Below are 236135 nucleotides of genomic sequence, written 5' to 3'. Positions count from 1 at the left end.
GTCCTGACCCGGTCCTGGCCCCATCCCCGGTCCTGACCCCATCCCAATTCCTGTCCCGGTCCTGACCCGGTCCTGGCCCCATCCCAATTCCGGTCCCGGTCCTGACCCGGTCCTGACCCCATCCCAATTCCTGCCCCGGACCCGGTCCCGGTCCTGGTCCTGACCCGGTCCTGGCCCCATCCCCGGTCCTGACCCCATCCCAATTCCTGTCCCGGTCCCGGTCCCGGTCCTGGCCCCATCCCAATTCCTGTCCCGGACCCGGTCCCGGTCCTGACCCGGTCCTGGTCCCATCCCAATTCCTGACCCGATCCCGGTCCTGTCCCCATCCCAATTCCTGGCCCCATCCTCATTCCTGTCCCGGTCCCGGTCCTGGCCCCATCCCGGTCCTGTCCCGGTCCCAGTCCCGGTCCTGTCCCCATCCTCATTCCTGTCCCGGTCCCGGTCCTGGCCCCATCCTCGTTCCTGTGCCTGATCCCCGTCCCTGCCCCTGTTCTTGTGTCTGTCCTAATCCCGATCCCGGAGCTTGTTCCTGTCCCGATCCCTGTCCCCATCCCTGTATCTGTCCCTGTCCCCATCACCTGTCACAATCCCGGGTCCCCATCCCTGTCCCGGTCCCCATTCCTGTCCCTCTCTGTTCCCATCCCTGTCTGTCCCAGTCCCTGTCCCAGTCCCTGTCTGTCCCCATCCCTGCCCCTGTCCCTGTCCCTGTTCCCTCCCTGTCCCTCTGTCCCTGTCCCGGTCCCTCCGTGGTGGCTGCTCGCTCTCCTGCTGGAAAATCGATTTTAGTGATGCTCCCGCTTCACTGAAATGAGGGAAACCCAGGAGGTGCCCACTTGGTTTATCAGGATTTCATGCAAAAACCACCTGTAACTGCAAAAAAAAAACCACCCTGAGCTCCCCTTCACGCTTTGATTTCTTTCTTTTGAATACCTTCAGCGAGAAAATCGGGCTTTGACTCGCAGGTGACCGCCCGCCCTAAGGGAGGGGCAGAGCAGAGCTCGGGTTTGCTCCGGGATGTGAACCAGAGCTGGCTCCCAGGAGCCAGCCAGGAATAATTAACAATTCTCCCAGATAACGAGCAGGGTTTGGGAGCGGGGTCCTGCCTTATCACGGGAGCTTCAAAGCACAAAAGCACCAACTGCGCTTTCATCGCATCCTCGGGGGTCTTCCTGTGGAGTTGTCACCTCCTGTTGTCACCTGTCTCTTGTCGCCTGCTGTGTCACACGGGCCCCCTTTGTCACGCCAGGGGTCCGTGCCAATCCGCAGCCTCGGGCAGAGGGGGATCAGGAGCACGACAAACCCACACGGGTGAAGAGAAAAGTTGAGCCTGAGGACTAATTAACATGAGAAGAGAGAGAATCGATTAACGGGTGGAAGGCAGAGCATTAATTAATAAAGAATCCGGTGACTTGTAGCCAAGGAACTGCGAATTCTTTCTTTGCTTAAAACACCTCGCAGCGTGGAGGTTTGAAACTCCTCGGGCTCGATTTGTGGGAAAACTTCTGCAGGAAAACCCGTGCGGAATAAACTCCTTCCTAAACGGGTCGCCGTGTTTAGAAAGTCCCCAGGGTGTCCCCAGTGCGGTCCCCACCCCGGACCGGTCACTTCACCATTTATTTCCCACAACTACCCCGCTGATGGATGGCTCAATCCTCAATTCCGGGCTCGGGATTAGCCGCAAAGTCACGTCCTGCCCTAAATCCTGGCTGCCAACTTGCACTTAACGTTTCCAACACGAGCTGAGATACCATCTCGGGAAGCTCCTGCAGACCTGGCAGGACCAGCCCTCCCTCCCTCCCTCCCGGCAGATGTTGCTCCGAGCCCTCCCCTGCCTTTCCCACCAGGAATAAACACCATTTTCTCTAAAATCCCCTCTGGCTGTGCACACGAACAAGCGCACGACCTGCAAAATTGGCCTGTCACGCTAAAAGCACATCAATCACCGAGATTTTCCGGGGAGATACTGATTGTCCACATTGTTTTCGCTCGAGGAGCGAGACAATGATAAATAATTGGTGCGGTTGTCCTGGATTTCATCCCGAAGGTGGTGATATCAACCATCTCCAGCCCCAGCTGCCACTCTGCCTCTGCTCCAGCGCTGCAAGATGAAGTGCCTGAGATGGAGCTCGATAAATCCTCCCCTTCTGGATCTCCTGAGATGGGATCTCCACTCCTGCTCCCTGGGAAGGAATGCAGATGGCCAGGGAGGCAAGGGGAGGGGGCTGCAGCTTCCTCCCCTAAAAACCTCCCTTCATTTTCATTGTTTCCCCGTGCAGCTTTATCAGATCGAATTCCAGCGTGAACCTGGAGCCCGCTTCCTGAAATCCCCACGTTTTTATCCGGGTTTGCAGCACAAACTTCTCTAACTTGGGGCTGCTGGAACATCCCGGGCACTCAGAGCCCCGGGTTTTGAGGTGGCTCTGGGGGCTGCTGCCCCTGCAGGTCCGGGTGAGGGCAGAGAGAGGCTCGGGGGGTGCCAGGTTTCCTGCTGGCCCCGGGGAATTGTGCCGTTCCTTGGGCAGGGCCATGAGCTCGCGCCCCGAGGGTCATTTCTGCCTCACCTCGGGCACATCTGGGACAAAATCCAGCTTCCTTCCATCTCTGAGCCCATCTCACCTGAACTGCCCCTTCTCACCTGAATTGCCCCATCACCCCAGAACTGCCCCCTCTCCCCTGAACTGCCCCATCCCACCTGAACTGCCCCATCTCACCTGAACTGAGCTGCCCCATCTTACCTGAACTGCCCCATCTCACCTGAGCTGCCCCATCCCACCTGAACTGCCCCATCCCACCTGAACTGCCCCATCCCACCTGAACTGCCCCCTCTCCCCTGAACTGCCCCATCCCCCCAGAACTGCCCCCTCTCCCCAGAAATCCTCCCCGGGGATCCCCCGGGGCGGCGGCTCCGGCTCCTTCCAGCCGTGTTTGGGAGGAGATTTTGGTAACCGAGATTTTGGTAACCGAGACTCCGGGGCAAACAAAGAACCCCCGGGGCCGGGGCTGCTGTGGCCACAGCTGCCAGAAATCCTCCTCCCCGAGCAACCTGCGGCAGGTGCGCTGCAGGGAGGAGCCGCTCCTCGCTTTTCTCGCTGGGTTTTATCCTCCACAACCCCCTGCAGACAAAATCCAGCTCCTTCCAGGCTCTCCCTCGGAGCTTTCCCAGGAAGGTGTGAGGCTGAGGGGCTCACACAGCACCAGGGCAGCGCTGAGGTTGTGCTGTGATCCTCAAATGAGCTGGCGGTTCTTGGTTGTTTTTTTTTTTTTTTTGCCTGCAGACACAAAGATTTTGATCTTTCACACTTCCTACTTAATGTTCCTGTTGACATTCCCATTATCCTCGGAGAAGAATATCCTCAGAGTCCCCAGTTATCTTGAACCGGGCTCCCAAACCGTGCTTGGAGTAGGAAAACATTCTCTTGTTTCACTTGGAACTGGTGAAAATTTCTTTAATTTGAGATGTCCGTGTTTCCAGAGGGCAAATAAAAGCACCTGAACCACTCTCCCCTCCAAGAGCCCAGCAAATCCACTCCCCCAGAAGGTTGGCTCGGCTCCCTGCACCAATATTCCCTTGTCACCCTTCCAGCTCCGCTCCTTTACCGTTCTCTGTAAATTCTAAAATTACAGAAAGCCAAGCAAACAGCGACTGCTGGGAGAAATTAATTCCCATTTCCACACCTCGGATCTTTTTGCTGCTCGGAGAGGTTTTGGCAGCCACGCCGAGGGTTCCGTTCCCGGTCCCTTTTCCCAGAATCGGGGCTTGGCTTTGTTCCACACGGGATGCAGGAGCATTCCTGGGATGCAGGGATCATTCCTGGGATGCAGGGAACATTCCCAAAGGGATGCAAAGATCATTTTCGGAATGCAGGGAGCATTCCTCGGATGCAGGGAGCATTCCCAAGATGCAGGGAATATTCCTGGGATGCAGGGATTGCTCCCGGGATGTAGGGATCATTCCTGGGATGCAGGGAGCATTCCTGGGATGCGGGGAACATTCCCAAAGGGATGCAAGGATCATTTCCAGAAGGCAGAGATCATTCCCAGGGTGCAGGGATCATTCCCAGGATGCAGGGAATATTCCCAGGCTGCAGGGAGCATTCCTGAGATGCAGAGATAATTCCTGGCATGCAGGGAGCATTCCCAAAGGGATGCAAGGATCATTCCTGGGATGCAGGGAGCATTTCCAGGGATCATTCCCGGGATGCAGGGGAGCATTCCTGGAAGGCAGGGAGTGTTCCCAGGATGCAGAGATCATTCCCAGGGTGCAGGGAGCACTCCCAGGATGCAGGGAACACTCTCTGGATGAAGAGATCATTCCTGGGATGCAGGGATAATTTCCAGGGATGCTGAGGCGATGTGGGGAGCTGGGAAAGCAGCGGCCACTCGGTGCCTTCCCAAAGGCAGAGAATTCCACGTGGGAATTGCCAGAGACTCGGTGAGGAGGTACCTGACACTCCAGGGAGAGAAGGAGCCACAGGAAGGGTGGAAAGAAACCATTTCCAAGGGATGGAGGGACAGCACACAGGGAATGGCTTCCCACCGCCCCAGGGCAGGGATGGGTGGGATTTTGGGAAGGAATTCCTCCCTGGGAGGGGCTGGGATGGAATTCCCAGAGCAGCTGTGGCTGCCCCTGGATCCCTGGCAGTGCCCAAAGCCGGGCTGGAGCAGCCTGGGGCAGTTTAAGGTGTCCCTGCCGTGGCAGGATGATCTTTAAGGTCCCTTCCATCCCAAACCATTCCAGGCTCCTGGGAGCCAGCTCTGGTTCACATCCCGGAGCAAACCCGAGCTCTGCTCTGCCCCTCCCTTAGGGCGGGCGGTCACCTGCGAGTCAAAGCCCGATTTTCTCGCTGAAGGTATTAAAAAGAAAGAAATCAAAGCGTGAAGGGGAGCTCAGGGTGGTTTTTTTTGCAGTTACAGGTGGTTTTTGCATGAAATCCTGATAAACCAAGTGGGCACCTCCTGGGTTTCCCTCATTGCAGTGAAGCGGGAGCATCACTAAAGTCGATTTTCCAGCAGGAGACCGAGCAGCCACCACGGAATTCCTGCTTTTGTGGCTCCTGGGAGCTGCTCCCCTTGCCCAGGGACATCTCCCCCTGCCCCAGGCTGCTCCAAGCCCCCTCCAACCTTTGGGCACTTCCAGGGATGCAGCAGCCACAGCTGCTCTGGGAATTCCATTCCAGGGCCTCCTCACCCTCCCAGAGGAAGATTTCTTCCCAAAATCCCGTCTGAATCCCCTGCCAGGGTCCCTCTGCCCCCCTGGGAGCTGCAGCACTCAGGGCTGACACACGGAGGGCACCTCTGCCCTCCCAGGGGTTAATCCTGCCCCTTTTCCATGGGGAAAACTGGAAAACATGGGATTTTCTCCCCGAGAAACACCGGGCCCAGGGGTTGTGGCAGCCTCCCCTCACGTGCAAACCCCAAATCCTGCAAAAAGGAGCAGCCCAGGCACGTTACCTGCACCCCGGGGCAGCCTTGTCCCTTGCAAAGCTGGGTGAAATTGCTGTGAAATGCAGCTGGAAAGCAGCTCCTGGAGGCGCTGAATGCCAGCATTGATCCTGCCAGAGACTCACTCTGCATCCTCGGGAGGATCAAACACGACCCCAGGCCACAGCAGAGAGGGGGGAAAAAAGAAATTGCATTTTGAGCTAAATAATTGCCAGCTCTGTGGGCAGGCCCAGATTAGCAGCCTGGTTGCAAACATCACTTAACCACATGGAAAAGAACTTTTAGTGCAGTTTGCAAAGCGCTGGGACCCAGATGATCCAAAAAAAAAAGATTAAATCTATTAAAGGATCCTTTCTGCTTTAGGTGCTCCTGATGTGGTGCAAGCCCAGTGACTTCAAAGGCCTCGCTCCAGCTGGGCTGAGGGGCAGCCAGCAGCAGGCTGGGCTGGTGGCCTGCACAAACAACCCCCCAGAAAAAAAAAAAAAAAAAAAAAAAAGGAGATTTTCATTTCTTAAGAAGCCATATAAACCAGTTCGAGCTAATTACAGGGGCCTGGGTGTGAAAGAGCAACTGCAAAGCCTCAGGGACCCGGCCAAGCAGCTTTGATTTCTCTCTCTTGTAAAACCTCCTGAAAACTTTTGCCCCAGCAGCTTTTCTGCTTTCAGAGGATGCCAGAGTGGTGTGGGTTGGATAAAGATCATCTGGGGGGGCACCTTCCACTACCCCAGGTTGCTCCAACCCCCTCCAACCTGGCCTCGGACACTCCAGAGGTGGGAACTGTCACCCTCCTCTTCCTCCTCACCCTTTTCCTGAAGCTCTGAGGCTGATTTCGGGTGGCACAGCTCAACCAGCAGCTGTTTCCCTGCAGAAAAGCCCATTTTGTGTCCATTTCCTGGCATCCTCGCTGTTGGAGCAGTCAGAAACGTACCTGCCCCACAAATAAAAGCTGGAACTTCTCCCTGGAGCCGAGTTATCAAAGAGAGGAGTGCCAAAAAAGAAGAAGTGCCTGTTCCTGGAGCTCAGCGAGGAGCTGGGGGAGCGAGAAACAAAAGTTCTGCAGGCCGTGGGATGCTGCTGTGCCCACTCACCATTGCCATGCAGAGCTGTCTCTGCACAGAACACCTCGGGGGGAGATGGCTGGGGATATTTCTGTGCTCCCAGGTGGAGTCCAGGAGAGCTGAGCCCTCCTTGGAAGGCCAGAGCAGGCAGCTCTGCTCCCTCCCTCTCCTGACGTGCCAACACCCCCAGCCTGTGAATTTCTCCAGCCACATCCACTTTTCCTGCTCCTTCAGCCACGAGTGATGAAATCCCATTCATTTGTGCGAGCAACTGGAAGATTTATTGTAAATAAAGTTCTGCACATTACACAACTGGCTAAAAATCATAATTAGAGCTGCACTGGGGAACATGTTTTATTTATCCTGACAGTAGTCTGGCTCCAATAATCCTGCCGTGATAAATGTCCCGAAAGTTTGTGGAGTTTCAGCAGCTCCAGCCCTTATCACAGCCCTGGAAGTGGGAATTTCTGCCTGGGTTTGATGTGGCTCCCACAGCAGCACTCCAAACCAGCACCAGGCTAACTGGGAGCTGCTGGGAGTGGCTTGGTTCTGTCTGAATCAAAGACACTGACATTTTTCCACTGCTGCTAAAGATCTTCCAGGGCTGCAGGCACGTCTGTGTGAATTATCCGGGTTCTGGGCTAGGGGGAAGTGACAGTGGGATTGGGAGCAGGCAGACCCTCTGGAAAAGGGTCAGTGACACCATTAATGGGATGCAGACATTCCCAATCTCTCGCTGCTCTCCACCCTGCCAAGACTCCCAGGGCTGCCTTTATGGTTTTAAGCACAATTTCAGGCCCATAAAACATCAGAGGAGACAGGAATTATTATCCCAGGCCTGACAGGAGCCTCTGGAGGGACACAGGGGCTCTGTGCTAACGATGCTCCGGCTTCTCCCGCTCCCCATCTGCTCAGGGGCATTTCCAAATTTACCCAATTCACCCCCAGGGTTTTTATGGCTGCTCCGAGACCCACAAAGGACTCTGAGGGCAACCAAACATTTATCTGGCTTGGCTCATTCCTCAGGAAAAGAGGAGCCCAATCCACCTCCTTTCCATGTGGGGCATCCTGGGAAACGTTTCCACACAATCCCATCCGTATTTATGGGGAAACCCTCCTGAAAACATCAATTATTGAACGCACCAAAAGCACCAAACCCATTTCTTGTCAGAATATCAGAGAGGCTGTGCCCAGCCCAGAGCCACAACTCCATCCCCTGCGCAAGGGGTCAAGCAAAATTTATGATCCAAAATATTTATGGTCCACAAATATTTGAGTCTCTGCTAAATTTAGAGCGGCCAGAAGACTTCCAGCTCTTTTGATGTGAAATAATTATTTACATTGCTATAAAAAGAACATTCCAGCAACAAAGAGCTGCAGTGCTCTGATCCAGAGACCTCCAGATTCTTTCCCAGCTCCTGCTCCTCAGTGGCAGGGAATAGGAATGGCAATCCCAGGTTAGTTTTGCTTCGTGGCAGGCAATTGATTAATAAATAGAATTCCAGAAGGGTTTTGTGCATCCTCCTGTCTGCAAAACAACGCTTCCAACAGGAATGAACGCTGGATCACATTTATTTTTGCAAGGTTGTCCTTAAAAGTGAGACCAAACAGGCTTTTCCTTGCTTTCCAAGGATTTTCCTCTTTCCCCCCAATACACACACACCTACCTGAGAAGGCTGAAGGGAAAAAATAAAAAATAAAGTTTGGTTTCCTCAGGAGGAGATTCCAGGGATGGGCTCCACGTGGATCTCGGGGCGTGTGTGGGATGGGAACCACGGCTGCACAGCCAGAAAAACTCAGGGATGAGAGAGCACCCAAACCATCCACTGCTGCCCCAGGAATCGGGGAAAGTGCAAATAAAACAGGGAAGAATGTTCAAGTGCTGTAGAATCGTGGAATTCCAGAGAGGTTTGGGTTGGGAGGGACTTTAAATCCCAGCCAGTGCCACCCCTGCCATGGGGACACTTCCCATGCCCCAGGCTGCTCCAGGGCACTGCCAGGGATCCAGGGGCAGCCACAGCTGCTCTGAGCACCTGTGCCAGGGCCTGCCCACCCTCCCAGGGAAGGATTTATCCCAAATTCCCCACCTAAAGCCCCTCTCTGTCACTCTGGATGAAGGAACGACACCCTCGGAGGGGGACTGAGCAGATCCCGCACACAGGAAAGGGAGAACAGCTCAGCTGGTTACCAACCTGAGAAATACCATTTTTATGCACATGTGGAACCATTCAACAAGGAAAATCCATTCTTTTGGAACTGTGGAGCTTGAACTGAGCTCCAGCTCATCCTCTCAGCATCTCCTGTCTCTGCCAAGCCCGTCCCGGGCGTTTCTGGCGGCCAGGCCAGGCCAAAGGAACAGAGAAAAGGAGTCAGTGAAGTGCCTGAGAGCCCTCCAACTGCAGCATTCCATAGAGCAACACGTCCTTTTCATCGATTTCTTACTGGCAAACCAGCAAATGGGGAGGAACAGAGGGAATTCTGCATGGCTTTTATCTGAAATTCAGAATGCGAGCACCCTGCATCCTTACCTGGAGGTGCTCTGATCCCACGGATTCCAGAAAAATCTCTGAGGTGTGGAGCTCGTGCTGTACACAGACCTCTCAAGGATTCATCAGCACACCAGACACTAAGAGTTGTCACTAAAGGTTGCAGCCCAGGATTTATTTCAGAGCAGAATGCAACAGCTTCTCTACAAAAGGAGACCGTGTGCATCCAAATCAAGCTGACACAGATACAAAACAAAGCCCTTGGAAACAGAATTCCTGATAGAAGCAGAGATTCTTGCAATTCATTCATCAAATTAAATAAGGAAAATGGCTTGGAGGAGAGGAGAGTTCAGGAAGTGTTCTGTGCAGTGAAGATTTTACAAAAACGACAGAGCCATCTTAAACCAGCCTCTTAATTTAAAATACCACCACAACAACAAAACCACGTTCCACTGGGACTCCCATCATTTTGGGATGCCAAGCAGCTCATTCACGTGGCAGGGAAGAAAACCTTCCAGCTGCTGAAGGAGTAGCACCCACCTCCTTTACTGGAGGAAGAGTTGGGATGAAGTTGTTGGGAAAGGTGAAAATCCTGACCCAGAATCTGCAGGAGCTCTTGGCTTCACTGATGGGCGACTGCAGAGCTCTTATTGCCAGGGCAGCCAAACTTTTGGCACTTCTAAACCCAAATAATCATGCCTGTTTATACATAATCAAGCTTTCACCGTGGCTTTAGTGCTGCAAACTCTGCACGCCCCAATTAAGGGAGAATTTCTGCACTAGAGGAGCTGGAGGGGGCGAGGAATTGCAGCGTGATCCAAGCAGTGAAGACCAGAGGTGTGCAGGGATAAATATTCCCTTTTTCAGGAAGGGGTAAAAAAGGAAAAGTCACCTTTGAAAAACAGGGATCTGCTTTCCCAATCCAAGCACCTGAGCTCTTGTAGCTCCCACTGTCCTTTTATTGCTTCTGGAGGTCAGTGTGATACACAAGTTTTTGTGGTTTTTTTTTTGTTTGTTTGTTTGTTGTTTGCTAAAAAACCAACAAAGCGACGCACGATGATTTTTATTTTTGGAGCTATCGATAAAAAAACACCTCACCTGATCTCTTGGAAACAAGACCCCAGTGCTGAGTGACTCCTGAGCTGCCAATGTTTGCAGTGCGTGGCGCCGTTAAAAATACGAAAAGTTGGCAAAATGCACCCCCCACCAAAAAAAAAAAAAAAAAAAAGAGAGAGACGGAGAGGAGAGAAAAGCTTTTCCCAGCTGTAACATCTGTTCAGTCTGCCTGGCTGACAAGTGCTGCTGATGGAACTGGCTTGCCAGCACTCCCCAGCAGGAGGAGGAACTTTCTGGAGCTGTTTTGTCCTTCCCTCTCCCACAGCCCCAGAGCCCCCCAGAGTCACCTCTGGCTCGTCACCTGCGGGAGGATGACGGGGGCACAGGCAATGCCAGCAAAAGACTCTGGGAAGTGCAAGTCCCTCTCCCACTCGTCCGTCTCCGTGTTGTAGACCTGCACGATGCTGGTCACGTTGTTCAGGTGCCAGTTGTAGCCCCCCACGATGTAAATCTTTTTTTCCAGGAGGCAGCAGCCGGCCTCCGACTGCCCCGCGCGCATCGGGCTCACCGTGGTCCACTGGTCCGTCTCGGGGACGTAATATTCCACGGCCAGGACATCAAAACACCGATCCACGTGGTCCATGCGGCCTCCCAGGGCGTAAATCCTGCTGTTGGCACTGACCATGGCGTGCAGCACCCTGGGCTCGTTCATGGGCGTCTTAAACTCCCACTGATCGGCGGCGGGGTCGTAACAGTGCAGCGCCTTCTTGTCCTCCACGGAGATCCCGTAGCCCCCCGAGATGTACAGCTTGTCCCCCGCCGTGGCGCCGGCGTGGCCCCACGTCCTGCGCTTCAGGGAGCACACGTAGGTCCACTCGTTGTCCTTGGGGCAGTACTTCTCCACCGAGGCCAGGCTGCCCGAGCGGTTGCGGCCGCCCGTGGCGTAAACCATCCCGCGCAGGACGTTGAGCTGGAACTGGATCCTGCTCTCCTGCATGGCCTGGATGCGCAGCCACTGGTTGAGGTGGGGGTCGTAGCGGTAGGAGACGTCCACGGCGCCCTCCCCGCTGCGGTACTGCAGCTGCTGCCCTCCCACCAGGTAGACGAAGTTGTCCAGCACGGCCACGCAGGAGTGGCTGCTGCCCACCTCCATCTCGGTCAGCTCGCGGAACTGGCGGCCGCCGGCGTCGGGCAGGCAGAAGACCTTGGAGCTGACGGTGCGGTCGTTGTCGGTGTAGGGGGTGCCGCCGAAGGTGACGAGGGACAGCGCGTCCGAGCGGATGGCCGTGCGCGGGGACTGCATCTCGTGCTGCCGGAAGGGCAGGATCTGGTAGTTGAAGGCCTCCAGCAGGTACTGGCGGCACAGCACGTCCTCCACCATGATGTCCAGGGTCTGCACGCTGTCCACCAGCTCCGAGGACTTCATCAGCGGGAAGCGGATGTGGCACAGCACCTGGCTGGCGCTGGCGCGGCGCGCGGGGTCGAACTGCAGCCAGCGCACGGCGGCGCGGAACAGCTCGATCTCGCTGCAGCTCTTGAGCTTGTTGCTCTGCAGGAAGAACACCAGGCGCTCCAGGGGCAGGTGGAGGAAATCCTCCTCCTCGGAGATCTGCAGGAAGTGCCTGAAGGTGAAGGCGTCCACGGATTCCTTGAGGGAGGCGAGGCTGAAGGTGGTGGCCATCTGGCCGATGTTGAGGCACGTCTCCACGCTCATGGCGGACTTGAGGAACTCCTCGCACAGCTCCACCACAGGCACCATCTGCAGGAAGACGGCGGCTCCCAGCACGTCCTGGATGCAGTCGAGGTCCAGAGTGACCTCGGCGCTGTAGGCGAAGTCGATGATGTGCTTCAGGCCCTTGGCAGACACGCCTTTGAGCTCGATCACGTCCTGGCTGGCTTCTCTCATCCCACCCGTGAACATCGCCCTGCAGGTCAGAAACACAAACAAAAAAATCCCCCCCTTGTTTAAGCAAAAGATGCAGCACCTCGGAACTGGATTTTATTTAACACTCTGATTCTCTTAGGGCGGGGAAGGGGGGAATAAATCAAGTCTAAATCTCTACGAGCCGGGAGAAATGAGAGTGTGCAATGGCTTACATAAGGCTTGCATAAACAGTGCACTGAGGAGGAATATTCAGCAACTGGAGAAGCTTTTCAATCCCACTGGCAGCAGGAGTAAGAGCAGACCACGGGAGCAAGCTCCAGGAAGAGGCAGAGCTGCCAGAGTGAACAATTCTGGACACCAACGGATCCGTGATGTCCAACAAAAAAGGATCCCACGGGATCTGCACCAGCAGAGGTTGGCAGCTGTACCCTGAAGGGTTTCAGGCTTAGGTTGAGGATTTGGGAGCACAAGGAGGGAACACACCTGTGGTGGGAGGCCAGTGATTCCTGGCAGCGAGGCCCTTAGGCCCTGTTATCCTGTTACCTCGCAGGGAACTACGAAATGGCTCAAAAACTGCAGGTGCAACACATCTCACAAACAGCTTTGGTCTTCCAGCAGAACCTCCCCTCCAAGGCTCCTTCCCAAGGCCTGAAAAAATGGGAGCCGCAGCCCCTGCAGCAGGGGGCTGACAGGCAATTAAACAAAAATGGGGGGGAAAAGGCTCAGTTACAGCACAGCTGCGAGCACATCACTCGCCCAGGCCACGCCGAGCTTAGGCCCTGGATCACCTCCTTGGGAGGCTCCTAAATTCCACAGGAAGCGCATTCCACGCCGAGGGCTGGGAGGCCGCAGCTCCCAGCGCCGGGGGCGGGATGGGGACGGGGCTGCACTTGTGGGGTTTGGTCCCTTTTGGGCCCTTTGGGCCATTTACAGCCCGTTCCAGAGGGTTTTGTTGCCCAGGGGGTGAAGGTTTGCACCCCGTGGTGCTCAAGGAGCAGTGGCAGAGCAGCTGTGGGTCAGGCAAAGTCAGAGCAGGTGACATGGAGTGACACGGGGTGACGTGGAGTGTCACCACTCCCTGCCACTGCACACACGTCCCAGCCACCCATGAAATGTCACACAAAAGGTCTTAAAACTGCACTTTTCGGGCTGGTTTTTTTTCCACCTGCTCTTTTCCATGGGAAAGGTAAATCCGTGGTGTCACCAGAGCTGCCTGCGCCGGCTCCAAGGTACGAGTCAGCCCCCAAAAATGCTGACCAGACCCTGCATCCACACAGGAATAAAGGAATATCTTGGGAACACTGTCAAAAAACATGAGTTCCAAGTTTCCTGTCCAAACCAGGCTAGAAAACCTGCTGCCGTCCAGCATAGACCCAAGAAATCCTAAATGACCTAAATTAGGAAATATCTGCACGTGAGATCAGCCTGCTGTAACCCAGTGACCAGGAACGCTGCTCCCAATTCTTTGTCTGTGCAGCAGATGAGAGCATTCTGCAGAAATCCCAGCATATCCCATGTCCCAGCCCTGATCCCTCGCCCCAGAGGACACCCAGCCACGTGTGTGCTCCTGCACCAGCTGAGCAGGGAGAGGAAAGCCTTTATTGTTGCCATGCTGAAGACAAATCATCAACTAGAATGCAATCTCCTTCAAAAGTGTTATGGTTCTAAAATGCTGATTATATAAATGCCTCAATTTCACTCTTTTCCCTCCCCCTTCCCGCAATAAAAAAAAAAAAAAACAAAAACCACAGAGTGTTTTCAAAAACTGGATTATTCTGCCATTGTTCATGAGGACAACCTTCTCAAGCACCACTGAAGTTCTAAGGAGGAACCTGCTCAGATAGGTGAAAGCACCCTGGCAGTGGCCCTGCAACCCAGCAGGGAGAATAAAACAGTGCCATTAGCATTTTGGGGGAGAGCAGCTCCAGGATTAATTGTGTGCCCGCTCAGTTTGGAGTCCCCATCCCTGGAGGTGTCCAAGGAATTCCTGGACACGGCACTCAGCGCTCTGGGCTGGTTGAGCTTGATGACCGTGGAGATCTTTTCCAACCCGAACCACAATTCTGTGATTCTGTGACAGAGGCAAGATGAAAACACCTCTTTTCACTCAGGACTGAATTCCCTGCCCTGCAGTTGTCTCCCTTTGCATTCATTTGGCTGCAGGAACTCCTCGCAGCGCTTCGGTTTTCAGCCCACACCAGCTGGGACAACTCTCCCAGACCTTCTGGGACCACGTGAGGACCTTGTTGCTCTCAGCCCAGGGGCAGGGAGCCCTACAGACAGAGCAGTGGTGGTTCAAGAGAACAGCAGGATGAGATGCCTCATTTTGGAGCCCTCACTGCCACTTCCAAATCAGCTCAAGTGGCTCCAACAGCAAAAGCAGCACCAACACCTGCCCAGGTGGGGTCAAAACCTGAGCTTGGGCTCCTGCCTTGGCCCAGCAGCTGTAGCTGAACAAACCTGAGTGCAGAGGGACTGATCCTGAACCTCTACCTGCCTGCAGGACATCTGTGGAGCAAACCAAACCTCCAAAGGCTTCTGTGGGGTGGGACTTTTGGGGAGGTTGGGGTGGGGGAGGATGGGGAGACAGCAAACCCACGAGAAAGGTGAAAGTGCCTGCTTCCCTATGGGATTCTCACCTGAAATAGTCACTGCAGGCAGCCAAGACAACTTTATGAACCTGAAACACTTCATTATTTATAGTGAGGATGACATCAAGCAGCTGAGCCTGGGCTCGGAGCGAGGCCAGTCCCTGCAGCAGCGTGGTGCTGTGGCCAGGAGCAGAGAACGTGCATTTCAGGGTGCTGTTCTTGTCAGCCATGCTAAAAACAGAACAAGAGAGACAGGCTGGTTTGAAACGAACACAGAATGTCAGATACCCACCCAGCGAGATGGGGACACACGGGAACTGGCACCAGTTGGAAGGCAAATTCCCACCTCAGCAGCCACCCGGAGAACATCAGCACCTCGAGCTCCCTTCTCCACAAAACACTTCTGTGCTGCCCAGACATCCTCTGGCACTGGTGACACATGGGGCTCCAGACACCACCCAAACATCTCCTGGGGCCACAGCCTCCAAGGAATGTTGGTGTCTCCACGCTGAGCTGCCCCAGAGTCCACCCTGACCTCGACTTCAACCACAACACCAAGTCACAGTTGCTGCTTCTCCTCACCACCTTCCCTGCCTGCAGCTGCTGGATTCCCTGCTCCGGCCAAGGACAGCCCTGCCAGCCCCATTTGATCCTTCCCTTCTGCCTGACCCCCAGGAGAGAAGCAAAAAGCAAAATATTGCACGGCACTGGCTGCCCTGAATAACGTCAGCTGTTTGAGCTGCACTGTCAACAGTCCCCTCCCAGCGTAAACATTTCCTTGCTTTTCCCAGTGCCTCTCGCACGTGTTCCCCAGCAGCATCCCGGGATCTGCCTGCCCTCAGATGCACTTGTCAGTGGGAGCAGCAGGAGCCCTGCTCCAGGGGAAGAAAGAGGCTCTGGGATGCTCTGCAAAGAACTCCAGAACCGACTGCAAGATTCCCTGAGCCCGCTCGTGGGAAATCCCAAATCCATTTGCAAATTTAATCCAGCTCTGACCGACTACTTCGGGATCAAGATCCTGCGTGCTCCTGGGGAGAAAACAGGGATCAATATTCTGGATGGGGCTGATGTTTCCAGGAGCATCCTGCTGCTTGGAGTCTGCGTTTTTGAGGAATGTTTTATGGAAACGTGACCTCAAAAAAATCCCAAGGAGATTATCCCCAGTCTGGGAAGGTGCGTGAGCTGCTCCCAAATCCACAGTGGGAGAGTGCACTTAGGACTGCACTTAGAGGGAATTATCATCACTATTATTATTATTATTTAGGTGGAATAAAGCAACGGAGCCAAAAAGGAGGAGGCTGGGTTGAGTAATCCCAGGGTTTGCTCCAACCCTCCTCCCTAAGAACTCCCTGGAACAACAACAGCCACACACAATGGACCAAACGAGCCGGCGAGGTCAGGGAAGAGTCAGGGAGATGGGATAACAAAAAAAGGGGATGTAAACAATCCTCAAACAATGAGGGACAAGGGACAGAGCTCGCTCCTATCGGGTTGCAATTTCCTGCAAGCTTTAGGGAGAGGGAGCAAGGGGAAATCTGGGATGTCCATCAGAGCACTGGGAGGGCGGCTCTGGAGCTCGCTGGGATGCACAAAGCAAACCTTGGCAGGCTGGTTCAAGCTCCTCAGCCTTGGGAATGCGCCTCAAAATCCATGGGAGCTCCTACTGGGGTGGCTGGCGGTGCTCAGCTGGGGTTGGGTGGTCTGAAATCCCCACCCTAAAATCAAAGCAACTCTAAAGAGCCCCGGAGCAGAGCGTGGAGTATTCCTCGCTGGAATAAAGAGGATTAGCAAAAAGGCAGCTGCTGACAGGACCTTTATCCACACTCTGCAAGCCAAGAAATGTCTGTCCACTCTGGCTCTTCCTGAGGAAAAAGAGGGAAGAGATTGGAGGGATTCTCAGCACGTCAAACCCCTTTCCCTCTCCTCCCTGGAACTTGGATTTGCTGGGGGAGGAAGGAGGAAAGGTCCAGCAGCAGCACGAAGTGATGCTCCCTCAGGACACAGCATCAGCCACCCAGCAAAGCCACAGCTCCAGGCTGGACAGGTAAAATCCACGGGGACAGATCCAGCAGGAGCCCAAATTCCCGAGTTTGTTGTGACTTCATCACTCTCGATCTCCTCCAGGAGTCTCCTCGTGGGAACTTTCCTCAGTGGTTTTTATTTGGTACTGATTTCAAACATTCCTCTTCCCAGCCTTGGGTTCATCCCTATGGGGATGCTGTCCCTGCATCCACAGGCAGCACAGGTTCAAACAACGAGTGTCACCTGCACAAATATTCCTTTTTTTTTTTTTCCTTTTCCTCAATTCACTTTTACAGGATTAGCTCAGGGCGGGTTGGCCCACCTGTGTGGAATAAAGGTGTTTGGATGTGGGATTCATTTCAACAGGTAATGGAACAGCTACTCCAGGAAAAAACTCTGTGTTCTGGTTCCTTTGTCTATTTACAGGGATAGAATAAAAGGATCCAGTGATTACACAATACCCTGAAGGTGGAAAAAAAAAAAGTAAAACAAAAGAAAAGCATCGCTAATGTCCAGCAGAAAAAAAAAAAAAACCGAAAGGATTTTAAGGAGAAAAAAAACAGCTGGAAACAAAACAAAATCCACACAAAGCATGAGAAATCAAGTAAAGGATTTATGGAAAACAAAGTGGGAGGAGGAGAGGTGAGAGAACAGCACCAAGCAGTGTTTGCTCTGCGGGGAGAAAAAAGGGATTTGTGATAAGAGCAGGCTTGGCTGGACACGGGAGCATGCCTGAATCCACGGCCTTGGCTCCCACTCCAGCACTGGGAATGAAGGAAGAAGAGGAGCAGCAGTTGGATGCCAGAGAGTGAAAAATAAATATATAAAACCCAGGAGCACAAAAGGAAGCCTTGAACATGTGAGCGCGCCTTTGTGAGGCTGTCGCTATCTCATCCCAGATCTCCAAATGCCGTGTACTTGTTGCTTAACAATTTGTTACAGCAGGAACAGCCTGGAAGACAAAACTTGGGAAGAGTTTTTTGTCTCCTCCTCGCAGCTCAGAACGTGCCCCGGGAGATAAAAGCCTTTCAGCACAACAGGGAGAAAGTGTTTATTCCGCTGCTTCCCTTTCCTTGCGAGGCAGGGCTGGAGAGCTTCTGGAATTTTCCTCGGGATGCTCATCTTTGTCCTGAAGAAGCTGGAGTTTCACGGGGGTTTCTGTGGTCAGAGAGTCCTTCAACAGCTCAGCCTGGAGCAGGGTCAGGCGTGGGGGCTGAATTTCTCCGCTGGGAAAAGGCAGGACACAAAAATCACGCCCCCAGCAACTTCCCACGGTGAGGATGCCACCAGCAGGGCCTCTCACGTGGCTCTACTGGCACAAAGGTGGCTTTGCCAGAGCAGGATTCCCACTTTCCATATGGAAACAGCTGTGAAAGGGATCTTTATGTCCGTGGCACGCACGGCGGGGGCAGCTGGAATCCGACAGCCACGCTGAGCCAGGAGGGCGATGCCTTTTGGGCAGCAGCCTCAGAGGCTCTGGTGACATCCCTGGTACCCCAGATCCAGCCAGGGAACAAGTAATGGGATTGAGGATTTGTCTCCAGCCGCTGCTCTGAAGCCAGATTGCTTTCAATCCTCTGCGGTCACCGCGGGATAGAGCTCAGCGTGGGGGAAACCAGCCCCAAGCTGAAGCCTGGAGCTCGGGGAGGGCGTGGAGGTGTCCCAGCGAGGGTTAAGGGAGTGGTTCCAGGCAGGGAAGGAGAACAGGGCCAGAAATCCTCCTGCTGCTGCACCCAGAGAGGAGCCCTCACCCCGAGCTCACCGAGCTCGGGCTCTGCTCACACACTTCCCAGCAAGGAACGCTCGGGTTTTGACCAAAACCAGATGCAGAGAGGAGGCACCTGGACACCCCAGAGGCCTCTGAAGCTGAGATGTTGAGGGCCACACTTCAAGAATCAGCTCAGGCACAAAGAACATCCCGAGAACAAGCGGCCCCTGGCGCTGCCTCCTCCGTTCCCCGCGGCGTCACGTGGAATCCAAGATGCGTTTCGAGCTAATGAATCATTTTTTACCAAATCTGTACTGATGATTAAAAACATCAAAGCTGGAATTAAAGGCTTACCAAGCATGAGTTCATATTTCAGCATGTTTGCAACCACTGCACAAGTACAAGTGGAGAGAATTAGAGCAGGACAGATTGTAACATTTTAGTGATTGAATTAAGGGAGAAAAATCTTTGGCTGCGCCACTGCCTGTCGCGTTCCTCTTCTTTTACACCATGGAAGGAGGGGCAGCTTGGTGCTCTCCACCCCAGCTCAGCATCCCCACATTTTCCCACTTTTTGGGCAGGTGGTGCTGGGTAATTTTTCATCCAGGAGAAACTCGAGGGGGTTTGGCAGGATTCCTGAGCAGGGCAAACTTCCAACAGCCAAACTCTTCCATAAACGCCAGCTCCAGAGGTGGGACCCGGCAGGGAACGGCTGGGGGACAGGAGGGGAAGGAGGAAAAGCAGCAGAATGTGTGGAAAAGCACCAGGTATGGAGTGGCACAGCTTTTGCAAGGCTAAACAAAAAGGGTTGGGATTGCAAAATAGCCAGCGAGGCACCTGCAAGGGATTTTTTGTGGTGAGAGAAGCAGAACTCCCATAAAGCTGGAGAGTAACTTTATTTAGAACATAAGGTATGAATATTAAGGACCTTCTTTAGGAACCTTTGACAGGCAGCATTATAGATATTTTAATAATGCAAATCATTTAATGCCTTTAGTTTCATGCCTAAGTAAAAAAACACATTTAGATTCTGAGTTTTAAACTACAATTAAGACACTTAAAATCAAAACAAAAGTCAAACTCCCTCAGATAAGTCACTGGTAGCCATGGTGACTGTAATATTTCAGATCCTGAGGCTTTCTATCACATGCCCAAACGATGAAAATGAGTTTTCAGCACTTCACACTCACAAATGCTACGTTAGGGCAGAAAGGCTGAGCCCTTCCCTGAGGATTTGCTGCTTCCCAGACTCTCATTTGGGATTTTGGGATGACGTTCCCGTGGCCTTTGCATCCCTCTGAGAAGACACAGCAAGGAGTTTCCTTGGAAGTTTGGGGGCAAGGAAGATGAGGCACAGAGGCACAAAAATACCTGCCCTGTTAACCTACTTCTGTTCCCAGCAGCATTTACAGCGTTTCCTGGCCAAATCAGAAAACCACAATAAGCACTTAATGATCAGCAACTAATTAAATATTAACACTCTGAATGAAGGGGATGTTTTCCAGCGAAACATAATCATCCTCCAGAAAGATACGGGTGCAAAAAAAAAAAAAAGCATTTAATCGATTTCTTTGCTCCCTTTCCCAACTCCTTCCCTTAATTTCTCCCATTTCCCTCCTCTGCCTCCACTCATTTTCCACTCCTGACACCATCTCTTTCATCAAAGCAATAAATAAAAGGAGAGAGCCTGAGACTAATGTCGCTGTTTAAAAGTGACTGGCAATTTGCAGGGCTCAAATAAAGAGATTATAAATGGGGATGAGTTTCAGGAGGAGTGATACTTCGTGTGAAAATAATGGACCTCTGGAAAATGCCTCAAGTGCAACAGGAAAGTTTGAAAAGTCTCCAGCCTCAAAATTTAAGGGAATTTATTGTTTGGCGAAGGGAGAGCAGAGAAACATTCACTATTTAAGAAAGAAAAAGGACAAAGCCCAGCAAACAAAGCTTTTTTTTAGTTCTGTTTCAGGGCCCCAAAGGCTGGTCCCTCTTCCAGCAGCCGGACTGGTCAGCACTGGCATGGGACTGGGCACTGCTCTGCTCCCACACTGACCACTGCCGGCCAACCCAGGCCTGATTCAGCCCTGCAGCTTGGTGAAAACAGCAATTAAAGCTGCATTTTACAGAAGCCAGGAGGCACCTGGTTCATTTTCCAGTGCTTTCCATCCCAGGTCCTGCTGATCCCCTGATTTCCTTATCTGCATCCCATTTCCCCCAGGCTGGAACCAAGGACACCCTGGAGCCCAAAGGTAGAGCAGCAAGAAGCTTTTCAATTTATTTAGTTGTTAAATATTATTTTTTTATGTCCTTAGAAGTCTCAGACATTTCCAAAATCTCTGTTTTTCTTTTCTTCTGAGCCGGGCTCACTAGGGGCCCAGCAGACACACACGAATTTATTCTGCTCCCAGGCATCAATCAGGAGGTTGTTTGCAAGCCAAAAGAGGTGGGATCTTGGTTTCTGCACTAATAAAACTGTGGATGGCTGTCAAAAAGCTGGCTGGCCTGGTAAAACAGAGCAGCAAAAAAAGTGGAGGGTGAAAGATGTGAACACGTTCGACTCTGCCACCGCCCGGGGTTTCAACGTGAGGCTCTGGGCAGGACATGCTGTACCCAGGAGAAATTGTGGGGGGGAAGAAAAACAGCAACAAAAAAAACCCAGAATCAGATTTTTTTAAATGTTTCTGTCACAGAGCCAGAGGCATCTTTGTGCTGGTGCAGTGGGAAAAGCAGTTTGGTGCTGGTGCTTCAGCAGCCAGAAGGACCAGTGGACTCTCAGGGGAGAGGTCCATGAGCCCAGGTTTGGACACCAGGGCTTGGAGGGGCAAAAATGTCACAGCGAGATCAATGACAAGGATTTTCCATTTCTTTTTTTTTCATATTTAAAGCTGCCACAGAGGGTTTTGTCCTCTACTGGGCTTTTCCTCAGTCCTGCCCAAAGCTGGGCCCAGCAGGGAGGTGACAGCTGGAGAGGTGACACTCACCACCACCCTGTCACCACCTCGACCTGCTCTTGTCACAACAACTGAAAATGGGAAGATGCTCCCCCAACCCCACAAACTCGATGGTGATTATTTTTTGTCAGCCCCAAACCTAATCCCTCTGAGCCAGGAGCAAACAGAGCAAACACAAAAATCACTCGGAGCACATCCAGGACTGTGGCAGGCACAGGCAGTGTGACAGCAGTGACAGAGCCAGGCACACAGGGACCCTCAGAGCGTAAAATAAAATAGAATAAAATAGAATAAAATAGAATAGAATAAAATAGAATAGAATAGAATAGAATAGAATAGAATAGAATAGAATAAAATAAAATAAAATAAAATAAAAAAAAATTAAATTAAAATAAAATAAAATAAAATAAAATAAAATAAAATAAAATAAAATAAAATAAAATAAAATAAAATATAAAATCAAATCAAATCAAATCAAATAAAATCCATGGACACCCCCAGTTCAGGCTCTTTACACTCAATACTCCCTGACAGCTCTGCTTTAAACACTGCACGTTTCCCCAGCTTAGGGTCAAACTCTACAAAACTACAGCGGTGCCACGTCCAAAATAACCCAAAACTCCGAGCTGTGCCCTGCTGATGGAACAGCCCGAGGGAGCAGCGGGTGCTCCTGAGCCTCTCCCAGCAGTGCAAAGGCCGGGAGGCACCTAGTGGTGTCGGGAAGCACAGCAGAGCCACCAAGGCCACCCCAAAAGTGTCACCTGGGCCACACACGGGCACTGCTGGACACTTCCCTCCTGCCCCGAGCCTGCTCCAGTGCCACCCTGTCACCCCCGGGAGGCGAGCAGAGCTGATCCACGGCATGATGTCCACCCAAAAACCTGCCAGGACCTGCCCGGGCTCTGCACAGGTCAGCGACCTCTGGGTCACCTTCCCCGTGGGGACAGCCCGTGCCAGCTCTGCCAGCAGCTCTGGCAGGGTCCCCACTGCAAGGAGATCACTCCCCACTTCGTCCCACACCACCAGCCCACTCCACACCTGGGGAGAAGTCAGGGAAACTTCCAGCTTTTCTGGAGGTCCCGGGAGCAGCGCTTGTGCCAGGCCGTTTGTGCAGCAGGATTGCACAGCCTGGGCAGTGTGGCAATAGAACAACAGGAGCAGGTACGTGCAGAGCAGGTGCTCCTCTCCCCTCCCTGCACCTCCACCCTGCAGATTAGAGCCTGGCAGCAGCCAGGGAGCTCAGGCAAAACCAGCACAAAGTGATGGAACAGCAGAGAGCAGCAGCAGACGCCCCATTCCTTCCGTGGAAATGAAGGAATTGGTGTTTTCCAGCACTCAGCATCAAATTCCAGCTCAAATCTGCTTGCAGCCCATTCCTCTCCTCACCTGGACCCTCTGCACTCAGGTTTGTCCCCATCACAGCATTGTTTTCTCTCCCAGCTCCGTGGGCAGCTCTGTCTTGCACAGGCTTTGTGCCACCCTGCCCTGAACAGAGCCACCCAAGGCCACCAGAACAGCTTTTCTTAAAGATCCCAAATTTCTGTGCAACGCCAGCATTCCTTAATAAATGAGAAAGTGGGAGAGACACCTGAACCACCGTCCTGCTGGGCAAGGCTCCTCCTCACAAAGCCACACAACACTCAGAAGAAGGACAGGAACCTCTAAAGCATCCCCCAGGTTTACTTTTGGTCTAAATAAAACCCCCAGCTCAGGACTCTCCCAACACTGCAAGAGCAGGCAGCAGTTATTTTTACAGTGATTCAGTTTGAGCATAAACATTTACACCATGTCTACCAGATCTAAGAACTAAATCTGTCTGAAACTTGCCATGTGGCAGAGGATAGATCATAGAAACCCCACAAAAACTCCACTTCAGCTCCAAAAGGGAAAAAAATACCAAGCCTGATTGAAGGGTGAAGCTGTAGATGACAGGAACACCAAAGCAAGCCCTTATCTTCCCCAATTTGTGGTTTTACTCCATCCCCCTGGACATTTCTCTCCTTCCCACCACCTTCTCAGAAGGAATAAAGTTTGGAAAGCTCAGGTCAGCACTCCCTTGATGGGAACCCAGACATTTGTGACAAGACCTTGCCTGTTCATCCTGATTTTCCCAGCAAACACTCCGGTGTGTCCTTCAAGGGATTATTCCCAATTAACTCCTCAGCAGCTTGTCTGGACACCTCAATTAATTCCCATGGAAAGGCCTGCAAAGGGACATTCTCTCCAGCATCTGGGATGATGTTTTTCCCAGATTTTTGTGACCCTGCTTTGCTTTTTTTTTTTTGAGTCCACCTCACCAACGCTGCAGCAACGATGGCTCAAGCACAGAAGCTTCTCATGCTGAGGGTCCCGAGTGGTTCCACATTTCCTCTCTCTGATCCCAAAGCACATCCCCAGTGCTGCAGAGTGAATTCTGCAGCCTGAAACTCTCCCTGTACATGATAAAGAGGGCTGGGAGTAAAATATGAAACCCATTTGTAAGTCATGAAATTCTACCCAAGGAGGAAAAGAGAAAAAAAAAAAAAAAAAACAAAAAAAAAAAACAAAAAAAAAAAAAAAAACAAAAAAAAAAAAAAAAAAACAAAACCCCAAACCCCAAGTTTATTTCAAAATAGAAGATTGGGGCCTTTTGCTTTTCTATGCCCAGAAGTGGCTTTATCTTGTGCCATCAGCGAGTCCTTTTGTCCCCAGGGTCTTGCACAGCCTGTTCTGTGTTGAATGAAGGAGCAGGATCCCAGCAGAGAAGTGAATTTTCCTGCTCAGGGGCAGCCACGCAGCTCCCGGGCAAGAGGTAGCAATTCCAAAGATGGAAATTCTGCCCGTGGTGTTGGAGCTGCAGTGCACCATCCAAATGGCATGTGTGAAACAGCCCCGGAGCCTCTGTCCTCCTGCCTCAGAGAGCAAGTAAGAAGTGCAAAAAAGTCACAAGTAGAAGCACCTAACAAGGAATCACTGCCGACAGGGAATGCCCTTGGAATCCTCCTCACGCTCCACAGCACATCCAAGGTCCTCCATCAGGTTTCTCCTCGTACTGCCCAATAAATCCACCTTCAAACAAGTAAAAAAAAACCTTTAAACTGCCCACCAACAAGGAGCAGGATCCAAACTTGAACGGGCTTTGCTTTACAATTAACAAAGAAAATAAACATGATAGGGAACATGACGGAGCTGCAGCTCGGGGGAATAAAACTGCTGCAGCTCCAGCCTGGGTGATTTATCACAGCCCTGAAACAAATGACTTCCATTTCTCACTGCTGCACACCCAGGGAACTCCCAAGTGCCAGGGGAGAAGTGCTACCAACACCTGGAGTGAGAAGTGCTGGAATTCCTGTCTGAGAAAGGAAAAGGAGGCGCAGAGGGATAAAATGAGATGCTGCAGGTGACACAGCATGGAGTTTCACAGAGCACAGATGGTTATTAGGGGGGAAAAATAGAATATATCTATAGGTGAGGATTCAGAGAGGCTTCTCCAGACTGAGCAATGCCTGGGAGAGCTTCCCCTCCACGGCTGACACACACGGGGGGTTATTTCAGGAGGCAGCGCCGAGCAAAGCTGAGGATAAAGGATGAAGTGAAGTGACAGCCAGACAGCACCAGCAGAACATCCCCGAGACAGACACCACAGCTCCCCGAGCACCATCCCACACCAGCCCGGGGTGCTGGGACAGGGACACCCTGGGAACAGAAACTCCTCCGTGAGCAGGTACCACCTGCAACACCCAGAGCATCACCTGACAGGTACCACATAACCCTGACAGGTACCACACACCCAAAGAGGAACCACACACCCTGACAGGTACCACATAACTCAACAGGTACCACACACCCTGACAGGTACCACATAACCCTGACAGGTACCACACACCCAAACAGGAACCACACACCCAAAGAGGAACCACACACCTGACAGGTACCACACAGCCTGAGAGGTACCACACACCCTGACAGGTACCACACACCCTGACAGGTACCACATAACACTGACAGGTACCACACACCCAAAGAGGAACCACACACCCTGATAGGTACCACACACCCTGACAGGTACCACATAACCCTGACAGGTACCACACACCCAAACAGGTACCACACACCCTGACAGGAACCACACACCCTGACAGGTACTACACACCCTGACAGGTACCACACACCCTAACAGGAACCACATAACCCAACAGGTACCACACACCCCTGACAGGTACCACACACCCAAACAGGAACCACATAACCCAACAGGTACCACACACCCCGACAGGTAGCACGTCACCCCAACAGGTACCACCTGCCCTGTGCTGCCTTCAAAGCCTGAGTGACCCTCCAAAATCAGGGACTGGGGGTCTGCAGGCACAGCAGAGGGGACGGGGGGCAGCAGAATGGGCCTGAACCACCAAAAATTGGGTGTGTCTGGAACTGCTGCACCTGGTGCCTCTAGAAATCCACAGAGCTGGTGGCTCCACAGAGCTGACCCAGGGTGGGACTCACTGGGGGGTTTCACTGGGTGGGATTCACTGTAGGATTCACTGCAGGATTCACTGTAGGATTTACTGTAGGATTCACTGTAGGATTTATTGTAGGATTCACTGTAGGATTCACTGTGTGGATTCACTGTAGGATTTACTGTAGGATTCACTGCAGGATTCACTGTAGGATTTACTGTAGGATTCACTGTAGGATTCACTGCAGGATTCACTGTAGGATTCACTGCAGGATTCACTGCAGGATTCACTGTAGGATTCACGCTATTTTCTGCTTCAGAGCCTCCCCCAGACCTCACACACCCCACGAGCAACAGCGTCGCTGCTCATCACGACCGTTCCGTCCCACGGGCCCCGCTCAGGACAATCCCCGGCCCCGAGGACACCGGGCACCGGGCACCAAGCATCGAACACGGAGCACCGAGCACAGAGCACTGAGCACCGAACACCGAGCACGGGCAGCGCGCACCGGGCACCGGGCACCGAGCACCGGGCACCGAACACCGGGCACCGAGCACCGAGCACCGGGCACCGAGCACCGAACACCGGGCACCGAGCACCGGGCACCGAACACCGGGCACCGGGCACCGAGCACCGGGCACCGAGCACGGGCAGCGAGCACCGGGCACCGAACACCGGGCACCGGGCACCGGGCACCGAACACCGGGCACCGAACACCGGGCACCGGGCACCGGGCACCGAACACCGAGCACCGAACACCGAGCACCGGGCACCGGGCACCGAACACCGGGCACCGGGCCGTGCTGCCGCCCCGCAGCGCCCCCGGGCAGCGGCTCTGTGTGCGGCCAGGCCGGCTCTCCGTGAGCCCGGGCCCGGGGGAAGGCGCGGAGCCCCGCGGGCCGATGGGGCCCGGCCCCGCTGCCCGGCCTAGGCCGCGCCGGCCCCGCTCACCTGCTCGGCCGCTCCGCGCCGAACTCGGCCCCGCCGGACTCCGCCATCGCCCAGCGCCGCCGCCGCCGCCGCCGCCGGTGCCGCGGGGGAGGCGGCGGGGCCGCCGCGTTAAAGGCGCAGCAGCGGCGGGGACCGGGAGCCGCGGGCTCCGCTCCGAGCCCGCCGGGCCTGGCGCCGCCCCGCCGCCACCGCCGTGTCACCGCCCCGCGGGAGAGCGGGGCTGGCACCTCTCCGCGGGGCTGGGGCGGCTGTCACCTCCCCACAGGGCTGGGGGATTAGGGGATGTCACCCCCCAGAGGATTGGGAGCTGTCACCTCCCCACAGGGCTGGGGGATCTGGGGCTGTCACCTCCCCACAGGGCTGAGGGATTAGGGGATGTCACCCCCCAGAGGATTGGGAGCTGTCACCTCCCCACAGGGCTGGGGGACCTGGGGCTGTCACCTCCCCACAGGGCTGGGGGACCTGGGGCTGTCACCTCCCCACGGGGCTGTGGGATTAGGGGGTGTCACTTCCCTTCAGGGCTGAGAGATCTGGGGCTGTCACCTCCCCACAGGGCTGGGGGACCTGGGGCTGTCACCTCCCCACAGGACCGGGGGCTGTCACCTCCCCACAGTGTTGGGGGATTAGGGGGTGTCACCCCCCGCAGGACTGGGAGCTGTCACCTTCCCATGGGGCTGTGGGATTAGGGGGTGTCACCTCCCTTCAAGGCTGAGGGATTAGGTGCTGTCACCCCCCAGAGGATCGGGAGCTGTCACCTCCCCACGGGGCTGAGGGATTAGGGGGTGTCACCTCCCCACAGGGCTGGGGGACTGGGGGCTGTCACCTCCCATGGCCGAAGGCATCGGGGGTCTGTCACCCCCCAGACTGCGGGGACCAGGACTCTGTCACCCCCCGGACTGAGGACTTGGAGGGTCTGCCACTGCCTCCCGGCTGAGAGGACCTGGGGGTCTGTCCCCAGGCATGTCCCAGGAGATGTCACCGCCCTGTAGCTGCGGGGGTCGCAGGGCTCTGTCACCACCCCACAGGCCACCAGTCCCTTCCCTCCGAGCGCTATCCAGCTGATGTCCTTTGCTGCAGCCTGCCCTGGAAATCCCAACACTTCCCTCGGGATTCCACCTGCGGATCACTCGGTGTCACCTGCGGATCACCCAGGGTCACCTCCGGATCACTCAGGGTCACCTGCAGATCACTCAGGGTCACCTGCAGATCACCCAGGGTCACCTCCGGATCACTCAGGGTCACCTGCAGATCACTCAGGGTCACCTGCAGATCACTCAGTGTCACCTCCGGATCACTCAGGGTCACCTGCAGATCACTCAGGGTCACCTCCAGATCACTCAGTGTCACCTCCAGATCACTCAGTGTCACCTGCAGATCACTCAGGGTCACCTCTGGATCACTCAGTGTCACCTGCAGATCACTCAGGGTCACCTCCGGATCACTCAGTGTCACCTCCAGATCACTCAGGGTCACCTCTGGATCACTCAGTGTCACCTGCAGATCACTCAGGGTCACCTCCAGATCACTCAGGGTCACCTCCGGATCACTCAGGGTCATGTCCGGATCACTCAGTGTCACCTGCAGATCACTCAGGGTCACCTCTGGATCACTCCGTGTCACCTGCGGGGCCCATCACATGTGCAGCCAGCCAGGACTGCGGGGACAGCCCTGGTGGGGACAAAGCCTCCTGCCAGGCCACCTGGGCCCTTCTGGAGCAGGATTTTTCGGCCAAAAGCCGCACGTGCAAGAGCAGCAGTACCCTCCAGAGGGTGCAGTCCTGTCGCCGGAGCTCCCTGCGCCTCCCGGTGCCAAAACCGCCTCCGTCCCCACACATGGTCGGCATCAGAGCCCTCCCAGCTCTCCCCGAAGCCACCGAGGCCACGCGGGGTCCGTGTAATTCCTAAAGCCGGCTCGCATCTGCTCGAGGGGGCATTCCAGTCATCAGCGGGAATCAGGAAATTATTCATAGCGCTGGCCCTGCCAACGGCCGGGGGTAGATTTCTTTGATTTCCCATGCTCGGTGTCCACATCTGTAGAAGGGAAAGGGGGGAATTCGTACATGAGAATAAACGCGCTTGGAAAGCCGTGAAAACTCCCTTTCAAGTCAGCCTGATGAAAACTTCATGTTCTGGAGCCCTTTGCTTCAAGGAGAGCAATCTGTTTCGAAGAGGAAAAGCTGTGTATTTTTCTTATTTAAACCTCCTAAATCTGCTGGAGCATTAAAAATATTTGGCATTTCCACAGCACATTTCATTCCCAGCTCCAAATGCGTTTTACAGACATTCATTAATTAAGCCTCGCAAAACCTTGGGGAGAAAGGGAAGCAGTGCTTATTAATTTGCTATTTGTGTTGCTGCAGCACACGGAGACCCCGGCCAGGACCTCGGGGCCTTGTTATTTTAGACACGACCTGCACAGAGGAGGAGATGTCAGCACGGGAAGAGGCCAGGGATGGACCCTCCTGGTGTTCCGTTCTGGAATTTGGAGCTGCAGGAGCTCCCAGCCAGCTCTCCCCCCCTCTCCAGGGGTGCTCTTTTCGTTGTTCTGGTGTTTGGGGGGGGGGCCTCCTGCCCCTCCTTCCCGACACCTCGCAGTTGTCCCGCTTCCAGCTCGGCTTCATTTGACACCTTCCCCTTTCCCTGGGGGACACTTTATGGAATCTCGGAGTTATTTCGGTTGGAAAAGGCTTCCGAGACCACCGAGTCCAAGCTGTGCCTGATCCCCACCTTGTCCCCAGCCCAGAGCTCTGAGTGCCACATCCACGAGTTCCTGGGACACCTCCAGGGATGGGCACTCCAATCCTCCCTGGGCAGCCCCTTCCAGAGCCTGACCATGAGGAAATTTTCCCAATGCCCAGCCTGAGGCCGTGCCCTCCGGTCCTGTTGTCCCCTGGGAGCTGAGCCTGACCCCCCCAAGCTGTCCCCTCCTGTCAGGAGCTGTGCAGAGCCCAAAGGTCCCCCCTGAGCCTCCTTTTCTCCTTCTGAGCCCCCTCAGCCGCCCCTCACCCGATCAGCACGCCCTGATCTGTGAAAGACTTCAAACAAACGCTTCCCCTCTGTTATTTTTAGGTCCACCCTGATATTTTTAGGTCTGCCCTGATATTTGAAGTGCAGCTATTTCTGTCCCGAGAGGGCTGTGCCCTCTCCACCCCAGGTGGGGCAGCGATGGCAGCTGTGAGCGTTGCACCTCTGCTTCCCCTGCAGGAAAAGCGGGGCCGGGCTGGATGCTGTAAATGCCTTTCACGTGTTCCCCAGATCCCAGTTAAATTGAACCCCAGAAGGTCTCTCAAAGCAGGAAAAATGCATTTATAAGACCCTGGAAGGAAGATGTATTCCATAACGACTCTGGTGACCAGGCGTGCTGACTTGTGTCATGTGGAGAAGGAACCAAGGGGGGTATTTCTTGTTATTTCATATTGCTGATGGGATTTTACCTCTGGCAGCAAATCCAGGAACTTTTTAGTTACCATTATTGTTTGATTTTATGGGCCATTTGATATTTATTTTTATTTCTCTTCATTATTTGTTGAGTGCACTTAGCCCCCTTCCCCGAGCAGCCTGCCTTATATCTAAGGTGAATTTTATGACCAGTGTTAGCACAGCAATCTGAGCAACTCACACAACTGTAATATATTTATCCCGTGCACTCAGAACATCCAGGCAGGCCTGGAATTCCTACTGTGGAGAGCAGAGGTCTGCCTGGAAAATCCCAACTCCAACTGGACTGGATTTATATAAAAAAAAGGAATAAACTCCAAACTATTTACATTCTTCTTCTTTCTGATCATAGATTTCAATCTATGACTATTTGTGTCATATTTTCACCTTTTTTTTTGGTTTGTTTTTCCCCTTTGCAAAACATGAGGTCTCTCCATGTACCTTTTGCTGCAAGCCAAGCTCTTGTGTATCCCACGGCTCCCACAGCTGGACTTTAAAATCCACAGCCAGCACTGGGAGAGTAATGACAAAATCATGAGCTGGCAGTGCTGCCTTTCCCTCAGACCTCCTCATTTCATCCTGCTCAGGAGCAGGAATTCCTCAGGAGCAGCTCCCAGCACCAGCATCCAGAGGTTTTATTTTTTCCAATTTTTGTTAGATTTTTCCCAGCACAGGTTTGGGGTTTTTTTCTGGTTTTTTTGTTTGTTTGTTTGTTTGTTTTTGTTTTTGTTTTGTTTTGGTGGGGTTTTTTTGTTTGGTTGGTTTTTTGTTTGTTTTTTGTTTGTTTGTTTGTTTTGGGGGGGGTTTGTTTGTTTTTTGGGTTTGGTTTTGGTTTTTTTGGTTTCTTTTTTTTTTTCCCCAATTCTTGTTACCTTTTTGGCTGCTTTATTTTCCCCTGTTGAGGAGGAGGATGCAATGACCTCCCTCGCTCTTCCTTGGTGATATCCCAGCCCTGTCTCCTGCCTGCCCTGAGGGTGGGGTGGGGTTTCTCAGTGCCTGGTTTTATTCCCTCTGGATTTCTGCTCCACTGCTCCCTGCTAATCCCTGGGTAATCCCGACCACAGCCTGAGCCTGGGGAAGGTCGGCAGCACAGGCTGGGGTTTGTCTGCTGTGCCAGGAGGATGGAACAACCTTTCTCCCTCCCTTTTATCCTGCTCCTTTGGGCTGGTGGAGGTGGATCATCCCCTCCTTCCCCCTGCAGCTCCACCACTGCCAGGTCCCATGGCACAGAGAGAATTCCATGGTGGAGAGCGGCCACCAAGCCCAGGGATGTGGGACCCTCAGGGATGTTGGACCCTCAGGGATGTGAGACCCCCAGGGATGTGGGACCCCCAGGGATGTGGGACCCTCAGGGATGTGAGACCCTCAAGGATGTGGGACGCTAAGGAATGTGGGACCTCCAGGGATGTGGGACCCTCAGGAATGTGGGACCTCCAGGGATGTGGGACCCTCAGGAATGTGAGACCCCCAGGGATGTGAGACCTCCAGGGATGTGGGACCCTCAGGGATGTGAGACCCCCAGAGATCTGGGACCCCCAGGGATGTGGGACCCTCAAGGATGTGGGACCCCCAGGGATGTGGGACCCCCATGGATGTGGGACCCCCAGGGATGTGGGACTCTCAGGGATGTTGGACCCTCAGGGATGTGGGACCCCCAGGGATGTGGGACTCCCAGAGATGTGGGATACCTGAGTCCCTCGGGATGAGCTCTGTAGGTTCCCACCATCCTGGGGTGCAGCCAAGCCCCGCCGTTCCCAAATTCCCCAATCTCAGAGATGATCCAACACAACCAGCTCAGCTCTGGCACAAAACACGGGGACAGCAGCATCCCTTCCGTGCCAGGACGGAGCCAGCCTGGTTCTCTGGCTGGATTCCCACCCCAGGCAGTGTCCCCCACCCTGTGGAGCAGCAGTGCAGCGTTACCCGGCAGGGATGGAACACGGAGTGTGGGAATGCTGCCCTGTGCCGGTGAGCGAGCGGGACACGGAGCATGGAGCCACGTGGGGTCTGCCCTGCGGGAAGGATCAACACCTTCTGGCAGGAATCTTGGGCTCCTTCCACTCCCACGTGGAGAGCTGACCCCCTCAGGAGCTGGCTCCCGCCCAGCTGGCGGCGTTGGCCATTCCCAGCCCCGTTTGGCACCGCGGCGAGGCCGCGATCCCGCAGGTCCCCTCCGTGCCCAACACGTGTCATCCCCCCGAAACCAGGGCTGGCTCCAGAGGGGAGCAGGTGCTGCAGCACCACCCCAGCCCATTGGGGAGCCCCGTTCCCATCCACCCAGTCAAACCCCAGCTTCCCCGACCAGCTTGGCTGCGCTCCTCACCTGGCAGGAGAACACACGAATGAACGGGGAAGCGAAGCCCCTCGCGGCCCGGCCAGCGGGGCCGGCGTTCCAAGAAGTAATGAAGGCCAGGGAATGGAAAATGCCTGTCACTGGCTGTGCTCCGAGGGTGCTCCACTTCCCCACGGCAGCGCCAGGGCCCAGCAGCTGCGCCAGGCCCGGCCAGCGGCACCGCGCTCAACTCTGACATTTGAAGACGGAGGAATAATTTGGCTTCATTATCCCCCCCGCCCCCCGAGGGGTCCCTCGAGCCGGGCTGGAATGTGCGTGGTAGGGACAGAACCAATCCCATTAGCACGAGGAGATTGTTTTTCCTTTGGTTTTGTTGTTGTTGAATCACCCGTGGCTCCGGCTCGGTGGGGTAGGTCATAGGAAGGAGGACGGGGAGAGGAAACCCATGGATGTGTTTTCCCATCCCTGGCATGGTGCTGCCCTGCCCAGTTCCAGCAGCTCCATGGGGTTTCCATCTTTGAAGGCCTGGTGGGCTTTGTGGTGGCTCCAGGCACGATTCAAAGGAGAATTTGTAAGGGAAAGGGCTCAGCTCAACATGCGGGCTCAGGAAGGTGCTTTGAGCCCTTGCCCAGCTCCCCATCTCACCTCCTCATTCTCGCTCCATCCCTGGATGGGGATTTATCTCCATTGGGGTTAAAAGCGAATTTACAGCTCTGAGTGTTGGTCAGGAATTCGGGATCGCAGCTTTGTGCTGACAGGAGCTGGGCCAGGAGCAGGGAGAGGCAGCTGGAGCTGCTGGAAAATATCCTTTCCCACGTCAGAGAGGAGCCCAGGCTCTGCTTCCACCACCTCCAGGAGCCCTGCAGCTCCAAACCTGCTGTTTCACCCAGGCTGGGGACTCTCATGGAAGAATGGGAATCATCACCTCCTTCCTCCTACAAGACAGGAATAAGAAACCTCCCCCGACCTCTTGGTGTCCTGCAGAATCTCCCTGGGATGAGAGTGGGATCATTGGTCCCAAATTACCAAAAGGGGGATTGGCACATGAACTTCTCCTCCCTGCTGACCCAGTCCTGGGATTTCTGCCCTCTGAGGCATCCCAAGGACCCCAGTGCTCTCCCCGAGCAGAGACATCCTGGAGGAACAGGCCCAGGGCCCCAGGACAAGGAGCTCCTGAGGGGAACGGGGTGAGAAACAGGGACAAAGGCACGCTTGGGAGCAGATGGGAAAGGAGGGGAGGGAAATCCGTGCCTGGCCCAGCTCCTCCAGGCATTGTGTGAGCCTGGTGGAGCCAGGCCAGCTCCCAGCAGCTGAGATTTTCTGGAGGGGACAACAGCAGCTCAATGCAGCCACCAAGAGCAGCCAGGGGGGCTGTTGACCCTGATTACAGCTGCTGAGACCCCCACAACCCTCAGCACCCACTGCTGGCACGGAGACCGAGCCACGGCCAAGGGGGGAGATGCCAAAGGGGTCTGTGGTGGAAATGTAGGGGGAAACTTGCTGGATTTTCTCTACTTTTTGAGGGCACTTCTTGCCGCAGACGCATCTGGGATTAGTTGTGGGGCTGTGGCTGGACGTGTGGACACGCGGAGGTGAGTGTGGACACGAGGGTGTGAGCGTGGGCATGTGGACATAAAGGTGAGTGTGGACACAAGGACATCGGGATGGGCATGAGGATGGGAGGATGGACACGAGGACACAAGAATGGACATGAGGATGGACACGAGGACACGGTGATGGACACATGGATGTGAATGTGGGCACACAAATGCTTGCCCCAAGGACGTGACCCACTGTGAGCTCAGGGTGCCCCCATGCCCTCACCACCACCATGGGCTGGAGGGTGATTCCACCACAGCCTGGCTTGCCCATGGCCGATGGGGCCTCACACCACGAATTTCCCTTCCCCTGTGAAAAAATAAACGAGGGAGCGAGAAGGAAAAGGCGTCGGGTGGAAAAGCCCCCGGCTGCCTGCTGGGGGGAGTGGAACCAGCGAATTTCATGCATCTCCTTCTTGTTAGAGTGGGGTCCCTCCTCACCTGCTCCTGGGCACAGTTTCCTGCACCCCGAGCCAGCAGGGAGGAATCTGACTCCAGTTTAAAGATGAGGAGCTTGTCCACGGTCTGCAGCCCGGCTCCCATCCCAGGAGGGGACGCGCTCGGAGCCGCTGCCCGCGCTGGGCAGGGTTTGCCAGCTGTCTGCACCGATCTGGGGCCTTCCCACCTCCCCCGGCACCAGCCCCTGTGAAAATTCGGCACAAAGACACCCCCGAGGGGTGTCCCTGCCCCCTGAGGGGCACTTGGTGGCCTGGGCCTGGCCAGGGGGTTCTTGCCCCCAAGTCATCAGATTGTGCCCACCTCAAAAGCTGCTCCGTGCTGGGCTACATCTCCCAGCCCTTCCCTGTTTTCCTGCCCTCCCAGCCCTCTGCCCAACCCGAGGTACTGCTGAGGACGCCGTGCAAGCCCCCAGATCTCACTGAGGGCTGGGAAACGTGGCCATGGCACCCACTCTGCCTCCCCGCAGGGCCGAGGCCGCCCGGAGCATCCTCCCGCACAGGCAGCGGGCTGGGAACGCCTTCCCTCTGCACTCCATTTAGGGAAAACCCCCTCCTGTCCCCATCGTGCGAGCCCTGAGCCACGCTCCCCTCCTCCCCAGCACCGGGGAGGGGGTGACATCGCACCCCCCCACGGAGGGACAGGCAGGGGACGTGCTCCGGCAGCGGAGGCTGCTGGCAGGGAGCAGCCCAGGCCTTTGGAGATCCTTCTTTGGCTGTGACTCCTGCCAAGCACGCCGGCATCCATCCCCAGCACCTCTGCATCCCTGGCTCCGCATCCCGGGGCAAACGGGCGGCGCAGGCAGCGCCAGGCGCGGCTCCTCGGGGGCCCCCGCGCCGCCGCTGGCTCCGAGCAGGGACCCTGCTGAGCTACTGAAGTGCTGCAGACGAGGCTCCAGCGCCTCGCGTGAGCTGTCCTGCCGTGCCTGGCACGGGGAGAGCTCGGCTGTGGCGTGGGCAAGGGCACGGCGCCAGGACAAACACGCGCCGGGGGGAAAGGTGGGACACGGCAGCCCCCGAGCGCTGCACGTGTGCTGGTGTGTGACACCGGGGTGTGACACCGGCGTGGCCCGACGGACGCTTTCCTTCCTCGGAATGTGTGCACGGGCGGTTTTCAGTGGGAAAAGCCCTCATTTCCCAACCCTTCCATGTGCGTGGAGTTCTCCCGGACGCTGCATCCCGGCTTTCCCCTCGCAGGGGATGGTTTGGGGCGCTTGCCCCACACTTGATGCTGAATCTCTCAACCCAGCAGCAGAGAGGAGCTTTGTTCCACGTCCATGCCAAGCAGCCCAGCAGGGATTTCTCTGTGGTTTGCCAGAGGTTTCATCCCGGCTCGGTTTCCAGAACGGGGCCAGCCCCGCGCCCCCCCCGCCGGCCCCATGTGGGGGGATCAAACCCGCTCCCATCCTGGGACCAGCACCCCACGAAGCCACCGACTCGCCCAGCTCTGGTACAAACCTTTTATTCTATTCCCCCTCCCAGCTCAGGGCTGGGTTTGCCCTTCGGAGGCGAGGCCGGGAGGGCTCCACGGCCGTGCTGTCCCCGGAGCTCCTGATCCTCCGGGATCGCGGGAGCTGCCGTGGCCGGAACGTCACAGACTCCAGCGAGCTTCACACGCGCCCGGAAAGCAACAACGAAAAGTGGACCCCAAAACGGACACGAGACCCCCCCCCCCACGCCTCCCCCCAACCCGGTTCCCAAAACCCAGATATGTTGGATGGGTGAAAGTGACACGGAGCAGCACAAAACCGGTGGGGACGGGGATAAGAGCTCCCGTCCCATCACACCACGGCTCCCGGGAGCCGCCGGCACACGGAGAGAGCCCAAAAACCCACGAGAAGGGGTCGGGGGTAATAAGTTAATCTGTACAGACGTGTTAGGTGACACGGGGGTGGCGGGACCGACACCCTCCCGGCACAGGGGTGTCCCCGTGGGGCGCCGGGGGGGCCGCATGCCGGTGCAAATCAAACCACAGAACGATGCATGAAATCGAGTGGTGGAGAATGGGGGGGGGAGATGGGGAGCGGGGAGACACCTCCATGCCCAGGGGCTGTGCCAGGGTGAGCCAAGGGGAGCCGTGTTTGGTCCCACTGCCCATTTTGAGGGCAGCAGCGTGAGCCCAGGGACACAGAGACCGGGTCCTGCCGTCAGCTACAGCCTCGCAGGCCTCTCCCAGCATGGGGCGGGGATGCTGAGCCCCAGGATGGAGCCACCCCAGCAGCTCCCACCTCCTGTCCGAGCTTGAAGTCAGGGAAACGCCGCCTCATCCCTTGCTTGGTCCCACCAGCAACTTGTTGGCACCGGGGCCAGCTCCCCAAGGGCATCACGGAGCAGGGAGGGGAAGGAGACATCCCAGGGCCCCTCCACCGCTCCGGGAAGGGGCCGGCCGGGTGCTCGCGTGGGCACGGAGGCGGCGGGATCCGCTCCTGTCTCCGGCTGCCAACGCCAAATCCATTCGCCACGTTTCGGCTCCCCGAGGCAATCGGCTCCGGCCGGCGGAAGGGAGTTCCCAGGGCCGGGGCCGGCGCCTCGGAGGCTCAGCCCAAGGTGGGAGGCCGGGGATGTGCCGAGCCAAAGCTCAGAAGGCTGCAGACACTCTCCATCCCCCACCGCAGCCGGCTCCCTCCTGCCCAGCGCTGGACCCATGCCCGGAGGGCTGCGGGGCCCCGGCGGCTCCGGGCGGGAGGAGACAGAGAGTCCCGCTCCGGGGACGGGCTCCCTCCGGCCTCCCCGCTCTGGCAGCTCCCCTCTTGGCTCTGCAAGCCAGGATCCCGGCCCACAGCACAGCCCTGGAGGAGGCAGAGCCGCTGCCCGGCTCCTGGAGCCTCCCCCAGAGCGGCCGTGCCCGGGGAGGAGAGCGGGACCCGGCCGGAGCCAGGGATGCCCCTCGGGGAGCTGGGGACGCGCGGAGCGGAGCGGGATCGGGGGCGATGCCATGGGGACGGTGAGAGGGAGGTGGGAAGGGGCGGGAGCGCTACAGGATGGTCTTGTCCAGGTCGACTTTGAGGGGCAGCGGCCCCGCGTCCTCCCCGCCGTGCGCAGGGCACAGGGTGACAGTGATGACGGGCGGCAGGGGGAAGGTGCCGGGGCCATCCAGCTCCTCCAGGTACTCCTTGTCCCCGTTGATGCTCAGAGGCTGGAAGAGAGGCAGAGACAACAATGCAGCCCCAGAGCGGGGTGCAGCTCACCCCCAGTTTGGGGACACCACGGCGCTGGCTGTGGAGGCACCTCACACCCCGCACAGTGACTGGGCACCACAAACAGGGCCCAGCAACGCCCACCCAGCCATGCCGGCTGTCCCTGACACCCTGGGGGCTGTGCTCACCCCATACCTGGGTCCTGACGTGCTGCTCGGGGGCGGTCACCAGGCTGGCACAGCTGAGCCACAGCATCACCATGATGGAGAGGAAGAGGCAGGCGGCCAGGATCCAGCGAGGAAGGCCCGAGCGCCTGTAGCACCCCACCACCCCCCGCCAAAGAGAAGGGACGAGTTTATGGCAGGGCACGGGCTGGGAATTGGGGATGGGGGGGGGGGATCTGCTCTGCCACGTCCAGCAGGTCCCAGGCCACCTACTTGGACATGCAGCCGAGGAAGTCGTGCTCCTGCTGCGGGGGTTCCGGGGGCTGCGCCTTGGCTCTGCCCCGCGGCTCCTTCACGGGGGGCTTGTTCCCCTTTGCCCGGGGGCCTGGGAGGGGAGAGGTGATGCTGGTGGGCACCCATGTGGGCACACCCTCCCCTCTCCCATCCCCTTGCCAGCATGGTGGGGGTCCCCCTCTCTCCCCGGGACCCTCTGCCCACTAAGGGGGCACAGAGGATCCCAGCAGCTTCGTGGAGCAGGGCCCCATCCAGAGCCCCCTCAGCGTGGGTGGGGGTGTGGGAAGTGATCAGACACGAGAAGCGGGAAATTTGTCCAGCTCTGGAGAACTCAGAAGGGAGCCAGGAGGGCTCGGAGGCTCCCAGCCCCCTCCCAGCAGCCCAGATCCCCCCGCACCTGTGTGGGGCTGGGGGACAGCAGGGCTGGATCCCAATCCTGATCCCGGCTGTGCTGGCCGGATCTCCAGGGCCTCGGGTGCTGGATACTCCATCTCAGGCTGGGACTGGGTCGGCAGGGAGAGAGGGAGAAGGCAGTGAGGAAGGGGGTCCCCACCCTTCTGGGCACCCACAGAGAGGGTCCTGGGGACACCCCCACCTGAAACACCACGACTTTGCCATCGTCCGCCTGCAGGTAGAAGGTCCAGGTGGAGGAGATGAAGCTCTGGGCAGAGCTGACGATGTCGTTGCAGAAGGTGGAGACCAAATCCAACATGGAAAACGACGGCGCTTTCAGCCCCAGGCTCTGCAAAGCAGCGGGGACATCACCTCACCGCTGTCCCCTCGTCACCCACCCCGGCGGGCGACATCCCACCCCGAGGTCGTGGCTGGGTTGAGCCGAGTGCTCAGGTCGGGGCTCAACCTGCTTCTCCCAGGCACGGAAAGGGATGTGCCAGGGCTATTCTCCAGTCCCGGGAGGGTCACCAAGCGAGGGCTGTGGTCCCTGGGGTGAGCACCCAGCTTTGGGGCCATCACCCAGCCCCAGGACCGTCCCTTTGGGGTGGGATCAGCCTCCTCTGGCAGAGACAATGGGAGCGGAGCAGCCGCGGTGCCGAGGGCGTTCCTCTCCTGGCAGCCTCTCGGTGCCCTGGATTCTTGGCCGTCGCGGCAGTTTGTTATTTTTAAAGCATCCCTGCTGGAATCCGCTTGGCTGCTCCCTGCCACTGGCTCCGAACATTTTCCGACAGCCCCTTGCACGGTCAAACCAGCAAACAGGAAATAAATAGGTCAGATTCTGTATCTAATTATTATGCTAAATCTGCTTTGCCTGCTCGTCTGGGAACCCGAGGAAAAATGCTTTGGGTGGGTGGAGGGGGTGAGGGCCCTCCCTGTCACCCCCTGTCACCCCCTGTCACCCCCAGATGCTCATCCCTGGCCTTGGAGAGGGGTTGGGAAATGGGATCAGGCACCGGGAAGGTCTTAAAACTGGGGCTGCAGAGGAGGGGTGTTCAAAGGAGCTTTTCACTCTTTTTACGGCGCGGATTCATCTTTGCCTGCACGTGCACAAAGCCAAAAGCCTCTTCCTTGGGCCAAAGTCTAATTTAATTAATTGGGCAAAAGCTGAATTAATTAAATGTAGGCGGGGAAAGCGTTGCTGATGGCTGGGAAGGATAACAAATCAAAACTGGGGGAATCTGCCACGATCCCCAGTCAGATCCTCTCACCCTGGGAATTCCCTGTGGTCTCCCTGCCTGGCCCAAGCTAAGCCCAGCCCAGCTAATTTGCTTTTAGACTTGTGAAAAAGCAACCAGTGGTGGCTTGGATCAACCTGGCACATCTGGAGCTCCCATCCAGATGGATGGATGGATCCATGGATTGAGGGATGGATGATGGATGGATGAATGGATGGATGGATCCATGGATGGGTGGATGGATGGATCCATGGATCCATGGATTGAGGGATGGATGATGGAGGGATGGATGGATGGATGGATGGATGGATGGATGGATGGATGGATCCATGGATCCATGGATGGATGGATCCATGGATTGAGGGATGGATGATGGAGGGATGGATGGATGGATGGATGGATGGATGGATGGATCCATGGATTGAGGGATGGATGATGGATGGATGGATGGATGGATGGATGATGGATGGATGGATGGATGGATGGATGGATCCATGGATCCATGGATGGATGGATGGATCCATGGATCCATGGATGGATGGATGGATGGATCCATGGATGGGTGGATGAATGGGCTGCACATGTGTGGTGTCCCCCATCCCGAGGGAGGGGAGGGGCTGTGCTGAGCTCCTGTTCAAGGAAGGATTTCCCCATCTCCCTTCACCTTCTCCTTCCTGCTCTCCTCCACCTCGGGCAGCTGCTTGCGGCACCCGGTCACGCACCCAAACTGCTCCTCTGCGTTGCCGTAGGCTTCGGCACAGGCTGGGGGAGAGGAGGGGTCAGGGCTCGGGGGTGCTCAATCCCTGGGAGCCCCGTGCCCCTCCCCACTCCCTCCCCACCCAGGGCGCGTCGATCCGCACCCGCTCGCTGCGGGGCTGAGCGGGGCGGGACGCTCCGGACGGTGTCGGGTGTCGGGTGTCGCGCTGCTCCCGGTGGGATGTGGGGATCCCCCCGGGGACGGCTCTTGGGGCGCGGGGGCCGTTCGGCCACCGGCTCCTCTCACCTGCTTCGCACTCGGCTCTGGTCGTGTTGAGCTCGGCGCTCGCATCCACGAAGTGACAGATGGAGAACAGCCGGCAGCCCCGGTAACAGGCGTTGAGAACAGCATCCTGCGGCGAGGAGGAGGAGAGCGTGGAGCTGGCACCGGGCTCAGCCCGGTGGCTGAGCCGGACACCCCCCACGCGGCCTCCCGCATCCAGCTGGGGGGCACCGGGCAGCGCCGCCCCCGCCCAGGACCGTGGTGAGGGCTGGCACCCCAAACCTGGCGTTCCCAGAGCAGGGAGAGCTGCCCCACCGAGGGTCTGCACTTGGCCAAGTCCTCGTGGAGGGCGTGGAGGGTCCCCCCATCTCTGTTGGCAACAGCCAAGCCCTGGCATGGGCTGGCAGGAGGTGGGGGTGCACTGCTCTGGGGGAGGGTACAGATTTGGGGGGCCGGGAACACACTGAGGGGGTGGTGGGGGGCACACAGAGCCTACATGGGGGTCACCAGGAATGGGCAGGCTCAGGGTAAACGGGTGACACTGCGGGCACCCCAAACCTGTGGGGATGCCCTCACTGGGGGCACCCCAAAGCTGCTGGAGGAGACCATTGGGGTGCCCCGGTGCCCCCCATGTTGCTCCCACGGGGAGGGGCCCGGTGTGGGGCTGCGTTGGCAGAGATGCCTGTCAGGAGTGTCCCCACTGATGCCTCTGCTGCCCCCAGTCCCCTCCAGTGCTCCCAGTGCTCCCAGTGCCCCTGGTGTCCCCCCCTGGTGTCCCTGCTGCTCCTGGTGCTCCCAGCGTGCCAGGTGCTCCTGGTGCTCCCCATGCTCCCAGTACCCCACTGACCCCGATCTCCTGATGCTCCCCGTGCCCCTGGTGCCCCCCAGTACCCCCAGTGCTCCCAGTGCCCCGACGCCCCTGGTGCCCCCAGTCCTGCTGACGGCCTCCATGCCCCGAATATCCCCAGTGCCCCCAGTGCCCACGATGCTCCTGGTACCCCCAATGCAATTGATGCTCCCCATGCCCCTGGTGCCTCCCAGTACTCCCAGTAGTCCCAGTGCCCCCGATGCTTCTGATAGCCCAAATGCTATTGATGGTCCCCACGCCCCCGTTGCCCCCCCAGCCCCCGGTGCCCCGGACTCACGGCGGCGGCCCGGCGCTGCAGGCTGCGGCCGCACTGCCCGCGGCACCCGCCGGTGTCTCCCAGCTGCGGCGAGAAGGGGTCGGTGGCGGCGGCGGCGGCGGCGGCGGCGGCGGCGAGAAGGGCCAGGCCGAGGGCGAGCAGGGCCCGGGGCCGGCGGGCCGGGGCCGCCATGGCGGGCGCGGAGCGGAGCGGAACGGAGCGGAGCCGAGCGCACCCACCGCCGCCACCGCCGCCGCCGGCCCCGCCGTGACGCGCTGTGCGCCGGGCGGGGGGAGCCGGGGGCGGGGGGAGCCGCCGCAGCCTGCCGCAGATCCACCGGCACCGGCACCGGCACCGGCACCGGCACCGGGCGGCGATGATGAGAGAAGGGTGCGGGAGGAAGGGGGATGCCCAGGAGCGGGGGGTGAGGGGAACCCCGCGATGCAGCAGAAGAGGGGGGGTCCAAGGAGCGGGGATGCACGGGGGATTGGGGGATGCGTGGACACCAGGGGATGCAGGGGGACAAAGGGGACGTGGGAACCAGGAGATTTATGGGGACCGGAGGGTGTAGGGGGGACCATGGGCTAAGGGAGGCACTGGGGGATGCGGGAGGGTTCAGGGGGATGTGCAGGGACACAACAGGACTTGGGGCCACCCTGACAGAGGGACTGAAGAGAGCAGGGGGGCTGAGGGGGTGACCGGGAGCTGCGTCACGCTGGCTCTGGTGTCCCACAGAGGGACAGGGCTGCCTCAATGCCACCCACATGGACCAACCCCTCAGGAGGGTCCCCAGCCAGTGTTAGACCCCACTGTGCCACCCTCTGTGTCCCTCGAGGACTCCCCAAGTCACCTTCATGCCTCCCATCCTCACCCTCGCTCCTCAGGGCACCCCCCGGCCGGTGCTGGGCTCTCCCTGACACCCCGGATTTACAGCTGTGATTTCACAGGCTTTAAAGGACATCAAAGGCACCCCCCACGACCCCCCCCCCCCCCTCACCCCTGCCCTGCCCATTCCCCTTATTTATGGCAGCACCCCAAAGTGGGCCCGGGGGGAGGAGGAGGAGGAGGGCTGGGGGCTTCGCTAACCTCCGGCCCTAATGGGGAACACATGGCAAGACCCCGGCGCGGGGAAAGGGGGGGGTCTCCCTGTCCCAGCTCAGCACTGAGGGGTGCTCCGTGCCCTGGGGCAGGGAGAGAGGGGTTGGGGGTGCTGGGGGGCGCAGCCCGTGCCCCCCCCCGGGAGCAGGGAGCGGGGCCTCTCCTCGCCCCGCCAGCTTATTAATCTTATTAATCAAAGCAGGGCCGGCAGAAAATGAGCTGCGGCCGGGCCGGCGGGGCTGCCAGGGCGCTGCGCTCCCCTTCCCCCTCCTGGAGCCCCGCCAGCCCCGGCCGCGGGTCCGGCACCGGTGACGAATGGCCGAGTAAATGGGGTAGATTGGGGGCTGTCACCGTAAATCACGGCACCGCAGGTGGGGCTTCCACCGGTGGCAGGGGCAGAGCCGGAGCCCGGACCCCCGGGGGCACCGGGAGCCTCCGGGTGAGCGGCCGGCGGGCATCGCTCCCGCCACACCTGCCCGCGCTCCATCCGCTCACCTTTCCACGGAAAAAAAAAAAAAAAAAAAAAAGCCTTTCCCAGGCAAAAACCTCCAAGCTGGCAAGTGCTTGCTGCCCTCCCTCCTCCCCTCTCCAGAAACACTCGATGCCTTTCGCATTTATCACTACTGACCTACATTTTTTTTTTTTTTTTTTCCCTCGGATCCTTTCGGGAAGCCTCAGGCTCCCCCCGCATTGTCTGGGGTGTCCCCAGGGTCCCTTCCACGGGCAGGGGACCCTTCACTCCGTGTCCCAACACTGCAGAGCCCATCCCTCGGGCTCAAGCACCCTCTTGACATTTTTTCCTCTCCTCTAGAGCTCCTCAGACTCCGTCACGGGACTGTTTGTGCTTCCCAAAGCAAACAGAGGCGGGAAGGTGCGGCCACCCTGAGGATGCTCTGGAGGGAAAGGGTGGGGGGGGGGGGGGGCGGCAGGGAAGGGGTTAAGCGGGTTATAAATTACCCATGGATGTGGAAATGTGACTGAGAGGAATAGAAAGCAAACTCTGCCTGCTGGATTCTTTGCATTTCTTGCCTCTTTATTTTTCCCCCAGGTCACTTTAAAAGGATGCAGGCAGTCGAGGCAGCTCCGCTGCGCCTCTCCTCCCGCTTTTCCCGGGGTTTGGTTTTTTTTTTTTTCTTGTTTGTTTTTTACACCCTGGCCCTTCAGCCAGATGCTGTCTGCGTCCAAGGATTTTATGGAGTGAGCTCTGGCTGGGAAATCAAGTAATTAGATTAATTCAGGGCCCTGGTGACACATGATGGAGGGAGGCGGGAAGGTGACGGCTGGTGGGAAGCTGGACCGAGGATGCTCAGAGCGGGTTTGGGGATGTCCCCAGGGTCACCCGAGTCCATTCTGGGGGGGTCACGTCCCGCCTGGGCAGAGCAGGGAGTTCGTGGCAGGCAGCTGGGCCCCATGGCCAGATCCTGCACCGCAGCGGGGCAGGGAGGCCCTGGGAACGGAGCCACGCCGGGGGGGCAGCCGGACAGCCCCGGCCTCGGGGGACCCCCGTGCTGACGCCGAGAGCCCGGGCCGGGGGTCAGAGGGGGGGTCCGGGCTGGATCCTGCCTCCGGCCGGTGCCTGTGGGTGCGGCGGCTCGTGGGCCGGAGGGAGCAGCTTTAAAGGTCACTGTCAAAGGGCAGCGCTGACCACAGCTGCCGCTGACCGGCCGCCGCTGACTCAGAGCGCGGCAGAGCGGCTCGGTCACCTCCGGCTGCTCCCGGACGGGTCCTGACGCCAGCCTGGCACTGCCCGGGGCTGGGGACCACTGTCCCCTCACCCTGTCCCCATGCCACAGGTGCTGCCGTGGGCTGGGAGGTCCCTGTGGTGACACCCCGCCGTGTCCCAGGTCCCCAGTGGGGACCGACACTCCCCTCCTGACGCCACTGTCCCCTCCATCTTCCCCCTGCACCCCAAGCACAGCCTCAAGCCACCTTCTGATGATGCCTCCGCCACCCAGAGCCACCCATGTCCCCTGTGCCAGCACCAGGGTGGGAGTCACCCCCTGCCCGGGGATCCCACCCACGCCTGGCTCCCCTAAACCCCACAAATTCCGGCTGCGAGCTGAGCAGCCTGGAGGAAGCAGATGGGGGGAAGGGTCCGGGCAGTGCAGGTGGGCAGCCGGGGTGGCCGCTGCTCCCGGCTCCGGCTCCACAGGGGGAATTTCTCCTTTTCCCCCAGCACCCAGGGCTGGCCGCGGTCCCCGGGTGGCTTCCCGGGGGTACGCGGGCGGTGGGTCGGGATCGCGGGCGGCCGCCAGCCCCCGGGGCAGCCGTGATTCACTCGGCCAGACTGCGGCCGCTGGGGCTGAAGTTTCTCAGGCTGGGTGGCTCCCGGAGCCTGACATTTTTGGGAAATTTCAACAAAAACAGTTCAGAAGCTTCCAAAAAACAGGACGATGGGAAAAGGCATTGTTTGGGCTCCCTCCCCCTCTCGTTTTTTATTGTGTTTTCTAATCTCTGCGATCCCTGCTGGTGCCCAGCACCTCGGAGCCCCACGCGGTGTCACCCCCCCGACTCCCCCCACCCCGAGTCCATGGGGCACCCCGGGCCACCCAGGTGTCCCCTGCCACCCTCCACGCTCCCTTCCCGGCAGGGAGTGGTGTCCCCTCTCCTCACAGCTGGGGACACGCCACACGTGGGGACAGTGGCCTTGCCATGGCCAGGACCTGCTGTCCCGGGGGTCTCTGACCTGTCTGGGGGTCTGCAAAGCTCTCGGTGCCACCGAGACCCCGGGCGGGGGCACAGTGGGGACACTGGGGGATGCCCAAGGGGGTGGCTTTGTCCCGATGCTGGTGGCACAACCGGACATGCCACCACCCCTGGGGACAAACGCAGCCCCACTCTGGGGGGACTTGGAGCCATTTGGGGTGGTTTTTCCACTTCTTTGGGGTTTTGAGGAGGAAAGCCCAGAGATGATGGATTCGATAGAAAACGTCGGGATTTATGGGATGATATTCCTGTTTTCGACCCAAAAATAAGTAATAACAGGGGTTTGGATCTTAAAGGCGCTCGGAGCGTGGGGAAGCCGCGGCGGGGGGGGGCCCGTTCAGCGGCGAGAGCGGCCCCGGGGGCGCGGGAGGGTCCGCGCGTGAGTCACCCGTGGGCCGGCGGCCCCGGAGCGGCTCTTACTCACCTACCGGGGGGGTCGGGGGGAGCGGGACACCGGCCCCGGGGAGGGCTGGGGGGGTCCAGCATCCCGCGGCGGCAGCGGGCACCGGGCGGGGGCCAGTCTCGGGGCCGGTCCCGGGGTCTGTCCCGTGGCCGGTACCGGAGCGGGACGGGGAGGGGGGGGGGGTAGCGGGGCCGGTGGCTTTCTGCCCCCCCGGGGGCGGTCCCGGGGCGGGGCCAGGGCGGCAGTTGGGGCTTTGGTAACCGGGGGTTGCTCAGACTTGCTCGGGACTTCCCCGGACGTGCCGGTGCGCTCCGCCGCCCCGGGCACCGACGGGCACCGGAGCAGGCCATGCCGCCGCCGCCGCTGCTCCCGATGCTCCCGCTGCTGCTCGTGCTCTGCCCGCGCCTGCCCCGCGCCGACCCGCTCTCCTGTGAGTACCGGCAGCACCGGGCGGCTCCCGCAAGGTGGGCGCGGGGCGGGCGGGGGTCCCGTCGGGGCCACGCGGGCGCTGCGCGGAGCCCCCCGGGGCTCTCCGGTCCGGCTCCGGCCCCGGCGTGCGGAGCCCCCCGAGGTTCCCCCGCGCTTTTCCGCGTGTCCCGTCCCCCCCCCCCCACCGGTGCCGGGATGCGGAGCCCCCCGGGGCTGTCCCGTTCCTCTCCGTGTGCCGCGTCCCCCCCGGCCCCGGGATGCGGAGCGGTCCCGGGCGCGGAGGGGGCACCGCCGGGCGCACCTCGGGGCTGCGCTTCGCCTGCTGCGGAGGAGGACGGGGACCCCCCCGCGGAGGGCAGCCGGGACCCCCCATCGCCTCCCGACAGGCAGCCGGGACCCCCCATCCCCGTCCCCGCAGCCCAGCCGGGACCCCCCCCGCCCCTTCCCCGCGGAGAACAATAGAGGAACCTTTTTTGTGCTGCCCCCCATCCCCGAGAGTAGCGAGGAGACCCCCCCCTCCCCCGGAGCAGCGAGTGCTCCCTCTCCCCACGGAGAACGGGGACCCCGAGAGGGGCCGGTCCCCCCTTGTCCCCCCTCCCCGCCGTCCAGCCCCCCCTCCCGCAGAACAATGCGGCTCCATTCCCCACCCAGGACAATGGAAACCCCCGGCCTCCGCCCGGAGAACAATAGCGAACCCCTTCCCCACGCGACCCCCTCGCACCCCCGGGAGCCATCGCCCCCCTCTGCCCCCCCCCAAAGCCTCTGAGCCCCCCCCCTCCCCCTGCCGAGAACAACGGGGTCCCCCCTTCCCCCCGGAGAGCCGCCCCCCCATCCCAGAGAACAATGAATCCCCTTTTCCCACCCAGAACAAAAAGGATCTCCCTCCCCGCCCCACGGAAAACAACGACCCCCCTCCCCCAAAAAAAAAAAAAAAATCCCCCTGGGGGCCCCGCAGTGATGCCCAATTTGGGGGCCCCACCCGGCGGTGGCAGGTCCGGGAGGTGCCACCTGTGGGCTGAGCTGTGGAGCGGCCTCAGCCCCGCGGGGATCGGGGTCCCCCCGGCCATGGGGGGGGACACACGGGGGAAGGGTCCCCCCTTGCCCACAGAGCCCTAAACCCGACGGACCCCCCCCGTCCCGGCCGCCGCCCCGCTGCCCCCCCTGCGGCCCGAGCCAGGGGAGGGCGAGATCCCGCTCCCCGCTCCCCGCTCCCCGCAGCAGGAAGTTTGGCTTCCTCCCTATGATGGGAATTTCTCAAGGCGATGGATGTTCTCCGCTCCGACGCGCGAACGGGACCCGCCAGAAACGGCACCGCTCGCCCGGCAGCTCCCGCGACCCCTCCCCGCCCACGCCGCGGGGTCCCGGCCACCGCGACGGACCCCTGACCCAAACTCGTCCTCAACGGGGGAGTCCTAAGGGCGTTAATTGGGGCAGGAATCGCCGCAGCAATAGGGTGGGGCGAAGGAACGCCCCGAAAATCCCTTTGGGGGCCGTTAGCGAGAGCGGCCAGTGCCGGTGGCTCCCGGTGCCCACCCCGGTGCCCACCCCGGTGCCCACCCCGGTGCCCACCCCGGTGCCTGGAGGGGCTGATCCCGCTGGGAACAACACGAGGCCACAGCCGGACCCTTGGTGGGGCTGAGCCCGCACCTTTCTCCTCCCAACCAGCCGGGTCTCCCCCCCCCCGGACCCCCATTTCCCCCCGCCCCACGGGGGTCCGGGGCAGCGCTGGCCCCGCGGCCCCTCGACGTGCGGCGAAGGCGAAGCCAAATCTCCTTTTAGAGAGCGAAAGTTTCCCCTCGGTGCAGCTCGGCCGCGCTGGAATGCCTGGGCTTTTTATAAATCCCTCCTCGAGCCCAGGGATGGGCACGAGAAATGCCAGTCGGGGATGAGAAAGGGGAGAAAAAGACTGGAGAGCAGAGTAGAAAAGCGGGATAAAGCATTTTTGGGTACCGTGTCTGCCCTCAAACCTCGCTGCTCGAGTTTTAGAAGAGCTCAAACTACACATATATATATATATTTAATTTTATTTTTCCTGTGGAATTCAGAGCTTCCCAAATTCCCCTTTTGTTCTTCAGGGCAATTATTTCTATTTTCCTTTAACCCCCTGTACAGCTCAATAAATCTTTTTTAACCGCGTGATCTCTGACACTTATCGGAGCCTTTTTTTTTTTTTTTTTTTTTTCCCTCCCCCCTTTTCTTTCCCAACTCCTTAAAACTCCGATGTAAAACTAAAATGAAATCCGGCCCTTTGGAAGAAAAGCATAAACGTTCCCGACACCTTGGAAATGTGGTTTTACTTTATAGCATTACTTAGCACCTGATCAGCATTTTTTTTTTTTTTTTTTTTTTTTTGCAATAGAGAAGCCATAAAACCCCCGAGCAGGTATTTTCGTTGCAACTTGCACATTCCACAGCCTGCCTGCGTCTCTCCGGCCCTTTCCTCTCCGATCGGAAAACTTCACACTTTTCCCTTTTAAAACACATGTTCGGCGCTGCGGCCGTGCTGAAGGGGGAAAATAATTCCAGAGGGGAAAAAATATAATATATATATGTATATAATTGGCCCCTCCAGAGGCTCCTGCTTGGAGGAGGGAAAAAAAAAAAACAAAATCCAGGGGAAAAAAAAATACAGAGAGAGAGAAAATTGGCCTCTCCGGAGGGTCCTGCTCGGAGGATGGGAAACGTGTCTGTTTTACGGTGCTCGTGTGAGTTTCTGGGGCTGTTTAGATTAAGATTTAGGAGAATCAGGGCTCGGAGTGCTGGGTCTGTTATCGGCAGAGCCGCAGCAGCTCCGGGCTCGGCTCGTGGCGGGGTCGGAGCGGGGTGGGCTCGCCGGCAGAGAGGGGGGATGAGATTTCCAGAGGCCTTGCCGGCCTTGGGAAGGGTTTGCTCAGGGGGGTGGGATGGATCCATCGCCTTCCACGGAGTATCCCGGAGCACCCAGCCCCATCCCGAGGACGTTCGGGGTGCCTGGCACCAATCCATGGGTGCTCGGGGTCCCGCGGCGTGCCTGGCACCAATCCATGGATATCTGGGGTACCCCAGGCTGCTTTTCCCCGCTGGATTTTCTTCCTCCCCCCTCACCAGCATCCCCCCAAGCGCGGCGGCAATTCCTAATTAACTCTCCCCGGCGTAAGGAGGATTTCGGAGCACTAATTGCGGAGGGTGGGGGGCGGAGCGGGCGGCGGGGACCCCTAATTAGGATTTCTCCGGCGTGACGGGGATTTTGGGAGCGCCGGGAGGGAGCGGCGGGCGCTGAAAGCCGATCGGGGCCGGGAGGTCGGAGGGGCGGGGAGGTCGCGGCACTTTCCGGGAGGTAATTTGGGATATTAGCCCGGCGCGTGCGGATGGAGCCGATAAGGGCTGACGGACACGGAACACCCCGGAGCGGGGCCGGGGCAGCCGCGGCGGGGAAGCCTCGTGGCCGAGGGGTCCCGGGATGAACCGCGATGGGAATTTCCCCTCGCGGAGAGGCTCCCCCAGCCTGCAGCAGCCTCGGGATGTCGAGGGGGCGAGCGATGGGATTTGGGAGCACATGGTGAGGATGAGGCGGGGGCTCTTGGGAAGCGCTTCCCACCCCTGGGCGAGGCGATCCAGGGGGAATTGCTGGACCTTGGAAGTGTTGGAAAAGGGGGGAAGGGGGAAACCCCCTCGAATTTTCTTTTTTGAAATCCTTTTGTCGCGGAAAAACTTCCGAAGCTGCAACCCCAGCCCCGCCCCAGCTCTGGGAAAAAAAAAAAAAGATAAAAAGTGGATATGAAAAGTATTTTAAGAGTTCTAAAATAGATGTAGATATAAAAATAGATATTAAATGTGTTTAGATATAAAATATATGTAGATATAAAAGTAGGTATAAAGCGTATTCAAATAGATAAAAAATAGGTTTGTATTGAGATATAGAATATATACAAAAATTATTTAAAGAGATATAGAAGACAAAATGTCTTTTGGCATAAAATGGATATAAAATGTGCAGAAGTAAAGAATAGATATGAAACACATTTAAACCAATGTAAAATAGAAACCAGTGTCTTTAAATGGATGTAAAAGAGAAACCAGTGTGTTAAATTGATATAAAATAGGTATGTGATGATTTAAATCTATATAAAATTGATATGTGATTTAAATCAGTATAGGCTTGTGATGATTTAAATCGATGTAAAATCGCTAAACAATGCATTTAAATTAACATAAAACATATATGATGATTTAAATTTATATAGACGTGGTGATTTAAATTGATGTAAAATAGCAAAACAATGTACTTAAACAGATCTAAAACGTATTTAAATGAATACAGAAGAGACATCAAGGCGTTTAAATCAATGTAAAACAGATATAAAATGTATTTAAACAGACACAAGGCATACTTAAACAGCTCTAACCTCGCTAGCTCGATACCAAACCCTCCATAACTGATTTTCCCCCCCGCTCTCTGTCTCTCCGGCTGCAGACCCCGCCGTGATTTCCCCCCAAGACCCCACCCTGCTGATCGGCTCCTCGCTGGTCGCCACGTGCACGGTCAGCCCGGACTTTCCGCTGAAAGCCGAGGACCTGTACTGGACGCTGAACGGGCGGCGCCTCCCGGCCGCCTCCTACGCCACGCTGGGCCCCTCCACGCTCAGCGTGGCCCTCGCCCGCCTCAACGGCTCCAGGCAGCAGTCGGGGGACAACCTGGTGTGTCACAGCAGAGACGGCGGCATCCTGGCCGGCTCCTGCCTTTACGTTGGACGTACGTCGGTGCCGCCGCGCCGTGCCGGGGTCTGGTCACTCTGTGCTGGGGTTTGGTCACTGTGCTGGGGTTTGGTCACTCTGTGCTGGGGTCTGGTCACTGTGCTGGGGTTTGGTCACTCTGTGCTGGGGTTTGGTCACTGTGCTGGGGTTTGGTCACTCTCTGGTGGGGTTTGGTCACTCTGTGCTGGGGTTTGGTCACTCTGTGCTGGGGTCTGGTCACTGTGCTGGGGTCTGGTCACTCTGTGCTGGGGTCTGGTCACTGTGCTGGGGTTTGGTCACTCTCTGGTGGGGTTTGGTCACTCTGTGCTGGGGTGTGGTCACTGTGCTGGGGTGTGGTCACTCTGTATTGGGGTCTGGTCACTCTGTGGTGGGGTTTGGTCACTCTCTGGTGGGGTTTGGTCACTCTGTGCTGGGGTCTGGTCACTGTGCTGGGGTCTGGTCACTGTGCTGGGGTCTGGTCACTCTGTGCTGGGGTGGGGTCACTGTGCTGGGGTCTGGTCACTCTGTGCTGGGGTCTGGTCACTCTGTGCTGGGGTTTGGTCACTCTGTGCTGGGGTCTGGTCACTGTGCTGGGGTTTGGTCACTCTGTATTGGGTCTGGTCACTCTGTGCCAGGGCCTGGTCACTCTGTATTGGGGTCTGGTCACTCTGTGCTGGGGTGTGGTCACTGTGTGCTGGGGTTTGGTCACTCTGTGCTGGGGTCTGGTCACTGTGCTGGGGTGTGGTCACTCTGTGCCAGGGCCTGGTCACTCTGTATTGGGGTCTGGTCACTCTGTGCCAGGGTCTGGTCATTCTGTATTGGGGTCTGGTCACTCTGTGCTGGGGTCTGGTCACTCTATGCTAGGGTGTGGTCACTGTGCTAGGGTGTGGTCACTCTGTGCTGGGGTCTGGTCACTCCATGCTGGGGTCTGGCTGCTCTGTGCCAGGGTCCAGCTGGCGCTGGGGTCCAGCCACACCGGGATGCGCCTCCCCCATGGGAGAGAAGCCGGGGATCCCCACGGAGGATTCAGCATCCTGGTTCTCACCAAAGCGTGCCAAGAGCTGCTCTGGTGGAACCCTGACCCGCCTGCAGCTGAGAGGCTGTTTCGGCAAAGCCTCGGTTAAAACGCGCTTGTCCGAACCAATAATCGTAAGATTTTATCTCGGGCTATTTTAAGGACAATGCCACGTCCCAGGAATATGGAATCGGAACGGGGAATGCAGCTTGGGTTTGTTTTTTGGGTCGCTACGCATTCCCGGGAATACAGAGGCTCAGCTGGGAACGCAGCTTGGATTTGGGGGTTGTGTCTCCGTGGCTGGAAAAAAAAACAGCTCTGGAACCTCTTGTTCTTTGCTTTTTGTCTCTCCCAGTACCCCCAGAAAAACCAGTCAACATCACCTGCTGGTCCAAAAACATGAAGGACCTGACCTGCAAGTGGGCGCCAGGGACAGAAGGGGAGACCTTCCTGCACACCAACTACACCCTCAAGTACAAGCGCAGGTGGGCGCTCACCTTCATCCCCGTTATTGTTAAAAACGTTGCAGTGGGATTTAATGGACAACAGGGAAGGGACAGCTCGACGCCTCCTGGCTGGCCCCTGCTTGGGGGTGGTGCTGCAGGGATGAGTTTGCTCATGGAGCTGGGGAGGGTTAGGAGAAGCTGCCGTGGGCCTGGTTGAGTTGGGAATCACTGAGTGAACCACGGGGCCGGCCCCCCCAGTTCTGGCGGTGTGGAACGGCCAAAAAACGACCCACGGGAGCATCCCGGGGGTGGGGGAGCGGTGCCGGTGCCTCATCCATCACCTGCCCGCAGGTGGTACGGCCAGGACAACACCTGCCAGGAATACCACACTGCCGGAACCTACTCCTGCCACATCCCCAAGGACCTGGCCCTCTTCACGCCCTACGAGATCTGGGTGGAGGCGTCCAACCGCCTGGGGGTGGCCGTGTCCGACGTGGTCATGCTGGACATCCTCGACGTGGGTGAGCCACGCCACCGCCGCGGTGTCACCGCCGTGCCGGTGACCTCGCGGGGAGGGGCCGCGCTGGGCTGGGGCGGGGGGCAGCAGGAAATGGGCGATATGTGAGCAGAATTGCTCCTAATCGAATTAGGCTGTTTGCTCCGAGTCGCTTTTACATCCGCGGCTCCTTAACCCTCGCGGCCCCGCGGCGCTGCCCCGCTGTCCCCGCCAGCCCTGCCCTGTCCCCGCAGTCACCACGGACCCGCCGTCGGACGTGCACGTCAGCAGGGTGGGCGACCTGGAGGACCAGCTGAGCGTGCGCTGGAGCTCCCCGCCGGCCCTCAAGGATTTCCTCTTCCAAGCCAAGTACCAGATCCAATACCGGGTGGAGGACAGCTCCGAGTGGAAGGTGGGTGGGCACCGCCGGTGCCGGGGGACAGCGCGGGGTGCCCGAGGGTCCGGGCGCTCCCATCTCCTCCCTCTGCAGGTGGTGGATGACGTGGGCAACCAGACCTCCTGCCGCCTGGCCGGCCTGCGCCCCGGCACCGTCTACTTCGTCCAGGTGCGCTGTAATCCCTTCAGCATCTACGGCTCCAAGAAAGCCGGAATCTGGAGCGACTGGAGCAACCCCACGGCCGCCTCCACCCCACGCAGCGGTGAGTGCCGCCAGCAGCGCTCGCCGGTGCCGCCGGTGCCGCGCTCCCCTCCCCGCGCACCGGGGGATGTGCGGGGGGCCCTTCCCCGCTCCATGCCCGGCACCTGGATTTCTTGCAAAGGGGCCAATTTGGAGCTCGGCTTTCCCCTTCCTCCCCTTTTGGGAGCCAAAACCTGCTCGTGTCGCTCTCGGCCCTCCTTGTTCACGGCACAGCGGCGACGGGGGGGGTTGAGGCGCGGCCCCCCCGTGTGCCACCGACCCCCTTGTCCCCGCAGAGCGAGTGGCGGGGGGCTGCGACCCCAAGGCGGGGGAGCAGAACACGACGCTGCGGCGGGAGCTGAAGCAGTTTTTCGGGTGGGTGAAGAAACACGCCTACGGCTGCTCCAACATCGGCATCAAACTCTACGACCAGTGGCGCGTGTGGCTGCAGAAATCGCACAAAACACGCAACCAGGTAGGTAAGGAGCCTTTCGCACTTCTTCTCCCCGGCTGGGTGGGGACGGGGGGTGGGGGGGGGGACACGAGGGGTGACCCCCCCACCCCAGGGATGCTGGGGGGGGTGACGCCGACCCCGGGGCGACGCGGGGCTCTGCTCCTCTCCGCAGGTTCTTCCCGGCGATAAGTTGTAGCCCGCGGGGGACCGAGCGCCGGCAGGATGGGACGGGGCGCCCGGCGCCCACCCGGGACCGCCCGCGCCCGCCCCGGCCCCGCCGCGGGGGAGCTGGGAGGCGGCCGGGGCGCAGCGCGGCCCCGCAGCCCTGGGGCATGGGGTGGGGTGAGGTTGGGGGGCCGGGCTGGCCCAGCCCCGGGGGCTCTGTGGGACCACGGCCCTGCGGCAGCGAGGGGACCCCCCAGCCTTGCCCGGCCGGGGGAGGCACGGAGGCTTTGCTCCGCCAGCCGGAGCAGCCCCTGGGATGAAAGGGGCGGCGGGGGCTTCCCGGGTGACCCCACCCTCGCCGCAGTTCCCCCCGGGAAGCGATTTTGGCCTTTTTCTCGCCAGGGTCCCACGTGCGAGTGCACGGAGGGGTCCGTCCCCAGGGAGCCACGCGGGCTGATTGGAGGCTGCTGGGGTTTGCCCAGTGCCTGCTCCAGTTTTGATTCAAACCAGCCTTATTTTGGTTCCATTTCAGTCAATTAGGAACAGATTTAAGCTTAATGCCAATAAACCTCTGAAACCCCACCGGGGTCTGCGTCAGCGGAGCGGCAGCGCTGCGCGGGGACGGGGATGCAGCGGGCAGCCAAATGGGGCCCGTGGCCCTTGTCACCCCATCCCGGGGCTCCCAGGGGACCGAGCCAAGGTGGAGGGGGTGGCACTGGGGCAGCGGGGGCCACACGAACCCTTGAGATCACACCACTCAGGCCAGCTCCGTGGGGACAGGTTTATTTGGGGTGACCATAGAAAAAGCGCTTGTGCAGCACTGGAGCTGCAGTGGGGCTGGGGGCACAGCTGGTCTCCAAGATGTGGTTTGGGGGGGGGGCTGCTGCCCGTGGGACTCCAGCTGGCAGCAGGGACAGTGCCCAGCTCGATGGGGGCCAAGCATGGCAGCCCCGTGGCACTGCAGGGTGTGGTTTGCCTTTGGCACAGCCCCGGCACAGCCAGGGAGGGGAACCAGCCCCACGCCGGACCCCTCTGCTGAGGGATACTCAGGATTTAGGGGGAGCCCACTTGTCCCAGAGGGGGCTTCCCCACCCCTTCCAGCCTGTGCTCCAAAAAAGGGGCCCAGAGGACAATGCCCACCTTGCCAAGGTGCACCGGGAGCGGGTGGGGGATGAGCGGGGCCCCCGTTCCACCAGCCCGGCCCCTCCAGCCGTTCCCACGGGGACACCCATCACTCAACTTCTTCCGAATCGTACTTAAGGTCCTGGAGAATTTCGCTGATTGCCTCAATGGTTTTAATTAGCCTACGAGAGCGGATGGAAACTATAAATAAAGCCCATATGGAGCGTATTATGTGGGCCGCCTCGCCTTCCCCGCGCTGTTTATGAAACACTCAGCCTGGGGAGGCCGAGGGGACGCGGCCACGCAGCGCCGCCAGACCCCGAAGGCACCATCTGGGCCCCCCTGGGCCGGAGGGAGGGCGGGGAAAGGCAGGGAAGGGGCTCCTGGCCTGGGCTCCGTGATCCCTGTGCGTCCCTTCCATCTCAGGACACTCCAGGATTCTGCGGTGCCATCCCAAAACCAGGGGGAGAAGGGGATGGCAGTGGGGGTTCTAAGCTAGGGGGATGCTGCCTTCCCAAAATGAGGGGGGACAGCAGCGGAGCCACCACCTACTTGTGCTTGAGCTCCCGCACCTCCTGCTGATGAGTGTCCACCTCGGGCTGGTCCTGTGCCTGCTGCTGGGCCAGCTGCAGCTGCGCCGTCTGCGGGGGGACACCACAGGAGCTGAGACCCCCCCCAAACCAGCCCCAGCACTGCCTCAGGGACCCCCCCCACCCACAGCCCAGCACCCACCAGCTGCAGCTTCTCCTGCTCCCGCTCCTGGAGCCGGGCCAGGTGCTGGGCCAGGTCGGGGCGGCCGAGCTCGTCCCGCAGGCGCCCGGCGATGCCCAGCACCTCCCGGGAGATGCCACTGAAGGCCACGGTGACCTCGTGCACCAGCTGCCGGTACCGCGGGAAGTCATAGTGGGGGGCACTGCTCAGGTATGCCCGGTGGCCCCTGCGGACAGGTCAGGGGGGAGAAGCCACTGTCACCACACACCTGTGAGCTCCCGGGGCTGAGCTCCCTTTGGCACCCGCCACCGGCAGCACCAGGAGGGTTTTCCTGCCTGTTCCTGCCTGGATTTGGCAGCATGACCAGGCAGCCTCATCCCTCACACGGGACAGGGTTGGAAACTGCTTTTTTTTCGGGGGGGAAAGTTGGGTTTTTTCATCCTTTACACTCTCAACCCTGCATCCCAGGAAGTCCATCATCTGCTGGATGCTAAAATAGGATTCAGGTGTCCAGCGCAGAGTCCCGCTGCCAGCTGGAGCTCATCAGCCCTCCCCATGGCCCCGTCCCAACAGGATGCAAAATAATCGGGATGGGGGATCGGGTTCCCTGCTGGGGGTGCCCCGCCCCGGGAGGTGCCGCGCGTCCCGCCTGCCCCCGCCCGCCCCGGTGGGTGCCGCCCCCCGGGAGCCCGTCCCCGCGGCGGTGCCGGTGCCGGTGCCGGTACTCACTCCTCGAAGAGCCGATACGTCTCGACCCGCTCGCTCTGCAGCGCCCGCAGCCGCTGCAGCAGCTCCCGCACGGCCTCGCCCGTCTGCGGGACAGGAGGGCACGGGGCGCTGGGGGACGCGGTGGCACCGGTGACCCGGTGACGGGCTCCGGGCAGAGCCGGTACCGCCCAGGGGGATCACCCCAGTGCTGCGGCAACGCGTCCTCGCCCAGCACCGGTTCTGGGGGTCCCAGGTGGGCTCCGGCCGCGGTGCTCGAGCTGAGCCCAGCACCGGCACCGGGAGCCCCCCGGCCGTGTGCACACAACACAGACGGGCACCGGGACCTCTCATATCCCCCTGCCCACCCACCGGGCCCCCAGGCTACTCATGCAGGAACCGAACTGACACCGGGATCCCCCAGACACGTGTCCGCGATACCGATGGGCACCGGGACCCCCATCCCGTCCATGCGTGCATCGGGACCCCTCTCTACGTATGCCCGGACCGGCACCGGGCTCCCCGGCCATGCTCACACAGCCCAGACGGGCACCGGGACCTCCCCGGCGCCGGGATGTCCCCACCCCGCTGCAAACGCACCGGGAGCCCCCCGGCCACGTGTCCGCGGAGCGGCACCGGGATCCCCCCGGCTCACAGCACAGACGGGCACCGGGACCCCCCTATCCACGACCCTCCCGTGAACCACGCGCGCACGGACCCGCTCGGTCCCGGGACGCCCCTCCCGTCCCCCGAGGGCCGTTCCCGTTCCCGTTCCGCTCACCATGGCCCGGCCCGGCCGCACGGCGCAGGCCCGGGCCCCGCGGGGCGGAGCGCGGTTCCGCCGCCACCTGCAGGCACCGACCGGCAGCGCCGCCAGTCCCGGTCCCCTGCCCCGGGTCCCCGGTCCGCGCAGCCGTCTGTGCTGTGAGCGCACGGCCGGCTCCCGGTGGACGGGCAGGGGGATGCAGCGGGGGCTCCGGGCCGCTCCGTGGACAGGGCGTCCCGGTGCCGGTCCCCGGACGCGCGGCTGGGGGGCTCCCGGTGCGTTTGTAGCGTTAACAGGGAGAGCCCAGGACGCCCGGCCGGGGGTGCCTGTGTGCATTGTGTGCACGTGGCCGGGGGTCCCGGGGGTCCCAGTGCCCATCCAGACCCTGCAGTAGTGACCAGAGGGTCCCAGTGCATGAGCAGGGGCGTGCAGGGGGGGTCCTGGTGCCAGTCACCCCCCGTGGCTGGGGGTGCACGAACAGGGGGGGTTTGTGTGTGGTCCTGGTGCTGGTCCAGTCCCTGGCCGGGTCCCAGTGTCCATCTGCTGTGTGCACAGGGCCCCCCGTGGGTGGGCAGGGGGGGGGGTCCCAGTGCTGGCCCAGTCCATGCACACCTTGCTGCAGGCACTGCCCACCAGCACAGCCCCCCATTTACTGAAAAACCACAACTCGGGTAAAAAAACCACCAGAAAACGGGGCCGAGCGTCGCAATACTTTATTAGCCAGCGCAGGCAGGGCTGGAGGCTCTACTTGACCTTCTTTTTGGGGCGCAGGTTGTTGGTGTGCCCGCACTTCTTCTTGCGGCAGTTGACGGCGCGGGGGTGCAGGCGGGCGTAGCACCTGGAGGGGGGGGTACAGGTCAGCAGAGCACCTGGGGAGGGGCTCTGGGGGCAGGGGGGGGGCTGAGGGGACACGAGGAGGGGACACGGGGACGTACTTGCGGCAGATCATCTTGTCGCAGTTGTACTTCTGGGCCAGCTGGCGCAGGGAGGGCTCGATGATTCCCCCTCGCAGGCGCAGCACCAGGTGCAGGGTGGACTCTGCAAGGAGAGGTCGGTGTCACACCGGGGGGACAAAAGGAGCAGCTGGCACCTCAAAAAAAAAACAAAACAAAACAAAAAAAAAAACCGCCCCCCCACAGAAACCCCCGCGGTCCCGGGGAGCACCTTTCTGGATGTTGTAGTCTGCGAGGGTGCGGCCGTCCTCCAGCTGCTTCCCCGCGAAGATCAGGCGCTGCTGGTCCGGGGGGATCCCTGCGGGGCACAGTCACCGTGCTGGGGACACCGGGGGACCCCCGCGGGGCCACCCCGCTACTCCCGGCCCCGCCAGTACCTTCCTTGTCCTGGATCTTGGCCTTCACGTTCTCGATGGTGTCATTGGGCTCCACCTCGAGGGTGATGGTCTTGCCCGTGAGGGTCTTCACGAAGATCTGCATCTTGGCACCTTCTCACCTGCGGGAGCGGCGGCCGCGTCACCCCGGGCCGGCCCCGTTGTCGCCGCGTCCCGCCTCCGACAGGGCCCCGCCGCTCCCCGGCCCCTCAAAGCCTCTCAAAGCCCCGTTCCCGAGCACCCCTCCCGGCATCCAGCCCCGCTCTCCCGGCATCCAGCCCCCATCCCGGTTTTCGGGGCCCTCCCGCGGGATCCAGTCCCGTCCCCGGGGACCCAGGGCCCCTCCCGGGGTTCCAGCCCCCACTCCGGGATCCAGCCCCCGCTCCCCGGGTCCCAAGCCCCGCTCTTGGATTCCAGCCCCCCTCCCGGGATGCACCGGCCCCTCCCGGGATGCAGGGCCCCCGCCCCGGGCCCCGGGCCCGCTCCGCTCCCGCACCGCGCGCACCCGCGGCCTCGCTGCTGAGGGAAAGGGAGGCGGGACCGGAACGGCGGCTGCGTCACCTCCGGCGGGGACACCGGCACCGCCCCGTGACGGCCCCGGTACCGCCCCGTGACAGCCCCGGTACCTCCGGCGGGGACACCGGCACTGCCCCGTGACGGCCCCGGTACCGCCCCGTGACAGCCCCGGCACCGCCCCGTGACAGCACCGGTACCTCCGGCGGGGACACCGGCACTGCCCCGTGACGGCCCCGGTACCGCCCCGGCACCTCCGGCGGGGACACCGGTACCGCCCCGTGACAGCCCTGTCACTGCCGGGGTGACACCGGTACCGCCCTGTGACGGCCCCGGTACCGCCCGCGACAGCCCCGGTACCGCCCCGTGACAGCTCCGGCACCTCCGGCGGGGACACCGGCACCGCCCCGTGACGGCCCCGGTACCGCCCCGTGACGGCCCTGTCACTGCCGGGGTGACACCGGCACCGCCCCGTGAAGGCCCCGGTACCGCCCCGGCACCGCCTGGGTGACACCGGCACCGCGGGACAGGGCGCGGGTGGGTCTGCACGGACCTGGGACCAGACCAACCCTGACCACATGGCCCCAGGACCGACCCCCTCCCCACAGCCCCTGGGGCTGACCCACACTGATCCCATGGCCACAGGACTGACCACCAACCAAAGCCCCTGGGACTGACCCCCCCAAACTGGAGATTGCCCACAGCCCCTGGGACTGACCCACACTGACCCCATGGCCACAGGACTGACCCCCCCAAACTGGACACTGCCCACAGCCCCTGGGACTGACCCACACTGACCCCATGGCCACAGGACTGACCCCCCCCAAACTGGACACTGCCCACAGCCCCTGGAACTGACCCCCCCAAACTGGACACTGCCCACAGCCCCTGGGACTGACCCCCCCAAACTGGACACTGCCCAGAGCCCCTGGAACTGACCCCCCAAACTGGACACTGCCCACAGCCCCTGGGACTGACCCCCCCAAACCGGACACTGCCCACAGCCCCTGGGACTGACCCACACTGACCCCGTGGCCACAGGACTGGACCCACAACCGGCCCCACAGTGCCAGGACCGTGGCCACACTGACCCCAGGGATCCCAGACCGGCCCCACAGCCCCAGAGCCATCCCCGTGATGGGTCCCACAGCTCCAGGATCAGCTGCAAAACCCAGTCCTGCAGCCCCCCACTCTTCTCTCACCCCCTCCCAGGCCTTCAGGGCCCCAAACCCAAGCAGTTCCTCCATCACACCACAGTGCTGGTGGAAAAGAAAGATCTGGACAGCTCCTGCTCCTGGGAGGCTGCCTGTGGAGCAGCCAGCAGCACCATGTGAGCGTGAGAACCAAAGGGAAACACAGCTCTGGCTCATCCCAGCGGTGGAGAACTCAGCCAGCACAAGTCCATCAGCAGCAGGGACAGGCCCCTGGCAGAGCTGGTGGGCACACAGAGCCTCAGAGACAACAATTCTTACAAAACACAAACACCTGTGCCCCAAAAACGGCTTTTCTGCGCCAAAAAAAAAATCTACACAGGTGAAGTGTAGCCGCTCTCCTGAGCGCAGGAAGGAGGGAGGACAAGAGGCATTTCCAACCCAGGATTTACTGATTCCCCCTGAAGCGAGCGCTGGCTTTACACCTCAGTGGCAGTTTCCAGGCAGAAGGGCAGCACCTTCCTCCCTCAGCTTCTCCCAGCCTTCGCTTCCCTCTTCCCAAGGGAAAAAAAACCCCAAAAAAAAAGCAAAAGAGCGACACACAAATATAAATACAGGCTAGAAAGTTCTCCAGGGGTGGGACGTGGCTCCTAGTCCAGGCCGCTGGCCGTGTCCTCGTCTGTGAGACTCTGTCCGTTCACGGCCGGGCCATCGTACTGGCCTTGGGATAAATCCTCAAAATCCTGGCTGGTGGTGGGGGAGATGACGTCGGGGCTGGTGTCACAGGACTCCGTGCTCTGCTCCGAGGTAGCGATGGTGGTCGTGGTGCTCTTGGGGACGGGGTCGAAGTCGTCGTCGTCCTCCAGGATGGGGGATTCGTGGATGTCTGCCAGGGGAGCAGGGAGGTGTTAGGTTTGTGGAGAGTTCCCTAATTGTGCTTGTAGCAGGGATTTAAAAAAAAAAAAAAAGAAAAAAAAAAAAATCCAGCGAATCACCGGCACGTAAATTAGCGGTTGTTTGCAATTTCTTGCAGCTGGATTTAACGGAATTAAGGAGTTTTTTGGGCTTTTAGGGAAGCAGCCACGGGCCAGCACACGGACTTCTGATTCCTGAGGGATGTCTGATGTGTTCTTAGGAACAGAGACTGCTCCCACAGGAGGAAAAGAGAGCATGGAGTTCCAGGACAAGGGGAATGGCTTCCCACTGCCAGAGGGCAGGGATAGGTGGGATATTGGGCAGGAATTGTTCCCTGGGAGGGAGGCGAGGCCCTGGCACAGGTGCCCAGAGCAGCTGTGGCTGCCCCTGGATCCCTGAAGTGTCCAAGGCCAGCTTGGACGGGGTTTGGAGCACCCTGGGATGGTGGAAGGTGTCCCTGCCATGGCAGGGGTGGCACCAGATGGGTTTTAAGGTCCCCCCCAACCCAAACCATTCCACGACTGCGTGAATCCGCGCGTCAGGAATCACTCACTGCTGAAAGCCTCTGGGTACTGCTTTGCCAACTTCCCCTTGAGCGTCCTGGGGAGGAGAGAACGATCCCGAGTCCGTGGGGAGCTGAGGGACCTGGAGCTGAGCTGCCCCACGGCTCCCTCGGCCTCCAGCACCGTGGGCAACGCAAACAAATCCCGAGGCTGAGGGATCCCCACCCCAAACCCCCAGAGCACCCCATCCCACCCCTCCCAGCACACGGGGTGCTTCTGAATCCTGCATTTTGTGACCACCCCGAGCAACTCCCAAGGCAGCAGAGCCCATCCCATCCCACCCAGAGCAGGACCATGGAGACCCAAAGCTCCAACCTCCACGTGGTCACTCGGTCATACATTTTCCCTTCCCCAAGAGATTTTCCTTCTCATAGCCCCCCAAATTCCGACCTGTGCCCCGCTCTAACACCACCCCCCCGCCCCACCCAGCCCCCCCAGGCCATCTCCCGGGCCGTTCCCACCCCGTTTCCCACCGGATCCTCCGGAAGATGCTGTCCAGGTCCTTCTTCATCTCCACCAGGGTCCTGGTGTGGTGCAGGAAGCGCTCGCTCATCTGCTGCATGCGCACGCTGGACAGGTTGTTGAAGTTGAGCAGCATCTCGTTGGTCTTCTCAAACCGATCCAACCTGCTCGGGGGAGGCAGAGGGAGCTCGGCGAGGATCCCGGGAGGCTCCCGGTGCCGGTACCGGGTTTCCCACCGGCCGCTCCCCCCGGCACTCACATGTTTTTCTGGGCTAGGATGATGGCGTTGACGTCCTCGGCGTTGACCATGCCCAGCACCCTCCCGCAGAACACCTGCGAGGCCGTGGGCTCCATCGTGGCCTGCGGGACCCGCGGGGGCGGCGGCTCAGCCGGGGGGACCGGAGCCCCCCGCGCTTCCCGCACCGGTAACGGAGACCCCCCCCCCCGCCACTTCCCCTCCGCGATAGCGGGACCCCCTCCGCCCTGCCATGCACCCAGTACCGGGTACCCCGCCGCCGTGCCCCCTCCCGGGGCGGCCCCACACGCCGGTAACGGGAGGTCCCCTGGCCGCCCGCCGCTCCCGGTAACGCCGCCAGCCCCGGGTTCCCTCGGGGACACGGGGGGCTGAGCCCCCACCGGTGTCCCCGGGGCCTCCTACCGGCAATGCCCGCGCACCTGCGGGAGCCCGTCCCGCCGCTTCACATGACGGGAGCGGGAGCGGTACCGGGGGCGGCACCGGCGGCCGCTCCGCGCCGCTTCCGGGTGTGGAGTCACGTGGGGCGCGACCCCGCGGCGTCACCGCGCCGAGCCGGAAGTCCCGGAGACCGGCCGGGCGAGAGGGTCGAGACCCCCGCGGGCATCACGGAGCCTCTCCGGTAGCGGTGCCGAGCCCCCGGCCCCGCTGCCCGCCGCGCCGGGGCGGCCGCGCTGGTGGCGGCCCCTTTAAGGCGTCGGGGGGGGCGGGGCGGGCGCGCGGCTGACGAGCGTGCTCCCCGCCCAATGGCGTCGCGCGGTGGGCGGAGCCGAGCCAATAGGAGCGGGGGGGGCGGGGCCTGCGCCCGCGCGTTCGCGGGCCAGGTGGGAGCGGCGGGGGGCGCGCGGCGGTCACGTGGGGCGGGCGGGCGGGGGGCGCGGGGCCGCCCCCCCCCCCACGGTACCGGGCCGGGACCGCGACCCCCCCCCCGATATCACCGGGACAGAACCCCCCCTCCATCATCCCACCGAGCCCGCGCCCCCGCCCCCGCCAGGCCCGATCCTTCCCCGGCGCTCCGGGAGTCTCCGCTGTCCCGTTGCGCATCCCCCGTTCCCGGAGGGTCCCGGGGGTCTCCGGGCCGGCGGAGCGTCTCTGGCGGTAAGAGCAGGCCCGATCGCTGTCCTCTCTCCCCGCTCCAGGTTGCTCCGCCGCCATGGCGTCCAGCGGGGAGGAAGCGAGGAGCGGCTCCCCGGGCCGGGCGGGCACCGGCACCGAGCCGGCGGCGGACGCGGCTCAGCTGGACACGGCGGAGGATTTCGAGGTCCTGGAAGAGGAGGAGGGGGAGGAGGATGAGGATGACCTGAGCGAGCTGCCCCCGCTGGAGGACGTGGGGCGGCCGCCGGCCCCGCCGCGGGAGGACGCGCAGCCCCCGGAGCAGGGCGCGGGGGACGCGGCCGGGGACCCCGAGGAGTGGCTCGATGTTTTGGGTGAGAGCAGAGGCTGCTCGGTTCCGGGGCCTCTCGGGCTTCCCCGGGGCTACAGGTGCCGCGAAGGCCGGGCAGGAGCTACAGAAGGGTGGGGGGCAGTCGGGCTTTTCCCTCCCCACCGTGTCGCGATGTGCCTCCGGGTTTTTCCGTGCCCAGGGAATGGTTTGCTCAAGAAGAAGACGCTGGTGCCAGGCCAGGGTGTGGACAGCCGTCCCCAGAAGGGCCAGGACGTGACAATCCGCCTGAAGGCCACGCTGGAGGATGGCACCGTGGTGGAAGAGGACCCTGCCCTCACCTTCACGCTGGGGGACTGCGACGTGCTGCAGGTGAGCGCGGGCTGGAAGCTCACCTGGGAGCAGGACCTCACCTCAGGGGCCACAGGGAGGGTTGGGCTCGGTGACATCCCGTTTGTGGACCTAAGTGACCCCTCTGCCCTTTCTCGTGCTCCCTCCCCATGACGTTGGCCGAGTTAGAGGGGGTTTGGAGCCACCTGCTCTTGTGGAAGATGTAAAGGTCCGACCATGGTAGGAACTGGAGAACCTTTACAGTCCCTTCCGTGGTGCCACGTTGTCCCCTGCAGGCTCTGGACCTGTGCGTGCAGCTCCTGGAGATGGGCGAGACGGCTTTGATCGTGTCAGAAGCCAAGTACTGCTACGGGGCTCAGGGCAGGTGAGGGCTGGCAGCGCGTCAGCTGGAGCAGCGTGGTCCCAAACAGGGCTGGGGAAGCTGTCCCCTGCTCACCTGGTGACAGCCCAGCTGTCCAACCTCTGCTTCCTCGTGAGCAGCGTGGAAGGATCCACATCATTCCCCGCCCCGGGAATCTTCCCTGGCTCGGATTGCTGAGCCACGGCGCTGGGTGCATACAGCCCATCTGAGAGGTGACAGCTGTCCCCTGGCTTTGTGCAGGAGCCCTGACGTCCCCCCCAACGCGTCCCTCACGCTGGAGGTGGAGCTGCTGGCGGCTCGGGACGCGCCGGACCTGGAGCTGCTCAGCGGGAAGGAGAAGATCCAGCTGGCCAACCGCAAGCGGGAGCGCGGCAACTTCTTCTACCAGCAGGCAGATTACGTGCTGGCCATCAACTCGTACGACATCGCCCTCAGGATTGTGGGCTCCAGCTCCAAAGGTAGCTTGTCCCCACCAGGAGAGGGTCACCTGGGCTCCTGGCCCTGCTGTAACCTGGCCTCGGGGTGTGTGCAGTGGATTTCAGCCCGGACGAGGAGGCCGAGCTGCTGGATGTGAAGGTGAAGTGTCTCAACAACCTGGCGGCCTCGCAGCTGAAGTTGGACCATTTCAAGGCAGCTCTCAAGTCCTGCAACCTCGTGCTGGAGCACCAGCCGGGGAACATCAAGGCTCTCTTCCGAAAGGGGAAGGTGAGGAGGGGGCCCTCCTCCGCGGCGTGGCGGGGGGCTGAGGGACAGCCCTCAGCCCTGCTCCGTCCGTGTGTCACCCTGCAGGTGCTGGCTCAGCAGGGGGAATACAGAGAGGCCATTCCCATCCTGAAGGCAGCGTTGAAGCTGGAGCCTTCAAACAAGGTAGGCTGGAGGTGTGTGCTGCCCGTGTGATCCCCCCCGAGCTGGGGAGTCCCCTGCACGCCGCTTCTTCTCTGTTGTCTGCGTCCCTACAAACCTCAGTGTTGCCCCTGGGAGGCTGAGACTCGCTGGAGCTGTCCCCAGCTCCGTGAAGGGAGGCTGGGAATAGCCCCCCAGAGCCTGGGGAGTGATGCATCACGTGGAGTGTGGCTGGTCTCCAACCTTATCTCCACGTTGCGAGGTTCCCTGTTGACCTTTGGTCCTGACGGTGACAGGACTCCCTGCCGGCCCATCTGTGCTCCAGCCACGCCGTGGGGAGGGTCCAGGCTGCTCCAGGTTCCCCCAGGTGGCCTGGGCAGTTTGTGCTGTGGTTGGGGGAAGTGGAGCAGAGCTGAGTCCCCACAAACTCGCTGAGCAGCCCCGAGAGTGAATCACCGGGTGCTGGGAGCAGCCAGACCTCGGTCCAGCGCCCGGGCAGGGCGAGCTCTGGGTCAGGAATTTCCTGTCAGTTAATGATCAGCTGCAGGACTGGAGCCTCGGGAGAAATCAAAAACCAGTGCCAGGAAATGACCCCAGCAGGGGCGAGACTGGGAGGAGACAGGGGGGTGTTGCCTGCACAGGGTCGTCCCGGGGGTCTTGGCTCTCCAGATGGGCTTTAATCCTCGTCTGGATCTCTTGTGTCCATTTCTTTCATGGGAGTTCCACCAGACCACCAGGATCTGTGTCACAATCCAGTCCCTGAAGGTCATGGGGCGAGATGTGGCACAAGCAGGTGCTTGGTGGCCCCCCAGCATCTTCAGGGGTGGTCTGAGCACCCTTGGAAGGGTGAGCTGGACCCCAAACCCTTCCTTTCCCATCAAGGTCAGGGTGGAGAGGGAGCAGCACTGGGAACCATTCCTCTGGCACGTCCCTGGGCAGGGCGGCTGCTCCCCAGTTCCGATGGAGCTTTTAATTGGAGAGGGCTGGAAAATCCAAATGCCCGGCAGTGACGTGTCCAGTGAAACCACAAGTACAGCAAATTACTGCCCTCCCCAGCTGCTGCCCGGGCTCCTGTCGTGGCGTGGGTGACTCAGGGGCCACGGCTACCGGTGCTGAAAACACTCCAGAAATGCTGGGCTCCACCTGCCTCCCGCAAGGCTGTCACAGACATCCTGACCCCTTGGAAGCGTTCTGGGGGCAGCGTGGGATGCTGCTGGTTGTCTGACACTGATGTGACAGCCCCGGGGAGCTCTGGGCAGGAGCATTCTGTCCTCCAGACATCCAAGTTTTCGTGTTGGAGGCAGCTTTTCCCAGCTGGCAGAGCCGGTGCTCTCGGGATGTGTCCCCCAGCAGAGGGCACAGCGTGGCTGTGCCACCAGGGCCACCACAACGTCCTTCTGCCACCCTGCCCTGCTCAGCTCCCCGGTGCTTCCTGCTGCTTTTGGGGAGCCTGTGGGCCCCACGCAGGACTCAGAGCCTTTTCCTGCCCCAGCAGGGCAGGTGTGGACACGCTGCGGGTCTTGCTGCAATCCCACTTCACACCAGGCTGAGTTTTAAGCCCGCTTTCCCAGCCTGCTTCCAGACGGAAAGTGGGAGAGCTGGTGCATGTCTGTCCTCAAGGCAGACACTTTCCTGTCTCGATTAAGAGATAAAATCCCTTTCCTGATGTCTGGCATCAGCCCTGGGCTCTGCTCCCTGCTGCCAGGCAGGGAGTGGCTTCAGCAGCCAAAAAGGACAGAGGGGCACTGGACCCACAGAGTGTCCCGTTGGGACACGGGGCAGGATGAGGCCTCAACACCCCCTCAGCCATTTCTGAGCTCTTCCACGACGTTCCTGCACATCCCAGGGGTGGTGGAACGTGCTGTGGGTGACAGGTCCCCTCCCTGGCAGGCAGGGGTGGTGCGGGGCTGATAACGCCACCCTGTCCTCCCCAGACCATCCACGCTGAGCTCTCCAAGCTGGTGAAGAAGCACGCGGACCAGAGGAACGTGGAGACGGAGATGTACAGGAAGATGCTCGGGAATCCCAGCACCGCCAGCACCCCCAGGAAGTGCAAAGACAAACTGCCCTGGGTAAGGCCTCCCGGGGGTGGCCGAGTGGGTGGGGGTCCACAGGGGGTGTGTCAGTGTCCCCCGGGTCCCGCAGGAGGGACGCAGCCCTGCTGCTAAGCAGGATGCGGTCGGGCTGCGTCAGGACAGCGATCCCGCTGGGAGCAGGGGGCCGTGCTCCGGGAGCCGTGCCCGGAAAACATCGCTGATAACAGCCTGTGCTGCTGGCTGTGTGCACCGGATCCCGGCCATGCCAGCTGCAGGGCTCTGGACTTTGCCTCCCAGCTGCCCGTTGGGAAGCGCTGTCAGCTGGCGGCACACGCTGTCCCCGCGGGCAGAGCCGGCACAGCGCTGCCTTTTTGGGATGGCCTGTCCAGTCAGGCAGGGCAGGCAGGGTGGCACGTGTCCCCTGCCACGGGCACAGCCCCTCACGTCCCCGTGCTCTGCCCCGCAGTCCATCCCCTGGAAGTGGCTCTTCGGCGCGACGGCCATCGCGCTCGGCGGCGTGGCCTTGTCCGTGGTCATCGCGGCCAGGAACTGAGGGTGGCACCGGGGCGGCCCCTTGGCACGGGACCGGCGCCGAGCCCTGCCTCTCTCTCCGCCGAGGGGCTCCCCCCGAGGCTCTGCCACCCCTTCCCGCGGACTCGCAGCTCCAGGAGCACGGATGCTTTCTCTGCCGGAGGTGCCGGATCTCTCTCCCGACGTTCCCCGCGTCCCTCCTGGCACGGGGCGGGTGCAGCTGTGGGCAGGGAGCCGCCGGCAGAGCAGGGACCCCCGGGCAGCCTCCCTGCAATCAGGGGCTCAGCCCCCAGCCCCGAGGGTGTCGGGGGCAGCGGGAGGTGCCTCGCACCGGTACGTCCTGGCCGTGCCCACCCCGGGTGTTGTGGTCCTGCTGCCAGGACAGGGTGGGCACGGGGAGGAGGCACGGAGAAGGAAGCTGTGGGAAGCGATGTGGACGTGCCCAGGGGCAGATGCAGCGACATTCCCTGATCTCTGGCGGGGGCTGCCAGGGACTCAGCCTTCCTGGAGGCACCCGCTGCCCTCCTCTCTGCACATCCCTGGAGCGTGCAATGTCCAAAGGAAGCCAAAGAAACCCGTGGTGGGAAGGATGGAGGAGGGGAGCGCTGGAGACCCCCTGTCCTGGCTGTCTTCCTGTGGGTCCAAGCTCGTCGGGGGTCCCTCCCTGCCCTGCAGCCCCCCCAGCGCCTGCCGCTGCCCAGCCTCAGCTCTGCTCGTGGGGGGGTTGTAGCACTGTCCTTGCACCCCAAACTGTGAACTTCCCAAATAAAGGACAACTCCTTCACATTCGGGCCTGTTTATTGCCACGCATGGGGGACGCATAGAGGCTGCAGGGAGGGGCAATGCTCGGGGAGGGGGGGGGAGCCTGGGACACCAAAATCGGTCCTGGAAGAAGCGTGGAACCTTCAGGCTCTACCTGGGCATCAGGGGATCCATGCTGGGGTGCTCATGACTGGGGAGGTCTCTGGGGTTGGGGGGGTTCATGCCTGGGGGATTCACACCTGGGGGAGTACAGGGGGTGCCCACCATGGAGAGTCATGCCCGGGGGGCTCATGTCCAGGGGGGTCCGGAGGGTTCATGGCTGGGGGGCTCACACCCGGGGGGCTCATGCCCAGGGAGGTCCAGAGGTTTCACGGCTGGGGGGGCTCACACCCGGGGATTTTATGCTTGGGGGGTCCAGAGGGTTTATGCCTGGGGGGCTCACACTGGGAGGTTTCATGCTTGGGGGTTCCAGAGGTTTCATGGCTGGGGGGCTCACACCCGGGGATTTCATGCCTGGGGGGTCCAGAGGGTTCATGGCTGGGGGGCTCACGCCCGGGGATTTGATGCCCAGGGGTTGCAGGGAGTTCACACCCGGAGGGTTAAGTGCCCGGGGTGGGTCAGGGGGTTCGTTCCCGGGGTTCATTCCCGGGGTTCCCCCACCCGCCGCCCCCTCCCCACGCTCCCGCAGCGCTCCCCGGCTGCACCAGACCACCCTCCCCAGCATGCCCCGCGCCCGCATTTACATATCCCCGCCTCCCCCCCTTCCCCACGGGCCAATCCGGCGCGGCGCCCGGCATCACCCAGCCAATCGGCGCGCCCGCTGCCCACCTCCTCGCCCCAGCAACAGGCGCTCCGCGTGGGCGTGGCCGGCGGAGCGGCGCATCATGAATAATTCATAAGGAGGGGCGTGCCGGCGGCGCGCGGCCCCGGCGGCCCAGGCGCGGAGGGGGAGACGGTCCCAAGATGGCGGCGCTGCAGGCGGAGCGCGGGTACGGGCTGTCCTGCGGCCGCCTCGGCCGCGGCACCCGCGTCTCCGTCTTCCACGTCAAGCTCACGGAGAGCGCCCTGCGCGCCTTCGAGAGCTACCAGGCCTGTAAGGTACGGGGCTGGCGGGCGTGGGGCGGCGGGCACGGCCCCGCCGAGGGCGAGCGGGCGGCCGCCACGAGGCCCCCGGACGGAGCCCTGAGGGCGGCACCGGCGGGGATGTGAGGGGAGGTGAGAGGGGGGAGCTCCTCGTGAAGTGCGTGTGCGGCCTGGGGCGGGGGGGGGGGACTCCCCGGTGGGGGGCTGAGGGGGTGCGGAGGCTCCCGGCCCCCCCCCCCCCCCCACCGTCCGTGAGTGACCGGAGAACCGGGAATGGTGTGGGGGGGCGATCCTGGTGCCAGGTGCCTGAGGGACACCGGAGGGGACTCGCGGTGCCCCTCCCTGTAACGCCCCGGAGCACCCCGGTGTGTCCCTCGTCCCCGGTCGTGTTTGCGTGGTCCCTCCGGGCCCCTCGGTGGGTGACCGGGGAGGGGTCGTGATCCTCCGCGAAGTGCCCGGGGGGCACCGGGCGGTGTCGGTGCTTCCCCCCCCCCCCCGGCCCGGCTCATTGCTGGGGGGGACCCCCTTGTGCCACCACCCCCGTGGGTGAGCGGGGACCCCCAGTGTGCCCCCCCCGGGTGGGTGACAAGGGCCCCGCGGTCTCGGTGCGGGGGTGGGCGCTCGGTGCCCCCCCCCCTCCTCCCGGGAGGTGACGAGAAGCTGCCGTCAGTCCCCGTAAGTGTCTGGGGAGGGGGGCGAAGGGACGTCGGTGCCCCCCCCCCGTTTCCCCGGTGAACGTGACGTGGGTTTCCAAAGCCGGGGGGGGGGGGGGGCGGCGGTGGGTCCATCCCCGGTGCTGCCATCCCGGACTGGGGGGGTTCCCTCCGTCGCTGTCCCCTCCCCGGGACACCCGGTTGTTCATCCCCCGCCGGCTCGGTGCTCCTCTCCCGGGAGTGGGGGGGGGGGGGGGGGGGGGGGGGAGAGGCACGTTCAGACTGTATTTTGAAATTTCCAGATTGTCTTTTCCGTGCCCGTTTCCTTGAAATGCATCCAGAGAGCTTATTAGTCATGTAAATAGAGAATAATGGCAAAGCTCGGCAGCTGGTGTTGGGATGGACCGGAGAGGGGTTCAAAACTGTCATTTTTTTAGTGTAATTTTATTTTTATTTTATTTTTTTCTTTCCGCCTCTGATCCTGCGACGAGCATTTCTGTCTCCTCACCTTGCTGGGGGAAGCTGGGAGCCTAAACCCGTTTGTCATTAGGAGCGTCCTGCCTGCCAGCTTCTGTAGGATAAACCATATGTTGTCACAACACTATTTTTAATTTAGGGTGTTGGTTACATCACATCACTGAATTGGGCAATCTCTGTATGAGGACGAAGGTAATGACTGTACCAGGGTTTATCAACTTATATTTTAATGAGTGTTTATCAGCATTATGAGAAGTCAGGAGGAATAAGTGACTTGAATTATTAGCTTTTTTTCACTCTGAAAAATGAAACAAATAATCTAAATAATTCTTTCCTATATATTGGGAAAGCCTTTTATTTTGGGGGAGGGAGAGTGGGAAGACTACGGGCAGCTGCGTTAAATATTTTGGGAAGCTATTCCGAGTCCATGTCACACATGAATAGTGGTGTTTATTTTCTAAATGAAGTCTGGGCTCAGGATTGTTTGGTGGCCAACGGCCACTAATGAACTTTGCTTCCTTCACTGCCACCCAAAAGAGAAATAGTCAGAGGCTCCTGGTGATTAACTGGGCAGGAAGGGATAAGGGCAGAAGAGCTGCTTGTTTGTGTAGTGAATAACACAACAATTAGTGGGCTATTAAACACATATGCTCATTCTGCATGGGTTCTATAAACAGTTTCCCCAGCTTGTTGGATGTCTCTGCTTCCTCGGAAGCGCTGGGCCCGGCCCTGCCAGGAGCCACCTCCAACACACCTTTGCAGCTTCTGTTTGTCCAGTCCAGCTCCGCTTTAATTTTGGGCCGCAGTAGTTAAATGGAAAAAATTTGCTCAGGCTCCTTCTGCTCGGTTTGGTTTGAAACGTGGTGGAACTGACGGCAGCGTTGTGTAATATGGATAATGGCCTGGAATCCAATCCTGCTCTTTGTGTTACCTGGAGTCCAACATGTGCAGTCTGACCTGTTTCGGGCACCGGGGTAGCACGTCCGTGCGATTCCTGCGACAAGGCTCTGTCCCTCTGCCAGAACGGGCAGGGAAATGTCTTCAGTTCCTTGGTTGAGTTTGTTCTTGGTCTAATAATAATGTATTGGGATTACATAATCCAAAAATGATCACCCAGCCGGGCGAGCTGCCATTTGTTTGGAGTGTCCCTGGTGCCAGAGCAGTTGCAGGCTTGGTGTGGAGCTGCACCATGTGTGGATCAGGCAGCAGGGCTGTGGAGAAACAGATATTTGTCTTGTTGGGCCTCTGCTGAGCTGTGCTCTTGCGTTTCTGCTGAATTGTCTGCGTCCTAAGGAAGAAAATGGTCAGGGATCCAAGTTCTGGATGGGGTTTAGAGCAGCCTGGTCCAGTGGAAGGTGTCCCTGCTCATGAAAGGGGTTGAAACAGGTTGAGCTTTAAGGTTCCTCCCAGCCCAAACCATTCTGTTATTCTGAGATATTGATCCCCAACTTTATGTTTCAGCAAGCTGTTCCCGTATCACGTACAGAGGACCTGGAGCTGCTGCTGAGGAGCTCCAGCTCACAGGGCTGCTGGCTTCTGATCCTGGGAAGGGTTTCTTTGGTAGCTCACCTGAAAGAAATAGGAGCCTTAAAAAGAGAATTAGCACTGGCTTCACAGGGAGATGTCACCCAACTGCTCCTTGTGAAACTTGCTGCCCCTGAAACTGTTTCCCCACAGTTGTGAAACTGAGAGCTCTGACTACTGAGCTGGGAGGGCTGAGCAGTGGGAAGTGTGTCCTGAGTTGGTTTGTCCACTGATGAAATGGAGCCAGTTTGGTGTGCTCGCCTAAAACAACTCTGGGTTCTCCAGGGAGTGTAATTCTAGAGCAGCCAGCAGTTTGCTGCCTTCCTTTTGGGGGTGTGTACGTGGTTAGGCATTCCCACTCCCCCCAGAAAGGCAGGGCATGGCCAAGGCCAGGTTGGATGGGGCTTGGAGCAACCTGATCTGGTGGAAAGTGTTCCTGCCCATGGCAAGGGGGTGGAGCTGGATGGTCTTCAAGGTCTTTGCAACCCAAACCATTCTGGGATTAGATGATTCTAGGACTTTTCCCATCACTTCTTGTGTGCCCCCAACTTTGTTCCTTCCCCTGTCGAGGTACAAGGGGACTCCTCATGCCTGTGCCTTGCTTTCCTCTTTCATTCCTCTCCTTAGTGAGGAGGTATTTTACCATCCTCACCTAATACCCTTAGTTATCATTCATCCTTTATTTTTCACATCTGTTTTTTTAGCAGCATCCTGGGTAAGTCCCCATCTTCCTGCCTGATTCAGATGCCACATGGCAGACCTGAGTGTCCCTTGGCAGTAGCTCTGTCTCCCTTGTGGTGAAGGTGCTGATGTTCACCTAAACAGTGTTAGGGCTGTTCCTGGAACCCTTACCTGGGAATTTCCCAACTTCCACATATTTCTATAAACCTCTCTCTGTGGCTGAGGGCTGGTTGTTTGGTTACAGGCAACGTGATGCAGTTGCACACTTTTCCCTCGTCACTTTATGTGTTGACCTAACCATGGCTGAACTCTGCTCCTGGTCCTGCCTTGCCTGGTGGTTTTAGGAGGGTTTAAAGAAGGTTGTAGCATCCCTTGGTGATGGAGCTGAGCAGCACGTCCTGCTCCCGTTGTCCCTCTGTGCCCCTGCTACCCCAGAGTGTTTTGAACTGCAGCCACCGTTTGATTCACTGGTGAACTTTGGCAGATGCACAAATATTTATTGGGGACTAAGCTGAGATAACCAAAGCACGTTGTCCCTGTGCTCACCCAGCTGAATTTTGGGACTGTGGTCTGATAGATGTGGCTTCCCAAATCATCTTCCCCATGCTGCTCTAAAACCAACCGTGAGAGAAACAATCCCTTGGACATGAGGGTTAACCCGACCCCTTGGAGTTGCTATTTATTGAAATAACTTCCCAGCCTTGGCTTTTGGAGCAGGTTGTGGAGATTCCTTCATCTTGCTACGTTCAAAGCACGAAACACAAAATGAAGGCTGTGCTGTCATTACAGGGTCTTTAGGGTAATGCGTATTCATGCTGACTTGAGAATTGAAAGCTGCTTGCAGGTGTCAGGAGGAGAAGAACAATCCGGCTTTCGAATCAAAATTCATTGAATTATCTCAAAGCTTTTTGCATCATTCCTCCTTCCCTGTAACCTGTTTTTTCCTGTCCTATTAATTCACTGATGCTGTAGTCCGTCAAAATTGAGGCTCTTACGACATCGGGAACATGAGTCGGTGACATGACTGAATGAATCAGAGGAGGCTGGAGAGGAAGCTCATCGCACACGTACGGCTCATCAGCAAAAATGGGACAGGATCTGCAGAACACCCTGAACTGCTCCACTCCTGCTCAGTGTTCTGCACGTTGACCTGAACGTGGCACCTCCCATTGGAAGGAAGGGGACAAAGAGACACTGAACATTGTGCACGAGGAATGTTTTGGCCCGTGGCAGTTTCCTTTCAATTATTTAGGGAAGCTTTTTCTCTCAACCGTATAGCATTTGGATCTGCTCAAATTATAGATTCATCTCTATAGTTTTCAAACGGCATTGGAAGGAATTGTCTGTAATTTACATCTAAAGTGACATACAGTTGCTATGGGATTTGGTGGCACATTATAAACCCATTATGCTTTTTTTTTTTATATTGGTGGTAGCAGACTAAAGAACTAGGTCTAATTGGTGATGTGCCAAGAGAAAATAGAAAGTTTGTGACAGAATCCTTGTGACTGATGGCGCTTTCTTTTTTTTTTTTTTTTTTTTAATCAAACGTGATCTGCTTTTTATCAGCAAAACATACCCTACCATTAATTGGAGAGGTTGAATTTGAATTAATAATTTTTGCTCTCTGGCAATACAGGGGGAAGCAAGCTAGAAGATTAACCCTTTATGTTATTTATATGGGGCTAGGTTGTTCTTTTTCTTCATTCAAGTAGGATATTTCATCAGTTGTATCAACTGGCAGTTGGATGTGGTGATTGTGTTCCTTACCCAGCAAAATTAAACCCTTTCTCTTTTTCAGCACATTCTGATTTCTTACTCCACTGAAACAGCAGAGAGGAAAGCTATTATAATATCTTTTTAACTTCTGTCTGAAGCATAGAAGTCTCTTCAGAACAATGTGTCTCCCGAGGACCCTGGAGTGGCTGCTGCTGGTCAGCTCAGAGTGCTCCTCCAACATCAGGGCTTTTCTGAGGCCGTGTGAAGTGCTCTGTCCTGTTCAGTTGGTTTTTGTCCTGGTGCAGCTTGGCACGGGGCTGGTGGCTGTTGAAACAGTTCCCTCGCGTCGTGCGGGCTCTGTTGTGACAGCAGCAGCGCCTTTATCGCCGCCGAGGGAGGCGAGGTTTTGTTGGAGGGAGCGTTTGAGGTCTCCTTGGTAAATGGAGGTGTTATCTCCCGAACGATTTGCACGTTTCAGACCATTTAAACTCTGCCTGTAACTTGTAAGCAGAAACTTGTGAAGTGTCTCCAAATCCCTGGTGTTTGTGCATGTTGAAAAATGGGAAGGGACAGACTGCGTGCGTCACTCCCGTACTAATTTGTGCCAGCTAATCCATGGGAGAAGAATACATTTTGGCTGACTTAGTGGTTTTGCTGCTAATGCACAGGAGAGTGCGTTTGAATGGATGGAGTGGCTGCACGGGTTTAGGTCGACTTTGAAGGGATACCCCATGTCTGGGATCCTGTGCTGGATACCCTCATTTGGGATCACAGTTGTGTCATGTCCCGGATTTGTTTGGATTTTGGGGAAGGAGAAGTTGGGAGGGAGGGGAAAGCGGCCGTCACTCGGCGTCATAACATCAGGAAGGTTGGGATCGAGTTACCTCTGAATAATTAAGGTTAATGCTGTTTCTGGAGGAACCATTATCTGCAGTGAACTAAATGCTCATGAAAAGACGTGCTGATAACCTGAACTATGCTAATATTTCCAGGGTGGATACAGAGGAGGCATCACCAAAACTGGGCTTTGGTGTTCAACGTGCCTTAGCTTGACCTAGATGAATTACCCAGGAAAGGAGCTTGGATTTGGTGATAAGGGTTTTCTGTAGTAGCTCATGTGTTGCTTAGAAACATCCCATGTACATAAGGCAACTTTTGCACACCCTGGTAATCTGGTGTTGCCTTCTGACTGGGGATTTTGGTGGGGTTTGGGTTTTTCTTCCAAGCATTTATATATTAAAGAGGGTGCTAAACCCCTCAGCAGTCAGTTTGCTGAGTGGTGTGTGTATCCCTGCTGCACTGGGAGAGCAGACTTCCCAAAATCCAATCCTTTTTGCATTACAGTCTAGAAAAAACACAGCTCCGTGCACTTGGTCTCTCCTTTCTTTACATTGGACTAGTGCCTTTTTCTAATTTAAAGAAACCAGCATTTGTTTAACTCAAAAAAGAGGTCAGCACTGGTGAGCAGGGCTTGACTGAGCTGCCCACCTCCCCCCTCCTGGAGTCTTCCCTGGTCTGGTGCAGTCTGATCATGGTTAACCCTCTGTGCAGGCTTTTATGCAGGAGAGAACACTTCAGTGCAAATTTTTGTGGAAAGCTGAGATATTTTTCCTTTTGGGCCCCATTCTGTGCTGTTGGGTTTGATGGTAGACGCAGACTTTGTCCTTGAGGTTTGTGTCCACACGTGATGCAGTTCAGCAGGTACCACAAAACTTCCTGCAAACAACCAATTGCCTAAATCTTTGTAGTATTTAGATTTCATCAGCACAAACATCCTCTTGGCTCTGTATTTTGAGCATATATGAGTTCAGCCATGTTTTGATAAGGGTAGCCATGTGGCAGCCAGGGCAGGTTCATATGGGATCAGTGATGGGGAGACAGGAACAGGTTTGGAGGAACTGGGGCTGCCCCAACCCTGGAAGTGTCCAAGGCTGACTTGGAGCAACCTGGGATAGTGGAAGGTGTCCCTGCTTGTAGCATGGGGTGGAATAAACTGGTTTTAATGCTTTTTTTCCTAACCCAAACCATTCTGTGATTCTATGATTATGACAATTTAAGCTGATTGTTGTTATTTAGCAAGAGCAGATGTGTGTTACTTAAAATCCTAAGAAAAATCCCAGCAGGACAGAAGAAACTCCGGCTCAATCCATATCACTGTGCCCACAGGATCCATATTTTCTACAACTGAGGTGGAAGAACTAATTTAATCTTCCTTCTATATTCCTCCCCACTGAGGCCCATTCTGCGATGGGCTGCAATCAGTGTGTTGTGTGCCAGTTGTGGTTGTTTGAATCATATTTCCACATTTCAGTGTCTAGACTTTATGTTTGTGTGAGTTTTGTTGTACCTTTCCAGCTCCGGCGCTGATTTCAGTTGGTTTTGGCTCCTGGTTTCTATGAGAAAATCAAACGGGCTGTGTTTCTGCCTTTCCCAGTCCCCAAAAAAGAAGGGAACAAGGGAATGGGCAGAAGTTGGTTTTATAAGCTCCTTTGCCACCCTTTTTGTGTCTTTTGAGAAAATCTGTGTGTGGATGAGCAGGGTTCTGCCATTTGGTGACCAGCAGGTGAGAGCAAGGACAAACCCCTGATGGCTGCAGATAAATCTCTGCCTGCTTCTTGCACTAAGAGAAATCTGCTGTGAAAAAAAGGGATGATCTTGATACAGGCCAGCAAGGCTGGGACAAAAGTAACTGTGCAGACATTTCTAGCAAAAAACAACTTTATAGTCCACAGAAGGAGAGCATTTATTGAAAATTAAGCAGCTTTTTAATTGCCTGCGTGCACTGGGCTTTGTTTTTTGCTAGCACTTGTGGATATTGAGGGTGATGGATGTGGCTGTGTTTGTTTAGTGAATAGGAAGGTTGGTCTGTTTGTGATGCTCAGAGAAATTGATGACACCAAACCTGGATGACATGGACCTCACTGTGACCAGGAGGTAGAACTGACTTCAGAATTGTTCACAGTCATACTGACTTGTGCAGAAAACAGTGTGGAGCCCTGAGCCAAGGCTGTTTTCTGTGCTCCTGCTATATAATAAAGTGTATTATGGCTAAATCAGTGAAAGGAAATAATTTTCCCAACTCCTTGTTAACCTGTAAAGCTTGCTGCCATCAAATGTGAAAGGCTTAAGTGCAGCTGAATAGCAAGAAAAATCAGAATTTTTCAGGGGGAATGCAGAGAATAAAAGCTGTGGTTCCAGCTTCTCTCTGCACCCCTGCTTGCATGTCGGGCTCCCTCTGCTCCCCGCGGTGTTTGAGGTGACCCAGGGTGCTGCCAAAGCCGTGGCTTCACTCTTCCAGGGAGCTGAGCAGTGTAAATTCTTCCATTCCTTCCCCATCCAGGATTCAGTGGATGCTTTTGGGAGCCCAGCATGGGCGGAGTAGCAAGGAAGCAAATTTTTCCACCTTGCCTGAGCTTGGGCAAGCAGAAATTGTGCCTTGGAAGCCATATAAGGCCAGCGAGCCGGCTCTGGCTGGGCTCACCTTGCCACTAGGATGCTGGGGAAGGGAGCAGCCCTCGCTCCCAGGGAGAGTTTCAGGGCCTTTGAAGTGCTCCCTGTGCGTCTGCCACTTGCCAGAGGGACGGTGTGGCCGCCCTGATTAGGTGACAGCAGCTCATTAACTCCCTGACTTTTGTGGGGCTCCAGCAGCCGGGCCCCAAACGGAGGCGGAAATTCGTGATTCAGAGTGAAACTGCTGTAAAATGACGGAGCTGGGAAGGTCGGAGCCTCTGTCACAGGGTGTCTTCATTTCCTTCAGCAGCGTCTGAAGCAGATCCTGCTGACTGCAGACAGTGCTGAGCAGGACTTTGGTCCGAAATAAGAGTTCCTGTGGCATTAAAATAGATTTTTGAAAAGCCTGGCAGCACCTGTTCCCCCTTCCAGGGATGTTCAGCCCTCAGAGCTGCCGGAGCCCCAATCCTGACCTCTGCTTCTGCTTCTTGCAGAATTAAGAACAACTTCTGCTCCCATAAATAGTCCCTTAAGAAGTGCGTAGGAGCTCTGTGACCAATTTCTTTTGAAAAGTGCTTTCAGTGACACCCGTGGCTGTGACCTTGCTCGTTGTTCCCACCCCGTGTCCTTGCAGGGCAGCTGTGTTTTGATGGGAGCCTGGTGGTCCTGGCCACAAGCTCTGCTTCCTTCTCTCATATAATCAGCACTAAAAAGAACCTTTGGTTATCTGTGTGTTTTGTGGGAAGCTGCTGCTGCTTTTCCTGCTGCAAATCCCAAATGCTTCCTGCCTCGTTGAGGTCTTCATTCCCTAATGCCACTGAGGTGGCTAAGCATCTGAAAGCTCCCGTGTTCCTGACACATGTCACAGCTCCCAGTCCTTGTTTTTATTCCAGAAATAAAGTGTGGTTTTCCAGAGGAGCATGATGCAGCCGAGCGAGTGCATTGTCACAAACCAGTTCTCCCAGCCCGGAGTCGTGGAGAGTCCCAAAGCACCCAGCTCCGCTCAGGAAGCGGCTTCGTGTTTAATCTTTGCCAATGTGGAAATGGGAAGAGGGAGGCAGTAATGGATAAAGTAAAACATATTTAACCTTTAGGGACGTAAATGGGAGATCTTGGATCTGTTTGGAGCAGACGCTGGGGTTGACGTGGAACGTGGTGGTGATTAAAACCAACAGCAAACATTTTTCTGCTCATGAATTACGGACTTTGTTCTTAATGCATTAAAATCCAGAGCACTTTGGGGTTTCTTAACGTGAAGGGGGAGAAGAAGTAGATTTATTACCTGGAAGGTTTGATGTTATAGTTCCAGGCATGTTTCCACAACCTTCCTGCAACCATTTGGAGCTGTACCTAATGTGGGTGCTGCTTGCATTGGGCTGCAAGTTTGAGCTCTCTCATACAATTAAAGCCATTTAACTGCATCTAAAGACCTTTTACTTGTCATTACGACTAAATTTACTGACGCTGACAGCAGGAAGAAACACATTTACCCTAACTCAGATGGGCTAAGAGAGCAAAACGTTCCAGCTAACTATGACTTGCCTGGATTGTTAAATTTAGACCAAAAATTCTGGTCAGACAATTAAGTGCCGGCTCAGTGGCCACACCACTTCTTTTGCATGTGTGAATTGGCTGAGCTGCCTCTGTCAGGCAAGAGAGATTCTCTGTCTGAATGTCTGAATTCTCTGAGGGTTTTTGGGCTCAGACCTGGGGAGTCTTTTCGTGGCACTGTGGTTGCTCCCTGTTTGGTCAGCAGCCCTGGTATGTTTTTCCTCTTCTTATCTGAAAATTTTTCATGTTTATTTTTGGAATTCGTTGTAACCTGAACTTTCTCAGGTGTCCTTGCGGAGAGCAAAGAAACATCTGACTTATTTTTTAGGTAGATTTTTGCCAGTTGAGAAGAGTGTGTTCTTTCTTTTACTGTTTGTCGCTTTATTTTTGGAGCAGGTTTGTTACTGACCAGCCTGGCAGTGCAAATACAGAGGTAGCTGAAACAGTGCAGGTTCTGTGCTTCTTGCTGAAGTAAAGGCAGCACCTAATTTAACTTCTTCAGGCAACTGCCTTCACTTTTCTCCTGGAGAAAGCATCCCTAGAAGCTGGAGGAGGCTGTTAGCAGAGGGTATGTAATACAAGGTTCTATCATGGTAGGAAATCTAGAGAGGTTCTCTTGCCAGGTATTTTCAGCTGAATTTTTTTTTTTTTTTTTGGGCAGCTTCTCTCAGTGATAGGAAAAAAAACTGGAATATTTGAGTGCTTTATTGCTTTCTCCCCTGTGGAGATGGTAGGAAGTTTGGGTGACACCCCTGCTGAATTCCAAGCGTCTGTCAGGTTGTGATCCCACTGTCCTGGCTGGCACTGGAGCCAAAAGAATCTGTGTCTGAGCATCTTGCTTTAGCTTTCGAGGTTGCTCTGGCTCGTGGGGTGTTGCTGGTCAGATTTCTCTGGGATTCCTTCAGGATCCAGGCTCTGACTCTGGTTTATCGCAGCCTCTTCCAGCAGCACTGGCTGTGACTCCGTGAGGAACATCTGAAGATCTTCAGCAGAACTTTCTCAGACTAGTAATTTACTCTTCCCTCTGAGTGTCAATAGGATATAGCTGGGCACAAGGAAAACAGAACTGGTCCAGGCTTGTTTTCCTGGGCTCAGCAGTGTGAGGCGAGATTTGTTCCGGGATGGTTGAACGGGTTCGTCAATCTGATCTCTCAATTGTCTTTCTATATTTTTCTCTTGCAAGAAAAGGAGTAAAGCCCTGTGGAAGATAAGGATCGTTCTGATGTTTCAGCAGCTCATTTAAGCCACCTTATGAGCACATAGTCAAGTGAATCAGCCCTGGTGTCTTAATACGTCCTAAAATAAATTACACTTTCGTAAGCAAATTTGGTGGGTTTGAACTGCTGTATTTTCATTAAAAGATTGCAGTGGAGAAAACGCTCTTTAAAATTCAGCCTCGGGGTTGTGTTGTTCATTAACTGATAGTCACTCCTGTTTACTTTGTGTGATAAGTCCCACGTTAAGAATGGCCAGCAGTGCTGATGCCGTCACAGTTGCCCTTCAGAGAGAATTGCTCTTTTTTTTTTTATGGCTCGCTTTACTAACAGGTGGGAGTTTTTTTGGAACTCAAATAAATGCAAACAGCCACGACGTACCTCTGCTAATAATGGAAAACCACTTGTTTGGTTGGGTTTTTTTTGTGGTTTTTTTTTTTTTTTTGTCCCCCTGTTCTTAGCAGCTTGGTAACGCTGTTGGAGGTACAAAGGTCATTTAAAAATCTGACATGTCAGCCCAGCAACATACTGCTCCTTAATGAGGCTTAAAACCAGCGTGGAGCTGCCTGGTGGAAATAAATTTGGAGCTGCAGAATAGAGGGAGACATGTGAACAGCTTACTGGGATGGGATCACCTGGCTTTCCTTGCACCAGCCCCCCCTCCCCGGATCTCTCCTGGGTACTTGCAGTTCTCTTGCATAAAGGGGTTTAATTTTTCCTCTTGTTATTCAAATGAGCCCAGGTGTTTGACAGCACATTTGTGTTCTCAGAAGAAAAGCAACGAAAATACCTCCTGAAATCCAGGCACGGTGTTTTTAAAATGATTCTTTCCTGTGTTTGAGGTTTTCTCTCCTCCTCAACTTGGCCTCCTGCTGCCCCATTGAGGAGGTCCTGCAACACCTCTGACTTCATCCCCACCTGGCTGGAGCCCTCCTGTCCCTCCTCTCCCCAGGATGTCACTTGCCACTGAACCCAAGCTCTTGAACCTCCCTGTTCTTCCTGACGCTCCCTCAGCCCTTTGAATGTCTGAAGGCTTTTCCTCTAATCCTGTTCCCCAGCACTACTGGAATTTCTGCACCTTCAGCCTCGCCTCAGTCTTTTCAGCTCTTTGACTGTTCTCCAGTGAAAACTAGGTCAGAAACAACCGTCAGCTTCTGATATTTCACTACTCCTGTTTTATAAGTTGTAACCCAGTGTTGCTGTGTTTAATCGCTTGCTTTAATTTTCACGTATTAAGTGTCTCAGCTCACTCTGCATGAGCAGCCTGACACAGTAAAACTGCTCCAAATAACATCTTGGCTGTAAAAGCCATGTTACCTTGATTGGGGCTGAAAAGGTGAATTACCTTTTTTTGTTACATATAATGCTGGAGATGCCAAACTGACAGATTTTTCCACCAGCTCTCTCTTAAGTGTACATTTGCTGGCAATTTTGGAACTGTATATAGCCAGCTTCTCTTTGTGCCTGTGTGGCTTTTTAACCTGATGGGTGAAAGAAAAACAGCTTAAAAACAATAATAATAATTGGAAATGCACAGGTTGATGAAGATCACAGCAATGCAGGTATATTGGAAGGCATTTAAGAGATTTATTTTTAACTGAGTTGGAGCTGACTGGACCCATTCAGCGTTTTTATAAAACTATTCTTGGAATGGTACTTGAAGTCTGAGCTGAGGTGCCTCAGTGTTCAGTGAAATCCACCTGGTGTAATTCAAGAGTATCCTTCTTCCTTTCTCTTAGGCAGACTTGGAGCCAGCCAGTGTTAGAATACTTGGGCATTCCAGCATAAATGGGATTTAAATGAATCCTTACTTTTCAGTCTAACTTAAAAGTTGTGGTTATAAAATTGTGCCTGAGCTGTTGCCTCTGAAAAGTTTTTTCCAAGTTGTTTATCAAGCTGTTCTTAATACACTTTAATTTTCTTCTTTCATGTGTCTCCTGCTGCTCTGTGGTTGTTTTCAAGGATTCCCAATTCAAGCACGGGGGGGGGGGGGGATTGTTGGGGGTGTCTGTGCATGGCCAGGAGCTGGAGACTTTGATACTCCTTGTGAGGAATCCCTTCCAGCTCAGGGTGTTCAGTGATTCCATGATTTTCCTGGGAGTTCAGGATCCCTGGTTTGCAGGTACCAGTTTGAGCCAGCTCTTGCTTTCCATCTGGGAAACATTACCTGTGTTTGACAGGTGGGGGAGTTTGAACCAGGGCTGAAATGCTTTGTTTAAGGAAAACTTCTGGAGGGGCCAGTGGAACAAATCCCAGCCCTAAATGTGGTTCTGTAGTCACTTCCCATCACTCGTGTGGCCCCTCAGATGGAGGAGCTTGGGTGTCTTAATCAGTTCTGGAAGCTTTATTTATCCATGGTGGGGATGAGGGGGAGTTAAGATGTGCTATCGTGACACACTTTTCTGTATTAATTTGGGAAACATTTTCTTCTGGCGGTTGGGCGTTTTGCACAGTGCAGAAAGCAAAATATTTGTAGTAGATACATTTGATACAGCTGCTTCTGGAAAAGCTTTTCATTATTTTACCCTCTGAGCCCCAAAACTGTATTGCTGCATTGCTTCAGAAAGGCTAAAATCAGGGAAAAGTGCCATCTCCAAGAGGAGCAGCAGCGAGCCAAGTGATTTCCATGATGGAAATTTGTTTTTCTTGTAATTTCCACAAGGGTTTTTGGGGTTGTTGCAGAGGTGGCCGCATCTCCAGCACCTCAAAATCAGCAAACTTCCCCCTTCCTCCAGAGAAAGCACAGAAGGCTTCATTCAAGGTGTCTTGTTCAACAGGAATGACTCTTAAAATATTAATCTGAGAACGTCTAACCCCCCTGAATTATTGGCTCATAACGAGTGACTCCTCCAGGGAAAACCAGCACTGCTGGTCACCTTTAGCAGAGTTGGGAATTTTGGATGATTCAGTTTCCTTCTGCCAGTTTTGTTGTTGTGGTGTTGTTTCTTTTCCCCTCAGTCCTTTCCCAATTTAACAGGATCATCTGATAACTCCAATAAAATGCTGCTGCAAAAACAAGCAGTGTTGCATGCAAGAGATGATTACCCAGGGAATTTTGGGCATGGGTGTCTAATGGGATTTTTGCCAGACTGAGGTCTCTGAATTGTCCTGCAATGCAAATGTGTGCAGATGCTGCAGATGCTGCAGGACTTCTCTTGGAGGAATATTTAATATCATATTTAATATCATGTTTAATGTCATATTTAATATTATCAGTATTTCCAATATAGGGAGGCAGAACAGGAAACTTCATTCTGCAATACTGTTTTTTGTTGCAAACAGTGCTTCAAAGCAAATCCATGTGTTTGAAAAACAAATCTAAGGGTTTGCTTTCCTTTGCCTGCACTTTAGAAATACCAATATTTACCTTCCTTTTTTCTACCTTGTCTTTAATTTACTGTAACTGCTCAAAGCTCTGCAAGAGAGTGACAGACCTGGGCCATATGAGCAGACTTCAATTCAAAATTAATTTTACTTCAACCACTTCTTTCTTCCTGTATAAGCAACCTACTCTAGATTTGCTACTTTTAATAAGGGATGAGCATTGGGATTTGTTCATTTAACTCTTCCTCAAATTAGTTGCAAGTCATGAAACAATAGGACTTATTTCTAGGTTGGTACTTGATTTTTTTTTTTTTTTTCCCAATGAATTTGCCAGCACAGCATTATCTTTGGAGGAGAGCTTTGGGAAACGTTGTTGCAACTTGTTTTATGCTTTCCCACTTTTACCTTTTATTGCTTTTAGTCAGAGTTAGAGGAGAAAAAATCCTTCAGGAAAAAGGGTGATAAAAAGAAGAGTTAGTGCAGAATTTTGCTGATTTCTGGTGTGCTTGTGGAAAAGGGAAAGGGATCCTTGAACCTCTGTCTCAAGGAGAACAGGACAAGACTGAAATAAAGGTAGAGGTGTTTGAAGGGACAGTTTTGACTCAAGAATGCAACACTGAGTAATGAAATTAAAATAGCTTTGAGGGCTGCTGGTTCTCAGTGTCAGGGAGGGTCTGGAACACCCTTCTGGAGTGAGTAACGGATGCAGAAAATCCACTCACACAAAATGAAACTTCCTTTTCAGGGAGATGCAGTAATTGTATCAAAACTGGGAGGTTTTTTTTTTACTTGCAGGAAGGAAACTCCTGGGTTATTACACTAAAAAACGGGCACCGTGTTCTGTGACTTAGTAATTCTTCCATTATAGCCATTTTTAATTGATTTTGACTGCTTTGATCAGTTCTAAACACTGGAAGCTGCACAGGGATGCACAGGAGCTTTTTTCCTTCCAAAAGCCTTTCCTCCCTAAGCCTTTGGAAGTTGTGGGAGTTGGCTCCTGGTCTTCTGACAAAGCCTCCCTGAGCAGCCCCATCTTGTTAACAGCGGCATCGGTGGGAGTTTGTCATGATTAAACTGCAGATAATCATCATTACAGCCCTTGTGGCAGCCTGGTGATGAGACTTTATGATTATTGCTCTCCTTAATGAGCAGGTCTGCCTTAACTCAGTGCAGAAGCAAAGAGGGAAAACATGAAGTTAAAAAAAGGAGAACTGTCCCCTTGGGAAACGTGCCCGGAGTCTCCCAAGTTGGATTCCCACAGGAGGCCAACTCCTGCCTCTGCTCCTGAGATCTGGAGCTGTGGCTGAGTTAATTGGGAGCCCGTGGTGCCACAACCCCTCTTTGATCTTTTCCTCTTTCTTGCCATCCACCTTCCCCCCTGACCTTGGCCCACTCTGGTTTTGGGGTGAGTTTGAAGGCCTCTCTTTTTTGGGGCTGGATTTGGAGTCCGCTCTGGTTTTGGGGTGGTTTTCTTCTGCTTTCCATCTTCAGCCAGACAGATCCCACCCAGCAGTGAAGTTGGGTGTCCAGGAAGCAGCAATGAATCTGACTGGCCATTCTAAAGGGAACTATGTTAGGAATAAAAATGTTGTAGCTCTTGAAATGAACCTGTATCTTCCTGTCCTCTTGCAGTGTCTCTCCCCATGCCCTGGCAGGGGAGCTTTTTCCTGCAGGCAGGTGAATTTAACTCTTCAGTGTCCTCTGCAAGTGCCAGCTCCGCATAAACAAGCTGGAAATTTCTTTGGAGACAGAGCATTTCCTCCTTGCAGCCATTTCAGCCCCTCTGCGTGTTCATATTTATTGCAGAGCAAATCCCTGTCCATGTCTGTGCTCATGAAAGAGTTGCTCAGTTCTTGTATCTGCACTGCCATAGACATCTGGGAGCAGGGATTGCAGGAAGGCATTTGGTGGTTCCTGCTCTGGGGAAGGGCTCAGCCCAGTGGATGGGGCTGCTCTGTTTGCCAGAGCCAGGCTCTGCTCCAGCCAAACAAAGTCTGCTCCACAGTGGGCTGAGTAAACTCGATACCAATTCACAATACTTTAATTATTTCTCCAAGGATTTGAGCCTCCTTTTAATTTTCTTCCTGAAAGGCATTGCCTAAATTGCCTCTGTGCCCAGCTTTCCTTCCTGGTGGAAAACTACTGCACCTTGTGCTGGCCAAACATCCTGGCTTGATGGTTGGGAGCAACGTGCTCCAGGATTTTTTGGGATGTGTGGGGAGCTGGAGCTCCTTTCCCAAACCCACCTTTCCCAGGGTTTGTGCTCTGGTGCTGAGGATGACCAGAGGATCAGACTGTGTCAGAGCTGTCTGTTCTTTGGGAGTTTAAAGCTTTTTTCTTTTTTTTTTTTTTTTTTTTTGCAAATACAGAAAAATCATCACTTAATGATGTGCTGGGAAGCAAAAGATTCCTTTGTAGCGCTGGAAAGTTTTACTTGGAGTTAGCAAATTGAAACAAAAAAGTTTTGCTGGGCTTGAGCAACCTGGGATAGTGGCAGGGGATGGATCTGGATGGGGTTTAAGGTCCCTGCCAACCCAAACCGTTCCATTATCCATGAAAAAAAAACAGTGGGAATCTGGCAAAAATCACCATGTGCTGCATCCTATCATGAAGGCTGGAGAGCCTCCACCTCTAGCCCTTGTCCTGAGTTTTTGGGATGGGTTTTTGGGGAGCCATGGGGTTCATGTGCCCTAATTCCTGACAGAAGGAGCTCTGGCACTGCCCGAGCCGGGAGCTGCAGGGACGGGGGTGCCTCACCCATGCACAGCTTGGTTCAGTTTGAGTCCCCAACTAAATTCTGCAGCAGGGACCCGACAAACACCCTGCATTTTATTCAGGAGGAGCTTTTTAACCTGGATTAGCTGAGATCAGAAGCTCCAGGCATGCGAGAGAGAACAGGCTGCACGGCTGGCTCAGCTCTCGTGCCTGTGGGGTGACATCTTGATGACAGTGGGGTTTAATTGCTCTCTGCTTTGCTGATACAGGCTATTGTCCATTTAGGGCCTGGCTTTCTGCTGGACAGGGCAGGACAAAGCATTTCTATTAGGCTACAGTTTGGTTTTTAACTTAATCATGTGTCTTACTCTCTAAACTTTACACAAAGGTCGAGTTTTTCTGCATTTCAAGTGGGACGATAGCTGGGATGCTCAGTGTGTAGTGATGTCAAAGCCTGCTTGTGATGCTTCCTGGTAAAATTGGTAATTTTATTAGAATGGTGAAATTCTGTAACTCTGAGGAGCTGGGAATGGTGAAATTTTGTAACTTTGGAGCTGGGAATGGTGAAATTTTGTAACTTTGGAGCTGGGAATGGTGAAATTTTGTAATTTTGGAGCTGGGAATGGTGAAATTTTGTAACTTTGGAGCTGGGAATGGTGAAATTTTGTAACTTTGGAGCTGGGAATGGTAAATTAATCTGTAAGTTTAAGGAGCTGAGAATGGTAAAGTTCTTTAACATAAGCATAAATTTCATCAAATCAAGATGAGGATTTTTTTGAGCTGACACTTTAAACTCCTTTATTTTCTATCTTATAGAAACACACTCGATTTTTAACCCTGGAAAATAAAACTACTGAGGAAGCAACATTTGTGCTGTAACAGCCCACTTCAAATTATGCAATTATAACCAAAGAAGCCAGTGTGCCTTTTGCAGTTTAGCAATTAAAAACTTTCAAACATACAGCGTAGCATTTTGGCTGACATAAAAGCTTTTGAGCATTTTATTGCTGCTTGTACTTCTGGGCAGGATTTGTAGATGCTTTAATATTATGGTGATAATGTGTCCATTAATGCCTATTAGGCAAATGATAAATAATAAATACAGACTGCAGTTTAGAGTAATTGGTGAGAGTCCAGCCCTTAAACCTTCATCAAAAGCACCTTTTTAATAATTATTTATGTTAAAAGCTCGAGTGTTCACTTCTGCCCAAAATAAATTCCTTTAAATGTTGGGGGGAGGAAAATGGGGGTGTGGGGGGGGGGGGACTGTGAGAGCATCAGGGTGATAAATGGGATTATCTTGGAGAGGAGGAGTGAGCAGAGGTGTCCATGGGCTAATTTGGGAATTGCTGCCTGAGGAACTCCCTGTCACGCCCTGCTCTGCTCCTGCTCCCTGGGATTTGCAGGATCCCATCAGCATCCCTGGAAGGCTGTGGGTGAATCCTAAATCCTCCAGCAGCATCCCCATGGCTCACCTGGGCAGCTGGCACCTCTTGTGAGTGGAAAGCCTCAAACAGTGCTGGATTTACATGGAATTTCCAAGGCTCTTTCCATGAGAATGTTGGATTTGAATAGCAAAACTGTAATTTTCGAGTCGTGGCAGACTCCAGCCCATCTGTGCTCAACTTCAAACGGGATCCTTGAGAGGCCCCAAATTGCAGATGGAAATTGTGTTGCAGGGAGACTGTGTTTTAATTCCGTAAGTAATAGATGGGACATGACAAAAGGAATATTCAGGAGGCTTTTTTGGCTGCTGAGTTTCTGGGAGGAGGTAAATACAAGCCTTGGAATAGTGGAATGTCCTGGGAACAGCCTCAGTTGGTCTCTCCTGGGCTAATTGGCTGCCAGCAAACTTCACACAGCCTCACTTGGAGCTGTGGGTCCATCCCAGGGTATTCCATTCCCTTGGGATTTGTGGTTCTTGCTGCTAATGAACTCGGGGACTCGGAGGTGTCTCCTGGGATGGGGTGGATCTGCTTTTCCTGTGGACTCTGGTTTGCTTTGCAAGCTCCTGAGGGGGGGTGTTTAAAACCAAAATATAAATGGAAAGTGAAATCTGGGTAGCTCTGCAGGAGCTTTTCTCAGGTATCCAGGTGTGCTTAAACCGAGGATCCTCCTGGATTTGGGACCTTTTTATGCCACCCTTGGCCCAGTTGTGCTGGGAAGCCAGAGGAAGCAGGGGAGGGAGCCTTGCCTATATTTGGACCTTGCTGTGTGGGCTAAAGAAACATAAACCAGTCACAACCAAAGAATTAAAGAGGAACTTGGAGTTTGGGGCATTACAGAGTCTGAAATTTGTGCTTTTTAAGCAATTTCTTGTTGTTCCCATTTTTGTAACTGCTTCCTGAGGTGCAGCAGCTTTACCTGGGCACTGGTTTTACCTGGAATTGCCCATGATGGTTGGAAACATCCCATTAATGCCACCCTTTCTTAGCAGGATTTTATAGTTTCTCTGTATATTTATTGGAATTCTTGCTACTAATTTTAACTGTTTGTAAAAAGCTTTAAATTCTGAAAATAATCCCCTTGTTCCAACAAAAATAAGGGTAAATTTTCAGTTGCACTCTGGGCATTGGTGACTCTGAACATCCAACAAAACACATCAATACTAAGTTTAGGCAAATATTTTCCATAGAACACAGCCTGCAGTATAAATTCCAGTAAATATATGACAGAACTTCCCAAAATGATGTCTTCTTTAATTATCTGTATTTCCCTGAAGAAACAAAGAGCCTTCCAGCTGGCTCCTTCCTAGACCTGAGTGTTTCCAGTGTCCTTTCTGATCCTGGGTAGGAACATCCCATCCAGCTTTTCCTCTAAAGGTGTTGAAAACATATTGCCAGCTTCAATCAGCCCTGATAAAATAATTAGTTTTCCTTTCAATTCTTCCATATTTTAGTGCCACTTTCCTGTTCTTCCTACTTTTTCCTCAGCTTCCATGTGCCAGAACTGGAATATTTAAGTGTGAGGAGCTGTTTGTCACCACCTCTGTGAGCTTTCAGAGCCTCTCTTTAGGGTTTCTTGCTCTCCTCTAGCCTGGGGAAACTGAAGGATGAGCATAATACTGTAATAATAAAAGCCAAAGATCCTGTGGGAACTCTGGGGATGAGTTTTGGGGTTTTTCTGGTTTAATCTCATGACTTTTGAAATAATCTTACAGTATGTGGAGGACTGACAAAAAACACTTGGGTCTGTGGGGTTTTATTCATGTTGGCATCCCAGAGCAGAGCTTTAAGGGCTTTATTTCTCCATCATTCCCAGGGAATGCAGCAGGAGCTGTGGAAAGCAGGGAACTGGGCATGGAGATGTGGAAGTTCTCTTTCCAGATGGCAAATAAATGAAATTTTATGGAGTTGATGCCGGGGTGTACCCAGGCTCTTTCTGAGGGTCTGCTTTCCTGTCAGGTGGAGAGGCTGAAGCTGGTAATTCCAGTTTGGGTAGATCCCAGAGGTTCCTTTGGGAGTTATTCCTGCAGAGCTTTGGGGCTGCAGGCTGGGCCCTGCTCTGGCCCAGCAGCTCCTTTGCTGTTCCAGAGGAAATTTGATGCAGCTCCTTGTGGGACCTGGCGACCTCTGGAGCTTTGGGAATGCTTTGCCAACCTTCCAGCTGGTCAGGAAGCATTCAGCTGGAACAATGGCACTGGCAGGAATGGAATTCCTGCATCTGAGGTGTGTTTAAAGGGATTTGCTGCCTCTGGAAACTGCAGGTTCTCTGTGATGTTCCCAGGAATTGTGCTCCTTCCTGTGTGACCCCTGATCCCACAGGTCCCAGGAATTGTGCTCCTTCCTGTGTGACCCCTGATCCCACAGATCCCAGGAAGATCCCAGGAATTGTCTTCCCTGGCCCCAAAGATCTCAGGAGTTGTGCTCCTTCCTTCATGTTCCCTGTCCCCACAGATCCCAGGAAGATCCCAGGAATTGTGCTCCTTCCTGCGTGTTCCCTGATCCCACAGATCCCAGGAGGATCCCAGGAATTGTGTTCCCTGATCCCACGGATCTCAGGAATTGTGCTCCTTCCTGCATGTTCCCTGGCCCCACAGATCCCAGGAAGATCCAGGAATTGTGTTCCCTGATCCCACAGATCTCAGGAATTGTGCTCCTTCCTGCGTGTTCCCTGTCCCCACAGATCCCAGGAAGATCCAGGAATTGTGCTCCTTCCATCCACCCTCGTGGAGGAGCTGCAGGGATGAATATCTGGTACCTGGCTGCAGCATAAAACCTGCTCACCTGACAGGTGGCTGCTGCAAAGTACCTGAACTGTGCTTTTCTTCCTTAGATTTTTATCTTTAATCACCTGCCAGCAGCTGCTCTTAAACCCAGAGAGTGTCCTGGAGGGATAAAGCTGGAATTCATTGGAAGAGGATGAGGTTGTGCCCCTTTGCTTGGACAAGTCTGCCTTGTTTTCCTCTTGTTTGGACACAAAGATGAGGTTTCATCAGCATCCTTGATTTGCCAAGGATTTGCTGCATCCAGGGCTGAGGAGGTGACTTGGTTTGATTGGAAGGGCAGAGGCAAAGAGCTTGTTCCCACTCAGAAGGGATGGAATGGCATTTCTAGGAACTGTAACACAGGAAGTTCAGTCATGGCATCACTAAGGAGGAGGAATTCAGTGGTGACTCTTCAGAAAATGACAGAGGGGTTTTGGAAAGGGCAGCAGGAACTTTTGATAATCAGGGTTGTCCATCCAAAAACATCCAAGGAAGTTAATCCAAATGAAGCTATAAATGGAAATGTGGTTTTAATTTGGTTTCACGTTATTCATCTGTTTTCTTCTGAATGAGGGTGTCCATGCAGGGATTTAATTTCATCTAATAAAGGTACTTAGAGTCACATCCTTAATTAGTTTAGGGTGTGCAGTGTGCTCTCCTCTTCCATGAGCATCCTGAACGAGCTGTAGCCGAGGAATTGGACATCAGGGGAGGTTCAGGGATGGTGCTGCTGAGATGCCAAAAGTCCTTCCCTGCCTCAAAAGGGAGCTGGGATTTGTCCATCCAAATCCATCTGTTCCCTGTGATCCCCTCTGGAGCCTGGCTGGGAGTTCCAACACTGATATTCTTCCACAGGGATCCCAGACAGGCACAGACAGAAACGCTGAATTTTGGGAAATAACATCTCAGCTTTGCCATTCAACTTGCATAAAGCTGATATTACTCACTTAACTTCAAACCAGTTTATTTGTAGACTGTGGGATTTATAAGTTCTGTAATTAAACCATGTCTGATTTGTGCATCAGGACTTTTGCTCCTGCCTCCTTATTCCACTTCCATCCTCCTTACCTCCTTTTTATTCCCCTTAAACAACTTTCCAGACCAAAGAGCAGAACTTCCCAAATCTGTAATTTGCTGTACAAGAACCACATGGTTTGGTTTGGTTTTCTTTTTTTTTTTTTTTTTTTTTTCTTCTTTTCTTCTTTAAATCCAGATTTTTATCATGTTTCAAATGCTTGTTTGCTCAAGTATGTTCCTATGAATTTCTGGACACGGGGAACAAAAAGCTGGCCAGGCTGTCCATGAACAGTGTGCTGTGGAATGCAGTGTCGTGGCACTCGAGGAATTCAGTGATCTCTGTACCAAGAGCAAGATGTTGTTTATTGGTGCTTTTCTAAAGGTTGTTCTGGGTCTATAAAATTCTTTATCCAGCACTCAGGGAGTGCTGTCAGCTCTGAGCGTGTTCCTGCTTTCCTCAGCATCATAAATGTCCTCTAATGATCCTGGGTGTGAAGCAGGTCTGGGAAATCCTATTGGATGGGCTCTTCAAAGACTCAGACTCTGCTTGGGCTGGGTTTAGCCATCCAAGTTTTGTTAGGTTTATCTGGGCTAAAAGGATTTTTATTTTGCTGGTGAATTTATCCATTTTTTTTGTTGATGTCGTGCCTGAGATTCTTCACTGCTGGGCTGGAAAAGTTTTATGAGGGATGGTTAACTTAATGAATTTCAAGCTGTTTAACTCTCTTGCTGCTAAAATGGAAATATCTATTTTTCTAATCCATTGGAAATTGGGTGATACAAACAGCACAATCCAACTGTTTTGGGCTTGTTTTCCCAAATTCCTGGTGTTTTCCCATGGAAATGTGTCTCCTGTGCACGTGACAACATTGTCACTTATAAATGATACTTTCAACTTCTTTATAAATTCTTCTGTCCCTTTGGAAAGCTTCACAATGGGGTCCCACGAGCCCCACGGAGCACAATTCCTGTCTTGGGTGCTTTGTGTGATTTAGGAAAGAAAACATCCAAAGCCCCAGTTCTGCTGGGATTGGAGAGATCCAAACTCAGCGTGGCTTGGGTTGCGTCTGGTCCTTTTTTCTTCAGTTAAAAACTCAGGTGAGACTTGGAATTGAAATGTCTTTGGGATCTCTAAAATGACAGCGAGGCAAAAAGGCTGAAATTGAGGAGTTTTAGAGTCACAGGAATACAATTTTTTAAATGTAAGCAGCTGAGCCTGGAGGAAGAGGCCAATTGTTGAAACAGGCAAAGGAACAACAGGATTTTGCAACGGAGCTGCAGTTTGCTTTTCCAAAGGATTGCCAGCTTTCTCTTGGAAAAAATTCGCTTTGCGTCCTCTCAGGCCGAGAACTGGAATAAATTTTCCCCTCAAGTGTCCATTTTTTTAATTCAAAACTTACATAAGCACCAAAGCTGAGCTGTTCTGTGCCCAAAATGTGGTGGAGGGGTTGGGAGGAACCAAGTGTCACCTCTGAGCTGCTCCTCTCCTGAGCTCAGGGTGACCTTAGCTTATCCTTCTTCCGGGTACAAATCACTGTTTCAGGAATTTTTTTGTTTTCTTACTTGAAATACACTTCCCTGACCTTTCCCCTTGAAAAAAAAAAAAAAAAAAAGAGCAAAGTAAAAAATCCAGGTGAAAAATCAAGCTTGAGTGTGGCTTGGCGGCGAACGTTGGAGGTTAGAATTTCTCTGAGGTAATTTTTGGTTTTCCACTTGTTTTTGTAGGATGCTGTGACGTCAAAACCAGTCATCCAGTTTCAAGGAAGCCAAGGGGTAAGTTTGTCCCTGGAAAGTTCTTTTTACATTTAATGGGATTGAGGAATTTGGGCTGTTCCAGCTCAAGGAATGATGCTGTGAGTGAGATGGAGCTTCAGGTGTGCTCCAGGAAGGTGTTTGCTCTCTCTCTCTCTAAAACCTTTTCCCTCTTCTTTATTTCTTAACCTTGCTAAAATCCATGGGAAATTCAAATTATGTGCTGTTGGGTAGAACAGGGAAAAGGAGAGGAAGCAAAAAATCCATGGAATCCTCACCTGTATCCCAAGAAAACACCGTGCTAAACTCACTGCAAGAATTTTTAGGTCCCAATTCCTTCCAGCAGCAGCAGCAGAGCTTGGAGGCTGCTCTGAGAGTCCTGGAGGTTTATTTAATCTAACTGCAGTTCTGTGAGGACCAGAAGTTATTTTAGATTTAGGAGTTTTACTTCCCCAACTTCTGTTCCGATGACAGAACTCTGGGATATTTTTAGCCCCTTGAACCAGTCTGTCATGCCAGTTGCTGACAACGTTGAGATTTACGTGGTGGTGTTTCTGGTAAAGCAATGCAGCCCTTCAGTGAACTTGAAAAATGTCATTTAGATACCTTTTATTTCTAAAAAAGCCTGTGTTTAACTTTAGTCTCTGCATAAAGAAGGGGAATTTAATTTTTTAATTTTTTTTTTCAAGAATCTGAATTCAGGGTAACTTTTTTATGCACTGGCACATTAAAGCTTTCAAAAAGGCTTGGATTGAGTGGACATTAAACCCAGCACATTGTCCTTGCCCACATCCTACTTTGTGATTTTATTCTCACTAACAGCCCATAGAAAATGTAGCAGGAAAGACATGATTGTTATTGTAAGTTAAGAAGAAAAATACAAACCTTCTTGTCCTGGGAAATAAAGAAAGGAGCAATTTCCAGGTTTTTTACTTTGTTTAGACTTAGACTTCCCCGAAAGCTCAGCATGAAAGTTGAGATCAAAATCTGCCACTGAGCTTGGGCACAATCAGAAGTGAGGAGAAAAACTGAAGGGTAGGTGATGTGTCTTTATTTTATAAGCTTTGCTCATGGAATAAAAGCACTGGGAATGCTTTCCTTTCCCTTTGGAAGCACGATCTACACCTGATTTTTCCTGTAAGGCTGTTTAAGTTTTGGAAATGCCTCCTCTGAATGTTTTTCCTTGAAGGAAATGTAACAAAAGGGATCAAAACAACTTAAAATGCTCCTCTGCCCTGAGCCTTTGCTCGTGGTGGGTTCCACATGGATCTGATATGGACAAGGATTAACAATAAATATTCATTTCTGGGGATAATTAAAAATATTTTCAAATGCCTACAGTTGCTTCTAGAATTTAAAAAAGTGAAAATAGAAGAGCTAATTCTGTTTGAGCCCTGAACTCCCAGGGATGAGTGGTTGGTGGAAGAGCTGCCTGGCACCTGCAGTGTCACTCCTTGGATGGAGAAGGAGAGGAGCCAGGAGGGCTGGGCTGGGCTGGAGGGAGGATGTGGCAGCCAGAGCTGACCTCTGCCTGCTCCTCCTCAGTGGTTAATTAATGGCACTGACGAGGAAAGGCCAAAGGTAGAGCTTTGAAGAGAGCTGCAGCTCCATGGGAGCACACAGAAAGAGCTCTTTGTCCCTTTATTATTATTTTTCCTGGGTATGACAAGGAGCTGGCAGCTGGGGAACCATCTGCTTTTAAGGGTAGGACTCTGCACGTCAGGATTCTCCTGCTTTTTAAGGAGCTGAGGCCTGAAATGCTTTCGAGGGATCCTCCATCAGTTGGGCTGAAGAGATAATTCCAGGAATTTACCAGGCTCTCACATCCAGAGGATGGCATTAAAACATATTTGTTGAACAGTTTTACTTTTAAAATTATTTCTTCCACTCTTCCTCAATTCCCCAATTTGCTGCCTTCCTATTTTGCTTCCCAAAAACAAAGCAACTATGGAGAATCCCATTAACTTTTTGGGGTGGGAAGGTTGTGCATAGCACAGCTGTCAGTGTGATTTAAAGCAGTGAGGTTTTAATAGTGGGAATTTTCAGTGCAAGTATTCCTCTCTCAAGAGGGAAAAGCTTCACTTGATGATTTAGGGAGGCAGGACATAAAATAAGAATTTAAACAAACTGCTGCTTCTTGAATTTAATTCTCTAGAAGCCTTTAAATTACTGTGTCCATGTGTTTTCACCTATTCCAGTGTTACTCTAAAAGCTGTCAAGAATACTTTCAGTTTCTAATACACAGAAAAAGAAACTTCCATGTTTGAGACACTAATTAACCAGGGAAGGGAATTGTTGGGAATAAAACCCGGGGTCAGCAAGGTGGCAGCAGAAAGGAGGAAGTCAGTGGTTGTAGCCCAAAATAAAACAGCTGTTCCAGTTGTGACAAAATAAAATAGTTGTGACAAGAGACAAAACCTCTCCTGCCTGGATCCTGTTCTAGATCAAATCTTACAGGAGATGATAAAAACTTTTGGGATTCTTGAGATGTGTTTTTTCTGTAGTGGTGCTGCTCTTGTTAATGGCTTTTATTCTTTGTAATAATCAGAACTTCAGTTGTAATAACCAGGTTGTTTTTACCAGTGTTCCTCTAAAGTGGGACCATGGATGTTCTTTAAGAGCAGCACCTGGCTGTCAGTATTTCCTCGTGGATTTTCTTGGGGAGATCGAGAAGTTTTTATGGAGTTTTGAGCATTTTGCTCATTTCAGTGTACACATAAATCAGAATTTAACTGCTGGAGTACCACGGCATTACAAATTGTGTGCAGAACTGTGCCAGAATTACTGAAATTGCTTCTATTTTGGTGAAAAGATGTGCAGAATCAGAGCTCAGGCTGGCTGAAATTTGCAGGTGCTTGTGGGGTGGTGAGAGCAGGGACAGAATTGAACTGAGTGGGGTGAAAATACCCTTCAGGTGCCAAACCCACGTGTGTTGTGCAGCATTTTTAGAATGACTGTTGGGAGCAAAACATCTTTGCTTTGTGATTGGAAAATACAGCATTTCCCCTGCTTCTTGGGATGAAGTTTTGGTATTAACAGAGGGAGGTGAAATCTCTGTTCAGAGCGAGCTGTCCACAGATGAATGTTACTTGAAAAAAGAAAACAGAAGTTACATCTGTACCAAGCTATTTTTAAGTGTCTCTGGTTACTGGTGCAGTACCCAGCACCAAAATTAGGGCTCCCTCAAAGTAGTCACCATGCTGATTTGGTGGCTTGAGAAACCTTCTGTTTTCAGCTAAAAATAATTCCTAGATAACGGCCGGCTTGCACATGAGACACTTTTCAGTACTAAAGTGACTCTGCCTCATTTTACAGCCTCTGGAAATGCTGCAAAACCCCTACAAAAATCCAAAACTGGGGCTTTTGGAGCAGCTGTTTTTTTTTCCAGTGGGTAAAGCAGGAGCGAGGAGAAAGTTCTTTGGTGTGTGGAGATGTGATTTGGTGGCATCCTACAGGTTTTATTTTCCAGGCTCAGGTGCAGCACAGCTCAATCCCCCTGTTGGGTTTTCCTCTTCTTCCCATTCTCACTAAATTTCCAGCTGCAAAATCCCCCCAAGCGTGCTGCTTACATAACTCTGCCTTTCTGCCTCTTCTGGTAAAGCAGAAGGGAATTTTCTTCTCCCTGCCTGGGTGGGGGCAGAGGATGCCAGGAAAGATTAAAAGGGCTCAAGGGCTGCGGCACACGTTTGGCAGGGGAGATAATGGGGCTGCCCAGGGAGGGTCAGCAGCACCCAAAAAATCTGCTCCCAGTATTTTCAGACCTGGATCCTGGGGATAACTTGTCCTCCTGTATAGAGCAAGGCTCAGCTCTGGGTTTCTGGGCTCGTTTTTGGAAGAAGGGAGCTCTGTTTGAGGGCAGGGAGACGCCGTGCACGGGCTCGGCTCAAGAGCTTCTTGCTGCCTCTGAGAACATCCTGTGGTTTAGCAGAGGGACACAGATCCCCGGGTTTTCCAGGCTGCTGGAGACGTCTGAGGTCTGAAGGAAACCACCCAAAACCCCTCCTGTCCCAGCACAGTCGTGTGTGGATGCCACGGGCTGGCTTGCTGGGAGTGTGTATTTTCTGCGTAGATGTGGCAATCTGGGTAAATATAAATCCGTGTGGTAAAGCCTGGCCTAAAATAAGCTGGGGCTGGTGTTCCTTCTGTCTCAGCTTCTGGGAGCCATCTTAATTATCAAATATTGATGCGATAGTAGAGCTCAGATGCTGACATTTACGTTGGATCCTGAATGCAGAGGGGAGACAGTTTTCCCTTTTGAAAAATGAATGGCTGGTGGGGGGGGGTGAAAAAAACAATGCAGGATGGCTGTGGAGTTGTCTGTGGAGCACACTTAATGCTTGATTAAATATTTAATTTAGCAGCAGCGTCACACTCTACTGTGAGCCATGAAATCTTGTTATGGAATTATAATTTCTTAAAAAAGAATAAGCATGCTACCTAGTGACCTGGCTTGTGCTATGTTTAGTGCTGGATCAGTAATTCTAAAGAAACGAGCCTCGAGTGTTTTACATTGAATATAAACAGTGGGAGCGAGTCTGTTTTGAGCCTGAATCAATAGAATTGGGTCAGATTCCTAGAACAAGGTGGTTGAGGTCTCTGTTTGAGGCAGCTGTGTTCTCTCACAGCCACATCCATCTTCAGCTGCTCTTTCCCTCAGTCACCTTTTCCTTCCCCCTGCACACAGTGGGGATAATTTGAATTCTTCTGGCAGCCTGTCTGTGCAGTAACCCAGGTGCTTTCCTTGTTGCTAAATGCCTCAGAGCATCCTGGCTGCAGGAGCAGTGAGCTCTGCCCAGCCTGGGGTGACCCGAGTGACCAATGTTCTCCCTCCTCCTCCTCCTCCTCCTCCCCCGAGCAGCACATCGCCATCCCGAGGCCCGATCGACCGGCGGAAGTGCGGACCTTCACCTTTTATCTCTCCAATATCGGCAAGGACAGCCCCCAGGGGAGCTTTGACTGCATCCAGCAGTATGTGTCCAGGTGAGTGGGGCATCCAAGGAAAACCCAGCCTTTTTTTTTTTTTTTTTTTTTTTCCCCTCTCTTCTGGAGCATCTTTTCCCTAACAAAGCTTAATGCACGTTCTTCATTTTTAGAGTCTTTCTGAGCTGTTTTGATATGGGTTGTTTTTTTTTGGGTTTTTTTTTTTTTGGGAAGCATCTGGTTCCCTCTCAGGTCCTCTGTGTGTCCCCCACTGTTATTCAGCTAACACCCCCCAGCTGTCCCCCAGTGCCAGCCTGGTGTCCCCTTGCAGTGTCAGGAGTACCTTTTCCATTGCATTTCTCTTGCAGCAATGGCAATATCCATTTGGATTGCCTGGGAAGCATACAGGATAAAATCACCGTGTGTGCTACTGATGATTCCTACCAGAAGGCGAGGCAGAGCATGGCACAGGCAGAGGAGGAGACTCGCAGCCGGAGCGCCATAGTCATTAAACCTGGGGGGAGATATGTAGGTAAGCAGCCACTCATTTTGGGGCTCTGCACTCCATTTGGGACTCAGCAGGCTCTGGAGGCAAATCCTGATGTTGTTGGCTTGATTGTGGCAGTCTGGAAAGCTCCTGCTAGTTCCTCATGGGTGATTTAGGGGGCTGCTCTCCTTGTGCCGTGTTGTCTTCACTTCCAAAGGAGCTGTGGCTGCCCTGGAGGGTGACCAAGATCAGGTTGGAGCAACCCAAAGGTGTCCCTGCCCATGGCAGGGGGTGGCACTGGGTGATTTGAAGGTCCCACCCAACCCAAAGCACTGAGGGTTGTCCATGTGCAGTGACATGGCTCTGGCCACGTTAGGTCACGTCTGTCACGTGGCTCCCTGCTGAGCCCTCCCAGTGTCCCTGCTCCTGGCCAGCTCAGCTAAAACTGCCACCACCGTGTCACAGCTGTGCCCCACGGGACCACAGCAGGGAGGACACAGGCAGCAGTGCCCTCTGTTAACAAACACAGGCACTAAAGCAGCCTGGCACAGCCCTTCTCACTGTGACAGCAGCAGGAAAACCTTAGCAGAGGAAATAAAACCATGGCAAATAACACAGGGAGCCTGCAGAGAGCCAGGGCTCAGGGCCCTGCTTAACCTCAGCTCACAAACTTTGGGCACAAACAGTAACCAGAGTGCAGTTTTGCTATTTTTTTTTTTTTTTCCTGAGGCAGCTGCTTTTCCTGCAGCCCATGTGATCTGCAGCCAGTCTCTTCTCAGAGGATCTGTCATGAGAAGGGTTGAGTTGCAAAATGTAGAACTGACCCAGACTCATTGTCACAGCAGCCAAGTGCTCAAAGCTGAGAAAGGAGATAGTAATCAGGAAGGAAATGCATTGATTTCCCGTAGGCCAGAAGATTATTTTGTTTAGCTCCTCTTTGAGAACATTACAGTAAGTGCCTGAAGTTAAAGCTTCTGAGGGAGAAGATTCTCAAAGCAATTTGCTTCCTGGAAAGATGGAGCAAAACTTTTTAAAATGAAAAATACTCCTGGCTAAAACCTTTTACTGCCCTGAAATGGAGACAGAGCCGTGTGAAAGCAGCAGGGGCAGAGCGTGTGCTCACAGTGCTCCTAGATAAGATGTCAGTGTTTGAGGAGGAGAGCTCTGGTCCAAGAAGGAAGGGCTTGGAAGGACAGTCCTCATGTGGGATCTGCAGGTCCTGGTGTGCCAGCGGCATCAGCTGATTCCTGCAGGCTGGGCTGGAGGGACAGGGCTGGCTCTCACATTTCCAGGAGAACACGGAGCTCAGCACTTGAGTGCCAGTGGAGTCGTTCCAGGCAGCTCAGATGTGGAAAAATTTATAGGAAATGTTGAAATTGGAGAGCAGCAGAACTTACAGATGTGAGTTGACACTTGAATAGATAGATATGTAAATAGATAGCTGCAGGTAAAGCTGCAGGGGGTGTGTGCTTGTAGCCACACTAAATATGTGTGCATGCATCCATAGACATGCACGTGTATAAATATTTGAAAATCCTTTCTGTCCTGGCTTAACTTGGTTTTTTCTTTTCCTATCACTGCACATTTTGGCTCCAGCCTTTAAATGGAAACCTCCCAACGTGATGTTTTTACTGTTCATGACCTGGCAAGAGTTAAGGCAGTTCTAGAAAGCTGACGAATCTTCTCTCGTCCCATTTCTGGAAACAAAATCCAGTTGACCTCTGGATTGTGGGATGTTTAACGTGCGAATTGGTGTTGTTCCCCCTCTCACCTCCCCTCAGCCCTGCTGAGGATGGGTCGTGCTTCCTCTCCCAGCACTGTGGTGTATAATAAAAAGCCAGGAAATGGGGCCTGGGTTACGCAATGTGCAGCTCAGTAAAACAAACAGTGCAGACAATCCCCAGTATCTTCAGATGACTCAGTTGAAAACGTTGCTTCCTAGCAATGGAGCAGTGCCCTGCTGGAATAAACCTCCCAAACACTTGCAGTAAATGCTGGATGTTGTTTGTCCTAGCGAAGGTCACTTTCTCCAGCCCAAGTGATTATTGATTGGATCTCCAGGTGTCTAGACCTTGGAACCCACACATTTTGTTTTTCAGCTTTGCTTGGATTGCCTTTGGATAGCAGGAACCTGCTCCTGCATTTGAAACATTCCCATCCTTTGATGGGAACTCTCTAAGTTCTAAGCTTTACTAAGAGATGGTGTGAGGGTTCTGTTTTTTCAGTAGGAATGGGAAAAACGAATTGTTGGGTCGTGCTGTCAGCAACCAAGGACCGCAGTGGGGATGGAGCTGAGATGCACTTCTGAGCCAGCTTCATGTTGTCACTCATCTGCAGTGGAGAAGGGGTTATTCCATCAGCACAGGCAGCACCCTGATGAATAGGCTGATGGCCCAGTGTCAGCCCCATTCATGGGGCCGTGTTTGGAGGGGGAAGGGAGGTGACCCAGCCCCATAAAGTTCCTATTGTTCTAAAAGCAGAAACATCTGCTGGAGGAGCGTTTTTGCTGAGCTCAGCAGCGGGGAGCCGCTCGTTGACCAGTTCTGGTCTTTCCACTCCGTATTTCCCACTCTTCTACATAATAATGCAGAATTTTCTTCTCATAGGGAGGGCAAAAATAGTTCGATTAACCGTGGGGATACGTGCACTTGGGATAAATGAAAAGCTGGCAAACAAAGGGAGCTTTATGTAAGCTGGTGGCCAATAATACTCAGGTTTCCAGAGCTTGGTGTTGCTGTTTACTTGTTACAAGCTTGTCATGAACCATAAACCTCACGGGATGCTCGCTCCGGCGGCGCGTCGGGACAAGAGGGGGTGTGCTGGTGGTGTTTGTCCTTCCTTGTCACCTCGTGGCACTTGCCAGGGGTGTGATGAACTCCGGATTGGTGTTGACAGCCCACTGGCCTTTGCGAGGTGACTGCTGCACTTCACTATTCTCATCTCATTTTAGGCAAAAAGGTTCAGGTGCGTAAACCTGCACCAGGAGCTTCCGATGCTGTTCCCTCCAGGAAGCGCCCAACGCCAGTCAACCTTGCCAGTGCAATAAAGAGAGGCAATAGTGCGATTTCCCAGAGACCCTTCAAAGATAGGGTTGTGCACTTACTGGCACTAAAGCCTTATAAGAAACCTGAACTTATTCTCAGATTGCAGAAGGATGGACTTTCTCAGCAGGACAAGGATTTGCTGGATAACCTTCTGCAACAGGTTTGTACTCTGATGAAGGCAACGATTTAGGTAAAGGGAAAAAAAAAAATGTCTTCTCAGCCCCCCCTCTCCCGTGGCAGTGGAACCTGTTATCTCCAGGCTGCAGCTGAATGTGACTCTAAAGGCTGTGGGGGACACAGTTCTCAGCTCCCAGTGCTGGTGCAGAGATAGCAGGAGCCTCCCGTGGCTACGCCTCGGGTTAGGGTGGTGCAACCAAGCTGGATGGTTTTGGCTCACCAGATCAGTCCCTTTCAGAGGGACACTTCTGCTTGGTCATGGGGAGGATTCTCTTAACAGAGGATCTACAAATTATTTGATTATAACCTCTAAATCTCTATTTTATTCTCATGGACTTAAAGGAGCAACGCTCTGTATTGGTACAAGTTTTGTATATGAAGGAAAAGATGTCCTCAGGTTTTTTTGTACTCCTCAGAGCCTTTCCTGCTTGGAAGTGCCAGTGGTCAGGTGTGAAGATCATGCAGCTCCTTGCCAAGCACATTATTTGTGTGTCAAGTGTGAAAGCTGTCTCCAAGCTGAATCAGTTCCTAGCACTTTGAGTCACATTAAAGGTGCCATTTTAGGCCTTGCAGTAAACACCTTCATTGCTTTATTAAACACATCATGGCTATTTATTTAAATGCTGCAGCTGCCTTCTTCTGGATTAGAATAGATTCTGGAAAAAAACTCTTTTATTTTTTTTTCTTTTTTACTCCTTTCCATAAAGAGTGAGACAGGAGTTCACTTTGCCCAAGGGCACAGGGCAGGTCGTATTAAAAACAGAGTCACAGCTGGCACAACTCGTTCCTTCCTTAGACTTTAATCCCAGAGCCCTTAATTTCCCAGCAGCTTTTTGCAGCACTTTTTCAATTCTCTCACTGAGTTTCAGAGCAGAAAACTCTCTTTTCTGACGATGGCTTTTGATGGATGCTGTGCCCGAGCCCTGGCAGGCGAACGGCGCGTGCGGCGCTGGCCACGGGGCCGCCCTCGTCGGGCTCAACGCTGATTTGGCTGTAAACGTGGTGCTCGTAAAGTTAATCCCTCTCAGCCCTCCCAGGGCTCCCATCCACAGGCAGACACAGATAAGCTAAAAATTACAGGCTGTGTTAAAGCTACACAGCTAAATCTGTCTAGGTGTGGGTTTCATTGTGCTCTTGCATCTCTCGCAGGACTCCGTGTTCCTGGCGGCCTTTTTGCCTCATTTTGCAAGGTTTCTATTTTTGGGAGGGCTGGGGTGGAGCTTGCAGAGTCCCACACGAGCAAAACAAGGAGGTAGCAGCTCTCAGCCTCTGTGCAGAGAAAAATCCAAGTTGTTCTTCCCGGGCTCCAGGAACAGGCAGGAAACAGAGAAATTCTGGGAGAGTTGGTTTTGGGTTTTTTTTTTATAAAGGAGAACCTGGATTGGCTTTTGTCTCCTGGGTGTGTTTACAGGGATACCTCGATGTAGAACACAGCTCAAATTCTTGTTGTATTTTGGCTCAGGATTTTGGAAAGCTGACAGGACTGAAAGGAAAAACAAAGTGTTTGTCATGTAAACTGATAACTGGGCTTTCTATTTTTTGCTTATCAGGAGAGTTTGCCATGTTGGTTGTGCAGCCTTTTGCTATGCCTAGATTTTTAATATTTTTATATTAGGTTGTAGCCTCCCTAAAGCAGAAGCAGAGAGGAATCAGCAGCATCTTCAGTTCATTCAAGACTTCCCACTCCTTTGCTTGTTTTTGAGGCATTTTCCTGCTGTGTGGATAATAGAAATCCCTGAGCACAGCCACGTCCTGAATGGAGAACAGTAATCCCTAAACAGATGCACGAGATCTCCATGCACTGAATAAAAGCATTTTCCACTTTCAAGGGTAGCAGTCCCTGAGCTGAGGGGCTCCAGCAGGGAATTTGGGCTGCAGCTGCTGGCTTTGCCTGGCTGTGGGCAGAGCATTTGGCACCTGGGCCTCCTCATCCCTCTTCAAAAACACATTGCAGGCTTTCTTTTCATTTGAAACTTGCAGTGCTCTGCAAGCTGAGGTTGCCCAGAAAAGCTGCCCCATCCCTGGGAATGTGCAAGGCCAGGTTGGAGCAATCTGGGATAGTGGGAGGTGTCCCTGCCCTTGGAATTTGATGGAAACAAACCATTCCATGACACTCTGGATCACCCAAGAGAGGTTCCCTTTCTGTGGAAGCCTCACTGGGGCTCTTTGCTTTGTTCCAACTCTGGATTTACAGGCGTGTACCAACAGCAAGAAGTTAAATTTTCAGTCAGGCTGTGGAAAGACTGATCCAAGTGGGATAACTCTTTCCCAAGTTGTTTCCATTCTAATCCAGCTCTGCCCATTCCAGCAGCTTCTCCTCTCCATGCAGGCACCACGCAGGGTTTTGTGGGGAAACTCCACGGGGCAGGGTTGGATAAAATGTCAGCCAGCTGCTGGTGCAAGCGTGCTGAGCTCCCTGCAGTGCTCTGCTGGCTTGAAGCTGGGAATCCCAGGTTCTGTTCTTGCCCTGGAGAAGTTCTCCATAAAATCCAGGTGGTCCCAGGGCATTCTCCTCACAGCTCCCTGAGAAAGCAGCTCTCTGTGGCCTGTTTTGTTGGCTCCTTAGTGAGAAATTATCTCCTGGCAATTGTTAACCAAGTTATCGCCCCGAGAGTTCCTCTTTGGCCATAAACTGCCCCATTTTGGCTGTGGGACAGGTGTGATAAGTGAACTGCCTGTTCCCATTAAGGCTTTATTTCCAGGTGTTTCCATCAAGTGGTGGTGTGCTGGTCCAGGCTCCCCCAGCTGAATAATCTCTTTTAGATATGACTTATTTCCCACTCAACTGGATGTGCTTTAGAAACTCATTATGAATTATTGCAGTGACAAGGCAAAAGGAAAGGCACAGTTTGATTAAATAATCTTAATAATAAGGAAATGAAATATTAAAGTCTCTCCTTGTTCTCTGACACTACTAACAGCTGCTAAGTCTGCTCAGATTTTTGCCTTCATCTTAGCTCTTGTTTGGTCGAGGAAGGGAGAAAATGAAACCCTAATGATGGTTTTCCAAATTCCTTCTGTTCCAGGTGGCAAATCTGAGTGCCAAGGACAGCACTTTCACACTGAAAGATTGTGTATACAAAGAAGTGCAGAAGGACTGGCCTGGCTACTCAGAAGGAGATCAGCAGTTGTTGAAAAGGATCCTCGTTAGGTAATTATCCATTTTCTTCTCTGTGATATCATCCAGGCAAAGTTCTGTAACCAAGGTCTGTAAGTTGAGTGTGTGACTTATTTTGACATCATTTTAAACTGTCCATCACTCAGGGACCTGTAGGAGTGGACTAAACTTGAATATCCACTCTTCACATCATCCTGGGCTGTCTTTAAATCATCAGAGGCAAAGCTTGGGGGAACCTGCCAGGGAGCAGAGCTGGTGGAGTTAATACTGCTGGTCTAAAATCCTGGGGGATGAGGTGGTTAAATGTCTCCAGCTCAGCTCTCCTTTGAAACTCTCCTTCCTTTTTTCCACATCTTCCTGTGCAGGCTGAAGTGTTTCATCCCTAAACCTGAGATTGGGTTGAAATCGTGGATGCATGGAAAAGCAAGAGGTTGTTCTGCAGGGATAAATCCCTTTAAACTCCTGCTGGTTGTCCTGCTTGGAGTGTGATCTCTGTTCCCATGTTCCCTCCTGGAACAGCCCTTAACTGACTCAGTTCATCCTTATTGCTGATTTTTTTTTCCCTCTAAAGATATTTTCCTTAGGTGAAGCCTCCAAGCTTGGAAGCTTCTGGCTGGCAGGGAAAGAAATCTCCCAGTTTTACACAGAATTCTGCTCTCAGTGTTGATGTTTTTCAGTGCCTTGGTACAGATTTTGCAATGCAGGCAGAGCTTTTACTTGTGCTTTATTTTATTGCACTTTTGGTTAAGCTGAAGCACAGTGTGCTCTGTTTGAGCACTTCCCATGATTTAAAAGCACAATTGACTTGGGGATGAGACTTTTTAAACCAACAGAAAACTTGCACTCCAAGTGCTTTGACATGCTCAAGGAAAATTAAAACTCATTTAAATGGCCTTGATGTGAAATTATAATTAAAAGGAAAAATACAACTGCCATGCAATCTTTATGGCTTTCAAAAAAGAAAAAAAAAACACCACCAAAGTGAATTTCTTCCTGTAGAAAAGCCATGTTTACTGCTTTTTCTAGAATTGTGGCATTCACTTGGGCGAGGGTCTAAAAATAGACCTTGGAAAGGATGTATTCAACTGTACAAACAAAGCCCTGCTCAGGCAGTGCAGGTAATGAGGCTCCAAAATGGGAAAAAAAAAAAAAAAAAACAAACCCATGTTGGGTTGAAGAGAGGAGAAAAACAGAAAAAGGGCACAGGAGGCAGCAGGGGTTTGCATCACCAACCAGTTGTTCCAGGTCCTCCTGGATTTCAGGGCCAGTGGCCACTCAGTGCCTCAGCAGCTGCAGTAATTAACACATCTTGCAGATACTAAAGCTGGGTCTAACTAGGCTTGGGTTAAACCAGTTTTTTCCTCCTTTTTTTTTTTTTTATGTTTTCCATCCCTCTGTCACCCTGGAGGAGCCTGGGCTGTGGGAGGTGTCCCAGCTTGTAACTGGATGAGCTTTCAGGTCCTTCCAACCCAAACCATTCCAGGATTCTCTGAGCTCTTTCCTCTGCTGAACTCGGTGCTTTCATGGCTCCTTCAATCCATAATTAACAATTAGAAGGTGTGACAGGCTTGCTCAACCAGCCCCCCCAAAAGCCACTTTCACTGGGGTGTTTGGGCAATATCAGTGTCCCCGTGTTCACAATCCCCAGGTCCTTTCCTTGAGTTGATCTGTGGCTGCTGGGGTTGTTTTAAATAAAATTAAACAAAGCCAGGACAGTGGTGACACTGCAGATGTCTAAATATTGCTGCAACACAGCCCAAGGTTCAAGCTGAGGTTAAAAGCCAAATCTTGTCGAGTCCTGGGTGTTATCTCTGAGATAAATCTTCCCAATGTTGAAAGGATATGAGGGAGCTTTAATGCTGATTCCAGTTTCTTGTGGGAGAATTTAAAAGTGGGTTATTCAGGCTCCACAGCTCCTGACAAACTGACTGCAGAGCTGCTTTATTAAAACCTTTAACCCTGAATTCTATTTTTTTTTTCAGTTTGTCAGCTGCAACTTGATACAAGACTAGTTTTTGTTTGGTTTTTTTTTTTTGGTGGGTTCTTTTTTGGGGGGATGATTAATTGAAGTGTCAGAATTGTTGGGCAAAGCTGGTGGGCTGGGAAAATACTCTGAGACCTGCAGAGGAGCAGAGACCCAGCCTGGAGGGGAATTCAAGTGATTCTAATTGTACTTTTTGTTGCTACAAAAGGGTGTTTTTTTTTTTTTATTTGTCCAATTTGTCCACAAATACAGCCCAGAGTAGCTCTGTTTTGCATGATGCAACTTAAAAGTATTATTGGGAAGCCCAAAATGTAAATCCTGGTGGACCAATAATACCTCAGCAGTTCCTGTTATAATCCTGCTTTTCCTGACCCAGAGGGAGCTCGCTGCTGAAAGGGCTCCTGTTGCCATAAAATGTTGTTTTAATGATGCTAATGAGTGGGAGAACTTATTCCTCAACATCTGAGCTTGAGTTTCAGCCCCTCTTCAGTGAGCTTTGCTTTCTGAGTTGTCTCAGAAAGCAAACACTCAGCAGAAATTTGTTTAATTAATGTCTCCCTGAGCTATATTTCAATCAGCAGGAATAATATCTGATATCCTTTACACCTTAAAATTCCATGCCACTTTCACTGATCTCCATGTGAATTATGTTTCTGAGGCTGGAATTAATTTGTTTTGATTCTTACGTCACCAGTTCAAGAGAAAAAAGGTAAAATTGTTGAAAAAGGAGTTCCATCCTCAACAGGGAATCCTTTCATGTGTCCAAGAGCTCAGCCTGTTCGTCCAGGGTGTTCCTTCCATTGCCAAAGAGCCACAAAAATCATGGGAAAGCAAGGAGGAGATGAGGAATTCCAATTTGTCGTTGATATTTCCCCATAGTAGTTTCTCCTTCCCAGATTCTGTCAGAGACCAGAGCCTGAACGAGCTCCTTTATGGCACCTTCAAGCAGAGTTAGAGCCCAAGGTGTGCAGTGCCACCTGTCCCCTTGGCACGGGGTGTGACCAGCCCCTGGTTGTGTTTTGCAGGAAGCTCTGCCAGCCCCAGAACAGCGGCGGTTTCCAGGGAGAAGCTCCTTCCCTGAGCCCTCCGAAGGACACCCTCAACTCCAGCTCTCCCCCTCAGGTGGGTGATCCCCCTCCCAGCCCCTGGATCCGTGTGCTCCTGATGGATTTGGCTGCTGGCCGTGGGTCCAGGCTGAGCTGTGCCTGTCTGCACCCTGTAATCACCTGCTGCCGGGTCAGGAGGTCCTTGGGGTTTTATTCCTGTTTTATTAAGTTGGAGTCTCATTCTGGCTTTCCTCAGCATCTGTTTCTCCTCTGGACGTGGCTCAGCGAGAGCCTGTGGGGAGGATCTCTGACAATGAGGCTCAGGTTTAGTTTTAAGGGCTAAATTCCTTTTGCAGTGCCTCCATCCCTCCTGGAGTTCCTGGGAGAACGAGCTTGTGTTTTCCTCATTACTAATAATTGAGTGGAACGAAGCTGTAATAAGCAGCTCCCAAACATGGTTGAGTTATTAAAACCCTTGACCTTTTGCAGCCTAATTGCCGTGACAGATCAGGAGCAGGTTGGGCTGCTCCTGGCTCAGAGATGCCAGAGCAGGGAGCTGTGAAAAGAACATTTTGCCTGCTTTTTCCATGTCCATAAACCACACAGGAGCCACGTTTGACGCGTGTCAAGCAGAGCCTTGTCCCCACTTCTCCCAGTATCTCCCAGCACAGGCGTTGCTGGCGTTGTGAAATGTTCTGCCTTCCCTTCTTCCAGTGTGGGTCAGCCCAGACAAGTTAAGTATTTATTCTTCTCCTGCCAATGGAATGTGTAATGCCTGCTTGTCTGGACAGACGCACCGAGGATTAGTGGCAAAGAATATTAACAGGTAAAGAAATTATGTGCTCTCTGGCACTGAGAGAGAGGCAATTCTCTGGTTGAGAACAAGGACTGTGTAACTTGTTTGCCAGGTAGCTGATTCCAAATCCTCTCCTGCTCTGCTGTGGGCATGTTCCTGGTGAATGAAGAATGATCACCTTCAAGTTAGCTTGGAAAGATCCTGCTCTTGTGTCATTTTTTAAGGTTGAAAAATCATCTTGTTCCCCTGGCTGTCCGTATTTTAAAGATTCAAAGGTCTGTAGGGTGAGGTTTTGATCTCTCAGAATGACCCAGCTGAAACTTTGGGTGGTTGGATTTAGAAAAGCCTGGTGAAACAGGGACAATCCAATGTGGAATATAAATGTTTCCAGCATGATTCTGTCGTGTCAGACAGCAAACCACAGCATTGTGAGCTGTCACTTTTTTAATACTCTCTGGCTGTAGATTCTATTTAGAGAAATGGTTTATAATGGGTGCAGTGCCCAGCAGAGGACTGGGATTTGGTAGGCTGGAATGCAGAATATTTTGGGAAGGTTCAGCTGTGGAATGAAGGTGAAGAAGACTGGTCTGGTAATTCTAGAAAATGGATGTATCTAACCCTCCTAACCAGAGAGATGAGTTTGGAGAAGCTGATGTTTGTTGTTTTTAGGGAAAGGGTTGTAAAATCTGGCAGATTTTTGAGCTGTGTCACCTGTTCAGAGCCCTGCAGATGGGGATGGCCCCTCCTGGGGGAGATGGACACTGGGAGCTCTGGGAGGTGATGTTGCCAAGCCGGTCGGACGTGCTGTCCTTGCCCCTTGAGCTCAGTGGCAGAACCAGCAGCTCTTCCTTAATTACCCTGACAGGTGGAAAGAATTCCTGGCACTGAGCAGTGTCCTCAAGACCCTTGAGTTAGCAAAGAGAGAGAAAATCCAAGGGGAAAAAGAGGGAATTAGGGGCTGCTCCAGCTGCATTTCAGCGATGGAACAAAATTTCTATTCGCAAACACGTCGCGATCCTGCCGGAGACAGAAAGAAAATAATGGATTATCCAAAAGAAATACCCAGAGCTATCACTTGTTTTCCTCTGGGCACGAAATAATCTTTGGCTCAGAGCTGTTGCAGCCCCAGAGCTGCCAGGTGGGCACACACTGAGGGCTGGCTGAGGTGGTTTTGGCTGGGCTGAGCCTGATGGATGGCTTCTTCCATGGAGCAGCTTTTCCAGGCTGGAGGCAGCTGCCTCCAAGGTATGGGCACAGCTGGCAACCACTTCCTTCTGTACCCTTGCTCAAAAAAAGGGTTGCTCAGGTCACGTTGGCCCCTGTGACGTGGCTTTCTAGATGTCCCCTTTTGCCTGAAATTCTGAGAACTGAGCACTTGGCACTTCCTCCCCTCTTTCGGGCAATGCCTCGCTCTTGAGAAGAGGAAGGAGCGGGGAAGGGGCAAAGCTCTTGGCCACAGAGCTGGGAATCAAATGCAGAACTGGTGAATCCCTCCCTGCTCCAGAGGGCTGAGCACGTTTTTCCTTCACAGAGACTTTTGGGTGCTCAGGACAGATGTTTTTATCACGGAATTGTTTGGGTTGGAAGGGAGCTTAAGGATCATCCAGTGCCACCCCTGCCGTGGGCAGGGACACCTCCCACTGTCCCAGGCTGCTCCAAGCCCTGTCCAGCCTGGCCTTGGGCACTTCCAGGGATATTTCCACTCTCTGAGGGGGAGAGGGACTGCAGGGTTTGAGTTCCAAAGGGCTGGGTTTGAAAGAAGCTGCAGTGAGAGCGGGCTGGGGCTGCGTGTGCATAATAGGGGAGGTGAGGAATTGCTGATGGGATTCTTTAAGCTGTCCCACCAAACCGTGGGCTCTGGGAAGCAGCTTGGGATGGAGAAGCTGCTTTTCCCGGGGATATTCCCTTCTCCCCTGTATTGCACCACCACCTAGTGGTAACACCCAGCTCCACTTGTGCACCTTCAACGTGATTAATTTCTCCTTTTTCTCCCCGCTCCTCCCTAACAGAAACGACCCTTACCTGTGGAGTTCATCGACCCCCTGGCCAACAAAAAGCCCAGGATCTCACATTTGGCTCACAGAACCCAACCCACTCTCAACGGGAAGCTGAATTCCTCCAACGGGAAGGACAGCCTGGCCCCCCCTGCCCTGCCCCCGGCTCTGCCCGAGCCGGTGAGCTCCAGCTCCTCCCTCCCGGCCCTGGAGCTGCCCAGGCCCCACGATCCCCTCTCGGATGTCAGCAACGACCTGACTCACAACGGCAGAGACTGTGAGAGCACGGAGCCTCCCGAGAGACTGAGTCACCCCCTGCCCACAGACTGTGCCCAGAGCAGCAAACACAACTGCGGCTCCTACGTCAAATCCAAGAAAAAATCCAAAAAGCACAAAGACAAGGAGAAGGAGAGGAAGGAGAAGAAGAGCGAGGAGAAGTGCAAAGAGGAGAAGCAGAACTGTGAAGTAATAAAAAATGCTGACTTAGTTAGTGTTCCCCAGGAACAGGTCCCAGGTGAGTGGGGGCCCAGAGGTGCTTTTGGTGTTGGCTGGGTGTGATGCCAGGATTCCCTGGAGGAATGGGCACATCCTGGGCCATCCCAGGTGCTCTGGGGACCCAAATGCCAGCGCTGTCCTGCCTCCAAATCACCAGAGGTGCTTCCTCTCCACACAGGGTATCAGGTTTTTCCTGTTTAACCTTTCGTGCTGTTTGGAACTGCCTTCAGAGCGTGTCATGTTTCTCCTGGTTAAATTAAAAGCTGGGATAATCTGTGGGGATGAAAGGCTGGGAGCAGTGGGAAGAGCAGTGCAGCGCTTGTGTTGGCTGTTGTGATGACTGTTGTTTGGGTTTTTAATGAAAAGTTACTCACAAAAGCTTTTAAAATTGGCTACAAAAGAAATGATAGATAAACCTGGTGATAAATGCTGTGAAAGCAGTGGAGAACCAGCTCTTCCAGGCTGGAAAAGCTTCCTTACATCCCACTAGGGCTGGGGATTTATTTATCCAAGGGCTGACACAGCAGTGAATCTGCATTGAGGTGGGGTGAAAACATTTTCCATCAAGCCACCATTTCAAAGTCAGGTCCTTGCACTCTTAGAAGTCAGAGCAGAGAATATTTCTTGGCTGATCCCATCCATTCCTTTTCCTGCTGTTTCCATGTTTTCTGCTGTTTGTTACAGCTCCCCAGAGCACTGGGACTTTCCCTGCAGCCTCTGGGAATATCTGTTAAATTCCTTTGTGCATTTTCCTTCACCCTGTTACTATTTTCTACATTCCCCTTCCTGCTCGGTGCATGAAAATCCTCCAGTTTTGGCTCCAAAAGGAAAATATTTTGAAATGGAGCCTCGTTTGCTGGATTCCTGGAAAGGGGGATCTTCTCAGGGTGTTGGGATTGAGCTGGTCCCAGCCCTCCCCTTCCCCACAGCCTTTTGCAGCAGTGACAAAATGCATTTTGATGGCTCAGCAGTGATTGCTAAGGACAGTCCGTGGGGCTGATGGGTGTGTGGCACTGCAGAACTGAGAGTTCTTCTACTTTTGTGTCAATCCCAGTTTTTTTTTTTCTGGGAATGTTGTGTTTCTTCCACGTTGTTTCTCTTCCCCATGAGCCTCTGGAGTGGTTCTGGAGAGACACTCACACATTCTCTCTTTTTGTCTTAAAAACACCCAAATTCCCTGGGAAAATGCTGAGCCTCCTCCACCACCTTTTCTGCTTCTCTTTACTGTTTAATTCCTGGATTTTTGTTAATTATTAGGAGTTGGGGTTTGTTCCTGCTGCTGTTTTGAGGTAACAAATCCGAGCTGGACTCGTTTATGGGAGCAGCCATAAACAGGATGTGGTCAGTCCTGCTTGGATCCTGGACAGCAAGAACTGGGATGTTTTCCTTCTGTGGGTAGCACCAGCCTCATCCTGCTCCTTCCCCAAATTCCCCCTGGAGCTGTAGGGAAGCAGAGAATCACAAAAAGTTTGGCTTGGAAGGACCTTAAAGCTCATCTGGTTCCACCACCTGCCGTGGGCAGGGACACCTCCTGCCAGAAGTGGGAGTTTCTCCCAGGAATTTTGTTCCAGAGGCTCTGGAGGGACCTTTGGGGTCTTTTCAGTCAGTAGGTGGCACTCACAGGCAAAACAAACCTCCTGTGTCCCTTCCCTTCCACCATCCTTCAACCCTGTTCTGCATCTTCCACGCTGTGGTCAGGAAAGGAGGAAAAGCAGGAGGAGCTGCAGCAGGAATTTGGGATTGGGATGGTTTTAGAAGCACTGGGTTTGTGCCGTTCTCCCATCCTGCTCAGGAAAGCTTTTCCGTGGAAATTCAGAGGAAATTCCATCTCTTTAAGGGTACAGTCAGGGTACTGCTGACTCAGGTTGTGCAGGGTTCTGGTGAGGGTTTGGAATGTAACGCACAATTTGTGGAAAATATCCCTTTCCAAACGTGGATCCAGCTGCTTTCCTCCTCCTCATTTATCCTGCAGTGCTTGGTGGATGTGGAGGATGAGTCTGCTTTAGGTTTATTCTTTTCTTCCTTCAATTTCTGAACATTCTTTAATGCCTGGATCTGTGTTTGGAGCTGCATTCCCTGAAATCCTCTCTGTGGTGCCCTGCAGGACTCTGGCATATTAATTCAGGAATCTCACCCTGGATATCCCCAGAGGAATCTCTCAAGTGTAGAAGCAGGAGAACAGAAGGTTCACCTTGCCCAGCTCAGCTCTCTGGGCTCAGGGCTGTGTTTTCCTCATTCCCAGTGGTGCTCTCAGTGTTATCCCACTGCAGGCACTGTTTATCCACCAATTAAATTCAGATTTTTTTTTTTGCTGCTCGGTGCACAGGCTGATGTTGGTGTTGTTTTGCTGACAGACAAATACTGGAGGAGCCTTGAACTTTCAGCCACCTTGTTGTGGCTCCTTTGCCTCTGTCAGTTCCAAGCAAAACAGAAATCCTTTAGAATTCCATAAACTGTATATTGCAGGCAAGTTTTACGAGTTTGAAGCCGAATTGCAAAGAGCTTTGAAGTTTAAGAACGTCTATAAACAAATCTTTATTTTTTCAGGTTTAAATGGAACATGCAATAATTCTAGTGTACCAACATCAACTTCAGAAATGCCAGATTATTTATTGTAAGTATGTTTATCAGTTGCTTCATCACTTTGGGATCATGTTTCAAGCTAAGAAATCACAGCGTGCTGGGGATTTTTGTTGGACTTTTTGTGTTATTTGATAGAACTTTGTTAGGTGGGTGTAAGAAAAAGAGTCAACCCAGCTCTGCAGATTAATAGTTGAGACTAAACTTGATATCAAAGCTGGTTTTTACCTCCTTCAGGAGTTCATGGTTACATCCTATAAATTAAGCACATCAAGAAACATTTCACACCTTAGAGGGGTTTGTGAGGATTAAACATCTCCACGTTCCAGCTGGAAACTCTGAGAGGGAACAATCTGCTTTCGTGTTGGGGAAGGCAGGGCAAGGAAGGATTTGGGGTTGTTTGCTAATTCTTGCCCTCTTCAGAGCCAAGATCATCTCCATAAAGCAGTGAAATATTCTTTCCTGGGAGGCTCTAACCCCTGGCTTAGGATCTGAGTTGTTTCTTGACTCTTTAATCAGATCCCCTCGAGGTTAATTAAACAACCAAAGCCCAAAAATCCCTGTGAAGGAAGCCCAGAATCTGCATAAACCCAAACCTGTTCTAAACAAAGCTTTGGGGTGGGGAAAAAGTTGTAGCTGGAGGGGGAGAAAATTCCCTGTGCATGTCCCAGCCTTGGGGGCTGTTTCCATCAGAGCTGGTTTGGCTGTGCTGGGATTGCTGGGAGGGATGGAGGAGGAGGAGGAAGCTCTAGGGCAGATAAAGGTTTCTGCTTTGCTGGGCTGGATCAGCCATACAAACAACCCCTTCAAGGTGACATTTTTAGGGTTACTCCAAAGAATTTGGGTGGCTGGGGGTGGTTTGTTTTTTTGTTTTTTTTTTTTTCTCTCACCCACGTGCTGATCCCTCCCAAAATGGGATATTGCAGCTCCTTGGGCTCTCCCCAAAGAAACTGGGAGAGGTTTCTGAGCTCTGGGAGCTCTGTGGGCTCACCCAGTGTGATCTGACTGGTTTGTGCCCAGCTCCTCAAATTCTAAGAGCTGTCACTGCTGCTTGGTGCCTCTTTATCCTGGGTGGATGGTTCTTTATCCCAGCCCCTGGCAAGAAGTCCGTTCTAGAAGTTTAGAGCACTTAAAAAAGTTAAAGCACTGAAAGTCCCCCCTTAATTTGAGGCTTAAATCAGTTTTTCTGTGTTCAGGCACCACACTGGCCCTGCTGCAGCCAGAGCAGGGAGGCAAATTAGAGCCATCACCTACCAAAAAAATGAGTTTTACCTTCGGAGAGGGCTGTAAATATCAGCTTTAATGGCTTTTTGTTGAGCAGAATAACTTCTGAAAGGCCCCCAAAGACACATCAGTTCAACCTGAGCTCAGGACACCACGAGTGTCTCTAGAAGGTGCTGGAACTAGAGTTGCTGGTGGGAAAAAAAAAAAAACAGAATAAAGCTCCTCACCGTGGTTTCTTGTCGTGCTCTTGCCACATAATCACCCTGCGAGCGTTTTGCAACGATGGCTCAATGCTTTTTGTGTTCCTTTAAAGACTCTTAACACTGGAAGCATCATATTCCTGCTGTTCCAATGCCTGGCACAGATGCAGAACTCCATGTTCTGCGGGCCAGCAGGAGTCAGAGAAGCTGTAGCAGCACTATCTGAGTGTCCTCCTCCACCCCCAGCTGCTCCTGGCCTGGCTGTACCTGCCCATTCCACCCTATCTGGCAGAGATAGGAAGTTTTGGGAGCAAACATTGTTTGTTTTACAGGAGGTCAAGGCAACAATCCCTGGTGGTTGCCTCCATAATTTGCTACTTTAATGCAAGTCAGGATGAGAGGAAACGGCCTCAAGCCGCACCAGGGGAGGTTTGGATGGGATACTGGGGAGAATTTCTTCACTGGGACAGAGAATCGCCATCCCTGGAGGGATTTAAGCCATGTGGATGTGGCACTTGGGGATGTGGTTTAGTGCTGGCCTTGGCAGTGCTGGGATTTGATCTTGGAGGGCTTTTCCAACTTGAATCCCAGAATGGTTTGGGCTGGAATGAGCTGAAGCCCATCCAGTCTGCCACAGGCAGAGACACCTTCCTCTATCCAGGGGTGCTCCAAACGCTTCCAGGGATGAGGCAACCACAGCTTCTCTGGGAATTCCATCCCAGACCTTTCACAGTGAAGAATTCCTTCCCAAAATCCCATTTAGATGATCCTGTGATCCTAAATTACCCACGATCTTGTTTCCAGGCTCATCCCTCTGTGCTCAGCACCGCCACAACCCGGAGGGAATCCCCCAAAACCAATTCCCCCCTCTAAAACCAATCTCCCCCCAAACCAATCCCCTCCTCAAACCCCGTTGACCAAAGCCTTTTTCCCTGCAGAAAATACGCAGCCATTTCCTCCTCGGAGCAGCGTCAGAGCTACAAAAACGACTTCAACGCGGAGTACAACGAGTACCGGGACTTGCACGCCCGGATAGAGCGGATAACCCGACGGTTCACCCAGCTGGACGCCAAGCTGAAGCAACTTCTGCAGGGCTCTGAGGAATACAAGGTAAAAAGAGAGCTAAAACCAGCTCCTTGTGCACGTGGCAGAGCTGCAGGTCTTTGATGTGCTCTGTTTGGGCTGGGTCGGTGTCTAAAATTCCAGCCTCAGAACTGCTGGGGAACGTGCACACAGCTGACAGCTTTGGGGAATGCTCCTAACCCAGCTCTGCGCTGCTCCTTTTTCAGGCTGGAGCCACATCATGGGACTTGTTGACAAGGAAAGGCCTCAGTGAGACAATTGGTGTCCTTAGCCAAAAGCTGCTGGAAGCTATTAGTGTATCCCAGCCAGAAAAACTCATATTTGCACATATGGGAGCGTATCAGGGCTGGAAGGGGAGTTAGCACAGGGTCATCTGTTCCTCTGCAATCTTTGATCTTAATAATGCAGCATTATTGGGCTTGTCAGAGTGATTTTTAAAGAGTTTTAGCTATTCATTAGCTTGAAAAAGTGAGTCTCGTCGAGGATAATAAACAGATTTTTACAGAGCACCTATTGTGCTAAGCACAGCTTCCTCCCTCAAACCTCCTGCCCTTCTCCTTGCAAAATTCCTCACTGGATTGTTTTTAGATCTTGGTGGGGGGGGGGGGGGGAAAAATCAGTTGGGGATTTGGAAATATGAATTATCCTGGAATCCAGGTGCTTGTCACAGGTGGGGCTTTATCCTTCTGTGTCAGCTCCAGGATATCCATGGAATCAGAGCCATTGGGTCTGCCCAGGGAAGCCATGGAGAGAGCAGATTTTGGCTGGAATTTGGAGGAATTGTGTACATTGAGCCATCAGTAAATACCTACAGCAGAACTGAAAATAATGCCCTATTTTTTTTATTTTTTTTTTTAGACCATCCACGATCAAATTTTACAGGAATATCGGAAAATTAAAAAGGTAAGGGAATGTCCTTGGGCACAGAAGGCTTTTGGGTGGTGCCCCTGGTGTGACTGAAAGAGATGGGCCCTTGCCAAGAGCAAACCCAGGCTCTGAGGCAATTCCAGCAGATCTTTGTTCAGCTCCAGCCCGTCCCTAAAAGCAGATCAGAAAGGGTTTGGGGGGAGCTGGGAGTGCCCCGTGGATCCTGGGGATCGCTGAGCCGTGGCCGTGGCACAATGGCTGTGTTCACTCAGGGCCTTTATCTCTCCAGGGAAGGAACAGTTTGTGTTTCAGATCCACGGGCTGAGGGATAACAGGATCCTCTGGGGGCTGCTGGGATCCGAGTTGGGATCAGGCTCTGGAGCTCTGTCCCCAGATTTTTGGAGTTTGGGGCACATAAAATGTCAGTATTTTTATCCACACACCAGTGGGGATTTGGGTTTTTTTCCCTTTAAATAAGTGAATATGGTCCTGAGCCCTGTTGTGCTCAGGGATTTAGGAGCTCTTTGAAGAGTTCCCCTGCATGCTGGAAGTTTATCTTTGCTCCAGAGCCTCTGAGGTGGGGGCAGAGGGCAGAGGGTGATTGTTGGAAGCTCAGTTAGGCCGAGCCTAACTCAGATGTGCTCCTTCCCTGTGAGGAGGCTCCTGGAGCTGGACAATGCTGAAAAGGGATTTTAATCTTGGCTGGGTTTAATCAGAACAGGACTGTTTTAAAGAGGGATCTAAAAAAGCTTCTTTCCATGGTTTTAAGCTAAAAGAGGGGAGGTTTAGGTGGGATATTAGGAGGAAATTCTTCCCTGGGAGGAAATGAGATGGAATTCCCAGAGAAGCTGTGGCTGCCCCTGGATCCCTGGAAGTGTTGGATGGGTCCTGGGACAGTGGAAGGTGGGATGGGATGAGATGATCTTTGCATTCCCTCCAACCCAAACCATCCCAGGATTGATTCCATGATCTGCTCTGTGCTCAGCTTTGATTTGTCCAGAACCTTTCCCACCTCTACACTTCTTTTTTTTTTTTGTTGTTTGTTTTTTTGTTTTGCAGACAAACCCCAATTACAGCCAAGAGAAGAACCGCTGCGAATACCTCCACAACAAACTGGCCCACATCAAAAAACTGATAGCAGAGTATGACCAGCAGCAGTTTTAGCTGCCACTCACCCCTGGACTGGGTAGGGCAAACCAAAATCCAGTCACCCTGGACGTTACGTTCCCTTTTATACACCCAAAATCCCTTTCAGAGACGAGCATTAATTCCTCGTGGTTGAAGAACTTGGGGATGACTTTAAGATGCCAGATCTGTCATGTCCACGTCCAGCACGCTCCTCCCGAGTTTTTAAGCCTCTCTGAATGTTGGAATGTAACAAATGGATAACAAAAACAAAACAAACAAACAAAAATTCTGCTTATTTGAAGCCAGCGTTTGACACTTAAGGGAAAACTTACCTAAAGTGACCGAAGCTCCCAAAGGTTAAGAATCTGTAGTTTTCATGGATTAAAAGTTTGGCATGAAGTTGTAATTCCCCAGCTCCACGTGGGTTACAAATTGTCCTACAAATGGTGAGGAACTGGAATTGCTGCTAGGACTGTTTGGAATGAGAGCTGTCTGCTCCCGGCTCCGCGGAAATACACCACGTTCCCTGAGCTCTCCTTGTCTGGCCCTGCTTTGTCATTGTCATCCTCGGGGTTGGGGGGGGGTGGTGGTGGCAGCACAGGGGTTCCCCCGGGGCTCAGCACCTTGGCCAGGGCAGAGGTGGATCCCAAAAAAAATAAAACCACAAAACCCCAAAACCCCTTTTTTTTTTTTTTTTTTTTTTATCTGCTTTGGGTGCAAACCTCCTGCCCAGTGTGCCCAGTTCACCTCCAGCTACCAGTGCTGGCAAGATGGAGACCTGTCTGGCTTGGCTTTGACTTTTCTAATTTTCTACCAAGGCAGCCAATTTTATTAATTGCTAATGAGACTATGGTCTATTTTTGTATCAAAGAAAAAAGCATCTTTTTTCTAAAACTGTGCCTCCCTTTTCCTTTTAGGCCAAGTGCTTGGGACCCTTTCCTTGCAGTATTACTAAAAGTGACCCAAGAGTCACCCAGAGGAGTGACTTTATTCCTTGATCCATGAGAGGAGGGGGCGGGGGGGGTGCTCTGCTTTCTCCTGGGGTATTTTTTTTGTGTGTGTGTGTCTTTGCAAGGCAGCAGCAAATCCTTGTGAGAGCAGTAAGGTGCTGTTTTCCCACGCGGATCCCTTCCACTGGTGTGCTTTATCTCAGCCAGCTTCTCCCTGCAGTCCTGCTTCCTGATTTTTTTATTTAATTCTTTCCTTTGGATTGAAGGGAACGTTTTAGAGTATGGCCAGGGTGTGAGAAACACTCCAAAAAGCACAAAGGTGTCCTTTAACTCTGCTGTTCCTTTCTCTCTCTCCCCTCTCCCCTTTTTAATCCTGCCAGCCTGTGGGATTTGACTTCTTCCCACTTCCGTTTATCTCAAAGTAAAGGATTCCTTCCCTGTGGAGTCTCCTTCCCTTGGAGGTTGCACTGAAGAGCCTTTCACCCTTTGAAGGAGAGGAATGGCAGAGTTAAGGAGGGAAACACTTCTTACAACAAGGAGTTATTTTGAGGGTTTTTTTTTTTTTTTTCTTCCCTTGCCCCAAACAAAACGTGGGTCCATCTGCTGTATGAAAAATAGGAGATAAAATGACTAATTATTATTATATTATGATTTCATTGTTGTCACACAGCCAGGGCCACTGCTTTTGCTTTGTCACTTTATTCTGAGGTCTCTCCCTGTGCATCCAGCGCTCAGCAGGGCTTTGCCATCCCCTTCTCCAAGGGAAAGGTGACAGCCAGAGTGACATGGTGGCCCTTGGAATGCCGCCAGTCTTCCACTGGTCCTCAGCCCCAAACCTGTGGAGAAGGGAGGGGTGGGAAGAGCTGCTCTGCCCAAGGAGCACAGGGGGGAGCACCCCAGAACCCCCCCCAGGGCATTCCTGCTGGGAATCCCGGGGGTCAGGAATGCTTTGCTCCCGTCCCTTCCTCCCCACATCAAACCCGGAGGTCAGGGAGCGTTGGGGCAGCACCACGCCTGCCTCTGGTGCTTCTGGAAAATGCTGGGAGCTCTGGAGGCCAGGAGCTTTTGTCTGGGAATCTCTGTGCTCCTGCTCCACGGGGCCTCGCCGGGAATCCCAGGCGGGAATTCCGGCCAGCGGGGTGAGCGCGCCCCCGGAGCCCTGGGGATTCAGCAGGGCATGAGGAGAACCTGGCACGTCCCAAATCCTCAGCCCCGCTCTGGGATTGTCACTGCACAGCCCAGCATCGCCGGCCCTGCCCAGCGCCGGCGTTTTTGGGTGGGAAATGGGAATTTCCCCAGTGCTGGGGCTTGGTGGGGGCTTCGTTCCGACTGCGGAGGAGGCGGAACTCGGGATGGCAGAAGAGGCAGCAGCTACAAACCCAGGATGAGTAAATTCTTCCGTGGAAACACTTCTCCTGATCCTTAATATTTTGAAAGGAGGGGTTTTTTTTTTTTTGTTGTTGTTGCTTGGGGAGGGGGGGTGGGGATAGAGATGGATCTCAATCTTTATACATCTGCTATAAGATATTTTTGCAAACAGAGTTGTATACAAAGATGTATTGTGTACATTTACATGTATATTCTGGAACTTCTAAAAAATTTGAATATAAAAAAATACCCTGAAAATATTTAATTAATTATCCAAACTGTGAGACCCAATTAGCATCCACCAACTTCCTGCTTCACTTTTCTTTTGGACTGTGTTAAAGAATTGTAGTCGAATCTGCCTTTTTTTTTTTTTTTTTTTTTTTTTTCTCCTTTCTTTTTAGAGACGATGAAGCTTAGGCAAAATTTTGTGCTTTTTGGGTTAATAGAAACCAGTTCTAGGTGATTTAAGTATGATCTTAACTTATTGATACTGTGTTTTACTTTGTAATATTGTACTGTGGATAAAAACTATATTGAGCCATGGAGTTGGAGTTTACAAAAGAGCTTTTCACTTTGCCAAAATGTTACAATTTCAAGGCAGCATAGTCTTCAGCTTTCCTAATCTTTTTTCTTAAGAGCTAGTGTCCTTTTTTTGTACACTAAAAAAGCTGAATGCTGATTTTGCAACATATAATAAATTCACTGTATTGGAAAACAAGCAGACAATAAGGTTGTGGATTTCTTTTCAGTGCTTCTCCCCGCAAGGAAACTCAAAAGGGAAAGGTGATAAATGGCTGGCGTGGAGCTTGGAAGCAGGAAACGGGAAGGAACCGGGTCACTTTGAGTGAGCTAAAGTGTCAGAGCAGGGAGTAGGTAAGAAAGAGGAGAGGGAAGAGGTGCTTGGAGCGGGCCAGCTCCTTGGAATGCTGTGCTGGGATCGGCCTCCAGCCCTGGCACGAGCTGGGGGGTTCCCACTGCAGCACCCTCGGGGTTTTTGGAGGAGAAGCTGCTTTGGAGGAGGCGCTGGATGCTGCTGGTGTCAGCCTGGAGGGGGTTCTCAGCTCAGGGATGCAGGGAATCCACCGAGGGGCAGCTGCAGGAGTGAGGCTCATCCCGGGGGTGCTGCTGGAGCAGGAGGTGGGCATGAGCCTGGCACGGATCCTGCTGGAGCTCCCACCTCTTCCCACCTGGCTGAATCATCCCAAAAAAGCTCGGGATGCAAAGGGCACCAAGGAGTGTCCCTTGCCTTGCTGTCACCGTGGAGTGCTCTGGCCCTGCCTTCAGCAGCATCCCTGGGGCTGGACGGAGCAGGCAAAATGAAATCAAGGATAAAACCAGTCAGGAATGCAGTGGTCTTGGAATAGCTGCTGTGTTCCTGCTGCCTCTCTCCTGGATCAGAGGCTGAGCAGCACAAACTCGGGGCTGGAGGCTGCAGGTGCTGGCCCTGCATTCCCTGTGTCCATAACGTGTCCCCTTGGGCTAAATTCGGGATTGCTCCTCCAAAACAGCAAGTTATGGAGAAGGTGACAATCCTCCAGGGGTCAAGTAACGTTTTACAGAGTCTTGGTTTATTTGTTAAAAGGTGTCCTTGTCCTTGCAGCTGGCACGGCAGCACCCGCGCGAGGAGACACCGGTGGGACTCGGCCACGGAGCAAGAGCTGAGCCCAGGCTCTTGCAAATCCCCAGATCCTCCAGTTTTAGTTTCAGATGTGGCTTCTGAGCCAAGCTCTGCACCCCAGGCCCCCGTTACCCTCCCTGAGCTTCCCCCGGGGCGCCGAGCGGATCCAAGGCCGGCTCCTGCCCCGCGGGGACGCTCGCACAGGAAGGGTCCCCATCCCCTCCCAGCTTTCCTGGGGAATTCCTCCCAACCGCTGGCAGCTCCGGCGCTGCCCGGGGTCACGCATTGAGCTCATTAACTCGGAGCTGCCCCAGTGGAAATTTACTGGCTGCGTTTGCTGTGCCAGAGCCAGCCGGGCTCCTGCCGCCGCCGCCTCCTTATCGGCAGCGCCGGGAGCCGGGACCGCCGCACCGGCAGCATCCCCGCTCTCCGTGTCCTCCCGGATGGCAAACCCGAGCCGGCTGCAGGCTCGGGAGGAGCCCTGGGCTCTGATAATTCTCTGATAACTCAGGTCACACTTGGGAAAAGTCACTTTGCACCACATCTTGCACAAACTGCCCCTAATTTGGGGTCACGCAGGCGTGGGAAGACCCTGGCCAGGTTTTAGGGATGCTGGAAACCAATGACAGCACTGTGGGTTTTTTTTCCCCATGGGTATTTTTCCCCTGTGGATTTTTCCCTCGTGTTTTTTTTTTTTTTCCCTGGGCACCTTTCACTGCTCGTGGCTCGTTTACCAGGAGGAAGCTCATTAGAATAATTTGTCCTCGCCACGGTCCGATGGCGTTGGTCCCTCTCCCAGAGCAGCTGCTGCACCTCCAGTGCTGGGCACGACCCCCAAAATCACCCCCTGCTCCCTCCCTTGCAGGCGTGGGTCCGACCTTGGGCACGCAGCGCCGGGAGGGCGATGGCACAGGGAGAGAGGGAGGAGGATGAGGAGCTGCCAGCAGGGATATAATGAAGGGCCAGGGCTTGGGATTGTGTTACACGAGGGGAAAAAACCCAACTGTGGAGGAAGGAAAACGTGGCAAGGGAATGCTGAGGCTGCTGCAAGGCACAAATCTGGGGTTGGCGGGGTCGGCCTCGACCTGTTGCGGGGAGGGGGGACAGAGACAGGACCCCCCCCCCCCCAAATGAGCCTGTCCCGGCACTCGCAGCATCTCCGGCTGCTGCCCTGAACCTGCTTAGAATGAAGCGCTGCAGAGTTTGGGAGCTCCCGGGGGGGCTGCGTGGCCTGGATACCCATCCCGGGGCTGGAGCGGGGGGTCTGCTGGAAGCGGGGGGTGGGCACCATTGCTGGGGGAGCGGGGCCGGTCGCTATGGCTCCGCTATGGCTCCGCTGGCCCCCGGCCAGCCCCCGGCAGCTGGGGAGCGAAGGCACTGGGCGGCCGGCCCGGGCTCCCGGCCCATGGACGCGTTGGGCGAGCGGGAACAAGGGAGCCCCGCTCATGCGGTGCCGAGCGTGGGAGGAGTGGGAAGGGAGTGGGGGAAGGAACAATGGTGGGAGTTATGGGAGGGGGGCGAAAAAAAAAAAGTAAAAAAATAAGGGAAAAAAAAAAAAAAAAAAAAAAAAAAAGAGGAAAGCAGTGGAAAAATACCAGTTCTGGGCCCCTGGCAGCGCTGCCCGGACCCTCCCCGCCCCAGGATTATTGTACAAAGAAATGTTATTTTTGTTTCAATAATTTGCTGAGGCACTGGCATTCCAGCGCGGGGCTCGTTTTGTCCTCCAGCCCGGCACCAAGGGATCATTGTTCCTCCATGGCCAAGGGGCCGGACGCGGCCCCCCGGCACCGCCGTGCCCTCCACCGCCGCCTCTCCCCGCGGCCGCCCGGCCGCAGGTGCCCTCCGGGCTCGGTCCCGGTGGGTCCCGTCCCGCTGCGTGCCGGAGGGTGGGTGGCGATGGCAGCGAGCCCCGAGGAGCGGGGTGGGTGGCGGAGGAGGGCAGAGCTGTCCTCGCCGTGTCTGCGGGGAGCGAGGGTGGGGAGGGGGCCGGGGCGTTGCTGCGGCTCCGGGGGCCCCTTTGAAGCGGGGCGGGCCATTGAAAGGCAGCGGGACCCCGGGGGCCGCCAGCGGGGGGGGCGGCCACGACCCCTTTCTCTGCGCCGGCCCCGGGCGCTCCCCGCGCTCCCCGGGCCCACACGGGGGGTGCAGCCTCACACAGGGGTCGGTGCCCCCCGGCAGCGCCCGCGGGGAGCCGGGGTGGGCGCTGGGGGCACCGTGGCGAGTCCGCCCGGCGGGCTCCGGGGTGCCAGAGCTCCCGGGCTCCAGGGGCTCCAGCGAGCCGTGACTTTTGGGGTGCCCGCGCCAGGGCTCTGGGGTGTCCATGCCAGGGGCTCTGGGGTGCCGTGACTTTTGGGGTGCCCACACCGGGGGCTGTGGGGTGCCGGGGTGCCCCTGCCGGGGGCAGCGCGGTGCCGGTGCCGGTGCCGGGCTGCCAGCCCCGTGGGAGCGGCGCCGTGGGAAGGCGCCCGCGGGTCCCGGGCGCAGGAAGCCGCCGGCCCAGGGCTGTCAATGGCCGGAAGGCGGCGGCGGGACCCCCGGTCCCGGCCCGGGACCGGCCCCGGCGACACTTCCCCTTCCCGGGTCAGCGGCCGCTTCCCCCTCCCGCCCGTCACCTCCCGCCGCCCCCCCGGTACGAGCGGCCGGCGTGGTCCGGGGAGCCCCGCACGTGCCCCGGGACCGGGGGTCGGGGGTCCCGGGGGGTCCGGGGCTGCCGGTGCCGGTGGGCACGTGCGGGGGGCGGGGCCGGGGCGGGGCGGGGCCGGGGCGGGGCCGCGGAGCCGATTAAGCGGCGGGAGCCGGGGCGGCCGCAGCGCGATCGCATCGTCCCCGCGGGGCAGCACCGGACACGGGACACCGGGCACCGGCACCGGACACCGAACACCGGGCACTGAACACCGGCTGTCGGCACTGGGCACCGAACACCGGGCACAGGGTACCGCCACCGGACAACGGGTAACCGGGCACAACCGCTGGCACCGGGCACCGGCACCGATACAGACTCAGACACCGGCTCCGGCTCCTGCGCGCCCGGCGCGGCCCGGTCCGGTGAGTGCCCGCGGCGGGGCGGGACTGACCCCCGGAGAGGTTCGGGTTTGCGGATCCGTGTCCCCCCGTGCCCTCGGCGCGGTGTCCCCCGCCACCCCGAGGCGCTGGGACACCCGCTGTCCCCAAATGCCCTTTCCCCTTGTTCCCACGTCCCCCGTGCCACCCCGGGGTCCTGGGACAGCCTCTGTCCCCGTGTCCCCTCTGCCACCCCCGGGAGCTGGACACTCTTGGTCGCGATGTCCGCTGGGACAACTCTGGCAGTGGGAACAGCCCTGGTCCCCACGTCCCCTGCCCCATCTGTCACCCCAGGGCGTAGGGACCGCCCTTGTCACCAAATTCTCTGCATGCCTGGGAGCTGGGACAGCCTCTGTCCTCATGTCCCCTGCGCGCTCTGACACCCTCAGGAGCAGGGACACCCCTGTGTCCCCTGTGCGCCACCTCAGGGTGCAGGGTTGTCCCCAGGTCACCTGGAAGCGACCTCTGTCACCCCCAGGGATCGAGGGAAGACACAGTTCCCACGTCCCCTGCACCCCCAGGCCCCCCGGCGTGCAGGGACACCCCATGTCCCCTGGGAGCATCCCCAGTCCCCCACGCCTTGCTGTGCCACCCCCAGCGAGGGGACAGCAGGGACAGTCCCTGCCTGCCCTGAGCAGGACGGGGACCGTGCACCCCTCGGCTCTCTGGGCCCTCTGTGAGGTCCTGGGGTGAGGCTGCCCCCCCCCCATAAACCCCCCCTGTCCCGCCACAGGGTGGGAAGGGGCCGCAGTGACCGTCCCAGTGCCACCACCACCCTGGGAGGGCAGGGAGCCAAGGTCCCCACGGGCGGCACAGCCACGTCCCAGCAGGGCGGAGGGCCCGGGGAGGGCCGGGGGGGGTGGCCCGGCGTGCCAGGCCAGGCGCTGACACCCATTTCCTCCCACGGCAGCTCCAGGAACAATGGCAGAGCCATTCCTCGTGGAGAGCCCCAACGTCACCTACAGCAAGGACTTCATCGAGGCCAAGTACACCTACAGCACCGTGCACGTCTGCAAGGAGAACGGCGTCACCAAGGTGGGCAAGGGCTCCGGGGGGCTTGGGGGGGGGGGGGGCTCTGCTCGTCCCCGCTGTCCCCAGCTGTGCCCTCTCTCTGTCCCCAGGTGCGGCCGTGCTCCACCCGCTTCACCTTCCGCACGGGCCGGCAGGTGCCGCGCCTGGGGGTGATGCTGGTGGGCTGGGGGGGGCAACAACGGCACCACGGTGACAGCGGCCGTGCTGGCCAACAAGCTGGGGCTGTCCTGGATGACCAAAACGGGGCGCAAGGTGGGTGTCCCCCAGCGAGGTGGGTGTCCCCCAGTGTGACCTGAGTGAGGGGGGTTCCCCCAGTGTCACCCTTGCAAGGTGGGTGTCCCCAGTGTGACCCCTACAAGGTGCGTGTCCCCAGAGAGATCCCAGTGAGGTGGGTGTCCCCAGTGTGACCCCGGTGAGAGGGGTGTCCCCAGTGTCACTCCAGCAGGGTGGGTGTCCCCAGTGTGACCCCGGTGAGAGGGGTGTCCCCAGTGTCACTCCAGCAGGGTGGGTGTCCCCAGTGTGACCTCGGTGAGAGGGGTGTCCCCAGTGTCACTCCAGCAGGGTGGGTGTCCCCAGTGTGACCTCGGTGAGAGGGGTGTCCCCAGTGTCACTCCAGCAGGGTGGGTGTCCCCAGTGTGACCCCGGTGAGAGGGGTGTCCCCAGTGTCACTCCAGCAGGGTGGGTGTCCCCAGAGATACCCCAGCAAGGGGGATGTCCCCAGTCTGATCCCAGCAAGGTGGGTGTCCCCAGCAGGGTCCCCACAAGAGGTGTGTCCCCAGCGTGACCCCAATTAAGAGGGTGTCCCCAGAGTGACCTCAGTGGCATGGGTGTCCTCAATGTGACCCCAGCGAGGTGGGTGTCCTCAGTGTGACCCCTGCAAGGGCCATGTCCCTGGGGTGTCCCCAGAAGGACCCCAGTGAGGTCCTGGGACCTGGGGACACCAAGCTCATCTGCACGGGTGTCCTGCACCCCAATCTCCTCCCTGCCCCTGCAGAGGGGCTCTGCACCCCCAGCCCCCCCCCCATTCTGGGGGTGCTGGGACCCCTCCTCCCCCTGCCAGCGCCTCATCCTTGCCTGTCCCATCCCAGACAGCCAACTACTACGGCTCCCTGCTCCAAGCCTCCACCGTGTGCCTGGGCACCGGCCCCTCCGGCGATGTCTACGTGCCCTTCCGGGACCTGCTGCCCATGGTGCACCCCAACGACATCGTCTTCGATGGTAGGTGGGACACGGGGGGGGACCCCACAGCGGCGCGGGGGCACCCCGAGCGCTTGGGTCACCCCGTGTCCCCCAGGCTGGGACATCTCCTCGCTGAACCTGGCGGAGGCCATGAAGCGGGCGGAGGTGCTGGAGTGGCCGCTGCAGGAGCAGCTCTGGCCGCACATGGAGAAGATGAAGCCCCGGCCTTCCATCTACATCCCCGAATTCATCGCCGCCAACCAGGAGGAGCGGGCGGACAACGTCCTGCGAGGCTCCATGGCCGAGCAGGTCCTGGCGGGGCGGGGCAGGGGAGGGGACGCGGGTCCCGGGGCGGTGACACCGAGCTGACGCGTCCCCCCCCCCCCCCCCCCCGCCGCCGACGGCCGTGTCTCAGGTGGAGCAGATCCGCAGGGACATCCGAGACTTCAAGGAGAGCAGCGGGGTGGACAAAGTCATCGTCCTGTGGACGGCCAACACGGAGAGATTCTGTGACATCGTGCCGGGGCTCAACGACACCGCCGACAACCTGCTGAGGGCCATCGAGGTCAGGGGGCGGGCGAGGGGAGCGGGGAGGGTGACACCAGCGCCCGCGGTGGCGCTGAGCTGGCCCGTGTCCCCGCAGCGAGGCCTGGAGGTGTCCCCGTCCACGCTCTTCGCCGTGGCCAGCATCCTGGAGGGCTGTGCCTACATCAACGGCTCCCCCCAGAACACCTTCGTGCCGGGGGCGGTGGAATTGGCCGCCCAGCGCCGCGTCTTCATCGGCGGCGACGACTTCAAGTCGGGGCAGACCAAGCTCAAGTCGGTGCTGGTGGATTTCCTGGTGGGCGCCGGCCTCAAGGTACGTGGGGGCTCAAGAGGGGGGGGTGTCCCCACCTGCAGGGGACAGGGGGGTGACCTGCCCACGCCCCCTGCCCAGACCAAGTCCATCGTGAGCTACAACCACCTGGGGAACAACGACGGGAAGAACCTGTCGGCGCCGCAGCAGTTCCGCTCCAAGGAGATCTCCAAGAGCAACGTGGTGGACGACACGGTCCAGGCCAACCCCATCCTCTACGGCCCCCAGGACAAGCCTGACCACTGCGTGAGTTGGGGGGCCTGGGGGGGGTCACACACACACGGAGGTGACAATGGGGGTGACAGAGACGTGGCTTTGGCAGGTGGTGATCAAGTACGTGCCCTACGTGGGGGACAGCAAGCGGGCGCTGGATGAGTACACGTCCGAGATCATGATGGGTGGCACCAACACCATCGTCATCCACAACACCTGCGAGGTGCGTGCAGGGCCACCAGGCTGTCCTCGGCGCGTCCCCTCGGTGCCACGGTGGCCGCTGACCCCCTCGCTGCCCGCAGGACTCGCTGCTGGCCAGCCCCATCATCCTGGACCTGGCCATCCTGACGGAGCTGTGCCAGCGCATCACCTTCTGCACCGAGGCCGACCCCGAATTCCAGGGCTTCCACAGCGTCCTGTCCATCCTCGCCTTCCTCTGCAAGGCCCCGCTGGTGCCCGAGGGCACCCCCGTGGTCAACGCGCTCTTCCGCCAGCGCAGCTGCATCGAGAACATCCTGAGGTACCCGCGGGGCCCCGGCCTCGTGGCCACCAAGTGCCACCACCCCGGTGCCCACGGTGGCACCCGAAGGCTTGCAGGGGGTCCCAGTGTGGGATACCCAGGGTGCCAGGGGGGGTCCCAGTGCCCACCGTGTGGTGTCCAAATCCAGGGGGTCCTGGAGGCCAAAGCCTGGGGTGGCCAGTGCTGGTGGGTGGGTCCCAGTGCCACCAGTGGGTTCCAGTATGTGCTGGTGATGGTCCCAGTGCCCAGAGGTCCTGGAGATGCCCAGGACCAAGGTCCCAGCACGGATGGGTCCCCATTTCCCAGTCACGGGGTGCCCAAGGGGACAAAGGTCCCAGTGCCCGGGGTGCCCCAACACAGACCCTGGTACCCAGTGGGTCCCAGTACCTGATACCCGAGGGGGTGCCCAAAACAAATGGATCCCAGTGCCCAGCACCAGTGGCTCCCAGTAACCAATGCCTGGGGTTCCCAAAGCTTGGGCTTCTCAGTGCCAGTGGTGCCCAAAGCTTGGGGTTCCCAGTGCCTGGGGTGCCCAACTCCAGCGGGGCAAAGCTGAGCACCAGTGGGTGCCTGCTCCCAGTGCCTGGCGTGCCCCATTCCAGCTGCTCCCAGCGCCCAACACCTGGAGGTGCCACACTCTGATGTCCCCCTGTTCCCAGTGCTCATCACCAGCACGTCCCAGTGCCCAGAACCCCATCCCAGTGCCCAGAACCCCATCCCAGTGCCCGGAACCCCATCCCAGTGCCCAGAACCCCATCCCAGTGCCTGGAACCCCATCCCAGTGCCCATCCCACTGCCCAGAACCCCATCCCAGTGCCTGGAGCCCCATCCCAGTGCCCATCCCAGTGCCCGGAGCCCCATCCCAGTGCCCATCCCACTGCCCAGAACCCCATCCCAGTGCCTGGAGCCCCATCCCAGTGCCCATCCCAGTGCCCGGAGCCCCATCCCAGTGCCCAGAGCCCCATCCCAGTGCCTGGAGCCCCATTCCAGTGCCCGGACCCCCATCCCAGTGCCCAGAACCCCATTCCAGTGCCCATGCCAGTGCCCAGAGCCCCATCCCAGTGCCCAGAACATCATCCCAGTGCCCAGAACATCATTCCAGTGCCCATCCCAGTGCCCAGAACCCCATCCCATCCCCCCCATACCCAGCACTCCGTGTCCCCCCCTCCCGCCAGTGCCCCGTGCCACCTCCCCCATGCCCGGGGTGCCCACCCTGACCCCGCTGTGTGCCCCCAGGGCCTGCCTGGGGCTGCCCCCCCCAGAACCACATGCTGCTGGAGCACAAGATGCAGCGGCCGGCGCCGAGCCCCAAACGCGCCTGTCCCGGGGGGGCCACGTGTCCCCTGCTCCCCAAGAAGAGCCCGGCGGCGCCCGCCCAGCTCAACGGGCACCCCTGTGCCCCCCGGCCGGGGCCCCCCCGAGCCCCCCTGCACATCGACGGCGCCGACTAACCCCGTGCCAACCCGGAGCGGCTTTTTAGGGGGGGTGTTTGGGGGGGTTGGGTTTGGGGGGGGGGTTGTTTCCTTCCCCCCCACCCCAATTTTTGATGGCGACTCCAAACTGTGAAGCTTTGTACCCACCAATAAACCCGGAGCACAGCGTGACCCCCCCCCCCCCCCGCCACTCTGGTTTTTGGGGGCTCCTCACTTGGGTTTTGGGGTCCCTCACTTGGGTTTTGGGGTCCCTCACTTGGTTCTTGGGGTCTCATCTGCTCTTTGGGGTGCCCCTGGTGGTTCCTGGGAACCTCACCTGGTTTTGGGGGTCCCTTCACTTGGTTTTGTGAGGTTTTTTTTTCACCTGGTTTTGGGTGCCTTTATTTGGTTCTTGGGGTCCCCCTCACCTCGTTCCTCTTCATGTGGTTTTGGGGTCCCCTCGCCTGGTTTTGGGGTCCCCCCCACCCCCAGCAAGACCCAAATATCGCCGCCTTCTGAAAAAAAATCAAATTACATTTATTGATGCCGGGGGGGGGGGGTGTTGGGGAGGTCGTGGATTTTTTTTTTTTCTTTGTCATTTTAGGGCTTTTTTTTTTTTCTTTTTTTGCTCTTTTTATATTTTTTCTTTTTTTTTTTTTTTTTTTTTGTTCTTTTTTTTTTTGGGGGGGAGGGTTGTTCCCCCATTTTTGTTTTGATAAGCAATAGGGAGGGGGGGAAATCTAGAAGTTTAGAAATGAGGGGGGTCCCTACACAGAACGACTACGCCTAATGGGGGGGGGGGTCACCCCTATGGGGGCTGGGGGCTGCCCCCCCATTTTCGGGGGGGACACGAGGGGTGCGGGGCTGTACAGGGGAGGGGGGGGTCTGGGTGTGCGGCGGCATTTTGGGGGGGCTCTTGAGGGGGGGGGTGGTTAAGGAGGGGCTTTGAGGTCCTTTCTGTTATAAAAGAGGAAAAAAATCAGCACAAAAAAAAAAACCAAAAAACCCGAAAAAAAAAAAATCCCAAACGAAAAAAAGAAAAAAAAAAATCAAAACCACACTAAAAAAAAAAAAAAAAAAAATTCCTTCATATTAAAGTGGTCCCTGGGGGGGGGTTCTGGGGGGGGGGGCGCCCCGGTCTGGTGCTCGGGGGGGGGGCCGGGGGTCACAGTGCTGGCTGAGCACACAGATGGGGCTGGGGGCTGGGGGGGGCTGCTCTGCACTGGGACCTGCCCTAAACAGCACTGGGGGGGGGGGGGCTGCACCATGGGGGGGTCATGGATTGCCCCCCCCACACTCCTTCCCCCTCCCCCAGCACAGCCTGGATTTAGGGGAGGGGGGGGGGGTCTGTGCTGGTTCTGCCCCCCCTGCCCCCCTCCAGGACTCAGGGGGGGCACTGGGAGAACTGGGAGGGAAACCCCCCCCAGATGCTCGAAATTGAGGGGGGGGGGGAATTGGCACCACCTGCCATGGAGGGGAGGGGGGGGCACAATGCCATGACGCCCCCCAAAAATCCCCCTCCCCAGGCTTGGTGCCGCCCCATGTGGGAGGGCAGAACACCCCAAAAATGCCCCTTCAGCACCCCCACAGTGCCAGACCCCCCCTCCCCGCACCGACCCCGCCCTGCGGAGGGGGGGGCTGCGGTTGGGAATGTTTGGGGGGGGTCCCCAGTGCTGGAGGAGGGGGCAACAAACGGGGTCCCAGTACAGAGTGGGGGGCAATAAATGGGGTCCCAGCAGTTTGGGGGGGTCAATCCCAGTGCTGGGAGCATTCCCAGTTCAGGGGGGGTGGGAAGGACTGGAAAAGGAGTGCTGGGGGGGGGGGTTGTCCCAGTCCTGGATTGGGGGGGGATCTGGGGGGGGCAGCAAATAAGTCACATGACTTATTTCTAATCATCATTATTATTTCTTTTTTCCTCCCGCGCTTTTTTTTGTTTTGTTTTGTTTTGTTTTTTTTTTTCCTGCTCGTTTTTAGTGTTCGTTTGGATTAAAAAAAAACCAAAAAAAAATTAAAAAAACAACGACAACAACAACAAAAAAAAAAAAAAAAAAAAAGGAGGAGAGGGCGGAACGGGGCGGGGGGCGCTGAAAATGTGTGTGTGGAGTGGGGAGGGGGGGAGGTTGGGCGTGACGGGGCGGGGCTGGGGGGGGGGCTGATCATTAAAATTAATGAATTATTTTTTTTTATGGTTTTTTTTTTTTTTTTTTTTTTTCGGTGGTGGGTGAGGGCGTCTGGCTGTCGGCGGCCTCGGCGCGGGGCTCACACGCTCATTGTCATGCTGGGCGAGTACTATAGAGAGAGCGGAGACACCACAGCGTTAGCGGGGCCGGGGAGGGGGCACGGGGGGGGGGGGCACACACACCGCTGCCCCCCCAGCGCCGCCCTCCTCACGCCTCGCGGCCGCTCGGCCAAGGCGACCCCCCCGCTGTCGCCGCTGTCGCCGCCGCTGTCGCCGCCGCCGCCGGTGGTGGTGCTGACACAATTTCGGGGGGTCGCCACTGGGATTTGCTCGCTGACCCCCCCCGTCCCCGGCCGCTGCCGCCGCGCCCCCCCCGGGCCCCCCGCCCTCGCCGCCTGCCCCCCCGGGGGTCCGCGGGGGTCCCCGCCGGGTCCCTTACGCTGTCGCTTTGGAAGGGATTTAGGAAATTGCTGCTCAGCTCGGCGTCGTCCCGAGGGGTCCCGGGGGGGTTGCTCAGGGCCCCCAAATTACTGGGGGAGCTCTGGAGGGAGGGAGGGGGGAGAGGAGTTAGTGCGGTGTGGGGGGGGGGTTGGGGTATTGGGAGGGGGTTCTGGTGGGTTGGGGGGTTCAGTATATGGGAAGTAAATGGGGGTTGCAATAAATGGGGGGGGGGGCCCAGAATATGGTGGAGCCCAAATAAATGGGGGGGTGGGTCCCAGAATATAGTGGAGCCCAAATAAATGGGGTTCCAATAAATTGGGGGAGGGTCCCAGAATATAGTGGAGCCCAAATCAATGGGGTCCCAATAAATTGGGGGGGGGTCCCAGTAAATGGGGGAGCCTCAATAAATGGGGTCTCAATAAATTGGGGGGGGTCCCAGAATATGGGGGAGCCCAAATCAATGGGGTTCCAATAAATTGGGGGGGGTCCCGGGAGCCCAAATAAATGGGGTTCAAATAAATGGGGGGGGGTCCCAGAATATGGGGGAGCCCAAATAAATGGGGTTCCAATAAATTGGGGGGGTCCCAGTAAATGGGGGAGCCTCAATAAATGGGGTCTCAATAAATTGGGGGGGGTCCCAGAATATGGGGAAGCCCAAATCAATGGGGTCCCAATAAATTGGAGGGGGTCCCAGTAAATGGGGGAGCCTCAATAAATGGGGTCTCAATAAATTGGGGGGGGTCCCAGAATATGGGGAAGCCCAAATCAATGGGGTTCCAATAAATTGGGGGGGGTCCCGGGAGCCCAAATAAATGGGGTTCAAATAAATGGGGGGGGTCCCAGAATATGGGGGAGCCCAAATCAATGGGGTCCCAATAAATGGGGGGGGGTCCCAGAATATGGGGGAGCCCAAATAAATGGGGTTCAAATAAATGGGGGGGGGGTCCCAGTAAATGGGGGAGCCCAAATCAATGGGGTTCAAATAAATGGGGGCGGGTCCCAGAATATGGTGGAGCCCAAATAAATGGGGTTCAAATAAATGGGGGGGGTCCCAGTAAATGGGGGGGAGCCTCAAAAAATGGGGGTCCCAGTACATGGTGGGGGGCAATAAATGGGGCCCAAATAAATGGGGTCCCAATTAATAGGGGGGGGGGGTGCCAGCACATGGGGAAGCCCAAATAAATGGGGTCCCAGTACATGGTGGGGGGCAATAAATGGGGTCTCAATAAATGGGGGGGGGGTCCCAGTAAATGGGGAGCCCAAATAAATGGGGTCCCAATAAATGGGGGGGGGGGTCCCAGCACATGGGGGAGCCCAAATAAATGGGATCCAAATAAATGGGGAAGGGGGTCCCAGCACATGGGGGAGCCCAAATAAATGGGACCCCAATATATGTGGGGGGCTCCCAGTGCATGGGGGGGTTCCCAGTAAATGGGGTCCCAGTAAATGGGAGGGGTCCAGTGCATGGGGGGTCCCAGCTCCCACTAAATGGAGCTCCCAGGACATGAGGGTATCCCAAAAAATGGGGTCCCGGCACCGTGGGGGTGCCAGGGTCCCCAGCTCACCTTTGGCAGCCCATCCATGTCCCCGGAGCCTGCCAGGATGACAGCGGGGCATTAGTGACCCCCCCAGTCCACGTGTCCCCCCGAATTTTGTGTGTCCCTAATCCATGAGTGTCCCCCCAGTGTGTGTCCCCTCAATCCATGTGTGTGTCCCCAAATCTGTGAGCGTGTCCCCAATCCCTGTGTGTCCCCAAGTCCTTGTGTGTGTCCCCAAATCTGTGTGTGTGCGTCCCCAAATCCCTATGTGTGACCCCAAATCCCCGTGTGTGTGTCCCTAAATCCTTGTGTGTGTCCCCAAGTCCTTGTGTGTGTCCCCAAATCTGTGAGTGTGTCCCCAATCCCTGTGTGTGTGTGTCCCCAAATCTGTGTGTGTGCATCCCCAAATCCCTATGTGTGACCCCAAATCCCCGTGTGTGTGTCCCAAACCTCTGTGTGTGTCCCAAACCTCTGTGTGTGTCCCCAAATCTGTGTGTGTCCCCCCAAATCCTTGTATGTGTCCCCAAACCTGTGTGTGTGTCTCCAAATCCCTGTGTCCCCAAATCTGTGTGTGTCCCCAAATCTGTGAGTGTGTCCCCAATCCCTGTGTGTGTGTCCCTAAATCCTTGTGTGTGTCCCCAAATCCCAGTGTCCCCAAATCTGTGTGTCCCCAAATCCCTGTGCATGTCCCCAAATCTGCGTGTGTGTCCTCAAATCCATGTGTGTGTCCCCAAATCTGTGTGTGTCCCCAAATCCATGTGTGTCCCCAAATTCGTGTGTGTGTCCCCAAATCCCTGTGCATGTCCCCAAATCTCTGTGTGTGCCCCCAAATCTCTGTGTGTGTCCCCAAATCCATGTGTGTCCCCAAATTCGTGTGTGTGTCCCCAATCCCTGTGTGTGTCCCCTCAATCCGCTCCCCCCTCCCATCCACGTGCCCCTCCTGCTGCACGAGCCCATCCAGCCTCAGATGGAGCTCAAATCCCACAGGATTTGGGGTTTTGGGGGTGCTGGGGGAGGACAAAGGACCCCTCCTGTCCCCAGGGGGTGTCACCCACCTAAGGATCCGTTCATGTGGTGCGGCTCCATCGCGCTCATCCCGCCCATGGGCCCCTCGGGTCCGGGCCCCATCGGGAACTGGAAGGGAAAAGGGGGGGTGAGGAATGCTGGGGGGACCCCAATCCCTGTCCCTGTCCCCAATCCCTGTCCCCAGTCCCTGTGCCCCCATCCCGTCACTCACGTTGGGCCGGTTCCCCGCGGGTCCGATGGGGTTCATCATGGTGTACATGTTCTCACTGGAGTTGGTGGAGTCTGGGGGGGACACCACGCGTGGGGGGGGGTGAGTGTGGACCCCACAGATCCCACTTGTACCCCCAAATGCCACTCGCACCCCCAAATCCCACTCACACCCTCCTAAATCCCACTCATATCCCCTAAATCCCACTTATACTGCCCCAAATCCCACTCACACTCCCCCAAATCCCACTTGCATCCCCAAATCCCACTCACACCCCCTAAATCCCACTCGCACCCCCGAATCCCACTCATATCCCCTAAATCCCACTCGCACCCCCTAAATCCCACTCACACTCCCCTAAATCCCACTTGCACCCCCAAATCTCACTCACGCCCCCAAACCCCACTCACTCATGCCCCATCCCATCCCCTCACTCACCTCCGGGGCTGGGCAGGATGGGGGTGCCGGGGGGGCCACCGCCCCCAGGAGGGCCCTGGAAGGGAAAAGGAAGAAAAAGGGGGGGGGTGGGTTGGGTGGGGGGGGTCACAGGGTCGCTGCAGCCCCCCCCGGTCCCCAACAGTGCACCCCAATACTCACCACGTAATTCCCAGGGGATGAGGAGGAGTAGGCGATCTGGGGGGGGACAAAGGGGGAGTCAGCATGGGTGGGGGGACACAGGGTAGGACCCCCCCCCACCCCAAATCCCAAAACTTACGGAGTTGGCGTTGGGGTTGGGCCAGGGCCCGCGGCCACCGGGACCCCTGGGAAGGCAACGGGGACAGTGAGGGGGGGTCCTGCCGGCCCCGAGGCTCCCCCCACGCTGGGGGGGTTATGGGGGGGGGGCACGGGGGTCTTACATGTTCATGGTGGGCATTCCAGGGCCGGCCAGCGAGCTGGGGGGGGGGCGCATCCCGCTGCCGTAGCTCTGCCGGGAGAGGGAGGGGGGGGTCAGCGGGGCTGGGACACCCCCGGCACTGTCCCCACCCTGCACCCCTGTCCCCACCCCCGTTGTGACCTCCATCCCTGTCCCCAAGAGCCATCCCCATCCCTATATCCCCATCCCAGTCCCTGTTACCCCCATCCCTGAATTCCCATTCCCATCCCCTTATCCCTGCACCCCATCCCTGTATCCTTCTATCCCCGTATCCCCATTCCTGTCCCGCTACCCATCCCCGTTCCCACCCCCATATCCTCGTCACCCTGTCCCTGCAACCACTTCCACCCCTGAATCTCTGACCCTGCCCTATCCCAGTATCCCACCATCCCCGTATTCCATTATCCCAGTACCCCATTGTCCCAGTATCCCATTATCCCATCATCCCAGTATCCCATTATCCCAGTATAACAGTATCCCTTCACCCCAGTATTCCATTATCCCATTATCCCAGTACCCCATTATCCCAGTATTTATTATCCCATCATCCCAGTATCATAGTACCCCATCATTCCAATATTCCACTACCCCATTATCCCATCATCCCAGTATTCCATTATCCCAGTATTTATTATCCCATTATCCCATTACCCCATCATCCCATTATCCCATTATCCAAGTACCCCATTATCCCAGTATCCCATCACCCCAGTACCCCATTACCCCATCACCCCAATATCCCATTATCCCAGTATCCCAGTACCCCATTATGCCAGCACCCCAGTATCCCAGTACCCCATTACCCCATTATCCCAGTATCCCACTATCCCAGCACCCCATTATCCCACTATCCCAGTATCCCATTACCCCATTATGCCAGCACCCCAGTATCCCATTATCCCACTATCCCAGTACCCCATCACCCCAATATCCCATTATCCCAGTATCCCAGTATCCCATTATCCCAGTATCCCACTATCCCAGTACCCCGTACCTGTGGCCCCATCCCGGCCATGCCTCGGGGGGGGGTTCATGCGCTGCATCGGGCCCCCCATGCCAGGATGCCCTGCACAAATCGGGGAGGGGGAAGCGTGAGACCCCCACAGCCCCCCCCGAACGCCCCCCTTGGGGTCTGGGGAGGGGGTCAGGGACCCCCAACTCACCCTGTGAGCGCGCAGCCGGGTCCATGGCGTTGGGCAACAGCGGCTGGGAGCCAGGAACACCCACGGGGGGCTGCGGTGGGGGGGGAAACAGGAGGTCAGGGTGCTGGGGGGGGGGGGGCTGCACCCCTTTTTTTTTGGGGAGGGGGTTCCCGGCAGCGACCGCCTCACCTGGTTGGGCATCCGGAGCGGGGGCCGGGGGCCGCCGGGGTAGCGGGGGGACATGAAAGGCTGCAAGAGAGGGGGTTTGGGGGGTCAGCCGGGGCTGGGGGGGGGGGGTCTGTGTCACCCTGCGGGGGTCGTGGTGGTGGTGGTGGGGGGGGCCGGGGCCGTGCTGGGGGGCTGGGGGGGGGGGCTGTGGCCAGCCTTACCTGGCTGTGCGGGCCCAGCAGGGGCACCCCGGGGGTGGGGGGCAGAGGGGGGGCACCCGCAGGAGCCTTGGAGAGAAACACAACAGGTTATGGGCTGGGGAGGGGGGGCTGCGACCCCTGGGAGGGACCTGGTGGGGGGGGGGGGGGGGCTGTGACCTCAGGGGGAGTCGGGGAGGAGGCTGTGCCATGGTGGGGGCGTAAAACATGTTAAAGACCCCCCCCCCCCCGCACCCAAAACACGCTCAGGACGCACAGACGGTGGGGGGGGGGGGCTCAGGTGCGGCTCGCAGGGCCGCGAGGGGGTCGGTACCTGGAAGAAGGCGGGGGGCACGGGACCCCCGGCCATGCCATCCCCGGGGGGCAGGTTCCCCATCACCGGGCTGGGCGCTGCCGCCGCGCTCTGCGGGGAGAGACAGCTCAGAGCTGGGGGGGCTGGGGAGGGTGGTCCCCATTGTCCCCCACACCACCCCACCCCAGCACCGAGCTCGCCCCCACATTCCCCTCGCAGCCCCAAGGCGGGGGGACCCCCGGGGGCCGGGGGGGGGGGCGCGGGCAGGGGGCCCCGGCCCCGCTCGCCGCCCGGCCCCGTCCGAGGGGAGCTGTAAAGGGAAGGAATGCGCCGCTTTTCCGGCTCGGCCCCTGCGCCACAACTGGTTTCAATTTGGAGGCGAGCAGGAGAAAGAGGGGGGGGGGGGGGACCCCGCGCTGCCCCTTCCACCCGGGGGGCCCTGAGCCCCCCCCAAACCACTGCCAGCCCGGCGGGGATGGGGGGTCCCGCTGTGCTCCGAGGGAGGGTGACAGGAGGCTGCTGCTGCTTTGGGGACAGCGATGGTGACACCCCGCGGCACGTGGGACACGGGTGACACCCAGGGTTGGTGACAGCGGGAGCTCAGGGACACCAAAACCCATGGGGGTGGGCACCTGGGATCCACGGGGGTCCTGGGGGGGGGGGGTCCCAGGGCTGAGCCCAGGCCACGTCCCCTTTTGGGGACCCCCCCAGACACAGCGACGGGGACAGATGGGGGTCACTGCTGCCCCCTCAAAGCAGGGACCAAATGGGGGCCCCCCCCGTCCCCCCCATCACTCGGTGATGCAAAGCAGAGTTGCCATGGCAACAGGTTGGGGAGCTGTGGCTCCTCCCGCGGGCTCAAGGTCAGGAGGGAGAAAATTGGAGATGGTGGGGGGGACGACACGTGGGGGGCAGTTTGGGGGGCTGCTCACCCCAGGGGGGACCCCAGACCCCGCTGTGGGGCAGCTGCTCCCAATTCCCTCCCCCCCACATCTGCCACGCACAGGCTGGACCCCCCCCCCCCGAGTTTTATGGGGTCACCAGGATGCTCCCGGGGGTCCCGACGTGCCTGGGGGGGGGGGGGGGGCTGGTGGAGCAGCACCCGTGGGAACAGGAGGGGGCCCCGGCTCCATGCTGGGACCCCCAGTTCAGCCCAGCTGGGCACTGGGATGGGGCCACGGCTGCGTGGGGCACCCCAGAGGGTGCGAGGGTGGGGGGGGGGGGATTGTGGGGCTGCCCCCCCCAGCTCTCCCCAGCTCTGCCAGGCAGCAGTGCCATGGCAACGTGGCCTGACCCGCGCCATGTCCCCGGCGTCACCGTCACCGCACCGGCAGCCTCATTAATTCCAGCATGGAAATCAGCTCTGCGCAGCGCCGGGGGCCGGGGGCGGCGAGGGGGGGGGGGGGTCCTGCTGCAGCCCCCGCGGCGCCGGCGCAGCCACGCGTGGCCCCACGGGACCCCACGGGGGTCAGGGGTGTCCTGGGGGGGCAGCGGCTCCAAGTGGGCCCTGCAGGGTCCTGAATGCACGGGGGCCACGGAGGGTCCTGCAGCCCACAGCGTCCCCCCCCGTGTCACCCCAGGGGACAGGGACCACCCCCCAACCAGGGGATAGGGACCCCCCCCCCCAGCACCCCGCATCCTGTGGATTTCTGCATCCCACGGGGGCATCCTACACGGCTCAGCACCCCACATCCTGTGGGATTGTGGACCCTGCAGCATCCTACAGCATCCCAAATCATCCCGCAGCATCCTACATCACCCCACAGCCTCCTGCATCCCCTGGCATCCCACATCCCAGAGCACCGTGGGCTCCACAGCATCCCACAGAATCCCAGAGCACAGTGGATCCCACAGAATCCCAGAGCACAGTGGATCCCACAGAATCCCACAGCACAGTGGATCCCACAGAATCCTGCATCCTGTGGGGCTGTGCACCCTGCATCATCCCGCATCCCACCACAGCATCCCACAGCATCCTGTGGGACGCGGACCCTGCATCATCCTGCATCCCATGGGCTCTGGATCCTGCATCATCCTGCATCCCCCAGCACTGTGGACCCTGCAGCATCCCAGGGACCACTCCCCATCCCAGGGCAAGGTGCCCCCCCGGCCCCAGCACCCCCCTGTGCCCCCCGCCCGTGCCTGCAATCCTGGCAGGAGCAGGCACAGGGACACGCTGGGAACACCGGGAACACCGGGGGCTGTTGACTCTGTGCCAATGATTGAACCTCCAGAGCTGGCACTGGGAAGGAGCAGAGCTGTTCTGGGGGGGCCCCCTCAGTGTTGGGGGGGGTCCCACTGAGCCCCAGTCCTGCAGTGACCCCCAGGACACAGGGTGGGGAGGGGGGGGACACCCCCGGTGGGACCTGGCACTGCGCCCATGGTGTGGAACTGGGGGGAATGAGGGGGGGGGTCCCTATCCCCGGGAGGGGGTGACAGTGGGGGATGGGCACGCCAGGACACGCCGGGGTCCCCGAGAGGGGGGGGGGGGGGGCACTGAGCCAGGCCCCCAGGGATTAACCCCCCCTCGGCGCCGCCCCGTGAAATAGGTCACCCACAGATCCGGGGCTGGCGGCGCGGAGGGGGGGGGGTCCCGGCGGCGGGGAGGGGGGGCAGCAGGACACGGACCCCCCCCCACCACCCATGCCCAGGCACTCACGTAGTCATGGAAGGCTTTGGCCTCGCTGGAATGCTCGCAGGTCTCGCGGCGGTCCGGAGCGGCGCAGTACAGATCCCAGAAGACGCTGGGAAAACGGGATGGGGGGTGTTGGCTTGGGGGGCAGCGGGTGAGGACCCCCCCCCCCCCAATTCACACCCCCCCCTCCTTCTCAGCGAGCCCCACGGAGCACGGCCACACTCGTGTCACCCGTGGGGCGGGGGGGCTGCGGCCGTGTCCCCCCCCCCCCTCCTCGGGGGCCTCCCGGCTCCGGCGCTGCCGCCTGTTTTCCCTGGAAACGGTCGCTACGGCCGGAGCCCAAATTCCTGGGACTTTACATCAGGCTGCAGCATCCCGGGCCGGGATGGGGGGGTCCCCTGCCCGCGCCCCCCGCCCTGGGTGTGGGACAGCACAGGGGTTGTGTCTGTTTCTGGGTGCCCCCCACCCCAGGTTTGGGGGGGTGCTGGCCAGGTGCCAGCTTAACCCCCCCCCTCGCTGTGTGTGTGTCCCCCCCCCCAAATCACCAACTGATCATTCGCTGCCCCCCCCCCGAGCCCCCCCCACAAGTGATGTCCACCCACGGGGTGGCCCCCACATCCTCCTCGGGGGGGGCTCTGCTGGGGCCCCCCCAGTGCAGGGGTCCAGCCCCGGGGCTGGGAGCCCCCCCCTCCCCAGCTCCTCGCTTGGTGCCAAATTGGATCCATCTGGAGGAGCCGGGCGGGGGGGCCGGGATGGGAGGGAAAGGGGGGGGCCCCCAATCGCTGATGGGAAAAGCAGAGGGACAGGTTTATGGGGTACGAGGTGATGTGGTGGCAGCATGGGGAGGGGGTGCAGCTCCCAGACCCCCTCCCAGCCCCTCTGCCAAGGGAATGGGGGGGGGTTCCCCCCTTTCCAACCCCCCCAGACCCCAACTCACCACCACCAGGAGTGCAGGAAGCCGGGGGGCTCCCCCAGCGTGATGTTCTTCTCCCATCGGATCTGCGGAGAGGGACGCGGGCAGGGGGGGTCAGCACCCCCCACCGGGGATGGGTGGGGCTCCAGGACCCCCCGTGGGTGGGGTGGGGGGGTCCGGGGGTGCCGCCCTCCCCCCCCCTTACCTCCGACAAGAAGGTCTGGGCGGATTTCTGGGCCCCCACGTGCAGCAGGTACTCGTAGACGTAGAGCGCCAGCCTGGGGGGGGACAGGACGGGGACAAGGGACAGTGTCAGGGACCTGCCACCCCCACGGTGACATCCCCGCCCAGCAGCCCCCGAGGGACACGGGGAACGGGCAGGATGGAGCCCCCCCCACTCAATTAGTGCAGAATTAATGAAGGAGGAGGTTCGATGCCACCTCCCCGCGAGGGACCCCAGCGGTGACACCGAGTGACTCCCAGCGGCGACACCGCACGCCCTCCACGGCGGCACCGCTGGGGTGGCTCCAGGACAGGTGACACAACCCACACAGGATGTGGCTCAGGGGCGAGTGCCACCACGCGTGTCCCCGGTGGCACTCACGGGAAGCCCCCCCGGTGCTCCGTCCCCACCCCCGGGAGCAGCAACGGGGACCCGCGGCGGTTCCAGCCCCGGGGGGAGCGCGGTGGGTGCAGCCCCCGGCCCCAGCGGGTGCCCCGGGGACCGCGGTGGCCTCGGGCACGGGGACACAGCAGGACAGGGACAGCCGGGAACGGCGGGTCACGGTCCTGGCCACCGGGGGTGGCAGCGGCCGCGGAGCATCAGTAGCCCCGGTGCCATTCCGGTGGCCGCTGCCCCAGGGGATGGCACGGCCTCCGGGGAGGGCTCCCGGTGCCCTCAGGGATGCTGCGGACCGGGCACAGCCCGGCTCCCGGTAGCCCCGGTGCCATCGCGGGTCACGGTGCCCCGGGGGATGGCAGAGACCGGGGGGGATCACCCCGGTTCCCGGTGCCCCGGAGGATGGAAGAGACCGCGGGGCACAGCCCAGTTCAGGGCAGGCACGGTGCGCTCGCGGTACCCGAGCGGATGGCGCGGACCAGGGGGATCATCCCGGGTCCCGGTGCCCCGGGGGATGGCACGGTCGGGGAAGGGGCATCCCGGCTGCCGGTGGCCCCGGGGATGCCGCAGACCGGGGAGATCACCCCGGGTCCCGGTGCTCCCGCAGCTCCCGGTGCCCCAAGATGTGGCAATACCCGGGGGGCACATCCCGGCTCCCGTTAGCCCCGGCGTGATCGCGGCTCCCGGTGCCCCGGGGGATGCTACGGACCCCGGCACACCGCAGCTCCCGGTGCCCCGGGGGATGTCACGGACCGAGGGGGATCATCCCGGCTCCCGGTGCCCCGGGAAGTCACGGACCGGGAGGATCATCGCGCTTCCCGGTAACCCGGGGAATGGCACAGATCGGGGGGGAATCATGAGGCTCCCGGTGCCCCCGCAGCTCCCGGTGCCCTGGGGGATAGCACGGACCGGGGGGGATCATCCCGACTCCCGGTGCCCCGGGGGATGCCACGGATCGGGGGGCTCATCCCGGCTCCCGGTGCCCCGGGGGATGCGGCAGACCGGGGGGCTCATCCCGGCTCCCGGTGCCCGGCTGACCCCCGCCAGCTCCCGCTGCCCCGCGGCTGCCGGTGCTCCCCGGCGGGGCGGGGCCGGGGGGTCCGCCCGCCCCCCGATCTCCCCCCCCCCCCCGCTTTTCCCGATCTCTCCCCCCACCTTCCTTCCCGCTCCGTCCCCGCTCCCCCGGCGCCCGCCCCGGCAAAAACTTCCGCGCCCCGGCCGTCCCCCGCCGCCGCCGCCCGGCGCCGCACTCACTTCTCGCGGGCCTGGCCGTCCGAGGGCACGCCGGAGCCCTTGCCCTTGGCGTACATGGCGCGGCGGCGGCTGTCAGCGGCCCCGGGCCCGGCCCCGCGCGGCCCCCGCCGCCCCCGCCGCCCCCGCCGCCATCCCGGCCCGGCCCGGCCCGGCCCCGCCGGCTGCGGCCGCGCGCCCGAGGGGGAGCTTGAAACCGCCGCGCCCCCCCCGCGCGGCTGTTCCGGCAGCGCCGCCACCACCCCCCCCGCGCCGCGCGCCGCGCTTAAAAGGGCGATGGCGGCGTGGGGGGGGTGGGGGGGGGGGGGAGGCGGTGGGGACCGCGCTGAGGAAGGAGGGAGCGGGGTGGTGGCGGGCAGGGGGACGCGAGGAGGGTCACGGGCGCCACGGGGTGGGCACAGGGGGGACGCGGATGTGACAGGGGGGACGCGGAGCCGAGGGGGCGGAGGCGGGGGGACGCGGGGACACGGAGGCGAGGAGTGGGCACGGAACACGGGGGACGCACTTGAGGGGGTGGGCATGGAGGGGCAAGGACACGAGGGGGGTGGGCATCCAGGGACGGGGACACACGGGGATCGTGGACACGAGGGGGTGAGTTAAAGGGGCAGTGACACGAGGGGACACGGACACGGCGGGCACGGAGGGACACGAGGGGGTGGGCACGGACACGGCGGGCACAGAGGGCGGACATGTGGCAGGGTGGGCACGGACGCGAGGGGGTGGGCACGGAGGGACATGGACATGAAAGGGTGGACACGGACATGAAGGGGTGGATATGGGAGGGGGGACACGGGGGGGGGGACACAGAGGGACACGGATGTGACAGGGTGGACACGGACGCGATGGGGTGGACTTAAAGGGGCAGTGACACGAAGGGATGGGGACAGGATGGTCATGGAGGGACGCGGATTTGAGAGGGTGGACACGGAGGGGCGCCAAGGGGGTGGCCACAGACACGCGGCACAGAGGGACACGGATGTGACAGGTGGACATGGACACGACGGGGTGGACACATGCAAGGGGTTGGGCATACGTGGGCACGGACACGAGGGGGACACACGGACACGACGAGGGGACACACGGACAGGGAATGGGAGCAGGTAGTCACGAAGGGACTCGGACACCAGGGGGCGGACACGGTGTGACACGAGGCGACACGCAGGGACAAGGATGGACACAGGGGGGTGGACGTGGAGGGACACGGTCACCGGAGGGACATGAGGAGTGGACACTCGGGACGCTGAGTTGCAGATACGGGGAGGGGACACCAGGACGGGGACACCCACCCTGCCTGGGGACACAGCCGCAGAGTCCCCCGGCTCCCACCCGGCCCCGGGGTCCCCTCACACTCGGGGGGTCCCTGTGCTGCCGGGGGGGGCGGTCTATGAGCACACCCGTGTGGGTGTCCCTGTGTGCCCTCGCGCGTGCCCCCCACCCCTCGGGTCACCGGGACACTCAGTGCCAGGGGGATGCTCAGCACCCCAAGAAAGGACCGGGGGTCTGGCAGGGGTCAGGGGGTGCTGACTTGGGGGTGCTGCCCCCCTGCCCCCCCCCCCCCCCCGGGGCCGGCTACGCCCTGGCAGGGTGACACGGGACAGCCGGACCCGCCTGTTCCTCTTCCCCACACCAGGCAGCAGCGGCCGGAGCGCAGGCGAGTCGGGCTGCTGTGGCTGGGAGGGGGAAAGGGGGGCAGGAAATGCCCCGCTGGGACCCCCAGGAGCTGCCCAGCCCTGGAACAGCGGGAGTGGGGTGGGGACGAGACTGGGCTGCACTGGTTTGCACTGGGAAGGGGGGGATCCGCTGGGAATGGGGGGTCCTGATTCCCGTTTCCCCCCCAGGCTCCCGCTGCGGTGGAAGGACCATGGGGCTCCCTGCGGCCCTGCTCGTGGTGCTGCTGCTGCTGCACCCCGAGACCGCCCTGTTCGTCTTCTCCCCCTGTTTCCCCTTGCTGCTGGACATTTATGAAGAGCTGGACCTGACCAACAGGAGCAGTGGCTGTGCCGAGCTGGACTGGAGCCCGTTCCACCGGCATCGCCGGCTGCTGCTGAGGCACAACGGCATCGAGGCCCTGAGCCCCTCGGCCCGCCTCGGGCCCAGGATGGAGGAGCTGGACCTGGCGGAGAACCGGCTGCGGGAGCTGCCCGATGGGTTCTTCACCAACGCCACGGCCCTGCGGAACCTGAGCCTGGAGGGGAACCCCCTCCCCGCCGTGCCCTCCGCCGCCTTCCAGCCCACGCTGAGCTCCCTGTCTGTGTCCTGCCGCTGCGACGTGCTGGGCAGCGTCCTGGCCCACTGTGCCCGCCCGGGGATCCGCTGCCTGTGCTTCACATCCCACCAGAATCCCTTCAACGCCACGGAATTCCACGACCGGGAATGCGGGCCCGGCGCGGGGCTGGTGGCCGGGGTGGCCGCTGCGGTGGCCGCTGCGGTGGCCGCTGCGGTGGCCGCGCTGGTGGCCGCGGTTTGGTACCGGCGGAGGAGAGCGGGAGCCGCGGTGGGCGGCGTGGGGAGGGGGAAGCAGGATCCCGCTGGAAACCTCCGGCAGCCCCGTTACATCAGCCGGGACACCGGGAGCGGCCCCGCCGATGTCGCCGATGTCGCCGATGTCCCCGACTACGAGAACGTCTTCGTGAGTCCCGGCACGGCCCCGGCTGCTGCGCACGGATGGGCGCCGGCGTGGCAGGAGCCGCGCTACAGGTGAGGCTCCGGCGCAGGGAATGAACATTCCGGGAATGTTCCATCCCCTCCCTGCTCTGCTGTGCCCTGAATGTGTTATCCTGCCCCGTCGCGCCTCATCCCACTCCATCCTGTGCTGAACCTGCCATCCCATCCCATCCCATCCCATCCCATCCCATCCCATCCCATCCCATCCCATTATCCCATCATCCCATCCCGTCCCCGATTCCCTCCTCCCTGAGCCCCCCCTGTCCCCCAGCCCGCAGGTCCCGCTGGATGAGGATTATTTCCTGGAGGGCGCGGCCGATCCCGGGGACCAGCCCATCTACGCCAACACTCTGGCCCCCACCGAGGACGTCTACATCATTCCTGACCAGTGAGGGGCTGGGGGGACACTGGGAGGGCTGGGGGGACCCTCTCTGTCCCCCGCTGCTGCCCTTTCCCAGGCTGTCCCCCAGCCCGGAGGGGACAGGGACATTCCGCGGGGCCGCGCGTGGTTCCCACACGCGTCCCGTGGGAGCGCCTTTTGCAGGGGGATGTTTTTGGCAGCCCCAGTCCCCCCACTTCGCCCCAGTTCTCACTCGGAGGTGAGGGCTGAGCTGACATTTCCTCCCGGGGCTGCGGGGACGCCTCCTGGTGCCGCATCCGCCGGCAGCTGCCCCCGGGGCCGGGCCACGCACGGGGCACCGGGGCCGGCTGGAGGAGCCGGGGCTGACCACGGCCTTGGCTTCCTCTTCCCCTTTTGGGGCCCACGGGGAGCGTGGGGTGCGCGCTCGCCCGGGGACGCGCTGGCGGTTGGGGACATCCGGTGCCACCTGCTCGATCTTTCCTGCTAAATCGGCCACTTCGGGGAACGAAGAAAAAGCTCCTTTTTTTAATCCTCCGGGTGGCACCCCGAGCTGTTGTGTTGCATGGGGACCTAGGGATCCCATGGCTTGTCTGGGTGTCCCCTCAGTCCCTGGGAGGCTTCAGTGTGCCCCATTAAATGGTTTAATTATCTCTAATTACCTGCACAGCTTGTGGTCTGTGGGCTGGGCTGGGTTTTCCCTGGGGCTCCCAGAGTCTGTGTCCCCAAAGTGGGGGTCCCGAGGGACCAGGACCCTCAAGGGACAGATCCCCAGAGCTCGTGTCCCCAAAGTGGGGGTCCCAAGGTCCCAAAAGCCAGGTCTCTCCAGTCCCTGTCCCCAGAGACACCATCTCCACAGCTTGCATCCCTCAGTCCCTGGTCCCCAAATTCCCCACGCCAGAGCAGAGATCCCATATTCCACCTCCCCCCAAACCCAGCAGGAGCTGCTGAGGGACAGGACACCCCCAGATCACACTGCAAGAGGGGACAGAAAGCACCTGTGACCAGCAGAGCCACCCCATCGAGCCATGGGGAGGCCTTGGGGACACGGTGTGTGCCACCAACCTCCGAGGGGAGTTTCCCCCATCCCTTTGGTGCCCACGGGCTCCCAGGGCTGGAGGCAGCTGGAAATGGGGCAATGGTCACCTCCTGGCTGGACATCACCCCCAGGGGCCGGGGCTGTGCCCAGCGCCCTTCCCAAGGACACAAACAACTCAAAGGTCTCTGGGAGCAATGCCCAGGCATTACTCACATGCTGGCACTGGAAAGCCACGAGGGTTTTCCAGCAGATCTATGTGGAGTCAGATCCCAGGGGAGCTGAGGGTCTGAGGAGCAGGGGTCCTGTCAGAGCCCCCCCCCCCCAAGGTGTGCAGGAGGAGCAGAATCCCTGTTACAATCACTTTATTCATAGTTTTACATCATTTTGGTTTTATAGAAATATATAAAATAGAAAACCACAAACCCCCTCCCTCTTCCCCCCCCCCCAAAAAAAAAAGGATATTTTGCTATAAAATGCAATAAGTTAGAAATAAATAACTGGGTTGCATAAATAAGTCTCTGAGCACAGAAGAGGGTTTGGAGTGGGATATGGACACCTGGGCACGGACCCACCCCAGCCCACGGGGGATCTTTTGGGTGGGAAGGATCCACCTGCTCAATAAAAGATGGATTTAAATTAGAGAAGAGACAGGGGAATGAGCTATTTCGGTAGAGATTTCACAACTGGAGATGCTGGGGCTGAGCTGGTGGCAGAGCTGGAGACCCCAGGGCTGAAGTGCACAGCAGAGCCAGGGCTGGCGTGGAGTCACTTGGTGCCACAGGACCTGGATTTTGGGATGCTGGAGCTGGAGACCCCATGGCTGAGCTCAGTGGTGGATCCAGGGCTGACGTGGATTCACTTGGTGCCACAGGACCTGGATTTTGGGATGCTGGAGCTGCCAGGAGCCGGGATGGCTTTGCCCCACCTGGCTGGTGACACAGCTGGAGCTGTCGGCGCTGCCGTCAGGCGCAGTGGCACCTGGTGACCAGCATGTCCTCGAAGAGGCTGGACACCAGCCTGCCCTCGCTGTCCAGGTGCATCAGCACCATGGGGTCGTAGCCTGCGGGGACGCAGCAGGGCGGGGGCGCAGCCTTGGACAGGGAGTGCACTCGGGATTTGATCTGGGCGTGCATGCTGGCCGGTTTGTAGTTGTGGGGGCAGGAGCCCTCGCAGAACCTCATGTAGTAGCTGTTGGGGGCGATGACCCAGTCCGACCAGCCGATGTCCTGGAAGGAGACCTTCAGCGACTTCAGGCAGCACTTCCCATCGCTCTTCCCGCACTCCTCCTCCAGCCCCCGAGCTCTCCTGGCCGCCCGAGCCGGCTTCTCCAGGGTTTCCACCTCCAGCACCAGCGTTTCCCCCGCGGGGGCGGCCAGGGCGGCCGAGACGTTGGCGGTGAAATCCAGCTCCAGGCGCAGCGTGGGCTCGGGCCCGGCCACCCAGGGCTGGACGGCTCCTGTCAGGTCCAGGCTGCGGGAATGCCGGCGCAGCTCCCGGCTGTGCAGGAGCTGGGGGGTGCCCTCAGCCCCCTGCAGGGTGTAGATGGTGACCCGAGGTGGCACCGAGGCGCCGGGCGGGGACAGCGGCTGCTTGAAGAGTTTCAGCTCCGCCTGCACCACGCGGAGCTGCCGGTGGAAATCCTCGGTGCGGGACAGCAGGAGGTGGTAGCGGTAGGGACCGCGGGGCTCCCGGTGTCCCTGGGCGTCCCGGTGTCCTTGAGAGTCCGGATGTCCCTCGGGGATGTCCACCCAGCGCAACACTGCGGGGACAGAGGTGACAGCTGATGTAAGAGCCAGTAATTCCTCATCAGCCCAGGCTTGGGATCAGCTCCGGCCAGGCAGCCAAGCTTTTGCTGCCAGGGAATCACCCACATCCTGAGGGATGCTGGAAATTCTTTGCTGGGCTCGTCCTCAGAGCCACCATCTCCAGGGACCCCCAGGCTGGAGGCTCTCAGTTTTCCTGGTGCCAGAGAAGGCGTCCCAGGACCCATTGGAGCACCCCCATCCACACCCCGACTGTCCCCACCCAGCCCAAGGGGAATTATTTCAATTATTGAATTTAAATTAAAATATTAATTCATTTGTTTAATTATTTAAATCCCTCCCCGATGCAGATAAACCCCCAAACTGGAGCTCAAGCTGGGGATCGGGGGATGGCACCTCCCTTCCTCCTCCAGCTCACCCCCAAATCCCTCGGGCACCACTCAGAGCCCCCGAGCTGCCGCTGATCAAAGCTTTCATCCCAAACCCCCCTGATTTTTTGTGATTTTAAGCAAAACGGCTCCAGCTGTGTCTCGTCCACTTCCAGGGCAAAGGAAGGAGCAGGAGAAGGATGAGCGTGGCCACCGTGCTGCATGCCCGGTCATGTCCCCGGGCACCGGGGTGACATTCCCGAGGGCGGGACACGCTGGGACACACGTGGGTCCCGGGGGATGAGGCTCGGGGGGTGACACGGAGCCACGGCCACTTACAGGTGGGGGTCAGGCGGTGCAGCCGCCGGGTCCTGGACACGGCTTCCTCCTCTTCCTCCTCCTCCCGGCTCCGGTTCCCCGCCAGCTCCGCCACTTTCTGCTGGTAGAGGCGCTGCGCTCTCTGGATGCTCTCCTGGTCCAGCTGGCGCCGGCTGACGGGGGGAGCCGGCATTCCCAGCCGCTCCAGGATCTCCTTTTTGACGGCTTCCAGCTGGAACCTGTCCTGGTCCCACGTGTGGGGCCGGGAATCCACGGCCGAGAGGAGCAGCAGGAGCTGCAGGCAGGTGAGGGCGGCCCCGACGCCGCGCAGCGCGTTCGGCGCCGCTCTCCTCAGCATCCTGCAGAAATCCGGCGGCTTCAGGGCAGGATTTGCTCCCAGATTTTCTGCAAAGGCTGGACGGGCTGCTGCCGGCGGTGCTGCCAGGGGAATGAATGAAGAGGACCAGACCTGACTTTATAGGAGCCGAACTTTGCCCGCCCTCCGTCCCCCCTCCCGAGGGTGACGCCAGAGAGAACTCCCAGCAGGAATCTCTCCTCTCCGCTGGGATTTCCAACAGGAGCTCTGATAGAGCTGGAGCCGGGTGATGTATAAGCTGTTTTGCAGCTGCGGAGACAAAAAAAAAAAAAAAAAAAAAAAAGTGGAATAACTCCTTTTTCAGACACAAACACTTCCCTTCTACCTCCCGTTTTCCCTTGGGATCGCACGGCTCGGGGAATCCCCCTCACCTCCGGTGGTGGCGGAGCGGGGTGGTGGAGAGGGGATGGTGCGTGAGGCGGGAGCGCTGCAGGCAGCATCCCAAGCACGGATTTCCCATCCTCGCATCCTCAGCCACCTCCTCTGCCCGCCACCTCGCGGCTCGGGTCGCTGTTATCGCACGGGGCTGATCCTCCCCTTCCCAAAATCCCAGCGGAGCAGGGATGGGGCGGGAGGCGGCAGCTCGTGCTGGGTGCGTGGCCGGAGCAGGGGAGGGATCTGCTCTGGACCTTGTCCCACCGGACAGGTGCGGCCGAGGGATGGGTTCATCCCGAGCCTGGATCCTTCCTTCTGAGGCAACCGCGGCCGGGGTTACGTCATCCCGAACGGAGGCAGCCGGGATGGAGCCGGGCACGCCGGGTGGCACGGGTCCAGCGGGGGCCACGTGTGCCGGGCAGCACCGTGCCAAGAGCGGGGCTGTGGGCAGGAGGAAATCCAGAGTGGGAACGACCCCCAGGGGCCAGCACAGCACCGCCCCTCTCCCAGCTTCTCCTCAGGGATGCTTGGACCAACAAAAAAAAAAAAAAAAAAAACGTGAGCAGAGGGATGAGAAGGAGCTCCCGGTGGCATGAGGAAACGGGCAGGTCCCCCCGGGGCAGGCGAGGCCATTCCCGAATGTCCCGAAGTCGATCCAAGCTCCCGGGCTCCAGCTGTGCTCCCGCCAGGGACGAACGTGCGGTAATCCCGTGATTCACGGCTGTTTGTCCCCGCTCCTCCGCGGGACTCGGCTCCAGCCTTGCCCCGGCTTTTCTCCCCCAGTTGCTCACGGGGTTGCCTGAGGCAAAGCCGAGACCGAGCGTTTCACCCTAAAACACGGGAAAGGAGAAGTTTGCCAGGATGACCAGGGTCGTGTGGAGGGGATTGCCCCGGCCCTGGCTCCGCTGCTCTGCTCTGGATCCGTCCTTGCAGCAGATGGGAGAGGAGGAGCAGGAGTCCCCCCAGGTCCCCTCCCCATTTCACTGCTTTTCCCTTCCCAGAGCATCCACTTTGGAAGGAAATCCCACGTGTGGCTCACAGGGAAACCTCCCAGGGCTTCACCCCATGTGGATTTGGGCACCATGAGTGGGACTTCACCCATCCCTCCAGCAGCTGGGCAGGGATGAATTTCCTGCCTGGAGCGCCTTCCCACAGGGAATTCCCAGAGCCCCAAGCGGGCTGTGATCCTCTCCCAGGGATTTTATCAGCTTGAGGTGATTGCAACCCTCCAGCCCCCCAAATCCAGGGAAGAAAGGAGAGGGAGCATCACCCCAGGAGGACACAAGGGCAGAACCACCGCGCCATTCCCTCCCCTCCGGACATCTCCATGTCCACATCAGGCACCAGCTCCCTCCACCATCCCCAGAGTGCCAAATGTGCTGATCCAGAGCCAAAATGGAGCCCTTGGCATGTCCGGGTGCAGGAAGAGGCCCTGACCTCTCCGGTGACATTGAGCAAGACCCGGCAGAAACCCCGGAATCCCCAAGTTCTGCTTTTGCAGTGGATTTTCTGCCAGCCCCGTGTCCAGGAGTGACGCACTCCAAGAGCATCAAAGGTTGCTGGAGCCGGATGTTTTCCCCCAAAGGCGCCAGCAGTGGAAGTCAGAGATTTACAGCCCAGCAAGGGCCATAAAAGAGGGATTTTGGGAGCAGTGGTTTGATCCTGAGTGAGAGATGATGAAATGTCCCAGCGTGTCCTCACCAGCCTGCAAGAAGGGATTGCGCAGCCTCTGCATCCCACGTTTCCTCAGCTCTTCCTGGACACGTTCAGTGGTGGAAGGTCAGGTTAATCCTCAGCTCTTCCTGGACACGTTCAGTGGTGGAAGGTCAGGTTAATCCATGCCTTTTCCCAGCGGGATGAAGGCTCCTCTCCAGTTAATGCACCCCATGTGGGTCCCTCATCTTGGCACAGCTCTCCTGGCACGGATCTGGAGCAGGGGATTGCTGCTCCCAGGGAAAGAGCAGCTGGGATGGGCTGAGGGTGAGGAGGATTGGCCTCTGGGAAGTCCAGGAGAAGCTCCAGTTGTGCACTGCTGAGCCTGGAAAGGTGTGGAAGTGCCCAAGGCCAGCTTGGATGGGGTTTGAGGCACCCTGAGGCAGTGGAAGGTGTCCCTGGCCATGGCAGGGGTGGAACAGGATGGGCTTTAAGGTCCCTTCCAGCAAAATCCGTGATTCCAAACAAATAATGCTTTTCCCTTCTCCAGATGCTAGTGGTCAGTGGGGAACATGGTGAGGACACAGAGCAAGGGGCTCCAGAGGGCTTAAATTCCCCAAAACTCAGGAAATTCCCTGCGGCTGCCCAAGCTGGCAGAAACTTTGGGGGTTTTTGCAGAGTTCCTTATCACAAGTGGCAAGAGGGGAAGTGCTGCCTTCTAGATTTTAGGGCTATCAGTTCCTCACAGCTGTTGAGCAAAGGATCCCCAAAAAGTGCCCAGAGACCTCTGGGAATTGGTGGCATCACCCTGGGACCGACAGAGCGGGATCAGGTCCTTCCCACATCCTACAGGACCTCAGTGCTCCCCAAAGCCACTCAGGCTGAGCAAGTTGGATGCTGCAGGGAGGATATTCCCTGGAAAAAGGGCAGTTCATGCTTTCCCATGGTGTTTTTTTCAACCAAAGGATAAGAAGGGGAGAGCAGCCAGGCTGCTGGCAGCACGTGAAGCTCCAAGCAGCCCGTGGGGCTTGGCTTCAAGGGAAGTTGGAAGCTCCAGGAGTTATTTGGGATGAGAAATGCCAGGTGGGGTTTGCTCCATCTCATTTCAGGTCTGGAAAGGGGCACAGAGGGATGGGAGACAGGGCTCTCCCTCTGCTGCCAGCGTGGGATGTCTGGGAAGCCACATCCCGTGTTTTCCCAGCGCTGGCCGCCGTCATGATGGATCAGCAGAGTGGACACTGAGGTGACCTTTGGATGTTTCTAAATCAAAGACAACCACGATGGGTCAGGCAAGCAAAAAGCAGCTTTTGCCCCGTCACAGCAGGAATCGCATTTTTCTCCCTTTGCCGCGAGTTTACGGCATCTCCCAAAAATGAGACTTCTGCTCCACTTGGACAAAGACATTCCTGCCTGGGCTGCACCCGCGGTCAACGATTAACTCGGACTCCCAGCCCCCTCAGCCCGGGAAGGGCAGGAAATGCCTCTGGTCCGACCACCAAAAATGGAAATCTGCCTCGGGGTGTCCTCACTCACGCCACAATCACCTTCCCCTCGGAGGTGCTTTGGCACCAGGATGCTCTCTGCTTCCCGAGGGGGTTCTTTCCTGGATGGGCTCCCTGGACAGGGATTTCCAGGTAGGGTCTGTGCTCTGCTGAGGGGGATTTTCAGTTTACAGACATGAAATAGAATCCCTTGAGAGCATCACTGGAGTTGGACTCCCTGATCCTTGTGGGTCCCTTCCAGCGCAGGATATTCAGGGAACAAGCACAGCCTGGGCAGGATTGATGTGATGGTTGTTGAGAAGCAGCTTCAAAAAGCAGCTTTTCCATGGTGGGAGCATCTCCCTGCTCAATTTCACCCTTCCAAAGTGCCAAAAGAGCCCTTTCCATCCATTTTTTTGTGTAGATCCAGGAGGTAATCCCAGGCCAAGGCTTTTGGGAGCGTGGTGATCCCTTGGGATGGTGCTGCTGAGCCCAGGGAGCCAGATCAGCTCTAAATCCTTCCTCCAAAAAGCTTTCCAACACTGAGCAGGGGGAAAAAAATGGATGGAGGGAACCAAATCCAACCTGGGCACATCCCAGAGCAGCATCTCTTTTACCAAGCAAACCCTTAGGACACACTAAAAGGGAAGGATAACCTAGAAAGTTCCTTAAAACTGTAGGATTTTAAGTGTCGATGTTTTAAATGCTGGTAAAAATAGATGGAAACCAAATCCAACCTGGCCACATCCCAGAACAGCACCCCTTGTATCAAGAAGAGAAAGACAACCCCAAAACTGCCTTAAAACCACAGGATTTTAAAAGCCTGGATGCTTTTTTGAAGCACAAAGCACAATTTTGGACGAGGAACGAGCATGGAAGCTGCTGGAGAATTTGGGGAAGTCGCTGTCAGTCCGACCTCCAGGAGAAATAAATGTATTTATTTGTGAACTCGGACACAGATAAGGCTCCACGTGCCCATCAGGAGGGAATTAGTCAGCGGAGCATGACTCGGGAAAGGGTTGTGTACACAGGAGCATCCCCGGCAGCAGCGGGAAGCAGCTGGAGAGAGGCAGCACGGAGGGATTTTCCCTCAGGCTGGAGCCGTGGTGCCGGCTGGGAATCGGCCAAGAAAATCCCACCCCGCAGCAGAGAATATCCATCTGCATCTCCTGGATGCGGGCAGGGAGGGAAAGGCACGGTGAGGAGCCTTGGAATGGGGAATTGCTCAGCCAGAGCATCATGCCTGGCACGGGGAGCTCATCCTGGGAATTCTGTGCTGGGAACATGCTCATATTCATCCTGGGAATTCTGTGCTGGGCTGGGATGTTCATCCTGGGAATTCTGTGCTGGGAACATGCTCATATTCATCCTGGGAATTCTGTGCTGGGAACGTGGCCATGCTCATCCTGGGAATTCTGTTCTGGGCTGGGAACATGCTCATATTCATCCTGGGAATTCTGTGCTGGGCTGGGATGTTCATCCTGGGAATTCTGTGCTGGGAACGTGCCCATGCTCATCCTGGGAATTCTGTGCTGGGCTGGGAATGTGCCCATGCTCTTCCTGGGAATTCTGTGCTGGGCTGGGATGTTCATCCTGGGAATTCTGTGCTGGGCTGGGAACGTGCCCATGCTCATCCTGGGAATTCTGTTCTGGGCTGGGATGTTCATCCTGGGAATTCTGTGCTGGGCTGGGAATGTGCCCATGCTCATCCTGGGAATTCTGTGCTGGGCTGGGAATGTGCCCATGCTCTTCCTGGGAATTCTGTGCTGGGCTGGGAATGTGCCCATGCTCATCCTGGGAATTCTGTGCTGGGCTGGGATGTTTATCCTGGGAATTCTGTGCTGGGCTGGGAATGTGCCTGTGCTCATCCTGGGAATTCTGTGCTGGGCTGGGATGTTCATCCTGGGAATTCTGTGCTGGGAACGTGCCCATGCTCATCCTGGGAATTCTGTGCTGGGCTGGGATGTTTATCCTGGGAATTCTGTGCTGGGCTGGGATGTTCATCCTGGGAATTCTGGGCTGGGAGCGTGGCCATGCTCATCCTGGGAATTCTGTGCTGGGAATGTGCCCATGTTCATCCTGGGAATTCTGTGCTGGGCTGGGATGTTCATCCTGGGAATTCTGTGCTGGGCTGGGGATCTGAGGATGGAGGTGACCCCGAGAGTGTAAAAGTCCTTTTGTTCCCCAGCCCAAGCACCCAAAGGAGTCTGAATGCACAGGATCAGCTTCTCAAGGTTGTTCATTTCCCTTCTCTAGAACATTCTCTCTCTGCCCTGCTGAGCTCTGCCCAGCAGCTCGGCCATGGCATTCTGTCTGCCCTCAGGGCAGTGTTCACATTTCATACCCAAAACTCCATGTGCCGTGGTTACAATAACGTGCCAATGTCTGTCATTGATGTTGGACAGTGTGTCTGTGCCTGAAACCAACAGAAAAGTGTCACCAGCACAGCAGGACATGGAGGGCAAGGAGAAGGAGAAGGTCAGGACATGCCCAAATCCCTCCATCTTGTACCCCTGAACCCCATTCTAAAAAACCCCAAAATTCCACTTTTCCACCCTGTGTTAACTCAACTACCACACTGCTCAAACCCTTGTGGCTTGTAATTCCTCAGTGTAATTCCTCAATTCCCTAAATTATGTCCCCAAGTGCCACATCCACACCTTTATCCTGAAATCTTGTCCCCAAGTACCACATCCACAGTTTTGCCCCTAAATCTTGTCCCCAAGTACCACATCCACAGTTTTGCCCCTAAATTACGTCCCCAAGTGCCACATCCACGGCTTTACCCCTAAATGCTGTCCCCAAGTGCCACATCCACACTTTTACCCCTAAATGCTGTCCCCAAGTGCCACATCCACACTTTATCCCTAAAAGAGCTGGCAGCTTTTCCCACGGGCTAAAATGGAAGCCACAGGTGGTTTTGACTTGGTGCCAAGGTCCCCGAGCCCCCTGCCAGGGTCTCGGGCAGCCAGGGCAGCCAGGGGGGTGTGCTGGGCTCCCACGGGCTGGCAGCGTGCCCATGCCCAGGCACCCACGGCTGGGATCCTGCCCTGGGATGTGCCCACACAAGGCAGGCAGGGCAGGAAATTCCAGCCATTCCCCACAGTTTTTTTTTTTTTGGGTGGAAGCTCTGGGGAGCCCTCCCGCAGCACCTCTGCTGGAGCTCGGCTTTGATTTGCAAGCTGGGAAAACAGGGAGAGGGAGCAGCCTGCCAGATGGACGCTGCCCAAAAATCCCACCTCGTTTAGGAAGGGGTTGGAAAGAGGGAGGAGCTGGGGAGGAGGGAAGAATGGCAGTGGAGAAGAATGAATTTAAAACAACCCCAAAACCTAAATTAATTTAAAAATTAAAATAAATTTAAAAATTAAAATCAATTTAAATATTTAAATAAATTTTAAAATGTAAATAAATTTAAATATTTAAAATTAATTTTAATATTTAAGTTAATTTTAATATTTAAATTAATTTTAATATTTAAATTAATTTTAAATTTTGGATTTTTAAATTAAATTAATTAAATTAAATTTAAATTTAATTCTTTGAGGAGCCAGTCCACCAAAGAGATCTTCTCCATGAATCTCTGCATCTCCACCAAGGAATCCAAGCGGGATGCTCCATGAGGAGCCTCCTCACCACGGGAAAAAAAAAAAAAATTTGGATTTGTCCCCACGGAGGGTTCTGTTTGTAAAATGACCTCATGGGCACATGACTTACCCGAGGCATGACATCAGCCCGGGAACACCGCAGGAAAAGCTTCTCACCTTATAAAGGGAATTAAAAGGAGTGGAGTCATCAGGGCTTGGCTCAGTGGCCACAAATCCTGGCTCACCTGTGAGGGAGATCCCAAACTTCCCGGTGCCTGGAGTGTGGTGGGTGGAATTAAAGCTCCATCTCCAAGGAAAGGCTGGAGAGCTCAGCAGGATCACCATGGCAGCTCAGGGAAAAAAAAAAAAAAAATTAAAAAAAAAATCTAGAATTAGGGCATAAAAAAGACGGAGAAAAAGCAGAGATTCCAGAGGAACAGTGAGGTTTTCCTTTCTGATCCAGGCAAAAACCACCTGGAGCAGGGGCATGGACCACGGGGTGACCTCCCTGAGCCCCATTCTGCCGGAGTACCCCAGGTTTGGGTTTTAATTACCTCGGGTAATGAATCCAGCTCCATCCCGCTCCTCCTGGAGCTGCCGGCGAGGGGTGACACCAACACCCCACGCAGGGCTGAGCTGCTGTCCCTGCCCCGGTGACACTCCCTGTCCTGCCACCTCTGCCACACCAGCCAAGTGGGGAGCAGGAGAAGCCCCCAGGACCGTGCTGGAGCTGTGGAGGGTCTGCAGCCTCCAGCTGTCCTGGATCGAGCTGGAATTATCCAGTTTTGCACCTTCCTGGATCAAGGTGGAACTGTGCAGCTGTCCTGGATCGAGCTGGAATTATCCAGTTTTGCACCCTCATGGATCAAGCTGGAATTACCCAGTTTTGCACCTTCTTGGATCAACACGGAGCTGTGCAGCTGTCTTGGATCAAGCTGGAATTATCCAGTTTTGCATCTTCTTGGATCAAGCTGGAATTATCCAGTTTTGCACCTTCCTGGATCAACATGGAGCTGTCCAGGTGTTCTGGATCAAGCTGGAATTATCCAGTTTTGCACTCTCCTGGATCAAGGTGGAGCTGTGCAGCTGTCCTGGATCAAGCTGGAATTATCCAGTTTTGCACCCTCATGGATCAAGCTGGAATTATCCAGTTTTGCACCCTCATGGATCAAGGTGGAATTATCCAGTTTTGCACCCTCATGGATCAAGGTGGAATTATCCAGTTTTGCACCTTCTTGGATCAACACGGAGTTGTGCAGGTGTTCTGGATCAAGCTGGAATTATCCAGTTTTGCACTCTCCTGGATCAAGGTGGAGCTGTGCAGCTGTCCTGGACCAAGCTGGAATTATCCAGTTTTGCATCTTCTTGGATCAAGGTGGAATTATCCAGTTTTGCACCTTCTTGGATCAAGGTGGAGCTGTGCAGGTATCCTGGATCAAGGGTGGAGCTGTGCAGCTGTCTTGGATCAAGCTGGAATTTTCCAGTTTTTGCACTCTCCTGGACCAAGCTGGAATTACCCAGTTTTGCACCCTCTGGCTGTCCTGGATCACTCTGGATCTGTGGAGAGGTCACACCCTCCCCATTTCCCGGATCAAGCTGGAGCTGTTGGACCCTGCCCGTGTCCCGGACCCAGGGGTGGCACCCTGGGCTGTCCCCGGGGTGACACCGAGCACAAGGTGCCCGGATGGCAGCACCATCTGGTGGCACCAGCCCTCCCAGCCAGCCCAGTTTGCTCCCAGTCAGGACCAGTGGCAGCAGGAGCAGAGAGAGAGAGAAGCCTTAAAGCTGCCAGCACAGAGCTTCCATCCCCGGAGGGGGCAAAGGTGTGGATGTGGCACTTGGGGACAAGATTTAGGGATAAAGTGTGGATGTGGCACTTGGGGGGACAACATTTAGGGATAAAGGTGTGGATGTGGCACTTGGGGACAGCATTTAGGGGCAAAAGTGTGGATGTGGCACTTGGGGAAAAGATGTCAGGATAAAGCTGTGAATGTGGCACTTGGGGACAAGATTTAGGGGTAACAGTGTGGATGTGGCACTTGGGGGGACAACATTTAGGGATAAAGTGTGGATGTGGCACTTGGGAACATCATTTAGGGGTAAAAGCGTGGATGTGGCACTTGGGAACATAATTTAGGGATAAAGTGTGGATGTGGCACTTGGGGGAACATAATTTAGGGATAAAGGTGTGGATGTGGCACTTGGGAACACCATTTAGGGATAAAGGTGTGGATGTGGCACCTGGGGACATGATTTAGGGATAAAGGTGTGGATGTGGCACCTGGGGACATGATTTAGGGATAAAGGTGTGGATGTGGCACCTGGGGACACCATTTAGGGATAAAGGTGTGGATGTGGCACCTGGGGACACCATTTAGGGATAAAGCTATGGATGTGGCACTTGGGGACATGATTTCAGGATAAAGGTGTGGATGTGGCACTTGGGGACAGCATTTAGGGGCAAAAGTGTGGATGTGGCACTTGGGGACAGCATTTAGGGATAAAGGTGTGGATGTGGCACTTGGGGGCATAATTTAGGGATAAAGGTGTGGATGTGGCACTTGGGGACACCATTTAGGGGCAAAAGTGTGGATGTGGCACTTGGGGACATGATTTAGGGATAAAGGTGTGGATGTGGCACTTGGGGACACCATTTAGGGATAAAGGTGTGGATGTGGCACTTGGGGACAGCATTTAGGGGCAAAAGTGTGGATGTGGCACTTGGGGACATGATTTAGGGATAAAAGTGTGGATGTGGCACTTGGGGACAAGATTTCAGGATAAAGCTGTGGATGTGGCACTTGGGGACAGCATTTAGGGTGGACAGGGCAGTGCTGTGGGAACAGGTTTGTACCAACCACCACCTTGAAAACCAACAAAAGGGACACTCAGAGTCAGAGTTAAACTCTTTATTTCCTTTGAAACAGGGGTTCAAATCCTCAGGTACAAAGTCCAGTCTGGCAGTACAAGCTGGGAGCGCGTCGCTGGTCCCCGACCCCACAGCCCCTCTGGGATTGTTGGGATTTACAAGGCACTGCAAGAACACACAGACAACAGAAACCCCAACGGGCTGGGATTGGTGCTCCAAGAGTCCTGACAAGCACGAGGTGACACCTGAGGTGGCCACACAGACACCGGGTGGCTTCACAAGGGACACGCAGGGGACCCGAGGGCTGGGAAAGGGTCAGGACAAACACCTCGCTCCAAGAGGAGACAGCAAAAAACCCTCAGGAGTTGGGTTAACCCAACCAAAAGTGAGGATGGAACAGCAAAAAACCTTTAGGAACTGAGTTAACCCAGGCAAAAGTGAGGATGGGACAAAGAAACCCTCAGGAATTGGGTTAATCCAACCAAAAGTGAGGATGGGACAACAAAACCTTTAGGAATTGAGTTAACCCAACCAAAAGTGAGAATGGAACAGCAAAAAAACCTCAGGAATTGGGTTATTCCAACCAAAAGTGAGGATGGAACCGCAAAAAACCCTCAGGAATTGGGTTAACCCAACCAAAAGTTGGATTAATCTAACCAAAAGTGAGGATGGAACAGCAAAACCTTTAGGAATTGAGTTAACCCAACCAAAAGTGAGAATGGAACAGCAAAAAAACCTCAGGAATTGGGTTATTCCAACCAAAAGTGAGGATGGAACCGCAAAAAACCCTCAGGAATTGGGTTAACCCAACCAAAAGTGAGGATGGAACAGCAAAACCTTCAGGAATTGGGTTAACCCAAGCAAAAGTTGGATTAATCCAACCAAAAGTGAGAATGGAACAGCAAAGCTCTCAAGAGTTGAGTTAATCCAACCAAAAGTGAGGATGGAACAGCAAAACCTTCAGGAATTGGGTTAACCCAACCAAAAGTGAGGATGGAACAACAAATTCTGTTTGCTGCCTCAGGTCCATGTGTGTGTGTGAGCACACCTGGGGAACTCAGTGCAGTCTCTGAGGAGCACCCATGGATAAAAATGGGGATTCCCACCAATTCAGGGGTTTCCAGCCCAATTTTTTTCCAGCCACACACGGGGCAAATCCATCCCCATCCCCACCATTCTGCCTCCCAAACGTGAGCCCAGCACAGGACAAGGCACTCCCTGATCATCGACGTAAACATTTGTGATTTAAGAGGCTGGTGCAATCGAAAACCTGAAGGTGGATTTGGAAGTACCACGGAGTTTTCTGTAAGGGCAGTGATAGTTTCATTCCCCATCATCAATTCCTATCTCTGGGGAGGTATTTCCTCCCTTATTTTGTCTTAAAAATAGACTGAGCAGAAGCAGGTCCCAGGTTTCAATGAACACCTCGAAGAATTAACAACGTCCTCAGCTCTGGAGTTTTGGCAGAATTTCCCTTTCAGCACATAAGACACTCATCAGGAATATAAGTTTTTTTTTTTTTTTATGAAAAAGTGCACTTTAAACTGCAAAAAAATTAGGGATTCTGGTGCAAAAATAAGGAATTCATCTAGATCAAGATGAGTATTTATGGTATCAACAAGGGTTTGTTTTTTGTTTTTTTTTTTTTCTCCAAGTCAATAAATTTAGAAAGAGCCTCTGCAACTCTGAAATTCCTATGGTTAAAATAAAATTAAATCGTTAAAATATTATTGGGTAAAGTATTAAAGGAGATAAGAGGAAGTTACTTTGGGAAAGGATCTGTACAAATTCAATGCTGACAAATTCATCTGCGCTGCGGGGTGGAGTCTGGAAAACAGAATGAAAAAAATAAAGCCCCACAGAAAATACTTTTTATGCCTGAAGATCCTGATTTTCACTCAGATTTCGGACACCACCACTCCCTCCTGCAGCAGCTCTGAGAGTGAGAAATCCAGGAGAAATCAGGAATCACAAGGAATTAACCCACAACCCCCCATGGCCAGGCCATCATCGCTTTGCCCATTTTTTGGTTTGAAGAAGTTCCTCCTCCTCCTGCAATTCCTAAAAAAAAAAAAAAAATAAAAAAAAATCCCTAAAAAAACCAAAATCTCCACCCACCAGGGCAAGGAGTCAGAGAAGCCCAGGATGGTTTGGGTTGGAAGGGCCCCTAAAGATCACCCAGTTCCAACTCAACTCGAGGTTATTTGAGCTTCAGAAGAAATTCAGTGGATTTTAAACATTTTTTTTTTTTAAGGCTTTCTTATCAAAACCAACGACACTGGGAGCCTGTGCTGTCTGAGCAGGCCTGGAATCTCCTGGGTTTTTATTCCAGGAGATAATCCCCTGGAATAATCCCCTTTTTCCAGCTGCTGAGGCACTGGAAGGTTCAATATTGCCTCTTTTGGGACATGGAGGGGGTTGGCTGCTACATCTACACCTGGCCCCAGGTGAGTTCAGCCACAAACCACCTTTTCCCAGGGGCTTTTCCACATGCCAAATCCCACGGAGGTGATAATTCCCACATCCCTGGCTCAACTCAAGGAATGTTTTCCTGCCGTGGGCATCACCATCCCCACAGCTCCATTGATCCCGAGTTTATCCCAAAGCAGAGCAACTTTTTTTTTTAGGTTGGGTTTTTTTTTTTTTTTTTTTTTTTTAGGGTTTTTTTTTTGGTTTTTTTTTTTTTTTTAGGATGTCTCAAAGCCTGCAGGGAATAACTGGAACAACTCTGGGAGCTGTCACAACCACACCTCAAACCCTCTTCCTGACCTTTCCATCCTTTCCCACTCCTTGGGAGCTTGGGGGGATGCTGCAGGTGAAGGTGAACTGCTCTGCAGGAGCTGGCAGACTCCCCAAAAAAAACCCCAAAAACCCCTTAAACCACACCACAGAACCCCTCAGGCTGGGAGGGATCCCTAAGGATCATCAAATCCCACAGGAATCCTTGAGGCCAAAGAGCCTTCCAAGCTCCTTTTAAATGAATTAAATTCACCTCCCCACAGCAGCATCGCCAGACTGAGACACTGCCGAGTCTCTGGAGCTCCCCAAAAATCCTCTGCAGGATTAAACAATCCTGGGACAATGAAATTATCATCCCAAACACTGCCAGACCCTGCTCCGGGGCAGCTGAGTGACATCAGCCCCAATCCAGCAAAACCTCCCTAAAAAAATCCTCTCTTCCACACCAAAAATCCTCAGCCCTGTTTTCCCCCCCCTGAACCTTTATCCCCAGAGATGATTTTGCACTCACAGCACCCTAAAATTTCAGATTTTTTTTTTTTTTTTTCCCTTACATTTTTTCTCCTCACATTTACAGGCACGGGAGTGGACATTCCACCTGAACTTCCTACGTGAATAAAATCACTAGCACAAAGTTTTTGGGGTTGGCAACAGGTCTCCCACTCAGTGCAAATTAGCAAATTCTGTTAATTGGTGATTAATAGAAAGGAAAGCAAATAGGATTTAGGAAAACATCAGCTTTTTTTTTGAAGCTCTGCATCAGTTTGATGTCCTATTCCCAAAGAAAATAGGGATCTGTAAGAAAAGCTTTGTGAATTGGACCAAAAAAAATAAAATTAAAAAAAAAAAAAAACACCAAAAAACCCAACCCCAAAGTATTTAATTTAGGTCATATTAAATAAAATTAGTTTAATGCCATTTTTCCCCAGTTGGCCTACAGGAAATTTCTCTACCACCAAGACACCTTTTATAAACACAACCTCAGGCTAATTTCCCAAAACCCACCCCCAAAAAAACCAAAAGAGTAAAAAATAAATTATGTCTTCTAAGGAACTGATCACGTGGAGCTTCCCCAAAAACAGATCGGGAGCAAAAGCAATGCCCAAAATATTCCCAAAAAATGGGATTTTTAATGCTGACACACCCAAGGCCAAGCACTGCAGTCCTCAAACTCCAGCAGGCTGTGGATTTTCCCCCTGGAACAGCAGAGAGCACTGAGAAAAATGAATATTTTTAGGTGCTGAACAGGATTTCACTCGCCAGGCTGAAGAAACCCACGTGGGAAGAGGCTCTGCCCACGGAACTGCTGCTGTCTGTGCTCCCTGCTGGTGGATCCTGAGCCACCACCACGTCCAGGGGCACCTCCAGCCCCACCCAGGGGGTGCTAATAATTCATATTTTGGTGACAGAGATCAATCTCAAATTATATATAAGCAAGTTGTGCAAACCTTTGTTCCTACTGTTAAATAACATATTCCAAGCAGGTGGAAAAGAGTGAGAAGGCCTCAGGGAGGGGCTGGGATGTTCTCTGTTCTGGAGCCAGCTTGGCTACTGCTCTCTCTCGTGCCTGTGTGCCACTGCACTGCCACCACGTCCACACTCAAGGGAAATGATAATTCCAAATGGATCTCACACCTGATTCTCAAACAAGCTTTCATGACTTAAGCTCCTCTGCCACCAGCAGACTTTTGGATGCTCTGTGGACGCCTTCAGACAGCAGAAAAGGCAGTGTGACCTATTGCAAGCAAAACTGAGTTTTAAGAGGTGTCACTTATGGACTCTGAGCTGGATCACCTTGATTATTAAGGAGGAGAAAGAAGGAAGAGCAGATTTATTAAATCTACTGCACCAGTGGCCACTGCCAAGCAGGGAGAGGTGCTCTGGGTCTGAACTTGCAGCTGGTAAAGGCCAGGGATGGACAGGGAATGTCCCACCTGGAGATGCTGATCCCACCCAGGTCCTGCCCCGACCCCTTTGTGGGTCCCTCCCAGCCCCTGCTGAGATTCCAACCCCTGGAATTTCACTGTGGCCTCAGCAATCTGTTGATTTTCCACTTCCATTTCGCCCACAAGAGACACCAGAGGGGAATGAAGCAGTTTTTCTGGGAATTACTCCATCACCAGACCCCGTGGGATATTCCTCTTCCCCAAGTTTAGCAGCTACGAAACACCCAGGACAAAAAACTTCCCACCAACAAAGGAACAAATCCTATGGGGATAAAGAACTCAACTAATCACAAAAAGAAAACCCCCCAAAAAAAAAAACCTGTGTCAAAGCACGAAGGTTTCAACAAAATATTAAATAAAATAAATTACTAATCAGGGAATCTGACAAGTGCTACCTCGGAGTCGATGGGAATGACAATATTTCACTTGAGGGCAAATTCCTCTGAGCAGGAAGGCCTGGATAGTGAACAGAACCCAGAATTTCCTTGGGTCTATCCAAAAAAAAAAATCTTCCTGCTCAGGTGCCCTCAGCAGAGTCCTTGCAGCTGCAAGGTTTTTGTCCTGTCTCAAGGGTTACAAGGAGAGGTTTTGTCACCAGACTTCTCCTGGCGAGCTCAGGGCAGCTCTCACTGAGAGTTACTATAGCAGAGCCAGTCAGCACCAGAGAAATTCAAAATCGTGGGCTTTTAAAACCTTTAAAATGTTGGTTTTTTATATATATATACATATATTTCTATCTTATTTGTAAAAGCATCACGGATTTCTCCACCCAAATGGCCTCTCCATGAGACCCCAGCTGCCAATTCTGTGTCTGCTCCAACTTCAGCTGGGTTTGTTTTTTTTTTTTTTTGTTTTGTTTTGGTTTTTTGTTTGTTTGTTTGTTTTGCTGCAATCTCAAAATTCAGCAGCAGATCTCCACACACGACCAGCATCACCCACCTGCTGAGATCCTGCATGCAACCCTTCCCCAAAAGAATTCCTGGGGAAAGTTCCCACAAGCAGCACCACTTCTGAACACCAGGAAAGAGCCTGGAATCCTCACTCTGAGCAAAATTCCTTCATTTCAAATCACTGCCTCTGGTTTCCAGGCAGTGGGATTGGGTTGAAGAGCTGACATTTGATTTTGCAGGGATTCTGTGGATTCCCCCACCTGCATTTTTATGCCTCCACTCCAATCAAGGTGGAATTGGGATCTCAGTTCAACGTTGCTCTCCTCACCTGGAACACCAGGGGGAATTTGCAGCTAAGGGAGTGATGAATTACTCAACCTTCACCTTAAAAACACCACCGAGCACCAGGAGCCCAGGATAAAGATCTCCTGTGGGGAAAAGATTGGTTTTAGACACACTTGAACCGAGGTGTTTGCTACAGGAGGTGGCCAAGAGAGAGGCAGGAAAAAAGAGATTTGGGAAGATTTAGGATCAGGCTCCCCCCTCCAAAAAAAAAAAAAAAAAAATTTCCAGCTGGATTTGGGCTCCAAAAGGAACCCCAAACATCCCTTCTGCTGCAGCTAGACACCTTATGGAATGAGGAATCAGTGCCTTAAAAAATCATTTTCCATTCCAGCAAAGCCATTCCAGGCTCTTCATTCCCAGCAAATTCTGCTTCCCAAGGCAAGCCCACGCCATCCCAGCTGTCCTTCCACATCACCACCTGGAATTTGGGTCCAGGGAGGGGGGGGAAAAACAAACCCAAAACCTGCTGAAAGCCTTTCAAGTCAACAGTTAGCCACCAGAGGGTTGGGTGAGCAATTCCCTGCACCTGAAGGCTGAGTCCAGGTGAGGAACCTCCCAGGGATCCAGGTGAGCACCCATTCCCTGGAAGCTCCCAGCACAAACCCTTCAGGAATCAGGAGCTGCAGGTGTTTTAAGAGAAGAGACTCTGAATCCTTTGTTGCTCGGGCTGAAACTCACAGATTCGACCAAAAAAAAAAAAAAAAAAAGTTAATTTCTAAGCAGAATTTGTAGAATTTTCCTTTTTTTTCTTTTTTTTTTTTTAAGTCTCCAATTCTGAGTCCGGAACCGTTGTTTGTTTTCTTCTTTTTTTTTTTTTTTTTTTTTTTTCCTTTTTTTTCCTTTTTTTTCTTTTTTTTTTCCCCCTCCCAATACTTCAGCAGAGCAGGGAAAAATTTTGGAAGTGCAATACTAGGCGAGCTCCTGGGGCCAGGCTCAGTGTTCATGCTGACAATTGATTTTGTCTTCGGAATGCTCCAAAAGATCCAACATTTCCTCTATGATGGCCTGCAGGGCCCGGCCCAGCTGTTCTGCAGAATAAGGTTTTCCCAGAGGAGGAACGTGGACAAATGCTGACCTCCCACGGCTCTGGTACAAGGAGGTGTAGTAGGTGAAGTCACAGAGGTACCTGGAACACAAAACCAGAGATTATTCCATTAAAAAAAAAAAAAAAAAAAAGGGATAAAACCACATAAAACGAGCTGTAGGCTCCCATCGTGGTGGCATCCTGGGGTTTAGGAGGCAGGAATTGTGAGTCTGGGGTTGTTTTAATTACATTTAGGGCAAAACAACGTGAAAATCTCTTTTTTGCCCCATCCCCTGATCATTGAAAACCAGGTGGCATGGCCAGGCCTGGGAAGTGGAAGGTGTGGGAGGCTCCAGTGCCACGTGGATGTGGCACTTGGGGACACGTGGTGGCCTCGGCAGTGCTGGGGAGTGGCTGCACTCCATGAGCTGAGGGAGCTTTTCCAGCTTCAGCAGCTCCATGGAAAGCTGTGGATTGCAGGGGAACGAGGGGAGCAGGAGGGACGCTGGCACGGGAGGTTGTGGCTGTGCCTGGATCCCCTGGAAGTGTCCCAGGACAGCCTGGAGGGGGTTTGGAGCAGCCTGGGACAGTGGAGGTGTCCCTGCAGGGGTGGGGTGGGATTTAAGGTCCTTCCAAGCTCTCTGGGAGTCCCTGATTCCATGAAGGAGGTGACAAGATGTCACCAGGCCTCCTGTCCCTGACGGATCCAGGAGAGCTGGAGAGGGACTGGGGACAAGGGATGGAGGGACAGGAGCCAGGGAATGGCTCCCAGTGCCAGAGGATGGGCTGGGTGGGAGACTGGGCAGGGATTGTTCCCTGTGGGGATTCAGGGCCAGGCTGGAGGAGGGAAGCTCCAGGGAGACCTTGGAGCCACTTCCAGAGCCTCAAGGGGCTCCAGGAGAGCTGGAGAGGGATTTGGGACAAGGACTGGAACCCCAACACTGGGAATGGCTTCAAAGTGGAAAGGGGAATCTGGGTGGGACAGTGGGAAGGAATATCCCACCCTCCTGGCTGGGATGGAATTCCCAGAGCAGCTGTGGCTGCCCCTGGAAGTGCCCAAGGGGGTTTGGAGCACCCTGGGACAGTGGAAAGGGTGGGATGGGATGGGATGGGCTGGGCTGGGATGGGATGGGATGGGATGGGCTTTAAGGTCCTTCCAACCACTCTAGGAGTCCCTGATTCCATGAAGGAGGTGACAAGCTGGTGTTAAGATGTCACCAGGCTTCCAGACCCTGAGGGATCCACGAGAGCTGGAGAGGGATTTGGGACAAGGACTGGAACCCCAACACAGGGAATGGCTTCAAAGTGGAAAGGAGACTCTGGGTGGGACAGTGGGAAGGAATATCCCACCCTCCTGGCTGGGAGGGGCTGGGATGGAATTCCCAGATCAGCTGGGGCCACCCCTGGAAGTGCCCAAGGCCAGGTTGAAGGGGGTTTGGAGCACCCTGGGACAGTGGAGGTGTCCCTGCAGGGGTGGGCTGGGATGGGATGGGATGGGATGGGATGGGATGGGATGGGATGGGATGGGATGGGATGGGCTGGGATGGGCTTTAAGGTCCTTCCAACCACTCTGGGAGTCCCTGATTCCATGAAGGAGGTGACAAGCTGGTGTTAAGATGTCACCAGGCTTCCAGACCCTGAGGGATCCACGAGAGCTGTGGCCACCCCTGGAACTGCCCACGGCCAGGTTGAACACTGTGGCTTGGAGCAGCGTGGGACACAACTGGAAAACCTTTAAGGTGCCTCCCAAGGCACGGCACTCCAGGATCCCCTGATCCCCAGGGGGCACCCCTTACCTGCCGGCGTCCTTGGAGATGGTGACGGTGACGTCGAGCCCCAGCGCCGAGACCCTCCTGCACACGGCGTCCATGTCGATGATGGAGTCGATGCACTCGGGGCCTCCCTCCACGCAGCACTGGGAGCCCGGGCAGAAGCGACAGTTGTCCAGCCCCTTGTAGCCCACGTTGTGGCCACACTTCTCCAGGGTGACAGTGGTGGCCATGCCCGACACGCCCACGTGAACCACCAGCTGCCAGGGAAAAGGGACGGCTTGGGTTGCTGATCCTCGTGGGATCCCTTCCAGGTGGGGATAGCTCTGGTATCTCTGCCTGCTCTGCCTCTCCTTTCCCTTATCCAGACTCCCAGTCCAGCTCTCTTGGAGCCACTCTGGGGACTGGAAGCCTGGTGACATCTCAGCACCACCTTGTCACCACGTCGACGGAACCATGGACTCCTCTGGGGTGAGGCACCCAGCCCAAGCTTTGACTCGATGACCTCTGATCATTTCCCAGCCTGAATGATTCTGTGCTATGATTTTAAGGTCCTCCCCACCCCAAACCACTCTGGGATTCCACGGCTCCACTCCCAGTGAACCAGGGAGGGGTTGGAGGTGCCAGAGGAACGAGGCGTTCCCATCATGGCTTCAGCACAGCACAATTCTTCTCATTCCACCCCCTCCTGACCTGAACTGTGATTTCATCAGGGTGAAAAGGAGCCTTGGCACCTCCACAGCTGCTGGAGGAGCCCAGGTGGCACAGACAAACCACGAGCTGTCTAGACAGCCCTCTGCAGTGGCCCCTTCACACCCACAGCACTCCGAGCTGTAAAATCCTACAAACTCACATCTTCTCACCACTAAAGAGGAAAAGATCCAGCCAGGGACTACCAGGCTGAAGGAATACATTAAAAAGGAGACTTTCACGTGGTGCCCGCTGCAGGTTCCAACCCTTTGCTGGGTGGTTTTTTTTCACCTCCCTTTACTCACTCACTTGGGGACTGTGCTTCTTCCACAAGGCAGGAATGAGTCTCTGCACGGTCTGGTACTCAACAGGGACCTCGTAGACGTGCAGATCCACGTCATCCCTCAGCCCCAGCTTCTCCAGCTCCTAAAAACACCAGCAAAGCAAAACCAAGGTGGTCAGACACGAGATGAGCAGAGGATTTACTCCTGGAAGGTTTAATGGTTGAGTGAGGGGCTAACACCAGTTTACACCAGGTTGTACAACCTCGTAAACAGCACCTGCAGCGAGTTTACAGCGACCACTGCGGAAAAAACCCCAAACTCATCATGGCAACAACAAAGGCACCTCTCCACCTGTGTGAAGAGCTTCACCCACAGAACCGTTTGTGTGGCTCTGATGTGTGTGTAACAAAGAAATCAACATTTAACTGACAATAGTTATCAGCAACACCCACGCTGCCAAGGAAATCTTGGCTGTGTTATTTATAGAGGGAGAGAGTCACAATCCCTTCTTCCTTCAAGGAGTGACAATGTGGAGAAGGTGGAACTGGAAGGATTTTATCCATCAGCCAGGGCTGCTGGCCTGGTGAAAATAAATTTCATATTTATTTCCAGGTAAAGAGCTCTCAGGGCTGGCTGACAACACCAGTGATTCAACTAACCCAGTAAATTATTTCTCCCTCTCTAACATGAAAACATCCCAAATATCCTGGCAATAAACAGAGCCAATTTCCTTCAAACCTTTTAAAACACCAAGTGGCAGTTAAATACCTTGCAAAGACTTTAAAACCAGAGGAAAGGGGTTTTTTTTTCCTCCCCAGTGTTTCTGACTGGAAAGCACTGTTGGATCCCAAAACTGGGAGTTCTCCCTTGCTCTCCCCAGTCCCACCAGTAAGGCTCCAGTTGGAGCTTTGCTCCTCGACCCCAAACTTCCCAGAACTCAAGGGAACACCCACATGGCCTAAAGCCTCTGGAAAAAAAAAAAAAAAGGGTTCTTAAACAAAACCATCAGCTGAGCCTAAAATTGGAGCCAGGTAACACCAGGAAGCAATTCCCAGTGGGAGAAGAGACCTTGGCCATCATGTTCAAGGAATTCCTGCAGCATCCAACGTGGACCAAGCTTTCCTCTTGTCACCAAATGTCCAAAATTGCTGTCCCCGTGGATCTGAGGGAGGAACAGCCATCAGACTATCAAAGGACATTTCAAACTGCTCCTGAATTTATCTCCCTTCCAGGTTTGGATTTGGGGACCGGAGCCACGAGCTGCTCTCTGAAGCAATTCTCAGGTTTTGTTTTCCTCCTTGCAAGTGCAGATCCGCTGTTTTCACTCTCCAACCTTGTATTCCCTCAGGTTAAAAATTAAAAATTAAAGACACTTAAAAGGAGAAGACAAGTTGAGGTTTGAGGCCTCCCCCATTTAAACGTGAGCAGTGTCTTGCCATCGTTTTTCTGTGTTTTTATCAGCACGAGTGGTTTCCTACTGAGGGAAAAAACACCTTTCACACTTGTACGGCCAAACCACAGGGATGTAACAAGATTTAAGATAACTAAAACACCCAGAGAGGCCAAAGTGACACTTCCACGGAGCAGCAGATATGAGCAACGATGATAAATCACTGGCTCTGGCTCCCAGGGCAAGGCTGATATTAAAGCCTTGCTGTATTGATTAGTGTCTGGCACACTCAGACATTCATTAGCACAGATGGATGGAAGGGATGGTTCACCCACAGCTCCTCTGCACAAACCTGCCTCCAAAACCTTCATAAAGTGAAGGAGTTCACAGAGGGGAGCATTCAAACACCAGGCAGCCTCTTCAGGAGGAGAATAAACACTTTTTAGGAGTGTTAATACTGCTGAGAAGTGATGCTCCTGAAGATGAAGGGTTGGGAAGGAAAAAGCTCCTGAGGATGGATTTGATGGTGGGATTGGGAAGAAAAAGCTCCTGGGGATGGATTTGATGGTGGGATTGGGAAGAAACAACTCCTAGGGAGGGATTTGATGGGGGGATTGTGAAGAAACAACTCCTAGGGATGGATTTGATGGGGAAGATTGGGAAGAAAAAGCTCCTGGGGATGATTTGATGGGGGGGATTGGGAAGAAAAAGCTCCTGGGGATGGATTTGATGGTGGGATTGGGAAGGAACAACTCCTAGGGATGATTTGATGGGGAAGATTGGGAAGAAAAAGCTCATGGGGATGGATTTGGTGGTGGAATTGGGAAGGAAACAGCTCCTAGGGATGATTTGATGGGGAAGATTGGGAAGAAACAGCTCCTGGGGATGGATTTGATGGGAGGGGAAGGAAACAGCTCCTGGGGATGGGCTTGATGGCGAGATTGGGAAGAAAAAGCTCCTGGGGATGGGTTTGATGGTGGGATTGGGAAGGAACAGCTCCTGGGGATGGATTTGATGGTGGAATTGGGAAGGAAACAGCTCCTGGGGATGATTTGATGGGGAAGATTGGGAAGAAACAGCTCCTGGGGATGGATTTGATGGGAGGGGAAGGGAACAGCTCCTGGGGATGGATTTGATGGTGGGATTGGGAAGGAAACAGCTCCTGGGGATGGGTTTGATGGTGGCAAGTTTCACCGGATGAAAAGAGAATCCTCCAGCCACTTAAACCTTAACTTTACCAAGCCACAACTTTTCTTTTAACCAAGCCCAGCGCTCCATAATGAAGATGTTTGCAACCTTCCCCCCCCACCCCATCCCTGAACAACTTCCCCCCCCCCTCCCAGCCCTGTCCACCTGACAACCAGAGCACACAGAACATGTGTGACCGATTCCCTGACCCCTCCACAATGCTGCTCTTTGTCAGCCTCTAATATCCTTATCAGGTCTGTCTAGACACCCTGACAGCAATTGTCCTTCCTAATGTCAAAATGCACTCTGACCTCTCTCCTCCTCCTCCTCCTCCTCCTCCTCCTCCACAGCCAGAAGCATTTTGGGGGGGGATGAAGGAGCCCAGCAGCTTCACAGTCCACAGGTCACACCTGTGTCCACACCTAAGTCACAGCAGGGAGGGCAGAAAAGGAGCTGAGAAAAGCTCATTGTAGTGATTTCTTCTTGGAAGTCCCTCCCCAGCAAAAGTTGCACCCATGGAAGAACAAACAAACAAACAAACAAACAAACAAAAAAAATCCTGGACTGAAACATTAAAACGGTGAAAACTCAAAAAAGCAAACCCAAATGAACACAGAGTGGTTTTGCCTTAAAATAAAGCAGAAAGGAGTTTTTCTTCCTGATGATTTTATAGGAAATACTCACTCTCCTGTGAGTAAAAACTCAAACATTTCACTGGGGTTTATTTTTGGGTGGAATTTCAAAACTTTTCATTTCGACAGCATTATTAGATTGCTGCTGCCACTCTTTAAGGTAGCCATGTGTAAAAATCAGTCAGCTTGCAAAACCAGACAGAAATTCACTTCCAGGGAAAACTCACCCCGTGTCCACATTCTGTGGGAGAACCCAAATAAAACCAGGGGCAGTGAAAGAAAAAAAAAAAAAAAAAAAGAAGTGAATTTTATCCTCGGGGATGCAGCATAATAAAAGATGTAATAAACCAGAACCAGCTCAGCCCCTAGAGCTAGGAAGGATTTAGAAAGATTGTTTAATTGATTTTTCTTCTATTAAAATGCAGATCACACCGTCTGGGATTCGGGGACTCAGACACGCCTTTGTGTCCACGGCGCTCCGTGAAGTCCCCGTCTGAAACTTGCACAATGCCCACCTCGCCCAGGCTCAAAGACATGCTGTTCCTTTTTGTCTGGGCCTCTGGGGGCTGAGACAGGGGAAGGAAAGGCAAATCCTCCCCGCTGCCTCCCAGCTGATGTTTTCAGTCACAATAATCCGCCGGCGATGGGACGGGACCGGAGCCTCCAGCGCGGCGGCAGTTTGTACTCAAAACATCCCCAATTCTGAGTTCAGCCACTCAACACATCCCAAATTCTGAGTTTACCCACTCTAAACATCCCAAATTCTGAGTTTAGCCACTCAAAACATCCCCAATTCTGAGTTTAGCCACTCAAAAATTCCCAATTCTGAGTTTAGGCACTCAAAACATCCCCACTTCTGAGTTTAGGCACTCAAAACATCCCCAGTTCTGAGTTTAGGCACTCAAAACATCCCCAATTCTGAGTTCAGGCACTCAAAACATCCCCAATTCTGAGTTCAGGCACTCAAAACATCCCCAATTCTGAGTTCAGGCACTCAAACCACTCACAGTTCTGAGTTTAACAACTCAACACATCCCCAATTCTGAGTTCAGCCACTCAACACATCCCCAGCTCTGAGTTTAGCCACTCAAAGCACCCTAAATTCTGAGTTTACCCACTCAAAACATCCCCAATTCTGAGTTCAGCCACTCAAAACATCCCCAATTCTGAGTTTAGCCACTCAAAAAATCCCCAATTCTGAGTTTAGCCACTCAAAACACCTCTAACCCTGAATTTGTCCATCTAAAACATCCCAAATTCTGAGTTTATCCACCCAAAACATCCCCAGTTCTGAGTTTAGCCACTCAACACATCCCCAATTCTGAGTTTAGCCACTCAAAACACCCCCAATTCTTGAGTTTAGCCACTCAAAACATCCCCAATTCTGAATTTAGCCACTCAAAACATCTCCAGTTCTGAGTTTATCCACTCCAAACACCCCCAACTCTTGAGTTTTATCATCCCCCAAGCCCCTAAAAATGCATTTTAAATGGAGGGGATGACTTCACCCACCAGCCACACAGCTGAGCAGCCACCAGTGCCTCGAGCTGCTTCTCTTTAGGTTTGTTTATTTTTTTTTTCAAGCAACATCACAACACCCACCACTCCTCCTGCTCCAAAAACACCCTTTTGTCTGTCTCCTCTAAAACAAAAGCAGCTATTTCCAACAGCTGACACTCCACCAGCAAGAACAAACCAAAGCAGAGAGCCTCACCTCTGATTTTTAGCCATGCCCTGTGGTTTTTTTTTCCCCCCATCCACAACCTCCATATTCCTCCAAACTGACCCAAATTTAAATATATTCACTCCCAAAAAGCTCTTGGAGGCAAAGGTTTTTGTCTTCCCTCACCAGCCAACACATTAGGCAGCTGGACATTAGTTGGCTGTAATTGATTAGAGTTTGTGATTTAATTTAAAAGCATTTGAAAGAAGATATTAATCTCAGAGCTCTGAAGGGGAGAGAGACGTGGTGGGGAGAAAAATAGATTTAATTCCCCGGGCAACTGTACTAAAAGGCACCATGGAATTCCCAGTAGCTTTGCCACAAACTCCATCCAGAAGTGACAAAGGAGGAAGAAGTGGGATAACGTGGCAGCACCATCCCTGTAAAAAGTGGTTTTACAGCAAAAAAAACCACATAATTCCATCGAAAAGAGCTTAATTCCTTCTTCTTGCCTCATTTGTGGGATGTCAGCCTCGCTCACACGAACTCCTGGGCACAGGGTGGGAGTTTTTGGGGTGCCCTGTGCATGGCCAGGAGCTGGACTGGATGATTCCCTTCCAGGATATTCCAGGATTTTAGGGACGTGCCCAGGCAGACACAGAGCTACAGGTGGCATAAAGTTGATTTTTCTGAGCAGGCAGGAAAAGCATTTTTCCCCCAGAAACTCCGCCAAGCAGAGGAGGGGGGTGCAAAGAGGCAGCTCTGCCTCGGAATCAGATTCCTGACACACAACTCCACAAAACCTCCAGCTGGAAGTCTCCTCTCAGGGATGAATCTTTGGTTTAAAGGTGAACCAACTGGCCCAGCTTCAAGTGAGAACTGAGAGAAAAAAAACATCCAGATTGCTCTGGGTCGGTCAGTTGCTTTGTTTATTTGGAATTCTCCAGGGCTGAGGAAGATTCCAAGCTCCCTGCCCCATTTAAAAGCATCCAAAGCTGGGAATTCCTTACTTGCCTCAGCTACATTAACCAAATCTCATTAAACTCCACCAGCTAAGGGATTGTTTTCTGAGCAGGGAATCAAACATTATCCAGCTGACCATCTGGGTATCTGCAGAGAGCTCCAGAAGAAGTTGTAAGTGATAAAAAGAGCTGAAACCCCAAATTTGTAGGGATTTGTCCCCTCTTTTGACACTTCCTAAGAGGAAGATTCAGGGGTTACCTGGACTGCAATCCAGCTGGCGTTCACAGCGTGTTCTCCAAACGGCCCAAACCCTGCAAGAGAAGAAAAATGCACAGATTTGACTCAACTTGAAGTTGCAAAGAGGTTTGGGCTTTCCTGGTTTAGTTCTCCTGAAAGAAAACAAAACAAAACAAAACAAAACAAAACAAAACAAAACAAAACAAAACAAAAAACAAAAAACAAAAAAAAAAAAACCCCAAAACAAAAAAAAAAAAAAAAAACCAAAAAAAAACCAACCACCCCCCCCAAAAAAAACCCAAAAAACCCAACCCCACTTCTACCTCTCAGTCCTTATTCCTTTACACCTGACTATCAAACAAGACACCTGCACTAAAATATTTCAACTAGAGCCTTGTACAGTGAAGGAAAACAATAACTTCCTTGAAAAGAAACTTGTTTTTTTCTTGGGGAGAAGAATTTTCCTTCCTGCCCAGGTTAGAAAAATTCGTTATCACCAGCTAACTTGCCCGACGCCACAGAATTAGAATCATGATTGGATTTTCTATTCCTGATTTCTTCAGCCCACAGCAGATGCTTCAAATTTTCCTTCTCCACTCAGGGTCTCCTCCAAGATCTTCGTTAGCATTAATTACACCTCACAAGGAAATAAACAGAGCTGTTGACAACCCACCCACACCACAGCAAAGGCTACCAAGGCGTTATCAAAAATACTTCCTTCAGCACCTCTAAATTCCTAATGAATAACTTTGGACTTAACTGGTAATCCATAACATCTTTTTTCTTCTTTTTTTCCCCTGAGCAAGCACACAAAGGTTGGGCAATTTATCTGGGCGTAACGTCGATATGCTTTCATTTAAAATGTCAGCGGTGCCCTCGGAGCCTCGTGCAATTAGGAGACATAAATTCTGCCCTGAAAGGATCCGAGAGGGACCACAAATATCAGATGACACCTTAATGGAAATGCTGGATTTGCCCTCCCCGGGCAGGCTGAGGTGATGCTGCACAGGGAGGAATTTCCCGATTCCACGCCCGTGGATCTCAACCCGGCGTTGCCGGCTCGCCAGAATAAATATTCCCACAAAATCCAAAATGTTGGGGGTGTTTCCCCGCGAGCAGAGCTGCAGGGGTGTGAGACAAACTATGACAGGGGAACGAGGCAAATTAATGCCTTCCCAGCTGTTTCTGCGAGTCCCACACGACTCTCTGGAAGCAAACGTTGAGACCTGCTAAGCTGGATTCCTAAACAAAGCGTGACAATCCCATGGAAGAAACGAAATCCGAATTTTAACGACTCAGCCACGGAGAGGCTGAAATTCTACAGGTGCCCGGGCACAGGGCACGATTTCCTTGCTCCAAATTCCAAATCCAACTGGCACAGTTGGATCTCGCTGCTCTGACTCATCTCCTGCCCAGATCCCCGGGGTTATCCCTTCCCGGGAACAGAGGGAACTTTGTGGGCAGCATCCAACCCCACGGAGCACGGCACATCCACCACGGGGCCCTCCGAGGCTCCTTAAGCAGCAAAACCAGCTGCAGGGGATCGTGATGGGATTATCTCCTTAACGAGTTCTAAAAAAGAGATTGTGCACAAATGACTCTTATCCTCGGGCAGCGCAGGCTGGGAACCCACCGGGAACACGACACCGTCCCCGGTTTTAAACGGAATTCCGCGTGGCGTTATCAAACAGGGCCAGGGCTGACAAGGCAACCGCTGCGTTTTGCAAACCAGAATTCCCTGGAATTTATTAAAAAAAAAAAAAAAAAAAAAAAAAGGGGAAAAAAAAAAAAAAAAAAAAAAAAGGAGCGTGGAGGAGCCTTGCGAGCAGCAGAACGTTTCCTGACGCAAGTTTTCTGTTTAGTCACCGCCGCTCCACGCTGGATTTGGGCTTGGGAAAGGCAGGATTTGCCACCTGCTCCTTTGGCTCCCCACAACCATTCCCTGGAAAAGGCACTTTTGCCTGTGATTACGGCTGCCCCGCTATTCAAACGGCCTCGCCTTCAGCTGCTGGGGGGGGAGACCTGAATAGTTTGGGCGAGTTCCCCATTTGTCACAGGACGGCCTCACCCACAAATCACCCCGAGCTGCCTTTGTACCCCGGGAAGAGCCTGACAACGCCGGGGCCTCTCGCCGCCTGCGCTCATTCTTCCCCCGGGGCGCTTCTGCCGCGCCTCGGGGGTGTTTTGGGGAGCAGCCCCCACGTTTTGGGAGCTCAGGGTGGGGTGGCCAGCAGGCGATTCCCCCCCCCACCCTGCGCCCCGAATTGGTTTTCCTGCTCCTTGGGAGGCTCGATTCCCTTCTTTCGGCAAAGAGAAAACCTTCGGGATGGGGGTCACGCATGGGAAAAAGGGGAGCCAAGTGCCCGCTGGCTGGGTAAGGGTTAAAAAAGCCCCTCACCGCTGCACCCCCCCCCCCCAGCTCTGACACCCCTGACCCACAGCAGTCCAGCCCCAAAGCCGCCCAGACTCTGCCCTGCGCCCCATTTATCACCCCACACAGGGGACAGCCCCCCGAAACAGCCCCCCGAGGGGACAGCCCCCGCTCCCCATGCCCCCAGTCACCCTCCGATGGGACAGCAGACCCCCCCTCACCTCAGGGAAGGGGGTCCCACACTTATCCCCCAACGATCTCGGGGAAGAGCTCCCCAGCTGCCCCCTCCAAGGCGAAGGGGTCCCCAAAATTACCCCTCTCCCCCAGATTCCTCATCACGGACCAGCAGCACCCTCCAAGCCCCCCATCACTTCGGGGAGGGGTCTTACACTTACCCCCGGCCACTTTAGGTCAGGAAAAGGACCCCCAAACCTCCTCCTCCTCCCTACAGAGCAGGGGTTCCCCACCTACACCCCCAGACCCCTTTACCCCCCCCCAGATCTACCCTCCCCTGGAAGCCCCCCCCTCACCTCGGGGAGGGGCTCCCCCAAATGTCCCCTCCAATCCCCCCGCAGGGAAAGGGGGTCCCCCCATCAATCCCCCCATTTCCCCTCTCACCGCCTCCCCCCAGAGCCGCCCCGTACCCGTCACCACCACCGCCCGCCGCGGCTTCTCCATCGCGGCTCCGTCCCGTCCCGTCCCGTCCCGTCCCGTCCGGTGCCGCCGCCGCCGCCGCCGCCGCCCCGCACTGAGCGCGGCCCCGCCCCGCGCCGCCCGCCCCGCCCCGCCCCGCGCAGCCCGGACCCGCCGCTTCCGCCGCCGCGGCGGAAGTCCCGCCGCGGGACGGCCTGCAGCCCTTCCCCCGTTACCGAGCACCGCGACCCTCCGTGCGCGGCGCAGCCCGAGGGGCTCCCGCTCGCCCGCCTCAGCGCGGGACCCGGCGCGGCGGGGGGGGGGGGTTGGTTAAACAAAACGCTCACCTTGAGCCTCCCGAGGGTTCCCTGCCTGGCTGCGGGGGAGCACGAAGCGCGGCCGCGGTACCGGGAGGTCCGGAGCGCGTCTCGTCCCGTCCCGGCGCGTCCCGTCCCGGGCGGTGCCGCCGCAAAGGCGCGGACCGGGCGGCGCGGCGCGGCCGGGCCGTGAGCCGCGCTCTGATTGGCCGCGGCGGGACCGCGCCGCGCTCTGATTGGCCGCGGCGGGACCGCGCCGCGCTCTGATTGGCCCCGCGCGGAGCCGGGGGCGGTTTGAGCGGCAGCGCCCGGCGCGGCGGCGGCTCCCGGTCCGGCACGATGGTGAGCGGCGGCACCGGGAACGGGGAACCGGGAACCGGGCTTGGGAGGAGGCTGGAGCGGAGGGGAGGGTCTGGCTCGTCTCTTCCCCCCCGCCAGGGATGGCGTGCCCGGTACCCCGCTCGGTGCTCGGGTCGGTGCCCCGGCCGGTGTCCCGTTGTCGGTCGGTGCCTGAGGCCTTTCTCCTCTCTTCCCCTCGTAGCTGCCCCTGTCCTTGCTGAAGACGGCGCAGAACCACCCCATGGTGAGTACCGGCCGCGCGGCCCAGCCCTGCTCCCCTCGCGGGTGACACCGGGCACGTCCCGGTACCGGCGCTGGGCCGGCGCCCCGTGACTGCTGTTCTCCCGCAGCTGGTGGAGCTGAAGAACGGGGAGACGTACAACGGGCACCTGGTGAGCTGCGACAACTGGATGAACATCAACCTGCGGGAGGTCATCTGCACATCACGGGTAAGGCTGGAGCACCGGCACCGGTACCGGGCAGGGGTCACCCACGGCAGTGTCCGCGGGGAGCACCCGGGAGCAGACAGCACTGTCACCCCAGAATCTGTCCCCAGAGGCTCCCCAGCTCTGTCCCTGCAGCCAGGCTGGCTCTGCTGTCGTTCACATCGCTCCTATGGAAGCCTGAAATGCAGATTTAATGTAATTATTGATAACGTCCATTTAATTATTGACAGCGCCCATAACGAAGGAGCAGCCTTGTGTATGTGTGCGGGTGACTGCACATCACAGGATGAGGGGCTGGGGTCCCTCATCCCCCTGGGTGAGGAGTGGGGGGGGTCACGTGCTGTGATGCTGATCCAGGTTTCCCAAAAAACAGAGCCTTTACCTGTCCCAGGCAGCCTCAAACACCACAATCTCTTTTATTCCCTCCAATCTCTTTTATTCCTTCCAATCTCTTTTATTCCTTCCAATCTCTTTTATTCCCTCCAATCTCTTTTATTCCTTCCAATCTCTTTTATTCCCTCCAACCTCTTTTATTCCCTCCCCTCTCCACATCCAACTGAGTTCACCCACTGAGGCTGTCTGGGACCTTTGCCCTTGGCCAAAGTTGCTCCAGGAGATTGGGATCTGTGTTTTGGGCTTTGACCTCCATCAGAAATGTCTGGTCTCGTCCCTGTGGGAAGCACAGGTGGATGGAAATCCAGCTGTTGTTTTGCTTGCCCAGCCCTGGAATGCCAGGTCCTTGTTCTTCCAAAATTCCCCCTGCAAACCCCCTGGTTCCTGCAGTCTCCACGACAGGAATTTGGAGTGGTGTTGCTGGGGGCACATCAGTGTGACAGAGGAGACACCCTGAGTGGGGTTTGCAGGGAGTTTTGGGGTGGAATTTTGGAATTTGTGGCTGGGTCATGGTGGGACAAGGAACTGCTGTTGAATTTAGCGGGAGGGGGGCTCAGAGGAGGTGACAGCAAAGCCTTCCCCGTACCCAAAACAGGAAATTTCTTCCTTCTCCTTGGAAATTTGCTTCCAAAGGCTCAGTGCTCTGCCTGGGAAGAGCAGCAGCTCAGGTTTTATAGGGAGGGATCACCCAGAAGGACGTGGGGATGTTGGAGCGAGTCCAAGATGATCAGAGGGATGGAGCAGCTCTCCTGTGGGAAAAGGCTGGGAGAACTGGGGTTGTTCAGCCTGGAGAGGAGAAGCTTTGGGGTCACCTCACTGGGGCCTTCCAGTGCCTGAAGGGGCCGACAAAAACACGGAAAGAAACTTTGGACAAGGGATGGAATGATGGGGGGAGGGCGGGGTTAGGTGGGATTTTGGGAAGGAATTCCTCCCTGTGAAGGTGGTGAGGGTTTGGGATGAAATCCCCAGAGCAGCCGTGGCTGCCCCTGGATCCCTGGAGTGTCCAAGGCCAGGCTGGACAGGGCTTGGAGCCACCTGAGAATAGTGGGAGGTGTGGAATTGTGACGATCTTTGGGTCCATTCCATGATTCCACGGTTGATTGGAGTTTGTGATTTAATTTAAAAGCATTTGAAAGAAGATATTAATCTCAGAGCTCTGAAGGGGAGAGAGACGTGGTGGGGAGAAAAATAGATTTAATTCCCCGGGCAACTGTACTAAAAGGCACCATGGAATTCCCAGTAGCTTTGCCACAAACTCCATCCAGAAGTGACAAAGGAGGAAGAAGTGGGATAACGTGGCAGCATCATCCCTGTAAAAAGTGGTTTTACAGCAAAAAAACCACCTTAATTCCATCGAAAAGAGCTTAATTCCTTCTTCTTGCCTCATTTGTGGGATGTCAGCCTCGCTCACACGAAACTCCTGGGCACAGGGTGGGAGTTTTTGGGGTGCCCTGTGCGTGGCCAGGAGCTGGACTGGATGATTCCCTTCCAGGATATTCCAGGATTTTAGGGACGTGCCCAGGCAGACACAGAGCTATGGGTGGCATACCTCAGGTGCCTCCAAAGCCCGGGTGAGGATGGGACCTGCCGGGTGGCACTGGTGGCACTGGTGGCACTGGCCACTAGATGGCACGGGACAACGAGCCGGGAGCCTCTTGTTTACTCGGGGGAGGCCGGAACGAGGAAGCGACGGAGCCTGGAGCTCCATCCCTTCCTGCATCCCGAGCCAAGGAGCAGCCAGGCACATCCAAGGCAGGGCGGGGTTTGCCCGGGTGTCTCTTTGCAGGGGAATTGTTGCTCCTCTGCCTCGTCTCTCCTGGGCTTGCCCGTGCAGGCAGAGCTGCCCCAAATAACTCCCCAAAGGGGTGTGGGGAGGCTGCTGAGTCCCCGGAGAGCAGGAACGGGGCGTGCTGGTTTCACCTCCTCTCCCGGGACGCTGCAGGCGCCTGCTCCACATGAGGATGGTTGGGCTGGAGCCATCCCAGCTGCAGCCAGGCCCTGCTGGAGCCAGCTCCCAGTCCCTCCTCCCACTTACATCATGGCCAGGGAGTTGTTGTTCAGCTCTGGGTTCTTATTCCCACTCGCTGAAACCCTGCTGGGCTGAGCCCTAAGGAAGCCCGTGGTATCCCAGGAAAATCCTGAAGCTGCCTGAAAAAGCAGCGCAGGGAGGTGGCTGCTCCGAAACCTGAAGATTTTTTTTTTTTTTTTTTTCTTTTAAATAAATATATAATGTATAAGCTCCTTATTTCCCTCAGCTGCTCTGGAGGCTCACATCTCACAGCCAGCTGGCTCCAGAGCTGCCTCGCTGCTCCTTCCACACCCCAGAGGAGTGAAGGAGTGGGGTGACTCCCAGCTGGAGAAGAATCCTGGCCACAGCTGCTTTTTTTTTTTTTTTTTTTTTTTTAACCAGAATTGGTTGTTCACCACCATTTTTAACTCGTGTCTCTTGTCCCACTTTCAATTCCCTTCTCGTGTGGGGAGGGAAGAAGGGCCTTGTTTCCTCACCCTCTTCTTCTGACATTTTCTGCCAGTGTTTGAGGGAGCTGTGGAACAAATTGAAACTGCAGTTGTCTGTGGGGCTCTGTGTTTTGGGGAGTTAAACCCCCCATTTTTCACAGCTGGTTACAGAAAATGCTCCCAGCAAAGACTGCTGGAGGTCTTGCCCTCTCCAGAAATGCTCAAAATCCCTAAAAGTGACCCAAAATCAGCAGGTTTTGCTTGTGGCCTCACGTGTTGCTCTCCAGCAGGACAGGGACAAGTTCAAAATCCCTAAAATGACCCAAAATCAGCAGGTTTTGTTCATGGCCTCACGTGTTGCTCTCCAGCAGGACAGGGACAAATTCAAAATCCCTAAAATGACCCAAAATCAGCAGGTTTTATTTGTGGCCTCATGTGTTGCTCCCCAACAGGACAGGGACAAATTCAAAATCCCTAAAAGTGACCCAAAATCAGGAAGTTTTGCTCGTGGCCTCACGTGTTGCTCCCCAACAGGACGGGGACAAGTTCTGGAGGATGCCAGAGTGCTACATCCGTGGCAGCACCATCAAATACCTGCGGATCCCCGACGAAATCATTGACATGGTGAAGGAGGAGGTGGTGTCCAAGGGCAGAGGCCGTGGTGGGATGCAGCAGCAGAAGCAGCAGAAGGGCCGTGGGGTTGGAGGAGCTGGACGAGGTAAAAAAACCTTATTTTTCCCTCAGCTTGGAGAATGGGATCCCTGCCTTTAAAATTTCCCCTCTTGTGCAAGGAGCAGCTCTGTTTTAAAAGCCAGGGCTGTGTCTGGGAGAAGCTGGGGCAGCTCCTGAGCAGGATCCAGTCGAGCGAGTGCGTAAGGCAGCCCCTGCCAAGGAACAGGGAGGATTCGTGCCAGGGATGGGCCTCCCTCGTTCCTGGGGTTGGGCAGGAGCTTAAGAGAGTCTGAACTTGACTATTTCAGCTCCTCCTGGCTCGTTTAGGAGCGGGGCCCTGCAGATCTGGAGCTTAGCAAGGCCCAAGGGGAAAACAAAAGGCTGTTCTGGGTGAAAATAGTGAAAATAAACCAGGCTCTGCCCATGGCAGTGAGAGGGGGAAAAAAAAAAATCATCTTCTCCCCCGTTAAAATGGGGGTTTGGGTTTCCTGATTTGTTAATGGATTTATATTTAAAAAAAAAAAACAAAAACAAAACAACAAAAAGACAAAACTATGTGAGGGTTTGAGTTGTTCCTGAAACATGAATAATTCATGTTTTTGATAAAGGGGAGGTTGCCACTTCAGAAGAAATAGGTCACCAAAACAGCCCTTCCCATTTCATGGGGTGAGGTGATCCCAGGGCACTTCAGCTGGGGGATATGCTGCTCCTTTCCCCCCCAAAATTATCCCGCTGGGAGCCTGGGAGCTGTTTCTCTGCTCTCCCCTAATGCCACATCCTTGGGATTTGTGGTCACCCCACAACCCCGGGGCTGCTCTGGGCCCTTCCCCTGCAGTCAGAGCTTAAAAATCCCGAGTTCAATTTCAGGAGGAGCCCTGGGGATGGGGACAGGGACGTGTGAAGCCTCTCTGGAGAGCTGCCTGTGCTCTGGCTATGCCAGGAATCCTGGCAGGACAAGTGGGATGGACCTGGGGCCATTCCCAGCAGCTCCTTCTCCCCAAATCCCTGCTGCCCCTGCAAGCTCCCAGCAGGCAGAAGCGACCTTTCCTTTCCCCTTTATTTTTTTTGTTCCCCTCCTTGCCTTTGCCTCGGCAGGGCAGTTTTTTAGGATTTTTTTTTGGGGGGGGGATGAACACCAAAGGTGGAGCTCCTGCTGTTTCCATGTGCAGCCTCAATTTGCTGATGGAATATTTTCAAGGGAAGCTTCGGCATTTGCTAATTAGCTCAAAGGTTTGGCTCTCATTACCGAGACACGGAGGGAGGAGGGAAAGGGAAGGAGAAAAAAAAAAAAAAAAAAAATAAAGGCAGGACAATTTTGTTGGGAGGCCAACGGGCAGGAGGGAAGCTGTAATTGTGCTCACAGTTGAAAGGATTATTGTTTCTGACACTCCTAATCCTCCTCCTTTGACTTCTTGCTTGCCAAACTCAGAAGTCCCCAGCCTTTGCTCCAGGAGGAGCATCCCAAGCACTGCAGGGTTGGGAATAATTTGTGTTTTGCCTCTGGTTTGGGCACGTCTCCTCCTCTGGAGAAGCTCTTGTGCCTGGTGCTTGGCTTGGGTCTCCTTTGGGCTCTGCCTTTTGTGTAGCAGGGTGGATCCACATCCCTTTGCCCCTAGGATGGAATTTTGGGGGTAAATCTGAGGGCTGGGCTCAGCAGCTCCTGTGGTTTTTTGGGTTTTTGGGATGCTCATCTCACTGCAGCCTCCTAAAAAAAAAAAACCCTGCTGTCCTGTGCCCAGTGCCCTCTCCAGAACCAAGGATTGCTCTGTCCAGTTTTTGGGTTGCCCTCACAGCTCTCAGGGGACACGTTACAACCTGGATTTTAAATTTGTGGCTTCCCTGCTTCCATTTTTTTTTGGAAGAAACTTCATTTTATCACGAGGTGAACATTAACAATGAGATTGCCACGCCAGTGAGATACTGCTGAACTTGCTGCTGAGGGGGGGTGAGTTTATGCACCTCCTAAATAAAGGTCCGGGACTGGAAAAGGAGAAGTCAAAAAGTCACATTTCTGCTTCTGAGGCTCAAAAATGAGCAAGTTTTTGGGTAAAACATGAACAACTGAAGCTGTAAGGCATTGCTGGCTTACAGGGATGCTGATACTTTTTCCTTTCTGCTCCACAGGTGTGTTTGGTGGCCGTGGCCGAGGAATTCCAGGCAGTGGAAGAGGCCAGCAGGAAAAAAAGCCAGGCAGGCAATCAGCCAAGCAGTGAGGGCCAGGGACAGTTTGGGTTTTGTCACCTCAGGGTTGCCACGTGTCCAAAAACGTTCCCTTTCCCACTCTTCCATCAGAGTCAGAGCCCAAATCATCTTCCTTTAATCTGGTGGAGTTTTCACTCCTTGTAGTCAGTAAATCATTGGAAATACTTTTTAAAAATGCGTTCATGGTTAAGGACCGAGGTTCTGCCTTCTCCTGAGAGTGAATTTTTCAGGCTTACCAAGTTTAATTTAAAATATTTTCCTGTTCAGAGGTACCAGAATGAAGGCAAACACTTTCTGGGTTGCTTGGATTTTTTTTTTTTTTTTTTTTTAATACTTGAAACTCGGGAAAACTTGTTTTGTTAGTAACAAATGTATTTTGGTTTAAAAACACTGAACTTGAGGATGCTGTGTCTGTACATGAATAGTCCTAAAGGTTTGGGTTTTTTTTTAAAACCAACAAACTTTTAAGCTATTGCTTTTCTTCTCCTGGCCAGTGAGTTCTGTTTCTCCAGTGGCTTAAGGGAGGGATGAACATTGGCCTTCAAGGCTTGTTCCCAGCAGAGCTTTGTGACAAATGAGCATTTCCCAATTAGTTCATTGCTAATTTGACTTCAGATTAGAAGTTTCCTTCAAAGGAACAGGGATTTTTTTTTTTTTTTTTTTTTTTTTTTTTGCATGAGGCTGGTGCACCCTTTATTCCTCATGGGGGATTTTGAAATTTTTGTTTTTGAACAGCAAGCTGAGTTGCTTTACATGGATTTATTTCCCCCCCCCTGCTTTGAAAACCCTCTCCCTTCTGCTGTGACACCGAGTCCTGAACTCTGACAATATTTCTCAACCTAATTTCTCCCAGTACCTGGTGATTGACCTCACTGGCTGTACCTGTCACTTCCTTCCCCAGCCACCAATTATCTTCCCTTGGGGACACAGGCCAGCGTGTGAACGTGTCCCTCCTGTAGGTTCAGAAAACTCCTGGGAATTCCCAGGTCAGGTTACTCCAGTCTTCCATCCCATGAGCAAAATACACCCTCAGAATATCCTGGCTGATCCCAGTTTGAGCACACGGGGGGGAAGAAACAGCTCTGGGTGTGCCTCAACCCCTCCTGGATGGATGAAACAGCTGCGTTTTTTTGGGGGGGGAAACTGATATTGTGACTTGTTCTGAGCAGGTTTTGGGGTTTGTACAACTAATTCTCATATTGGAGCCTCTGCCATCGCCACTGTACTGAAAAGGAGTGAAGAACATGCTTTTATAGACTTATTTTTTTAATGTTTGTAGAACTGGGCGCAGTGGCGAGCGAGAATAAATCTCCAGCCTCTTCCAGCCGCCTCCCTCTGTGTGTTTGTGATGCTGCTGGGCCCTGCCCGACCCAGAGCCCTTCCCTGAGCCCTGGAATCAGGGATAAACCCCTGAACATTCCGTTTCCAGCGGCAGCCACGTGTTCTCCGTGGAGCTGCTCCTTGTTGAGGCCGTGACCGGCGCTCTGTGCTCGTCCCAGGGGATGGGGTGATGTGTCCTCCCTCCTGGAAAACTCCTGTGGCATTTTAACAAAGCCCAGGCTGTGTCAGACTTTCCCTTCCCAACCTGCTCCCTCCCTTCGGATCCCTCCAGCCACAGAGACTCCGTGTTGCTGTGGCTTCCCTGCTGGAAAGGGAAACAGCTCCAGCCCTGCTGGGATTTAAGGTCTTTTCTGGCAGGAGAAATCCTGACTGCAACAATGGGACCTTTGGCTCCAGCTCGGGGTAGAGTCCTCCAAGTGCTCCTTATCTCCTGGCCAAGCTCTGGGGTCAGGTGATGGAGCTCGTTAAGTTCTGCATTTGTTTAATTACACCACGGGCTTTAGCAGCATTCCCTGCCTGCTTCCCCCTTTTTCCTTTTTTCCACCTCTTCAGGAATATTTTTGTCGTTCCCCCCCCCCCCCCACAAAGGGCAGCTGGGTGGCAGATGGCTCTGTGGAAGGGCTCAGCTGTCACTTTAGGCTTTTCTGCCCCAAAAATGAACATCTGGGGCTGTCACTGCCCCGTGGCAGCGCAGGCAGGCTAAAAAAAAAAAAAAAAAAACAACAACAAAAATTAAACAAAACAGGGAGGAGCGAGATAAAAGCAACAAGCAGAGAGGAGGAAAAAAAGTCTGAGCCTGGCTGCCGGCGTGGGTGGGTGCAGAGCCTGGGCACGGAAAGACCCAGCAAAGGCCACCCTGGAAACCCTTCCCGGGATATTTTGGTGGCAGTCGAGCTGGTGGCAGCCCCGGGTTTGTGTCTCTGACCGCCCCTCGGTGACTCAGAACTTCTGAGCCTCGCCGAGGAGGCAGCACAGGAATAGTTACACACCAGCGACGCGGAGGGAGTGGCTGCCGAAATACTTCAGGGCTGTGCTAAGCAACTAAAAATACACGTCAAACCCTCCTCCTCCTCCTTTTTCCTTTTTAAATCTGTTTTCTTTCTCTCTTTCTTTCTGGGTTTTTTTTTTTTTTTTTCCTTTTCTTGGTTTCTTTGTTTTTAATTCTTGCTTTTGATTGTTGGAGGCCCCTGGGAGTTCCTCGGGGACAGGAGCAGGTTTGGGGACAGGCAGTGGCAGCTGTGACTTCTTGTTTTCCCGGCTCAGTTCCTCTCTCCCTGCCTGTGGCAATGACTAAGAGGCAGCTTCCCCTGCGTGCCTGCCGTGCAAATCCTGGGGTGCAAACCCTGCTTGTTCCCTTTTCCAGGGGGAGCTTGGCACGTGGATGCATCCCTGGTAGCCCGTGGGCACCTTGTGTCCGGCCCACGTTCTCAGTGTCCAGGGCTGCTGGCCGCAGCAGGATCTGTCACCTCTGGTGTCGTGGAGCTGGTGGCACACAGGGGATGGTCCTGGTGGCACTCTTGGGAGCCAGGGTGGGGACAGCAGGATGCTCTGGTGGCCATGGCCTTGTGCTCGAGGCTCGCCGTGCCTCGCCCGTGGCACGGGCTCATCCCAAATCCTCGCCGCCTGCTCCGGGGTAAATAAAGCCCGGCTGGCGGGTGGCAGGACACCGTGACTCAGTGGGGCCGAGCCGGGCTCCGCCGCCTCCAGGAACAACAGCTTTGGCCACCCCGCCGTGGGGACGGTGGCACTGCCACCAGCCCCGTGCACGGGGACCTCCCCACGCCGGGAGGCGGAAGGGGTCACTGATTCACGCCCCTCATTAAACGCTCATTAAGAAAATGAAGCCGCCGGCTCGCTGCGGGCATTGGGTTCTTGGTTTGGGGACAAGGGACACGCGGGATGAGCAGCAGTGGTGACAGGCTGGGAGCGGGTGGGGGGACACAGCAGGGCGAGCCCCGGGGTGCCTTGTGCCGGTGGGGCCGGGCCGTGGCTCGTGGCTCGCATCGCTGGCTACTGGCCAGCCGCTCTTCCCGGGAGGCCCCCGGGGCCGGCTGGTTCCTCCGCGGAACGGCCGAAAGCACGGCCAGCCAAAGCTGGTTCTGCTTGCCCCGATTTCTCTGGGGGAGCACGTGTGGGTACCCCGCTGCCCGCGGGTGGCCGTGCCCAGGGGGCGTCCCCGGCCTGGGGACCCCCGAGCGGGGTTGGGACAGGGGGAAGGGGAGGCTTTTCACCTCCCTGTCCCTCGCCCGCCGGGTTTGGTCAGGATGGAAAGTCTGAACCTGCCGGTCCGGCGGCGGCCGCGCCCCTAATGAGGGGTTTGGAGCGGAAACGCGGACGGCGGCTTCACCTGGGAGCTGCTCCCCGGGACACCGGCCCTGGCACCGCCACTGCCGCCCACCCTGGGTCAGGACACCGGCGACAGCGGGGGACACAGAGCCGTGTCCGCTCTGCTCTAGCTGAGATTTAATAAGCTGCGTTTATTCGGGATTTAATTAACAGCAGCTGTTGGCGGCGGCGAGGGTTGATCGCAGTTGTTCTCTCGTGCCTCAGTTTCCCAGCCCTGTCCTGGGTGTCACCCGTGTCCCCTGAAGCCAGGGCTGTGCCGTGCCACGCTGTCCCCGCACCCCGTGCCGTGCCCCACGCCGTGCCACACCGGCTGCGGGCAGCGCACGGGACGAACACACCGGGCCGGGAGCTCCTGGCACCGGGAGAACCGGGGGGGGCGCGGGGTCCCCGGAGCGGGGTCCCCCCCCACGCCCGCAGCGCTGACACCGCTGATTTATCGCTCTCGTTCAGCGCAGGCCGGGGAGCATCTGGCCGCAATTAGCGCCGGCTCAGCGACACCCGCGCCGCTGTCCCGGGGCTCCGCGTGTGCCCGGGGTCTCGGCGGCGCGGGGGCCGCATCCTGCCCGGTGTCGGGGGGGTTGTGGGGGGGGGGGTTATCAGCGGCCACCGGCGCTGCCTCCCCCCCCGCGCCGGTGACGTCAAGCGCTGACGCCGATCCGCCCCCTCAGCCGCCCGCGGGCTTGGCCGGCCGTGACGTCTGCCACCGCCACCGCCACCGCCGCCGCCGCCGTTAACTCCTTCCCCGGTGCCGCCTGCACCGGGCTCGTTGTGCCCCTGGCTGACCCACGGTGCTCGGTCCGCCCGGAGTGACCGTCCAGTGATGGTGTAACCCCCCCCTCCTCGCCCCGGTGAACCGCGGCTGGCCGGAGGGAGCGGCTGTTCCCCGGGGAAAGCCCGGTGCCACCGGGACGCTGCGGTGACAAAGATCGGGGCGGTGACACGGCAGGTGCGGGGACACGCAGGAAGGGCGGCTCTGTCCCAGCACGGTACAGGCCACACAGGAGCCAGTGGCCTGTCCCGGTGTGACCCACACCGGTGGTGGCCCGGCTGTCCCCAAGGGGTCCCGCGAGGCCCCGTGCCGGTGCCTGGCCCGGTGTGTTTGTTTATTTATTTATTTATTATTTCTGTGCCGTACCCTTTTTACAGCCGGTGCCCAGCTCGGTGCCAGTGCCCAGCGCCGGTGGCCGGTTCCTGTGCCCTGTGCCCGGTCCCAGTCCCGATCCTCAGTAGCCAATTTCCATGCCCGGTTCCCATTCCTATTCCCGGTGCCTGGTTCCCGTGCCCAGTTCCTGGTGCCCTATGGCCGGTTTCCGTGTTCAATTCCCGGTGCCCTGTGCCCAGTTCCGGGTGCCCTGTGCCGTTCCCGTGCCCGGTTCCCGGTGCTCTGTGGCCGGTTCTAGTTTCCTGTGCCCAGTTCCGGGTGTCCTGTGCCCGGTTCTCGTTCCCGGTTCCCGTGCCCACTTCCCGGTGCCCTGTGCCTAGTTCCCGGTGCCCTGTGCTGTTCCGGTTCCCGTGCCCAGTTCCCGGTGCCCTTTGGCCGGTTCTCGGTGCCCTGTGGCCAGTTCCCGTGCCCAGTTCCCGGTGCCCAGTGCCGTTCCCCTGCCCGGTTCCCGTGCCCGGTTCCCGGTGCCCGGTGCCGTTCCCCTGCCCGGTTCCCGTGCCCGGTTCCCGGTGCCGTTCCCGTGCCCGGTTCCCGTGCCCGGTTCCCGGTGCCCGGTGCCGTTCCCCTGCCCGGTTCCCGTGCCCGGTTCCCGGTGCCGTTCTCGTGCCCGGTTCCCGTGCCCGGTTCCCGGTGCCCGGTGCCGTTCCCGTGCCCGGTTCCCGCCCCTCCCTTTGTGCCCATCAGCCCCGGCGGGGCGCGCGCCGCGGGGGCCACGTGACCGCCCCTCCCCCGCGCTGACGTCATCCCAGGGCCCCGCGCGCTGTTGTCCCGTTTACCCGCCGGTCGCCGCGGCGACGGGGACGGGGCGTGGCCGGCGACGGGGCGTGGCGCCGCCTCCGCGGGGACGGGTGCCACGCCCCCTGATGCAAACGACGGCGGGCGAGGACGTCATCTGCAGCCAATGGGGGCCCGACGCGGTGAGGTCACCGCGGCGGCGCCGCCTATTTAAGGCGGCGCGGGGCGCGCGGCGGCGGCAGACCCGTGTGTGTGCGCGCGCGCAGGAGCGGGGCCGCGGCCGGTGCGCACCGGGCGCCTCCCGCCCCCCCCCACCCCACCCCTGCCCTCCCCGCCCCGCGCTCGCCCCGGTCCTTCCTTCCTTTCTCCCCCCCCCCCGCCCCGGCGCCGTTTCCCCCGCAGCCGGGCGGGGGAGGAGGATGGAAACACCCTTCTACCATGATGATGTGTTGAGCGGCCTCGGCAGCGGCTTCGCCCCGTCCTCCGGCAGCAGCGGGCTCCTCCTGCCTTTCCCCGGCGGCAGCATGATGAAGAAGGACGCGCTCGGGATGGCCTTACCGGAACAGGTGGCGGCGGCGCTGAAAGCCCCCGGCGCGGCCAGCGGCGAGGCGGCGGGGCTGCTGGGCTCGGCCGAGCTGGGGCTGCTCAAGCTGGCGTCCCCGGAGCTGGAGCGGCTCATCATCCAGTCCAACGGGCTGGTCACCACCACCCCGACCAGCGGCCAGTTCCTCTACCCTAAAGCGGCCGCCTCCGAGGAGCAGGAGTTCGCCGAGGGTTTCGTGAAGGCGCTGGAGGACTTGCACAAGCAGAACCAGCTGGGCGGCGGCGCGGCGGGGAGCGGCGGCGGCGCGGGCGGCGGCGGCGGGGGAGGAAGCGGCGGCGCGGGCGAGCTGCCCGCCGCCGGGATGGCCCCGGAGCCGCCGGTCTACGCCAACCTCAGCACCTACCCGGCCGTCAGCTACGCCGCCGACCCCGGCCCGTTCGCGGCGCCGCCGCCGCGGCTGCCCCCGCCGCCGCCCCCGCCGCCGCTAAAGGACGAGCCGCAGATCGTGCCGGAGGTGCCGAGCTTCGGGGAGAGCCCCCCGCTGTCCCCCATCGACATGGACACGCAGGAGCGCATCAAGGCGGAACGGAAGCGGCTGAGGAACCGCATCGCCGCCTCCAAGTGCCGCAAGAGGAAGCTGGAGCGGATCTCCCGGCTGGAGGAGAAGGTGAAGAGCCTCAAGAGCCAGAACACGGAGCTCGCCTCCACCGCCAGCCTGCTCCGCGAGCAGGTCGCCCAGCTCAAGCAGAAGGTGCTCAGCCACGTCAACAGCGGCTGCCAGCTCCTGCCCCAGCACCAGCACCAGGTGCCGGCGTACTGAGCCCGGGCACGGACCGAGCCCGGGCACGGACCGAGGGGTCCCGGGCAAGCACCCGGGGGAGCGCCCGCCCTGCCCCGGGCATGGACCGAGGGGAACGGGGGGGGAGCGCTCATCTCGCCCCGGGAAACGGACCCGAGGGGTCCCGGGCACGGACTTGAGGGAAGCGGGGGAAGCGCCTGCTCTGCCCCGGGCATGGACCGAGGGGTCCCGGGCAGGGACTGGGAGGAGCGGGGGAAGCGCCCGCCTTGCCCGGGGCAGGGATTGGGGGGGGAGCGCCCTGCCCGCCCCGGGCGCCGACTGAGGGGTCCCGAGGGGGAGGAAGAAGAGCGATGATCGCCCCCCCCCCCCCCTCCATCTCCCCGGACACGGACTGAGGGGTCTGAGGGGAGGACCGGCTCCGGACGGTGGGCACCGAGCACGCCCCGCTCCCCCGCGGAAGGAGAGGCGGGGGTGGAGGGGGGGTTCCCCGCCGCGCACGGACTGAGAGGGGCCCGGGCCGCCCCCTACCCCTACCCCCCCTTCCCCCGCGGGCCCCTCCGCGCCCCACACATTCCAGTGAGGTCCCAGTAAAACCCCGCGACACGGAGAATTGGCCTCTCGCTGTTTGCTGCGCCCGGGAGGGACGGGAAGGGGCGGCGCGGGCAGGAAGTGGCGCGGCCGGGTGCCATCTTAGGGTGGGGGGGGGAAACGGGGACCGGGGGGGGGGGTTTGGGGAGTTTTAGGGGGCGATGGGGAGTGAGGCTCCTCCAGGGATGGCAAAGGGGCTCTGGGAGTCACTGGAGAAGGGTGGAGGGCGAGGGGGTCCGTGGGGTTGTGGTTATTGGGGAGGGGGGTGTTGGGGGGAAGGTGGTTGTGGGGAGGGGGGGTAGTGAAATTTTGAGATGTTGCGGGGGCTGTGGGGTTATTTGGGCTCTCTTGGGGGGGGGGAATATGGGTATATTTGGGGTCCCCATGTGTGAGGAGGTGGGCGAGGGGACCCCACTGCTGGTCCTGGCTGTGCCTCTGCCCTGCCAGACCCTCTCCGTGTTTGGGGGTTCACCCCCACCCCCCTGTCCTGGCCCCCAGGGGTCACCCCCATGCACCCAGCGAGGCCGGGCCTCCACTGCTCCTCCCAGACTTCGGCAACAGAACAGCCTTGGGCTTCCCGGCACCGCGCTGGCTCCTCCTTCGTGTTCCCCACCGGCGGGGCCCCGTCCCGGGGAGAGCAGCACCCGAGGGACCGACCCTGTGTCCCTGGGGCGTTTGGGGACGCTGCTGGCGGCAGCTCCAGCCCGTTCCAGCGGCGGGATCGCCGAGCTGGCGGCGAGCCGACTGTTGGGGGAGCGTGGGGAATTCGGGCGCCCTGCCCTGGGTGGCTCCCCGGGGACCCCACGCTCGGCGCCGGGCAGGGCTGGGCTGTGCCGTGGGTGGCTCCCCGGGGACGCGGTGCCAACCGGCTGCGGTTTGCCGGAGGAAGCGCCGTCCCCGCCGCGCGGAAGCGGCGCCGGCCCGGCGCGGTCGTGCTACGCCCCGGATGTGCCGCTCCGCGGCGAAGATGGACGGGGCAGCCACCTGTCCGGCCCCCGTGGCCTCAGTGTCCCTGTGTCACCAGATCCCTGTGTCCCCAAGTCCCCGCATCCTCGTGTGCCCGGACCCCATTGTCCCTGCATCTTGGTGGCCCCAGGTTCCTTTGTCCCCACATTCCCAATGTTCCTGTATCCCGGCGTCTCCGCTTTCCCAGATCCCTTTGTCGCCAAATCCCCACATCGCAGTGTCCCCACGCTCCCCGATGCCTTTGTGCTCACTTCCCGGTGTCCCCACGTGTCCGCGGAGACCGCGGCGTGCCGTGGCAGGGCTGGCTCCCGGTACCGGGGCTCTCACGCCCCCTGGGGTGGGAGGTGGGCGGGGGAAGCAGGCCCGGGGTGGGTGGGAGTTTTTGGGGGGGGGGTCCCGGCGCTGCCCGCGGGGTCCCGGCGCTGCGGTGCCGCCCGGTACCGACAGGGGGCGCCCCCGCCTCCCCCGGGGCGGATAAAGGCGGCGGGACCGGCACCGGCACCGGGCGGGATGGCCGGGGGCGCGCTCCGCCTGCTCTGCTGCGCCGCTGCCCTGCTCGCTGCCGCAGGTACCGGGCACCGGGGGGGGGTCCACGGGGTCCCTGGGGCACATGGGATCTGCAGCACCGGGGGGCTGGGTGCTTCCCGGTACCAGCGGTGGGTGCGCCTGTGGCCTCTCCCCGCCCAGTTCCAGGTATCGGGAGAAGCGTCCAGGTGCTCCGGGGCACCGGGGAAGTTCGGGGAGGTGACCACGCGTTGCCTCGCGGTCTGCACTGGCGGCCCAGTGGGGCACTGGGGGGGGTCTCGTGTCCCTCCCGGGGTCACCGGGGGGGCTTTACATGCTCCCCGGGAGTGCCGGGCTGGACCGGAGCACCCTGCCCCTCCCGGACGCCGGGGCTGCTAAACTGGCTGGTCCTGGCACGGGATCAGCACTCCCGGGGCAAAGAGCTCCCCGTTTCCATCCTGCGCCCCCCGCACCCTCCCTGCACCCCGAGGGGCCTCGGCTCGCCCATCCTGGCACACTGGGTGCTTGGCCCTGGGTTCCATGCCATCCTGGCAAAGGGTGCCAGCTGGCTGGGGACAGGTGAGCCTGGCAGCTGTGGGGACCCCCAGCCGCACTGTGCCCCCTGGGCGTTGGCTCTGCCACGGGGCATTTCTGCCCGGTGTCCCCCTGGGGCCAGTCTGGACTTGCTCCTCCTCTTGTGCAAACAGGGTTTGGGCAGATAAGGGGCACTGCCAGCGCTGCCCGGCAAACCTGCTCTGTCCCACGTGGCCACGGGAGAGTCCCCACCACGCCTGGCCCTGAGGGTGGCCACAAGGGCTGGGTCTGCACGAGTCCCTGTGCCTTGGCACTGCCCGCTGCTGCCACGCTGCTCTGCTTGTCCCCAGCAGTGCTGTGCCCGTGCCACGACAGCTTGAGAAACTCTTTGATTTCTGAATTTCTGGGATTTGATACTGGCTAAATCCCAGTTTTCTGTGTGATAAAAACCACCTGGGAAATGATCCCTGTGAAATTGGGAGGTGGGGCAGGTGCTGCTGCCCTGCCAGGACCCTGCCAGGGTCCTGCCATGTGGTTGCTCAGCAGCTCTCTCCTCCAAGGTCTGGGGCCAGGATCTGCCATTACAGTGTCTCCAAAGAGCTCAGTGACAGCCGTGTCACCGTCTCCATCCCGTTCAGGCAAAACCTCGAGATCAGCCCCACCTCCATCATCTCCATCCAGCACCACAACAACAACAACTCCATCCAGTACCTCGAGATCAGCCCCACCTCCATCATCTCCATCCAGCACCACAACAACAACAACTTCATCCAGTACCTCAAGATCAACAACACCTCCATCATCTCCATCCAACACCACCACCACCACAACAACTCCATCCAGTACCTCGAGATCAGCCCCACCTCCATCTCCATCCAACACCACCACCACAACAACAACTCCATCCAAGACCTCGAGATCAGCCCCACCTCCATCTCCATCCAGCACCACCACCACGACAACAACTCCACGCAATAACTCGGGATCAACACCACCTCCATCATCTCCATCCAACACCACCACAGCTCCATCTTCAGCCAGGACACCGGGATCAACAACACCTTTGACACCCTCATCCAATGCCACCACGGCACCAGCTCCATCCCACACGAGCGTGTCCAGATCCACGGAGCATCCATCCAACTCAACCACACCGCCAGCCCCATCCTCACCCAGGCCCTCTGGGCCTGCTTCTCCCAGCTCCCCCACGCCCACCGTGAGCCCCAGCAGCACCAGCACTGTCACCACCAGCTCCAGAACGACAGCAGCCACTGGCAGCACAGCTGGGAGCTCCGGTGAGAGCCAGGCTGGGGGACACTGGGCAGATGGGGGACATGGGGATGGGCATGGATCCCCCACTTGGGGGTGCAGGTCCCAAGGTGAGCCCAGAGCCCCCTTGGCTGCTCCCCCACTCCTTGGGGGGGGGTTGTTGAGGTCTCTGCCAGGGGGGGACAGAGCGCCCTGGTGGAGGTGACACAGGAGCTGGGTGCCACGTCTGTGATGGGTGGGGTGGTGGCAGTCGGGTGACTGGAGCCAGTCTTGAGCCACCTCTTTCTGTGCGGTGCTTGGAGGCTGGGCACGAGGCTGGGGGGAAATAACGGGGTGTGCCAGGAGGGAATAATTGGGGGTGCCAGGGGGGAATAATTGGGGGTGCCAGGGGGAATAACGGGGTGCCAGGGGGGAATAAGAGGGTGTCCATCTCACCCCACAGGGCAGCGCCCCACTGAGCTGAGCCCTGGTGTGGTCGTCCTCATCTCCCTCGCCGTCTGCCTGCTGGTGGCGGGGGTGGCCATGCTGCTGGTGCGGCTGTCCCGGCGCGGGACCCCCCCCTTCCAGCACCTGGATGAGGTGCCCATGGTGCGTGGGGGGGCCGGGGGTGGCGAGGGGGGATTTTGGGGGGGGGCCAGCAAGTCCAGGGTGCAGGCACTCACCCCGCTCTCTTTCTCTTCTTCCCCAGAGCAAAGTGATGGAGGGGTCCCCCGTCACCCCCCCCACCCCCAGCTGACCCCCCCCCCCGCCCCCCCCGCTGCAGCCCCCCGGGCTCCCCACGCTGCTGAATAAAGAAGCTGCTGCCCTGCCTCTGGTTTCCCGTCTGCCATGTGCTCTGCAGCCTGCCCGGGGAAAACCCCCGCTCCCGGGGGAGGCCCCGGTCGCTTTTGGGGTGCCCCGGCCCGGGCTGGCGGCCCCGGGGTGTTCCCGGGCCGGCGGGGTGGGTGCGGGGTGGTGCCGGGGGTGGGGGGGGGCCGCGCAGCCCCCCCGGCGAGGTGGGATGGGAGGGAGCGAGCGGCCAGGCACGCACGTCGCCTTCCTTCTGCTCCGCTGCACTCGGCCGAGGCCGCGCTCGCCGCGAGGACCGGCCACCGGTAAGGGGCTGCGGGCGGGGCCGGGGGGCGGGCGGCGCCGGGGACCCCCGTGCCGGGCGTCGGTAGTTCCTGGGATCGGGATGGGGCCGCTGCCGGTGCCGGCAAATCCCGGGGGGGCTCGGTGCTGGGGGCTCTGCGGGGGTAGCCGTGCGCCCCGGTGTGCCCCGGTTCTCGGGGACGGTGGGTGGCAGGTGTCCGGGGTGGATCATGAACGTGGCACCGGTGGGTTCGCGACTTGGTGGGTGCTGCGGGCTGGGGGCCTCAGAGCCATGTCCCTGTCCCCATCCAGCCCACGGGAGCGCCGGGAGTGGGGCGGGGGTGCCCCGAAAGCCGAGGTAGGGGCTGAGCCCGGCCGAGAACCGGCGGCCATAAATCACTGTGAGGAGGAGCCCGCGTGTCCCGGCCCCGGGGTGTCCCCGGGGTGTCCCCAGCCGCGGGAGGGGGGGTCCCAGCCGGCGAGCCCCTCCCGGCCGCGGCTCCCGGAGCTCCCCCCGCAGGGACGGCGATGAGACGGAGCCGGACAGCGCTGCCCTTCCTCGGCGCGGAGGTAAGACCGGCACCGGGAGCCACCGGGAGGGCGAGGGGTGTCCCGAGGGGCGTGGGGTGTCCCCGGTACGAGCGTCCCAGCGCCGGGCCCCCGGGCAGCAATAACCGGGCTGGCGGCGCTGAGCGGGAGTTAATTATCCCCTTAATGGGCGGTTAATTATTATTCACCTCTGCGTAATTGCGCGCCGGCTCCGGGGGTTTTTCCGGCGGGGTCCCGGGGGAAGTCAGGGGGGTCCTCTCCGGTGGCGGCGGGAGAAGGAGGAGGAGGAGGACGGGGGGAGTCCCGGCGGCTCCGTGCGCTGCGGGCGGAGCCGCTCCCGGCGCACCGGCCGTGCCTTTCCCCGTGCCCCCCTCGCCCAGGTAACCCCCGGTACCACCGGCTGCAGCGCCGCACCGTGTCCGGCAGGGGGCGCCAGCGAGCTACCGGCGCTCGGTACCGGCGGGGGCGGGCGGGGGGCGCTGCCCGGGCGGGACCCTCGGACCGGGATCAGCAGGGAGCCCCCGGGGCCGCTCCCCGCGCCCCTCAACGCTGCTCCGTTTCCCGGCAGCGCTGCCGCGATCCCGCCGAGGCCGCCCCGTCGGGCCCGGGCCCCGGAGCGGCGGTGGGCGCCGTGCGCCGGCGTTTCTCCGGGACCCCGTTGCTGCCGCCGCTGGGCTGCCGGTTGGCGGAGGCGGCCCGCGCCCCCGAGCCCGAGGCTGCCCGGGTGGTGTTCACCATCGAGGAGAGCGGCCCGAGCAGCGGCGATGAGTCCGAGCCCCCCCGGTAAGGGCGGGACGGGGAGTTGGGAGGTGATGCCCCGGTGGTACCGGGAACGGGTTACCGGGCAGGGCACGGCTGGCGGGGACGCCCCCGGGTTCAGCACCGGCGGCCGGACAGCGGCACCGGGGCAGAGCACCCGGTGGGTTGGGGACAAACTCCTCTGTCACCGACCCCGCTGTGCCAGCCCCGGGATGTCCATTGTGATCACCGTCTGTCCCTGTCACCCCCCAACACTCCTGTCCCCCACTGTCCCCGTAACACTGTCCCTGTCGCCCCCACCTCTGTCACCCCCACCCCCCTTTTCCCCACCACCCATCCCTGTCCCCATCCCTGTCCTCTCCCTCCTTGTCCCCATCCCGTGGCCCAACCAGAGCCACCACAGGGCTGGCCTGGCCCTGTCCGAGGTGACCTCGGTCCCTCCCGCAGTGGCTCGGGCCCAGCTGTGCTGCTGCAGGGCTATTTTTGGGCCATTCCCCCCCGTCCCGTGCCTCTCCCAGCCCGGCTTGTGGGGACAGCAACGAGCTGGCACAGCCGAGGGACATGGCTGCGGTGTCACTTGTCCTCCACCCCTGCACAGACACGTGGGGACAGTGACACTCCGATAAGGACTGGCTGTCCTGGGCACGGGGACTGGTTGTCCTGTGGCCAGCCCAGGCCTTGCTGGCCAGGGCTGCTGGCTGCCAGCCAGCACAGGGGGCTCTTCCCTCTGTCCCCATCCCCTGATGTCCCCATGTCCCACTGTCCCTCCGCCCTGATGTCCCCACGGTCATGCTTGCAGTCCCTTGAAAGCCAAGGTGACCCCTCCAGGACCCCCCTCCGGTGGGTTTTGGGGTCCCTGATGGTGCTGTCATGGCAGGGGGGCTCTGTTGCTGTCCCTCCTGGCTGGATATTTTTGTGGCCCTCAGGAACAGCAGGTAGCCACATCCTGCTGCATCAGGCTGGGCAGGTGCCAGCTCCCACGGCCACCCCACAGTGGGTTCCCCCACAGTGTCACTGTCACCAGCTGGACCTCACCCTGCCGCTCCCCGCTCTGCTCGGGAGTGGCTCCAGGAGGGGACAGCACCAGGGAAGGGCTGGGGCACGGTGTGGGGGGGGTTTGGCTCTCACAGCTCCCTCGGTGGCACCATGGCATGTCCACACCGCGTGTCTGGGATGCTCCAAGCTCATCTGTGTCCCTTGGTGGCACCATGGCACAGCCACACTGCAAGCTCAGGACGCTTCGGGCTCAGCCACGTCCCTCTGTCCCTTGATGGCACCGTGTCACAGCCACACCGCCTGTCCAGGTGCTCCAGACTCAGCTGTGTCCCTCCGTGGCACCGTGTCACAGCCACACTGCGTGTCCGGGATGCTCCGTGCTCAGCTGTGTCCCTCCGTGGCACCGTGGCACGTCCGCTCCGTCCCGCTGGGTCCCTGGGGGAATTCTTGGGGCATTTTTCCGTGTCTCCAGGCAGAGCACCCCTGCCCTTTCAGGAGCAGCTGCCGCCTCGGGGACAGCAGGGTGGCCGGTGGCACCGGGCCAGCGAGGGGCCACGTGCCCGGGCCGCCAGGCACACCCGGGGGGGGACCCGCTCCCTGCGCCGGCTGCCGGAGCCAGACAGTTGTTTAATTTCCCAGGCGCAGGGCGGGAGGGGGATGGAAAGTTTCCCGGGGCTGCCGGGGCCGGGACGGCCGCACGCTTCCTGCTCCGCACCGGGGGCAGCGGGGCCTCGCCGCCGGCCCGGGGGTCCCTGAGCCGGGCCATGCTGCCCACCACGCACTGCTCGCCGGGGGCTTCTCCGGCCACGTCCCCCCGCGGTTCCCCCCGCAATTCTCCCGTCCTCTTCAGGAAGCTCCTGATGAACCAGAGCATCCGCCTGCAGCGGCGCTTCACCGTGGCGCATCCCCTCTGGTAAGGGGGGGACGCTGGCGGGTCCCCGCGGGGGGGGTGGCACCAGCCGGTGCTGCCGCCATGGGGACAGTGGCTCCCCCCAGAGTTGTGGCACGTCCTCGGGGCCGCGGGCCCACGGGGACGCGGGGGACGAGGAGGGGACAGCGGGTGTCCCCACACGGCCAGGGGGAGCCGCCGGCCGAGCGGGGCTGAGCACGGACACGCTGGTGGCAGCGATGGCCAGGCAGGGACCCCCGGCGGGGTGGCCCGGTGGGGACGGAGGGGGGACTTTGCTCTCCAAATCGAGGCACCGAGCCACGCAGCGCGGCTCCTCCGTGCCCTCCCCACCTCGGAGCGCTGTGGGGTTGGTTTTGGGGTGCCGGCCCCACTTGCTGTGGGGCTCAGCACGTCCCTCCTCTGCAGCGACAGCATCTATTTATAGCGGCCCCGGGCCCCCCCCGCCACGGACACCGCTCGGAGGTCATTAACGCTGAAACGACGGGGGTTAATTGGGCACCAACCCCGTGGCAGGGGCTCGTGTCCCCCGGGGCTGTCCCCTGCGGTGGCAGCGAGGTCAGGGGTGGTGGCACGGGGCCGGGAACAGACGCGGGCATCACCCCGCGGGGCCGTCGGAGGGACAATGCGGCTTTGTGTCGCCGGTACCATCGGGGATGGGAAGCCGAGGCAGGAAAACAAGGGGCTGCGGGATGGCATGACGCGGTGCCGGCTGGCACTGCCACTGCCGGGGACGGCCGCGCCACAGCGACCGGGGCCGCCGGAGAGGGACGATGCTGCCGGGCAGCCGGTGCCCGTCCCGGAGGCACTCCTGCATCGGGTAGGTGCTGGGCTCCCGCTGGGGACACGGTGGCCCCAGTGGCATCTGCGCTTTCCCACTGCTCTGGGGTGGCTTGTCCCCGTCCCCACGGCGGCGGCGGGAGGGGACAGGCGCTGGATGGCCCTCGCTGTGTCCCTGTTGCGTGCAGCCTTTCCCATGACCCCAGCGGTGCAGCAGGGTGGGTGAGGCGGCCGCGGCCAGCTTGGGGACACTGCAGGGTCACCATCCCTGTCCCCCATCCCCCCTGGATGCACACGGCTGCCAGGTGACTCCGGTTGGGGTGCCCCTGGGCTGCCGCCAGCGTGTCCCCAGGGGCCAGGGCTTGGCTTCTGCGTCGGTTTCTGTCCTTCGATGTCCCCTGGCTCTGTGCCGTGCCTGGATATTGTCCCCTCCATGGGACACGGCACCTCGAGACGGGGCTGATGGAGGCTTTGGAGGACTTGGGACCGTGGTGCTGGTGACAGGTAGGGGGAGGGACAGGCAGGAGCCAGCCCTTCCTGGGGTCCCTGGAGCTGGGAGCTTCAGGACAGTGGGTCCTGTCCCACCTGGGTGACACGGGACAGCCTGGCTCTGCTTGTCAGTGTCCCAAGTCCCAGACCCCACTGTGCCAGCAGGGAGCTGAGAGGGTCCATGCGCACCGAGCTGTGCCCGCTCTCAGCAGCAGGTGGAGGAGCCAGCAGGGCCAGACCGGGCACCGGTGTCACCGCAGGGTCACCAAGCCAGAGTGCGCTGGACAGAGCGAGATGGTGGCACAGAGAACCCGACAAACCTGGCAGCATCCTCTGGGCTGAGGTCCCTGTGCCACGCGCCCCGTGCCAGCCTTGTCCCCTCTCTCCTCACAGCTTTGACCTGGAGAATGGCCCCCCCGGCCGGGGCACCCTGGACCCCCAGGCCAGCCCGGGCGCGGGGCTGGTCCTGCAGGGCACCTTCTCCCACGGCCAGCGCCGCGAGTCCTTCCTGTACCGCTCCGACAGCGACTACGACCTGTCCCCAAAAGCCATGTCCCGCAACTCCTCCATCGCCAGCGACCTGTGAGTGTCCCCCCAGCCCACATCCCCCCGGGACGCCCCTTCCCTCCCCTCCCTTCCCCGAGCCTCATGCTCCCTGTGCTCCCGCAGGCATGGAGAAGACATGATCGTCACACCCTTTGCCCAGGTAGGTGCCACGGGGGACACAGGAGGGGACACGGCCTGCAGCCAGCAGCGGGCTGGGTGTCCCGGGCGGGTCCGCCCGACCCCAGCCCCCTGTCACCCCCCAGGTCCTGGCCAGCCTCCGCACCGTCCGCAGCAACCTGACCCACCTCCAGGACCGCGCCGGCATCAAGTGAGTGGGCGGGGGGTTGGGAGGGCGAGGATGTCACCCGAGTGGGGACCCCAGCCCACGGCGAGGCGGGGGGCACCGCTGTGGGGGTCGCAGCCACTCAGCCCCCCGTGTTTCACAGGCGAGGATCGAGCAGCAGCCTGCCCTCGGGGAGCAAGGCCAGCCTCTCCGGTGAGTGCAACGGTGGCGGGCAGATTTTGGGGCGAGCTGGCCGTCCCTGTGTCCCCAGGCTGTGTCCTGCCGTGCCCTGGGGGTGCAGCAACCCCCCGCAAGCCAAGGCAGAGCCGCGGCTTTGCCCTTTGGGATCCATGTCTGGTTTTCGGCAGCTCCTCCCGCCTGGCCGCCCTTCGCGGCGGTGGAAAAGCTCCCGTTGACGTCAAACCTTCCATTAATAAAACCCCGGCGGTGAGCGGGGCCCCGCGGGAGCCCGGCTGCCCCCGGGGCTGGCTGTCACCCCACGGGACAGCGTGGCACGCCGCGTGCCGGGGCTGCCACGCCATGGGGACAGCGTGCCGGGGCTGAGCCCCGCCGCCCAGGGATGCCTGACCCCGACCCCCGCGTCCCCCCGTGCCCCCCGCCGCCCCGCTCGGGGGGTGCTGCGAGCCTCCACGCTGGCGAGCCCCCGGGTTTGGTGTGGCACCAGCCCCCCCGTGCCGGGTGGCCGCGCTGCTGGCAGGTCCCTTGCCAAGCTGGCGGGTGCCCCCAGCAGAAGATGCCCACCAGAAACTCTCGAGGGAGACCCTGGAGGAGCTGGATTGGTGCTTGGACCAGCTGGAGACGCTGCAGACCAGGCACTCGGTCAGCGAGATGGCCTCCAACAAGGTAAGGGACCTTATCACGGTCACCCTGGCGGGCATGGGGACCCCAGAGCCCCCCAGGATGTCCTGCCAGCCCCCCCCACCGCTGACCCTGCCCACCGCCCACAGTTCAAGCGGATGCTGAACCGGGAGCTGACGCACCTCTCGGAGACCAGCCGCTCCGGGAACCAGGTGTCCGAGTACATCTCCAGCACCTTCCTGGGTGAGGACCCCCCCCTGCCCCGGGGGCACCTCCCCGCTGGCACCAGGGTGGGCTTTGTGTCCCCATAGAGCTGGGGTGCCCACAGGGATGATGGCAGCGGAGGGTCCCACTTGCTTCTTGTGGAGGAATGGAATGGGGGGACCAGGGGGGTTCTCCCAGGTGTCCCAGTGGGATTTGTCCCACAAATGTCACAGCGTTTGTCCTGGCTGGGAGTGCTGGCTCATACTGGTGTATACTGGTGCACTGGGGCTGTTGGGGCCACCCTTGTGTGCCAAGAGGAGTGTCCAGGGGTCCCCTGGCAGGTGTGTGGCCTGTGGCTGGGGGTGGGGTAAAGTGCTGCAGCCCCCCGGATTGGTCACAGTGTGACCCGTGCCTGCCCTCAGCGTGACCCGGGGAGATGTCACTGATTCCGGCAGTGACATCTGGGCTCCTGCCCTGCTCATGGCCTCCCCGTGTCACCCCAGACAAGCAGCACGAGCTGGAGATCCCCTCGGCACTGGCGAAGGACAAGGAGAAGGAGCGGAGGAAGCGCCCCATGTCCCAGATCAGCGGCGTCAGGAAGCTCAAGCACGGCTCCAGCCTGGCCGCCGCCGGCATCCCGCGCTTCGGGGTGCGCACGGACCACGAGGCGCTGCTGGCCAAGGTGGGCCCTGGCAGGGGTGACCCACCCGACCGCGGGGTCCCCAGCACCAGCCCCCCCATGGATCTCTGTCCCTCTGCTCCCCAGGAGCTGGAGGACACCAACAAGTGGGGTCTCGACGTGTTCAAAGTCGCCGAGTACTCGGGGAACCGCCCGCTGACCGTCATCATGTACAGCATCTTCCAGGTGAGCGTCCCACCGGGATGTCCCCGTCCCTGTGGCCGGATGGGGACGAGCCACCTCCTGCCTCCCCGCAGGAGCGTGACCTGATGAAGACCTTCCGCATCCCCGTCAACACCTTCATCACCTACATGCTGACGCTGGAGGACCACTACCACGCCGACGTGGCCTACCACAACAACCTGCACGCCGCCGACGTGGCGCAGTCCACGCACGTCCTGCTCTCCACGCCTGCGCTGGAGGTGATTCCTGCTCACCCCAGGCCACCCAGGTGTGCCTGGCGGGGCCGTAACGTGTCCCCAATGCCTTTCCCCACCATTCCCAGGCTGTCTTCACGGACCTGGAGATCATGGCTGCCATCTTTGCCAGCGCCATCCACGATGTTGACCACCCCGGGGTCTCCAACCAGTTCCTCATCAACACCAGTGAGACGGGGCACAGGGATGGACCTGGGGGATATTGGGGGAGCCCAGGAGTCACCCCGGGGTGACCAGTGCCGTCTCACAGACTCAGAACTGGCGCTGATGTACAACGACGCCTCGGTGCTGGAGAATCACCACCTGGCCGTGGGCTTCAAGCTCCTCCAGGAGGAGAACTGCGACATCTTCCAGAACCTGAGCAGGAAGCAGAGGCAGACGCTCCGTAAAATGGTCATCGACATGGTATGGGGGGGCCGGACCGCCCCAGGGTGGGGTCTGCGCTGGGGGGTCAGGCTGAGACCCGTTCCCACCTCTCCCTGCCCAGGTGTTGGCCACGGACATGTCCAAGCACATGAACCTGCTGGCGGATCTGAAGACCATGGTGGAGACCAAGAAGGTGACCAGCCTGGGGGTGCTGCTGCTGGACAACTACTCCGACCGGATCCAGGTGGGGGACACACCTGGGGACTCCTTCCCAGCACCGCAGGTGTCCATCCCAGCTCTGGCCTTGCTGATGGTGCCACCACCATCCCAAACCCAACTGGGGAGGGGGGTGGGGCCGAGCGAGTTCGTGGCACAGCATGGGTGGCCCCGGGGGACAGAGGACACGGTGTCCATGCCTGCAGGTCCTGCAGAACATGGTGCACTGCGCCGACCTCAGCAACCCCACGAAGCCCCTGGAGCTGTACCGGCAGTGGACCGACCGCATCATGGTGGAGTTCTTCCACCAAGGAGACCGGGAGCGGGAGAAGGGCATGGAGATCAGCCCCATGTGTGACAAGCACACCGCCTCCGTGGAGAAGTCCCAGGTGGGGCGGCAGCCTGGGCACAGGGCAGGGGACGCAGGGCCGGGCAGGGGGGCTCAGCTCTGCCTCCCCACAGGTGGGATTCATCGACTTCATCGCCCACCCGCTGTGGGAGACGTGGGCCGACCTCGTGCACCCCGACGCCCAGGAGCTGCTGGACACGCTGGAGGACAACCGGGAGTGGTACCAGAGCATGATCCCGCGCAGCCCCTCCCCTCCGCCCGAGCCGCCCGCGGCGTCCCCCGCCACCACCGACAAGTTCCAGTTCGAGCTGACGCTGGAGGAGGAGGAGGAGGAGGAGGAGGGTGAGTCGGACACGGAGCTGGAGGGGGCCGAGAGCCCCTTGGACGAGGACAACAGCGGCTCCAAGACACCGGGCACGGATGACTCGGAGTCTGCCGACACCAAGCGCCTTTCCCCCGGCGCCGGGGACCGGGACTCGCCTGTCCCCCGCCCCAGGGACGTGGACAACCGGCAGGCGCTGGAGGGGACGCTGCCGAAGGACGGTGGCGGCGGGTGCTCCGTGCCAGGGCCCGAGGGCAGCCAGGGGCTGTGCCTGGACACGGAGGGCAACGTCACATTCCTGTCCCTGGGCACGTAGCGCCACCGGGCCGTGGGTCCCCTGGCTGCCGGGGACTGGGCACTGCCCTGAGCAGTGCTGGGGACAGTGGGGAGCCGGCACTGGGGGAGCACTGGCACTGCAGGAAACTCGGAGGCGCCCAGGATGTGTCCCCGTCTGGGAGCTGGGCAGGTCCTGACAGGTACGAGGACGCTGCTGGCCTTCTCCCTGGGAAAGGTCCCTGTCCCCTTCGGACAGGGCGTGGGGACACGCTGCTCTGGCCCCAGCCCAGCCCTGGGGACATCACACCCCACACAGGGCTGCAGGAAGGAGCATTCCAGCACCTTTCCAGGTGTCCCCTTGCAGGACGGCAGCCCCATGGTGGGACGAGGTGGGCAGAGACACCCCCAGGCACCGGCGCACGGCACGGGCACGGCTCAGCGGTTTATTTATTTGGGGATAGGTTCACTTTTTAAAGCCTTTTGTAGCTCACTTTTTACTACGAGCCTCCCCCGAGGCACGCACGCATTTTTGGGGCGGAAAGATGCATTTTTTTGGGGGAGGAAAGTTGCATTTGTGCTCTGCGATCGCTCCAAATGCCATTTGTATTTCACATTTCGGACCCTGGCGGGCGCTGTCACCACCCCCCACCCTCCATCTCCGCTGTCCTGCCTGGGGCAGGGTCCTTTGGGATTCTCCTTTCACCTCCCAGAGATTAAACCCGGTTTGTTCCACCCTAAACACGAGCCTTGTAAGCGCCTCTTTGTGTCACGGGAGCCGCAGAAAATGTCCCCAGGGACCGGTGTGGTGGTTGGTGGCCCCGTCTCCCGCCGGGCACCGGGCAGGGCCTGGCTGTGTGCTGGAACAAAAGCCAGCTCCTCCCTGGAAACGCCGATCCATCACTGGCAAACACGACCTGCTAAGGTAAATATTTAATCGCCGGCTTGGCGCGGCGCGGAGCCCGCTCCTGGCTCTTCCGCATTGCTCCCCACGGTGATTTATCTCCACAAACACGTCCCCACCCGTGGCACTGCCCTGGCACGTGGGGCCCTCGCCCCCTGCCCGCCCTGGCAGCAGCGGGGCCTCAGCAGCTGACGGTTCTTCCCCAGCCCAGACGTTCTCCAGGGTTTGGCCGCGAGTGCCAGGTCCTGCCCGGGGTGGTGGTGGCTCCGTGCCATCCCTGGTGGGTGCTGGATGTCCCCCTGTCTCTCCAGGGAGGGACGGGCTGAGGCTCTGTGCTCTCAAATTCCTCGAATCCAGATCCAGCCCAGACTCTGCTGGGCTGGATGGGGGAGGGCAGGTGGAAAAAGCCCTTTTCCCCCCTCCCCGTTTCTGGCTGAGGGGCTGCAGCACGAGGAAGGTGGAGGGGCTGCTGGTGGCTGGGGAAGGTGGGAAAGGGCCACAGCAGCCTGGCTCCATCCCTGAACCTGGATCCATCCCTAAACCTGGATCCATCCCTGAACCTGGATCCATGCCTAAACCTGGATCCATCCCTGAACCTGGATCCATGCCTAATTCTGGATCCATCCCTGAGCCTGGATCCATCCCCAGTTCTGGATCCATCCTACAGCTGCATCCATCCCTAATTCTGGATCCATTCCTGAGCCAGGATCCATCCCTGAGCTGGGATCCATCCCTAATTCTGGATCCATCCCTAAACCTGGATCCATGCCTAATTCTGGATCCATCCCAGAGCCTGGATGCGTCCCCAGTTCTGGATCCATCCTACAGCTGCATCCATCCCTAATTCTGGCTCCATCCCTAATTCTGGCTCCATCCCTGAGCCTGGCTCCATCCCTAATTCTGGCTCCATCCCGAATTCTGGCTCCATCCCTGAGCCCGTGCCCGTCCCCATGGCCGGCTCCGTCCCTGCCTCCTGCCCAGGCCGTGCTGGCCTGTCCGTGCCGCCCCACTGTCCCCGGGGGCTGTGGTCAATATCCCCGTGCCCACCGTGTCCGGCTCGGTCCTCCCGGGGCTGTGGGTCTGGGATGAGCCAAGAGCTGCCCCGGGACAGAAACCACGGAGCCCGGGCGGGGCAGGGCAGGGCCCGGGCGGCTCCGGGGCCCCGGGCAGGGCAGGGCGGCGCCGCTGCCCTCAGGCCGCCATATGCTGCCGGCCCTAATCCCCGCTGGAGCCTCAGGGCGAGGGAGGACATGGCCGCCCACCTGCGCACCAGCCCCGCCTCAGCGCCAGCCGCCCCGTCACGGCAAGCATCAGCCTGCCCGCGACTGCACGCCTAGGGAAGGCGTCGCGATAGCGCGCCATGTCGCGACAGGGAGGCTGTCAAAACTCGCCTCCCCCCCCTTTGAGCGGGAATGGTTCGCCCCACACCCCCGCCGCCGCAGGGGTGGTTCATCCCGCGCCCCGCGGAGCGCGGCCGGACCGCACCACTGCGCGCTGCCGGAGGAGGGGGCGGCGCCCACCACCGCGCCGGGAGGGGGGGGTCTCCTCCCCCGCGTTCGCCCGCTGTCCATCAAAGCGCGCCGCCGAGCCAATCAGCGCCTCCCTCAGGGGCGCGCCCATGACGTCCGAGCTCATTTGCATGGGCAGCCCCGCCCCTCCGCCGACGTCACCCGGGCTCCGCATCTGCTGCAGTCGCTGCGGGGAGGAGGCGGCGGCGCGAGCGCGGCAGAGGTGAGAGACCCCCCCCCCCACACACCCCCCACCCACGGGGACCCCCACCTGGACCCCCCCCACAGCGACACCCCCGCAGGGACCCCCCCGAAACCCCCTCTGCGACCCCCCCCCGGTACCGCGAGGGGAGGGGCGGCTGCAGCGGAGGAGGCGGGGGGGGGGGATGATGATGATGATGATGATGGATGCGGCGCGGGGGGGGCTGCGCAGGGCCTGGGGGGGGGGGTCTCGGTGCGGCGGGGACCGAGTGGGTGCAGCGGGATCGGGCCTGCGGGGAGGGGCAGGGGGTGACCCCCTCTGCATCAGCCCCGTGTGCACCCCCCATCAGCACCCTGACCCCCCCCTTATCAGCACCCTGGCCCCCCCACCCCGCAATCAGCACCCTGCGCACCCCCCCCGTCAGCATCCTGAAACCCTTCCGTGCATCACTGCACCCCCCCCCAAACATCAGCACCCCGACACCCCCCCACCAGCACCCTGCACCCCCTCCCTGCATCGCCCTGCAGGTGAGCCCCCCATCAACCCCCCCCCCCCTCCGCCAGCACCCCGAAATGCCCATCAGCACCCAGCGCCCTGCACCCCCCCTGCCCAGCATCCCTGTGCTCCACCCTGGGCGAGCACCCACCTCTGTGCCCCCTTGCCTGGCATCGCCCTCCCCCCGGTGCCCGGTGACACCCCACGGTGCCCGGTGACACCCCCCGGTGCCCGGTGACCCCCCCCGGCTCCTTGCCACCGCGCTGGCCGCGCCGAGCGGGGGCACCGCCGCCGGTGCCATTTTGTCACCGGGAAGATGCGGGAGAGGCTGCGGCGCCCCGGCCGCACCCGCAACGCCACGGCAAATTCCCGGCGGCCACGGCAAATTCCCGGCGGCCACGGCAAATTCCCGGCGGCCGTGGCAAATCCCGGGAGCCGTGGCAAATCTCTGGGGCCGTGGCGAAGCCCGGGGGCCGCGTGCCCCACATTTGCCGTGGACACGCCGCGGTTCCCTGCTCTGGGGGTGACGCGAGGTGGCCTCTCCGAGCCCTTGGGGGCCGAGTGACCCGTTGATGGCCACGCCATCGCCCATGCTGAACCAAAATCTTCCTGAAACGGCTCCAGAGCGGGGCCTGGCCCCGCCGGGGCTGCGGCCGCCGGCCCCGTCACGGCCTCCCCTCCACCTTGCAGATGGCGTCCGCTACCGACTCCCGCTATGGGCAGAAGGAATCCTCGGACCAGAACTTCGATTACATGTTCAAGATCCTGATCATCGGCAACAGCAGCGTGGGGAAAACCTCCTTCCTGTTCCGGTACGCCGATGACTCCTTCACGCCCGCCTTCGTCAGCACCGTCGGCATCGACTTCAAGGTCAAGACCATCTACCGGAACGACAAACGCATCAAGCTGCAGATCTGGGTGAGGAGAGAGACCCTCGGGGTGCCCCCAGAGCCCTGTGCTGGGCTGGCGTGGTGGGGAGGGGGCGATGGTTGGTGTGGGGAGATGGGCGGTGAAGGTGGTGGTCAGTGTGGGGTGATGGTCAGTGAGGGGTGGTGGTCACTGAGGGATGGTGGGTGTGGGGTGGTGGTCATTGTGGGGTGGTGGTCAGTGAAGGGTGGTGGTTGGTTGGGTGATGGTGGGTGTGGGGTGATGGTGGGTGTGGGGTGAAGGTCAGTGAGGGGTGGTGGTCATTGTGAGGTGATGGTCAGTGAGGGGTGGTGGTTGGTTGGGTGGTGGTCATTGTGAGGTGATGGTCAGTGAGGGGTGGTGGTTGGTTGGGTGATGGTCATTGTGGGGTGATGGTCATTGTGAGGTGATGGTCAGTGAGGGGTGGTGGTTGGTTGGGTGATGGTCATTGTGGGGTGATGGTCATTGTGAGGTGATGGTCAGTGAGGGGTGGTGGTTGGTGGGTGAAGGCTGGTGTGGGGTGGTGGTCATTGTGGGGTGATGGTCACTTTGGGGTGATGCTTGGTTGGGTGATGGTCACTGTGGAGCTGCCCCACCAGGGCGATTCCAGGGGTGGGGCTGGCTCTGCCCCCATGGACCTGCTGGCCCCAGGGGGTGTCACCACATCCCTGGGGGTGACATTCTGCTGTCCCCGCCCAGGACACGGCCGGGCAGGAGCGGTACCGCACCATCACCACCGCCTACTACCGCGGGGCCATGGGCTTCATCCTCATGTACGACATCACCAACGAGGAGTCCTTCAACGCCGTGCAGGACTGGTGAGCGCCGCGAGGGGCTCGGGGCACCCCGAACTGCCCCAGCCACCCCCTCCCCACGCCTCTGATCCCCCCCTTTTCCTTCCTTCCCCAAGGTCCACCCAGATCAAGACCTACTCCTGGGACAACGCCCAGGTGCTGCTGGTGGGGAACAAGTGCGACATGGAGGATGAACGTGTGGTCTCCTCGGAGAAGGGCCGCCAGCTCGCCGAGCACCTGGGTGAGTTGGGGAGGGGGGGAACATCCCACTACGGCTGCCAGCCCACAATTAATTTAATTAAGGGCTTAATTCCCTCCGTGTAATCGCTCCGCTCCGACGCCGGCGGCGACGTGGTGAAAAACCACGGAGTCGCTGCACACCTTGAACTCTCTGCCAGATGCTGGCGGGGGGGAGGATTTGGGGCGGGGGGTTCTTTGGGTGGGAAAAACGGGGTTTTGTGGGTGGCGAGGGGGGCAGGTTGCAAACCCTTTAAATATTGAACGAGGAGGAGCAGCAGGAGCCGCGCGCGGTCGGACGCGGGGCCGGAGCTTTGACCTGGCTGCGTGTCCCTTGTCCCTCTGTCCCCCCCCGCCCCTCCACCCACCCACCCACCCACCCAAATTCAGGGTTTGAGTTTTTCGAGGCCAGCGCCAAGGACAACATCAACGTGAAGCAGACCTTCGAGAGGCTGGTGGACATCATCTGCGAGAAGATGTCGGAGTCGCTGGACACGGCCGACCCCGCGGTCACCGGCGCCAAGCAGGGCCCCCAGCTCACGGACCAGCAGGCCCCCCCCCCACCAGGACTGTGCCTGCTAGGGGCCAACCCCCCCCCCCCCCGCCCCAAAATCCCCCCCCCCAAAAAAAACGGTCAGTGCACCCCAAATCCCCCCACCCCCCCCCCGAGCTCCTCCTCTTGGGGGTCCCACGGGGGCTTTTGCTGCTGATACCTCCGAAAGGGCTGCGGCCCCTCTAGGAGCCCCCCACCCCAATTCATTAAGCTATGCCCCCCACCCCTTAATTTATTTTTAAGCCTGGGCTGGTAGAAAACTCCCCCACCCCCCCCTGTCACACCCCATTCTGCTTTTAATCACTGTCAAGAAACCATCATCACCCCCAGCCCCATCTCCCCTGGTGACCCCCACCCTGTCCTGGCACCCCCTGCCCTGGAGACCCCCCCCCTGTCCTGGTACCCCCTGCTCTGGGACCCCCTGTCCTGGTACCCCCTGCTCTGGGACCCCCTGTCCTGGTACCCCCCACCCTTTTTCCTGCTCTGGGACCCCCTGCTCTGGGGTTTCCCCTGCCCTGGCCCCCCCCACCCTGCTCTGGAACCCCCTGTCCTGGGGATCCCCCTACCCTGGGACCCCCTTCCCAGCGTGTGGGTGCTGTGACAGGACCCCCCCACCCCCAAAATCCCCCCACCCATCCCACCCCGTGTGCCCCCCCCCCCCCCCCTTGCCTTTACCCCGAGAGCTCCTGGTGCAGGGGGCTCTTTGTGCCCGGCTTTCCTGCCCCTCCAGCTGGATGGATATTTCCTGACTCTTGTTTATTTGTATAAATAGATGCTAATTTATGCTCCCGCCGTCTTCCTCCTTGTACATACAGAAATTCCTTGTAAATAGGCGTAGGAAGTGACGCTGTGCGCGTGACCTGCTGTGCTGTGGCCGTGGTGGTGCATTTATATATATATATATATATATTCTGATTTTTTTTTTTTTGTTTGTTTCTCTCAGTGTGGTAACCTTGCTTGTGAATATCACTTTTAAAAAAAAAACAAAAAAAAACAACCCACCAAAAAAAAAAAAAAAAAAAAAAAAACCAAAACCACCACACCCCCACCCCTCCCCACAACCAAACAACAACAAAACTGTTATTATTTAAATAAGATTTAAAATGAAAAATTAATTCAATACATCAGCGAGGCCGAGCCAACTGGAGCGAATCGGCCCCGGGTTGGGCTCGTGGGGGGTGAGCAGGGTTAGGACCGTGGCTGGTTTGCTCCAGGGATTTGGGATCTCGTGTTCCTGTAGTTCTGTGCTTCTGTGGAGACTGTGAATAAGTGGATATTCCCGTAGCCATGACAGAGCTGCCCTTTATTTATTTTTCCTGGAGCGCTGTGTCTTTATTTTACAGATTTCCCTCTATTTCCTCCCCCCCCCCCAACCATGATTCCATCTCCTTCCCTCCCCTTTTCCCTCCCCTCCTCCTCTTTTTTGTGAAGTTTACTTATGGAAGAGTTACACTGTACTGTACAAATGTCAAAAGTGTCAAAAAGAGTACAATTTCCTAAAAATCACTGTATTAAAAGAAAATGTTGTGAAGAAATAAACCAATGCTGATCAGAAGTTCCTCGGGGTCCCTGAGTTGCCAGAGAGGAGCAAAATTAATCGGATTTTTTTTTTTTTTTTTTTAAATTATCATCCCCCAAATGGCTCCTTGCTGCTGCTGAGGGAGGAGTTGAGTCCTCCCCGTGTGTGACAGCAGGGAGCAGGGCAGAGCATTAAGGCACAGCTTTAAAAATCAAGTTAAAAAAAAAAAAAAAAAAAAAAAAATCAAACCCATTCAGGCAATTTTCATTGACACTGGAAATAATTCAGTTCTTGGGCTATGCAGGGAGCATCCAGCTTGCCCAGGGCTGGGAGCAGAGGGATGTGATGGCCCAAACTCTGCCAAAATTTGGCTCCAACCCCCCCCCGCCGCCTCCCGAGCGCCGCAGAGCCAACGGGTGCAATCACATCCCTATTTATAGAGGATCCAGGTGGCTGCAGCCCCCGCCCGGAGGGAAAACGGGAGCTGAGGCAGCTCGGGGGGAGTGGAGTGATTTTATCCTTGAGCTGGAAGAGAAAAAGCAGGAGGGGAAGGAGAGAGGAGCTGCAGGGAAGAGCAGAGGGGCAGCCAGAGTGAAGCACAGAGTGGGTTTGGGTTGGAATGACCTTAAATCCCATCTCATCCCACCCCTGCCATGGGCAGCGACACCTTCCTCTGTCCCAGGCTGCTCCAACCTGGCCCTGGACACTTCCAGGGATCCAGGGGCAGCCACAGCTGCTCTGGGAATTCCATCCCAACGTCTCCCCACCCTCACGGGGAAGAATTCCTTCCCAATGCCTACTTGGTGGGGATCTGGGTGAATGGAAGGTGCTGGAGGAGCAGCACGGGACTGGTTTGCTCTGGAGAAGGAACAAATCCAGCCAGGACCCTTCCCAGGGGCTGCAGCAGCTCCTCCTCACCCCGGCTCCGCAGGCAAATCCCAGAAGAAATCAATTTACAGGTTATCCTGCACCAAGAGATTGTTACAACCCCACCCCACGGCTGTAATTAGCAGATGAATTAATCAGCAGCAGGCACCGGCTCTGGCCATCCGCTCCCTCAGCTGGGGCGCTCCACGATGCCCAGAAATGCGTTTTCCAGGATCCTCTGGAACAGCCTGGTCCCTCTCTAGGCCCCGGCGCTGCGCTGGCTCTGCCGCGGCGGCTCCTGCCCGGCGCCGCGGGGCTGGAAAACACCGAGGGGTCCCGGGGTGAGCTGGGCATTGCAGCGGGAGCAGGAGCTCGTCCTGGACACCACGCCTCGAGGGCTGTGTCCAGTGCTGGCCCCGCAGCTTGGGAAGGACATCTGAGAGCATCCAGAGGGGGCTGGGAGCACAAACCCTGTGAGGAAGCACTGAGGGAGCTGGGGGTGCTCAGCCTGGAGAAAAGGAGACTCAGGGCTGACCTCAGCACTCCCCACAGCTCCTGAGAGGTGGCTGTGCTCAGCTGGGCTTGGGCTCTGTCTCCAGGAACTGACAGAACCCGAGGGCACAGCCTCGAGCTGCGTCAAGGGAAATTTAGGTTGGGTATCAGGAAAAAGTTTTTAATGGAAAGAGTGGGAAAGTACTGGAATGGTTTTCCTGGGGAGGTGGTGGAGTCACCACCCCTGGATGTGTTTGAACAAGGCCTGGATGTGGCACTGGGTGCCAGGGTTTAGTTTAGGGGTTAGGGATGGGTTGGACTCATGATCTTTAGAGTCTCTTCCAACCCGGTGATTCTGTGAATTGTGTTAATGTTGTGAATTCTGTGAATTTGGGGGAATTTTGGGAATTCCTGGGGACAGGGGAGGTGGTGGAGTCACCATCCCTGGGTTTGTTCAAGTGTTTAAGACTGGATGTGGCACTGGGTGCCAGGGTTTAGTTTAGGGGTTAGGGATGGGTTGGACTTGATGACTTTTAGGGTCTCTTCCAACTCAGTGATTCTGTGAATTGTGTGATTGTGTGAATTCCGTGATTGTGTGAACTGTGTGAATTCTGTGAATTGTATGATTTGTGTGAATTCTGTGATTGTGTGGATTCTGTGAATTGTGTGAATTTTGTGAATTGTGTGATTCTGTGAATTCTGTGAATTGTGTGAATTCTGTGAATTCCGTGATTCTGTGAATCGTGTGAATTGTGTGATTCTGTGAATTGTGTGAATTTTGTGATTCTGTGATTGTGTGAATTGTGTGATTCTGTGATTTTCATGATTCTGTGAATTCCGTGATTCTGTGAATTCTGTGATTGTGTGAATTGTGTGATTCTGTGGATTGTGTGAATTCCGTGATTGTGTGAATTGTGTGAATTCTGTGATTCTGTGGATTCTGTGATTCTGTGAATTGTGTGTGAATTGTGTGATTCTGTGAATTCTGTGATTCTGTGATTCTGTGAATTGTGTGGATTCTGTGAATTGTGTGATTCTGTGAATTCTGTGAATTGTGTGATTTGTGTGAATTCCATGATTCTGTGAATTCTGTGAATTGTGTGATTCTGTGGATTCTGTGAATTCTGTGATTGTGTGAATTCCGTGATTCTGTGATTCCGTGATTCTGTGAACTCCCGGGGCCGGCAGGGCCCCAGGGGCGGGGCTCACCCGGTGTTTGAGGTAGGACAGGTACGTGTCCCAGCCCAGGGTCACCACGTTGACATAAATCACGCGGTACGTGGGCGGCACGAAGAGGAAGTTGAGGATCTGCGCCGCCGGCCACACGCTCCAGTCGGCCTGGGAAGGAACAAGGAGCAGCTGGGAGCTTCCCACGGCTCCCAGCAGGACAAAGGGCACAGCCCAGGGAGGGGCTCACCTTGTACAATTCCCAAAATTTCTCCTTCAGCTCGTCCCAGCTCTCCTGGAGAGATTGGCCCTCCAGGGTGCCGATGGCTGCGGGGACAGGAGGGGTCAGTGGGGATCGTTCCAGGCTGGGAATTGGGGTGGGAATTGCTGGGAAAAGCCCCAAACCCCTCCCAGTGTGGCATCCAGAGGGAGGGAGTTCAGGGAAATGGGAAGGAAAGTGAAAGGGAAGGCACTGATTGGTCTGGGGAAGGGGATTTGGGATGGAGATCAGGAAAGGTTCTGGGATTTGGGATGGAGATCAGGAAAGGTTCAGGGGATTTGGGATGGAGATCAGGGAAAGGTTCAGGGAATTGGGATGCAGATCAAAGAAAGGTTCTGGGGGTTGGGATGGAGATCAGGGAAAGGTTCAGAGATTTGGGATGGATCTCAGGAAAGGTTCTGGGATTTGGGATGGAGATCAAAGAAAGGTCCAGGGGTTTGGGATGGAGATCAGGAAAGGTTCAGGGAATTGGGATGGAGATCAGGGAAAGGTTCAGGGATTTGGGATGGAGATCAGGGAAAGGTTCAGGGATTTGGGATGGAGATCAGGAAAAGTTCAGGGATTTGGGATGGAGATCAGGGAAAGGTTCAGGGATTTGGGATGGAGATCAAAGAATGGTTCAGGGGGGTTGGGATGGAGATCACAGAAAGGTTCTTCCCCCTGAGGGTGCTGGGCACTGAATTCCCACAGGGACCAGTCCCAGCCCCAACCCTGCCAGAGCTGCAGTGATGCCTTTTGCCAAATCAACAGCGCGGAGAACTCACCACCGCTTCACACGAGGCTCAGAGTTACACCCAGCCAGAAAAACACCCAACCAAAACCCTCAGGCATCACCAGCAGCTCCCGGGCTGGGATTTTAGGTTTGGATCCACCGTCCCCCACGTACCCATGAAGTACCAGGCTCCCATGGTGGGCGATGCCACCAGCTGGTCGATCAACACCTTCTTCAGCACCGTCCTGAGGCTGCGCACGCCGCGGGCGGGCAGAGCCCAGTCCAGCCACAGGTACCAGTAATGCATCAGCGGCCCCAGGCTGCAGCCCACCACAAACATCCTCCCTGCAACGACACCACGGCCCCTTGGCACGGAGCGAGGAGCGCGAGGAGCGCTCCACGAGGGAATTCTGGGGGAGGAATTCCTCGCCCTGTGAGGGAGGGGGTGGATTATGTGGATTTCCCTGTGGGTGCACAACGGGCTGGGCGGTGTTAGGTTGATTTTTTTAAAAAAGTGTTTTCTTTCATAGTTGTTTGAGAAGTTTTCGAGTTCTTTCAAAAGTTTTCTACGCCTTCTGGTGCTTGCAGATTTCCACGGGAGTTCTCATGCAAATGAGATGTAAATAATGCGAATAATGTAAACAATGGAAATAATAATGGAAATAATGTAAATATTGTAAATAATGTAAACAATAGAAACAATAATGTAAATAATAATGTAAATAATGTAAATAATAGTGGAAATAATGGAAACAATAGAAACAATAATGCAAATAATAATGTAAATAATGTAAATAATAATGTAAATAATGTAAATAATAGTGGAAATAATGGAAACAATGGAAATAATAATGTAAATAATAATGGAAACAATGTAAAAAATGGAAACAATAATGTAAATAATAATGCAAACAATGTAAATAATAACAATGTAAATAATAATGGAAATAATGTAAACAATGTAAATAATAATGTAAAAATGTAAATAATGTAAATAATGTAAATAATAATGGAAATAATAATAATGGAAATAATAATAATAATGTAAATAATAATGGAAACAATGATTGTTTTACATTCATGTAAACAATGACTGTCTCACATCCTCCTCTGTAAGAAGAGGAAATGAAGGAACTGTTGGTTCAAAAACCAAATGGACTCTGCTCCTCTTCTGAACTCCCCGAGCTCCTGCGCGCTCACAACGGGCTCTGCACGCTGCCAGGCGTCCCCGCCAGCCCTCCCTGCCCGTCCCAGTGCTCACCAGTACATCCCAGTGCTCACCAGTACATCCCAGTGCTCACCAGCCCATCCCAGTGCCCGTCCCAGTGCTCACCAGTACATCCCAGTGCTCACCAGCCCATCCCAGTGCCCGTCCCAGTGCTCACCAGTACATCCCAGTGCTCACCAGCCCGTCCCAGTGCCCGTCCCAGTGCTCAGCAGCCCGTCCCAGTGTGTCCCAGTGCTCACCAGTACATCCCAGTGCCCGTCCCAGTGCCCACCAGCCCGTCCCAGTGTGTCCCAGTGCTCACCAGTACATCCCAGTGCCCGTCCCAGTGCCCACCAGCCCGTCCCAGTGCCCGTCCCAGTGCCCACCAGCCCGTCCCAGCGTGTCCCAGTGCTCACCAGTCCGTCCCAGTTGCAGCTGGCTCTCGGGCTGCTGGCGGCGCTGCCAGTGCTGCTGCAGGCCGTCCCCGGCCGCCAGGAGCCCCCCGCAGCTCAGGCTGTTGGTGAGGAGCAGCAGGCGGCCCGAGAAGAGCGCGCGCCAGCAGCGCGGCCCCATCCTGCGGGGCCGTCAGGGATGGGCACCTCCCAGTCAGGGATGGGCACCTCCAGTCAGGGATGGGCACCTCCAGTCAGGGATGGGCACCTCCAGTCAGGGATGGGCACCTCCCAGTCAGGGATGGGTGTCCTCCCAGTCAGGGATGGGTGTCCTCCCAGTCCTCCCAGTCAGGGATGGGTGTCCTCCCAGTCAGGGATGGGTGTCCTCCCAGTCAGGGATGGGCACCTCCCAGTCCTCCCAGTTAGGGATGGGCACCTCCCAGTCAGGGATGGGTGTCCTCCCAGTCCTCCCAGTTAGGGATGGGCACCTCCCAGTTAGGGATGGGTGTCCTCCCAGTCAGGGATGGGCACCTCCCAGTCAGGGATGGGTGTCCTCCCAGTTAGGGCTGGGTGTCCTCCCAGTCAGGGATGGGCGCTTCCCAGTCCTCCCAGTTAGGGCTGGGTACCCTCCCAGTCCTCCCAGTTAGGGATGGGTGTCCTCCCAGTTAGGGGCTGGGTGTCCTCCCAGTCCTCCCAGTTAGGGCTGGGCGTCCTCCCAGTCCTCCCAGTTAGGGCTGGGTGTTCTCCCAGTTAGGGATGGGTGTCCCCCCAGTTCTCCCAGTCAGGGCTGGGCGTCCTCCCAGTTAGGGATGGGTGTCCTCCCAGTTCTTCCAGTTAGGGCCTGGGTGCCTCCCAGTTAGGGCTGGGCGCCTCCCAGTTAGGGCTGGGTGTCCTCCCAGTCCTCCCAGTTAGGGCTGGGTGTTCTCCCAGTTAGAGCTGGGTGTTCTCCCAGTTCCCCTGTGCCTCCCCAGTTCTCCCAGTTAGGGCTGGGTGTCCTCCCAGTTCCCCTGTGTCCCCCCAGTTCTCCCAGTTAGGGCTGGGTACCCTCCCAGTTTACCCAGTTTGGGCCTGGGTACCCTCCCAGTTCCCCTGCGCCCCCCAGTTCTCTCTCCAGTCCTCCCAGTTATCCCCTCTGCATATCCCAGTTACCCCTGGCGCACCCTCCCAGTGCCCCCATTGCTCCTGCTGTGCGCCCCACACCCCCCAGACCCCTCTGCCATCGCCCCCAGTTCCCCCCAGTGCCCCCCAGTACCTCCCAGTTCCCCCCAGTTCCTCCCAGTTCCCCCCATCCCGACCCACAGCGCGCCCCCCGCTCTCCCCCGTTATCTCTGTACCCCTCCACTTACCCCGCTGGGTCCCCAGCGCCCCTTCCCGGGCCCCACCCCGGTTCCCGGTGTCTCCAGTTCCTCCCAGTTCCTCCCAGTTCCCCCCGTGCCCCCCCCCGCCCCTACCGGGCGTTACCGCCACCCGCACGCGGAACCGGGCGGGTGTCACGTGACAGCAACGTCTTCCGCTTCCTGTTTCCGCCATGACAGCTACCGAGGCACAGGGCGCCGCCATGACAGCTACCGAGGCACAGGGCGCCGCCATGACAGCTACCGAGGCACAGGGCGCCGCCATGACAGCTACCGAGGCAGCAGCTCGTCCAGGGGATCGTGGCGGGGCGAGCCGGGGGTCCCCGCGGTGCCCCAGCCCTGCCCTGTGCCTAACACCTTGTTCTGGGGGCAGCAGAGTGGCTGGGGAGCTGCGGGTGCCTGGGGATATCCCTGTGGAGGTGGCCACGATGGATGGACAGCAGCGCTGCCGGGGCTGGGAGCACCGCTCTCCCCACTCTGCTGGTGCCACTGGGGTCTGCTGAGACCCTCCAGGCTGTCCCCAGAGCCTCTGGAATTCTTTGAGAGGCTTCTCTTTGGAGCTTGAACATCAACTCCGTGCCACCCTGGTTGTGGGGGACAGCAGGAGGGCTGGGGGGACGCCGCTGCTCCTCGTCCTGGGAGTTTGTCACTCCAGGTGGGAGCTGAGGCTTCTTTCTCAGCGATGTGGGGACAGATCTGGCTGTGAGCTGGAGGCAAAGATCCCCTCACTAACAGGTGTTTGTCTGCCAGGATTGGTGCGGGGCAGGAAGGCAAAAGACTCACCAGCTTCTAAAAACATCAGCTTTATTCCACGTGCCAGGAGCCCTGCTCCTCCTCACAGCCCATCCAAGCTCCTCCTGACGCCAAGGGACAGGGCCTGGCCAGCCCTATCTGTAGGAATTGGCCTTGTGTTTTGGCAGGAAGGTGAAGCTGGGCGGGACGGGGCCCAGGAGCAGCTCACTGGGAGAAAGAATCAATTCTAGAATTAATCCAGACACCTTAAAGCCCATCCAGTGCCACCCCTGCCGTGGGCAGGGACACCCCCCACTAGCCCAGGCTGCTCCCAGCCCTGTCCAGCCTGGCTTTGGGCACTTCCAGGGAGGAAAGACAACAACAAAACCAAACCCAAGGAGGGGTCAGTGTTCAGTCCCCAGCTCTCAAACATCCCTGTGGCCCTACAGGGGCTCTGCCAGGTCCCTTTTTTAGCAATTGAAATGAAATTTTGACGCTTCATTACCTTATTTTGATCCAATCATCCACGTTTTGGCTGGCCATGAGGGTCTCCAGGTAGTCCCTCCCCAGGTAATAGGGCGGCCGCTCGTTGATTTTCTGAGGTAGATGTTCCAACAACCCGACTGGAATGTACCTGCAATAAAATGAAATGCGACAGCAGTGAGAGCTAGGGATTCATTAATTATTGTTTAAAGGTCCCCCTGGCTGGGCAGTGTTACCTGCACAGGAAGGAGAGCCATTCCAGCAGGAATTTCCTGGTTTTCTCCACTCCCTGAGTGTCTGATCCCCAGTGCTCCAGGCCGTAGTTGGTGAAGTCCTTGAGGATGTCAAATCTCTCTCTGGAGGAGATATCCCAGTGTCTCTGCTCCTTGATTTCCGTGAAAAGCCAGGGTTTGATGAGCGCCCCTCTGCAGCCAAAACAAAAAAAAACAAAAAAAAAAAAAAAAACAAAAAAAAAAAAAGGGATTGTTATTCCCATCACTGATGCTCCTAAAGATTTGAGACACTTTCCAGCACTGATTTCCCAGCCAATTCTGCTTTAAACCTTCTTTTCCATTCCAACAAGAAGTTCCAACTGATACAAATTGATTTTACCGTCAGAGTGGTTTCACTGAGAGGAAATTCCACGCTTTGGGGTTTGTTTAGGGATTTTTTTAATCCCTTTTTATTATTTTTTTTTTTCTTTCTTGAACCACCAGAGCTCAGGAGTGAAGGGAAACACAGGCACTTGCCTTGCAATCATGATTCCAGAAACTCCCATCTGCATGGCTCGATTTGCATCTTCATAGGACAAAATATCCCCATTTCCTGCCCGGAAAGGAGGGAGAAGCCAGAGGTCAAAGAGATCCGTGAGGACAAGTCAAAGTGAGCTAATCCAGGCATGGGATAAAATTCAAAATGGACACGATGTCCAAGAGCCAGATGGTCCAAAGAGGCTCCTGCTTTGGATTCCCAGGGATGTTTCTGATGGATGTTCCCTTACAAGGAAAAAAGGAGCCTTCTCCTCTCTTCTCCTTTGCTCCCAGCTCGTTTCCTTGAAGGTTTAGGGATTTTGTGCCACAAAATCCAAGAAAACCCCTTTAAAAGGGGGTTTCATCACCCCAAGTGATTCGTGTCCCTTCCCTCAGCAGCACCAGGGATGCTCCAAGCTTTCCCCCATGTAACCATCCTTGGGAACACATTCTTCCCCCCCATTTAGGAAGGGATTTGAAAGGGAACGAGCGCCAAAGGAAGCCCCACGTACCAAAGAGAGGCATGGGGCTGGCGAGGCGGGCGCACTCGGCGATGTACTGCCAGTCTGCACTCCGGGTGTACCTCTGCTCCCGGGAGCGCCCGTGCAGCTGTGGAGAGAGCCAGGGACACCTCGCTGCACGGGCAGGCAGGGACACAGCCAGGGACAGAGCCAGGGACACCTCACTGCACGGGCAGGGAGGGACAGAGCCAGGGACAGAGACAGGGAGGGTCAGAGACAGGGACACAGCCAGGGACACCTTGCTGCACGGGCAGGCAGGGACAGAGCCAGGGGCAGAGACAGGGACACAGCCAGGGAGGGACAGAGCCAGGGACACCTCACTGCACGGGCAGGGAGGGACAGAGCCAGGGAGGGACAGAGGCAGGGACAGAGACAGGGCGGGACAGAGGCAGGGACACCTAGGTGGGGAAGAGAGCCTTGGGATTGGCCTTGGGATCAACCTCGGGATCTGTGGGTGCTGACAGAGCAGAGCTGGGTAAGGGATCCCTTGGGATGTACTTGTGGATTTACAGAATTCACAGAACCACCGGGTTGGAAGAGACCTTTGAAGTCATCGAGTCCAACCCAGCCCCAACACCTCAACTAAACCCTGGCACCCAGTGCCACATCCAGGCCTTGTTCAAACACATCCAGGGGTGGTGACTCCACCACCTCCTCAGGAAAACCATTCCAGTACTTTCCCACTCTTTCCATAAACAAACTTTTTCCTAATACCCAACCTAAATTTCCCTTGACGCAGCTCGAGGCTGTGCCCTCGGGTTCTGTCAGTTCCTGGAGAAAGAGCCCAAGCCCAGCTGAGCACAGCCACCTCTCAGGAGCTGTGGAGAGTGCTGAGGTCAGCCCTGAGTCTCCTTTTCTCCAGGCTGAGCCCCCCCAGCTCCCTCAGTGCTTCCTCACAGGGTTTGTGCTCCCAGCCCCTCACCAGCCTCATTGCCCTCCTTTGGATGCACTCAAGTGTCTCAACGTCCTTCCCAAACTGAGGGGCCCAGAACTGGACACAAAGAACTGGATTTAGAGCCAGGGGTGCTGACAGCAGGCTGAGGAAGGGCTGAGCAGAGCTGAAAGGGCTGGAGGCTTTTGGGGTGATATCTGGGCTATTTGTGAGCCAGAGCAAGAAGTGGCTCTCTGTAGGGAATGCACCGTGGGCCAGAACGAATCCCCACACAAAGAGCTGATCCCACATTCCCCACTCCTGACTGGGGGAAACTCCTGCTCCAGAGCACTGCAGGAACCATTTGTGGCTTCCCCATCCCTGGAAGTGTCCAAGGACAGGCTGGACAGGGCTTGGAGCAGCCTGGGACAGTGGAAAGGGATGGGATCAGCTTCAAAGGTCCCTTCCCAAACCATCCTGGGATTCCATGATCATGGAGCCAAGGCTTGGGAGCAGGGAGGAAAACACCTGAATTTTCCTCTTTTATTAGGAGAGGACACAAAAAGGCAGGGGAAGCTCATCCCCATCTGATCTCCAGGCACAACTCCCCAGCCATCAACCCCACACATCCGTCCCCGTACCGTGACCATGGACGCGCCCCACTCCCGGATCCTGGGGATGATTTTGTGAGCCACGTTAACCTTTTCCTGCACCCCAGTCCGGATCTTCACCGTCAGTGGGACATCCAGCACCTGCAGAGGTGGGAAGATGAGGCCAGGCTGGACTGGGCTCCATCAGCTCAGCTCCAGGTGCTCCGACTCACCGAGTTCATCCCGCGGACGATCTGCTCGAACTTGTTGGAGCGAGTCATCAGAGCACAGCCTCCTCCCTGAGGGACAAAACATGGAGCTCAGGACCTTCCTCACAGAGTGGAGAGTCCTTGGAGCATCTCAAAGTTTGGAGAAAGTGGATCCTTCAAGCAAAAATTCTCCAGAGTGCTTCTCCCTCCCAAATCCCGCCAGGCAGGGACAGCCATTCCCTGCTCCTTATTCCCCTTCTCACTGAGATCATGAATGAACTGGGAGCTCTGGATCAGACTGGAAAGAGCAATCAGGCAGCAGAGGATGAGGGTGAAGACGAGGATTCATGGAAGGAAAATGCACCACAGAACTTCTCACCTTCTTGTAGACCAGGTCAATGGGACACCCGACGTTGATGTCAACAAAATCCACGTCAATCGTCCTGTTCAGGAGCTCTGCACACTTGGTCATGGTGTCTGGAAAGGCTCCCTCCAGCTACCAAAGGGAAGGAGCTTCCCTGAGTTCCAGAGGCAGCTTTTCCCCTGGGAAGTGAGTTTCTGGCGGGTTGTGGGGTGATAACCCTCACCTGCACGCCGAAGATGTCCTCGGTGTGGTGGCGTTTGAGCAGAGCCCACTCGGAGGACTGGCCCTGGAGCAGGTTGGTGCACACAGCCATCTCCCCACAGGTGACATCTGCTCCAAAACGTTTGCAGATCCGTCGGAAAGGGAGGTTTCCACACTGCCAGGGACAGCAGGGACAGGGATTGTCAGGAGATCTGCTCTGTTCCAACCGTGCCCACAGCGAGCTTTGGCACAAGGATGGAGTTACCAACCTACCGTGGTCAGTGGAGCCAGGTAGAGCTTGCCTTGGATTTCCAGCTGGAAAACAGGGATGGAGGAGCAGGTCAGCAGAGCTGCAGTGGTTTTTATGGAATCACACAATGGTTTGGCTTGGAAAAGAGCTTAAGGATCATCCAATTCCATGCCCTGGCCACGGGCAGTGACACCTTCCACTATCCCAGCGTGCTTCAAGCCCTGTCCAGCCTGGTCTTGGACACTTCCAGGGATGAGGCACCCACAGCTTTTTTGGGAATTCCATCCCAGCCCCTCCCCACCCTCACAGGGAGGAGTTCCTTCCATAGATAAGAAATGCTCTGCCTGCCTCCCCCAGCTAAAGGCTCTCCAAGGGGTTTCTCTTCCATCTTTGCATGCACAGTCTCCACCACGGGACCGGGACACAAGGGACTCTCACCTTCTTCTTCTCACACGGCCGCAGCTTCGTGACGTCTTCATCTGTCAGCGGACCCAGGGTTGGGATGGAGGGAGCACCTTCAGCTCCTTGGGAGCTCTTCAGGACCTCAGGGTTGGGATCACCCTCAGGCCTTTGGGAGTTCTGAAAGGCCTCAGGTTTGGGAGAACCCTCAGCCCCTCGGGAGCTCTTCAGGACCTCAGGCTTGGCATCACCCTCAGGCCCTTGGGAGCTCTGCAGGACCTCAGGGTTGGAAGCACCCTCAGCCCTTTGGGAATTCTGCAGGACCTCAGGGTTGGCATCACCCTCAGCCCCTTGGGAGCTCTGCAGGACCTCAGGGTTGGCATCACCCTCAGCCCTTTGGGAGTTCTGCAGGGCCTCAGGTTTGGGAGAACCCTCAGCCCCTCGGGAGCTCTGCAGGGCCTCAGGGTTGGCATCAACCTCAGCCTCTTGGGAATTCTGCAGGACCTCAGGTTTGGCATCACCCTCAGCCCCTTGGGAGCTCTTCAGGACCTCAGGGTTGGGATCACCCTCAGCCCTTTGGGAGCTCTTCAGGACCTCAGGGTTGGCATCACCCTCAGCCCCTTGGGAGTTCTGCAGGGCCTCAGGTCTGGGATCACCCTCAGCCCTTTGGGAATTCTGCAGGACCTCAGGTTTGGGATCTTCTCCTTGCTCCTGCAGCACAGGGCTGTCTCCTAGGCCCTCCTGGGGAGCAGAGCAGTCGGACACCTCCGTGGAGCCCCCCGTGGCTTTGCCTCCCTTCCCACCACGGAGCCCACGGAGAAACTCCTCGGCCTTCTGGAAGCTGAACTTCCTCTTGCGCAGCTGCTGCTGGAGGTCCTTGGAGAGGCCGTTCCTCACCAGCAGCTTCCCTTCCCACTGCTGCGCCAGGGCGGCGTTGAGCAGGTTCTGGTGGCCGTCCCCGAGGTGGGCCTGGCCGAAGCGGCAGGTGACACCGTAGGGACAGTGGCCGAAGGTGTCGAAGAGGACGCAGCGCCGGCCCAGGTCGGCAGGTTTGGCCGCCAGGTACTCGGCCACGTCGTGGAGGAAGCGGCAGCGCGGCCCGAAGCGGCACTGCCCGGCACAGCCCTGGGGACAGCACGGAGCAGGGCAAGGTGGGCACGGGGCAGCACAGCCCAGAGCTGCTCTGAGCCTCACCTGACATGCCCAGGTGAGCGAGGGAATGCTCCCAGGAGGGAGGGATGGACACGCTTCAGGGAAGGTGACACTCAGCTCATCCCTCGCCACCCTCTCCCAGCTGGTTTTTATGGAATTCCAAACTGGTTTGGGTCTATAAATCCCATCCAGTCCCACCTGCAGGGACACCCCCCACCGTGCCAGGCTGCTCCAAGCCCCGTCCAGCCTCACCTTGCACACTGCCAGGGATCCAGGGGCAGCCACAGCTGCTCTGGGCACCCCGTGCCAGGGCCTGCCCACCCTCCCAGGGAGGAATTCCTTCCCAAAATCCCACCTAAGCCAGGCAGAGCAGGGCCCTGTGTCCCACCTGTGTCACCGAGGGGCACAGCCTGCTCTGCTCGTAGCTGTTGGGTTTCATGCACGGGCGGCTCTTGTTCTGCCCCCGGGCTCTCTTCTTCTCCTGGCCCTCCTCCTCCTCCTCTCCAGCATTCCCTCGGCTTTCCCCATCCTGGCCGAGCTCCTCTGCCTTCACCCTCTTGGCTGGAGGTTCGCTGACCTGCTCCTCTTCCTTCTCCTCCTCTTCCTCCTTGCCCCCTGCCCGCAGGTAGGCGTGGAACTGCTCCTTGGAGGTGAGGAACCTGCGGGGAAAGGGGGTGTCCGTGGAAAAAGGGGGTCAGGAGGGGGTGTTATGGGGGGGTACCGGGGGCAGGAGGGGCTGGGGATGGACTGGGGGGGTTTGGAGAGGTCGGGAATGTACTGGGAGGATCCTGGCGGGACCAGGCACGTACTGGGGGGGTCACGGAGGAGTTGGGAATGTACTGGGGAGGGTCATGGAGGGGTCGGGAATGTACCGGGAGGTTTCTCAAGATACCGGGCAGGTACTGGGGGGGTTATGGAGAGGTCGGTAATGTACGGGGGGGTTTAAGAAGGGACCAGGCAGGTACCAGTGGGGTTATGGAGGGGTCAGTAATGTACCGGGGGGTTTATGAAGGGACCCGGCAGGTACCAGTGGGGTTATGAAGGGGTCAGTAATGTACCGGGGGGTTTATGAAGGGACCCGGCAGGTACCAGTGGAGGTTTATGAAGGGACCCGGCAGGTACCAGTGGGGTTATGGAGGGGTTAGCAATGTACCGGGAGGTTTATGAAGAGACCGGACAAATACCGGAGAAGGTTATGAAGGGCCCGAGCCCGTTCTGAGGGGGTTACAGAGGGGTCGGGCACGTCCCGGGGGGGTTCAGGAGGGGCCGAGGCCGCGATCCCGCACTCACCGGGCTCGAACCGGCGCCACGCCGGGCGCCGCTGCGGCCGCCATGCTGCCGCGCGCGGCGATGACGTCAGCGGCGGGGCGGGGCCACGTGACCGGGCGCGCGCGGTATAAAAGGGCCCGGCGGCGGCGCACTCCCCTCAGAGCGGCGGGAGCCGCGGCCGAGCGCGGTGTGCGCGCTGAGGCGTTCGTACGCTCTCCGAGCCCGGTTCGGGGGCTGCCCGCAGCCCCTCATGAGCGTCAGGGTTGCCCAAGCAGGGAGAGAAAGCCGTGGTGCAGCCCTTGTACCGGGGAGAGGTGTTATCCCTTAAAGCTTCTCTCTGGGGACACCTGGGTGTGAGGGGGTCACAGATGGTGCATCAGGCCTGGCCCCTGAGGGTGGGCATGGCTGGCAGGACCCCTGAGACCGCTGAGTTCAACTTAGAACTGAACAGCATCACATCAGCCGGGCACACAGAGTGCCACTTTCCTTCCACTCCCGTTTTTGGCAGTGTCTGGCTCTCCCGCTGCCTCACAGCTATCAGGGGAGAGCATGGAGCTCTAAGGAGATGTGGGGTGCTTGGAATGGCTTTTTGTCATTTTAGGGTTGTTTTTAAGCAGTGAATGCAAGGACTGGCTGTGCAGCGCCAGAGGGATGAACCAGCCCTTGCTCGTGAGCTGCCCTTGCCGTTGGCCCGTGGGTGGAAGTTTGGGCTGAAAACCAAACAAACGCGTCGAGCGCGGCGTGTTTGACCTTTTCTCCCTCCCCTGTCGCTGCCGCGTCTCCCCTGTGTTTGTGCCACTCTTTGCACCCCTCTCCTGCTCCACAACCCCTCTGAGCCTGGCGAGTGAGGAAGATGCTGCAGTGAGGGGGCCGATGTCTCACGGGTGACGTATTTGGAGCCCTCCTGGATGACATTTCCTTTCCAGCCCCGTCATCCCCACAGCCCCGTTTGACTCACGCTTGGCTCGGCTGCTGAGCGGGCGAGAAAAGGCTGCGAAATCCAAGCGCAGCAAGACCTGGGCTCCATCTTCCCCTGTCCCACGCCTTGCTCTGAATCCAAGGAGGTTTTTTTTTTAGCTGGGTTCAAACTGTCCATGAGGCTGCTCCGTGGAGGCACCAGCACGGAGACAAAACTCGTGGGTTTTGTCCTAATTTAGGAGCTGCTGGAAGCTCTGGAAGAGCCACTGCTCGTGGTGTTGGGGGATTTACCACAACGTTGGGCACTGCAGCGTTGTGTGTGCACGTGGGGTGGAGGTGAAAGTGCACGTGGGGCTTGAATTCTGGTGTTTTCCTGTTTTAGCTCGGTTCTTTCCAGATGCTCCGTCAGAAATGGCTTTTGGGAGGAGCTGGGAGCCCTGTGGGTGCTCCTGCTGCTGCCAAGGGTGGGCAGGTTGCACCATGAGGACAGGCTGCTGTGGGAAGAGCTTTGGGCTGATTTGGTGTTAATTAGTTCTGGAGTGAAATATGAGGAATGCAAAATACTATTTTAAGCTTCAGCTTGGCCGGGGGAAGGAAGGAAGGAAGGAAACGAGGCTCTGGGGATTAATGAAGTGATTTCACTGCTGGTTTTTTGGGGCAATAAGCCTGAAGTCAGAGCTCTTTGGGCTGGCTGCACATGCTGAGGTCAGACTTCAGCATCTAATCCCTGCTCAGGGCTGTGGCTCGGCAGCTTTACGAGGCTGAGCCTTGGATGAGCTTCCCAACAAAGCCTTTCCCAGGCTGGACAGGGCTTGGAGCAACCTGGTCTAGTGGAAGATGTCCTTGGCCATTCAGGGGTGGGAATGGGTGAGCTTTGAGGTCTCCTCCAAGCCAACACATTCCATGACTCTCTGCTAGGTTTGGGGAGGTGCTGGCTCTTGTCTCCTTCATCTTTTCACCCCTTCGGGTCATGCTGAGGTTGGAAGAGGAGCCAGGGGAACGAGGAGCTGGATGAATGTAGGGTGAACACAGAGCTTGGAAGGCCAGAGCTGTCACTCCCACATCCTCCAGCAGCTCCAGAGAAAACCAATACCCACGAACTCACTGGGAAAGGCCAAGGCAGGAAAAAGGGAAAGGTTGATTACAGGAAAGTGGGATATAGATACAGGGAGAGCTAAGTCAGGAAAAGTTCAGCTCCTTCAAGGTCCAAGTTAAACACGTATTAATGAACCTGCCCCTTCCACAGGCTCCCACACAAAAGTCGGATGTGTCAAACCCCGGGGTCTGAATTAGGAATTAGCCAAAAAAAAAAAAAAAAAAATGAGGCTCTGTAGCAGCCCCAAGAGCAGCTGCCATGGGGAGAGAGCTTTGGGCTGGTCACACTCGTCTGGAGCTGTGCTGAAAGTTGTGACAACCTCAGCTGGTCACTGGTGCCAGGGGGGTGAATGCCCCAGGTGTGGGGTTGGGTGTGTGGGAAGGTGCCTGGAGCTGTGGGGGAACCTCCGGGTCCTGTCTTCTGCTCAGACCAAATCCATTCCTCATGTGCTGTCTCCCCTTTTATCCGGTCTCGTTTCAGCAGCGCAGCTTCCAGCCTTCTGCAAAGGAGACTGTTCCCATTGCTCATAAATCTCCTATCAGGAAGCTGTTTCCAAGATTAAAGCTTTAAACGTTTCCCCTCTCTGGTTTCACGTCCCAGCTCCCAATTCCCTCCCTGCTGTAATCACCAGCTCCATCCTCTCCATCTGGACGCGCCGGGCTCTCTGTGCCTCACACCAAGCTCTGTCTGCTCCAAGAGAAAAAAAACCTGTGCTGGGACACTTTGGAATTGGGGTGTGCACCCCCAAAGCTTGGAAAAGGCCACTCCAGGCTTTGTGTCATGGAGTTTGGAAAGCTCTTCCTGCTGCAGGTCCCTCCTGGCTGGCTGAAGAGCTGACTTAGCGTTTGGAGGAGCTAAAGGTCATGATCTGGGCAAGGCCCGTGGATTTGGGATGAGCTTGGAGCGGGCTGGAGCCCGGGGCCTCTTGTGGATATTGGATCACCGGGAGCATTCCCGGGGCTGGGATCATTACCCGTGGTGACGAGGCCTTGGATTGGCGGCGTGGCCGTGGTGTGTGGGCAGGGGAAGGCAGGAGGGAGCTGGGAAAGGCAGGAGGGAGCTGGGAAAGGGATGGAGCTGGGAAAGGGATGGAGCAGGGAGCTGGGAAAGGGACAAGGCAGGAGGGAGCAGGGAAAGGCAGGAGGGAGCAGGGAAAGGGACAAGGCAGGAGGGAGCTGGGAAAGGGATGGAGCAGGGAGCTGGGAAAGGCAAGAGGAAGCAGGGAAAGGCACAAGAACAGCAGGGAAAGGGATGGAGCAGGGAAGGGATAGAGCAGGGAAAGGCACAGGAGCAGCAGGGGAAGGGATGGAGCAGGGGAAGGCACAGGAGCAGCAGGGGAAGGGATGGGACATCTGGGCTCACGTGGGAGTGCTGAGAGCGCTGTAGGATCCCGGGGCTCTTGGCTGTGGCACTCAGCCCTTTGTTGGGAAAGCTTGGAGGAGACCCCAAACCTTTTCATCACACCCTAAAATTAGAGGCAACCCAAGGCCCCAGTGCTGGGAGAGGCGGATTCCTTGGCAGAGGCTGCTGTGCTGATGGAAGAGGCAGGATGTGGCTGCTCCCAGTGCCCTGGGCATGGGAGCAGGGGAAGGTCCCAATTCTCCATTCTGGTGGCTCTGGGGGGCATCTCTCACCAGCCTTTGTCCCTCTGAGCCTTCATCACCCTCAACCCTGCTGTTCCCAGGGCTGTTTTGGGGCAGTTCCATGGGAGGCTCCCAAAAAAGAACCTTCTCTTCTGGCCTCTGCTGTCACCTGAGGTCGCCCAGTCCCCTTTCCGTGCAGGTTGCCTAATCCCTCGTGGCTCAGCCTGCTGGGAATTAGGAGAGTTGAGGATCTGGACAGGAAAGGTGCTTGCCTTCAACCCTTTATCTGGCCTCTTCTAATGCCCCTGTGTGCCACCAGATAAAATCTTGTGTGCATTTTTAATTTTTATTTTTACGCGAGAAAGCAACGCTGAAATTTCCTCCTGACATTTAACTCAGTCAGTCAGTGACAAACCGAATAAACATTCCTGTTTCGCTGGGACAAAGGCTCCAAGATCCTGCTGGGACTAAAATGTTTCATCATTTCCGAAGTAAAATGTTTCAGTTAAAAAAAAAATAAGAACAACAACTAAAAATGACACGTTTCAATGTTTTTCTAATTATTTTCTCCACTTTGGCTGGAACTATTTGTCAAATCTGGCCTGGCTTCTCAAGTAGCTTTGGAACCTTCCAAAAGTGCTATTTTGGGCATTTTTCTTGTTATTGATGAATAAGTTTGATCCCTGCCCTGTGTTCCTGTTCATTGCAGGTGTTTTCTGGGGTGTCTTACAGGTGGATGGAGCCTTGGTGCCACCCCTTTGGTGCCATGGGGCACCATCCCAGGTGGCTCCAGCCTGGCCTTGGGCACTTCCAGGGATCCAGGGGCAGCCACAGCTGCTCTGGGAATTCCATCCCAGCCCCTCCTCACCCTCACAGGGAAAAATTCCTTCCCAATATCCCATCCCATCCTCTGGCAGTGAAAGCCATTCCCTGTGTCCTGTCCCTTCATCCCATGTCCAAAGTCTCTCTCCACGTTTCCTTCAGGCACTGGAAAATCACAATTAGGTGACCCCGGAGCTTTTCCAGGCTGGACAATCCCAATTTTCCCAGCCTTTCGTCCCAGCAGAGCTGCTCCATCCCTCTGCTCATCCTGGTGTCTCCTCTGGTCTCTCTCCAGCAGCTCCACATCCTCCCTGGGCTGGGGCAGCTCTGCAGGTGGGGTCTCACCTGAGCAGAATCACAAAAAATAAACCTCTCCTCATTTTAATTTATCTCTGGGAAAAAAAAAAAAAAAAAAAAACCAACAAAACCTCGATGCTATTTTTATCCAGAGCTGTCCCTAACACAGGATTTTTGCAGACTAAGAGTAGATGGCTTTTTTCTTCCTGCTCCTGAGGTGGAGAGGACTGATGCAGTGTCATCTCAGCTTGGAGCAGCCCATGCTGCTGCAGCAGCTGAGGAGGCTTTGCAAAATGAGAACCATCCCCTGGATGAGGCTGGGCCAGTTTTCCATCCTGTCTTTGCTCTGGAAGACTCACCCTCACCTTAAAAATGCATCTTGAGGATTTGCCCTTCCCTGCCTTGAGGGAGAGCCACTCCTGGGGCTGTGACCTTGCTGGTGGGGGGTGTCCCCTTTTCTTTCGGGATTCGTGTCCAGGTGGTTTAATCTGTGTCCCGTGTAGCTGTGCCACTCCAGGCTGCTCCTGGTGCCTCGGGGGACTGTGCTGTGCAGTGACCTGCATTCAGCAGCGCTGCAGGGCGTCTCTCGGCCAGGATCTGGCACTCCAAGCCTAACTCAGCCCTCTCGTGACAAAAAAAGGCAGCTGTCCCTCTCCTGTGGACGTGGCTCTGTGCAAATCAGGGGGAGAAGAGGCGAGGAAACAGGTGGTGCTGTCCCTGGAAAATCGTGAGATGGGAAGATGTCGCTTGGCACGAGGGAGGGAGAGACCCAGCTCGGGTTTATCAGCCCTGATAAAGATCCTGTGGGATCTTTGGGGTGTTAATGCAGGACAAACATCCCCTGTGGCTCTGGTGCACTCACACAGCTGTGGCAGCTCTGCTGGGGCTCTCGGAGGGTGAAGGAGCAGCTTTTTCCAAGCAGCCCTTGGCTGTGCATGGGATGTGGGAAGTGCAGGGAAAGCAAGGAGGCTTTGGCTGGGCCTCGGAGCCTGGATGTGCCTCTGTGTCCTGGAGAAGAGTAGGAGGCTGCAGTGAGCCCTTCCACTCCCCTTCCTGAGCTGGAAAAATCCCTCCCCAATCGTTTCTCCCCCTCTGTCCCCAGCTCCCTTCTCAGCAGGGTCTAATGCACTTGCTCTCTAGGCTGGCTTAATTCTGCCATGAGATTACATCTGTGTGTGTGGGTACACGAGCTGCCTCCCCCTGCTGAGTCCCAGCTCATTCCAGCAGCGTTTGACAGGCAGGAAACGTCTCAAACCCACTGAGTTCCTCCAAAATTCGTGGGGGTGCTGATTGGATTGAGGACCCAGATTTGTGTCCCCTCCGAGGGGGTTCTTGGGAAGGAGCTGTGATTAGTGGTGTGTGAGGATGTGGGAGCTGGAGCTCATCATCCCATAGGGGATTTCCTGCTCCCAGCAGGACAGATTCCATATCCCAAATTGTCCTGTCACTCCAGGCCCTTGCCCAAAGTATATTTCCATGTTTTTTGTTGTTCCCTTCAGGTGCTGGAAGGCCACAGTGAGGTCACCCCAGAGCTTCTCC

General features: G+C 56.8%; 20 protein-coding genes and 1 long non-coding RNA gene across 40 annotated transcripts; 10 read left to right on the top strand and 11 right to left on the bottom strand.

The window, feature by feature from the left end:
- Window positions 1-1132: 1132 nt before the first annotated feature.
- Window positions 1133-27139, bottom strand: KLHL26 (kelch like family member 26). 5 transcript variants are annotated; one of them, XR_008440685.1, is made up of 4 exons: window positions 26584-27139; window positions 14567-14749; window positions 9029-11967; window positions 1133-1334 (listed from the first exon to the last, which is right to left on the bottom strand). XR_008440685.1 is itself a non-coding variant. In XM_053999410.1 (4 exons), the coding sequence occupies exons 2-4, from the start codon at window positions 26628-26630 to the stop codon at window positions 10386-10388; spliced, it is 1812 nt and encodes a 603-aa protein (XP_053855385.1). In that variant the 5' UTR covers window positions 26631-26931; window positions 26991-27139; the 3' UTR covers window positions 8505-10385. The 5 variants fall into 5 exon arrangements, 3 of the variants coding, with proteins under 3 accessions (XP_053855385.1, XP_053855388.1, XP_053855389.1); XR_008440684.1 differs by having other exon boundaries at window positions 1314-1334; window positions 8693-11967; XM_053999410.1 differs by lacking the exon at window positions 1133-1334 and having other exon boundaries at window positions 8505-11967; window positions 26584-26931; window positions 26991-27139.
- Window positions 27140-35812: 8673 nt separating this feature from the next.
- Window positions 35813-41928, bottom strand: TMEM59L (transmembrane protein 59 like). Its single transcript, XM_053999496.1, has 8 exons — window positions 41714-41928; window positions 40593-40698; window positions 40254-40351; window positions 38557-38703; window positions 38359-38464; window positions 37941-38052; window positions 37699-37816; window positions 35813-37502 (listed from the first exon to the last, which is right to left on the bottom strand). Exons 1-8 carry the CDS (start codon window positions 41882-41884, stop codon window positions 37341-37343), a joined length of 1020 nt encoding a protein of 339 aa, XP_053855471.1. The 5' UTR covers window positions 41885-41928; the 3' UTR covers window positions 35813-37340.
- Window positions 41929-46196: 4268 nt separating this feature from the next.
- On the top strand, window positions 46197-55032 carry CRLF1 (cytokine receptor like factor 1). Of its 3 annotated transcripts, none has more exons than XM_053999467.1 (8): window positions 46197-46329; window positions 50782-51060; window positions 52412-52541; window positions 52854-53023; window positions 53253-53410; window positions 53489-53657; window positions 53932-54121; window positions 54262-55032. In XM_053999467.1, the coding sequence occupies exons 1-8, from the start codon at window positions 46248-46250 to the stop codon at window positions 54572-54574; spliced, it is 1491 nt and encodes a 496-aa protein (XP_053855442.1). In that variant the 5' UTR covers window positions 46197-46247; the 3' UTR covers window positions 54575-55032. The 3 variants fall into 3 exon arrangements, with proteins under 3 accessions (XP_053855442.1, XP_053855440.1, XP_053855441.1); XM_053999465.1 differs by having other exon boundaries at window positions 53932-54110; window positions 54262-54374; XM_053999466.1 differs by having other exon boundaries at window positions 53932-54114; window positions 54262-54343.
- A 436-nt stretch (window positions 55033-55468) lies between these two features.
- REX1BD (required for excision 1-B domain containing) lies at window positions 55469-57601 on the bottom strand. The gene is made up of 5 exons (XM_053999541.1): window positions 57574-57601; window positions 56817-56899; window positions 56109-56313; window positions 55929-56017; window positions 55469-55558 (listed from the first exon to the last, which is right to left on the bottom strand). Exons 1-5 carry the CDS (start codon window positions 57574-57576, stop codon window positions 55486-55488), a joined length of 453 nt encoding a protein of 150 aa, XP_053855516.1. The 5' UTR covers window positions 57577-57601; the 3' UTR covers window positions 55469-55485.
- A 653-nt stretch (window positions 57602-58254) lies between these two features.
- Window positions 58255-59495, bottom strand: UBA52 (ubiquitin A-52 residue ribosomal protein fusion product 1). Of its 2 annotated transcripts, none has more exons than XM_053999551.1 (5): window positions 59391-59495; window positions 58889-59007; window positions 58723-58809; window positions 58494-58596; window positions 58255-58396 (listed from the first exon to the last, which is right to left on the bottom strand). In XM_053999551.1, the coding sequence occupies exons 2-5, from the start codon at window positions 58989-58991 to the stop codon at window positions 58303-58305; spliced, it is 387 nt and encodes a 128-aa protein (XP_053855526.1). In that variant the 5' UTR covers window positions 58992-59007; window positions 59391-59495; the 3' UTR covers window positions 58255-58302. The 2 variants fall into 2 exon arrangements, with proteins under 2 accessions (XP_053855526.1, XP_053855527.1); XM_053999552.1 differs by having other exon boundaries at window positions 59382-59480.
- Window positions 59496-60886: 1391 nt separating this feature from the next.
- On the bottom strand, window positions 60887-63365 carry KXD1 (KxDL motif containing 1). 3 transcript variants are annotated; one of them, XM_053999530.1, is made up of 5 exons: window positions 63148-63365; window positions 62749-62849; window positions 62501-62653; window positions 62018-62064; window positions 60887-61435 (listed from the first exon to the last, which is right to left on the bottom strand). In XM_053999530.1, exons 2-5 carry the CDS (start codon window positions 62841-62843, stop codon window positions 61200-61202), a joined length of 531 nt encoding a protein of 176 aa, XP_053855505.1. In that variant the 5' UTR covers window positions 62844-62849; window positions 63148-63365; the 3' UTR covers window positions 60887-61199. The 3 variants fall into 3 exon arrangements, with proteins under 3 accessions (XP_053855505.1, XP_053855503.1, XP_053855506.1); XM_053999528.1 differs by having other exon boundaries at window positions 63165-63364; XM_053999531.1 differs by lacking the exon at window positions 63148-63365 and adding an exon at window positions 62991-63099.
- FKBP8 (FKBP prolyl isomerase 8) lies at window positions 63284-69029 on the top strand. 2 transcript variants are annotated; one of them, XM_053999458.1, is made up of 9 exons: window positions 63284-63364; window positions 63882-64169; window positions 64326-64495; window positions 64750-64838; window positions 65076-65293; window positions 65368-65540; window positions 65625-65702; window positions 67613-67750; window positions 68181-69029. In XM_053999458.1, exons 2-9 carry the CDS (start codon window positions 63896-63898, stop codon window positions 68265-68267), a joined length of 1227 nt encoding a protein of 408 aa, XP_053855433.1. In that variant the 5' UTR covers window positions 63284-63364; window positions 63882-63895; the 3' UTR covers window positions 68268-69029. The 2 variants fall into 2 exon arrangements, with proteins under 2 accessions (XP_053855433.1, XP_053855432.1); XM_053999457.1 differs by lacking the exon at window positions 63284-63364 and adding an exon at window positions 63535-63566.
- Window positions 69030-69922: 893 nt separating this feature from the next.
- Window positions 69923-120047, top strand: ELL (elongation factor for RNA polymerase II). Of its 2 annotated transcripts, none has more exons than XM_053999408.1 (12): window positions 69923-70105; window positions 94348-94395; window positions 99233-99354; window positions 99663-99826; window positions 102732-102985; window positions 106029-106153; window positions 109130-109226; window positions 111956-112454; window positions 114983-115049; window positions 117378-117549; window positions 118381-118425; window positions 119449-120047. In XM_053999408.1, exons 1-12 carry the CDS (start codon window positions 69971-69973, stop codon window positions 119551-119553), a joined length of 1833 nt encoding a protein of 610 aa, XP_053855383.1. In that variant the 5' UTR covers window positions 69923-69970; the 3' UTR covers window positions 119554-120047. The 2 variants fall into 2 exon arrangements, with proteins under 2 accessions (XP_053855383.1, XP_053855384.1); XM_053999409.1 differs by lacking the exon at window positions 69923-70105 and adding an exon at window positions 71213-71412.
- A 6201-nt stretch (window positions 120048-126248) lies between these two features.
- On the top strand, window positions 126249-131917 carry ISYNA1 (inositol-3-phosphate synthase 1). Its single transcript, XM_053999416.1, is given in 13 exon segments — window positions 126249-126498; window positions 127424-127548; window positions 127635-127712; window positions 127714-127797; window positions 128634-128763; window positions 128840-129033; window positions 129140-129289; window positions 129368-129583; window positions 129662-129826; window positions 129903-130016; window positions 130096-130313; window positions 131550-131565; window positions 131567-131917. Coding segments are annotated over 12 exon segments (1677 nt in total). The 5' UTR covers window positions 126249-126498; window positions 127424-127434; the 3' UTR covers window positions 131765-131917.
- A 181-nt stretch (window positions 131918-132098) lies between these two features.
- SSBP4 (single stranded DNA binding protein 4) lies at window positions 132099-145335 on the bottom strand. Its single transcript, XM_053999469.1, is given in 19 exon segments — window positions 132099-134014; window positions 134344-134445; window positions 135911-135939; window positions 136939-137017; window positions 137121-137191; window positions 137556-137610; window positions 137715-137750; window positions 137833-137878; window positions 137975-138042; window positions 138986-139018; window positions 139020-139057; window positions 139155-139224; window positions 139323-139382; window positions 139523-139588; window positions 139833-139922; window positions 142471-142555; window positions 143384-143445; window positions 143565-143637; window positions 145233-145335. Coding segments are annotated over 19 exon segments (1149 nt in total). The 5' UTR covers window positions 145289-145335; the 3' UTR covers window positions 132099-133984.
- Window positions 145336-146103: 768 nt separating this feature from the next.
- On the top strand, window positions 146104-148909 carry LRRC25 (leucine rich repeat containing 25). 3 transcript variants are annotated; one of them, XM_053999483.1, is made up of 3 exons: window positions 146104-146214; window positions 147068-147926; window positions 148165-148909. In XM_053999483.1, exons 1-3 carry the CDS (start codon window positions 146118-146120, stop codon window positions 148283-148285), a joined length of 1077 nt encoding a protein of 358 aa, XP_053855458.1. In that variant the 5' UTR covers window positions 146104-146117; the 3' UTR covers window positions 148286-148909. The 3 variants fall into 3 exon arrangements, with proteins under 3 accessions (XP_053855458.1, XP_053855459.1, XP_053855460.1); XM_053999484.1 differs by lacking the exon at window positions 146104-146214 and adding an exon at window positions 146223-146329; XM_053999485.1 differs by lacking the exon at window positions 146104-146214 and adding an exon at window positions 146774-146880.
- Window positions 148910-149752: 843 nt separating this feature from the next.
- Window positions 149753-152291, bottom strand: GDF15 (growth differentiation factor 15). The gene is made up of 2 exons (XM_053999470.1): window positions 151761-152291; window positions 149753-151049 (listed from the first exon to the last, which is right to left on the bottom strand). Exons 1-2 carry the CDS (start codon window positions 152095-152097, stop codon window positions 150253-150255), a joined length of 1134 nt encoding a protein of 377 aa, XP_053855445.1. The 5' UTR covers window positions 152098-152291; the 3' UTR covers window positions 149753-150252.
- Window positions 152292-162102: 9811 nt separating this feature from the next.
- LOC128819415 (uncharacterized) lies at window positions 162103-164696 on the bottom strand. Its single transcript, XR_008440691.1, has 2 exons — window positions 162865-164696; window positions 162103-162760 (listed from the first exon to the last, which is right to left on the bottom strand). It is a non-coding gene; the product is annotated as an uncharacterized LOC128819415 (long non-coding RNA).
- Window positions 164697-168747: 4051 nt separating this feature from the next.
- Window positions 168748-181482, bottom strand: PGPEP1 (pyroglutamyl-peptidase I). 2 transcript variants are annotated; one of them, XM_053999519.1, is made up of 5 exons: window positions 181189-181482; window positions 177859-177911; window positions 171790-171906; window positions 170818-171050; window positions 168748-169123 (listed from the first exon to the last, which is right to left on the bottom strand). In XM_053999519.1, the coding sequence occupies exons 4-5, from the start codon at window positions 171021-171023 to the stop codon at window positions 168931-168933; spliced, it is 399 nt and encodes a 132-aa protein (XP_053855494.1). In that variant the 5' UTR covers window positions 171024-171050; window positions 171790-171906; window positions 177859-177911; window positions 181189-181482; the 3' UTR covers window positions 168748-168930. The 2 variants fall into 2 exon arrangements, with proteins under 2 accessions (XP_053855494.1, XP_053855493.1); XM_053999518.1 differs by lacking the exon at window positions 181189-181482 and adding an exon at window positions 180853-180920.
- Window positions 181399-188991, top strand: LSM4 (LSM4 homolog, U6 small nuclear RNA and mRNA degradation associated). Its single transcript, XM_053999549.1, has 5 exons — window positions 181399-181500; window positions 181700-181741; window positions 181848-181946; window positions 185328-185511; window positions 187590-188991. Exons 1-5 carry the CDS (start codon window positions 181498-181500, stop codon window positions 187676-187678), a joined length of 417 nt encoding a protein of 138 aa, XP_053855524.1. The 5' UTR covers window positions 181399-181497; the 3' UTR covers window positions 187679-188991.
- Window positions 188992-193473: 4482 nt separating this feature from the next.
- On the top strand, window positions 193474-195204 carry JUND (JunD proto-oncogene, AP-1 transcription factor subunit). The gene has a single exon (XM_053999453.1). It carries the CDS (start codon window positions 193671-193673, stop codon window positions 194613-194615), a length of 945 nt encoding a protein of 314 aa, XP_053855428.1. The 5' UTR covers window positions 193474-193670; the 3' UTR covers window positions 194616-195204.
- Window positions 195205-196618: 1414 nt separating this feature from the next.
- LOC128819361 (uncharacterized) lies at window positions 196619-199218 on the top strand. 2 transcript variants are annotated; one of them, XM_053999495.1, is made up of 4 exons: window positions 196619-196716; window positions 197747-198481; window positions 198898-199043; window positions 199144-199218. In XM_053999495.1, exons 1-4 carry the CDS (start codon window positions 196659-196661, stop codon window positions 199189-199191), a joined length of 987 nt encoding a protein of 328 aa, XP_053855470.1. In that variant the 5' UTR covers window positions 196619-196658; the 3' UTR covers window positions 199192-199218. The 2 variants fall into 2 exon arrangements, with proteins under 2 accessions (XP_053855470.1, XP_053855469.1); XM_053999494.1 differs by lacking the exon at window positions 196619-196716 and having other exon boundaries at window positions 196948-198481.
- Window positions 199219-202504: 3286 nt separating this feature from the next.
- On the top strand, window positions 202505-209247 carry PDE4C (phosphodiesterase 4C). 3 transcript variants are annotated; one of them, XM_053999389.1, is made up of 15 exons: window positions 202505-202743; window positions 204400-204588; window positions 204676-204712; window positions 204816-204880; window positions 204999-205048; window positions 205587-205699; window positions 205804-205897; window positions 206362-206540; window positions 206625-206723; window positions 206795-206959; window positions 207043-207142; window positions 207225-207379; window positions 207462-207584; window positions 207763-207945; window positions 208019-209247. In XM_053999389.1, exons 1-15 carry the CDS (start codon window positions 202595-202597, stop codon window positions 208541-208543), a joined length of 2226 nt encoding a protein of 741 aa, XP_053855364.1. In that variant the 5' UTR covers window positions 202505-202594; the 3' UTR covers window positions 208544-209247. The 3 variants fall into 3 exon arrangements, with proteins under 3 accessions (XP_053855364.1, XP_053855365.1, XP_053855363.1); XM_053999390.1 differs by lacking the exon at window positions 202505-202743 and adding an exon at window positions 203317-203557 and having other exon boundaries at window positions 205584-205699; XM_053999388.1 differs by lacking the exon at window positions 202505-202743 and having other exon boundaries at window positions 203571-204588; window positions 205584-205699.
- Window positions 209248-211052: 1805 nt separating this feature from the next.
- On the top strand, window positions 211053-214143 carry RAB3A (RAB3A, member RAS oncogene family). The gene is given in 6 exon segments (XM_053999513.1): window positions 211053-211135; window positions 212300-212527; window positions 213215-213333; window positions 213426-213550; window positions 213937-214100; window positions 214102-214143. Coding segments are annotated over 5 exon segments (663 nt in total). The 5' UTR covers window positions 211053-211135; the 3' UTR covers window positions 214129-214143.
- Window positions 214144-215179: 1036 nt separating this feature from the next.
- On the bottom strand, window positions 215180-222250 carry MPV17L2 (MPV17 mitochondrial inner membrane protein like 2). Of its 3 annotated transcripts, none has more exons than XM_053999525.1 (6): window positions 222187-222250; window positions 220760-220917; window positions 219311-219481; window positions 218395-218471; window positions 218187-218315; window positions 215180-216801 (listed from the first exon to the last, which is right to left on the bottom strand). In XM_053999525.1, exons 2-6 carry the CDS (start codon window positions 220914-220916, stop codon window positions 216745-216747), a joined length of 591 nt encoding a protein of 196 aa, XP_053855500.1. In that variant the 5' UTR covers window position 220917; window positions 222187-222250; the 3' UTR covers window positions 215180-216744. The 3 variants fall into 3 exon arrangements, with proteins under 3 accessions (XP_053855500.1, XP_053855501.1, XP_053855502.1); XM_053999526.1 differs by lacking the exon at window positions 222187-222250 and adding an exon at window positions 222082-222150; XM_053999527.1 differs by lacking the exon at window positions 222187-222250 and adding an exon at window positions 222118-222142.
- A 627-nt stretch (window positions 222251-222877) lies between these two features.
- DUS3L (dihydrouridine synthase 3 like) lies at window positions 222878-229966 on the bottom strand. The gene is made up of 13 exons (XM_053999380.1): window positions 229902-229966; window positions 229000-229270; window positions 227499-228584; window positions 227084-227125; window positions 226833-226985; window positions 226625-226741; window positions 226270-226335; window positions 226088-226198; window positions 224567-224663; window positions 224055-224130; window positions 223542-223730; window positions 223328-223456; window positions 222878-223050 (listed from the first exon to the last, which is right to left on the bottom strand). The coding sequence occupies exons 1-13, from the start codon at window positions 229943-229945 to the stop codon at window positions 222978-222980; spliced, it is 2454 nt and encodes an 817-aa protein (XP_053855355.1). The 5' UTR covers window positions 229946-229966; the 3' UTR covers window positions 222878-222977.
- Window positions 229967-236135: the final 6169 nt, after the last annotated feature.

This window comes from Vidua macroura, chromosome 26 (genome assembly GCF_024509145.1).
Source record: "Vidua macroura isolate BioBank_ID:100142 chromosome 26, ASM2450914v1, whole genome shotgun sequence".
Lineage (NCBI taxonomy): Eukaryota > Metazoa > Chordata > Aves > Passeriformes > Viduidae > Vidua > Vidua macroura.
Note: the sequence above shows the minus strand (reverse complement) of the source record. Positions and strands in the feature narration are given on the sequence as shown.

Excerpts from the sequence above, each read along its gene's own strand:
- KLHL26 (XM_053999410.1), bottom strand. The coding sequence starts at position 26,630 with ATGGCGGAGTCCGGCGGGGCCGAGTTCGGCGCGGAGCGGCCGAGCAG. Across the intron at positions 14,750-26,583 it reads GGCGCGGAGCGGCCGAGCAG|CATGGCTGACAAGAACAGCA; the intron begins GTGAGCGGGGCC and ends TTCTGTTTTTAG. Across the intron at positions 11,968-14,566 it reads GCCTGCAGTGACTATTTCAG|GGCGATGTTCACGGGTGGGA; the intron begins GTGAGAATCCCA and ends TCTGACCTGCAG.
- KXD1 (XM_053999530.1), bottom strand. The coding sequence starts at position 62,843 with ATGGAGCCCACGGCCTCGCAGGTGTTCTGCGGGAGGGTGCTGGGCATG. Across the intron at positions 62,065-62,500 it reads AGCATCTTCCGGAGGATCCG|GACGCTCAAGGGGAAGTTGG; the intron begins GTGGGAAACGGG and ends TCTCCTCCCCAG. Across the intron at positions 61,436-62,017 it reads GTACCCAGAGGCTTTCAGCA|ACATCCACGAATCCCCCATC; the intron begins GTGAGTGATTCC and ends CTCCCCTGGCAG.
- GDF15 (XM_053999470.1), bottom strand. The coding sequence starts at position 152,097 with ATGCTGAGGAGAGCGGCGCCGAACGCGCTGCGCGGCGTCGGGGCCGCC. Across the intron at positions 151,050-151,760 it reads GCACCGCCTGACCCCCACCT|TGTTGCGCTGGGTGGACATC; the intron begins GTAAGTGGCCGT and ends CTGTCCCCGCAG.
- FKBP8 (XM_053999458.1), top strand. The coding sequence starts at position 63,896 with ATGGCGTCCAGCGGGGAGGAAGCGAGGAGCGGCTCCCCGGGCCGGGCG. Across the intron at positions 65,541-65,624 it reads CTCTCTTCCGAAAGGGGAAG|GTGCTGGCTCAGCAGGGGGA; the intron begins GTGAGGAGGGGG and ends GTCACCCTGCAG. Across the intron at positions 65,703-67,612 it reads AGCTGGAGCCTTCAAACAAG|ACCATCCACGCTGAGCTCTC; the intron begins GTAGGCTGGAGG and ends TGTCCTCCCCAG.
- MPV17L2 (XM_053999525.1), bottom strand. The coding sequence starts at position 220,916 with ATGGGGCCGCGCTGCTGGCGCGCGCTCTTCTCGGGCCGCCTGCTGCTC. Across the intron at positions 219,482-220,759 it reads GCTGCAACTGGGACGGACTG|GGAGGATGTTTGTGGTGGGC; the intron begins GTGAGCACTGGG and ends GTGTCGTTGCAG. Across the intron at positions 218,316-218,394 it reads AATTTTGGGAATTGTACAAG|GCCGACTGGAGCGTGTGGCC; the intron begins GTGAGCCCCTCC and ends GTTCCTTCCCAG.
- TMEM59L (XM_053999496.1), bottom strand. The coding sequence starts at position 41,884 with ATGGCGGCCCCGGCCCGCCGGCCCCGGGCCCTGCTCGCCCTCGGCCTG. Across the intron at positions 38,704-40,253 it reads AGGAGAGCAGGAAGGAGAAG|AGCCTGGGGCTGAAAGCGCC; the intron begins GTGAAGGGAGAT and ends GCTGCTTTGCAG. Across the intron at positions 38,465-38,556 it reads GCAAAGTCGTGGTGTTTCAG|TCCCAGCCTGAGATGGAGTA; the intron begins GTGGGGGTGTCC and ends CTGCCGACCCAG.
- PGPEP1 (XM_053999518.1), bottom strand. The coding sequence starts at position 180,886 with ATGGAGAAGCCGCGGCGGGCGGTGGTGGTGACGG. Across the intron at positions 171,907-177,858 it reads CCAGCTGGATTGCAGTCCAG|GAGCTGGAGAAGCTGGGGCT; the intron begins GTAACCCCTGAA and ends TGGTGTTTTTAG. Across the intron at positions 169,124-170,817 it reads ATCTCCAAGGACGCCGGCAG|GTACCTCTGTGACTTCACCT; the intron begins GTAAGGGGTGCC and ends TTTGTGTTCCAG.
- LSM4 (XM_053999549.1), top strand. Across the intron at positions 181,742-181,847 it reads CGGCGCAGAACCACCCCATG|CTGGTGGAGCTGAAGAACGG; the intron begins GTGAGTACCGGC and ends GTTCTCCCGCAG. Across the intron at positions 185,512-187,589 it reads GGTTGGAGGAGCTGGACGAG|GTGTGTTTGGTGGCCGTGGC; the intron begins GTAAAAAAACCT and ends TCTGCTCCACAG.
- PDE4C (XM_053999388.1), top strand. The coding sequence starts at position 204,188 with ATGCGCACCGAGCTGTGCCCGCTCTCAGCAGCAGGTGGAGGAGCCAGC. Across the intron at positions 207,380-207,461 it reads GTAAAATGGTCATCGACATG|GTGTTGGCCACGGACATGTC; the intron begins GTATGGGGGGGC and ends CTCCCTGCCCAG. Across the intron at positions 207,585-207,762 it reads ACTACTCCGACCGGATCCAG|GTCCTGCAGAACATGGTGCA; the intron begins GTGGGGGACACA and ends CCATGCCTGCAG.
- LOC128819361 (XM_053999494.1), top strand. The coding sequence starts at position 197,647 with ATGATCCCTGTGAAATTGGGAGGTGGGGCAGGTGCTGCTGCCCTGCCA. Across the intron at positions 198,482-198,897 it reads CAGCACAGCTGGGAGCTCCG|GGCAGCGCCCCACTGAGCTG; the intron begins GTGAGAGCCAGG and ends CTCACCCCACAG. Across the intron at positions 199,044-199,143 it reads ACCTGGATGAGGTGCCCATG|AGCAAAGTGATGGAGGGGTC; the intron begins GTGCGTGGGGGG and ends CTTCTTCCCCAG.
- REX1BD (XM_053999541.1), bottom strand. Across the intron at positions 56,314-56,816 it reads ACGTATCGGCTCTTCGAGGA|GGGCCACCGGGCATACCTGA; the intron begins GTGAGTACCGGC and ends ACCTGTCCGCAG. Across the intron at positions 56,018-56,108 it reads AGCAGGAGAAGCTGCAGCTG|ACGGCGCAGCTGCAGCTGGC; the intron begins GTGGGTGCTGGG and ends GTCCCCCCGCAG.
- CRLF1 (XM_053999467.1), top strand. The coding sequence starts at position 46,248 with ATGCCGCCGCCGCCGCTGCTCCCGATGCTCCCGCTGCTGCTCGTGCTC. Across the intron at positions 46,330-50,781 it reads CCGCGCCGACCCGCTCTCCT|ACCCCGCCGTGATTTCCCCC; the intron begins GTGAGTACCGGC and ends CTCCGGCTGCAG. Across the intron at positions 52,542-52,853 it reads ACCCTCAAGTACAAGCGCAG|GTGGTACGGCCAGGACAACA; the intron begins GTGGGCGCTCAC and ends ACCTGCCCGCAG.
- LRRC25 (XM_053999483.1), top strand. The coding sequence starts at position 146,118 with ATGGTCATGGAGGGACGCGGATTTGAGAGGGTGGACACGGAGGGGCGC. Across the intron at positions 146,215-147,067 it reads GAGGGACACGGATGTGACAG|GCTCCCGCTGCGGTGGAAGG; the intron begins GTGGACATGGAC and ends TTTCCCCCCCAG. Across the intron at positions 147,927-148,164 it reads TGGCAGGAGCCGCGCTACAG|CCCGCAGGTCCCGCTGGATG; the intron begins GTGAGGCTCCGG and ends CCTGTCCCCCAG.
- UBA52 (XM_053999551.1), bottom strand. The coding sequence starts at position 58,991 with ATGCAGATCTTCGTGAAGACCCTCACGGGCAAGACCATCACCCTCGAG. Across the intron at positions 58,810-58,888 it reads CAAGATCCAGGACAAGGAAG|GGATCCCCCCGGACCAGCAG; the intron begins GTACTGGCGGGG and ends TGTGCCCCGCAG. Across the intron at positions 58,397-58,493 it reads GACAAGATGATCTGCCGCAA|GTGCTACGCCCGCCTGCACC; the intron begins GTACGTCCCCGT and ends CCCCCCCTCCAG.
- DUS3L (XM_053999380.1), bottom strand. The coding sequence starts at position 229,945 with ATGGCGGCCGCAGCGGCGCCCGGCGTGGCGCCGGTTCGAGCCCG. Across the intron at positions 228,585-228,999 it reads TGTGCCCCTCGGTGACACAG|GGCTGTGCCGGGCAGTGCCG; the intron begins GTGGGACACAGG and ends TGCTGTCCCCAG. Across the intron at positions 227,126-227,498 it reads GGCCGTGTGAGAAGAAGAAG|CTGGAAATCCAAGGCAAGCT; the intron begins GTGAGAGTCCCT and ends CCTGTTTTCCAG.
- JUND (XM_053999453.1), top strand. The coding sequence starts at position 193,671 with ATGGAAACACCCTTCTACCATGATGATGTGTTGAGCGGCCTCGGCAGC.
- ELL (XM_053999408.1), top strand. The coding sequence starts at position 69,971 with ATGGCGGCGCTGCAGGCGGAGCGCGGGTACGGGCTGTCCTGCGGCCGC. Across the intron at positions 70,106-94,347 it reads AGAGCTACCAGGCCTGTAAG|GATGCTGTGACGTCAAAACC; the intron begins GTACGGGGCTGG and ends TTGTTTTTGTAG. Across the intron at positions 112,455-114,982 it reads TCCCCAGGAACAGGTCCCAG|GTTTAAATGGAACATGCAAT; the intron begins GTGAGTGGGGGC and ends TTATTTTTTCAG.